This window comes from Mytilus galloprovincialis, chromosome 2 (genome assembly GCF_965363235.1).
Source record: "Mytilus galloprovincialis chromosome 2, xbMytGall1.hap1.1, whole genome shotgun sequence".
NCBI lineage: Eukaryota > Metazoa > Mollusca > Bivalvia > Mytilida > Mytilidae > Mytilus > Mytilus galloprovincialis.
In genome coordinates, this window is record NC_134839.1 from 51886893 (window position 1) to 52135701 (window position 248809).

Genomic DNA, 248809 nt, shown 5'->3' on the forward strand with positions numbered 1-248809 from the left:
TTTCAACAAAAAATCAAGAAAACTTCGTTGTAAAATTAGAACAGGTGCGTGGAAAAATAAATGATAATTTAGACATGCGCAATATCTTTACTTTTTTCACATTTACGCAAACGTTTTTTGGGTGTTTTTTTGGCCGATGTCAACCCTTTTTGAAATCGGCGTAACTTATTCATTTCTCATTCTTTCTTCAAAATTCTTTGTGTTATGAAAACTAGAAGAGAAACATATTTTTTCGCTGGTTTTTGTTTTACCTATTTCCCTTTATAAATTCTTCAATTATTTGCCTATTTAAAAAATACGGCTTTTGTTACATTTTCATTTTTTTTTAAACGAGCAGTCAGAAAGAATCGATTTGAATGTTATATTTTTGTCAAAAAAATTAAAAACAAATTATATATTCAAAAAGCTTTACATTCAATCTTTAATTAAATTATATTTTTTTATAGTTAATATGAATTTATAAATGAAATAGAGCAAGTTAGTTGCATAAAAACGAAAACGTAATGTCGCAAGATAAAACTATGTTTTTCGTAACTGTCACATGCACTTTGAAGCCATTTTATTCCCCAAAATTGCTGAAGAAACGAAATAAAAACTACACCATGAACAAAATAAAGACCTCAGCTTTAATTTGGTGTACCCCCGAAAATTGGGGGTACATTTTTACGCAGACTGTGAACATTTTAAATAAAAAGTATGCCAAAAAAGGAGCTATCGGTACGAGAGTACCGATGGGAACGTGAAGGGGTTAAGCATGGAAATTAAAGCTATTAAGCCAGTAAAAATACGGTTTTGGTAACATTGTATGCAATCTTTACCAAAAACACTAAAGTTTTACTTTCAAGTTTGCTACGAGTTTCATGTTCTGTTTGTTATCTTGGTATACCATCCTATTAGTCTTTTTTATGCTTCTGATTTGAAGATAATCAATACTGAAACAAATTTGCGATGCAAATAATAAAGATAACATCTACCTACGACCAATTGACCTTATGTTTTTGTGTAATTCATTTGTGCGTACATTTCGGGTTATATGTCGCCAGTATTTCGTCCAATTTAAAATTGTCTATTCCAACGTAATGTTTTCAGCTTTTCTGCTGAAGGTATATCGGGTAGCTTACACTTAATCCATCAAAAACGATAAGTTTTAATTTTTCGCTTTTACAAGGAAAAAACACTGAAAGATAAATGTTTAATTACAGGGTTGATTTATATGTTATACGTGATGTCAAAAATACCCTAAGATTTCTAATTGGATGATTATGGAGTGCTCTCTCTTTCTTTCTCCCTCTATATATAGCCATCAAGTTCGTTTCTTATATAAATAAATATATATATATATTTATATAAGAACGAACTTTATGGCTAACTAATAAAGAAAATAGTGAATTTGATTTTATGAGAATGATTGCTAGGAAAAGTACATAATAGCTAAACTTAAAATCAGACAGTAACTATACGCCTTTAGATTGTCACTTTTGTTCTCTCGAAAACAGTCTTTTATTAAACTAATGGATGGATATTTTCTTTGTAATTTAAAGATCATAAAATCTCCTAGATCACCGCGTAAGCATTCGTGTTCTCGTAGATTTCGGACTTTTTCAGTACAGTTTGAAGAACACGTTGTATCACAGTGCATAGCTAGTTCAATCATCATGAATCCAATATATTCATTACCACCAGACAGGAAGTCCTTCCACTTGCACCCATCAATTATTCCGCCAAATTGTGGCATATATCTTTTACATTTTTCAACTGTTTTCCATGTTGTACAGTATGGCAGTGCTATATTTTGTGCAGGATAATATGTGATAAATCCGTAGCACATTTCATCGGAAGTTCCTTCGCCAAAGAAAATAGTTTCGTTTGACGATAGAGAAGAATATGTGCATGTAGTTCTTATTTCATCCCCAGGACGAATCCTTATAGGAGGATCAAATCTACAATGAAAATATTTATTTTAAATGTGATTTAAGTGTGTGTTAATAGTATATTTCAAATTTAAATTAAAAAAAACTGACTTTTAATCTCTTTTAAACACACGCAAACAGACAAACATAGATGTCTTTTAGTTATTTATTAAAAAAAGATGTGGTGTGATTGCCAATGAGACAACTCTCCACAAAAGACCAAATGACAGAGCAATCAACGACTATAGGTCACCGTACGGCCTTCAACAGTGAGCAAAGCCCATACCGCATAGGCAGATATAAAAGGCCATGAAATGACCATATAAACAATTCAAACGAGAAGCTGTCTTGGATGTTGTCTCGTTGACCACATACATCTACTTTCTATGAATCTTTTTTTTAGGTTATTAAATTTCCCTTATACTTTAATCCTGGTATCTATGATCAATGTATTTACCACTTAATTTGATTGTTTATCAAGACAACAGAACGCACAGGTCGATCTTCTCATCAAACTTCTATTTTTTCTGCAATACTATTGATGATTATAACATTATTTGAGACGCACGCACACTTTCAGTAAACAAATATGAATTATGTATTACCGTATAAGGATGGAAAAGTAAAGGTTAATTTCGGAACAAAAATAAAGACTTCAATGGTGTGCTTTATTTGGACCTGTTTTGTTCTAGAATCACTGATGAATCTTATGTACATGTAGAAAAAACGTGCGACTGGTAAATACAATATTTAATCCTGAACCCTATCAGGAGTTAATCTACGTAATTAAATATTTTGAATATGAACACATCTATTCCATCGAACATAGACAAAGGATTTAACAGATACAGTTATAAATTATATAAAAAGATGTGGTATGTATAAATAGCAATGAGACAACTTTCGATCCAAGTCACAATTTGTTAATCACTTATATATTAAAATACGCCTTTCAACGTGGTTCCTTGGTTCAAACCGAACAGCAAACTATAAAGGGCATTCAAAATGAGTAGTGAAATCCGTGACATCTTTAGACTTATATTTAGACATTGACAATAAGGGTCGGTTGAAAACAAAGCAAAACGACAAAATATTCTTCTTTCCAAATCAAATTGTAATCTTTCTATTTCTTTGTAGCAATATTCTAGCAGTTCCTGAATACGTAGTCGATATCTCCAATGCGATACGATATTCCAGGGCTTTCATTTGATATGATGATTTCTTTTAGAAAGGGTTGCTGCGAACAAAGGCACTATACATCCAAGATTTAGATAGGTTCGCGTTATATCTGCTTAACCGTTCGGAGCATCTGAGATGAGTTTATTTGAGTTTGTGTTGCTCAGTCTCTAGTGTGTGTTGTGTACAATTGGAATCCTGCTGGTCTGTTACTTTTTAGCAACGATTTTATCAGTTTATATTTCGAATTATGAGTTGGAATGTTCGTTTGATATCTATTGCCTCTCTTTTACTAATTTGAATGATTCGCATTTATATTTGCACGATTAAACTATGTCACTCTCTAACTATCATGAAATAGCTGGTTTTATCTTCATAGTGCCCTGTTTTTTATTTAAGATAATAGTACATTGGTTGAAACCAAAACTCTCCGACAAATAAGATTTTACGGACGCCATCACGAGTTGGTTGACCGTTGTGGAATATCCGTTATACAGATGATATCGGATATGTTCCTTGTGTCGTAACTGCATTCCCGTTCCCTTTTCGCGAATGTGACCTACCTAATTATACTTTTTACCGGCTTTGTAATAACATGAGCAACACGACGGGTGCCACATGTGAAGCAGCACCTGACATCACCCCCAGTTTTTGGATGGGTTAATGTTTTTGTTGTGGCCGTATTTGTGACATTTTTTTCCTGCATCTTTGTCAATAAAATTGAATTTGATGCGTCTGTCATACAAGTGAGAGGTTTAACGCTTTACAAGGTCCAATCCGCCATTTTCTACGCATGAAAATGCCAGTACCAAGTCAGAAATATGACTGTTGTTGTCTATTCGTTTGATGTGTTTTATCATCTGATTTTGCCATTTGATGGGGACTTTCCGTTTTGAGTTCAGTATTTTTGTGTGATTTTAACTTTATACATGTGCGTGACAGATGAAACAAACAAGTAATTCTTACAGCTTTTGACTTATGAGTTAATTAATGCACTCACTGATAAAATACTGGTTTGTCATATGTATATTTCTCCTCATGAGTTATATCTCTTATTTTCTTGTTTCCCCTGTATATCTCTATATTTTGTTGTATACCTACAAAACGCATATACACTGATATTATAATGAAATTCATATGTTTATTGTCATGTACTTAATAAGTTAGCAATATCAACGAAAATAAACACATAGATATATACATTTATACAATTATTTAAATCCAGTAATCCCGAGCCCCCAACCCTTAGTTCTTGTAATTTTTCAATGTACAAAAAATGAATGATCCCAATTCATTTCCTTGTGGTGGTGTTGATGGTTCGAGTATAAAATCATCTTTTAAGCAGACTAATCATGATCAGAAATTCTTCCAAATTTCAGATTCCTATTTGATTTACATTACATAGATATAAGAAGATGTGGTTTGTTTCATTATAATATGTAATGTTGTTTGGCTAATAGCAATCAATAGTCATTCTGAAATTAACCTTCATTTCAAAATGAAAAGTAACATGCATGACGACACGAGCTTCCGCAATAAAATGCACAGGTAAATACTTGATAAAAATCGTGTTTCATGATCCTAGCAAAAGAATGTAGTGTTGAATGCTTCTTTTAATACTTGTAACGGGTTGAAAAAGCATTGACTGTGCGCTAATATTTAGAATGAAGCACTGGTATTGCTTTGTTTCAGGTTGGCCAACGTAAATATAAGTATGTTGTCTTAGAGCCATTTTGCGAAAAAAAAACAATGTGATTCACATAAAAGAATATCTGAAACTGATACTATCAAGATGCTTGATTTCTTGATTGACAAAATATTAATTACGTTTGGAGGCCGTGTTTTACAACAAACTATCGAAATTCTCATGGAAACCATTTGTGCCCCTCTTCTTGTCGACTTGTTCCGTTTTTCTTATGAGGCTGAATTCAAACAGGAACTTCTTAGGAAGAAAGCTAAGAAGTTAACAATATCCTTTAACTTTACATTTCGCTATAAAGATGATATTCTCTCACTAAATAATTCATAACTGGGTGATTATGTTGAACGCATCTATCACGTGGAACTAAATATAAATCATACAACAGATACAGCATGTACAGTGTGGTCTGTCTCATATCTTGATTTACATATCAAAATGACAATGATTGTCGGTTGAAAATAAAACTTTACGATAAAAGAGATGATTTCAGCTTCCAAACTGTGAACTTTACATTTCTATGTAGAAACCATTCTAGCAGCGCCTCTATACGGTGTATGTATCTACACATTGATACGATATTCACGTATTTCCTATCATGATTTCATTGATAGAGAGTTGCTTTACAAGAAGCTAGTAAACCAGATTTCCAAATGGTGAAGTTTGAATTATGTCTTCGTAAATTTTACGGACGCCATTACGAGTTGGTTGATCGTTATGCAATATCCGTTTCACAGATGATATCGGATATGTTACTTGTGTCGTATCTACACTCCCTTTACCTTTTCACGAATATGTCATACCGAATTAGACTATTAACCGGATTTGTAATAACATGAGCACCAAGACAAGTGGCACATGTGGAGCAGGATGTGCTTACCCTTCCGGAGCACCTGAGATCATCCCACGTTTTTTTGGTGGGGTTCGTTTTGCTTAGTCTTTAGTTTTCTATGTTGTGTCTTGTATACTATTATTTGTCTGTCTCTTTTTCTTTTTTAGCCATGGTGATGTCAGTTTATTTTCAATCTCTGCGTTTGTATGTTTCTCTGGTATTTTTCGCCCCTTTTTTGACATACCCCTGATTCATCCACTTTCTGCTCAGACACTGGTGACGTCTGAGTAGTTGAGTCATGCTCCTAAGATGGAAAACGTTATTTCAAGACTAAAATCGTCTTGTTTGTCAATTCTAGTACTGAGAGGACCGTATATATCAGTTTTGGGGTATAAGTATAAATAAGGCGACGAAAGTTTTGTATGTTGTTTTTTTAATTTCTAGTTCTGGGTGATACATTTGAATATTAATGGAACCCATTTAAAAAAGTTTGAATTGTAAATGAAAAGACAACCATGAGTATATCTGAACGTGAAATTTAATCTCTGAAAACAACTATCTGAACAAACAGAACTGTGTTCTACTTCACGGTGGTATTTTACCTTTATAATGCATATGGTTAACTGCTCTGGTAATAAAAACGCCTTTTGGAAACATCACTTCTGTACAGGCACTGGAACATCTCGAACGGAAGCTAATGTTAGGAACTCGCGGTGGAATGTTTAGGTACTCTTGTCCCACAGCAAACATGCCAGCTTCGTATTGTCGAAGATTTGGAGTATAGAAAAGCTCTAGTCCAGAGGAATCTGTCATGTTTGGAATTCTATTTCGATTATTCCAATGAATCTGAAAAAATAACTCGCAAAACTATATTATTTTTTTACACAGATACCTGAAAATATTTGAATTTGAAAGACAAGGATTTGGAATACGCGAAGAGCTTTATCTTCAAAAGTAAATAAATATAATAGCTTAATCCACGAAAGGCAATTTACAGTACAAGCAATATCATTTTTATCATATGCTTTAGTATTATTAGTAGTAGTAGTGAACGATTGCTGAATTCCATGTGTACCAAGGAAAAGTTTTTTCCAATTTAATTTGCTATTTCACTAAGCGAATCACATTTTTTGGTGGTTTTATTTTCAAAGTAAACATTTTAAACGGTGTGTTCCAAATGTCGTAACATCACTTTTAAAACATTGAGGGCAGATACTCTTTTTATACCTGTAAAGCTGCAGTTTGGAATCCAGATGATCCAATTTTAAATCCAGTAGCATTGTGGAAACAATCACCATCACTTCCAATTGTCCAGGTCCCAATAATATTGACACATTGTCTGTGCGCTAACATTCCACATTCATATGGTTCTTCCGATGGTATAATTTGTCCTTCTATGAAATAATGAAAGTTACAGTAATAAAAACCAACAGGCGTGAAGGGCACAACAAACCAGTTGTGACTTAATTCATTGATCAATCAAGGTGCATTCAGTGCAAATTCTCAAAATCAGACTTCAAGTCCAATATGTTATAACAAAAACCTATTTTAAAACGATTTGGTTAAAAGTTGATCAAATTATCACAATATAAAGACATAATGTCGTTTTCTATCAATAAAGGACAATATACTGAACAGTCGAAGAAGTAAAAATCGTCGTATTCTCCTCATTTTTTTTTTTATTAGAAGGGAAACGACATAAAGTATCATTTTCTAAACAAGAAACATAACTCTAGAACGGCAATATAGAAATCGTCAGTATCTATTTTTTACTAAGTAAATTTGCTAATTAAGTTTACCAAAGCACCATGCTGGTTTTAATGTTTTACAAATGTTAATCAATTTTATGTTTTGATTTCAGCTAAGTAACCCACGCCTTATAGATCCACTAGTTATATGATTTTAAGTACCATTGGTGTGTTCTCTACAAAATAAAAACAGTTGATACCTCGATAGAAAAGTTTAACCAAGTCATGAAGTCACGTGCCCAGGTCAGAGGTTTTGTAAATGATGGCCTATGTTTCAATTGAAGACTTATTGTAATTTTGAGACTTTGATGATGATTGCCGATTTTTGACTTTTTTTATTTAAGTCATAGTTTGACTTTGACGGATTCTGGGAAGTTAAGAGCTTAAAATATTGTTAGGAAATCTTTACAAGACTTCTGGGTTATTTTGTTATTTTTTGGTATCTCATTGAAGTTTAAAATAAATATTCTTTTTTTTTTCATACTAACAATAAATGACTTCCCTATATTCAATTATATAACAACAAATTCTTGGTTATTTTAGCAGGTACTTACCTTGTTCATTACAGCCAAACAGGAGTATATGGTGTGTGATATCTTTATTATCGATGATCGGTTTTGTTCCCACAAGATGGAATGTGTCATTTCTAGGTAGACTAAATAACATACAATAGTATGATGTCTGTTCTGATGGTATACTGGTTGCTGGAATCCGAAGAGATGTTCGGAGAATACCTTCAACAATAAATTAAATAAGAGGTGTTTTTTATATTTGGTTTCTGTAGCAATGTGAATTATAAAAAATTCAAACTGCAATAGAATCGAAACAGCAAAGATAATGAATAATGCAGTGCTAGCAATTATTTCCTTTAAACAAGTTTATAAATTTAGATATTGGTTAAAACAAATATAAATATAGACCAATTGAAGTACACCTTCAAGGGTGCGCTCGCCTTTCGTGACTTAGCACGAGTTTTTTTCGAATCTAAAGGTGGTTTAGGAGTTTTTGTAAACAATAAACGCTTGCAAATCATAGAAAAACTAGTGAATTACCTATGCTTAACATGTTTTAACAAACATCTCTGTATTAAAGTCTGTGGATTTTCTACAAAAATCTTGGTATTATTTGCCACAAAATCCCCTTTTTGTCTAAAATAAAATTAACAACAATTCTTTGCACGAAGTTTCCCGTTGGAATATGTACAAAATGGCCCATCTCTATGATGAGTTATCTTTACTGTTTTGATATTATTGAAGTTTGAAAATTTCGTAATCCACATTTCTACAGAAGGTGTCATAGACCTTTAAACATGTATAAGAGGTATTTTAATCCGTAATTAACCCATCAACGTTCACGTACTTAGTCTGCCAGCTTCACCACAAATCCCTTTCAAAGTTAATAGAAATTATCCGCGATAAATCATTAAAAATACATAGCTTCAGATTTACATTCAAGTTAGGAACTGTAGTGCATGTGTGGACCAGAATCATAACAAATTCATAAAGAGTTTCGCTACAACCGCAAAGTTCCCGAACAATGTAGATGTTTGTTATCTAGTATGCTGATCCTTTTTGTCCCATTGACATTTGAATGGAGGATAGAGCAAAACCAATGTAGGAAGGTATGAAACATTTATTAGATTTGTCCATTGCTTTCGGTCGATTTTTCTTTTCGTTTGACACTTGTTTTTGTCCCTTGCTTTCGGTCCGTTTTGTTTTTTGATCGATTATTTTGCTTTTAGTCCGACACTTTTCTTTTGTCCGCGTCTTTCGGTCCGTTTGCTTTTTGTATGACACTCTTGCTTTTTTCCGATACTCTTGCTTTGTGCCCGTTGTTTTTCTCCACCAAATATGCCGCTTGTCCGACAATTTTGCTTTTCACAGTTGTTTTTTGTCCGATTTGCTGTTGTTCTTGTAAGTAACAATTGATCCTCAAACTTAAGGACATATTTAAAAAATAGAGGTCTTGGGCTGGAAGCTGACATGTCAGTAACTGCTAGACAGACTAGTAATCCTTGCTAATTTATGCTAATTATTGTCATTTTGTTTACTTTCTTCTACTCCTATTCTAAAATCGGAATACTGAATTTTTCTGCATTTTAGAGATATCATAAAACATGTTGAACCCCGTAGCCTTGTTTGCGTCTCTCCCAAGTCAGTAACATCTGGCCTTTGTTACTCTTATATGTTTATGTATTCTTGGTTCTATTTATGTTTCTGAGTTAAGGTGACGTTTCATTTATTTTTAAAAGGGCAACTGAAGCACAACCCCTGGGCAGAAGTTTCTTGCTGTGTCGATGGAATTGAACTGTTTTCTGGTTTAAACGTATTCGGATGTGTCTACTTTTGTGTTTCAAATGTCTGGTTATGTAAATGTATTTCAGTTGTTTCCTGTAATTAGTTAATACTTCAGTTTGATCATGTACATCTTTTGAATATTCATTTTATAAAATTTACTGTTTGCAAAAGTATAAATTATTCTAAATTATAGGGATTTTCTGGTAACTAACAGAAAACCCTTGCCGTTTTTGGCACAACCTTTTTGATCTTTTGGTCCTCGGTGCTGTTCAACTTTGTACTCGTTTCGGCTTTCAAACTTTTGTATCTGGGCGTCACACGCAGGTCTTGTGTAGACAAAATACACTTCTGGCGTATTAAAATTTTGAACTTGTTGCCTTTTGTTGGCTGTTGTTCGTGTGATTCTTTGTCAATTGTGTTCTCCAATTTATTTATATTGTAGTCCTGTGTTGTCATTTTGATGTTATATTTCACATGGCCATAAAAGTGCGAGGTGTGGCATGCCACAAAACCAGGTTCAACCCATCATTTTTTCCTTTAAAAATGCCCTGTACCAAGTCAGGAATATGGCCATTGTTATATTATTATAATAGTTCGTTTCTGTGTGTATTACATTATAACGTTGTGTCGTTTGTTTTCTCTTATTTTTGAGTGTAAATTCACATTGCGATAAGACGTGTCACGGTACTTGTCTATCCCAAATTCATGTATTTGGTTTTGATGTTATATATATATGTTATATTTGTTATTCTCGTAGGATTTTGTCTATGTGTGTTACATTTTAGTGTTATGTCGTTGTTCTCCTCTTATATTTAATGCGTTTCCCTCGGTTTTAGTTTGTTACCCCGATTTTGTTTTTTGTCCATGGATTTATGAGTTTTGAACACTCTGTATACTGCTGTTGCCTTTATTCTGTTCTTTGGTCGGGTTATCGTCTCTTTGCACATTTCCCGTTTCCGTTTTAAATTTCAAAGATGATACCAGGACGCTTGTTCCTTCTACAAAATACTCATCAGTGACCCTCGAAATAAAAAAGATTAAATGGCCAAATAAAGTACGAAGTTGAAGAGCATTGAGAACCCAAAATTCCGAACGGTTTTGTCAAGACAGCAAACTTATTCTGTTAGATTCGCTTAAGATCAAACATTTACGACAAACTCAATGATTGTTTTCTTCCCTATTCAATCTGTTAATTTTTGCGTCACATTTTTATAATTATGGTATTTGCGCAGTTAGTACCTTTCTCATTTAATGATTCACATTTGTCTTTGTTTCCATTACATTTTAGCCATTTGTTCTGTTGTTGACACGTAGCTGATGTCAATGGTTCACATATGCCTGTAATGGTATGTATAATCATAGTAATAAGGTTTTTAAAAAAAATACTTTATAACATTTCTAACATATATTTTATGAGACCTTCATATTGAAGAATGTTTCTGGTTAATCAAGGTAACGTTCATATGACGATGACTATTGTGAGTTGTTGGTGGTTTTTTTTTATAATCTCACGAATTCATCTACCGGAGATGGCACTGAATAGTATTTCAACCCTTGTGACGACTTCAAAAATCCTTTATCAGATGATATTTTGAAGATGACAGCATTGATAGTTAATTCAAGTTGACTCAATTACTTGTCGCTTTATTTAAGTTTTCATATTGCATTCATCATGTTCATACGCCGGAAAAATTTTAAATTCCTTTTTGTTTTCCTAATTTTATTAAACTCTGTCCATTATTTAAAATGAATTATAGTTAGGTTACAAACATACCTAACTTCAAGGGGAATTTAAAACGTGCAAAATCAAAAGCTCAAACACATTTAACGAATGTGAAACAACTGTCATATTCCTGATTTGATACAGAAAAAAGTAAAATCACAAAAATACTGAACTTAGAGGAAAATCAATTCGGAAAGTCCATAATCACATGGCAAAATCAAATAACAAAACGTATCAAAAACGAATGGACAAGAACTGTCATATTCCTGACTTGGTACAGGCATTTTCAAATGTAGAAACTGGTGGATTAAACAGACATTTCCTTGTGTAGAAATCCTAGTTTTATGGATAGATAAACCTCTCACTTGTATGACAGTCGCATAATTCCTTTATTCATAATAATGACAACAATGATTGAACAAAATAAACAGATATAATAGGTATGTACGTCAAACATTCGGTTACAGCAGTCAATATTGTAATATAATCGTTGGTTTTCGTGTTTGCTTGGTTTAAACTGGTCTCTTTTTGGGGGGGGGGCTTTATAGCTTGCTGTCCGGTGTGAGCCAAGGCTCCGTGTTGACGGCCGTACTTTGACCATTAATGGTTAACTTTATAAATGATGACTTGGTTGGAGAGTTTTCTCACTGACACTCATACCGCATCTTAAAAACTCGAACCTATCTGTAACATTTTATGATACGCCTAGATACAAAGCACATCTTTAACTGATTCAGGCATTGCATGTAAAATTGCTGCAAACAATAATTTCTAAACAATTTTATTTTTTAAACGGCAAAGACTTCCAACACAATCGCTAAACTTAAAAAAAGAATTTGAAATCTGTAACCTCATAGCATACTTAGTCTATTACTTTTATTGAATATCATTCAAAATTTGATGACTATGTTGAACGAATCTATCTCATCGAACTAGAGATAAAGGATAAACAGATACAGTTAAGTCTGCCTCATATCTTGACTTACATCTAGAAATTGACAATGAGGGTCGATTGAAAACAAAACCTTTACGACAAAAGAGATGATTTCAGCTTCCCAATTGTGAACTTTCCATTTCTATGTAGCAACATTCCAGCGGAGCCTGCATACGGAGTATATATCTCCAAATCGATACCATATTCCCGCGCTTGTTTATTATGACTTCCGTGGAAGGGGGTTTCTGCTCATAAGGGAGCTATTAAACCAAGAGTTCCAAATGTGAAGTCGACATCTTCCCTTCGAAAATGTTATGAACACCATCACGAGTTAGTTGACCGTTATGAAATAACCATTTCACAGATGATATCGGATATGTTTCTTACTTCTTAACTACCATCCCCTTCCCATTTCATGAATGTGACCGACCGAATTAGATTATTTACCGGGTTTGTAATAACATGAGCAACACGACGGTTGCCACATGTGGAGCAAGATCTACTTACTCTTCCGGAGCAACTTAAATCACCCCCAGTTTTTGGTGGGGTTCGTGTTGCTCAGTTTTTAGTTTTCTATGTTGTTTCTTGTGTACTTATATTTGTCTGTTTGTCTTTTTCATTTTTAGCCTTGGTGTTGTCAGTTTATTTTCGATTTATAAGTTTGACTGTTCTTCTTCTAGTATCTTTCGCTCCTCTTTTAAGACATTGAAGTACGGACAGACTAGCACAAGGACGACATGCAAACATATGGAAGTCACATGCAATTTTTCTGTTGCAGAATTATTTTAAAATAACAGAAAATTGTTAATTGTAAATGAGATGTTGAATCAAGAATCACATATATACATAAGTTTTTTCCTAAACTTGTATACAAATTGAAAAAAAAAAATTTAACAAACAATCACAAAGTTTATGTGTTGACAACATTATTTGTAAATCTAACATATAAATGAAGTCAACTCATACTTGAAAGCTTTTTCATTAACAAAAAAGTCAATATCTTTTCGAAGCTTTATCCAAAAACTATCTTTCTTTGATAAACTCTAAATTAACATCCCTGACGAATTATGAGAACAGACACTAATATTTATACCTATACATACATACATCAGAGGTTTTAATATTGATGTAATTTTGTTTATTTTATTCAAATTCTCTAATCAATAATTCCGAAGCCATTTTTCTTCCTCCCTTCTTCACAATAATAGTAAGCAACTTGTCCCGGCGTCTTATAATTCAATCAATCATTTTATAAACGATAAAAATACTTTAACGTTTTATCAGCTGCTCAGAATCAATTTTTGGAAGCTTTTGTAGCTGTAATCTTACAAATAGTGTATTAATTTGTACTCTACATGATGTAAATAAAATAAAACCTATTTCATATACTGTGTACCTAATTGTGGCCTACATGTATATCACGGCTTAATAAGTCACTAAACATGATTTCATACCGTTTATAGTTAAGGGAACAACTTTTGAGTACCAATGACATAATTATTTGTAATTTAATGTCAATTATAAAGAAAAAATTGTGCAATAAGGACTTTATTTGATTTGTAGTTTGACTTCTATGTTGATAGGCCATTTAACAACTCACGTGACACTTTTATAACGGTAAACGAGTGTGTTATGTTTTATAATGGCTAACCGCATCTTAAAAATGACTGAAATTAAATTCAACCAATGATATGACGCTGAAAACTGTTAATACTTCAGTTAGCATTCAATATCGAATCGAACACACCTTGAATTGATTAGGGTTCGAACTCGTAACCTCAGGGCTGTAAGTCTAGAGATCCGCTGATGCCAAAACTCTTAGACAACCTTGTCCCATCTTACTTAAAAGAGGGACGAAAGATACCAAAGGGACAGTGAAACTCATAAATCTAAAACAAAATGACAACGCCATGGCTAAAAATGAAAAAGACAAACAAACAACAGCACACATGACACAACATAGAAAACTAAAGAATAAACAACAAGAACCCCACCATAAAAACTAGGGGTGATCGCAGGTGCTCCGGAATGATAAGCAGATCCTGCTCCACATGTTGCACCCGTCGTGTTGCTTATGTGAAAACAAATCCGGTAAATAGTCTAATTCGGTAGGTCACATTCATGAAAGGGAAGGGGATTGTAGTTACGACGTAAGGAACATATCCGATATCATTTGCGAAACGGTTATTCCGTAACGGTCAACCAACTCGTGATTACTTAAAATATGTGTATGCGTGTTATCATAATTATGTCCGGTAATCGTCATTAACTAGTAACATTGGTGTGACATTCGGCAATCCTAGGTAGAATCCGCTACTGTACGGAATCGACCGAGTTGAGACGAATGATTGGTGTGATTATAATGATAAGTTTTCTAACCTGGATGTGAAATATTTTCTGTTCTCATTGGTTGTTGTCCAGGGGTCCAGATACAGTCCGGATCACCTAGCTCTTCACCGTTACTTAATCCATCCTTGTCAGAGTCCGTATTACATAAATCAGAGGTCCATTTCTACAAAATATTATGACATTTTTTAAGCATCAATGAATAAAGTACAAATAGTTTGGTCTGCGGCAATGAGACGACTAAACAACCCAAAACACTCATTTATTGTAGTCATATATCGGTAAAATTTGATCGATCAAATAGCATACAGTTTATAAATAGAAGGAGTTGAGTTAACTTAAAGACCTTTTTTTTATCAAGGCACGTAGATAACATTTTTTTTTTATTAATTAGATATAGGAAGATGTGGTTTGAGTGTCAATGAGACAACTCTCCGTCGTCTTTTTAAATTATTACAGTAGTGTCAAACAACAGATATATGTGCTTTTCACAGAACAGATTTACAATAATAAAATAGACTGATTTTATTCAGCTTAACTTACATAAGTTGTCCATTGTTTGTGTTCAATACGGTAAATTTGTTTTAATGTGTCAATAAGAACAGAACATTTTGATATTGTAACATAAATTGGATTTTTTCCTTTGATGTTTTTATGAAATAATTTGCTTAAAAAGTGTGGTGAGGGAAAACCATGGTATATTATATGCAAATTTATGTTGTACCATACTTTGCTAATTAAATATGCAACTCGACTAAAATCCAAAGGAAAAAGGGTGGAGCTTCACCCATGGTATAACATATTCATTTTCATGTTATTCCATGGCTGAAGCTCCACCTTTTTTTTTTTAATGTATCCGCCTCTAAAATATTTAGGAAACTGTAAAACGTACTAAAAGGTCAAGATCTTTATTTGTTTTCATTTTATAAGAAAAAGCAATAAATTATGTGTACCATATTTCAAGAAAGCCTTTTAAAACTATATAGGATTGTTACAAATTCCCTTAATTTTGGAAACAATTACTAAATGTTTCTTCTTTCAGTTTTGAAAAAAATAAAATGTAAAACTATCATTTCCTTTGCGAAAATTCAATTAAATTTCGATTTAAAAAGGGGAGTACCTATACAAAAAGGAATAAATATCGGCTACAAATATCTGTGAAAAAACATGATTAGGGGACGTACACTATCTACGCCCCTGGATCCGCCACTGTTAAAATATTGTTTTATCATTAAAATTGCGTTTTAATAAATAATCTAATAAAATAACGGAAGAAAAGCATTTTTCAATTAGATGAAAATTCTGTAAATTATGATTAATTTGTATGATACATTGAAAACAAAACAAAAACAATTCTTACCGTCATTAGAATAATTATTTAATCCTTGTCGCTGGAATCCGACATTTTTGTGTACCTCAGTCTGACAACATTATGAAATTACCTGCGCCTACAATCATACACGGGGCGCAAAACTAAAAAAAATCGGGAAAATCCGACATTTTCTTTACTTTCTGCAAATTCAGGGGTTCTATTACATGAAATACACAGACGATCATACACGAAGCGCAAAAGTGACTTGCGCGAGCTTCCATTTTATTGGATAAAACTGTAACGTGATCAAATTTCCAAGATAAGTTGAAGGTCTTGAAGCTGTCAATCATTTTATTTATATTACAAATTTTATATACCATGTGTCTTACTCATTAACATATTTAAACAAACTCATCCTTCGGATTCGTTTGTTTAAATATGTTAACTCGTAAAAACCATGGTATATATAGTACTTAATCCCGAAATAATGATGCAGTGATGTCTTGAACGTTTCTTTGTTTCCTCTAACGTTTGCTAATCACAAGCATGTGACATTGAAGTATGGCGTCCAGCAATAACCAACACAAAAAAAAAGGCAGTGCAAGATCTCAAATTTATTTGGATTAGTCTGATATTGACCATTTTATAAAAATCAATATTAAAACCATTGTGTAATTTGATAAATATCTAAGGGTCAATTTAAATAAGCTTTTGATAAAGTATCAATCAATCAACATTTTTTGTGTACCCTTATCAGATATATGTGTTTCATCAATTATAATTACTCGACCACGTTTTTGTGGTCAAAAGATTTTGGTATAGAAGTTGGCCCCAGATTCTCAGTTTCTCCGTACTAGGAATATTTGAATCCCCACAAGAGGTTTACATACGCAGCAAAGTTCGGTCGGATTTGGAACTTTAAATCCAATGTTTTATGAAAGGAAAGTGCCATGATCGCCTGCTTTACCTTTCAAAATCTCTGTGGGGGCCCATAGTAGTTTGATACAAGGGAAAAATAATCCGTAGGGTAGGAGTGGATTTTATTTCTATTTGAATTGATAAATGAACAGTTGGATAAGTTTTTACTTTCATGTTTCATGGTATATTATAAGGCCTCATGTTTATATTATTTGTTGATTGAGAATATATAGTAAGATTAACAACTTCAAATCACATTGTAATAACTCGTGATATATGTCAACTATGATATTAAATTATCTGATATTTATCATTTCTAATGATCATGTAAATCATCCAACCATACATATTTGTTGCAGGCATTTTCTAAATTTAGGCATTTTTTGAAATGACTGAATTTTTAGGCATTTTCTAAAATTTAACTATAAAGAGAGTCCAAAATAATAAAGGAAAATCCAAGAATGTCCTTTTTAGAGGTCGAAATTTGCTGTTATTGTGAAAATACCTAATTCTTCAATTTCATATGCTAATATTCTGCTTATGATGGGTATTTTTTGCAAACAAACAGTGTTAGAAGAAATTTCTGCTCTGGCAAAGGGAACACATGGAGAAAAAACATCATTAATATGATTATTTTATTGGATATATATATTAAATTTGCATTCATATTTTACAAAACATTCAAACCACAATGAAATGAAGAACAGTAACCTATAAATTAATGAAATGGAAAGCAATATTCGTTCTCTATATTTTTTTCATAAAACTTTCCTGTCTTCTTGGAAGAAATTTCTTCCAACAAATTAGAAAATGTATCTCATTCCAATAAAATATACAATTTTAGTTAATAAACTCAACTTGTTCACTTCATTTTCATCCTCTCTCAAGTTGGAAGAAATTTCTTCCAAGTAATATCAAAGTTTAACATTCAAAATTTCTCCCATCAAATATAGAAACATGTAATACATCTACATATTAATTTCAATTTGTTTAACACAGATAGTTCACTTCATTTAATGTTTCTTCTTGGAAGAAATTTCTTCCAACTAATTAAAAAAAACTCATTTCTAATAACGTAGGCAATTTTTGTTAATAAACTCAACTTGTTCACTTCATTTTCATCCTCTCTCAAGTTGGAAGAAATTTCTTCCAAGTAATATCAAATCTTTCAAAATTTTTCCAACAAATATAAAATTAAAACTTGTAATATATTTACAATTTTTTTTCCCATTTGTTAAACACAGAAAGTTCACTTCATTTAATGTTCCTTCTTGGAAGAAATTTCTTCCAACAAATAAGAAAATATAATTCATTACTTATAAAATTTAATGCAATTATAGTTAATAATCTCAACTTGTTCACTTCATTTTTTATCCGCCTATCCTCTATCAATGCTACAGTCTACGAATCCCCCCCCCCCCCTAATTATGCGATTGCAGAGTATGAATCCTTCAGTTTGTTACGTCACCCTCCTATTTCCTTGATGCAGGCTATGAATTATCCAGTTGATCATATTTCGTTTGTACAGTACATTTACACAATTCCAAGTTCTTTCACGATGACAGTCTGTCTTGTAATTATTAAAAAACCACAATATAAAAGTTATTCAGAGTGTTCAATTTATTTTTTTTTTTCTTTTATCTAAATAATTTGTAATGGAATTAACAATTGACAATTTCTGCTCCGCGGGTAATAATATTTTACCATTTTAACATGTCCTTTAAATTCGGATATCAAATAATTTTAAATATTTCAAGAACATCATTGCTGTCCAGCTGAAGAGATGAATCTAACATTTTCTTCTTGCACAGCTGGTTGGTCAGCTTGCCAAGTTTTGCTATAGCTGTAATGTCATGGTCTTTTCTCTTATTGTTCCCAAATAAACGGTCAAGTTATTGTATTCTAAACTTAAACTGCCATTGCCACTGCCACTGCCACTGCCACTGTCACTGCCACCTGCAAAAGAAATATATACATAAAATTGAGAATGGAAATGGGGAATGTGTCAAAGAAACAATAACCCGATCATAGAGCAGACAACAGCAGAAGATCACCAACAGGTCGTCAATGCAGCGAGAAACTCCCGCATTCGGAGGCGTCCTTCAACTGGCCACTAAACAAATAATTACTAGTTCAGTGACAATGAACGCCATACTAAACTCCAAATTGTACACAAGAAACTAAAATTAAAAATTACAAGAGTAACAAAAGCAAGAGGCTCCTGACTTGGGACAGGCGCATGAATGCGGCGGGGCTAAACATGTATATGAGATCTCAACCCTCCCCTATACCTTTAGCCAATGCAGAAAAGTAAACGCATAACAATCCAATACGCACATTAAAATTCTGTTCAAGAGAAGTCCGAGAGAATGTCAGATGATGTAACCAAATAACCATGAAAAGAGGTCAAGATCAAATAACACACGCCAGTTAGAGATGTACACCTTTCAATCATTGGATACACGAAATAGTGTAGACCCATTGCTCATAGTTTCTGAGAAATAGACTCGACAACGAAAAATTAACCATATTCACTGATCCATGAAATGACGTAAACGTGTAGTGAAAACAGTCTGGCGAGCATGAGGACCTTTAATGTATGCATAAACCAAATATAGTTATATATTTATACAAGAGTGCACACACTGAAATGTCTCGCCTTCTTTACTAATCATTGATATTATGTTGATACTCCTAAATATAAAACTTTATTACGACTGTCACATAAACTTAACATGAACCATGATAATGAGGTCAAGGTCAGTTGAACCATATGCCAGGCAGACATGTACAGCTAACAATGCTTCCATACAACAAATAGAGTTGACCTATTGCTAATAGTTTAAGAAAATAGACCAAAACACAAAAACTTAACACTGAGCAATGAACTGTGAAAACCAGGTCAAGATTCAAATAAAACCTGCACGACTGACATATAGATCATAAAATATTTCAATACACCAAATATAGTTGACCTATGACATAAAGTATTAGATAAAAAGACCAAAACTCAAAAACTTAACTTTGACCACTGAACCATGGAAATGAGGTCAAGGTCAGATGACATCTGCCCGCTAGACATGCACACATTACAATAATTCCATACAACAAATATAGTAAACCATTTCCATAAAGTATGAGAAAAACAGACCAAAACACAAAAACTTAACTATAACCACTGAACCATGAAAATGAGGTCAAGGTCAGATGACATCTGCCCGCTAGACATGTACACCTTACAATCATTCCATGCAACAAATAAAGTAAACCTATTGCATAAAGTATGAGAAAAACAGACCAAAACACAAAAACTTAACTATAACCACTGAACCATGAAAATGAGGTCATGGTCAGATGACACCTGCCAGTTGGACATGTACACCTTATAGTCCTTCCATACACCGAATATACTAGACCTATTGCTTATAGTATCTGAGATATGGACTTGACCACCAAAACTTAACCTTGTTCACTGATCCATGAAATGAGGTCGAGGTCAAGTGAAAACTATCTGACGGGCATGAGGACCTTGCAAGGTACGCACATACTAAATATAGTTATCCCATTACTTACAGTAAGAGAGAATTTAACATTACAAAAAATCTGAACTTTTTTTCAAGTGGTCACTAAACCATGAAAATGAGGTCAAGGACAATGGACATGTGACTGACGGAAACTTCGTAACATGAGGCATCTTAATACAAAATATGAAGCATCCAGGTCTTCCACCTTCTAAAATATATAGCTTTTCAGAAGTGAGCTAACACCGCCGCCGCCGCCGGATCACTATCCCTATGTCGAGCTTTCTGCAACAAAAGTTGCAGGCTCGACAAAAATGATATTACTAACAAGAATGCGTCCATAGTACACGGATGCCCCACCCGCAATATATTTTTTGATGTTTAGTTGACCGTGAAATTGGGTTAAAACACTTATTTGCCATTTAGAGTAGAGAGATCATAGCATAATCACTAGGGAACGTGTGCACTAAGTTTCAAGTTGAATAGACTTCAACTTCATCAAAAACCTTAGCTACCTTGACCAAAAACTGAAGCGGGACAGGCGGGCGTACGAACGGACGAACAAACAGACACACAGACTCGAAAAAAAAAAATAACGTGCGTTACGTGAAGCATTATAAGAGGGGCACATTAAGTCTTTAACTTTTTTCAAGTAGTCAATGAAACATGAAAACGAGGTCAAGGACAATAGATATCTAAGACTGACAGATGGACACTTTATAACACAAGGCATCTATATATAAAGTATTAAGGGTTCTACCTTCTGAAATATTAAGTTTTTGATATGTTTTATAAAACCACTACCGCCGAAGCCGCCAGATTACTTTATCCATATGTCAAGCTTTCTAGGACAGAAGTTACAGGCTCGATAAAAAATGGTGTGTTTCAAGTGTTAGTGCTCTTGTCATAAGACAAGTTCATTGAAAGCAGCAGGTAATGGTTTGATCCTTGCCCATGTAAAATTAAAAACACGAAAATTGGTATTTGCTGCCTTTCCGCCAATTCGAGCAGACAAACGGTGTCAAAGCAAGTTATTCATATCTTCTAACTTCTGTTACCTTGTGAAAAAGCATGTCAAATATCTGGCTCATCATGCCAGTTAAGTATAAAGCATTGCTTATATTTAGATATCATAACAGCTCTTCTATAGAAATATGCAAAACAAGACTTTGATTGACTTGCTTGCTATGTTTGCTTGGATGTAAACAATAGGTAGGTGGAGTTTCAATATATACTGGGATTTGATTGGACATGAATTGAATTTAATGTTTATTGCTCAATCAAATTCCAGTATATAGTAAACACACTACCTACCTGTTGTTTACAAACATCCAAAAAAAATACAGCAAGCAAATTGATCAATTGTTTGCTTTGCATGCTTTTATAGAAGAGCTCTAACATGTTCTCATTCTTTCATATTCATGCAATATTTGTCAATGAAGTTTACATACTTATCAGTCATCATAAACCTTAGAAGAGAAAAACTGTGACGGAGAGATCTGGCTAAAAAAAAAATACATTTATTGTTCTTCACAAATAGATGTGTGTCCAAATTGACTGACTATCTTATGTAACAATATATATTGAACAGGGTTGGCAAGTATTACCAAGTGTAATATTATATGTACTCAGAAAACCAGGGTTTTAGTAATAAATACAGAATAATATTAAATATTAGTATGAAGAGGAATCAGCGATCATTTAGAAACGCACTGATAAATATACAATTTCTTATATATACATGTATGTATATGACATAATAATCTTATTTTTGAGAGAATATGTCTAAAGAGTATAAATTGGAAAAAGTAAAGATTCAGCAGCTCTTAAGACATACACAAAGACATGTGCGAGGGGGCGGGCGTACTTGAGGTTCTTCTTGTTTAAAACTCTGTTTTCTTGATCTTATGCACTGAGCCGTTACATTCTTTCTTAATTTAATCAGGATCATTGATTTAGAAGAATAATTAAGAAAAAATCTTTTACTTAGGCACGACATTTTTTTTGTATTTTTCATAATTCTATTACTAAATCAAAGAATGGAAGTATTATATTGACAGGAACTCCAACGAAACACTGGCACATTCGCATCCCCCTGATTTCTTTAGGAAAATTTAAGGTTTCGACTAAGTTTTTCTAGTACGTGCTAACTCCTTTGTGGGGTATCTGCGATGCCGCCTTCGCCTGTTCTGTTAACTGAAGCTAGTCTTATCTACATACCAATGTAAATAAACACGGAAACTCCCGTGGTCATTTGTGAATCGCCACATGAATAATGACATCTGTTTTTATTCTATAAACATGTCCAAACGTATTTGATGTTTTGGAATAACTAATTAATGGATATATTCAAAAGTTCAAATTTAATTTAAGTACAGTCTTATTTGGAATGTTAAAAAAAAAATTGTGGAGGTAATAACAAAAATGCAATGTACACAAGTAAATATAGTAGCCTTAAAAAATTATCTAAAAGAAAATTTGTTAATTGATTTTTTTATATATAAAAACAAACCATTGTGCACAAAGAGCGTACGACTGCTGGAACCCCTGCCACTATTAATAAAATGGCTATACAAGTATTTTTTTACGTAGTAAAACTATCTACCTAATCAATGCTGCCTAGGTTAGCTTTTCTTTTTGTACGATCATTATTATTTACTGATAAGTTTGTCAAATGATTAAAAATATCAACCAAATGAACTCTTCTCGATTTTGCTATATATACGATATGGACTTAATACTTACTATGAGTATTTATACATTTAGTTTTTGACAATAGGTCCGAGACCATAATTGTCGTCCCTTGATTCTTGCAAATATAGTCCCTAGTGTTGACAGTGGGTAACTTGCCATTAATTTTCATACCTCTTCCAAATTTATTTCTCCATGTTTAATGCCTCAAATTGCAAGTAAGGGGGGGGGGGGGGGGGGTGAAATTACACTGTAAAAAAATGGGTTCAGAATTTTAAAGGAAAGTAGTGATTTGGTCCAGCTGAAAAAGGTTGAAAATTAGCACTTCGGAAGCTTTCAAAAGATTTTAAGACGCCCTAAACATAAAATTGTCCATATTTTGAGTTAGAGCCGATGAAGTTTTCTATAATTTTGATATAATTTGTCCCAAAAGTAGTACAACACACTGTAAAAATTTCATTGAGAAAGCGCAGGTGGGAATTTTTTTAATTTTCGTTTATCTTCTAAAAGAAATAATTTTAATGCACTACGAAATAATTGTGGTCTCGGACCAATAAACACAATGCACAAAAAACACTGTACAGAATCGTGGGATCGCTGAGTTAAAAATTAAGGTTGTAAATTTTTATCGAATTTTACAAGAATATTTGATATGGTTATCTCTATCGTCTAAACATGGAAAATATTCTAAACTTATTCAGAGATTTTAAAAGGTTGATAATATTATATGCACGTGATATTAAACTTCGTCATAGCGTGTATCTAGTTACGAGACAGATGAATTGTTACACCTGTTATAATAAAAATCTGAGACTATTATACTCAGTAAAAGTTGAAAAGTTAAAACCCACTTTCAACCTTTAACTTTATTCCGAGATTGCTCGAACTGACGTCTGATAGATTTTTTTTGGGGGGTATGAATTGTTTCTTCAAAGTTGTTGAATTGTATGAAATATTTGCCATTAGACTTCTGTTAACAATTAAAATTTCTGAAATAAATGTTCTTCCGTTTTTTTTTTGTTAAGGGGTCGTTATCGTAAAAATTAACATATTGTCATTTAGTGACATGGTCCCTTGACAATAAAGTAATGTAACACATCCGGTTATTTCGATATATTCCGTAATTACGATCAGTCACAAGTTAAAAAAAAAATGATTGAAAGATATCTTGATTTATTCGCCTGCTTATTATAATTTTCATTTTCATTCAAAGTTTACGTAGTTAAGGAATAGGTAGAGCCACACTTACATTGAAACGTGTTAAGAAAGAATCGTGTTACGCTAGTAAATGCTTAAGTTGATGCAAAGAGTTCTTACTAAAAACCAAACAATTAAGATGTTTTCGAGTTATCAATAACTATGATTATTATATAATTATGAATTGATAAGGGAATGCAAAGAATTCCCTTAAATCCGTAAGAAACTGAAATGTCTTAATTAAGGGTTGGTAATTATTCTAAGTGTCTTTTGTTACACTCTTAGTCACTAAGACAGTATTAAGATACTAAAAGTTAAATTAATTAAAACATGTATTAAATATTAAACAGTTTCAGCGATCAGTGCAATGTTGTCATGGTAGTCAAGAGAAATTCACGGAAAGTTGAAAATATGACTTAACTCTTTATATAAGTAAAATATTTTGAATGTCCAAGCTTGGACTGATACTTTTATCTATTGTATAAGTTCCAGGTCTAAGATTCTAAGCTAGTGATTTTGCCTACTCCAATAATCTAATATTTTCTTTTGAACGTTTCCTTATTTTTTCAAAATCATTAGATTGATAAATAAGTTCTCGTGTCATAATGAGACAAAAATACAATAGCATGTCGTAATAATTTTTACGATTATGTGAATGTTTAATATGAAAAACGGCATCATTGACCCCTCGGAGCTTGACTCCTATAATTTATCCATCTATTTAAATCATTGATTTAACGACTATTTGTTTGACTACATGTATATATTCTAAAGCTACATGTGTTTACATACCTCTACACGTCTAAGTTTCGAAGATTCCTTCAAACATTGTATATTGCTATCTTCAGAGTTTTGATTTTTTACCAAGTGTCCTTCAATTTTTCCACGAAACCATATTGTAAATTCTCTAAAGTCTTGTGAATTATCAAATAACACAACTGATTATAAAGTCTTATATATCAATTATTCATAACACCAAATCCTGTGGCCAAGCCTCAAGATATCACTCAGCTTGACGCTTAGATTTTATAATTTACGACATGTCAATATGCGACTTTGATGTACATAATCTAACCATGGGTGTACAAATTTTTTTATACACCTATGTTCTAATTTAATTAGACGAGTACGGAGACCAGAACAGCAAAAAAATAAAATAGAATTGCTGGGTATCGGGTTAGGTTAATTTATTTTTTGTTTAATGCAAACTACGAATTATTTATCTGCTTTCAGTAGATATTAACAAAATTCGGTGTTAATCTAAGAGATATTAAAACGGAATTCATTCCGACGAAATCTTTAAATAACAGTAATTAAAACAAATCGATCATAGTATTACATTGACATTGCAAAAATAGTGTTTGGAATCGGAAGCGACAATGTGTCTCCTGTACAAAATTATTCCCCTATTGTTTTTTTTTTTTTTTTTTGATAACTGAAGCAATGGCTATAAACATGTATAGCCTGCGGTCCTGGCTAATCTTGTCCTTACGACGCGCAGCTAGATATCGGACCGGGATACCAGGCTATAAACATGTAATGAAAGAAAGTCTAGATAAAAGCCAAAATGCATTCTTTCAAGGTCGTCGGATCTTTAGGAAAACACGTACAAGATTTCATCTTTCTAGGAGCTTATAAAAAATAAACAGATACCGGATACATAATTGCGTGCGGCCAAGCAGCTGACAAGCTTTTAGTACAATGCCGAATGTCTGATAGCAAAAGTATTCCTTAAAATAAAAATAATGGCTCGCCTTTACTTTTCAAACTTCGCTTCAAAAAATTTGCAAAAATTTCAAATCGTTCGCTCGCTCGCCCCAATTTTTGGAGTCGAAAAATTCCGTAGAAGTTCAACATGAAATTAAATTGTTGTGACCTTATCTATAATTTGTAGACATGTCTTTTTATGAAATAGATGATCGTAACAAACTCATGAATATGATTTACTTGTGGCCAAACCATTAATTACTTGTGAGTAAATTAATTATTTTTGAATATATATAGACAAAAGATCCAGAATTTGTTGTTTATAATACGGTCATCGTGCATGCAAACAAATGGAAGTTTTTAATGACCTTGACTGGCTAAACAGCCCTTGCACGGTCGGTTAATCCGTGCATGCATGACACTTATACGAGCATGTTTGACTTGCATCTTTAAGTTTCTTTATACCAATTAAAGAAATTTCATATATCTTCTATTGTCATATAGCCAGTCAGATTTTGATTCGTTTATTCAACGGAAAACATCAAAGTAATGTGTATATAAATGAAATTCATAAGTTTGGTTATGTCGTATGGACAGTTTTACTTCGATGATAAGGATTTGATTTTGTCAGATTTGTCAAGTATGACAAGGAGATGAGGACATATATTACTTAATAATTAGTTTAATAACGATGGGAAATGCATGCCCTTTTTTGTTACATATTAACAGAACTAATATGTTAATTGACCCTAAGCTAGTCTTATCATCAAACGCATCACACAGTGCGCAAAACACATCACACTGGGTGCACAACATGCGTCCTAACTGTATTTGTTTCATTTAATAGTCGGGTGGTATGAAACAGTCCATTTGTAAGCAATATTTAATTATTAACACATCATATGTTTGAACAGAAATATTTAAAATTTTAAGTTTGTGTTAAAAATCGGATGATTCTTTTTATTGAGGAGAATATATCATCGTTTCTGGACGTGGCTATGAGCACACTTGTGGTTGCACCATATACTGACTCGGTGAGTAGAAATTTCAAAAACAATTGGATACAAATAATATCTAAAGTATTGTTTATTTTGTATGTGTACGTAACATCTGGGAACCATATATCTAACATATAAATATGTTCCTGGTAACATTTATCACATTTCAACTGAATGCGATATATGGTCGTTAGTTTTAATTCTCGACTAAGAAGCATCAGATCGATTATTCGTGTCATTCATGTCGGATTATATTTTTTAATTAAATTATTTTTAAAAAAACATGTTAACGATTTTGACCGGGCTTTTTTTGGTAAATTTTAATTCAAAGTTCAAAATTTGACTTCATCTTTATATTAAACAAGGAAGACTTCCGGTCAATTTCCCCCCGGTCAATTTTTAACCCTTTTTACGTAATGTAAATACATATTATACATTGTATATTTCTTTATATCATATTATTTTACATAAAATTATCTTTAAAATCATTTTCCAGATTTTGATCAGGTTATATGCTTTTATAAATTCGTGAAATTAAGATTTAAGGTTCCGAAACGAATTGCTATGGTCACGCTAAGAGAGACTAATTCCGGTCAACTTTTCGGTGAAAATGCATACCTAAAGTTTTTTTTATCTGATAGTCTATTGTATAACTTTCAAAATCCGTTTTAATTATTAATTTATCTTTAGCGGTTCCAGAGATATATACCTTTTTTTTCCGCGTTTTCCACTTCCGTGTTTTAGGCCCTGAGGGCTCCCCTTTTTATATCTGTTACCTGTTACTTAGTCTTTATCTCCCTCCTCTAGCAGGAGCTTCGCTTCTAAAGCGTAATTCTTATTTGCACCCTAACCCTTACACACGGGGCACTCATAAAATCAGTTATGCAATATTGTACATGCTCGTATACGTAGTTATCAATATATTAACAGTAACATATATAGAGCACCTTAAGGATGTACTTAGGTGAAGTTAGGGGAAAATTAATAAATTAATAAATTAAAATTGATACTATAAGTTGGTAGAGCATTCTTGAAGGATGAAAATAAGCTAAAAATATTGATAGGTCATGGACCTCCTTTTCGAGATATTTGAGATTTAAAATATGGCGGGAAAAGTCTTACTCGGACTTTTACCTTACATTTGCATTGGTATTATTTGGGTCTCAAAACAAAAGAAAGAAAATCAAGAATCTTCTTAAATTTTGGAAAATGACCTTTCATGAGCTATAAAGTCTTGTATGAGAAAATAAATGGGTGTTATGGGACACAATATTTTACCTTGTATTGTATGGAAAAACACCAAGGAGTCCGAACATTTGACACAAATTCCAAAACTTCACCTTAGTACATCCTTAATACAGTTGTATATTTAGGTCAATTAAAGGATTTCAGATCATGAGCAAAGTAATGCAAAATAACATTTAGGTCCATACCTCTTAACAGTTTAAGCATTTCACTTATAAAACATTTTTGTCAAATAGAAAAGGGCATAACCCCAATTCCTGCTTAAGTAATTTGACATATCAAATTTTCTTTTTTGTTTTATCAAATTGATAAATTGTTATATCAAATAATTATAATCTGTTATATCAAATTGATAATCTATTATATCAAACAGATAATTTGTTATATCAAATTGTAAAAAGTAAATAAGTACGACGCTAAAAGGCTTCCGTAACAAATAAATGAAATAGAATATTTTGTCTCTAAAAGTAAAACAAAAATGATTTTTTTAGGTGGCAATGCTAGAAGAAAAGAGAAGGACGAAAGCATACTGACAACAGAAACGGAAACCAGCCGCCTTAAATGGCCCATCATGCTCATCTGGAAGGAAAGAAACACAAAAAAAAACATCCTCAAAGAATAAAACCAAGCAAAACAGTACTTTATAAGTTAACAAAGATATTGGAAAGAAACCAACACATCAGCATAGGAAAATAGTTTCTAAATCAAAAAGAAATGGAAAAAACCGAGCAGCTCAAGAAAAGATTCTGGTAGGAATATAATTATTCTTATTTTTATATTTTATATAATGATCTGATTTTTAGCTCACCTGGCCGTATGGGCCAAGTCATCTTTTCTCATCACTAGGCGTTCGTCGTCCGGCGTCTTTCGTCCGTCGTCCGTCAACTTTTACAAAAAACTTCCCTGATGAAACTTCTGAGCCAAAATTTAAGCAAACTTGGCCACAATGAACATTGGGGTATCTAATTTAAGAAATAATTCCAATGATCCGAACAACCAACCAAGATGACCACCATCGCTAAAAATAGAACAAATGGGGGACACATTTAAATTTTGGCTTATATCTCTGAATCCAAATCATTTAGAGCAAATTTGACAAGAAACAATTGGTTTTCATGTCTAGATCTATCTGTCCTGAAATTTCAGACGATCAGACAAGCTGTAAATTGTTTGGTTTTTGTCCCTGAATAAATAATTTTAAGGACATTTTAGTTATTATCTCGAATATTATTATTGATAGAGATAGAACTGTAAACAGCAATAATGGTCAGCAAAGTAAGATCTACAAATGAGTCAAATGACCAAAATGACTCATTGAATTGACCCCATAAGGAGTTATTGCTCTTTAAAATCAAATTATATATTTCTTTTTTCGAAATCTTTAACAAAAGTCTTCTCCTGAAAAAACTGAGACAAATTTAATCAAACTGGCCAAAATCAGCATTTTGGTATAGAGTTAAAAAAAAATGTGTCCGATGACCCTGCTAACCAACCAAAATGGCAGACATGGCTAAGAATAGACAATAGGGGAAAATGAAGCTCTTGACTTGTATCTCTGAAATTAAAGCAAAAGTTACAACGGTTGCATTTCATGCATCAATTGTAAATAAAAATATCAATGTGAGCAATGGAGCATCTTGTTCTATCTTACAATCACCTTTTACTAAGTGTTCCGAGCGACTGAACCGAACCCATCTGGTTGAGTTGGATTTCGTCAATAGATGTCCTCTATACTGTCTGTTTTAGCAGTATTGACTCAACACATGGAAATATTTTGCAATAATACTTCAAAGAAACTGGTCCGTAACGGAAATTCACACTTCATTTACGCCTTAAATGCTGGTTTACCTAATACATTTCTACAAACAAAATTCATGTAAATTGATTCCCTACGAAATCAACAGTTGCTGTTATTAAAAAAAAGTTACACTTGTTTTTATTTAGATTGATATTTTATAGTGTGTGTTTCTAGGTTGTGATGTTATGCTACTGTTTCTGAAAAGGGAGAAGGTTTGGTACCATTAAAACGTTTAAACCATGAATCTGGAATCTAGTTTCAGACAATAACTTGTGTTAAAGTATATGGATCGCGCTGAAATTGTACAGAAAGGTTCCAGATGAAATCTTCAATTTGCACACTGACAGTAACGAGCAATAGCTATAGATTTGCAAGATTTTTGACCACATTTATTTTGTGTCAAAACCTATATTATTTCAAACATTTGACCACATTCCAATTTCAGACAGTACCAAGCTTGAATGTTGTGTCCATACTTGCCCAACTGTTCAGGGTTCAACCTTTGAGGTCGTATAAAGCTGCGCCCTGCGGAGCATCTAGTTTATGTTTTTACACTAGTAATTTTTGGGCCCTTTATACCTTGCTGTTCGGTGTGAGCCTAAGCTCTGTGTTGAAGACCTTACCTTGACCTATAATGATTTACTTTTATAACTTGTGACGTGGATGGAGCGTTGTCTCATTGTCACTTATACCACATCTTCCTATATTTATTATCATTTTACATTACTGTGTTATTAATGATTCGATTCATGCATAATTTTGAAATTGTTGTCTGTTGTTTCTTACACTTTATCATCTTCGCTTGACAATGGTTACAATGTTATGCCCATTTCAACTACACAGCGATTTCTTTTAAGATGGTACTCTGACTAAAATCTTGTATAGGTTCTAATTGGACGATACAGGATTGCAATTACATCTTATTGAAAGCTTATCCAATTTGGTGTATAGAAAATATGTTTAAAAATCTTCACCTCAAGGTCATTAAAATTTACTTTTTTCATTAAGTGAAAGATTACATGTAGTCGATGTTTTAAGCAGCATTTTAATATCACCATACGGCCTTCAACAATGAGCAAACCCATACCCAATAGTCGATCAGCTATACAAGGCCACGAAATGACAAGTTTAAAACAATTCTAACAAGAAAACTAACGGCCAAATTCATGTACAAAAAAATTAACTAAAACAAAATAAAAATATGTATCGCATCAACAAACGACAATCTCTGAATTACAGGCTTCTGACTTGGGACAGGCACATACATACAGAATGTGGCGGGGTTAAAAAGTAAAATCACAAAAATATAAAACTCCGAGGAAAATTCAATCGGGAAGTCCCTAATCACATGACAAAATCAAATGACAAAACACATCAAACGAATGGACAACAACTGTCATATTTTTGACCTGGTACAAGCGTTTTAAGTGTAAAAAATGGTGTATTGAACTTGGTTTTATAGCGCTTAACCTCTCACCTAAACATGTTAGCGGGATCCAAAACCTCTCATAACCTGGGAAAGTGGCACAACAGTACAACATACATTTGTAAGAACGAACTATAAATTCAGTTGAAAAAGCCTAACTCATCAGGTGGATAAATAGAAATACATATAACAAAAACACACTGTGGACGTGTCCGGGTACTTGTATATCCCAACAACAAAAAAGACACTATCCATTTTTGCTGCATACCATGTATATGGTTTTGATTGTTATGCAACACGGACATATCTAGTAACAGGAAATGCTACCCATTTTTCCTGTATAGTCTTCAATGAGAAAAAATGAAGAATATACCACTGGTACCCTATGGGAATTGCATTGTAGGAATAATATTGTTCTTTTGTAACATTCTTGACCAACGGAAACACTTGCACTCTCTGAAGTGTTGAGGTTTTAAAAATGATTTTGTCCACTAGTATAGCATACATTCCTGGAAGCAGGAACCAGAAGGATACGTTGATATTCAAACATTTGCGTGTGAAAGTAACATATAGGAACTTCAATTAGTTGATTAAGAACTTTCAAATTGTCACTCATTGTTGTCTTATAATGTTTTTGGGTTTCAGACTTGATGCATAATCACCACATGGCAATCGTTTATTATTTTTTCTACATTCACACATGCTCATTAAACATGTTAAAGGCCCTTCGAATCATTTTAATTGAATGCTGCAAGTTACAAATGGGACCAATATAATCATTACCTCACTGATACAAAATTCTATCTTAAACAGCCAAGAGTGGAGAGGATGGAACTTGGTCATATCCCTTAGCCAGATTATATAACTTAAAATAGATTTATTTTGTTTTTATGAATGTTGGTGTATTATTTCAGTTAAGTTCATGCTATTGATACATCTTCATGTTTTAGACAGAGAACATAATTATGCGGTACTCTATTTTTTCAGATAAAACAAAGGCAACAAAGAAACAGAAACAAAGTACATTCTTGTGTGAACTAATAATACTATTACCAGAGAACTGCAGGAAGAGACAAACTAAGAAATTTCTTAGAACTAATTTTGGTTTTTGAACTTAATATTATGTTTTGTTGATATTGTATTGCAATGCATTTATCTGTTGTAGAATTATTATTTGTGTTCAATTAATTGATCATATTTCATCTTGAAGTGACTTTACATAGTCTCATTACTACTGTTATTACCGGAGAAATGAATTGCTTTGTTTAACAATATGCCAAAACCAGCTAATAGTAGTGTACTGTTAAGCATTCTAGTTAGTGGTTGTAGTGCATAAGGTAACAATTAGTACCTATTTTGTAAAATCACATTCTCTTACTTTTGAAACCTCTATGTTAAAAAAAGTCAAACAAATATTTAAGCTTCAAATCTATGGCCAGCCTCAAATCTGTTTTCTATATTGTACTGTGTCGTAGACGTCACAAATCTATGTCCTGTCCTTTTTATAGAAATTTAATATGCACTGCTGGTGTCAGAATTAGCAAAAAGTCTTGTAGGATAAGAATAGATATGTTCGAAAAATGCCTTTAACCAAATATTAGTCTGGGAGTAGGGTATAGGAATCAGGGACGCATGTTCACCCATTCTACTGTACATAGGGCCTTTCAATTTACTGCACATTAAAAAGTGCAAATAACTAATTCTTCAGATTCCCCCTCCTTATTGTATCCCCCTTATTAATATTAAATAGTAACATGTATTTGGTGTTTTGCATTATTGTTTTATGTAATATGTATGTGCTAGCTATTCAAAATTTAGTGAATTAACTTCAGCGTTCAAGTCTAACATGAGTTCTAAAAGACCTGTTTCATGTAATACTTGTTAAAATGTACTTCATTTTTTCTAGATTTCTTAAAAGGTTTAAAATAGTTTTATAAATGTAGAGGAATAAAATATACTGTGGGAAAAAAATGATGAAATAAAAAAAAATATTCCAAGAAATGACGAAGCCTTTATAGGAAACGAAATGACAATTTTTCACATGGCTATAAATGCACTTGGAAGAAATTTCTTCCAACCAGTATCACTGACAACAAATTTGTACACCAAACAAAAAAAAAATTCTTACGGGTGTAAATGAACTTGGAAGAAATTTCTTCCAAGTAGTGGTGGAGACTTTATACAGAATGGAATGATTTTTTTCTTTCTGCTGTAAAAGTTCTCGGAAGAAATTTCTTCCAAGATTGAGTCTTAAAATGGAGTGACTTATTTTTTTTTATAATATAAATACCAAATATAAATATGTTTCTTTGTTAAATATGTTGAAAATTATGTTGAATAATTAATAATGTATTGGCAATTTTTGTGTTGCTAAATTCAATTGAAACTTCTGCAGTGCACTGTGGAAATATTTTTTTTTAATCTTTAAAGAAATTTCTTACTGTTGTAAAAGTAACTGGAAGAAATTTCTTCCAAGAAGGAACTTTAAATAAGTGAACTATCTGTGTTGAACAAATGGACAATAATTTGTAAAAATATTACATGTTTCTATATTTGTTGGAACAAGTTTTGGGTGATTTAAATTTACTTGGAAGAAATTTCTTCCAACTTGTGAGGGGATACAAAATGAAGTGAAAAAGTTGAGTTTATGAACTAAAATTGTACGATACTTTATTGGAAATAAAATAAATTTTCTAATTTGTTGGAAGAAATTTCTTCCAAGGAGACGGGAAATTTATATGAACAAAATTTATTGAACAAATTATGGCTTTCCATTTTATTAATTTATAGGTTACTGTTCCTTCATTTCATTGTAAGTTGAATGTTTGGTAAAATATGAATAGTAATTTAATATATATATATCCAATAAAATTGTCAAACTAATGATGTTTTTTTCTCCATGTGTTTCCTTTGCCAGAGAAGAAATTTCTTCTAACACTGTCTGTTTGCAAAAAAATACCCATCAAAAGCAGAATATTAGCATATGAAATTGCAGAATTAGGTATTTTCACAATAACAGCAAATTTCGACCTGTAAAAAGGACATTCTTGGATTTTCCTTTTTTATTTTGGACTCTCTTTATAATTAGAAACTTCATAGAGCAACAACTTTGAGAAAGTGTCGAAAGAGGAAATAAAGATATGCTGGTTATCTGGATGAGAGAGAACAACAGTAAAAAGTGGAATATAAGATTGAAATTTGTTCAGTTTGAAAAAAACAACAATCATCATTCTGGTATTAACAGATCACCATACAAAGCAATGTTTGGCTGTGATTCTAAGATAGGACTATCGACATCACTATGATCACTACCTCAAGTGATTCTTGTGTCTTTACAGACTGAGGAAGATCTGATTCAGCATTTTCAAAGCCCTGATATGCCAGGTGAGATAAGCAATGACAAACTAAATGAGTTATGCTCTGATTAGCCAAATGAGCATGACGAGGTAAGATAGATTAATGCAGCATTAAATCTACCCGAAACTCAGGAAACATAACTAGATGTTCATGGGTGTGCCGTGTGTGAAAATCCATGTTTTTCGAATGTCCAGTGTTCGACTTGTGCATAGTACATACATGAGCTGTGTTCAAAAGGAAACATGTGTGATACTATTACTTGTCACTTGTGTTCAAGTGAAGAGGCTATCAGAAATAAAAGAAAGCATGCATTAGACTCAATGACAAGACAAGCTGTCAGGATGAGAAATCTATCGGAAAGAGTTTTGACAGAGGTAGATGTTGGAGCGAATGCATTAGTTGCAATTCTCCATGTGGATCGAGGGAAGGAGACCCGCGTAACCTTGTGGTTGTTGTTACTGGAAAGGAAGAGTATGGTTATCAACTGGGAATTAAAGATGGAATACTACGTGGACTTTACACCATTGCTATTTAATCTGTAAATCATGATAATGAAATATCCTTTAGAAAAGCTGTCAGTAAAGTTTCTTTGTGTGATGGTCAGGGTTACACAAAATGTGGCTGTTGTGCTAGTGGTAAGACTAGATGTAACTCTAAACGTTGTCTTTGCAAAAGGTCAATTTTGAGTACATTCCATTCAGTTTTAGTCTTTTAGGCATTTAGTAAAATGCCTTACAATTTTTTCAGGCATTTTTAGAAAATTTAGAAAATGCCTGTAACATATTCATAGATTGATATGGAATTCCTATGTTTTTTGTCAAAAAGTCATGATAATGCGTCATACATTTTTACAATTTTGAGAGACATGAAAATCAGAAATTTCATTTGACCATACTCTTGAAATTTAGATTGAAGTGTATCCTGTCTCCCCATCCAACCGAGAGAAGACAAGTTACACCATCAGACTCAAAACTGCAATACTAAAACATGTTCACTTGTGTTTATATGTTTTTTGATTGAGTTATGTTATTTCAATTGATATTTTATAGTGTGTCTTTCTATGTTGTAATGTTATACTATTGTTTCAGATTAGAGTGAACGTTTGATACCATGAAAATGGTTAAGCCCGCCGCGATTATTTGCACCTGTCTGAAGTCAGGAATCTGATGTGCAATAGTTGTCGTTTGTTGATCATAGTGTGGTTCGTAAGTGTTTCTCGTTATATGATTATACCGTTGGTTTTCCCGTTGGAATAGTTTTACACTAGTAATTTTTGGCTCTTTGTGGCTTGCTGTTCGATTCAAGTCAAGACTCCATGTTGATGACCGTACATTAACCTATAATAGCTTATTTTTATAAATTGTGACTTGGATGCACAGGCACTTTTCTCAGAATTTGTTTCCCCTATATACCTTAATATAACATTAAGGTCTATAGGAGAAAGAAATTCTGAGACAAGTGCCTGTGCTTGTATGGAGAGTTGTCTCATTGACACTTATGCCTCATCTTCTTATATCTATATATGGAAAAAAAACCTGCAAGGAATTATGAATCTAGATTGATATTGTGTGTTTACGTCAACATGACATCTACCAGAACACAAGTTCAATATTCCACTGCAATACTATCATCTATAACTCGCGCTTAAAACCCGAAGAGGTACAAATGTACCGGTGGTAGTCTTTAGCGTGAAATAACATAAAGCTTGGTAAATATGGTAAAATAAATTAGTTGCACTTACAAATAGATAAAGGTAAGATCTATTCACAGGGGCTTGTTTAGTGGGTCAGACGAGGTTTTACTGCCAATGGCGATCGCTATCCTATATATATAAAAAAAAACACCATATAGGATAGCGATCGCCATTGACAGTAAAACCTCGTCTGACCCACTGAACAAGCCCCTGTGATCTATTCGAGACAGCACGTGCGAGAACACATAGAAAATCTTATCTTTAAATAATTATGTAAAACTAGCTGAGAGTATGATACCTTTACTATATAAATGTTATGTAAATCATAATAAAACACCACAGGAAACTATCAAAACCTAAAAATATTCAACTATCTGTAATTAATAAGAATTAACTTAAAAGCTGGTAGGTATCATTTATGATTTTTTAGACAAACTTGATGGAACTTGGTAGATTTAAAGGATGAAACGCGTGGAAGTTTAGACATTTTAATGTGTTAATTGTTATCTATCATCTTTATTCTTTTACACTGTAACTCAAAATTAGCATCTGTCATGACGTTCGTATGTGATATTTTCCAGTTTTATGTATTTTAAGAAATCGACGTATTGTATGTTTTTGCTGCATTAAGATTTCATTTTCATTTTCACGTGCATTTTATAATCTTTGATACACCCAAGAAGCATTTCATCTCTTTATGAAAACATTTAAGTATACTGAACAGAATATATCCTTGTATCCACCTCATAGACATACATGACCTATTGGTGGCCTTCGGCTGTTTTCGGCTCTTTGGTCGGGGTCTTGTCTCTTGGAAATATTCCCTATTGCCATTCTCAATTTTATATTCGAACTTCGACTCTTTATGACGCCAGGCATCTATAATCAATTGATATTAAATGTGAAATGTGGATGAAAGAAGGAACAAATGAATTATGGTCAAATGATGCAGTGATTCTAAACCATATGTTGCATATGTGAGGATTGCCATGTTCAGGTGTAGCAAGAAATTGTTTTTAATGGGTTTTTTCGGGAGTGGAGAACTTGCAAATAATAATGTACCTTGTCACCAGAGTGACCAGACTCTCGTTATGTATGATACACCTGGAACGTCAAATATCATGATCAGTTAGAGTGTATCGTTAATAAATAAAATCCTTTTCGTAAAAAATAATTTCAGCAAAAAATAACGTTACATATATTCCGTCTTCCCAGGTGAAAATACAATTACTATCTTAGGGTCTGTATAGTTTATACAGAATAGAAAATAATGCAAATAATGGACAAAAAACGAAATAGACTAAAAAATCAGAAATAAGAATAATGCGGAAAAAGGACAAAAATAGCGAATGATAGACCAAATATACAGCATAGAGAAAAATTGCTTCAATGAAGACACATCTGATCTCCCTTCCAGACTATCCTTTCTTGTTCGTTTAACCTCAACGGCTAATAAACACCAGTTGGGTTGTAAATTATGGTCTCTACCCATAGCAACGTATTATTCGAATAGTTCTGTATTTTTCGCTACAGTCACACACATGACACACGTCGACTCATCAATGATATAAGCAAGTAAAGACGACGAAAGTGTGTGTGTGGTGGGGGTGTAAAAGTGTGGGAAGGGGGGGGTAACGACCTTGACTACCCATAATCGAGGGAGTTGGGCATATATATTTGAATAAAACAAAAAATTACTCTATAGTATCAATATATATATATATATATATACAACTCGTCTAAACATCAACCCAACAATGTTAGATCTGTAAATTTGCTTTATATATATTATATATATATATATATAACGTTTAAGAATTTAAAGACAATTATGTCAAAAGAGAAAGCTAACACAGCTATATTGTTTACAGTTTATCTATTACTTTAACAACTTAAAAATAACTTCGAATTAAATAATAATACATCAAGAAAATGTATTTGTTTCTAAACCTTGTTTATACAACTGTTATATAACAGTGTTCGATGGGTTGTATGTATCATAACCTTGGTAAACATGGTAACATGAACTAGAAAGTCATGAATTATACATTTTCCAGTTAAATTCTATGACTGTAAAACGTATTTTGCAGATAAACTGCTTCTTTTTTATTTACATTATAGATAACGTTTGGCACGGCTGTGATAAATTAATAGTATCCGATGTCATTTAGTGTAAGATAGGTTATTTCAAAACGTTTTAAGTTTTATGGTTTACTGTTTGTGTCATTCTGCCTTCTTGATGTAGAGCAATTGTTAATGAAAACGTTGGCGTTAATAACTCTTCAGTAAATTGTCAATTTCTGTTAAAGCCAAACAACATTATGTAATCCAGAAATGTCAGAGTTGTTTAAAACTATGTGAAGAGGGTTTAGATTTTTTTATTTCTCTTAGTTGAATGAAAATTATTATTTCTTTGCTGGTCTGGTACGTTTTTCTATGGGATTCAAAAAGTTTATGTTTCTAATACCCTTTCGAACGATGCTGTGTAACACTGTTCTATTTACGTCAAATCTTGTGTTTAGTCGTCATACATGCACATATTCGGTCTTTATTATCGGATTTTGAAAAAACAAATCCTTTTTAATTGCAAGTAATTATGATAATTATGAGAAGAGAAACTTTAAAAATTGGTACTTTTTAAATGTTCTCTTTCATAATAAAAAAAATATTTTGTGTTGATCATGTTGAAGGCAGATTTTTTACAGCGTCTTTATTAAAGTTATGGGAGGACCATTATATTTTCTTAAAGGCCATGAGTCGGTTTCACAAAAAAAAAACTTACGACTAAGATTGATCGTAAGTATGCTGAATTGTTGAAGACTTATGAGCAATCTAAGTCGTAAGTTTCTTTGTGAAACCGACTCCATAACGTTTTGAAAATAGTACCCTCACTTAGTAAGAACTGAAAATAAATATCTTTACCCAAGACCAGATGAAAACGAATATTGTGCAAAACAAAATGAAGAAAATACTTGTGTAGAAAAAATAAGAGTGCGCAGCAACATATAACACTGAGATAAAATGGTGTACGTCTATTGTCGAAGATGACATTAATAATTATGTTATCTTCTAGATGTCTGATCTTATAAATATGCGTTGTTGGTGGTTCTCTTAAGATGTAACAAACCACAGATCAAACTCACATCAAGCATGTATTACTGGAGAAATTCAAATGTACAAAAATGTTATGAAAGTGTATAAGCTGGCTTTTGTTGCTTTTTTTGTAAATAAATAAGAAAACTACTCATCATGCTCATGTTAAGATTATGCAATTTAATAATTTCTTGATATCATCTTGTCGAATACAAGTTTGCATAGACATATGTTACATGAATATTTGTGTTATACATTAAAATTGGTAATGACGTTCGTGTCTGTGCACTGAAAGCTCTAGACCTTTTTAAACAATATCATGCCACACTGAAAGCCAACGTGTCTACCCTTTAATATACTTGTAGTCGTTTATTGAAGAATAAAAATCAGGAATCTAATATTTACAACACATTGGCAGTTACACTTGTTCTAAGTTTTGAATTGCCATTTGTATAGACAATATTAAAATGTCACATTAATAATTTATATTTAAATTCGTTATGCATAAAAACATTATGTTGAATGAACTAATTCAGAAATTGGTTTCTCCTACAGGACATAAAAAAATGACAAGTTCATGCGTAATGTACTACAACATCGAAACTGAGCTGACAAGGACAAGGATACTGAAACTGAACTGACAATGACACTGAAGCTTGTATGGACATTGAAGCTAAGCTTACAAGGACAAGGATACTGTAACTGAACTGACAATGACACTGAAGCTTGTATGGACATTGAAGCTACGCTTACAAGAACAAGGATACTGTAACTGAAATGACAATGACACTGAAGCTTGTATGGAAATTGAAGCAAAGCTTATCGTGAAGGACAAAGATAATGAAACTGAACTGACAATGACACTGAAGCTTGTATGGACATTGAAGCTAGGCTTACAAGGACAAAGATAATGAAACTGAACTGACAATGACACTGAAGCTTGTATGGACATTGAAGCTAGGCTTACAAGGACAAAGATAATGAAACTGAACTGACAATGACACTGAAGCTTGTATGAACATTGAAGCTAAGCTTACAAGGACAAAGATAATGAAACTGAACTGACAATGACACTGACGCTTATATGGACATTGAAACTGAGCTTACGAGGACACTGAATTTAAACTGAACTTGTGAGGATACGGACACTGAGCTCACAAGGACACTGAATCTGAGCGAACAATTACACTAAATTTGATCAACTTAATTCATGACTCGGAAAGTGGTTCAATTTCTTAAATGTTTCATTTTGTTTTTGATTTAATGATATTTTATATTAAGTCCTCTCCTCACATGTATACATTACACATAAAAATTATATGACTACAGCAAACACATAAATTGATATATATAGCTTCAGTTTGAAAAAAATATTAATGACACTTTTGTAGACTATATATACACGTATATCTATTTCAACATTAACTTCAATGAGAATGTCATCTAAAATTTAATTCATCTGTAGGAAATGAAATTTAAAATACTTACCATTCCAGCTCTCTTAAAATCGACACCAAAAGGATTTCTGTCTCCTCCGCCATCAGCACCAATATGTCCGAGGCCTTCCCATAGACCGGAAGTACATGGATTAGGAGCATTATTCCCATTTGGAATTAAATTTTGAAAATTTTGAAAACTGTTACAATATGTTATTTTTAAAACAACTATTATGAGTATTCGGTCCTGAAATTAAAGTAAAAACTGTTACAATATGTTATTTTTAAAACAACTATTATGAGTATTCGGTCCTGAAATTAAAGTAATATTAAACAGTCATGTTGGTTTTAAAATACAGAATTAACTTTACATACTAGTTACTTTTGATATAGTGTTTCTAAACAAAACAATGAACAATTCTCCAAATATGATAATATATTAATAATTTTACTTCTTGTGCTTGTTCTTCCATTTTTAATTTTTTTGTCAGGCAGTTTTACTTTTTCCTCGAAAACCTTTTCTATAGACTAGAATTTTGATTTATCCCCATCACATTCTGAGGATGAAATCTGCAGGTTGGCTTTAAAGTTCTTATTTTATTGTTTAAGACGGTGGTTTTCTCTTTTTTTGCTATCCCAGTGCTTTTATAACTTTACTATACAGATCTATACAGTATAGCTTTTGTTCATTGTTGAAGACCGTATAGTACCATGCAGTTTTTTGCATCATTGTCTTTTTACCTATCATTTGGCAATATATATCCATGTGTTTTTATATTCAGTACACTATTATATACAAGGGAATGTATATACCATATTTTGTATCAGTACACCGACTTGCTGAGTCGAATTGTTTTTAAGCTTCCCATCTAAAGAATATATATGTAGCAGCTTGCAGGAAGCCGCACATGCTATTCTAGTTCTGGTCATCTAGTCAATGCTCATTCTTCGAAATGCTTCGTAATTGGTGGAAAGAAGAAACTTGAAATTGTTTGGTTTGAAGTATTTCAATGGGTATCGAACCATAAAGGCGTTAACTATCCATGAAGCCATTGAGCCTGATGATGCTTGAATAAGTTTTTCAAAGTTTAGAATACATCTGCAGCTGGTTGTTAGAGGTTTGATGTTTTTGGTGGATGTTCACGTGATTGCGAACGTTTGCATTCGTGTTCTTGAGAAAGCATTCAGATGTGATGTCGTTTGTTTTCCTCTTCAAATAATTGAGAATTAGAAACATAAAAATTAATTAAAAGTTTTAAACTTTAAAATCCAATGCGAATGAAAATCTTAACTGTTTGATTTAAACTTATTAGAAAGGGAATCTGTTATTTATTAATTATTCCGTATATTTTTTGAAATACACGCTGACATCAATGTCATGTCTGTCATCATGGTCATACAGTCAACATATATTTTTAACAAACATAATTTAATAAAAGAAATAATTTGAAAAAAAAGAGCTTATGACACTTTGTATTTATACCTTAATCAACCAAACAAAACTCACGACAGAAAAGATTAGATTAAAAGTACTATATACAATTATGATAAAGAAAAAAAAAGTGTATTATTTGACAAAATAATCTTAAAATATAAGGAAATTTATAATATTCTTTAGTAATTGCTTACCATCATATTTCTCATCATTCCAAAAGATTATAACAACAACGTGCCCACTGTTCTAGCAGAATTTACGTAATACTCCGGCGCAACAGTTTATCATCAAAATTTCTTATTTAGCCACTATCGCAATCATCTCATATGTTATTGACGGTTCGTAAATATTAACAAATAAATCATTTGTCAGTCTGTGACGTTTCTTATGGCTTTTCTACACAAATTGAATTTTCTCTCTTGTGGAAAAAATCTTATTATATCAAATTGATGTCTTTCTGCAAGATTTGAAGCAATCCAATCAAAGCAGAATTAAAATTACAATTACAATTTTAAGAACAATTTCATATTAAAGTTTCAATGTGAATTTGATACGAGTGGAAGTCTCTGCAAATTGACATGAATACGGCTGGTTTTTAGATTAACAATGTTTGAAAGAAAGAATAATTGTTAAGCTAGTCTAAATTAATTTTGGTTTTTGTAATAAATGCATTGTATACACCAATAAACCCTATTCTGGATTCCGCTAAGCTTCCTGAGAGGAGAGGAGTTCAGAAAGGGTTTTATTTAATTATTAGGATTTTTCTAATTGCAATATTCGAGCACAGATATATCAAAGCTCAATTTTTTCAATGCCATATCGATTTCTACGCCGTTTGACTTGAATTCTGCTAATTAAAGTGACTTTTGCTAAAAGAATAATCTTTTAAAATCCCCCATTTTGCACGATCAGTTGTACTCAGTGTTATTTAAAGTATTACAGAGTTTCTGATTTTCAAAAAAAAAGTCAATAGACCCCCCTCTTCTCTGCAACTCACTATTTTAAACCCAGGAACATTAAAACTAATACTATCGACAATCACATACTTAATGGAAGAAAAAATTAAAATGAAAGTTTTCAGTCCAAAAAACAGTAGTTCAACCTAAACTCGATTTCACCATTATACACCAAACATTAGCCTAATATTCTAGTATATAAAGGCAGTTTTACTATGGTATGTGTTTATTCCTTTATTCGATTTTTTTTTTAAGGAGTAAGGGTGTGTCGGGGCCTGGAACCTCATCAGGGTTTGTTTTCTGAGTTCTGTTTAATTCTGTTTACTCTTTTTGTATGTGTGTGTTGTTTTTTGTTGCAGGTGTGTTTGTATTAGCGGGGATGAGGCAGTTGTAACTAATAATTTTATTTACATTTAATGATGCTGAAGAAATTTGATGGGGCATCGGTGGTCAAAGTCTTAGTTTTTCATCTATAGTGATCACTAGTCTCTCAATTCCGAGTGATAATTTTTTTTTTAAGTTTTGATCAAATCTGCATGAGCTTCATTGTTTAGGATTGCTAGTTTTCCCGCCAAAGGATGATGCTTCTGTTCGGGTACTTTGGCTTTCTCTATAAGTAAACACCGACCGCAATGATATCAAGGGCACTGAAAGTGGCATCATTTAACACCAACCAACAAACCACAAACCGGATATGTGATAGTCTTGGTTAAATATATTTATTGCATATGGGCGATTTAGAGGTTGAAATGTAGATGTCATTATCTTCTTTGCTGGTCAGTGGGGTCATGTCACACTGAAGTATTTCACCGATATCCTTTCAGTGTATAAGATTTTGCGCGCAAAAACCCTTAACGTTTGCGTTTTAAGAAAATGAGTTCTGACAACTTCTCTGTTTTTGTATTTTTGAATTGACCCATCTGATACCCTGTTTTTACTTTCTCAAATTAAGTGAAACAGTTACAGAAATGTACTGATTGTGTATAAAGCTCTCATTGTTTGGTTACAGATTCAATCCACTCTGCAATATTTGCAAATTTTAAATCGATTGCGGGATTTCCCATGATACATGAAAATGGTTTTTAAGGATTCAATATGAAAGATTTATAATATTAAATGATAAATAAATGTTCAAAACTAACCCAAGACAATGGATTTATTACGCTACCATAATACAACTGTCCACATATCGATTAAGAATTGTCTTTATATTTACCAGTATAATAAATGCGCGCAAATTGATACAAACTATTGAAGCTCCGCGCAAACATAAAAAAAATATCTCTTAATGGTATACCTCTCCTTCTATTTCGAATATCGAAAAATTCAGAACAACCGTTTGAGTTCTGAATGACATCAAAGGGAACGACGAAGTAGCAAGAAGAACAAAATACGACGACCTCCATTTAAATACTGACAAAAGAGAACATGTCCTCTCTTAAAAAAATATTGTCAAACTCACAATTAAGATAACTACTTTCAATGAGTTCGTCAAATATGATGACTCTAATGCACAATGTACGATACTGTACATGCAGATAAATATGAGAAGAAGAATGGGCTCTATTATCCAAGCGTTTTCATTGAATCAAGATGCAACCTACAATGATATATCTACTTCAAAATACAGTACAAGTCGATAAAACATCTGGTGAAGCTGTCCAGAGAACTGGCACCAAATCAAACACAGACACAACTAATTAAAAACAAATCAACTAAAATCAAAATGCCAAAGATACTGGCAAGTAGAACGTATTCGTATAATAGAAAGACTTGTAACAAATAAATAACAATGATGTATTGTAAATAAATCGGAAACATGCATTTATTCCTGAATACGGAGTCTCTAATCGTAGACATGTCCTTACTACGTAATAGCATGCCAGACTCCAGATATCTGATGAATCCCTCATCACATGTAATAGTTACGACAAAAACATTCTGTTTCCAGACAATTACAACACAACAAAACATGGTTGCCAAAGATCATGTCACATAATGAATTCACAATCCTCATTTGATCATAACAGTTATTTTGTTAGAACAAATGCATTTCCTACATCCTTAAGATGTCATTAAGATAGCAAAGTTATTCTTGTGTTTTCTCTTTCTTTTTCTCTCACTCTCTAAAAGCATACGCTTTGTTGTGCAAATGTTAAGAGACTTTTACAATTGTGTACCTTATATGCGCAGAATTGCCAATCCTAGACGATCCAGTACTTACTCATGTTATTGAATTTGCTGGTTGTTCTAAGTATATCATTCTATTGATTTTTCTTTCTCTATAACGTGAACGTTGGGGGACAAATTTAACACCCCCCTTTAAAAAGTTTTTTTTTCCCCGAACGTTATGGATTCAACACTGACATATGGTTGAATTAGATGTATATAATACCATTTCAATCAGCATGGCACTTTTTTATAATAAATATTTTCAGGATCTGCAGCCGATGTCAAAACCAGAATGTCCTTGGCATGACAGACAAATGCAATCTTGTCTTTGGTGGTGAAGTAATGTTTTTATTATATTGACATTCCCATTTGCGGATTGCTTAAAGACAGAGACGTCATTATATATTTGATTGACATTTGAACTAGAAAGTTCCGAAGTAAATCTCTTCTGTTCGAGTCTTTCGCTCTAATGTTTATTTGTATTGATTGACAATTTCTTCTTTAGTCAATTTCTACAATATAGTGTTTACATTGATTTGATTAACGAAATAAGATTCCATCATCAATTTGGAGAACCAATTCATTATCAGAACGCCTTATTAAGTAATACAACTGTTTCTTCTCAAGTCTTGTATGTATTTAAACAATATTGGAAAGCATACATAGATCTGTAATTTAGTTCATACAATTACGTATACGTATCTATCATTCGTTGCATTTTCGATGCAAAGTCTGTCTCTTTTTTTTAAAGTACAAATGACATTTTCAAGTTTGAATGTTACAACAGATGCTAAATTGCACAACTGATATTTTCAAGTTTGAATGTTAGGATGCCAAATTGAAGAAATGACATTTTCAAGTTTAAATGTTACAATGAATGCAAAAGTGCAAGTATTGCTAAAGAAATGTCCATTTACAAATCAGGAAAATTATATGAGTATAGTGCAACTTGTTCACGGTTAATTTTGCAGAAATCTATCAATCAATGAAAAAAGTAAAAAACGGATTTTTTGTCATTACAAACGTTTGACTTTATATCATCCTAATTAAGCAACGTAGCTTGGATTTTAAAAATCAAACTAAAATTTCCAAAGTATTCTCTTATAAATAATGTTAAACAAGAGCAGTAAAATACAAAACAAGCGCAAGTATATTGCAAATTTTGAAAATGTGTTGGAAGTCTAACGCATATTTATGTTTCATATCTAGATTTAAAAAAAAATGCTGTTTACATTATGAAAAATATGTGTTTTGCAGATGTTGTCGGCGAAATGTATACCAATTTATAATTGGGTGACTAATACACACAGTTGTACTTTTAAAATGCCTTTCAATCTGGAATTCCTTAATATTGAATATAGATGATGAATTAGTAAAAGTCTGTCGTTGCAGTTAGATAAGAAAATATAAAATAAATAAGATCATTTATCACGATGGCTTACAACTGATTCTCTTTTGATGGTAATTTCATTATAATGATAGTAAAAATTGCACTTTAATTTCAGTTCAAAGAAATTGTTACATTATATAGCAACCAAGGTACGATCTCATAAATAAACTTACTGTAAAGATCAAGCTGCGTAACCAAATTAACTATAGCGGCTGTAACGATTTGTTATGCTAAAATTTGAGATTTTTTTTTTCAAATTGGAACTGGGTTTCTTTTTTAAATTCATGTAACTTTTATTCAACATCAAATCTTCATTTTCATATTCTTTATGTTTATAATTAAAGTTAAAACGTTAACATGATTAAAAATTTTGTAATTGAAGTTATATAACATTTCGTGAGAATATGAAAATGAAGATTTGGTGTAGAAATAAAATTAATGTTTATTTGACCTTATGCTCATGATCATCCATTATGACTAAACATATAATTGAAGTATCTTTTTACTGTGCATTCGGTATCGGACCAAGAGAGCGCATTCCAGTGTCTTGGCTCCAAAGCCGAAACGTATATACCGATTTTTCGTTTTTAATAATATCAACGTTTATTTGATACTATATCTTTCCTAGCATCTAGTGTTTCAAAATTTTAGCAGTATTTATTTGATTTTGTTTTCATCGTTATATTCTGCCTTTTGTTGATATGTGTTGCCTTTCATTTTGTTTTATTATGCAGTTAATTTGTATTGCAACTTATTTTCAATTTGATATTATAAATTTAGACAGTAGTTTATAAATATTTTCCAAGTTAAAGCAAATCAACTACAGGCATAATAAATAGAATTCCACATACCATGACCAGCTATCAAAATATTAAGAAAAATGTCATTTTTGGTCTGTGAAAACGTGATGTCTTATAGCTATTTTAGACATGATTTTTAATTAAACTGTTAAATTATCAAAATATTTTCTTTGTGGTCAAACCTTATATATCTGTCTTCACTCTCCTCTGTTTTGATTATGTCTCCCTTTCAAATTACAAACAATTGATCGAACTTGTGAGTGCGCTTTTGGTAATATAGTTTTGTTCTATAATACAAGAGTTTCCGCGATGTACCATAGCTGTTCTGGATTTTATTACATAGCTCTAGGCATCGATATGGCTTCAGAGTATCATGTTATATTAAGTAGCCCTCTAAATGTAATGACCATGACAATTAACGATTTGATAGTATCAGAATACTCTTCAAGTTTTCTGTTATCCACAAGTGGGTTTTGGTGATTAATTGGATGTTATAAAAAAATGTTCAGTGGCAAATATGTCAGAACAATAACAAATTAACAATAAATTTAATCTGAAGGCTCTCTCAAGTAAAGCGACCAGGATAAAGGCTGGTAATTTGGATTGGCATTGGGAGATGAAAATTAAAATCACAAAAATACTGAACTCCGAGGAAAATTCAAAACGGAAAGACCATTTTAATCAAATTGCAAAATTAAAAGCTCAAACACATCAAACGAATGAAGGCATGTTAGATAGATATAGTCCAGATACGCATGACTTCTGCTGATGGTATTATTCTATTTTGATCATTTAGTCCCCCTGTTTGCGCAAAGACAAAACATTAAATTGGCCTTTATAAATTATTTAGACAGGACAGCCATGAAATGTTGCCTTGCAGCAGACCACCTTCGCACTCCTTATAGTTTCACAAGGGCTCTTTAATATGCAATGTGCAAAATACTATTTTTGTTCCTACACAAGGTATCGGACCAAGAGAGTGCGAACTCGAAATGAAAACATATCTCAATCTTTTTCTGTCATTGCGTAGGAATGTCCTGTCTAATGGTACTAATCTATAGAAATGAAAAGTGTGATATGAGTGCCAATGAGACAACTCTCCATCCAAGTCACAATGTGTTAAAAGTCAAAAGTGAACAATTATAAGTCAAAGTACGGCCTTCAACAAGGAGCCTTGTACGATTTAGCATGATTATTTACCAACAAGTTCCGCATGGCAAATATCCGACAAGCTATTCTGTATACTTCTACTCCCACACTGTGTTAGCAGATAACTCAATAATATCGGATTTTCTCAACGTTTCGGGTATTTTTATTTTATTTAAGTGGGATGTTAGAAATGGTAGATTTAAGCCATTTAACTATTACATCAAAAAATGTTAAAAATATATTTTATATGAATTCAGCCTATGTATTGTACAGTTAAATAATTACCAATATGTATAGTGAAAATGTTATAAATTGACTACTTTATTACAATTGTATGCATGCACTTTAAGAACAAAATTAGTGTATATGTTGTGTACAAGTTATAATGTTGTACAAATTATAATTTGTACAGAATTTTTGTACAAGTTATCAGTGTTTTATGACCTGCTGAACAAAAATGGATGATGCAAGCACACAGGCTTTTGCTCCGCAAATTTCTGTCAATTTTTCACAACTTCATGATACAGTCTAATACTGAGCATTGATACAAAAACATTATAAGACCTCACAAAGATTTTGTATAGATATGAATATGGTATAAGGAAAAAAATAAAATCAGAATTTAAACCATTCAGGTATCCTCATTTCCAGTTTGAAGGCAAGGAGAATAGCACTAAATGTTAGGTTGACGTATATTGTTTTGAATTTAAAACATTACACTAGTACATTTCATAAGTTAAACCTGTATCACCTGTTGCAAGAAGGTAGGTGTCAAAAAACTTATAACTTTTACAAAAACCCTGTACAAATTATAATTTGTACAAACTTACATCTTGTACACAACATATACATAAGATATCGATTCGGTGTAAGTTTTTTCTGCCTCAAGATAAAAAAAAACTATGCGATGTGGTTTAACTGCAAATGGAAAAACTATTCATCGAGGTCAAATAAGTGAATATAAGCAATTATATGTAATCATATACGGCCTTAACAATGAGGAAAACTCAATAGTATACTGTCGGCTCGATATGAAAAACGTGAAACAATTCAAAAGAGAAAACATTCGGTGAACTATGATTGCTTCTAGCTTCGTCATTTAAATTCTAGTGAAGTAACGTTGTTTCATAAGCAATCATACATCTTTTTGTTATATTGTTAACAATGTAAATTGAATTACAGAGATCAAATTAAGCAGAATGCATAATACTGATTATGATTTTTTTTTTATGTGATTTATCTTTTTCACAGTCGTTTTTTCTTCTTCAAATTATTGCTTAGTTTAATATTAAGTCAAGTTAAATTAAGTATAAAAAAAAGATGTGGTATGATTGCCAATGAGACAACTGTCCACAAGAGACCAAAATGACAAAGACATTAACAACTAAAGGTGACAGTACGGCCTTCAACAATGAGCAAAGCCCATACCACATAGTCGGCTATAAAAGGCCCCGATAAGACAATGTACAACAATTCAAACGAGAAAACTAACGGCCTTATATATATAAAAAAAATTAACAAAAAAGTGTTCCTTTTCCTAGAAGTCGTATAGTGGTTTCATATCGACCTTTTGTCAACCTTTGCATTTCACAGTTTTTACCTTTCTATTTAAGCTTTCAAAATAAAATGCTTCGCTGAGCGCAGCTAGATACGACCGCAGAGGTCCAACCCTGAACAGTTGGGCAAAAATGGACACAATATTCGCGCTTAATACAGATCTGAATTTCTATTGTATTTAAATATTTGACACACAAAAGGTTTCGGACACAGAATAACTGTAGTCAAAGAACTTAGAATTGGTTATATGATTTGAATTTATATTTGCTTTTGTGCAATACACTATGCTGTTGCGTATTTTCACTCCCCCTTTTTGAAGAAATTTTCTTTTTTTTTAATTTTTGAAATCTAAAATGAGTCATAATTGCCCCACCCACCCACAATTTCTCCCCCCCTTCCAATTTTTTTTTATCACCTCCCCCTATGGTCATATTATCAATTCAAATTTTCAATAAAGTTTGCAACCATAATAACCAATTTAAACACAAAGTCATCATGAAAGTCTTAAAATAGGAAATGACATACATAATCATGGCTAAAATTAATATTCCTTTAATAGTAACTTCTAAAAGTAAATTGACAGCTAATCATCTCAAGACAATACAACATTTCTTTACACATAAATTAAAAGCAGTGTAATGGAGGTAATCCAAACATACACAACATTGTAGTTTAAATGTTTGGATTACCTCCCTTACACTGCTTTTAAATTGTCCATTAACCAGAAAACTCTTGTTTTCCCCCTTTTTTTGCCCCTTATTCCTAAACGGTTTGAGCCATAACCCTCCAGAATCAATCCTAACCATCTGTTTGTGGTAAGGAAACTTGTTGTATAATTTCAGAGAGATCATTTCCAAGTTATTGTCTGGAAACTAGAAAAATGCTTATTTTTTGGCCCATAATTCCTTAACTGTAAGGACCAAAATTCCCAAAATCAATCCCAACCTTCCTTTGGTTACGATGATGATGTGATACCTATATACAACCGCTAAAAAATTTTGCGGTCTTATAAAAATTGGGAAGGAACACGATAATTAAGTTTTAAAATTGTCATACAAGGGAACCAACTCCTGTAAGTAGTCAAAATTATGATGATTTTGGTTAAAATTGGAAGTAGACGTTCTGATATTTTTTATCTGGTTCACAAAAAAACAACACATTTCTATTTCTATATGAACGTCCGAAAAACAAAAAGCTACTTGATAAAACCTTGTTGGTTTCCTCCATAAATTTCAAGTTGAATTCTCAGCTTAACAGAGTTAATCTACCTATATATATATAATATCAACATTCATAACAATGGCAAATTTTACAGGTAATTACTCGATACACTTTCATATCTATAATACTAAAATAACGAGGTCCAATTTGTCAGCCGTCATCACGTAAAAAATGACGAATCAAAGAATACAACTTTATATATAACTAATATAGTACAAAGGTGTAGATTAAAAATTACACCACTCCAGGCCCTTTTGTTTTCCACGTAATTTATATTGCCAATAATTAAGAAGTTCCGGTCGAGTCCGATACTGATACCAATAGTATATTCACCTGTTACCTATCACCTTATATGTACATTCCGCATCTGACAGGCGCACCACCAAACGGTGTGACTTTATCAGATGAAAATACTAATACTAAAATAAGGCGTGCGCATAGTTATATACTTTAATTCAGTCATGGACCTGCCATATCACGGGTGTGTTCTAGTGTATATATAATCCTGATAATCATATAGTAGTAACTGAAAAAATATTTGTAAATTTCATCAAAAGACAGTACTCTACATCACCTTTACCATGTATTCTTTTCATGTTTTCCTATGTGAAGTTTCTTTGTGTAATAGTTTTAGTATAAATTATATATAAATATGTACAATATATTTCTTTAAGACAATCAACTGTCTTAATGAACAAAGCATATATTGTTGTCTTAAATGATCTTTTTTATAATTGAATAGGATTTTTTGTCTGAAGATTCCTTGAGCAGCACTTGCTCCACTTTTTATTTTGTTATTCCAGCCCTTCAACGGTTGTTTTGGCTTATAAAAGCCATAATGATATTTTGGTTTCAATTATCACTGAAACACTATTTGCTGGCAGTAAAAACATGGATATTGTGTTGTTATTTTTTCTTTGTAAATTGAGAGTCCTATCCTATTTAAAGATATAAGAAGATGTGATATGAGTGAAATTCAGACATTTCTCCATCCAAGTCACAATTTGTAAAAGTAAACCATTTTTAGGAGAAAGTAAGGTCTTCAACATATATTTGATTCCATAGCTGAGCCTGACTCAATATTATTCAGTATTTATTCCATTGTATCAGCTTTCTGGTCTATCTTATATTTAAGATCATATCTAAAACAGTATGAAGTATCATGCAAGATGTTAATTTTAACCTGATGAATTTAAACATTGGGGGTTGGGGGAAGGGGGTATATTTAAGCTTAAAAGTTAAGAAAATCTTTTTTAAATCTAGTATTTTAGAGTTAGTTGAGTGCCTGTGGCCATTCCAAGTCATGATCAATGGTCATCTTTTGGTTCATCTTAATCTTTTTTGTTAGGGGAAATTATACATTGTAGTATTTCATTGAAAGTCCTGTTAAATTTATGCAATTTTTTTTAGACAGTGTTATTTATAACTTAACATCTTGTATTGACACCAGTCTATATATCTCCTGGTTTGTCTGTATTGTCGGGTTTGTGTCTCACTTAAAATCGTTGTTTTACAACATATAGAGAGATATGTGCATTGCTCCTGAAGATGAACATACAAAACTTGTCTTTAACAGTCCAAAGTCCTTCTTTCTAGAAATTGGCAAAACATAAGAACTAGAAAGACAAATCAACAAATCTTTATTCAAAAAGCTATAAACTTTTCCAGAAACTTATTTCTGTGATCATTAATTTAACTCTAAAATTAGGAAATAATTTATTTTCCCACACAGAAAGTAAAACTTAGTTCATCACAGTTAAAACTCAGTTTTAATCCATGTTAATTTTAAAAAGAATTTTAGATTTATACAAAAAGGCAAATTATCCTTTGTTTTGTCTTCTTGCTTTTAATGAAGCAACACCACAAAATGTTTTTAAATGAAAATTTTAAGCTATAATTTTCAATTTTCAAAATGTTTAAAACTGAAATATCATTAAACAACAATAAAGAGTGTACAATTATCATTTAAAATTTCATGTTTGAATAATTGACTGATGTGAAAAAGGGGTGTTTGGGTCTTTCTTCAGCATCCTGAATCTATACCTGTTTACACTCTTTACTGTGAAGCAGTAACCATGGTAACACTCATCAAACCAGAAAATAACTACATTATATTTCAAGGAAAGATTATTGATCACTGAAATAATTTTTTGAGAAAGCTTTAAAAATAACAAATATGATATTCAAAAACAAAATATAATCTATTAACAAAATATCTGGTACATTTGTTATACATTAATCAATAAGTGTTTTTGATTAATACTGATAGGTCTAAGATATTTTAAGTACCAGTTAATCCTTCTTGCCTAAAAAAAAAAGTACAAAAAAGGAAAACTACATGTATCATTAAAATTTAAACAGATAAAAATTTGTATTTCTTATTCATCTTGGACATGATGCATTATGGTATATAAGTTCATCATAATAATATAGAGTGCTTGTCTGTTACAAACTTTGGTGCAAGAGAAATGTTCATTTTGTATTTAAGAATTAAGATAAGACTTTGAACTAGTCATTCACACTTAGCAACAGTTTAAACACTGAGAGAAAAGCTCATACAATGATACACAGGTACATAGTCTGTGTTGTGATAAGCGAAACTAAAAATATTAAATATTAAGATATAAAAAAAAAAAAATTAGGAGGTAAATAAAAATGGGGAATGTGTCCATGGGGCACATATGATGCCCCTGCTTGCCTATAAAATTATAAAGGCACATAACTCAAAATCAATCACTACAATACCTGTGGGTAAATAAAAATGGTATGGAAATTTCATCAATTCCTGATATATGGTTTGGGAGGTAAAAAGGGACATAAATGTGCAATGATATGTGTACATGATTTTCTAAAGAAAATGGTAAAAATTATTCTGATAAAAAAACAAAATAGGTGCACAATAGCATCATAATGTTATCAGTTGTGTATAGAAAAGAGGGACAGAAAGACGTAACAATATACTACAAAATATGAACAAATGGCAGACTTACAAAATCATTATATACAGCTCGTTTTAAAATCCATGAGTATAATAACCAGATTATACAGTGGTGATGTACCGTCACTCATTATCATCATAACCATTAACAATAAAGACCCTTACATGTTATCAAGCAGGTAGACTGATTGGCGTTGATGGGAAAAACATCATTTTTCCTCAGAAATGGGTAAAGATGTTATAAATAAAATTTTACCAGGAAAAAAAATATTATAAATTTTAAAGGTGGTATCAAACACCTGGCTAAAATCAATTTGGCTCATTTAATTTTCATAAAATTTTGACAAAATATTTACTTTAACCCTTTGAAAAAAATATGAAAATTTCAAAAAAAAAATAAAACACACACTTTGTGGATATTTGATTTCATGTTTTTGTCAAAGTCTGCTTACAACTTCATAGAGTTTTTTTTGCTTCATTGACCTGTAAATTCATGGTTTACCTTACCCACGGAATTCATGAAATTTAATACACAACTCCGAGAGATCTGAAAAAGCTCATGTCATACAACTCATCATTTCTAAGCTGCTCACCAAATATGAAGTCATTATGCTGTTGTAATGTGTGACAGTTAACATTATGTTCATTTACCATAATTATGTTCATTTACCATAATGCAATATTCACATTATTGACAAAAGAAACAGGAGGTAGGTGTTTAAAAGATCCAAAAAGAGCCCATATTAAAAATTATCAGTTTTAAATTGCTGTCTTACAATGAAGTCATTTTGATCAGTAGTTCCTGAGAAAAGTGTGATGGATACATTTATTGGACTAATGGAGAGACAGGAGCACAAATGGATGGACAAGGTGAATGCAATGTCACTTCCACTCACAGAGTGGGTTATGATAGCATGGATTTCAAGTCAGAGGGTCACAGTTTTGGATGAAGGGCATGTTAGAGAGGTTCCTTGTCTAAAAACTTCAAAAAGTTAAATGACTCGAGGGAAGTTTCAAAAAACGAAAAGTCCCTAATCAAATAGCAAAATCAAAAGCTCAAATAAATGGATATATATTCCTGACTTGGTACAGACACGTTCTTATGTAGAAAAAAGGGACAAGTTGTCTATGTTTACTTTAAAAAGACATTAATAATTAAAAAAATTTATGTCTTTTTTTATTGATTTATGGCATCTTTCATTGTTTAAATTTTTTTCCCAGAAGTTTTAATGATATTTTTGCATTGATAAGTTTTAATTTTCCTCAGAGAACAAAAATACATAATGGAGAGATTTGTACGCAGGAGGCAGCTTTGAAAAGGAAGAGGGGAACTGCTGTCTAGGACACTGTTATAATTACCGGTATAACATTTTCACTAACATAGAAATGTATCAATAAAGTTTTGCACAATTTTCTTAAACACATAAGACATAAATATGAACACAATCACTAAATTTTGATTTAAGTCAGCCTAGGTTCGTATAAACTTAATGCCTAATAATGCAACAAAACTGCTTTTAAAAATAATCATTCAATGATATTACATGATGATAATGGATACACATAGAACCCTGACTTCAGTTATGCTAGCTTGGCGTTTTAATACAAACTTTTTTTTAAAGCTGATAATTTCTGAATTATATATTGTTACTGTTGATAAATGCAACCTGATTATAACAACAACTCCTGAATTTTACTTTATACCACATATGGTGCATACTTGGAGACAGTCATTGCAATTGGCTAGAACACTACAACCATGTGTTTGGTGTGATGATCCTGACCTGCTCAAGCAGATAATTGTACAGTCCTATGGAACCAATCAAGTAGTTTCAATATCCCGTATCTACAGGAATTTCTTGAAGATAACTCACACAATACATTACAGTTTCTAAAATGTCTTCAAATATATGTACTCCTTCTCTGTTGGCTAAATCTGCTAAGTACGCACGTCCTCGGGCGTAGTCTTTCACTCCACATTCAGAAATCTGAGAATAAAATAGGGTATTTTATAGCTGACTATGCAGTATGGGCTTTACTCATTGTTGAAGGCCGTACAATGACCTATAGTTGTTAATTTCTGTGTCATTTGGTCTCTTGTGGAGAGTTGTCTCATTGGCAATCATACCACATCTTCTCTTTAATATACACAAGGTATTGTAGTAACTGATATGCAATCATAGACAGAGCATGTTTTTCTTTCTATCGACAAAAATCCACATTAACTTTTTATAGGTTCAGACGATTGTTTTGGGTTATGAGCATAGCAAAAATAACCTTTAAAATGTAACATGTTTTTGCACATAGAAGGAATACATAGACAATAATAGGTAGTTTCGTTTTTGATACTGACTATATCATGTGGAATATCTAGACGAGCCTGTTATTATTCTGTTTATCAGTAATTATGACGTCACACAATGTATTGCCTAATATTTTCAGTGATACAGCCAGTACGTTGATACTCGAAAATATTAGGCAGTAAAATCAAACGGAAAATATATGAATTACCGATAAATCCTTTTATTTGTAGTGTCTAGTAAAAATTGTGGTGGCCAAACAATCAATGTGAAAATGATATATGCGAATGCTAATTAATCTGCATACAATTAAAAATATTACAAACAAATCAACTAGTTATGGTATATTTCAATTCTAATGTATGATATCACTAAATTTATTAATTGTGTGTCTTGCTTGCAAATGTATAATAATGTAAATGTTAATGTATAATTGTTATCCTCTTGTAGCACTATATGTGTGTCTAAGTTGTAATAAATTGTCTTGTCTTGTATAACAAAAAAAACCCGATTAAGCACAAGCACTGAAGGGTCAATGACTTAAACTTTTAACTATATAGCTATTTCACACTATACCATACCTTTTCTCCTCCTATCATTGCCCCCTCTTTCATCTGCTGTATACAAAGTATAACTTTACACCCTAATCCAACATAGTAACCAGCCTGACAAAGAAACAAACAAAAACATAAAAGAACTGAAACATAAGGTCATAGCTACTCTGGAAAAATGTGTGAAACGATTTTAATGTAGGCTTTTATAGAAACAAAACAGTTAATTGCTTCACGTGATCTATGGTCACCAGTTGATATTAGAATGATTGTAACCGAGTCTTCGTTTCTTGTTTTACTAAAAATAAATCAACTCTCTAAAAGATCCATCCAAATGAGTACTGACAATTTTATCTAAGTTCCACTGAAATTCAGACAATGCGATACAAAATGTGTATGGAGGAATGTATGAACAGTCATACTTACATGTATCACTTTACACGCTCTCTGCTTAGCAATTAGTATAATGACAGATAAGATCAATATTTCTGACAAACACTTATTGATGTTTATTTCTGTAAATTCAGCAATTTGAGCATGTACTTAATATAATAATCTTTGAATTGTTGATAAAAATATGAATAAAATTATAAGGATTCCAGGAAATGCTACATATTTTTTTCTTCAAAATCTGTCATTTCACAATTTGTAAATGAACAGTATACATATGCATGTATCTGATATGTTATCTGTCTTTGTCCCAGAGTCAGAATAATGTGTATGAAAAGGGAGGATGTGCCTTCATAGCTGTGTGTCAGCTGTCTATACAGTCTATAGTACAAAGTCTAGTACAAAGCAGGGTACAATCTCATTGACATGCTATCATTCCGAAACCTAAATTCCAAAATTATTGTAATGTTTTTATTATTGCGAAAAATTTGACAGAGTTATAATCACAATAATTTAAACACGCATTGAGAAATTTTTTATATAATTACATAGGATTTTTCTCAATATCACAAAATTCAAAATTGCATTTAAGTCTAAAATGACAAAATTGCAATAATAAATGCATGCAATAATTTGTGAATTTACAGTATGATTTAATGTTTGTCCCCAGACATTATGCATCCATACATCAATCAATCAAACATTTTACCAATCCTTTAATACCTCTCAACCCATATCATCTCTCAATAAGGTCCTCATGCTCATGGCATGGTATTTTATATATTTACAAACCTCTATCATAGAGGAAAGTGACCTGGTCCTATCTGTTATAACATAAAGTAGCAGTCTACATTTCTCTCTAGCTTGCACTTGTATTGGTATCAGTTTTTGGTTATACCCTGATATAAAGGGGTTGACATAGGATATCCCATTTTTCCTAGAAAGAAAAAAAGAAAAACATATTTATTAATGAATTACATTTTGTAAACCTAAAAAAATCAACAAAAAATACCATAAAAGTTAATAATGAAAATAGCACTTTATAAGACAGATACATCTGAAGAGCTTCTTGGGATTTAGGTCATCAGATTTTCAAAAATCCAAGCCAAGATGATTAAGCAACTTAAGTGAACTTATAACATGATACAAATAAACCTACTATAAATATAAAATGCAGTTACATATATACAAGATTACAATATAAATCTTGTACACTATTTTTACTTTTTGCTCTCCATCTTTTTATCTTCTTTATTTTACTGATGTGTTGTCTATCCTTCCTTTTAATACTTGTGACTTATCATTTCTATCCTTCCTTTACTTGTGACTTATCATTTCTCCTTGGTATCTTTTGACACTTTTTCAAAAAAACATATGGTCTGGTCCAGGGGCGGATCCAGGATTTCAGGTTAGGGGGGGCGCAAAGTTTTATATTCGCCGAGCGGATCGAGGCAAACATTTTTTTTGAGGTAAAATTATTGAAATATTCTTCTAAAGGGGGTACAATGTAGTTATCTCGAACTATTGTGTGGTAAAATTAGCGAGAAATTGAAGTCTCAAGCTAAAACCAATGAAATCAAACCCTGACAACAACCTATAACCACCATAATTAACCAGAAATCTGTAAGCTTCTATTTATTGAGACTATCCCCATACATTTCCCAGAAAACGGGACAGAAGACAATAAGGATACCTCAATTCGGAGTACACAAGCTGACCCTCCACATAAATATGTCAATGATTGCTGGGAAAACTGGTGTTGCATTCATTTTAGTCAATCAAATATCTTCAGGAGGGAAGCAATAATGAAGTAATATATTGGTATGCGTCCTTGTGGATCCTCCGGACCAAATATCAAGTGACTGACTGACGGATGGACGAACAGAGGTAAAACAATACGTCTCTGTTCCGCGATGAACCTCCGAGTTATGATGGCAAGATTTTCGGAGGTCGTGTCAGACTTTATATATACTGTGTTTGCCACAAACCCAATAAAATCAGAATGAGATGCATGTATACAAAGTTGTGTTTATTTATTTTCTAGGGATCCCATGCTTGTAATACGGTACATATGTCGGCAAAATGTTTGGTTGCAAGTGAGAAATATATAGAGAGACACAGGGATACAAATTAATAAACTAACCTTTCGCTTGAAACAGTATTTGTATCTTTCATTAAGGAAATCAAGAAATAATCTCACCTGGACTGTTTTCTTGTTCATGCCATGATGAAATTGTGAAAGTGAGTAAGGGATTTGTTGGAACTTCAATTATCAAAGAAATTGATAATAAAAACCGCAAACACAATGTAACAATTGTTTTTACTTTAACTGCTAAAAACCTATTATGTTTGTCATCAAATGCAGCTCCGCGTGTGACACCTTCCTTTGAAGTATATAATTTTTATAGAACTTAAATAAATCGTAGGTCAGTTGAATAGTAATCACATTGATTCTGTTAAACTGATTGTTTTATTTACTTTGAATGTTAAAAAAGATGATATGGTCTCTAATAAAATTAACAGTACCAATTTTCTTGCACCAGATGCGCATTTTGACAATACATGTCTCTTCAGTGATGCTCTATACTTAAATAAGTTGAAGACAACCTATGCTTTGCAAATTTTAGGGGGGGGGGGGGGGGCGCACGCCCGCCACGCCCCCGCCTAAATCTGCCCCTGGTCTGGTCTGTCAGTCATTTTTCTTTTCAAATTCTCTTGCTGTTTTTTGTTTTGTTTTTGTTTTTAATCTTTTGGGTACAAAATGCTTGCCTGAAATATTGAATGTAAACTGATTTTATTTTGCAGGTGTTCTAGATCTTGATTTTTTTTTATTAAGGCCTTACCTAAGAATTGGTATAGCAATCTTATCTCTCCAGTTGGAGTCCCCACAGCTGCCCCCTAAATATACATCCCTGAAGTCTTTCTCTGAATGACAAGGCATAGAACAGCTTGAATGGCCAGAAAATTCTGTCAAAATATAAGAAACAATATACAGCAATAGATAGATATAAGAAGATGTGGTATGAGTGCCAACGAGATAACTCTGCATCCAAGTCACAATTTGCAAAAAAGTAAACCATTATAGGTGGAAGTAGGGCAATACACAGCAATGAACATATTTCAGAAAATTTTGAATGTATCTTAATCATCTATACTTTACAAATTAAAACCATTTAACTTAAGAAATCTGCACTTCCTAAATGGATAATTATACTATGAACTTCAGATCTTTATGAGTAATGCAGTTCAACTTAAGACATAAACTTTACCTTTATATTGTTTGATTAATTTATATTAAAAAATAAAAACAATACTTTATTTTCATGCTTCCATTAACTAAGTCATTGTCTTGAAATACTGCAAAATAAACGTACATGTATACAAACAAACATTAGGACTATGTGTATTCAAATATATGTAGGACTTACTGCCAAATATAGTGGATATAAAACTTGTTATCTTTTTCTGTACAGTACCTGGCTGTAATATAAAATAAGCATCAGTGTTACAGAGAATCACACAGAAAAAGTCAAATTTATCAACAGCTTACCTCCTTTATTTTTATAAAACTCTTTTACTCTTTACTCTAACTACTTTTCTCATGTATTATCAACGTGAAATGAGCTATCGGTGGTCACTTAATAATAAATTCCCTTCTTTTTCATTAGACAGACAACAGTGGAGAAATCGAATCCCTCTTTTCTGTGGGTTAATCATTTGGGTAAAAATATATCATTGTTTAGCAGTCATTTTTGTTTGTTTTATAGTGTGTTGCTGTTTTTGGCATGCACCCAATTACTCATTTCTTATTATGTACCTGCACTTGGCTTTCTACCATTATACAACAGAATTCCTCAAAATAGTATTTAGAATGTTTGTCTTTTTTCTTTAACCATTTACTATCCAGATCTTTTCCAGTACAGCTTTTATAAGCTAGCTTCAACTGCAAAAGAAAAATGTAAAATGTGCATGTGTGATACATTATTTTTATCTGAAATACAATTAGTCATTTTATTTCATTCCCCCCCCTCTTTTTTCATTGATTAATTTTACAAGTTTGACATGATCCAAAAATAAAGCATAATAAGGCAGCACAATGACAATAACATAAATTTGCACAAAAAATCTGAAACATTTATTTATATGGTATCAATGAAAATGAATCAATTCTTAACTATCAATACCTAATTATCATCTACATACCTAATATATTGAACTATTACATTATACAGTATATAATAAATGGACCCGTAGAACCATTGACCTTCGGTACGAAAACTAACAATCTTTATCAATTAAGATTGGAGTCATGTGCACCTGTGATGAAGTTGAACGTTCCCAATTAATACTAATCTGAAGAATACTTACTTCTTGAGGAGTCAGTTGCTGGTCATCTACTGTAGTAAAACTAGCACTGTCCATGGAGTTAAAGGCTTCTCTCATTTGTCTGAAAAACAATCATATTTACTCATAATCTAAAATTTCCTGTTTTGGCAAAATCTGCAGATAATCATATAAAAAATTTGTACTTTGTTGTACATTTTGAATTTGTAAGAATATAAATGAACCAACACCTGAAGTGGTGGTTGTGCGGTAGGGAATTTGTGTTTAATCTATACCCTCGAAATATATGAAACTTGAAATCCCACAAAAAATAGTGAAGCCGCAGGTTCTTTTTAGAAACATTTAAAGCATTAAACCACTGGAGGGTTCTGCATTAGCTAATTAATATTCACTTTAAAAACTAGAGGCTCTAAAGAGCCTGTGTCGCTCACCTTGGTCTATGTGCATATTAACAAAGGACACAGATGGATTCATGACAAAGTTGTGTTATGGTGATGGTGATGTGTTTGTAGATCTTTCTTTACTGAAATTTCTGCTGCTTACAATTATCTCTACCTATAATGAACTTGGCCTGGAGTTACAGTGGAAAATATTTTGTAAAAATTTACAAAATTTGAGAAAATGGTTAAAAAAATTACTAAAAAGGGCAATAATTCCTTAAGGGGTCAATTGACCATTTTGGTCATGCTGACTTATTTGTAGATCTTACTTTTCTGAACATTACTGCTGTTTACAGTTTATCTATAATGATATTCAAGATAATAACCAAAAACGGCACAATTTCCTTAAAACAATTCAGGGTCAGCAACCTCACAACGGGTTGTCCCATTCATCTGTAAATTTCAGGGCAGATAAATCTTGACCTAATTAACATTATTTCCCCATGTCAGATTTGCTCTAAATGCTTTGGTTTCAGAGATATAAGCCAAAATCTACATTTTAATCCTATGTTCTATTTTTAGTCATGGCCGCCATCTTGGTTGGATTGCCGGGTCACGGGACACATTTTTTTATACTGAATACCCCAATGATGATTGTGGCCAAGTTTTGTTAAATTTAGTCCAGTAGATTCAGAGGAGAAGATTTTTGTAAAGGTTAATGACGACGGACAACAAACGGGGGACGCCGGATGCCAAGTGATGAGAAAAGCTCACTTGGCCCTTTGGCCCAGGTAAGCTAAAATAGGAGGTTTTTAAATAAAAGCTATGATTTCTTACAATAGTGTTTCTCCAACAGGAATATGTCCATGAATAACAGGTTGAGCACCATGCTGCAAGTCTAAGTCTTGAACTCGTAGACCCTGCAAAATACAACACATTTATTGCCAAACAAATTTAAAATACAATTAATATGTATTCATTCAATGTGAAAAGCCAGTCTGAAACTAGTGTCTTATATATTGAAAAGTCTGCAGGGCACAGCTTTATACGACCGCAAAGGTCGAACCCTGAACAGTTGGGGCAAGTTTGGACACAACATTCAAGCTTGATACCGCTCTGATCTTGGATTAAATAGTTGACACAGCAAAGGTTTCTGATCTGCTTTTGAGCAATACACTACATGCACTATGCTGTTGAATATAAATCCCCTCAAAAAAATATTTGAAGAAAAATTCTTTTTAATTTCTAAAATCTAAAATGAGAAAACTTTTACCCCCACCCCTCCCAATTTTTTGTCACCTCCCCAAATCCCTTTTTCAAAAGATAATCTCAATTCAAATTTCTAAATCAGTTGGCAACAATAACTACTCATTTAAATACATCATAAAGTATTAAAACACAAAATAACTAACAGTCATGGTTAAAATCAATATTAATAAACAGTAACTTCTAATCAAAGAGCTGAATAGCTCTGAGGGGAAAGACGGCCCTTGTTTTTATTTAATTATTTTTTTTGGAAAGGGGGGGGGGGGGGTATCTTTTGATAGTCTTCATATAAAGAATGATAAAAAAAAACAGCTAGAACATGTAGAAAGGTTGACGATATTGAAATCAATTGTTGTTTAATGTAATTTCGTTTCCTTAGATTAGGATTCAATTTCGACCAATGGAAAAGATCTGCATCTTCTAAATCTAAACATATGATTAAAGTTGATAGTTAATTATCTAAATTTCAACTGAATTTTGTCATTTCACAACTACAATATTTTTTGAAATCTTCATTGTGTACCACTGAACTGCAGGCTAGGGCCATTTTCCATTTTTTGTGACAGTACTCTTTGATTTTTAAGTTTTTTCTTAAGAAAGTTTGGACTGAAAAATCTATTCAGTTTTAACTTTCCATTGATAAAGTTCCCAGTTACAACTCTCATCACAGGGAAACAGGTACTAATGAAAAACAATATAATTGATGTAAACTGTGTGAAGCTTGTTTCCAAATCCTAAATTTGAAATATTTGTAAATTTCATGAATAAATAGGTTTAAACTACAAAATGCAACATTATTTTTTTTTTTTTTTTTTTACCATTACAATGATTACGTTGGTACACAAAAATTTAGTTTAAATGGAAGACTACTAATCCAATGAAATGTCACATTTTAAGTGTTTAGGTACATTAACTTTTATTTTAGTGGATAATTACTCAACAATTGAGGTGCTCCTGAATTGGAGGAAGATTCTCAAAACAGCATTTTTACAACAACAAAAAATGAATAAAATCGTTTCTCTCCCCTATCTCATGTATCCCCACGATCTTTGTTTACTTTGAAAGTTGTTTACCTACAATTTAAAGTATTGCATGTTGATGTTTGAAACATCTACAGCATACATTATTATGTTTAAATTTAACAAATACCAATGTGTAATTAGTGCACGATCTCTGAGAATGATTTAAATAACCAGTGAAGGATATCCCTGCTTCTGCGTAGTGTGGCATTCCAAGAATGACGTCATTATAAAATACAATGTAGGTTAGATATATTTAGAATATCTCGTCATACTGATTTTTTCCGGATTGTAAAAGAAACATAAACAGTGTAAAGGAGAGCTCAAGATACGCTAATTTCGTGAGAAACAGAAGGGAAAGTGTAAAAAAGTGTTTAAAGTCAAACTATTCATTTCTGGGTCTCCTTCTCTTCAATCTTAGTAAGATTTGTTGGGGGGTTTTCCACACTATAAAAACAAAATGAATGATGTGAGGGAATGACACTATGGTCAACCCCATAGGGGATTGACGGCTTGAAGCCGTCTTCCCCAAAAATAAATTTACAGCTACACATCTCAAGACAATTATCACTTCCTTTAACATGATTTCAAGCAGTGTAAGGGAGATAATCAAGTAATCAAAGATATATATAACAGTATTCTTTAAATTTTAATTGGAATTGGATTACCTCCCTTACACTGCTTTTAAATTATCTAAATTGTCCTTTAACCAGAAAAACCCTTATTTACACCCCCCCCTTTTTTTTGCCCCTAATTGCTCAACGATTTGATCCATTACCCCCTATAATCATCCCTTCGTAGTATGGAAACTTGTGGTATAAATTCAGAGAATTATACACTTAAAGACAAGTTATTGACTGAAAACTGCAAAAATGCTTGTTTGGGCCCCTTTTTTGTCCCCTCACTTATTGAAATCCCCCTTGGAACAAGAACCCTGAAACTAAATTCCAGCCTTTTCTTAGTAGTAAGAAACCTTGAATTTTAATTTTAGAGGGAACCATACACTTAAAGACAAGTTATTGTCTGTAAACTAGAAAAATGCTTCTTTTTGGCCCTTTTTTGGCCTCTTATTCCTAAATGTTCAGGGATATTAACCCCAAACTGACACCAAGCCTTCTCTTTATTATATGGAACCATGTGGTACAATGTCAGAGAGATCCGTACAGTTAAACATAAGTTATTGTCCCAAAACTTCAAAAATGCTTGTTTTGGACCCATTTTTGGCCCTTAAATCCTAGACTGTTTGCCCCATAACCCTTAAAATGAATCCAAACCTTCTACTTAGTGGAACAATTTCAGAGTAATTGAAACATTTAAACACAACCCCCAAAATCAATCCCAACCTTCCTTATGTGGTTATAAACATTGAGTTAAAATTTTATTGATTTCTATTTACTTACCGGGTATTCTAAAGTTATTATCTGGAAACCATTCGTCTTCGGACGACGACGATGTGATACCAATATACGACCGCAAATTTTTTTTGGGGTTGTATAAAAACAATTGACCAAAATTTCTTTCAAATTGGAGATTGCAATTTTAAGCTAGTGTCTGAAAACTTGAAAAAAACACTTTTTTAATGAATGAAACCCCATTTCTTGGAAACAAAAAATCTAAAATTTACGAAAACTAAAGCGAGCTCACGTTAATAGATATATATACAAATGACCCAAGTTTTATGCATTTTGGGTAAAGAGTTTTTGAGTTTGACATATTGTCTACGGAAGGATAGACAGATGGACAACAGTATACCATAGTATGTCTTCTTTAAAAAATAAAAATAACTATAAAAATGGTCATAAGATATAAAGATAACTATAACATATATATTAACAAGCATGTGTCCAAGGTACACTATTGTCCCATCCGCACTATCATTTTCTATGTTCAGTGGACCATGAAAATGGGGTAAAAACTCTTGTTTGGCATAAAAATCAGAAAGATCATAACATGAGACTGATGGACAGACGGACAGACAGAGGAACAAACAGACAGACACACAGACCAGAAAACATAATGCCCATAAATGGGGCATAAAAATTTCCCAAAAAATCCTGAATTGTTCAGAAATTTATTAATTTTACCTGATTCAGGACAATTTCTGTACATTTCAAAGCTGTATCTATATCAGTAAATACTGGAACAGAATTCCTCTCTACCAGATCTTCTAATATCTTACGTCCTCGGCATAAATCACTCTTTTCCCTATAAAGGAAGGTCAAAGTCATTTAAAGTTATCATACAGAAATGGTCTGACATTCAAAATTGTAAAATAATCTTGAAATTTTAATCATAAAACTATCACTTTCATAGCTTTTGTTTCCTGGGATATAATTTGCCTGCTATTATAGCAATACTTATAAATTACACATAGGTATAGGAATATGTGGTATGAGTGCCAACGAGACAACTCTCCATCCAAATAAAAATTTATAAAAGTAAACCATTATAGGTCTATTTGTTATGTAACATGCCGACTATAAATAAAGCTTTGAATTGAATTGAATTGAGGTCAAGTTACGGCCTTCAACACGGAGACTTGGCTCACACTGAACAACAAGCTATAAAGAGCCCTAAAATTGCAAGTGTAAAACCATTCACATCTCAGAACCAATCACTCATAGAATGTGAATATCTCAATAATTGAACAAAAGCTAACGGCTATGTAATAATGCTTTCTTTTGTTAGTTCTGCTTATAATGCTAAAATGGAATGGGAATTTCTTGCTATGAAATCCTTACTCCTCCATCCTGTGACTGCCTTTATACAAAGACTTACTGTTCAGTAAATACTCTTTTACATTCTGTATCATTGTCCTCTATTTCTGTCAGCACTAGTATAACTTGCTTCATGCTAGCTGTAAAAAGAAAATGATGTGATTTATTCTCAATACCTATACATCTTTTTTTTCAAAATGCAAATATTTTGAATACTATGAATACATCTAATCAAAAAGTATACAAGCTGATTTCTGCCACGCTGAATTTAGAATTTCAAAGAGCATAATTCATTTTGTTTAAAAAAACCTTTTGAAGAATTCAGATATATGTTACTTATGCAAATCCTAAATATTTCTTTTTTTTACTTTGAGTACAGAAAAATTATGTATTTGATTTGGTTTTTGTGGACAATAATTGCCTTGACAATTATATACGACAATTCTATATTTTTATTCACTGGTGGAGGTGTTACCAATTAAAGGAAGTTGATACTTTTGATGAAAAGGTTACCCAGTTGTCTCCCTTACTTTACTATTGACCTTGTGCTATTGACCCTTAACTTAACTCTTTTTTTAGTAATACATACCAACTAGGTATCCTACTTCAATCATAGATGATATTCCTCTTGTTTCCTTGTCTATTACAAAGAACATGATGTCCGCATTCTGAAATATAATGAAATATAAATAGTATGATTAAAAAAAGAAGCGCTATTGAAATCATTAAGACAATTAATTGCTCAAAATAATTCATGAGCAAGTTAAGGTGCAACCAACAGGATTAAAAGGATTAAAAACTTCAAATCTTCCAAAAATGAAACAATTAAAGGTTAAAAAAAAATATAGTGTTTATTCTCACCTCTTTGGCTTGTGCTTCTAGTTCAAGTAGTTCTGGTCTCCAGTTTTGTACCTGCTTTAGGAAAAAAATAAAAGACAGAAATGGAAAGTCTTATTCAAATCAAAATAAGAGCAAAACATAGAGCAGTTCAGTTTGATTAAAATCAAACCTCTCAGTGCTCACGTTTCTGATATGTAGTGTGGGAGTGATTAAAATCAACCATCTCAGTGCTCCCGTTTCTGATATGTCATGCCACGTGACATATCAGAAAAGGGAGCGCTGAGAGGTTTGATTTTAATCAGACTGAGAGCAGTTAAAGAAGAGAAAACACATCTGCTGACTGAACTATTTGGAAGCCTTGCTTCTCTAGTTTTTGCGCTATTTTCACATTTCCTGATCGGTGTGAGAAAAATATTTCTCCTCACTAGTGAAAAATCTTTTATCTGCAAATGATTGGTCGAAATTTAATTGTGACGTTAAATTTCTGAGTTTCTTCTTAATTTTCCTATTGTGACGTCATTAAAAAGGCGAACATGCCTGATGACGTCACATAAAAAGTACACAACTTTCTTCAAATTCTTGGAAAGGAAGGATAAAATCATTAGAGAAACAGATTCCACCATTATAACTTGTGTATAACAATATTTCTCCACTTTCAACAGTTAAATTTAAATTATTTAAAAAGCATGGCAAGCCTCGCTCTTTAAATATTAAAATTTAACTGTCTTGAGCGGAGAAATATCGTAATACACTTGTTGCAGTTGTGGAATCTATATATAATTGTGTGAAGTCAAACTATAGATTATCACAATATAGTCAGCCTTTGTAACATACAGGAGTTCAGGTTTGTTGCCATATTAAAGTGGAGGTTGAAGAAGGGGTATCATGTGACCTTTTTTATCCATCTGCCATGTCTTTTTTACTCTTTTTTTACTCATATTTTTTTCTTTTTGTAAAAAAAATTGTGGCTTTAAGAGATTTCATTTAAAATTCCCTAAAAATTGTCAAGTTTTGAATAAGATTGTGTATAAATTCTATATCCACATTTCTTAAAATGTCCTGTACCTAGTCAGAAATATGGCAGTTGTTATTATTCAGTCAGTTTCTATGTATGTTGGAGTTAGTTTTTGTAGCAGTTCAGTGTTTCTGTTGATCCTTATTTTCCTTATAGTTGATGTGTTTCCCTCAGTTTTGGTTTGTGATCTGAATTTATTTCAACTAAATCTATTTATGAATATTGAACAGGGAATACTACTATTGCCTTTAGGTACTTATTTTACTTACAGGATTATAAAATGTGATACCATGTGACTTCAGAAATGGAATAGCCAGCTCCTGTCTCCATGTGGTAGGGTTACATGAGCCTCCAAGGAAAACTGAAACAAATTTAAGTTCTCAAAATGAATTAATGGTAAGTATAAGTCTGAAATCAAATATCCATGAAAATGCAAAACTTCTTCAACCCACAAAAAATAGCACCAACCAAAATAGTTTAATGGACAGTAGCTGGTATCCTTCCTTATTGGGAGCACCTAGATCAATTTCATAACAAGAGGCTGTCACAACGACAGCAAACCGGATTTATTAACATTTATTTGTGTCCTGGCAATATCACAAGAACCATTACTCCTGAACGGTAAAAGTCAAAACCGTCATTAATGAACTTGACCTCTATTTTATCATCAGTAACAACATATTAAAATTTCAAAAGCTTTGGTTGAATGGTTCATGAGAAAATGCATGGACACGACTGGAAACACCATTTTTCAATCTTTCAAGAACCATAACTCCTGAACGGTAAAAGTCAAAATCGTCATTATTGAACTTGACCTCTATTTTGTCATCAGTAACAACATATTAAAATTAAGAAAGCTTTGGTAGAACAGTTCATGCGTAAATGCAGGGACACGACTGGAAACTCCATTTTTCAATCTTTCAAGAACCATAACTCCTGAACGGTAAAAGTCAAAATCGTCATTATTGAACTTGACCTCCATTTTGTCATCAGTAACAACATATTAAAATTTGGGAAGCTTTGGTAGAACAGTTCATGCGTAAATGCACTGCCACGACTGGAAACTCCATTTTTCAATCTTTCAAGAACCATAACTCCTGAACGGTAAAAGTTAAAATCGTCATTATTGAACTTGACCTTCATTTAGTTGTCAGTAACAACATATTAAAATTTTAAAAGCTTTGGTTGAACGGTTCATGAGTTAATGCACGGACAACATTTGATTGCCGCCCGCCCGACCGCCCGCCCGCCGTACATCCCAAAATCAATAACCGACATTTTTGTCACAAAAATCCGGTTAATAAGAATAGGTTGAAAACCTTGTCATTCCTGGACTTCTAAGCTAAAGTAGGAAAAGTTAAAAAATTATTATATAGAACAAATCTTTAAAAGATTCTGCAGAACCGTGTGTAATGGGTGCATATACTGCTGCCAGTGTAAAAAGTGTAATGTTGACTGCCAAAATACAAAGTTCACTTGTCAGCAAAATAGAGAAAAATAAATTTAACAAAATCTGTATTTTGCTCTTGGTGCTTTATCAAGTTTTAAAATTTTAAAATCTCAAAATTGCTGAGTGTACCTAAATGTTGGCATAAAAAATCTTGCCTTTCTAATCAAATCTTCATGTAAACATTCATGATCATAAATTTTACTATTATAATTATTGCACCAATACATTGACACTGAAAGTCTGTCTGTCATATCTTAACTTGAAGTGCAAGATTTGTCATGAAAATAAGGTTTTACAGAGGTTTTCTGTTAAAATGATGGACTTTCTTTGCTTATGCCTGCAGAGGTATAGAATAATTCAGAATCAATATGTGAAGTATAAGATAGATAGTCATACAGTTATTATTGTAATATACTCTAAGGGTTGTTCTATTTAAATATACATGTAGCTTTGGGAGGCACTAAAACACACAGGAGACATTGTAATGGTGGTTGTCAAAAGTTTAATCTTAAGTCAAAAGTCTAAATAAATGGAGAAATTATACATTTTATAGCTTTCTTAATTAATAAGTGACTTTCTCAGCTGTGCATATTATATTAAATAGAACAACCTTTAAAATATGGACTATACAAAAACACCAAAATATGGCACACACCTAATTTGTACAATAGTGTATGTTAATTGAATAATGTTTCTACTTATATTCTAAGATAATATATTTTCAAAGCATTTGCAGTAAAAAAAAAAAGAAAAATGTTTTACTTTTTAGTCCTTGACAATTCCTTTCCCCTACTCTACAGGAATAGGCCATGGGTCAGATAAGAGCCGTAAAAGGAGGAGGCAGTAAGTCATTCCTGACCACATTCAGTAGATATTTGTAATTGATAAAACATTTTAATCTCTTAAGGTGGTACCTAACACTACAGGGAGATAACTCTGTAAAATCAGCAGAACGTTTTAATGACGTTGTGTTCATAAGGGAATATTAAGCTTCTCAATGATCAAAATAAGTGTTTGTCAAACTGCTATATAAAACCAGTGTATTTTTTCTGATTAAACGGTTGGTTCAAATATTTTGAAATTTTTATATTTTTGTCAAAGGGTCAAAGTAAATACTTTGTCAAAATTTTAAGAAAATTAAACGAGCCAAATTAATTTAAGTTAAAGTGTAAGGTACCACCTTAAGGTATTTTGTAGAGTGATATTAACTTTAATCCCTATCTATATAATTAAAAGATTTATTAATTATTTCCACCTCCCTCTAGCCTTCCAGAAATGAAATGACAACAGATTTTAAAATGTTATCTAACAACCACTTTATTCTACAAAATCTTGTTTGATATGAAGTGCTGTTTAATATTTATATACAATGATTGTTTCAGTATAATACACTGTGGATTAATATAGATATTATAGCTGTAAAGCATCTGCATTAGGAGAGTGGATACCAACTGTTCTTATTTGAAAATAAAGCTTTTCACATCAATAGAGGATTATAAGCTTCAATTGATATCCAAGAATATGTGAACAATATTAAAATTAATTGGTCAGAAAAAAATGCCTAAAATTTGGTTTTTTGTTGTTGTAAAACAAAAATCTTATTTGTGTTCAAAGATTTCTGTGAGATTTGTATAGAAAATATTTTTAAATGCAATGTTGGCATATTTTCATACTGTTTTCTTGCATTTAATATAGAAAATTCAAATAAAAAGAAATCCAAATTTTAAATATGGATGTTCCAAAATAGTAACACAATCATTGCATTATAAAATTGCTCAAAATACATTTTTTTGTATTTCCTGTTTACATGCTGACATGTTTTACCCAACAGGTATTTTTCTGACCAACCAGAAGAGTGCAGTGACATAGTATGTGATAATAGGTGAGAGAATAGATCTACAGTATCTATGACAACACAATGGTTACCTTGGAAATGTGTTGTGTTTTCTGAAATCAATATAGCAGATTATGGTCAAGACTAAAACTTCTATTGGGGATGACTTAATTTGTCAGTAAAAAAATAATTAAATCTAATCTAAATAGATGCAAAAATCTTACATTTTTGGTCATAGAATTGCTTGGACTAGACTCCCAGGGGATTGTTTTCTAATTTCTACAGATTTAAAAAAAAAAACACTAAGCAGTAGGTTATTTAGAGAGTTTGTAAGGAACTGTTGATGTAGAAATTTTTGTGATGTTTTTTTAATTGCAAAACAATGTGAACAGAAAACTCAATTTTTAGTTGCATTTTTTGAATGCATTAATTGCATGCAACTGTTTCTAATATCTAACTTTACTTATGTATCCAGTGTTCAAAATCTATTTATAAATGGTGACAATTTTTTTTATAAATTTACAGTATTTCCTTAAAGAAACTATACAATGAATAATCAAACATCAACACACATGGGATACAACTCATGTTTATCAAACAAGTGACTGTACAGTTTAATTTAAACTGTACATGAATAACTTAGTCTAAATTTAGAATCATATTTTGTTGTTTACTATTGTGATGTCATAACTTTGTGTTCCATCATTTTATCATGCAAAGCATCAAAACAAGAAATTGCTGAGTAGGTTGTACAGCCAGTCCTGTATACAAATGAGAGAAAATGGGCTAATTTCTATAACACTGATAACCTACTAGTAGACTGGCCATTATTCCTTATAGCCTTTCCTTGGTTAAGCCACTAAAATATATAGTGCAAATATAAATTAAAATGTGCTTTGGCTAGTAAGTATACTTGAAGGGTTGTTGTATGTAATGTTTATGTTTAATTAAATTTTCTGGTTATAGTATATACATGTAACGCTATATATCTTTATTGTATCATTAGGTTGAAATTAAAGTTTTTATTTTCTACAATAACTGTTTAGTTGTTCAATAATATATTGTACCTCTCTTTTTCCATTTAATGCTATCTGTTTCGGTCTTTTTCTCTCTGTATAAACTCTTTGGTTTTGGTGTAATGATATTATGGCTGGAAATATACAATTTCAATTAATTTTATATATGATTTTAAATATGAATTTTATGTATGAATTTTATATATGAACTAGGATAAAATTGTGCATCTAAATTGAACATGTTGAAAAATAAAAGTGAAATGTGTCCATTGGACACAGATGATTCCCCAGATTACATATAACTTAACAAATGGACTCAAGAACTGTAGAAAAATGCTACAAATATTTGTACTTAACCTGAGTTTTGTACTAATAAGAATTGTGTATCGGTTCATATCATTTAGTTGAAGTAAACTAAAGTTATAAACATTATAAAAGGATTAAAAAAAAATCGGCAATTTTTCCATTTGTAAAGGGACATAACTCTAGAATAGATAAAATGCTATCACCAAAATTCAAACTTTATCTGTGTTTTGTGGTCATAGGCATTGTTTATTATAAGTTTCATGACATTTGGTTGAGGCATAATTTAAGTACCATAAAAATATGTTTTTTAGTTTTACAAATTACAACCATTGACAACTGGTATTATTCTTACAACATGTATGAAATACAGTCTCCTTTTGTACTATCCTTTATACATTTTATAAAAGTGACTAATTTGAACTTCTTAATATTTATAATATTTGTCAGTAATTATCATACCAGTTATGATAATGATTTTTAAGCTCTGTTACAAGAATGCAGAATTCTCCAAAGGTCACATGATCTGGTTCACATGGGCTGCCATATTCTACAGCACATTGTACCATCTCAAAAACTGTGTGGATACAAATAAACAACATTAAAAATTGTAACTTTTATATATAAATTCATTACATATGGTATGCATGGTATGCATATATGACTTGCTGGATTCTGGAGAATCTGTTTAAAAGGTTATAAAAAACTTTATATTTGCACATTTTCATTAAAATTTTCTTATGGTTTTTTTAATATGGATTCAAAACATTTAGGCTTAAAACAGATGAATACTTCTAAAGGGAGATAAGACCTGGAATTTTGTTTAATCATATAGTTAAAGGCTGCTTCCTCGCTGTGTTGAAGACCCATTGGTGGCCTTTGACTGTTTTCTGCTCTTTGGTTGGATTGTTGTGTCTTTAACACATTCCCCATTTCCATTCTTAATTTTACTAATCCGGTTGATGTCATGTGGATTTTTAAAACATAATTGGATTTAAAAATCATTAAAATATCACATAGTTTGAGAATCAATGAGAATGGAAATCGGTAATGTTTCACATGTTTCACAGAGTAAACAACCCAACCATAGAGCAGACAACAGTTGAAGGCCACCAATGGGTCTTTGATACAGCAAGAAACACCCGCACCCGAAGGAGTCCTTCAGCTGGCCCTTAACAAATATGTTACTCGTTCAGTGATAATGGACGTCATTCTAAACTCCAAATTATACACAAGAAATTTAAATTAAAAATCATACAAGACTAACAAAGGCCAGAGTTTCCTGACTTAGGACAGGCGCAAAAATGTGAACTTACTTTGTGATTTTGATGGATACAGATGTACTTCATTGAAAGCTTTCCTGAGTTGACATAATGGTATCCTGCCATTTCCATCATCATACTTCCTGAACACTTCATACAGTTCTCTGTATAAAATGTAACTCATTTTTATAATTTTATTATTTAATATTAATAAACATCATGTACATGATTAACTTGCCAATACATTGTTTTGACATCTCAGAAATGAAGTTATTTAAATAAAACATAGCAGGAATAAAGAAATTATAAATAAATACAAAAAAATCACTTAATAATTATTAAAAGGTATGCTTGTCACGTACACCATTGAAAATAATTTTTAGTACAAACAATGTGTATAATGTCTATATCTTAGCAATATTTTGCTAATTAGACAAAATACATGTAATAGTGGCATTGCCCCCGGGACATTTTAATCTGATTAATTGCTGTTTGTTTTTACAGCTGTTAATTTTTATCTCTATAATCCTTTTGTGTATACTAATTTGACAAAATGATTGTGTGCAGTAAATTTGATTCTAAATGAACTCTGATAAAGATTTTTCACACTTTTTTTGTTTTTGTTTAACATGGTGATTAATTACTTTTCAATCTATTTAGTTAAAGATCTTTCTAAAAAACATAATAATATGTTTTTTTTTCAAATCATAAGACTATTCAGAAAAAATTGTGTTGGTCAAATAAGTAATATAAAAACTTTAGAATAAATTACAGAAAGTATGTGATATCAATATTTGAAAAATAAATATAACTTTACAATTTATATTATTGAACATACATGACATAAATCCTTATCATAAACACCATAAAAGTACATGTAATTGAAATGTAATTCAAAAGTAATTGAGCATTACATGCTTTTTTCATTGTAATTAATTAAATTACCATTACAAGTAATTCAAAAAATTCTCAATTACACATTACATTCAATTACATGGCAAATTGTAATGCATTACACTTAATTACCATTACATTTTCAATTACCCCATCCCTGATCTTGACTCATTAATTTTTGACTTTGCTGAAAATGTTAAGCAATACACTTACCATGAGTGACACACACAAGTCAGAATCTCACTTTATTTAGAAACAATGAAATAGATATTTATAGCAATACACTTCCCAAAAATTGGTAAAATTGGGTGCGAACGTGTAGGGTGCAAACAGACTTTGGGTGCAAATGTGTAGGATGCAAAAGTGAAAGGTGGCGAATGTGAATGGGAGCGAATGAGATTGGGCGCAAATGAACCCGGATTCATGATACATGTACATTTTGTACACTAGTAATCTGACTTCCAATGGCTGCTTTGCCAGACAAGCTGGAGCCGTGGCCTTTGAGTGTCAGAGTAATCTTGATTAAACTAAAGCCTTAAGGCAGTAAAGCACTATTAAAATGAAAAAACTATTCACACAAAACCTTTGAAAAGGCTATAAACGTGTGTTTTGTGAACGTGAAAGTGGGCAAATGGATTAGGAGTGAGTTAATTATGACTATAATTTATAATATGTGTAAATAATTATGACGTCTGGTAAGGATATTTTTTTTTTCTGGGACGCCTTCCTGTAGGATAAAAAAAGCCAAAATCGAAATATCCACAGCAGACGGCATGATAATTTATCTGGACTAAAACGAACCCGGTTGTGCATGTTGTGCATCTACATCTACATGGGTAATCCGTAAAGAGACGGTTGACTCATCACACGAATGTATTAAAATTAAAGTTGTGTCATCCAAAATGTGCTCTTTTAAAAACATATGTACAGGTTAGGTGCCAGTGCAGATAAAAACATGTGTGTGCTGATTTACGGATAGACAATAGACAATAGACAATATTTTATTCGCACAAACACATTTACATTAAATGGTTATGGCATACAAAATTAAAACAATAAACTGACAATAGTTAAATTGATTATAACTATATTAGAGTGACAGTGGTATTCACAGCGAAGAAGAAAAAGGCTATAAATATCAACAGTTTACACATTGTTAATGTTCATGAACAATTATAAAAAAGAACACAAACAAAAATTAGGTTGCATATTAAACAAAGTTACACATATGTTCTTAATAAAAGACAATCATTAATATACTTTATGGTGATTTTTATAATGACTGGTAGACTGCTATTTAAAAGTACAGTCAAATGATTTAATGTTATAGTGGACTGCAATTTAATAAAATTGAAATTAAGATTTTTATTAATATTTTGTATATAGGTATCCCTTAATGATTTATAGCATGGACAGATTGAGAAGAAATGGTATTCATCCTCAATTTCTTGTCTGTTACAGGATAAGCAAATGCGTTTATTTCTTTCAATGTTGGTATAACGCCCTCTTTCAATTGCTAGGGAATGCGCACTTAGTTTAAATTTACTGAAAACTGATCGGTCGGTTTTGAATTTACATATATCAATATATGGGGGCCTTTTTCTAATTCTTTTAGTATGACAAAAGAAATTTAATTTTTCACATTTATTGATAGAACAATTCATAATTTGATAAGCCTGGTCATAGATTCTTTGTTGGATACTATTTATGTGATATTTTAAATTAAAAGTATTAAAAGTGAGATGACCAAAACCTAATTTATTTAACCAGTCTTTTACAATGTTAACCCATTTACTTGTTTTCTCTACATTATTATATATTTTATGGACTAAAGTGTTAGGAGAGTTTACAATGTGGTTTAGAAATTTTATAGCTGAAAGGTGAATTTTAAAGTACAAAGGGATTCTGTTTGTCTCAGTTAAACAGGCTACATTTGTTGTTTTGCACTGTACTCCTAAAATTTCTTTAATAAATTTAATATGTAAATGTTCAAATGGATCTGAATCTTTGAACACTTGGCTTACACCCCAAACTTCACTTCCATAAAGAGTTATTGGAACAACTAAAGTATCAAATAATTTTTCAAGCATACTGCAGGAATTATCTAAAGAGACTGTTTTTTTAATTTTAAACCAAGCTTTTCTTCCTTTTTCCATAAGATTTTTTTTTGAATGATTTAAACTTCCTGAACAATTTATAGTTATTCCAAGGTAACAAATAGATTTAACAGTCTCAAGATGTTCTTTTTCTACTTTAAAATAATTACAATGAGATTTTCCATTAGAATTGAATATTATAATTTTTGATTTTTGTTTGTTAACATCAAGTTTCCATAGGGAACAAAATTTAGTTAACTCATTTAGTGCATTTTGTAGCCCTTCTTGGGTTTCAGACAATAAAATAATGTCATCTGCATATAATAATGATGTTAGTTTAACATCTCCTATAATAATTGGTTGAGTGTTTGCATGATCAAGGTCATTTACAAGGCCATTTATATAAATATTAAACAAAGTGGGGCTAAGTACATCCCCTTGTTTTACTCCGCAATTTGATATAAATTCATGGCTAATACCATTTTGAAATTTAATTCTGCATTTGTTGTCATTATACATTGATTGGATGACGTTAAAAAGTTTGCCTGGAAGTCTGTTTTGGAGTAGAATGTAGAATAAACCCTCCCTCCAGACAGTATCAAAGGCTTTTCGCAGATCTATAAATGCTGCAAAAATTTTCTTTTTTTTAGTTTTATATTTGTCTACAATAGACTTTAATGAGAATATATGATCTGCTGTTCTAGCTTTTTCTTTGAAGCCAATCTGATTTTCACTTATCAAATTATTGGTGTTAATAAACTTCATAAGTCTAGTGTGTATAATTTTATTGAATAATTTTCCCAAATTAGAAGTCAATGAGATACCTCTATAATTAGAGGGGTCAGATTTGTTCCCCTTTTTATGAATTAAAGTAATCAGACTTTTGTTCCATAATTTTGGGAAGCTGCCTTTCATAAATACTAGGTTAAAAAGTTTTAATAGGGGTTCTAATAATACTGGCATACCGCATTTAATCATTTCGTTAGAAATTAAGTATCTGTGTGCAACCAGGGAAAAGGAAAGTCATTTTACCTGGTAACATGTCCCCAAAATATATTACACCCCTGGGATTCACTTGTTTCTGGAGATCCTGTCAAATTTGATAGAATGCCTCCCATTTGGGCTGAAATCTAGTATTTGAAGAGTTTTGGTGTAACATTTCTTCTGTATTTGTAAACAGGAAGTAGACCTGATGTGCCTATTTAAGGAACCTATTTCGGATCATGGTTGGTTTCCGACACATTTGTAACAGGTATTTCGTAATTTAAAAATCCTTGTTTATTTGTTCCGTCGTCATTTTTGGAGCAAATACGACATCCAGTTTTCGTTAATAGTCGTAAATATCAATATGCATGACCGACTGTAATAGCTGAATATGAATATATGAACAAAGGCGAAGTATAAACCTTGTCTTAAATGAATAACCCTCCTTAATCACAGGAACACACTTTATTACAAGGTTGTATCTTGGCGTAAATTGAACTAACTGAAATCTAGATTTATAATTAAAATCAATTATATCACAAGAAAGTTAAATATTTGTGACAGATAACCAGCTCAAACTTTGAAAGGTATCACAAAAGCAACACCGAAAAGCACTTAATTATTAAAGTAGTGACATGATACATGAACATGATCGGAAATGGAAAGCTAAAAATGATATTATTTAGGTAAAATTTTAAACAGTTAATTTTTACTTATTAGTCGATATTTGAAGCAGACTTTTATATACCCTTGATAACATTTATTTACGAGTTCAATTGGAGAAAGGTGCAATCGGCATAGTTACATGAATTATTCAGTATACAGATTAAGTTTGGTATTCGACTAAATTTATAAAATTGTGCTTTTGAACAAAGACGTCTATTCATTTGTTGCGAGAACACCCTGTATGGTACATGTATATGCCTGAGATAATTTAAAAAACGAAAAGATCCCACAGACTTTTGAATATGATTGGCCCGCTATTGAAAACTGAAACCTGTACCCACCAACTACAGTGTACTAATGAACTATAAACTCGGCAATAGAAACAGAAAGTCTTAATCGAAGAATCACTCTTAGAAGCTTCTTTTAATATCTATTTTAAAAATTCCGTGAGCATGTCAATTGTTTCACAAAATACATTGTTTCTTTTCTATAACAGAACGTTTTAAATATTTAAGCTTGACTTTCGGCTAGACATATATGGCAAAGTCAAGGGCAGAGACACGTTTTTTTTCTATTTTCTGTAAATATTGATATAAAATTTAGTACTACGGAAAGTTCTAAGCTCTATGAAGCATTTGGTTACTATTTAAACCCACTTTTAAAGTTTAGTTATCCAGGGGAATGATGGTAAGTCCGGATAATTGTCTTTATCTTTAGTCGATATTGCCATTGTCCGGCATCTTAAAACTTGGGTAAGCGATGGGTACCAAGTCGATATTGCCATTGTCCGGCATCTTAAAACTTGATGCAGCTAAAAGAGTATATCTTCTACGTTTGACTAGCATAACTACAGATAGAATCATGGCAGTCACATGGATTTTAGAGTTACCGTCCCGTTCAAGTATTTCGAACGTTTGCCTGCATGACGCGCTAGAATTGGATCCAGGATTTAAAAAGAGGAAGTTCCGTAAAACTAGATAACGTAAGGAAAAGATGTTAACAAAATAGACAATGCCGATGATTTTTTTTTTATATATGTAGCCCAATAAAGAGGTATCGGGCCCCTGCTCCTCATAATCCGTCTCTTGTATATGCTTGATTTATATTCAATGATTCTGTTTATTTGGTTTAATTAGACTTTGGGGACTTTTAACTAATTGTACACATTTCCATTGCTGAAGACTGTATCGACATAAATATTTCTAGATGTATTTGTATGTTCCTCGCAACTAAACATGGGGGAGGGGGGATTTAGTTTCCCCTGTCAATCCATCTGTCCGCCCGTCCTTCGATCCCAATATGGGTATATATATATAGTTATTCCAGAAAACTGCTCCTACATATATATCTGCACTATAAATTTCCTGATATTTATAGATTCGAACTTTCACTCGGGTAGATAACTGCTTAATTATCTTTCATATTTCCCACAGCATGGAAAAGAATATATTTGTATATTACGGAAAAGGAGTTAGCAAAGAAGCCACTGAGATGCTATTCGAGTCCTTAAAGACCATGTGTGGACATTACAAAATTTCTCTAATCTCACCAGAGGAAATTCGAAAAGGTACCAAATGAATGCAAATTACGAATGTAACTTACATATAATGTATGATACGCACATAGTTAAAAGGGTTTTGACTGTTTTTATTGCAATAAACGGATACCTCCGAAAATAAGAATTTTTAAAAAAGACATCGTTAGGTCAACATACGACCCCGCTCTTAATTGCGTAAAACTATTCAGTCTAAATATGTGGCATTTGTTATCAATGTATAAACCCACAGCGTAATGCTAGTAAAACAACATTTTCTAGTGAAAATGCTGAATTATTGATTGGTGCATGGCGGCTGATCCTACAGAACATCCATAACCAACCATTATAATGTATATGACTATATTAAGACCATAAAATGTGTTTGAAATGTTTATTCTTTGGAATACATTTTGATTTGAATAAGACTGACTGGCTTGACCGAATTGTGTCATACTACAATTTAACAGTAAAAAGAAGACACGTCTGCAATAGGGATACAAAGACTACAACAGGGATACATAGTCTCATTCTGAGTATATTAAACTGTGCATGGATAAAATAAACTGTTTGATCAACCAAAAATAAATGATATAAATTCCCTATCGATCGATTATCATTCCTAAGGAAACTTTTAAAAATGTTACTTAAAATGCATTAGATTCTGACATTTTAAGTAATTTTTTTTTATATAATATCATATGCAAAGAGCAGACCAAACTTTTCCGCGCGTTTTTTATATGTAATTGGTGAGTTTTTATATTTGTTTTTGCAGGAGATTTATTACGAACAGCAGCATTGCTAGCTATAGGTGGGGGTTATGACACCGGATACATACAGGCTCTTCAGTCAGACGGAATACGAAATATAAAGAACTATGTAGAGGGTGGTGGGTCATATTTAGGTATTTGTGCAGGAGCATATTTAGCATGTCGGAGAATCGAGTTTGATAAAGGTGGAAAATTCGAAGTATGTGGAAGCCGAGATCTTGGATTTTTCCCAGGTAAAATCAAATATAGGCAGAAAATTAAGTCTCTTTCATAGATTCATAATTTGAGATTTCCATGCATTTACTGAAAATCCTTGAATACATACGTTGTTTTTGTAATTGCATAATATTAGTGATCAAAACTTTACACCACAAAACGGTACAATCAAATATTAGCGATTCTCATGTTGAATTAACCTGATTATTTTTTCGTAAAGCCTGAAGTTTGGATATCACAATGTGTTTCCCTAGATACATTGGAATAAATATAAGCAACAAGGATATAACAAAAAAATGACAAAACATTTAAGGTTAACTTTTTGGGACGAAATTGTAGCATAGCTCAGTTTTTGGTAAATCACGTATAAAGCAGACTTCGTGTGTATGTTTTCCAGACTAATTACTTAGTAACCTAGGGAGTATTTTTTAATTCATTATTTTTATAAATACCGTATTATGACTATTTTCTATAGTATGTTTATAATTAACACCGACAGAATATACCTTGAATCAAATTTTTTGAACAGGAGTTTGTATTGGACCAACATTTCCTGGATTTCTGTATGACAGTGAGGCGGGAGCTCATGCAGCTCAAATCAAAACAGACGATTCTATGGTAACTAAAATTTCTTCAACTGATCAGGGAAGCAAAGACATTATCCCAAAAGACATTCCAGACACCTACTTGTATTTCAATGGTGGCGGCCATTTTACTTTGGACGACAAAACTTCACAGAACGTAAAGATTATAGCAAGATACAATAATTCACCAGACGGTATTCCACACCCTGCCGTTGTCTGGTGTAAGGTTGGAAGAGGTGTGGCCGTGCTTAGCGGGCCACATTTTGAATATATAGCTGATAAATTGGACCCTTCTATTGTGTATTTAAAAACTGTTATTCCTAAGATGAAACAAACACTTCTCTCCAGGGATATATTTTACAGGACTATTTTGAAGTTGCTGAAAATTTCAAAGTTATGACGGATTACCTGTACTTAAACTGATAACAAAAACCAAGCTATATATGTTTGCAAAAAACAAAAAAATAATGGCTGTGTGTTCACTCAGGGAGAAATGAAATAATAATAAATCTTTTTCTTAATAAATGTATACATGTGCATTGATTTAAACAACTCAATCAATTTAAGCATTTTAAACATTGTATGTTTTGTCTGGCGATCATAATAAAACTGATAATCAAAATTATTTACGTTTTGATACTATTTATATAAATTCAAGGTGCTATATGTAATTTGTTAATTTTTAAGATATTGTTGTAATATCTGTAAAAACTTAAGAGGTTTACATAATAATTAGCCATAACTGACATCTAAAGTATTCCACTATTATAAATAAGAAGATGTGGTATGAGTGCCAAACAGACAACAACAAGCACTTGTTTACATCCATGGAAAGATCCACTATCTACGTATATTTACGAGGAAATATACATTGGTAATGGAGCTTCCCATCGATAGAAAAAAATATACGTTGATAGTTGATCTTCCCATGGATAGAAACAAGTGCATGTGGAGACAACGCTCAACTCATGTCACAGCGTGTAAAAAGTAAACAATTATAGGTTAAAGTACGGAGCCTTGGCTCACACCAAACAGCCAGCTATAAAGGGACAGAAATTGACTAGTGTCAAAAAAACAACATGAAATTATGTTACGAAAATAGTATTATTTCATGTGTTATTAAAGCCCGATTAAAATTATTAACACCGGAATTCGGTATGTTTTGATTAGTCATATGTCTGAGTTTGTTTATTTGGCGCCTAAGATGACAATGCCAAAATCAACCAAGCTAAATAGAGTAATTTAATGCAGTAACAGTATAAATGCCAGGTTTTGTAATAAATCTACTCTCTGCACGTTAATTGCTCACCCCAACAACTCGTAACGGCTCTGTACGTGACTTGTTACAACTTGAATATGTTGAAGGCCTCATCTAATATACACTCCTTTAATTCCCAGCAGACAGTGTAAGTTAAAATTTTCCACCCTTCCTTCATGTCGCCCCAATTGATAGACACAATTTCCGTTTCATTTTTTTAATTTGTTTTTCCTGAAAATACATGAAATACTTGACACTGGACGTAACGCAAACAACATTCAAGCAATCAATTATTTAATCAATTAAACTCGATCAATAATTATGTTTTACAACATTTTCATTGCTATATTAAGGAATTATTTTCCCCAGCTTTATACGAAAATGAATACAACAGACATACAAAAAAAATCTCAATCAATCCTGCATTTGGTATTAATGGTAACATAAAACGTGAAATGTTCGTATCGTATCATGAGACCAGTTAACTTTCGAGTACTTAGGTGCCAACCAATTGAAATCTTTGATTTGGTGTTTCGATCACACAGACAGACAGACAGACAGACAGACAGACAGACAGGCCGAACACATTATATTGCGTGGGGTATGATTAGAAAACACTAAGTTGACACTAAGTTGACTTTGAGTGTATTTCAAAAGTAACCCTTAACCAAAATTTGTTTTTAAACAATTATATAATGTATTTTGACACGTATATATATATGGTCCGCATAGAAATTAGTCTCAAACGGTAGCACTTTATTGAACATATTGACTTATTCGTTTTATTTTCAACCTTGATAAACACCCATAGAGAAATATTAATCTGGAAGTCAAATTGTAACATCAGTATAGAACGTCAATACACATAAATTAAAATGAATTATGACATGGTTTATTTAAAGTTATCTTCACCTAAGTATAAATAGGTCAATATTTTCTATAAACATTAATGATAGGCACTTAATAATTGTCATTTGTTTATTGAGCCCACTATTTCAAGTGACCAAATGTATACGTCAATCAAACACAATTTTATGGTATCCCTTTCAAGCTGTTTGTTCCAAAATTTTGTAAAATTACTTCAAAGTGAACATAAAAACTAACATTACTATTCAATTTGTGATTATATAGCACTCTCATGTTTTTCAAAGTTTCGGAGGATATCTTTCTGTGAAATTCTTGTAAGTTTATAAGTTTTTTATTTATAAATGCTAGCCCCACCGCCCCCCCCCCCCCTAATACAATGTTAGCTGTTGACTGTACCAAAGTGTGTAAAATTCATTGAAATCTTTTGGGAGGGATAGATGAACGTCTAACTGATTAGTGGTATTCAACACAAACACTTGTCCATCACTTTTTATTGATATATTTTGTTATAGCAGTATATAGGTAAACAAAATAAGAGACAAGTTCTTGTAATATTCAATGCAGAAAAAAACCCATCTCTCATCTTTGTTAAAATATATCTTCATGAATTACTTTTTTATATATACAGTTTTCTTTTTTTAGTGTGGCATGTATGAGGCAGAACCACCAAAAAAAAAACAAAAAAATTCTTGTAAAATTCACATAAAATAAAATCGAATTTTGTTCCTTATGATATATACTTTAAAGTGTGTGATCAGGTTAAGTACAAAATATGTATCATATATAAAATTATTGTCAAACTATTTACCGTTGATTTTTGCAATCAAATTAGAGACAACATTCCTGAAGTAATACATACTTTAGTCTATATTGCAAAGAAGTTGGGTCAATTTGCTTATTTAAAGCAGAAAACCGACGTTTGTTAAAATGATTTAGATCCCTTCTTGGCGATAGGCAGCGTCGCAGTGGATATAATAATTCTTACTGCAATATTATTGTTTAAGAATTCCCAAAGTACATAACAGAATTTACTCATCATTTTCTATGTGAAATTTGTTGATCATATAAAAAGAAATCTTGTCTTCGTTTTGTTTGAACTTAATTAAAAAGATACATTTTATTTTAATGGCATACAAGATTGGAATATGTTGCCAATTAATGTTAAAAAATAAAGAAATTCAAAATAAGCGTTAAGGAATACTTGATTAAAAGTTATATTGCGGACTCCCTTTCATCAGACTCCCTTTTATATTATTAAACTTATTTTTATTTAAATTATTTTTAATTTAAATTATTTTTAATTTAAATTATTTTTAATTTAAATTATTTTTAATTTAAATTATTTTTATACGAATTTTTTATGTCATATGTCGAAACTATAAGCCGTTTACATGAAGAGACCCTATTGGAAACAAGCTTTAGAGCTTTCATGGGTTATCCCTGCTTAAATATCAGCAATTTTTTTCCATGCACTTAAGGATACTACACTCATACAATGCCAATATATTTTACCATTTATGTATTAGTATTGTCTTTATGTATCGTATATATTGCTTATTGTAATAAATAATATGCTTGATATTTATTATTACACTAATTTTTATTATTATATTATAGTAATATTCTTTTTATGTAGTATTTGTCAAAACTTTTAGGAATTTTTGGTCTTCAATGCTCTTCAACTTTGTATTTAATTGGCCTTTTAAATTTTTTTTATTCGAGAGTCACTGATGAGTCTTTTGTAGACAAAACGCGCGTCTGGCGTAGATATAAAATTTTATTCCTGGTATCAGGTCCGAGACCACTTTTTGTTGTTCACGAATATAGTCCCTACTGTTGACAGTGGGTTTCTTGCCAATATTTTTCATACTCCTTCCAAATTTATTTCTCCGTGTTTTATGCCTCAAATTGGAAGTAGAGGGGGGGGGGGGGGGGGGGGGAGGCTGAAAAAGGTTAAATATTAGCACTTCGTAAACATAAAATTGTCCATATTTTGAGTAAGAACTAATGAATTTTTCTATAATTTTTCTATAATTTGTCCAAAAGTAGTACAACACACTCTAAAAATTTCATTGAGAAAGCGCAGGTGGGATTTTTTTAATTTTCATTTATGTTCTAAAAGAAATGCACTACGAATTAATTGTGGTGTCTGACCAATCTATGATGAGCTTATTCTACCAGTACTACTTTTCAATTCATGCAACTGATTTGACAACAATAGTGTATTTCTGCAATTTTTGTATGCATAATTTTAAAATTGTTGTGAAAATTTTAAGGAAGCCATGCTCAGTACTGTATGGTATGCTCGTAATGTCAAGTGGCATATTAAAAGCTTATTCAAGCCAATACAAAATTTATGTGAAATGAATATGAACCCTTACAGCTTTGTTTTAAACCGACACGCTGAACCGGATTTTTCAAGGTGCTCGTGCATAAGGGGTGAAACTTTACAGAAAGACATGTATCATACCCAGACAACTTTTGATCCGTCCAGTATTTTCTCTAAATCTAAAATGCTGCATCCTTTAAGAAGAAGCAGTTTATACCAATTTTCATTTCTTCCCTACTCCTTACTCCAAAACGAAAACCAGTTTCGCAAATATCCTTTTTTCTCTCATTCCTCCCCGGTCCTTATCTCTCTGACTCCCGCTGTCAGTCCCCTCATCCCCTCATCCCCATGTTTCCTCAACCTTGTCCACCCAAACATGGCTCAATTAAAAACAATACTAAAAAAATTTGTGTTTAACCTTTGAATGTGTTTGCACAAAGAATGGGGAAAAATATAAAAAACGTAGAATAACAAAATAACCGAAATCCAAGTAAAATTTATGGAACGCCATGACTGCCTTATGTTAATGATCAGCATTATATGCAGTGCTCACAACATTATATGCAGTGCTCACACCATTATATGCAGTGCTCACAACATTATATTAGGTGCTCACAACATTATATTAAGTGCTCACAACATTATATTAAGTGCTCACAACATTATACGCAGTGGTCCAAACATTATATGCAGTGGTCACAACATTATATAAAGTGGTCAAAACATTATATGAAGTGTTCATAACATTATATGAAGTGCTCACAACATTATACGTTTTTTGTTGTATGATGAGATTGATGTATGATGAGATTGATGTATGATGAGATCATTCGGTAAACTTCGTTTTTTAGCGGAAATTACCGAATCCATAATTGGTAAATTACGGTAATGCCCAGCAAACAAATTTAAACAGTTATTAAAGTCATGTTATCATAAGGCAGTATATAATATTTAAAACTGATTGAAATAAGTAAGGAAAAGATGAAACTAAGAGATGAATGATTGACGTAGTTCTGTTCGTCGTAAGAAATACGAATGGCAAAATGTAAGTTAAATAATAAAAAGTTTATTTAATGAAATATCGAAGGAAAATTTGTATGATATATTCCTCGAGTTCATTTCCTACTGAAGAACTTTAGCAAGGTGCCACTTTATAGTCCGTACTCAGTTTTAAACAACTTAATTACCTTTTAAATAAAACAGTCAGCTTTCTATAACACATAAGTGCAATATTACGCTAGCTTATATAGGTCATGATAGAGTCATTTTTGGCATCGATTTTCAGAATTTGGCATTTTTAAATGAATAAGTATCTAACAGATATGGAAAATGCAGTTTAAAGCATTTCATTGTAGGTGTTTAACATAACTTTACATCAATTATTCCAATTTTTTTACAAGCTTTTTAGCACGCCAAGTAGTTTGTCTTCTAAATATGATCAGCAGTCTTATATAGAAATATAAACTTTCATAAGAAAAACTTACCCTTTCAAGACCCAGTTTAACATTTTCATTTAAAGTTATCATCTCTTATGAAAACTGAGTTTGTGGGGATGAATAAAACGTTTACTACGTTTGTTCGTCAGTTTGCACGGTTAATATATATATAAAAAAGTGGTATGCTTGCCAATGAAACAACTTTCCACAAGAGACAAAATGACATCACAGAAATTAACAACTAAACGGCCACAGTACGGCCTTCAACAATGAGCAAAGTTACTGACAGCTAGTTCAAAGCCACTAACAACTAATAAAAAAAACATGCATCTAAGTTTTGCATTTAGGTAAAGATTGAAACAAACTGTGAGTAAAAAAGAAAGATTTACTATTATTGGATAGTAACGATTGTCCATGAAAAAAGAGTCATTTTCAATGCTCTTCAACTTTGTACTTGTTTGGATATATAAATATTTTGATATGAGCGTCAATGATGAGTCTTATGTAGATGAAACGAGCATCTGGCGTACTAAATTATAATCCTGGTACCTTTGATAACTACTTGACCTAAATTAATTCTTGCTAAGGTACATTAAGATACAAAATATAATCAACTACAAGTCATAGAAGAATAATATCTTTTAGATCGCACTTCTTTGATAACAATTGACCTCGAAAAAAGATTCAAATTTGTGTTTAGGTCCAGATGATAGCAACAACACATAAAAGAGGAATGCTATTTGTTGCTGAGCACTTCTTTGATTTTATTTAAAGTCCACACAATATAATATTTTTATTGTAACAGAAGCACAAAAAAAAAACACGATACTTGTTATTATGTCAATATATAATTGTAATATAATTATATTAATGGAGAACTTCTAGTATTGTTTTACTGTGAATTCTTCTCGTTGTTGTTATTGGCGTTCTAATCCTTCTCACATACAAGCTTGTCTATAGGTGATTTATGTTATTTTTGCTACCAATTTATTTTCCATATCCCATGTTAGGATCAATGTAAAAGGTTGAAAATTTCATATCTGAATATTTTTTTCGTTATCTGGAAAGTTACTTTTGACGACGGATCTTGATTGTTTCTGTGGGGCTTCTTTCTCATGGATATGGATCACTCACGGAAAAAAAATGGAAAATTGTCGAAACTAATTTGACTTTTATGTATGGCATAGTCCGAATTATATTATTAAAAGAATTTAAATTCACAAACTAGTTATTTTGTACCAAACATTGCTGTGACATGCCTTTTTAAAATATGATTGAAAATATTAAATGTTTAAGTAAAATTGTATTTGCAATTGCTGACCAACATTGATAAAAAAAAAATGCAATGAACAGTATACTTCTGACAGATATTTGGTTCTCCTAGAAAAATACTGGGTGACCCCGGTCATAACATATCTTAATTACAATCCCTAGTAATCTGAATATATTTATTAGAAATGCACAATATATGTGTATAAATCTACATGTTTTAATACGACTGCAAAAAAATAAAATAAAAAAAAAAATGGTCGTGTATTGCTATCACGTCGTCGTCGTCAGCGTCGCCGAAGACAGATGTTTTCCGGATAATAACTTTTGTATAAGAAAAAAGAAATCATTTAAATTTTAACACAAGGTTTATAACCACTAAAGAAAAGTTTGGATTGATTTGGGGGGTTATGGTCTTAACTGTTTAGAAATAAGGGGCCAAAAAGGGGGTCGAAATAAACATTTTTGTAGTTTCCAGTCATTAAGTGTATGAATCTCATGAAATTATACCACAGGTTTCCAAACTACAAAAGGGATGGTTATGATTTGCTCGGAGGGGTAGGTGGGGGGGGGGGGGGGGGTGGTATGGCTCAAACCGTTTAGGAATTAGAGGCAAAAAAGAGGGAAAAACAAGGGTTTCTTGGTTAATGGTCAATTAAGACAATTTGAAACCAGTGTAAGGAAGGTAATCCATATATTTTGAGCTAATTCAGACATGTTTGATTACATCCCTTACACTGCTTTAAAATTATGTGTAAAGATTTTTTTTCCCATATCAGATTTCAGAAATTAAAAAGAAAAAAAAGTGGGGGATACATTTTTCTTTTCTTGAGGTTGGGGTCAGTATGCAACAGCATAGTATATTGCACAAAACAACAAAAAAGGAAGGTATTTTTTTTAATTTTTGGAGGGGGTGGGGCAATTCGCAACAGCGTAGTGCAAAAGTAAAAAATTAAGTATAAATTCAAATTATATAACCAATTTTTAGTTTTTTGACTACAGTTATTCTGTGTCAGAAACCTATTATGTGTCAAATATTTAATTACATTCCAAATTTAGACCTGAATCAAGTGTGAATAGTGTGTCCATTTTTGTCCGAACGGTTCAGGGTTGGACCTCTGCGGTCGTTTCCAACTGCATTCGGCGAAGCAATTTAATAAACACTTAAATATATATACATATTAAGTTGTGAATATGGTGAAACTGATCCTCAAAAAAAGTTTAAAATGTCCTGGTGTGGAATAAATTTGTGTTAAATTGATCATACTTCTTAATTGACTTAAATTATTTCAATCAGTTTTGAATATTGTATACTGCCTTAATGATAACATATATAATAATAACTGTTTAAATTTGTTTTCTGGGCATAATTATGGATTCGGTATTTCCGCTAAAAAACGAAGTTTACCGAATGATCTCATCATACACCAATCTCATCATACATCAATCTCATCATACAACAAAAAACGTATAATGTGATGACCACTTCATATAATGTTGTGAGCACTTCATATAATGTTTTGATCACTTCATATAATGTTGTGACCACTGCATATAATGTTTGGATCATTGCGTATAATGTTGTGAGCACTGCATATAATGGTGTGAACACTGCATATAATGCTGTAAGCACTGCATATAATGTTATGAGCAGTGCATATAATGTTGTGAGCACTTAATATAATGTTGTGAGCACTTAATATAATGTTGTGAGCACTTAATATAATGTTGTGAGCACTGCATATAATGTTGTGAGCACTGCATATAATGATGTAAGCACTGCATATAATGATGTAAGCACTGCATATACTGGTGTGAGCATTGCATATAATGTTGTGAGCACTTAATATAATGTTGTGAGCACTTTGTATAATGTTGTGAGCACTGCATATAATGTTGTGAGCACTGAATATAATGCTGATCATTAACATAAGGCAGTCATGGCGTTCCATAAAAAATCAAGCATTTCATTGTGTAGCAAATCGTGTAGTAAAGCTGGTTTTATAGCTAGCTAAACCTCTCACTTGTATGACAGTCTCATAAAATTTCTATTATTTAAAAATTATAATGAAAACTATGTGGGACAAAATAAACAGACAAAATAAGCCAAAAAAAGCTCATTAATAGTAATCACTATCAAACAAAGAAATATGCCAACAAAAAAGAATACAGACAAATCTAGTACCTATCATTTATACTTCAAGACCAGATGATCGTGTATTATTTGTGAAGTTGATAAGGAAAATTCAATCTAATTAAAATTAAATCCTTTAATTGCTCCTGTATTGATATGGTGCGCGACATATCAGAATAGGAGCAATTAAAGGATTTAATTTTAATTAGATTGAGGAATATTTGTCAACATGGTCTTTGTATCTTCCGATGAACATTTTAAGAAAAAGGACAAGACGTACTTTCACAATTGTAAGTTTAAACCATGATATTGATACTTGTTTTTATGTAGGTGATTTTAGCAATGGGTGTTCAGTGGATTTTGTTGATTCTGATTTTGGGCATAGTTAATACTAACGCAGTAACCACACTTCCTCCTACTACTACTACTGTGATTACTACGACTACGCTTGAAGCTGTAACTCAATCTAATAGTATGTATTTTTATTAGTTATCATTGAAAAACATAATTCGTTTCCATCATATAAATAGAAATAACAAGAATGTGTCCACAGTACACGGATGTCCCACTCGCACTATCATTTTCTATGTCCACTGGACCGTGACATTGGGTTCATGTCTCTAATTTGGCATTTAAATTAGAATGATCCTATTATAGGAAACTTGTGTATTAAGTTTCAAGTTGATTGGACTTCAACTTCATCAATAACTACCTTGATCAAAAACTTTAACCTGGAGCTGAATAGACAGACGAAAGGACGAACAGACCGAAAATCGTAATGAAGTGAGACATGAAAATGTATCTTTACAGATTTGAACCACTTGTCGTACTCATATCATTTTCCATTCTACTTTTATTCGAGTATTTCACCGCAAAATAAAAAAGAACAAAAATGCGAATAGGAAAATTTAAAACGGAAAGTGCATTATCAAATGACTGAATCAAAAGTTCAATCAAATCAAACGAATGACCTGATAACAGTTGTCATATTCCTTACTGACAAGAAAAACTAATTAGTATGTAATAATCATATGTGATTATTTTCTATTATTTTTTTATATTTCATAACAATAGCATTACGAACGTATTGTACTGTACCTTCACATTTGCAAAAATGTCACCTCATCCAAAATATGTAAATCTTGGTTAGTTTTGAGTATTGTATGTTAACTTTGTAATAATGGTATGATATTGATAGCAGTAAGATGAGTGGAACAAGAACTGTCAACTTTTCTTATTATAAGATAAGACCGTATATGTATACGTATGGTTTAACAATTACTTGAAACTAATTGAAAACTACACTAACTGTTAGAGATATGCATTTGCTTCCCAATTTACACACACAACCTTATCAATTTTCAGCAACACATGGATTTCGATTCTCCTTTTCTGGCTTATACTATTTCAACAAAAAAAGAATTTGTTATGAAATACGTAACAATGATAAAAAGGGATTTTATTTTTTTTTACAGAACAGAGAACATATGATTTTCAAACAGATGGGACCGTTACAATTTTTGAAATATTCATAGCCCTACTCTTATATATAACCATCTTTTGTATCACAGGCACTTATCTCAGAAAAAAAAATCTTTTTTTTTCAAAGACGAGTGCCTGTGTTTTGTATATATATTATAAGACCAAGGTTTGTAAAAAACTAAAATATGAGTACTTAATCATTTTATTATAGTCGATCATTTGTACGTTCATGAAAGTTTATTTGACACTTAAATATCAAATGGTTTCGGTTTAAGAGAAATATAAGTTTTAATAAGTTTTAATTGGAAAGAAAACAAGTCGGGCGTGAATAGTTAAATATTTTCCTTTTGGAACAACCTCAAAAATTTACGGAGATCGAGTTATTAAAAATTTTGGCGCTTGAGTAAGATGTTCGCACCTAAACTGGAAAATACATGCCTCGAAGGAATATTGATGTGTTAAAACGTACGATAGGCACTGATATATAAAATAAGGATACAGACAATATCAAAATTTGCAGATGCAACGACCGTCGTTTTCTTTGAGTGATATTCAGAAACATTTTATGAATTATACATAGTATCAACTAACCCCTTTTTAGATGTTTCAGGAAAGAAGTTACTTTTTTTCAGAAAAATGCTTGATTGATATTATTTACGTTTTACGATAATTGATAATTATTCCTTTTCAGACCTAAGCCAGAACTTCAATAGCAAAGCCACAGTTCCTACCAGCGACCTCTACCTTTACGTCTTGATAGTTTGTGGAATGTCTGTAATGAGACTTATTTGAAGGCCGTACAATATGATTTCACAAAAATAAGCTGTTTATACCTTTTATTAAAAATGATCCTACACGTTTTATGTAGTACTGTAACAGTTAACATCCGGTTCGAGGTGTGTTATTTCAGGTTGATAATAAGATGTACGGTCAGATAGTTATCAAAGGTACCAGGCTTATAAATTGATAAACCAGACGCGCGTTTCGTCTGCATACGACTCATCAATACTATTATTCAAGGCAATATTTCTGCTTCATAGCACATTCACTTTATATATTTGCCGAATTGATGAAAATAGTTATCAAAGGTACCAGGATTAAAATTAATACATCAGACGCGCGTTTCGTCTACATAACTCATCAGTGACGCTCAGATCAAAACAGTTGAAAAGCCAAACAAGTACAAAGTTAAAGAGCATTGAGGACCAAAAATTCCAAAAAGTTGTGCCAGATACGGCGAAGGTAATCTACTCCTGGGTTAAAAACATCCATAGTTTTTCCAAAAAATCAAAGTTTTGTAAACAGGAAATTTATAAAAATGACCATACAATTGAAAAGAAAGACAATTTTTACTAGGAGGTCATGGAGAACTTTTTGTCCAGACACGGAATTTAATGTTTAATTCACTTTAGTTATTAGTTATCCCGGTTTCGAAAACTTTTACAGCTTGTTTTGTTGTTTATCTTTTGTTCACATTTAATTAATACGTTTTGGATATACTTATATACTACCCCCTTCCCCTGTGTTGGCCTAACTTTTTCCTTTCGTTATATCAACCAGTACTTTGTTTTCGAAACAAATACTACAACAACTAACTGTGTTTTTTTTAATTGTCAATAAATTATTCATCGATTTGTGCAATTGATTGTGTCTTTCTATCGGATTTATGGTTTGAAGTTTTCCATATAAAAACTTGGACTTCAGACATATCTGCAAACCTGACAAGTAGATCAAGCCCTGTAACAATATTTTTTTAATCTGAATATAGTTTTGTTCCTTTCTTTCAAGGTAAATTCTTACAATCCTTTCCTTACCTTAATTCTCTCCGCGCCAGAAGTCGCACAAAGCCTCCTTACGATCCTTTATGATAGATATTTTAACTAATCTGCAATCAATTCAGATAAGCTAACTATCTATCGTAAAAGATCGTAAGATGCGTTCACAGAAATAGTTTCAAATATGGTTTTCTTAAAAAGATTCCAAGCAGCTGTTTGTGACCAACAGAGAACATTTGTTTGAAGCAGAAAAGGTTTGTATTTTATAAAGTATCATGCACGTTAACCCATATCGCATTACAAGCTACCAACGGCCGCGACGTGACATTTGTAAATCATTTTAAATGAAAAAACCGAACAGCTTTATTTGTGTTGTGTAGTGAAAGTGTCTTTTTGAACTGTATGAAATAATCTATGAAATACAGCCACCGATATTAGAGCGAAGGATACAGTTTTGTATTAGAAGATCAAGCATATTTATCTCGCTTTCACTAGAACTTCGAATTTTTTTGCTACATTAATACACTTAGTCTATTTGTATATTTCTCTGTCCTTAATGTTCTAGCATTTATTTGTACTGTAGTCCTGTCATGTAATGTTATCATTTTAGTGTTATATTTAACAATGCTATAAAATCGGGAGGTTTGGCTGGCCGCAAAACCAGGTTCAACCACCATTTTTATTAAAATGTCCTGTACCAAGTTCGGAAAATGGCATTTGTTATCTTATAGTTCGGTTCTGTGTGTGTTGCATTGTTGTTTGTCGCACTTCAGTGTTTCTGTTGTTTCGTTGTTTTCCTTTTATAGTTGTTGTGTTGTACTCAGTTTTAAATTGTAACCCGGATTTGTTTTTCAATCGATTAATGACTTTCTAACAGCGGAATACTACTGTTGCCTTGTTTATCATGTTTTGCTTGCGTTTTCGTTTTCTATTACTGTTAATAGTATTGAACAAATATTTTTTTACTACATGTGTTTTAATGTATTGTATAATTACCCTGGCCGAGATTAAAACCATTTGATGCCTACATTGTAATCTAGGTGTAAATAAGATCTTTTGCAGACTTAGTATCAACTTTTGTTGTCCTTAAGGTTTGTGTGCGATTTGATTGTTGCTATCTTGAAGTTATTTGACAGGGTTATATCTCATCTGTCCTTTTATATATATTGCACATACAATTTATAATTATGATGATTCCATATAAGGGACTACTAATTTTGTATATTTTTCAACTTTCATTTATTTCTATGAGTAATGTTTGTGTCATGAACGATAACGGATTTTGCGATTATAATCAATAAAAGTGTATGTTTCATTCAAGGAAATTATCACTTCATTTTTAACATTTCCCTGTTGAGATGCTTATTGTCTAAATTTTAAATTGAGGTCTAGTAGGGGTATTTTTCAAAATCTAAAATTTTATGTTATATGTTAGATATGGTTGTTTAAAATTAAATTTATGATCATATTGAATGATTTTAATTTAATTTATTGTTTTTGTGGCCATGGTTCGAAATAAAGATTGAAGGTTTCTACATTTAGTGACATGTAAAATTACAAATTTTGATAATAAACCCTTAATGATCCTTTTTAATTACCATTCTATACTGAGCATATATCATTTTAAACTCCGGATGGCGATATGGCAGATATGATGTTAATGCAACGACTCGTAATTTTGCTCCGATTAGCGATAGCTTTTGGTAAGAAAATTGTTATAAAATTGTTATCTAAAAAATTAATTATTTTCCTTTTTTCTTTCTTAATGTTGGCGATGAATATTTAATCAACCGCCGGAGATAATATAGGTCAAGCGCTGGAGATGAAGAGAACTGCAGTTTAAATTCCTCTGTTTGATTTTGAAACTGCAGTGCTTAAGATTCAATCCCCTTACTGAAGATGTAAAGTCCTGTGGTATCTATAGAGATGTAAAATGAAGTGTAGATAGTGTTTTCACTAGTTCGTTTAATTTAATTTATAAATCCCTTTAAGTACTCCATTGTTCTATTGTCCTTGAATTATCCAAACATTAACAACTTAAATATATTTCTATACAGAAGTATAGATATAGATTTCGTATAGTAACTGCCCCATACAAATTAAACATATTCTATTGGCTTAGACTAAATAAACAATAGGATTGGATACAATATAAAACAACTTAACATAATCTTCTTCAAAATAAGTACAATATACAAAATTCAAGATGACAGCAATTAATATATAATTCAGTACAATATGAAAACTATATACAATAAATATATCATGTCTAAACAGTGACAGTTGGATACGAGTATATTTAAACAAAATTAATCAAAGAATCGGTTTGTAACCACTGGGTCGATGTTGATGCCACTGCTGGTGGACGCTTCGTCCCCGAGGGTATCACCAGCCCAGTAGTCAACATTTCGGTGTTGACATGAATATCAATAACGTGGTCATTTTTAGAAACTTCCTGTTTACCAAACTTTGAATTTTTCGAAAAATTAAGGATTTTCTTATTTCAGGCAAAGATTACCTTAGCTGTATTTGGCACAGATTTTTTTGAATTTTGAATCCTCAATGCTCTTCAACTTCGTACTTGTTTGAATTGGTTTGATAAAAATTTTGATATGAGCGTCACTTATGAGTCTTATGTAGTCAAAACGAGCGTCTGGCATACTAAATTATAATCCTTGTAGCGTTGATAACTATTTGTATATCGTATATAACTAATATGTATATTTATATACATGTATATATAATCTGAGATAAAATATATCAGAGATTCTGCATGAAACACTATTATTATTATGTTTTTTTGTTTTTGTTTTTTTTAAATAATAAAATAAACATACTTTACGTCTCTTTCTTGTATAACTCAGTTTCTCATCCACTTTCAAAAAGTACGAACTCTTTGCTAGCTAATTGCGACCTCAAGCTGCAAGCACTCATTTTTTCAGAATCTGTAATACACCAGCAATCCCATAGTTCGCATGCATATTCTGAAAGAAATGTGTATGCTAGATATATCGTATTACGATTTTTTTCTTTTAACAATACATTTCAATTTCCTAAGAACAACAATCTGTTTAGTGGAAATACAGCAAATATTATCTATTACATGTGTAATGACCACTTGCAGTTATTAGAAAAACGAAACACCCAAATGTTTGTGGTCATCTACCTTTCAAATAATGTGTCCATGCTGCACACACAAAAAAACTATTTATTAGAATGATATACACTCCCTTATAGTTGCTTTGGACCAACAATGTTAAGAAAAAATGTAATTATCATCTCCAATGTTGGACTTTATATTGCAAGCGCTGGAAATTAAAAATTCTTATTTGTAGCGCTGGAAATTAATCATTCTTCTTTGTTGCGTTGGAAATTCAAAATTCTTATTTGTAGTGCTGGACTTAATATCTTACATCCTGAGTATTTTCATTTCCAGTGCTAGATATTACATCTGTTGCACTATAATTTACATCGTTAGTGCTCGCCATAGACTTTATATGTTCGGTATAATTCAAAAACCTTTTCATCCGAAACAGGAAATGTAAATAAAATAGTCACAGGACAAAATGTCACAATTCAGCTTTGATATTATTTGGCTTGAAAATAGAAAACACTTATTCAAAAGAAATTTTCTTGAACTATTACATATAAAGCAACTTTGTAATGAAAAGTAATTTAATAAATATCAGTAATGATCAAATAATTGCAAAGAAAACAAAATGTCAAAGTGGATTGGTACTTAAACGGCTTCATTATGCCAAGACATGTTATTTGCATGATTAAATCTTAATAAATTTGCGGTTATCAAGGGTTATGAACAATTTCCTAAACTTAAAAATGAATATGTACATTTCAAGATCTATCTCTTAAATATTTAAACAATTGTCAACAAATTATTTGTGACTTTTAATGTTTGTCCTGCGAGTTTTTGTCCAATAAATTTTTGACCTATCAAATTTGTGAATTTCTGTCCTGTCGCTTTCCGTCCGTATACCGAAACAGATGAACACAAATATATGAATGTAAAAATACGTAAAAACATAAAATTTAGATGGATGCGTTATTAAAATATTCCGTTCCCCATTTTTCTGAAAATATTCAAAAAAATAACAAAACATCGAAGAAATGCCAACGTCGTATCCGTACAGTCGAATGCGCAGATCTTCAAGGCAAGTGCCACAGGATGCTTTATTTGACTTTTATGCTTTTCGGCTAGAATAGTCTAATTTCATAAAAGTATGATGTCTTTCATTTTTCGTTAAGTATCACTCTTAGTAGGTTAAGTTTCAATTGTTTTCAATGATATTGTGTGTTGACCAGAATTAATTATCATGGGTTTTCTTTGAAAAAAGAAACTGTTATACAACAAATGGGTGAACTATTTTGTATCCATAAAAGAGGTGCCGAAAGATACCAAAGGGACAGTCAAAGTCATAAATCGAAAATAAACTGACAACGCCATGGCCAAAAATGAAAAGGACAAACAGACAAACAATAGTACACATGTCACAACATAGAAAACAAAAGAATAAACAAAACGAACCCCACCTTAAAACTAGGGGTGATCTCCGGTTCTCCGGAAGGGTAAGTATAGAGTTTCATGAAACCGACTAACGGTGAAGTTTTTCTCATTTCAATCGCGTATCATACATTAAATTTTTGGTACCAAGATTTCTCATAGTGAAACAAGGGCTTTCATATTCTATATAAATTATAGCACAGAGAAAATTTGATTTTGTCACCTGCGCTTAATTTTCACTGAATTATCAATCGAATGCGCATGTTTTTTTAAGGATCAAATCATACAGACGTTCAGAATCTAGTCATATCTTCACGGCAATCTGACTGGGACACCTCAAAAACATCGTGCCACTCTCTGGCAGGTGAAGATGTATTTTGTACCGAAAACAACACTAGAGAGAAATGTAGACCGGAAATTGCAGACTTTTACGACACGAGTGGTTTACCAGAAATGTTTACAGCCTGGGTTGATTCTTTTCTACAGACATCTTACAGTATTACATTTGCCGGTACGTGTTGTAACATAAAGTTTTATTAAATCAATTTTACCCTTAGACAAGAGTCTAAAACTTTTGAACATTAATCCATATAGTGAAAAATTAAGAGAGAAAACAATTTTACGGCTGTTGTTTAAGACATCTTTTTCGCTAAATGTGATTGTTTAGTTTTAACAAACTAGTGACTATGTCAAAATGACATTATGTCTCCCAAATTACAGCATGTTATCATATTAGCAACGATACTTCGATTTCTGATTATTTCCTTACTGTATTTGAGTTAATTCTTTTTTTTTCGTGTTTTATATGCGAATTCGTTTTGTAGTCGGCACCATTTTTTCTCTAGTTTGAATTTATTTATCTAAGTTAAAATTTAACTTACATAGTGAAATTTCATCAGTTTCAAAAACACAGAATGGTATTGAGTTATAGATTCTACACGTGTTGACGAGTATCATCTAATACACTTTACTGTTTCCCTTTAACTGTCTTTGTGCTATATGTTAATTTTTGTCATTTGCCTTGACGTGACATGTGCATCCTGCTGGATTTGTTTTTTGCTTTAGTCTTAACTTGTGCAAATGGGCCACGCGGTGCGATTCGGACGCTTTATGTTTTCAAATTGTTGCTCTCATTTTGTTTACCCTGGAAATTATATTTTACTTCATTTGTGCTTTTTTTTTAGAAATGGCGATGTGTTTCAATGTCCATCTGGTATCTTTTGCCCATCTTCTTCTTCATATTTTTTTAAGATGAATTTACACTAAGCTGTATATCTTTGTTGATATGCTACAGGAGGGTTATTTTGGTGTAGACACTAAGAGGGCGATCTATTTTATTTCTGAAATGAACTTTGTAATGTTTGGTGTGCACATTCTGATTTTTTTTCAAAGTTAATACTCCATATCCTTTCTTTTCTTTGATAATAATTGGACGAAACATTCAGGCAGAAATATATACCTTGTGCGGCACACTTTTATCCTGCATTTTGTGGAAGAGAATATTGATTTGTTCACCTGGGTCTTATTGTTGTTTGGTCTCTAGTGGACAGTTGTTTCATGGACAATAAAACCACATCTCCTTATTTTTATGCATGTACATCTATAAGATATGAGTTCATTCAAGGTCATCATATTTTATTCCAATATCCTAACCCCCTGGAAAACAATTGTAGTTACATGATTGCTAATAACTTGCTTATAATCTAATTTTTCTAACAGGTTGTTACGAAATGTTACTTGAAGACAGTACCATAAGAGACCTTTTTAAACGTAATACTGTTCCTGAACTAAACGACTGTATCATGTCATGTCCAGCTCTTACTGAATATACTGGTTGGATGGTAGGTTTTATTTTTTACTGATGCAATACAATTGATATAGAAATTATATGTGGTATGAGTAGCAATGAGACAACTGTCCATCCAAGTCACAATGTGTAAAAAAAAAGGTAGACCATTATAGGTCAAAGTACGGTCTTCAGCAAGGAGTATTGGATCAAATTGAACATCAATCTTTAAATGCCACAAAAATGATTAATCTAAAACAATTCATCCAGAGACAGACAAAAAAACCCCACAAAAACCTATAAAAAATTAGTTTATTTCGATGCTCATGTAATGCTCATGCAAACGAGGAAATGATTAAAATTTTAGACAGCCTGACGTTGCCAATATCAATGTATGTCACATTTTTACTTGAAAATAATACATTCACAATATTGTGTTTATGCCATTATTCTATATAAGAGTACACACTGCCGGCAGTTCCAGCTCTGACCCATACACCACTATACTCGAGGAGCAATAGAAAAATGGTTCCATAATAATTGCTCATTGTTTAATGATAGTATAAATAAGTTTAATTTGTGCTTACTCGGTCCTTGATGGTTTAGCTTTTACCCAATTTTATGTCATCAATGAACGAAGCTGTTGGAAACGCCCTTTTCTTTTCTTTATACTTTCCTATATCGGTAAAAATCTGTTTTAGTTTGACTTTTTATAATATATTTGAAAAGACAGTAGCATTTACAAATATAAAAATATTTTGAAGTTTGAAACTGATCAAATATAAAGTTGGTGTATATCAAAAAGACAACGACAGGATATGATGCCCGAATAAAGCCACCCTCCTCCTGTCCACTGAAAAAAACCCCACATAAACACATTAAAAAAGAAAAAATGACAAATATTGAAAGATTCATTTGAACAGACGAATAAACAGAGCAAAAATTAAAACTAAACGATACAATATATTTCAAAAGAGAATTAAAATTTGTGCAAGACGAATATCCCCTTGTACCCTTTTCAAAATAATTACAGGACGGTGATTGTTATTGTTTTATGGATGGTGTATTCAGCTCTGTATCCACCATGACGACTTTACTGTCACCAACTCAATGCACAGTTGAGGATTTGAACAGCAATAACACGGTCTTTAATCTGTACCAGAAAACGAAACGTAATGTATTTGTCTTTAACTAAGGTCAATGATTAATTTTCCTTTAGCTACTATTATCGCTTTTTACAACATTTTCCTTTGATCTTAATGACTGATGATTTCCTTCCTCAGCACAGTAGCGGGATATGTAAATAATCGCTAGAAATTAAGGGCGCACGCGCCGTTTTCAATGAAATTAAAAACGTCTTCACAAGTAACACAGCAATAAACAGATAGTTTAGTTTTAACATATTTTATTGTCCAAAACATTGACAATAGGATTAGACACAAGTTTTGCAAGTTAGAACGTCTTCTCCATTACATAAAGATAATAAATAACCGAACAAAATAAATACTCATAAACGATTTTAATATGGAGACATAAAATGAACAAGAATTTAAACGACATGGCTCATCGATTTCTAAAAGTCGACTTGACCGTAAATTTATTAATGATAGACCTAGTTGGCTGTTTTAATCTTGGAATAGATATTCACTCTAAGGTAAGTTTTTATTTTAAAGCAATAAATTGTTTAACCAAATTGAGAATGGAAATGGAGATTGTGTCAAAGAGACAACAACCCGACCATAGAACAGACAACAGCAGAAGCTCACCAATAGGACATCATTGCAGCGAGAAACTCCCGCATCCGGAGGCGTCCTTCAGCTGGCCCCTAAAATATATATATATATACTAATTCAGTGATAATGGACGTCATACTAAACTCCAAATCATACACAAGAAACTAAAATTAAAAATCATACAAGACTAACAAAGGCCAGTGGCTCTTGACTTGGGACAGTATTAACTCTATTGACCTTTAATTCACGATCAACAGAAATATACACCATGTCCTATTACAACGCAGTGACGTTTTTGGTTTTCAATGAGCGTAATTTATGTATTACAAGTAAATTTTTAAGACTGGGATTTCGTAAACACAAATTACCTAAAAATTAAGATATTGTTAACATAACCTCGAAATTTAGATACGATCCGTGTAAATTTATCAATCTTTGAATAAACTTATTCTAAAAGGATAAACACTTATACAAACATTTTTGAATATTATGTTTATTGGTTAAAGCGATGATTTTGTTATCAGGAAATTAAAACAATTTTATTATTACACATTTGTACTTTCACAGTACTACAATATGTTAATACCTATATTTTGGCATTGCACAATGAGTTTCACTTACTGATAATGACGCATTTACACATTGAATGTGGATTGAAGTTTTATTAGTTGTTATTGGGTTTCAACTAGCAGTCAGTAACTGCAGTATTCTCAGATCTGTACTTCGTGTATATCTTATTGTCATTGATGATGGATGGTTTAAGACACTGCCACGTCCTATCTGTGTTTTGTTTCATGAATTGTTTTAAATTAACAAAATGCTTCTTCCTGATTGTTTTGCAGAACATAATCTTATTTCAACGGGGTGTCCATTTGAATCTTATTTTGGACAATCATACGTTTATTTTGGATTGGTTTACTGCGAAGATCCTCAATTATATTATTGCAACAATACAGACGACGGTAGGTTTGCGTACCTTTTACGCTTCAAGTTGATTGTTGTTTTATATGCTTCTTTTATTTCTCTATGTATTCCTTCGTGTAAACATTTTTTTTCAATATTTTTTAGACTTTGAATTTTGTAAGAAAACAAGGCTTATTGAATCTATGCTTCTTACTAGGAAACTAAAATGTTATTTTCGATAATCCCTCAACTTAACAGATAATGCTCTAATAACTAACCTAGTATGTATAAATATATCAAAACAGGAAAAGATGACACAAAGAAAGGTACCAGTTGTGAAATGCATGTTGATTAGTATAGGAAAATGTCCCAGAAATACGTTAATTATAGAATAACTAATTGAAGAATTCAAAAAAAAAAAAATAATCAACGAGTGACCGCACTTATCATTAATTCAAAGATGCGCGTACGGTTATCATTGTTGTTCGGTCACGAGTTGAATTTAATAGTTTTCAATCACTAGGAAATAACGGTAATCCAATGCAATCAATGTAATAATAAACCTAAAAAATATTATACTTATGCGTCTGAAGTGCTTTTCTAGATTAACATTTAAAATGATCGCTTTAATACAACCATTTAAAATCAAGGGATGTTTAAATACCCTACCCTTTTCATATAATTTAGATTTTTAGAATGTATATAATACATTTTCATTTATTGCGTTTGTGAAAATGTTACTTTATTCACTATTGTTTGGGTTTCACGTGAGGTGTAATGAAAGAGAAAAACAAAAAAGAGTGATTTTTTTTTATAAAAGCACAACCGGGAAAGATGATTGACGAAAAGTTATAGAAACTATATTGACCTTATCATATATGTTTGATAGCTTCTCGACCTGTTCACATATTTTAAAGCTTGAAATATAAACTATTCCAGCGGTACCTCCTATCAGTGACCCACCTTTACCCCAGAGACAAATACGTACGTACAACGGTTAGAAAGTTAAATGTCCATACGTGACCTTAAATGAAAACCCAATTCATCTTTAATTCTGGGTAATTTCTTTATTTATTATAAATCATGTCGGTACCGAAGCACTGACTGCTAAGCAAACGATTACCCGGGGATGATAGTCCACCAACAGTGATATCGATCCAGTGCATATAACATTTAGAAACACATAGATTTGTTTCCATGCATAATATATTTAATTTATGAATTTAGTAACATATTATTAATGATAAAACATTACAGAACTGTATAAATATGATAGTACGATTGTTTTAGCTTTGGGACCGGACACTTGGCATGCAGCCGTAGAAAACTGTACTAGTTTGTCTGGAAGATTGCTCAACAGACGAGAACTGATAATGAAGCACCCAACAACTGTTGCTCGTTTCTGGATCAATGGTTTCACGATGAAACATCTGGCATTTAATGAACGTAAGTGACAGTGTACTCAAATTTGAAAAAAAATGTATACATAATACCGCCTTATTTGCTTCGATTCATAGCTGTCTAGATCTAGTTTCAAATAAGAACCAATAGATCATTGGGGTTTAATATGAACAGAATTGCTTTTTTACATTCTAATTATCATGTTATCAAGTGATTTAAAACATATCTTCTGTCTTTTGAAGGAAAGATTCAAGATACACTGTGTACTGCGTTTACGAGACACGAAAGAGGAACATTTAGATTTAGTCTGTTGAACTGCTCGCTCGAACATCCTAGTTTATGTGTGGAAGATGAGAAAGTTGAATTAGGTGAGATCCGGTATTTTCTATTTGGGTGGTGCATGTTATTTTCCATACGTGATAACGGTACTATATTGACCGCATTAACTATTTGTATGAATAGATATAAGAAGACGTGGTATGCGTTCAAACAAGACAACCCTCCGTCCAAGTCACAATGGGCAAAAAGGAAACAATAATGGGACAAAGTACGACTTTCAACACGGCGTATTGGCTCACACCGATCAGCAAATTATAAGGGACCTAAAATTACAAGTGTTAAATAATTCAAACAGGAAACTGACGGTTTAATCTACATAAAAACGAGAAACTATTACGAACCAAACCAACTAAAAACAACCACTAAACACAAAACTTTATATTTCAGAAGGTCGGCTATTGTGATATTACATTAATGGTATACAGACGCCTTATTCAAAAGTCATTTGATTTACGTAGTTGCGTATTCCATAGAATGAGAACAAATATAATTTAAAAAGATCAACTATGGTGTCTGGGAACGGTCGTGGTTTATGTCCAGTTTAATAGGTGTTCTGAATTCTGATATACCTTTCTCCTCCGCTTTATTTTCCCCCTTTAAATTCTAATCGCGGAACCAAGATTTACAATACAATATGTAGTCACCAGAAGAGACATACACATGTATATAGCTCATAGCATATTTCGATGAAGTTTGAAAGTTTAAAAAAATAAATATGTCAATTTGCAAAAATTTTGCATTAAAAAAATTTCATGTTTAATACCCCCTTTTTCTGTCTGTATGTGTGTTCGTCTTTCTGTTTCCCTTTCACTTCCATGACCGCTACTAAATCGTTTGACAGATTTTTGTCATATCTGATTTCTATAATACAACTTTTGCATTCGCTTCTTCTCCTCAACCGTTAATGATTTGATGAAACTTTCTTAGAATCTGTATTTTTTTATTCTTTGATTTTTTTTTAGTCCAAAATCAAATCATTGTATTTGCAAGAAACGAGGAAATATTGTCATTGTATGAGCTTTATATGTTTTAAAAATAAAAAAAAAAATAGAACTTAGTATGATTCGCTTATTTTACAGAAACTTTATCACCAGAAGATTGGGCAAATGAAAGAAGCACAATCGATGCATCCATGAATACACATTCAACTTCCGGTGGGTAGATTTAGAAATTTTTCTTTTTATTCAGTACTATATTTATAATAAAAGAAGGGCGAAAGATACCAGAGGTACATACAAACTCATGAATCGAAAATAAACGGACAACGCCATGGCTAAAAAAGAAGAAAACAAAAAGACAACCAATAGTCTGAATAGAATAGTACACAAAACACAACATGGAAAACAAAAGACTAAGCAACACGAACCCCACCAAAACTGGGGTCGATCTCAGGTGCTTCGGAAGGGTAGGCAGATCCTGCTCTACATGTTGCACCCCTCGTATTGCTCATTTTAATACAAACTCGGTAAAAAAAGTCTAATTCGGTAGGTCACATTTGTGGAAAGGGACCGGGATTGTAGTTACGCCATTAGGAACATATCCGATATCATCTGGGAAACGGATATTCCGTAACGGTTAAACAACTCGCGATGGCGTCCGTAAAATTTACGAAAGAATGACTTTAACTTCACCATTTGGACATTTTGGTTTAATAGCTTACTTGTGAGTAACAACCCAAGGAAATCACGAAAACATCTCCCTGAAAAAAAATTTGTATTACACATTGGCGTATGGTTGAGTAAATTATTTTCCTTTTTTTTTTATTATTATTATCTTTTTTAAATATATCTGTATATAACTCATTTAGAAATTGCAACTGATGAACCTTATGCAAAACATCAATCTGCTAGTTGGCAGTCCGTGACAACTCCTAGTGAGGCATCTGAAGTAACAACTTCAAACACGAAATATAATGGAAATGAGTCGACAGAAGAAGACAGCTTCAGTAAGTAGTAAGGGTAGAGATTATGACCGGCCATGTTGGTTTACCAAACTCTACCTTCTAGTCTACCTGCCATTTAAGTAAAACACACAATTAAAATCCTGACTATCCACCTTCTAACAGGATGTTTATGGATTTGAACAGGTTTATAGACTACATCAAATTAATTAAAAAGCCCGGTCACATTATGTGTGTTTATAAAGGAAACTACGTAAGGCATCCACATGTATATTTATATTGTCTTTTTATTTGTGTTAAATGAAACCAAAACAATCAGGAAAAACTATTAACTTACTTAACAAGTTATAATCAAACAGGAATATATAATATTTTTTTGCCTTTCTGAACATTGGTAATGGTCATTGTTTTACTTTATAGGTGCAGGTGGGATTGCGATAGGAATTACTGTTGTAATCGTCTGTATTGTTGTGGTTATAGTTTGTTATAGAAGTTATACAAGGTAAACTTACTGATAAAGAACAGCCTTTTGGTATTTTCCGTGATATTTATTTAGCCATCATTATTATGGTTTAATATAAGAAAATTGAGAATGGAAACTGGGAATGTGTCAAAGAGACAACAACTCGACCAAAGTCCAAACAGCCTTTGCATTGGCGACTAATGGGTTTTCAACACAGCGAGAAAATACTGCATTGGAGGCGGGCGTCACCAGGCCACTAAACACAAATACGTTCTAGTGCAGAAACAATGGACGTCACACTTAACTCCGAAACATTTAATGAACAAAATTATAAAAAAAAAAACAACATACAAGACAAACAAACTTTCAACGTAATACTGTAGAGAATTTTATATACCACACGCAAAGTTGGAGTGTGTGTTCTGAAAAATATCATACCGATTCATATTTCTGTAATAAGTCACAGAAAGTCCTAAACTAGAAAAACATAGAATATGTAATATCCAACTACGACACAAAATCAGTTCAACATGAAGTCTTCAACAATACAGTGTCGATTATACCATTGCAAAATGTATGTTAAACTGTATTTGAAATCGTCGATATATTTGCAGATATTTGTGTGTATAATTATATATTGTTTCAACTTCTAGAAAGAAGAAGCTAAATGAAGAGAAACTGAAGTATAGGAAGTTACATCCGGGATTCAAGTCAAATAATGTCGAATCCGACGTCATGATAACTCAAAACCTACGATACCTTCCGTCAGTAATAACATATCCATCTGGTTACAACGTTAGTAATTTAAAAATACCGGATGCTGGGAGTGTAGAACAGATCGGAGTAAATGTCACAATACATGAAGAGAATAATTATCCTGGAAATCTTGAAGAAAAAGTCGGACAATTTAAAGCGCCAGAAGTGTCTGTTAATCTGGAAAAAACACAGTTTTCTGGAAAGGGTAGTAAGACAGAGTTTGAACCTGGTAAAAACAGTAATGAATCCGATACTGACAAATCCGGCAGTGAAGATGGCCGATACATATCGTTGGTTATAAGCCAAGATAAAGCAGATGATGACGACGATCGCTACGTATCAATTGCATCACCAAACTTCGATATTGACAGAGACAACTTTTTTCCAAGAGATAACATTGAAAGCAAAGAAGAAGAAATAGGAGAGAGTGCTTTTATGAAAAATGGTCTAATGGTAGCGGACGAAGAAGATGAGAATATAAACATGGGATCAAATGAAGAAAATGACAATACCGAAATTCGAACTAAGCAAAAGGGGGCTTCTTATGAAGAAACTGATGATAGAGCCCCGACATATATTCAAGAAATGAAAGACGAGGATGATGGAAACAAAGAAAGAGCTAAGGGAGATCATAGCGAAGGAGACATTTCTAAGCTTCGAGCTTTGATAGAAGATGATATTGGTGAACCCGATATGACATCGCAAATACTCAGGAAATTTTCCGTGAATGACAGAATTGACAGTGCAATATTCAAATAATGAGATAATTTTGTGATAACTTCTTGGGAACCGAGTTTCAAAGAACAATATCATTTACAGTATGAGATTTAAATACTCAGATTTTTTGTTCTAGTAAGAATCATGTTCAACGCTTAAAGACAGTGACACAACTGGCGTACTCCCACCGGGTTCTCTTCTAATTCAAATCGAATGTTTCACCAGAAAGTACTTGATAATAGCATCATGACAGTAACCACTAGTGGAGTAAGACTTGTTTAATCTTATGACGCAACTTGATTCAAATCTGTTGCCCAATCTTTAGTTTTCTGTGTATTATTTTGTAGAAAGTTTTTTTTGTAATTGTTTTTGTCCATTATAGTTTGTATCTCTCTTTGATGTATGATATCTGTGTTTTTCATTTTCCCAAAAGTATCGCAGTTTTTTTTCTAGTTTATGTTTATTATTATTGTTATTTTCTTTTGGAATTGTTTTTTTAATTGGAAAACGTTGCATACTAGTTATCAGTAATTTTATAATACAATAAATATGCTGTCATGTTGTTTATTTGGTGTAGGTTTATAATTTATTTTCCTAGATGTGCTCTCCAATCTTTTATTGAAGTTGTTTCTTGTTGGGGAAATCTAACATCATTGGTCGACTGATATTTGTCATACGACTAAATTGATATAAGCGTTATCTATGACGACAACGACATATTTGTAGTGAAGAGGGAACAAAGCAACTACAAAATAAGGGATTTTAAAAGGTATAAAACCACAAATTCATAGCCCATTGCTTTCTATGTTTAATTCTGCAATTTAAAGAGTTAATGGATACTTTGTCATAAATTCAATAAAGTGGCAGTCATTTCAGGACGAAACCATATCTTTTCCTGACCTGTGCTAAAAAACAAGAACATAAATCTAATTGCATATAAGAGCGTACTGGGTCCTGGAAGTTTGATAGTTACTGTACACAAATTGGTACTTCTGATCTGAACAACATGGTTGCCCTCCTATTATAATTGATATATTTTTTTTATTAGTCCAAAAAATCTTTTACAAAGGTTTCTTTAGTGATCCAAAGTCCCCAAGATTTCATCTAGTACCAAAATTATCCAAATAGTTCGCCTTTTGACAAAGATACAGCTATGCGTAGAAACTATTTTTTTTCAATATACGTGCAACTTTCTTGTATGCTATTTCCGACCGGGCTCTAATTATTGATTCTTTACAATAATGTCATTGAGGTGTTCATATTGCATCTATTTAGACACCAGTTTGAATGCGATACTGAAGTATTAATCCATTCAAATAAAAAAGTTAAATGTAGATTCAACTGTATACAAGATAACCACTGTATCTCATTTTGAAAGAAATAGTTAATAATCGATTTTGTGGTCTATAGTAAAAAGAATAAATAGAAAAAGATATTTTACATTTGCTCTCAGTTTTATGTAATCCACTTACTCGGAAAGACATGTTCAGCATTTTAATCCCATTGTCCTTTCAATGCGAAAGTGAATAAGGTAGCGCTTCATTCTAAAAATGTACGCACGGTCACCGATTGTACAACCTTCTATGAAATTACTAAATGAAGCATTCAATACTCATAATTACATTTTTTCGCTATGATCATGAAGATACAATTACTATCAAGTTTTTCTTTTATTTACCTGAGTGTGCACTTTATATTGTGGAAACGTGTGTCATCATGTATTTTACAATTCATGCAATTCACTTTGAAATGAAGAATGACGCGAAATTGCTGTTAGCCAATCAAAATAACGTATAGCAATGAAAAATACATCTACTGTAATTATTAAATGTTAATTATATATGATTACTGCTAATTGGTATTTATACACAGCTAAATGTGGTATAGTTGTTGTTCTTGCGGAACGGACCCGGATTCTTCGAATATACACAGAAGATTTGTATAATATTATACAACCACGTAGTTTATCAAAATATTGTTAAATTCCTTGATTCGAAAGTTTATATGAATAAGGTAAATTCGTATGGTCTGCCAAACTATAATGATCAACATGTAGACCGAAAAACAAAATGTAGTACACAAATTTAGGAATTGTGAAAATTAAAAAAAAAAAAAAAAAAAACAATTTAATTGCATGATGACTGCAGTGCCAGACAGTTTCAGGAATCGGAAGGAAACAAAGGGTCTACCTGGTGTCGTTATGTTACATCATGGAATGAAACGGCGAACATCCTCCAATACACTGGTAGATATTGTCATAAAAAAAGTAAAAAAATGAGGTCATAGGTTGATGACGAAAAACAATCCCACATATCTTAATTTGGTGAATATGTTTACTGTTGAAAGAATTTCTCCATCACTATTATAATAATAGTTTTTTTGCACGAACACAAAAAGATAAACAACATCGTTCAAGGGCAACAACTCCTAAATATGGTCAATTTTTGAAAGGCTGATTTACTACAGATCTTATGTACTGGTAGTTCTAACTGTTTATAAATTCACTTCTAAATTTGATATTTTTCGATAGAATAACCAAACAATTCGAAACTAGCGAGCAAAATTACATATTAGGGGCAAAAACGCAACAATGGCATGTTCCTGTTATTCCAAAATAGATACATGTAGACCTAGAATAAAGAAATTATTAAATACTTAGCATGAGTTTTATACTGTGTAGTACTACAGTCAAAATTTCACATAACATTTCATTGCATTAATAACAATCACTGGAAGATAACTTTCAAATTTTCACTACTTGTTTTCCTGTGTACCATGTTACCTCATGTTTCCAAAATATTCTATAGAACATACTAATAAAAATGGTGCTTTGAAACACCCAAGATATATGTTTATGACTCAGATATTTTTACAGGACAGAAATGTAGGATTATTTTCCTACAACTGTCAAATTCAAGGGGAATATTTTTTCCCACCCTTTTTCGTAAACAACCGGATGTGACGTACTATGATTTGGTGGTATTACACCTTTAGCCGAAATATAAAATCTACCCAAATGTCCTCCTTCAGCAACAGCGGCCATGTTTGTTGGTAGAATAAATCCCCGGATATGTTTTTAAACAAGGTAACTTTTGTTTTGTAACATTTGGGCCAGTATTTTCAAGGTATAAGGTTTTAAAAAAGTGTACGACAATAGATGGATGGACGCCAATGCAAGTGATTGCAAAAGCTCATGTGGCCTTTTACGCCAAAACGCCACGGGAATTAAAAAAGAAAGCAAAAAATCATATGTTATAAGACAACTGTTGTTTCCTGTTTGATATAAACGATAAAATTAAAATTACTGAGTTGATTCTGTCCCTTACGCCTTAAAATTGAAGTGTGTACCAGTAAAATCACAAAATTTAAAGCAGAAATCATACGGTGTAGTCGAGCAAATTTTTTAATTAATGTTATATTGATTATGGTTGCAAATTATAGACAACTCCCTACCAAATACCGTAGGTGTGAGTTACTTAAGTTTATTGTACGGCTTTCTGCCTTGACATAACCCATGTCGCATAGTAAGCTATTAAGGCTCCGGCAAGAATAAATATTAAACAATTAAAAAAAGTAAAAAATGAAAGAAAAAAAAACACGCTATAAATTTCAAGCGTCCAAAATGATTTTCTGGATTTACCTTCACCAGACAGTGAAGACTTTAAAACATTCATTTACTAGTGTATATCAAATTGTTTAATTTGTATTGATTTAATTTTAATATGCCGAAATATTCTCAGAGCTTTAAACAGTAAGATAATGCTGTAGGGAGTGTATCGATTGGTACACTGAATGATGTGCTTGGACTTAATGATACATTTTTGGTTCTGTAGCTGGGTTCCTACAATGTATGCCCGGCTGGCAGCATTTCCTCGACGCTTTACACAACTACAAATGTATTACTAATAGGTAAAATTTTGCAATGTGAACTTTTCAACTCAAGAAGCAGTTGTTGCTAATATGAATACTACTCAGACAGTATTCGTAATATTTTTTTAACGATTTTTATGCTAACACCCTAATAGAATAAAATTTAGGGTCGTCCAAGAGCTTGTCTCCCGGAAAACCATGCAAGCTTTGAAATACTGTCCAGGTGTGTGGTAAAAGCGAATCCGTCTAATATATTTTTTTATCTGATGTACAATTGAAACAAAAAAAAAATATTTGAGGCTTCTCTGAATTGTGTCTTTTTTTATTAACATGCTAATTTGCCTAATTGGTTAAAATTAGCTAAAAGTTCATTCGAACATAACTTTAGTTTGTGTGAAAGAATTTAGTCAATGTGTTTAATTTGTGGTAAGGAAATCCACGACTCAATTTTTAACCAGATTATATACATATTACGTCCTTGAACTATAAAAAGTAAAATCACAAAAATACTGAACTTAAAGGAAAATCAATTCGAAAAGTCCATTATCACATGGCAAAATCAAATAACAATACGCATCAAAAACGAATGGACAAGAACTGTCATATTCCTGACTTGGTATATACAGGCATTTTCAAAACGTCATTACAAAGACAAGCATACAGAACTAGTTGACACACCGTAAAAAGGGACTCAAGGATCAAAACGTTTACAACAGGGATCCAACCGGCCACTTTCATGTATTGGTTTGTATATATATTTAAATCTTGGTATCATGTGATAATGACTTGTGATGGAAGAAGATTTGTCGGTTGGTATACTATTTCAGGGTCTTTCATGATGTAATGATATTCGTCGCAGATTTCTGACAAATTATTGTAACAAATATTTAATTTTCTTTCTAATCGTTGACAGTGATACGGACGTACACTTTCAATCGGTAATAAATCACAGTTGAGCGTCTAAACAAAGTATTATTAGTGTGTTGTATTGATAAAAGTTTCACAAGATAAAAAAAATCGATAAAAATCCGTATTTTTTATTGATCTGAAACTGGTTTTTCAATATTTTATATTAGATATAGAATAAAAATATGTTACTAACAAAATGCTTCAAAATATTAAGCTATTTGTCTTATTTCAATCAGAGTGAAAGAAATCAGAATTTATAATAAAGCAATTAATGTAAAACAAAAATAATTTTCTAAAGAACTGATTTGTTTTAATCAAAGTGTATATTTTTTCTAGCAAGTATTTTTTTTTTAAATTTACCAAGCCTCCCAATACACAAATAATACACAGTTAAAGAATACAAAATCTATTTCACATGGTTCTTCGGGTTAAAACTTTGGTTCAATTTTGAATATAATTTAAATACACAAACAAATGTTTTTTGTACCCAAGGTTTACGTATGAACTTACGGATTTGAAAATCGTCGTTTTTTTTTTAGCGTTTTTTGCAGCAACGGATCGAGCCCTTTCTATTTTAGACTGCATAAACTAAATTCTTTAACTGTTATCAATTTCAACTAGATATCATTGAGATGGGAGCCATCTCTGTTGGCCCCGCTGTGAATAATGTGCATTAAAAAATTGTATCTTTACCATAGGACATGGGTTTGTCAACTGAAATCAAAGTTTTTGACCTTGACCTTTGACCTAGGAAGTTGTAAATAAATTATGACACACCCTTTGGTGTTGGTTTATAAACATGTCAAGTATAAACTTTGAAATGATAACGGTTCTCAAGATATAGAGCGGACACGATCTTTACCATAGGACATGGGGTTGTCAACTGAAACCAAAGTTTTTGACCTTGACATTTGACCTAGGAAGTTGCACATACATTATGACACACCCTTTGGTGTTGGTTTATATACCTGTCAAGTATAAACTTTGAAATGATAACGGTTCTCAAGATATAGAGCGGACACGATCTTTACCATAGGACATAGGGTTGTTATAAGACAACTGCTGTTTCCTGTTTGATATAAACGATAAAATTAAAATTACTGAGTTGATTCTGTCCCTTACGCCTTAAAATTGAAGTGTGTACCAGTAAAATCACAAAATTTAAAGCAGAAATCATACGGTGTAGTCGAGCAAATTTTTTAATTAATGTTATATTGATTATGGTTGCAAATTATAGACAACTCCCTACCAAATACCGTAGGTGTGAGTTACTTAAGTTTATTGTACGGCTTTCTGCCTTGACATAACCCATGTCGCATAGTAAGCTATTAAGGCTCCGGCAAGAATAAATATTAAACAATTAAAAAAAGTAAAAAATGAAAGAAAAAAAAACACGCTTATAAATTTCAAGCGTCCAAAATGATTTTCTGGATTTACCTTCACCAGACAGTGAAGACTTTAAAACATTCATTTACTAGTGTATATCAAATTGTTTAATTTGTATTGATTTAATTTTAATATGCCGAAATATTCGCTGAGCTTTAAACAGTAAGATAATGCTGTAGGGAGTGTATCGATTGGTACACTGAAGGATGTGCTTGGACTTAATGATACATTTTTGGTTCTGTAGCTGGGTTCCTACAATGTATGCCCGGCTGGCAGCATTTCCTCGACGCTTTACACAACTACAAATGTATTACTAATAGGTAAAATTTTGCAATGTGAACTTTTCAACTCAAGAAGCAGTTGTTGCTAATATGAATACTACTACTAAAGGCGGGGCCCTAATGATTTTCACTTGCGAACTAACCAAATATTAACGAAAGTTAATACTAGTAGTACTTTATAACAAAAACTCTGATGATGATAGATAAACAGTCCGCAGAATGAAATGTTACTCTACCAGGACACATTTTTCTAACTCGGGTCTCCGATCCGACCTGTCTTTGCTCACTCCTTAATCAACGGGTGTTAAGCGGAGAACAACAAACTAATTTTAAAATCTTTGGTTTGACTCCGGAACTCGAGGCGAACACGCTACCACGAGACCACCGAGGTGGTTTTATTTATTAGTACGACATTCAAAAATTTAAAACTCGATATCCTTATGAAAATTTTAATTTAAATCAACCACTACAAAGCATTCATCAATTTAATACTTTCAAAGTATTTTAAATATAATAAGCGATACTTTTTTATTTTATTTACCTTTTAATAATAAAAATATTCAGATTTCAAAATATTTTAACAAATCTGAAGTTTTATATTTATTTATTAATTAAGATCTCAATAATTTAAAAACTCGATAGAATTTGGGAAATTTAAACTAATCATCATTAATCAATTGAATCCTACCAAGGTATTCCAAAACAAAAAATTAGTGTAACGCATACCATTACTATATATATATGTTGTTCAGCAACGGATATGGTCAACAATTTTTGTCATCCAGGATGTTTGTTTTGAAATAACTGTTCACGCTTCCTTAGTTATAAAAGTGCGTATTTAAATAAACACGATAAACAGTCATATATATTTGTATCATATAGGCTCTACACTAAAATACACATGCAGTATATTAAACAGCATAGTACCACAGTGTGATGACTTTGATATATATAGCTGTAGCTTTGCTAGCAGCAAATACAATTTCCATAGGTATGTTTTGTTTTATTCAATTTTTAATTGCTTTTGGAGTTTCAGTATAATTTCTGCCATGGAACATGATTGTTTTGTTTTGCTGGAGACTAGATCTAGACCGCATTCGTGTTGCTACAAAGTCCTGGATTATAAAATTGAGAATGGAAATGGGGAAGGTGTCAAAGAGACAACAACCTGACAAAACAGCAGAAAACAGCCGACGGCCACCAATGACTAGGGGTGGGCAAAGAAAATAATAAGTTACAAACACTGGAAACCGATAACGTATATGCGTCGAAAAAGAAATATTTCAACAGTATGAGTATTGTATAAGACATCTTGAATATTTAGTTTGCGAATACTGTGCTTTATATAGTTCAAGCCTCAAGTTGGTTTAAATTCCCAGAAGATTTGGAGAACATTATTAAAATCTGTATTTGAGGTCTTCTTTTGGATTACATTCCAACATAACAAATTCATTTTCAAATTAACCATTTCACAGCAGCAGTTTAACATCACGCGGATATGATAGATTAAAAAAAAAATATATTTCAGTTTAATTTACATTTCAATAACAAGATATTCCGATTTCAAAATCTGTTTAGCATTTAAAGCTTTATATTTTATCAATTTAATGTTATAAAGACATGTAAAAAAACAAGTGTAATATATACATTTTTTTTTAAATACATATGTTGTTTAAGTACATGTAACGGATATGGTCGATTTCACCCAGAACGTTTGATTTGAATTGATATTTCAAGCTTCCTAAGTTACAAATATGCGCATTTAGGTAAACAGCTTTATATATATTGATGGTCCCCATTGAATGCACCCGCCGTAAAGTATAGAATGAAATTAAAAACAGTGTGTGTGGCCATTGATTGACACATTAAATTCATCCATTGACTGGAACAATTTAGGTGAACGTTTGTATGTAACGACCACTGCTCACTATGTACTTTTTAAAGACACTTCAACTATGGGGTCACCAAAGGTTCTCAACACCTTAATAAAGTAATTCGAAAAATTAATCAGAAATAACACGATGTTTTGATTTATACCAATTATTTAAATCAAAACGTAAAGGTTATTCCTGATTAATTTTCAAATTATTTTATAATTAAAGGCGTTAAGAAACCTTTTGTGACCCCACAATTTAAATGTTTATCGTAGGTACGTCATGAACAGTGGTCGTTACAGACAAACGTTCACGTAAATTGTCCCAGTCAATGGATGAATTTAATGTGTCCATCAATGGCCACAGCCACACTGTTTTGAATTTCATTCTATTTTACACCAGCATACCTACCATACGTACAATGTTATATATACTATGAATATTTTAAAATATTTCAGTAGCATTGTTTGTGGCAAACACAATTTCCATAGGTACATGTATATTTTGTTTTATTTAATTTTTCATTACCATTACATTTTCGGTTTATTTTCTGCCAGGCACTATGATTTTTGCTTAAGTAGATACACATCTCATTAAACTAAGTGTTCATGCAAATATTGATTTAACTCAAATATTTGGATTTCCTTCTGAAATTATAGTTAAAGTAATGGAATAAATATTGGTGCTTAAAAATGAAATGAAAATCGAGCTAACAACTGCATAGACTGAAAACACCGCGGGACATACCAACTGATAATCGACCAGAATTATATTACAATGGATTGTTTTGATCAATGCATCCATTCTTTTTTTTATTAGTATTATTTTACCAGTTCGTACATTGCAAACTACTGCCTACATTAAATTGTGCCGAACTATATCAATTAAAAGCATTAATTGATCAGGACTGCTCTGTCCGAACCAGACATTTTCTAATAAAAGTTATCTTTGGTCTACTCCAAAATTAAGTTAACATGGCCCAAAATATCTTGTTAACAGGACCGATTCGATTTTGAGTATCATCACATACATGTATCAACAAATAAGGTAAAAAAATATATATCCATAGGACCGATTAAAAGGCAAACATGTCCCCATGACAATGTCCAAAGGACAGGTTAATTACCAGTAGACCTAATTGCATGTCGGGTCTTGTCAAGCTAACCTGTCTCTAGGTCTGGTCTGCTGCAGTCTTAGAAAATCAGACATAGGTTGGGCCTGATAAAGTTAACTTGCAGGTTTGCTTAAACGTTATAAAGTTAACTTAGGTAGCAGTCCTTCTAACTGCTCTAAGTTAACTTTCGTACAGATTTGGACTACAACACATCTTTATCCACCAGAGTTCAAATATAATGGATGTAAGCAACTATCACATGACTATGGGTCTCCGTACGACCTCTAACTGTGACAAATAAGCAAAACCATATCATATACTAGCATATAACTCATAAAAATTGGTCACAGAACAGCATTTGACTCTCCCTTTAGCGTTACTGTAGGTGTATTATTGCCTGTAGCTTTGTGTTTAAATATATTTTTCAGCGTTTCGCAGTATAGCGGAAAAATACTGTCTTAAAGTTTCTATAATATTTTGTATGGGTTAATGGGATGATTTGCTAGGTCAGGTGACCTAATGTTTTGTTATGCTAATTTGTTTTTCGCGGGTTCGTGAAAAAATTGTCTAGGTGGTCATTCTATTCTAGTCGTAGACATCGTACAGTTAAAACTTCCTTTTTTGTATAAAAAAAAAAAGTTTTTTTTTTTTTATAATCATGATCATGATGGAGTACGGCATCATTACCCAGAAACGGTTCTTGCATTGCTCCGTGACGCAGGTTTCCAAACTATATAAGTTGGTTTTCCTGGGCGGCGAGTGTCCGTTTATGACGGCTATTCATAATATGATATTTAACATTTGGAATGCTTTTGGAAGTTAATAGATATTTATTATTGTAATTGTTGCCGGAAGTATATTTTTTGTTTCACAAAGTTGGTGTTAAATTACTTAGTTTAGATACTATAACTGTGTTATTTATGATGTTTGCATATGTATATGAGACTATTGTATTGTAATGAATTACAAATTTGATTAAATGCTGGCTCCAGTCTGTCTGCACGGCAAAATGCATATTTGAGTTGAGTCTAATTTAGTTGGCCAACATTATTGTGTAGTTAGGACACAAACGTTTCACTGCATTTTCAAGGGGAATTTTTATTCGTTTAAATCATCATATGTTATCTTTACATGATTGAAATTAATCTTTGACCTTATATATATAAGCTAAGATTTCAACGTGTTTTTTTTAGTCTTGGTAGAAAACCAATATCTTATTATTCTTAGTCAATTTGCACTAACAAAAGGCAGAGATTATGAATAACTATTGAAAAATACTTCTTTCTCAATTTCCTACCGTTTTAACCATCGCATATGGTAGACTTATTGATGCTGCAAATTTGGTCAGTATTTTAGAGGAAGCATAGTGTATGTGCTAGGGCCACGTCAAGAGCCTGTATGTTGACATGCTATATATACTTTAATATATGGGGATATCTATTCATTCAGTTGACAAATTTTTAATTTTTCGTAGATATTTGAAATACAATAAATGTTCTACCTCAGGCATATATATTATCTAAGCCGTATTTTACATAGGATTACGTGTTTTAAATATTCTTCGAAGTTTTACTTGGTTCGAGCGTCACCGACGAGTCTTATGTAGACGAAACGCGTGTCTAACGTAAACAATCGATCATATGCCGGATATCTTTCAAATTAATTTGTTATTCATTATGGTTGTCGTTAGTTGCTTTTTATGATTTTTGCTTTTGTTTGTAGTTTTGAGCATGAATCAAGCTTTTGGGTATCTAATTAAAATTGTTTTAGAACCTTAAGAATGAAATTCAAAACAGTGTGGCTGTGGCCATTGATTGACACATTAAATTCATCCATTGACTGGGACAATTTAGGTGAACATTTGTATGTAACGACCACTGCTCACTATGTACTTTTTAAAGACACTTCAACTATGGGGTCACCAAAGGTTCTCAACACCTTAATAAAGTAATTCGAAAAATTAATCAGAAATAACACGATGTTTTGATTTATACCAATTATATAAATCAAAACATAAAGGTTATTTCTGATTAATTTTCAAATTATTTTATAATTAAAGGCGTTAAGAAACCTTTTGTGACCCCACAATTTAAATGTCTATCGTAGGTACGTCGTGAACAGTGGTCGTTACAGACAAACGTTCACGTAAATTGTCCCAGTCAATGGATGAATTTAATGTGTCAATCAATGGCCACAGCCACACTGTTTTGAATTTCATTCTATCGCTTATTATACAGTGTTGGCTATTGCTTCTTGACTTAGGCCATACGATAAGCTATAGTTGTTTACCTCAAAGCATTTAGTCTCTGGTATACAAATATCATAGTGTCCTTTTAATCATACTTATCAAAGGTACCGGACTTATAATATGATATCTTCAGGCTTCTTATTCTAAATACGGATTAACAATTTAAGAGGACTAATGTCAGAGGGTCAATGCTGACCTGACACTTCGTTGTATTCTAGACATGGAACAACTGTGTGCTTGTTACGAGTTCTATAACCAGTGGGAATTATGGTTGGCGATGCACCATGTTAATTATTGTGCATGTATAGTTTTTTTTATTAAATATATGTAATATATTATCACTGAACTAGTATATATTTGTTTAGGGGCCAGCTGAAGGACGCCTCCGGGTGCGGGAATTTCTCGCTACATTGAAGACCTGTTGGTGACCTTCTGCTGTTGTTTTTTTTTTATTTGGTCGGGTTGTTGTCTCTTTGACACATTCCCCATTTCCATTCTCAATTTTATTATCCTTTACCAGCAGTTCATGCTCTTACAGGTTCTAACAGCTCATCATCTATCTTTGTTCCTAAGAAAACTCTCTGTGAACGCTTTCGAAATCATCAATAGATGGCGGGTCTATCACAAATTAACCAAAATTCATATTGACACGTCTACAGATCGGTGCTGCAAGAAAACTCTAAAGTGTCATTAACCAAAAATAGTATGTACAAGTCAAATCAAGACAATTTGAGCAAGCTACATATCAGACTTCCAACCAAAAAGATTGCCATCGTATCACCCCTACCACTAAGTGCATCATGATTCAAACTACATGTTCTAAAAGCTAGCAAACAAAGACATGGCGTCGTATAACAAACAAATACGGCAGTAGGTTTACCCATGTATGAGTACAGAAGACAAAAGTGGTCTTAATACGTCATACTTTCTGCAGGATTTGATAAATTTGTTCTTGTGAAGGAAAAATATATGCATTAGGGAGCTGAAATCATTGAAAGCCTCTGTTACACAGAATTATTTCAGTCACAGCGAAATATCAAGGATTATTCCAGTAAAGCAAAAGCTTTACAGGCTCAGTTAGCCGAATTAAATGCCGCAAACTCCACGTACCTTCATATTAGTGATAAATATCTATATATATCTAAGTTTTGAATACTGGTAAGAAATCAATGCTTGCATTTTCAACTGCAAACCTTTTGTCTGCACAAATGTGAGTGAAAATAAATGCAGTCGTAATAAAAAAAAAATACGTTTAGAAATTAAAGTGTTTGTAAATTATATAATCCAAAATGTCAAAATAAAGGTCACCGTGGGACCTAACTTTAGTTTGTAATTCACCGCATTCTAATTTTTGCATCTGGGGTCAGTTTCACAACGAATCTTACGACTAAAACTGGTCATAAGTCATGAATAGTTCAGTTTACTTACGATTAATCTTGTCTTAAGTGAAACCGACTTCTGTATCTGAAGTTTGGTAAACCTTAGCTTTGAAGCTATATATATGTCGCGGGAAGGATTCCATTATGATTGGATCAATATCACAGTGACCTGATTTTAGCTTATGACCATCCCCTATTATATGATGTATATTCATATACTTAGTTTGGAAAACCCAGGTTCAACGGTTCAAAAGATATGGACCGGACGCAAACCAGACAAGAAGGAATCAAACAATGTTTGAAAACTTGACGGCTCAAATGTCAATGCCAATGTCAAAATGAACTGAATTAATTTATGAAGAACCATGTGCCATCCCATAATACATCTCTGAACTAAGTGTGTTTAACATCAGTTCTATAGTTCAAAGCAATGCATTTTATATTTGGTTTTTGAATGAACTGTATACATCTGTATACATGTACATGCATAAGTTTTCTGATTTGATTCGACACAGACCACAATCAAGTGGGGACTGACGGACGGACAGACCTAAAATGTGATTCATGTATCCTCTTTAACTTTGCTTGTGGTTGTATTAAACATGTACGATAGTGATTTCCGATCTTGACACGGTTTGTAGGCTGTTAACAAACAGGAGACTATTGTCACTGTTGATGGGACAAAGACTTCTACTTTTTACTCTCTTTATTGCGTTGTTTTCTCTCCCTTTTACTCGTCCAACTTACAAATATTTCATCATATTTTTTTTTATTTTGCATGGCACACCATCAATTATAGTAAATATTAACACATTTATACGTCGTTTTTGCAGAAAGTACCGTTTTACATATAGCAGAGTGAAAACGTCAAAATGACGTAAATTATCGCCCAACCATGAACGATATGCAACTAAGAATCAGAGAGACGTTATAATAGTATCGTGTAAAGTAAAACTTGAATTAACTATATTACCAGCTACTTCAAATAATTAAGACAATAATACTACAAAAGCGTTATTCTTTCAATTTTTTATGAATGACCTTTGACCCCAATTTAAATAAAATTGCACCATATTTCACTTTTACGACCGGGAAAAATGGAATCTACACATGTTTTCCTTTCGAATGATATATAATATAGCTGTGTGTTAGATAGGTGCATTAAAAATATTTTTCAGGTCTGAATGTCACTCGCCTATGAGTACTTAAAATTACACACTGAGATTTTAAAAAGACACACTGAGATAAAATAAATTGAACAAAACACACATTGAGAATTGGTAATTACACACTAAGCTAAATATGCACATTACTAATGAATATGCATGAGATGATTAATTCTAAAATTACTATTGTGGTCTCCCGAACTGTCGTGATTATAATGAAATGCGGTTCCTCTAACCAACATTCGTAATAAACTTCAAGACTTGCTAACACTCATATTCATAAGCTTGTTGCCCATAATTCAGATTATTACATTAAACAGTGTATCGGGATTTTTTGCTTCTATTATTATATGGACAGTCGACCTTCAATATGGATAGAAATACGTGCCTGTGTATATTTCAGTGAAATTGAAACAAATCGTTTACGAAACATTTAATGTGTATGTTGTTTACATTTAGACAATAGACAATATTTGTTTACACAAAACAAACTATATAAGTAAGTTGAAAAAGTGTTGATGTATACCTTATTTGTTTTTATTTCATTGTTTTGTACATGTATCAGGCCGTTATTTTTCTAATTTGAATTGTTTTATATTTGTCATTTAGGGGTCATTTATAGCTGTCTATGTGGTATGTGGTATGGGTTTTGCTCATTGTTAAAGACCGTACGGTGACCTGTAGCTGTTAATATTTCTGTGTCATTTGCTCATTGTTGAAAGCCGAACGGTGATCAATAGTTTTCACTAATTTCTATGTCGTTTGGTCTCTATTGGAGAGTTGGCAATCATATCACATCTTCTTATTTTTATATTGACTCCACAGTTCGACATTAAGCACACAAATCGAACCTACCAAAATACTGATCTTTTAACCCCAGACAGTATCTACTTGTTATCTGCAAACAATCTAAGTCCTTTTATCAGTAAAACATGAACCTTAGACTGTATCTTAATTTTGACTGTAAAATATTTAGTAGATTTGTCAGTAAAATACAGGTAAATGGAAATAGATATAATTAAAAAAAAAGACTCTGGAGACTTACATTTGGTCATAAAAAAGCTCCTGTCCTCTAAAATTCAAAAAGATCTAACAAAGTTATTGAGGTATGAAAAACATAAACCTTTGCCTGTATTTAAATACTTAAAAAATAAATAAAAAAACAATATCCGTATGAACATATCATGCGTAGTGCCTTTAGTTTTTGCCTGTTATCTTGAAAACTAAAATAGAATTGTAAACAGCAAAAATAACCAACAACAGCAGATCTACAAACAATGCCGATATGACTGTATCCTGGATAACCACAAATATGAGTATCGCACTTTTACCTATGTTTGGGGTTCTATATTTAAAGTGTTAACTTTGCTTATTATCTTGGAAACTATAATAGATTGATAGAAACTGTAAACAGCAAAAATGACCTGCAAAAGAAACTGAAATAAATGTCAATATGACAGAAACAATAGGATCACTCCTTTTTAGAGTTTTTGCCCTTAAATGACATTTTTTTACTCACTTTCAAATTCTTTTTTCTATTATATCATATGGAAAAAGAACATAGATAAGTAAAAATTTACTGTGAATAGCAAAAAAGACCAACAATACAAAATCTAATAAATGCCAATATGACCGAAGCAATTGGCAGACGCCTTGTGCGAGTTATTGTCTTTAAAAGAAACTTTTTGACTTCATTTAAAGTTTTTGTTTATAATATCGTATTGAAAACGAAAGTAGATAGGTGGAAACAATAAAAAAAATATCAGTAATTCAAAATACATTTTTGACAGGTGAGCCTGTTGATACTGAATAAAATGGTAAATTCCAGAGTTTTTTTTATGACTTTTTATTACAAAATTGTGGATTTCTCATATTAAAGCTTTATAATTTGCGACACGCCTGCGTTTGAACATGCTTAATCTTAAATCATCAACAAAAAATGAAAAAGACTGATCTAAAATAAACTTTTACCCATGACATGTTGCAAGAACTTTATATGTATTATTTGTGCAAAGATTTATTTGTCTAAGTACTAAAAAAATCTTATTCTTATTCTAAAAAAATAATCAGATTGAAAATTTATGTAATTTGAGAACCAATTCTTCCAAACATTTAAAAACTGAAATATAATTTTATGTTGTCTACTTTCAGATGGCAGTGACTGTATAAATCCATCATTAATAAATCTGAAGGATGATCAGTGGAGTGCATCAACCGAATATGGTTCTTATACTGCACAAGAAGGCAATCTAAATGGAGGTATATATACTATATATATAATTCGTCTAAACAACAGCTCAACAATGTTATATCTCTAAATTTGCGGGAGAATTTTTTTCTTTTCTTCCCTGGGCGGGATTCGAACTGATGCTACTGAGATATCGTGGCACCAAATCACCTTGCACTTTGCCCGACGCGCCAGACCACTTGACCACATAGGCTCTCTCTCTATATATATAAACGTCTTAAAAGTGTACAAAACAACATCAATATTAAAAAAAGGAAACATTAAATGTAGTTATCTATAAATATTTCGGATAACAGATATCCTTCATCAGTATGATTAGGATGTAAAATGAATCATATCAATCTATTCTGAATTAACTACTAGTATAACAATCTTGAAATTTATACAATTAAAACCGAACACAGCAACGCTTATAAATACAATTCTAAAATTTCAAAAATGACGTAGATTAGGTATTTACAACAGACTGCATATATATGCTACTAACAAAATAGTAATGTGCGATATGAACAGGAATGTAAATTTCAGCAGTTTGATAATGATTAATAAAAAAATCACATGTTAAAACAGGTTTTTAAAAGTAATTGAACATGGCTGCGTACTTAAACATCCCAAATGAATAGCTCCCTTTGATTTAAACTTGAAAAATTTAATTCAAACTGCTACTTGGAGTTGGATTATATGGTTAACTATTGGATCTAAATGTTTTACTCAAGTTTTGAATTAAAACATAATCCGTACTTTGGGTTAATCCTTTACTCTAAGTTTACTTTTTTATGATCTTCAATTCAAATTTCAACAATAACCCAGGCTACAGCTCTAATTGTCTTTAGAAGTGTAAATGAAAATTTAATCCAAAATTCATTTTTAAAAATAATCTTCAAGTTCAGCTAAAAGGTGATGTCAACCTTCAGTCAAATCGTTATTTTGACCCTTTCCTGATGTTTCATATCATACAAATATTAAACACATGTCTTATCTCAAAATTAAGGATACACATTATTATTGATTTTATGTATCAAAATATCAAAAATGTGTTTTTTTAAACTTATTTTTTAAAGTTAATTTTGCCCTTTTAAATTGACTAAGATGAAAAAATGTGTATACTACATCATGATTGGTTACCGTTTTAACCTGCTGCCAGATGTATGTCTTTCGAAGAATTTAAAAGTTAGGCTTGAGGATTCAGACTGTTAGGTTGATGAAAAAACACGGCATTTTAGCACACAAAAAAATAAAAAAATGAATAAACATTTTAAGCTAAATCACTATAAAAGTCAAACGTTGTCCAAAATATTTTTTATCAGCACATAAACAAATACAAAATTGATTTTCTGTTTGAAAATATTTTAGGGCAAGATTTCATTTTTTTTACATATCCACATCTATGAATCAATAAGTAACAATTTTTGGCAAACTCATAATTTAATTCAATATGCAAATATGTCATGGATGTGTAACCCATAATGAGCAAATGATTTGAATTTAAAAGTAGCATGTGCAATTACCATAAAAAAGTCATGTATAATCCGTCTTCATTTATAATCCAAACACCCTTTTTCTTCAAATATCTTCAGGAATTTTGAAAATGTCCAGTTAAACTGCAGTTATTTAAAGTTGTGTATAGTCGTTTTCTGTATTTCATGTAAACATGGATTTACTTTTACTCCTTGGTCGGGTTGTTGTCTCTTTGACATATTCCCCATTTCCATTCTCAATTTGATTTCCTTTATCAATTAAAAGTGAAAATGTTTGTAAAGTATTCTAGATTCATAAGTGTTGCAATAAGCTGAAATCGCAAAATATGAAAAGATGTGTTTGTCATTTAAAAATGTCACTGAAATAAAAAAAGTACGTTAAACAAATTATGTGCCAGTAAGCAGAAATCCAGAACTTGATATAGATTTTGCAATAAAATACAATTTTGAAAGTAAAATAGTTTTATCCTGTAATAATATACTATTTAAGAAATTCATCACTTGAATCTGAAACACTTAAAAAAACCGAATGACCTACATGCTGTACTAAGTTTGGGAGGTAATTCATCGTTATACAATACAGTGCAATGAAATAATAAAGTTGTAATTTGATGTCATATCAGTAAATAACAAGAATGTGTCCATAGTACACGGATGCCCAACGCACACTATCATTTTCTATGTTCAGTGTACCGTGAAAATGAGGGTTAAAACTCTTAATTCGCATTAAAATTAGAAAGATCATAAATTATCATAGCGAAAATGTGTACTAAGTTTCAAGTTGATTGGCCTTCAACTTCATCAAAAACTACATTGACCAAAAACTTTAACCTAAAGCGGGATAGACAGACGAACGGACGGACGAACGAACGAACGGACGCACAGACCGAAAACCATAATTCCCCTAGGTGGGGCATAATTAGTTGTTAAATTAAAAGTTCATTTTAATATAGATTAGGTTAACGATTAAAGTCTTTATAAAGATATAAGGGTGCCCTGTACTATTTCAGGAACAAAAACATGGACAAATGTAAACAAACATTTGCATGTGGTACTCTATAATCCGTACGTAACACTACCTGACGATTTACATTATGGAGTTAAAGACCACATGCCTGAATACTGTATATTGAAGATTATAAATTCAACATTAAAGATTGCCAGTTTGAGAAAGTTGAATAGGCGGATGTGCATCGATGTTTATAAAAGCAATCACCAACAAAAATAAACTAAAGCAAATCAAACTTAATTGCACCGTTTGGCCGACGCGACAGTCCAGTGAGCCAAAATTCACGATGTTCTCGATTCAGAGATTCACTCGATTAATAAAAGTCAGAAAAATCGGTGTCGGACTAATTAGGGTCGGAAGATTAAAGTTGGAATTTCTAATTTTAAAGTTGATTATTTTTAGATTAATGTTGATAATTCCAAGATTAAAGTTGGAAATTCCAAGATTAAAGTTGATAATACTTAGAGTAATGTTGATAATTCCATGATTAAAGTTGATAATTCCAAGATTAATGTTTGATTATTCCAAGGTTAAAGTTGGAAATTCCAAGAATAAAGTTGATAATTCCAAGATTAAAGTTGGAAATTCCAAGAATAAAGTTGATAATTCGAAGATTAAAGTCGACAATTTGAAAAAAATATTAAAAAAGGATGGCTCTAATAAGCTTTAGAACATTCTAGATGGAGTATAAGTTTTGAGCTTTTTCAAGTCCAAATAAATATTTTATTTTAAAATTTACAAATTCAAGTTTTAAAACTAGTTTTTGAATTATAACATTTTTGTTATAGTTGGATGGGGAGCATCAAAACATGACAAGTTCCAGTACCTTAAAATTGACCTAAATGGTACATGGCTGATTACAGGGATTTTGTTTAGTCGGATAAATAATGGCTGGTACACCAAGACCTTACGGTACATATATATATATATTATAGCAATATTATAGAACGTTTTATTTATGACTTTTAGTACTGTAAGTGATTTCCTGAGCAGTTTTGATGGTTGATCCTTTATTTACCCACAACAATTAACACAACGGAGAAAGAAACTAAACTCCAATGTTATTTTTAACCCAATCTATTACTTTGTAAAAAAAGTACTGAAACCACTTACAAGTGAAACGAATGTCAGAAGGTAATTATTTTGGTATATCTAAATAAACCTGTTTGAATTACTCACACAAAGTCAGCTTCCATTTTCTCTAAATTGTGACGTCATTACTCTTATTTTACTTCCTTCTGGCATCAGAAAGAAACACTACCAGCAGCGTAGCTTCCATTATGAGTGCAATGAGGCAACGGTCTTACTAGATATTTTACCAGGATGACCTTCAAGACTATCTGAAAGTTGATCTAAGGACATCAGGTTTATTCATCATCACCCCGTGTGTCACGCAGCAGGAAATATGGTAATGGTCTCTGTCCTTTGTTCATCGGATACATAATTCCCAGAGCCTTAAACATATTTTTCATACTTGGTAGGATTATTAGTTATCATATGCTCTATTTAGGAATAGGAAGATGTGGTATGATTGTCAATGAGTCAATTTTCCACCAGAGATCAAATGATGTAGAAGTTCACAACAACATAACATCAGAATAAACTTATAGAACAAATTTATTCGTTCGGTGTATGTTCACTTGTTTTTGTTAATATGCCTTTTGATTAAGTTAAGCCATTTCAATTGTTATTTTGTAGTGTGTCTTTCTATGTTGTGATGTTACTCTATTGTTTCAGGTTAGAGTGAAGGTTGGCACCTATTAAAACGTTTAAAGCCGCTGCATTTGTTTGCACCTGTTCTAAGTCAGGAACCTGATGTTCAGTGGTTGTCGTTTGTTGATGTGGTTCATAAGTGTTTCTCGTTTCTCGTTTTTTTTATATATAGATTATACCGTTGCTTTTCCTGTTTGAATGATTTTACATTAGTCATTTTTGGGGCCCTTTATAGCTTGCTGTTCGGTGTGAGCCAAGGCTCCGTGTTGAAGGCCATACTTTGACCTATAATGGTTTACTTTTACAAATTGTGACTTGGATGGAGATGTGTCTCATTGTCACTCATATCACATCTCTTATATCTATTAAAAATTCAGTTAGAAAGTTATTAACTCATCAAAACGATACAAAGCAGGAAAAACAACTAACAAAAACACAATAGACACAAAGTACAGATCTGCGAGAACTTAGCTAGGTCAAAGCCAAGAACAACACAAATTCATGTAAACAAGATTCAAATATCAATGAGTGTACATCCAACATCCAATGGACTTAGTGTAAATACGTCACTTACTGTCTGAGATGAAACACGGTCTTTTGTTGTGCCAAAATACAGGTATCGACAGAATGTAGGAAAGTAAATGTAGGTGTATAGCAATAATATTAAGTTGTGTTTTAATTTATTGATTACAAAATCAATATCTATATCATTTAAAACAAACAACATTCAAACATCTAATTGAAAGCATTTAGAGTAAGTTTATTTTAGGGATCGATAAGTTTACCTGGAGCGTATCTAGATTTAATGGCTAGATAAACAACATCGCTGTGAAAGTTAGAATGTGCTGTCCTGTTTGGATATTTTTTTCTACATACAATTCTGTTTCTAAATTTAGTTTTTACATTTAGATTGATTTAAAGTAAGTATTTTAGGGAACATTTTGGCAACCTTCATTATGTAGCGAAAAAATATCGTCACGATGACTGTAAGTATTGCTGAACTTGTCCATATAATGGAATTTAGATAGGGTCTTTACTGAGTTTGGCCATTAACTGAGATAATAACAATACAGGGATAAGTCGACTATTAAAAGGGCACAATTTGTGTCCCTAGGAATACATAAAACCTGTCGATACACTTTAAATCCGAAACGTACATAGATGTTATCAAAATGAACATTTCCAGCTTTAATCATCTCATAACAATTCCAGTAAGTATGTCTAGCATATGTAACTTTTTCATTAAAGAAGAAGGATTTATGTGGGTTGTACCATATATATTTGCAATTGATTTTTCAAACGACCATTTGATCAAATAGGTAAACTACTATTCAATCAGCTATATGGTTTAACTTAGTTTGTTTAGAGCTATGAGATTTCGACCATTTTTGGCCGGGTTGGACGAAGCCCTCAACCGGATTTTTGTATAGTGATGCCGGGTGGATTGAAAAAGTTGGTACCTAATTTTGTTTCATCAACTTATACAATTAACAACTAAATTACTAAAATTTTAAAGCAAAGGTCAGGTATATTTATAACTATTATTTTAATATTGACCGATTGAATGTATATTATAACCAACAGCTGTACTGACAATCAGGAACACTTTTCCCCAATATTATGCATTTCACCCTATGCAGAAATCATTTTGTTTGATTATTGAATGACATGTTTACAAGTGAGACAAACAATGTGAGATGCAGATATCCTGCATTGTCATTTTCGTTTTGATCGAAAATTTAGGTTCGGTCTGTGATTAAAGTTTTTTTAAGACACCAATAACTTCATGGAATTTGTAAAATTTCACTACCAAATCTAAATTTGGAAAATGATTTTCATTTGTCATGTTTCAGTATTTTACTGATAAGTGGAGTTTGTGTTTTGCAATTAACATTTGCATACAGTCTGAGGTTAAATCGTATAAACATCTGTGGTTAACCTTTAACGATCGTAACGAATTTTAATAGAAGCATCTTCATTATCCAGAAATATCATCTTCATCTTCATCAAAGAAAAACGTTTAATTATCTCCCGTATTTTAAAAATTACCGACAAAAGGAATTCTGTTTGCAGTCGACATAACAGTTGTACAGCCATGATATTTATCGTATCTATGTGAGACAAAGAGTTCTACTAACCTCTTTATCAATATGTTTGAATGTTGATTAAGGATGCGATAATATAAAAAGGTTTTCTGTACTTATTATTGTATTTGTATTTCACTGAATTTTTTTAAATGATTTTAGGGTTTTGTATAGTGAAAACAACTTTGAATGGATTCCTTACAACTCTCGTCTGTCTAGTAATGTGTTTGGTGAAGAATTTGAAAGGACTGGTTCAGAAACCAATATCACTTTTGATCCTGTGATTGAGGTAAATAGAAAGTTTGTGTAAATTCATTGATAGCTTGATTTTATACATTCAACACAATTACTCATCTTAGCCTTTTATTAAGTACTTGATAATTTTAGTATAGTCTGAATATGGTCTCGATCAGTCGCGACCAGTTTCAACTCAGTCTTGACCATTCTTGACCTGTCTCGACCAGTCTCAACTCAGTCTTGACCAGTATCGACCTGTCTCGATTCAGTCTCGACCTTTACATTTAGTCTAGACTGGTCTGAATCTGCCCATCTATCTCAATTTTATATTGATCTTACAAAATTCCGGGTTATTTGATAGTTTGGTTCATTGTTGTCAAATTTAAAAGACCTTTAAAAAAAAGCTAGAATTTTCCGTTCTGATGAAATTGAGATAGTCACCTTTAATTATTTTTATACCTTTTTCAAATCAACTTGGATTTTCATAAAACTTTACCGCTATATCAATTATCAATTGATCTTACAGAATGCCAGGCTGTTTGATTGTTTTGTGTATTGATGTCAAATTTAAGGATTTAATTAATAGGTAAAAAAAGCTAGAATTTTCAGTTTGGACTAAAGTCAGATAGTCACCTTTAAATTTTGTTATAACTTTTTCAAATCAACTTGGATTTTCATTAAACTATACCGCTATATCAATTATATATTGATCTTACAGAATGCCAGGTTGTTGGGTAGTTTGGTCATGTTGGTTTATTGCTGTCAAATTTGAGGATTAAATTAATAGCTGTAGATTTTGATGAAAATTCAAGTTGATTTGGAAAAGTTATAAAAATGTTTAAAGGCGAAAAGTTATAAACAAATTTAAAGATGACTATCTGAATTTAGTCAGAACTAAAAATTCTTTTTATCTATTAATCAAATCCTTAAATCTGACAGCAATACACCAAACTACCAAATAACCTGGAATTTTGTAAGATAAATATATAATTGAGATAGATGGTCTTATTCAGACAAGACTAGACAAATTAAAGGTCAATACTGGTCAAGACTGAGTCGAGACTCGTCGAACAGGTCGAGACTGGTCAAGACTGAGTCGAGACTGGTCGAGACAGGTCGATAGTGATACCATATTCAGACTATTCCAAAATTGTCAAGTACTTAATCAGACTTATTAAGTAAAGTCGAGACCAACGTCGAATACAGTTAAGAACAGTTAAGTACTGTCGAGATTATGTCGAGTCTTGTCAAGTAAAATTTGTGCTCGACTTTACTGGTCGAGCACAAAATATGGTCTTTTCAGACTCTGAGCAGTTTGTAATGATTTGAACTTGGATCGCATGACTTTCACCGTTTTTGAGTTATGTCTCTTTAAAAATGGACTGATTGCTACATTTGCGGTTAGTGCACTCTAACTTTAGTTTGCCTCAACTGAATGTTATAAAACTTAAAACTTATGTTTCCTACCACCAAACACATATTAAATTCGAATTTGGGGGCTTCTCATTCGCCCTTCTTGTGTTATTTTCCAAATGTAATTGAAAAATTGCAAAATTTGCCGTATATTTACCAGCGGGGGCATCTGTGTCCCATGAACACATTTTTCATTTATTTATAATATACTTTACATAATAAGTGTTTAAGATATCTCATGAAGTATATCAGATATCTAACAAAGATATGAGAGCATTTGTTTAAAGAAAATAAACAACGAATTTACGCTTTCCGGGTAAATGTAGTATAAAAACTAATTATATATCTTCTCTTCGTTAATTCATGTGATAACTTATTAAATTTATTACTCTCTTAAAAAAGTTCTAGTTTGTTGTTTCTATAAATAGATTTAAGAACATGCTTATCTTGAGTTTCCGTTGTTATTTTGGGGGATGAAACTTAAACCAATCGAAGATAAAGCAAAAGCCAAGAGGTTTGTTGATTTCGGAGTCTAATTTGTAGGCTTAAAATTTAAAAATATCTGTAACTAGAAGTAAATTAAAAGAAAAAAGTACATTGATTTACAGATGATAATTTGAGTTTCCTTTGTATGTTTTAAATTTAGATGGAAGGAGACCAACTCTACACTTTTCGGTTAAAAAGGCAGGACCACGGCTACTAAAGTAGACTTAAAATATACAAATAAATGTTAGTTTTGTTGCTCTGGATGATAACTTGGATTAAATAGGACTTGGATAAATTGTTGGTAAAAGGAAAGAAATGAGTCGTCCCAATTTGAAGGTCAAATAAACCAAAAATAACTATAGAATTCTTCAAAATCTTTGGTTTGAAGTTGAGATATCTTAACTGTAGCCTTTAGCTTTTCAACGATAAATGGCTGTACCAAGTCAGGAATATGACAGTTGTTATCCATTCGTTTGATGTTTTTGAGCTTTTGATTTTGCCATTTGCTTAGGAACTTTCCGTTTAGAATTTTTTGTTATTTTTGTTATTTTACTTTTCATTGGATACTTTGCCTCCAAATTTGTTGGTTCAGCCAAGGTCACAGAAACTCCTGGTTCATTTTTCAAAGGTTAATCAATGGTTTTATGTATATCAAGGGTCTACAGGAAGCATCTGTCAATACATGTAAGGGTTATGGAGTTTCTGTCAGCAGTGTCAACTTCTAACTTGTTTAAAAAAAGTTATAGATATCTTTTACATTAGATAAACTTATTTAATGTTCAGTATATCTTACAAAATTTATAAGATATTGTTTACAATTATTGAGATAATTCTTAACTTTATTCTGTGGTAATATGGGGTTGCAGGTCTAATATGATAATAATAGATAGAGATTCTTGTATGTTTTTTAATTTTAGTTCATTTATATGTTTTGGAGTTTAGTATGACGTCAATTTTCACTGAACTAGTACACATTTTTATTTAGGGTCCAGCTGAGGCCCACCTCCGAATGCGGGCTTTTCTCGCTTCGTTGAAGACCTATTGGTGGCCTTCGGCTGTTACCTGCTCTTTGGTCGGGTTGTTGTCTCTTTGACATATTCCCCATTTCCATTCTCAATTTTATTGAAAGGTATGATAATTGTGAAATTCTTGAAGGTTTGAATTACATGTTAATGAAAGAGGTAGAGCCAATTTGCCGGCAATTTTTTTCATTCGATAAGATAGGTAAATCATGTTTTAAATAGCCCGATAGATGCTAATTATAGTACATGAAAATACGTCACATCATCTATTTTCATACCTTGAACAGGTATTCCTACAAAAACAAGGCCAAGACTATTGAATTTTTAATATTGATTTTATTTTATTATTAACATCCTTTATGCAAGCATACCACGTAACTTGGCAAGGAGCCAAATGATATCGAACAAATTCAAATCGTGATTTTCTCATTCTGAATATATGTTTATCTGTATATACGTATTTGTCTTGGTCTTTTAAGGTTTTGTCGTCTATGAGATAATGATATTAAGATAATACATGTATATATTTTAACCGGAGACCATATTACATCAGTTGGTCATAGATCACCCTGTGTTACTAGCACATGTTATATTGACTTTTCTGTCATTTTAACAAATCGGCCCTTCGTTTTGATACAGATGCAACAGCTTCTTGATCTTTTATCTACAATCACGATTTGTAGTGTAACTGATTTGTTCTCTTGTGTTGTTTTATTTTCTGATGACAAAGGTACCAGTGTAGGGACGGTGGTAAAAAATTAAGTTCTAGTATCTATACAGTTTGTGAACTGGCGGCATAATTGTTGTTAACTGCATTTGTTACATATAATACCATGTTCAAAAAAGGTTCAGAAAAATGTTTTTGTTTTTTGTTTTGAAACTTGTATACAATGGCCTTATTTTAAGTTATGTGTATATTACACGCGCAACATGTAGGCTTCATTTCTATAGAATTATTTCTAGTGTTATTGGTTATGTACAGGCACCTACATCAGTTTGACGGCAGTAGTCCCTTGAATATATGTAATAAATGTAAACACATGAATAGAAAGTAAGTCAAGCGTATGGACAGTCATAGTGTTGCACACAATAAGCGATACATTATTTTTTCTTTGATACATGTAAAATGATATACTAGTAAATTCTATAGTCAAAATGAACCAGAATGACTCCATGAATTAAGCAAACATCCGAAAAAATATGATAGAAACATTAAAATTTAATATAACAACACAAAAAAACGCAATTATTCTGAGCGAGATTCGAACCCTTTCTTCAAAACCATCATTTATTAGTAGTTCTGTGCTCTACTGGTGGAGGTACGGCGATACTTATCATTATACCATTTAATAAGAAGCTATATCGGTACAATTTATCGATGTTACAATTTTTTCTTTAAAAAGTTGTTTTTTATGTAATAAGGACACACTAAACCAATTTCATTTTTGAGGGAAAAAGTAGTATGAATAACAACAGTCATAAAAAGCATAACTTTTTTTTGGTTTGAAATGTCCTTCTGGGGGGATTCCCTGTTTTTTCCACCTAAAAACACCCGAAAATCCGAATATTGGACTTTCATCCTTTTTGAGGGTTAAATTAACTATTGATCACACATATCATAATATATGTAAATCGAGATATTGATCAAAAAGCATTTTTATTTTTTGTTTTTATATTAAATTTTATTCTTTCGGCACTTTTTGAAATTGGCCCTTCTGTGAAAAAAAACCCGGCAAATTGGCCCTACCTCTTTTGCAGAAATCAAATGTTTGTTGAATTTTCCTGAGATGATTTCTTTCAAACATTTATTGGGCATCCTGACCAGTCATCCAAGATGTGTTTTTGCTTTGCATACACATGAAAACTTCCGTGTGTTTGTCTAAAACTCTTCAATACGCAGAAATGGTTTAATGGAAACTCTGTACATTTGATGAACAAATGTGTCATTAATTTCTCACGACCATACTATATTTCAATTTGATTTAATGCTTTAGAACTTATGGCACTTTGATAATGTTTTGATGCCACTGCTGGTGGACGTTTCGTCCCCGAGGGTATCACCAGCCCAGTAGTCAGCACTTCGGTGTTGACATGAATATCAATTATATGGTCATTTTTATAAATTTTCGGTTTACAAAACTTTGAATTTTTCGAAAAACTAAGGATTTTCTTACCCCAGGAGTAGATTACCTTAGCCATATTTGGCACAACTTTTAAGAATTTTTGATCCTCAATGCTCTTCAACTTTGTATTTATTTGGCTTTTTAACTATTTTGATCTGAGCGTCACTGATGAGTCTTATGTAGACGAAACGCGCGTCTGGCGTATAAAATTATAATCCTGGTACTTTTGATAACTAATTGGACTTTTGAAACATATTGTGACACAATGACAAATTTAGAACATAAATCCTCTTCTTCTTCGTCATTATGCTCTTACATTTGACAGTGTTGCTTGCTAGCCTATTTTTTTAACATATGTACTATTATTTCGATTCAATATTCATATGGGAGATCTTTCACCAGTTTTTTGACTAGCGTATCATCTTACCTTGTGCAGCAACATATTTGATAAGGTTTTACACAACACTCATACTCTAGGATGGTTTCCCATCATTAGGAGTTTACTATAGATTATCGTTATTTTTTACTACTGTACTGCAAATGTATAATGACACCATTGTTTTCCGTTTGAATGATGACACCTAGTGAATGCATCACAATGATCATATTTGTAATAGGCAATAATGTAATAATGCTTATTAAGATATATTCCCAATTTTGTCTCAAAAGTTTACTTTCATACATGTATATAGAAATCCTGTAAAAATCGTGTTCCTTTCTTTGTAGAAGCACCACATTTATTTCAAATTGTTAAGAACATAAAAAAAAACCAAACAAACATACAAATGCATTATAAATTACAATCTGTGTTCCTGTTTTGTTAGTCTATAATGTGCACACAATTGTATTCATTATACGTACTGTAGATGGAGAAATTTAGCGCAGCATAGCGATCTTGTTTTTCTTTTTCTAGTACACAATTATTACACTGTAAAATTCAGTACCTGTCATTTACATTATTAAAATGCCATAGAACCTCAAACATTCTGTTCAGTAGCATATATTAGTTGATTGGAAAAATTATTATTGCTTTCAAGATTTAATAAATGCTTCATGTATTTTCACATATTAGTCCGGCGGCTACAAGCATATTTCAGACGAATTGTGCACATCCTGTTACAAGCATGAAATTTGGCATAGACCTTCCTCAACTATTACTCTTTTTTTTCAGATAGGGAGGCATTTGAAAAAAATGTCTCACTTCCGGTAAAATCCAAAATGGCGGACATCATACTTAAACCAGCCAAATATCGAAGGCTAGCGTGTAAAATTGTGTTATTATCATGCTACTATCATAATATTTGGTACAAACCTTTGTTTTTTACTACTTTTGGATAAATTAAATAGATAAGATGTCTTCAGAAACCCCACTTCCGGTAAAAATCCAACATGGCGGACATTGTACTTAAATAAGCTTATCTTTTAGGGAGGGTAATTGAAATGTGTTTTAACGTATTGCTACTATCATTACATTGTGAAGGATTCTTTCTTTGGTGCTTCTGATGGATACAATGTATAAGACATATGTCTTAAAAACCCTTACTTCTTTAAATATCCAAAATGGCGGACATAGAAATATATTTTTTTATTAAAATTTTCAACTTTTTTCAAAATGTAAAGAAAATGATGTTATTTTGTGCTGGTCATTAAACTTTTGGCTTAAAGTTATCCCCAAAACCACTTATTCTAGCATGTTGTAAATGTTTAGATATAAAGTTGACACTTCCGGTAAAAATATGACGTAAATTTCAAAGATGAGTCCTCAATCTATTTCTTCGATGAAGAGTTTTGGATAGATTGATTAAAACAAAATAAAATCACCATAATACTAAAAAATATTTAAAGTTACTACTATTTGGCCAAGAATACATTTTTATTCACAGTCACCATGACATGCACACATCGCAGTGCACGGGATACCCGATTTTCAACATTAAAAATAACCGCGGTATCCTTTCTTACATCCACAATGTACAAGATTCTGACAAAATGATGAGGTCTCAAAAAGAGTTTTTAAAAAGCTATCCTCTTTGTCCTCGCCTTGAGTGGGTAGCATAAGAGCCAATCCCAAGCTCGTCTCCCTAAACACCTACCTAAGTATATTGCATGATTTACATGCTGGAAAAGACATGACCAAGTTGAGGGACAGCATCAAAAAGCCTTCCCTTTTGTGCAAATAGTTATTTTCTTGTTTCGTTTACAATTTTATACCCATCTGTTAAGTTTGTGCGATCTTACAGTTAAACCCCGGTGATTTAGTCTGATTAAATCACTCATTGCCTAGTGCATTTGAAAGGCCATTGATAGATATTCATCCAAAGTCTTTTGCCCTCCCCAAACACAATCCATAGTTCGTCTACTCCTATGTGACAGAATAGCGAAACAGTAGTGACAGCATCATCATTAACGACTGTTCGAATCATGACTCGTTTATGTTCGTGTTTGACTGCATCAGACACATGCACCATGATTTTAGTGTCTGCCTCTAAATGTGAACTTGGTGCTGAACTTGAAATACATCACGTGGTGGATAAGATAGAATATCCTGACCATTTGTTGCTATAACTACCATACGCATCCAAGACTTCATCCACTCGTATTTCAGTTTCAAGGTATTTTATTAAGGTAAGGACATAATACCCAATCAGCATACTCGTTAGGCCGCAATTCACAATCGGAGAGCTGATTTCCAACATTTACAAAGACTGTGGTATTGTTTCTCACATCGTTTAATTCCAAAAACACATATTTTCTTGCCTTGTTAACCAAATCTGTTTCTTTTTTTCGATCTTACAACAAAACCACGTATAGTTTTCAATGACATTAAACTTATCAAATCCATATTGTGATGTTGGCTGGTCAATCATCATTCTAAATGCTATAGTCACATCTTCAAACTCCATTAATGACACCAACGCAGTTCCTTTTCCAGCAAACGTGTTATCTTTTAATGCCTAGTGCATTTGAAAGGTCATCGATTGATATATATCTTATACCTTTTCCCTTCCAAATGCAAACCAAAGTTTGTCTGCCCCTATGTCACGGAATAGCGAAACAGCAATGACATCAGTATCTGTTTGAGTCATGACTCATTTAAGTCTGTGTTTCATCGCATCAGACACATCGATCTTGCTTCTAGTGTCAGCCTCTTCGTGTAAACATGGTGCTAAACTTGAAACATCATCAAGTGTTGGATAACACTGAACATCCTGAGCATTTGTTGCTTCAACTACCTTGTACTCAAAATTGTATTGAGCAAGCTGCTGTGAATGAAAACTTAAAAGTTCTTTCTCACTGTCGTCATCTCTCAGAAAACTTTGCCAATTTTGAGGATGTTTTTAATCCTGGATTCGTCTGTGTATTCCCTTTCCCCTAAATGTTGCTCTTGCTTCTTTTATCAGCTTTCAAAATACCAGTATTGCCTATGTTCACATCCGACACTACATCCACTGTTTTTATAGTTTCAAGGTGTTTCCTAACAAGTATGATGATTGGGTATTATGTCCTTACCATAATAAAATACCTTGAAACTGTAACAGGAGTGGATGAAGTCTTTGATGAGTATGGTAGTTGTAGCAACAAATGCTCAGGATATTCTATCTTATCCACCACGTGATGTATTTTAAGTGTAGCACCATGTTCACATAAAGAGACTGACACTTCAATCATGGTGCATGTGTCTGATGCAGTGAAACACGAACTTAAACGAGTCATGATTTACAGTCACTGATGATGCTGTCAATACGTTTTCGCTATTCCGTGACATAGGGGCAGACAAACTATGGATTGTGTTTGGGGAGGCAAAAATCTTTGGATTAATATCTATCAATGGCCTTTAAAATACACTAGGCAATGAGTGATCACACACACTTACTTCTGACCCATACCTTTACCGGTTGTGATACGGTTCTCACTTTGCTTTAAAAGGAAAAACAGACTGTGAGGGAGACATTGATGGTATTTGAAGATGTGACTTTAACATAAAGAATGATGATTGATCATCCTTAATCACCGGGGTTTTACTGTAAGATCGCACAATTGTATCAAATGGAGCTAACATGATTAATGAAGCAAGAAAGTCAATTTTTGCACAAAAAAGAAAGCTCATTATAAGTGAGGCTATTCCCACGACTTGGCCTAGTCTTTTCAAGCATGTAAAACGTGCAATATACTTATGCAGGTGTTTAGAAAGACGAGCTTGGGATTGACTCTTATGCTACCTAGTCTAGTCATTAATGGATCGCGAAGGGACAAAGAGGGTCCCTTAAAAAAAAACTCTTTCTGAGACCTCATAATTTTTTCAGAAGCTTGTACATTATGGATGTAAGAAAGGATACCGCGGTTATTTTTAATGTGGAAAACCGGGTATTCCGTGCACTGCGATGTGTGCATATGGTGGTGACTGTGCATAAACATGTATTATTGGCCAAATAGTAGTAATTTTAAATATTTTTTAATACTATAGTGATTTTGTTTTGTTTTAATCAATCTATCCAAAACTCTTCATCGAAGAAATAGATTGAGGACTCATCTTTGAAATTTACGTCATATTTTTACCGGAAGTGTCAACTTTATATCTAAACATTTGCAACATGCTAGAATAAGTGGTTTTGGGGATAACTTAAAGCCAAAAGTTTAATGACCAACACAAAATAAAATCATTTTCTTTACATTTTGAAAAAAGTTGAAATTTGAATAAAAAAAGGATATTTATATGTCCCTCATTTTGGTTATTACCGGAAGTAAGGGTTTTTAAGACATATGTCTTATACATTCTAGCCATCAGAAGCACCAACGAAAGGTTCCTATACAATGTAATGATAGTAGCAATACGTTAAAACACATTTCAATTACCCTCCCTAAAAAATAAGCTTATTTAAGTAAAATGTCCGCCATGTTGGATTTTAACCGGAAGTGGGGTTTCTGAAGACACCTTATCTATTTAATTTATCCAAAAGTAGTAAAAAAACAAAGGTTTGTACCAAATATCATGATAGTAGCATGATAATAACACATTTGTACACGCTAGCCTTCAATATCGGGCTGATTTAAGTATGACGTCCGCCATTTTGGATTTTACCGGAAGTGAGACATTTTTTTCAAATGCCTCCCTATCTGAAATAAAAGAGTAATAGTTGAGGAAGGTCTATGCCAAATTTCATGCTTGTAACAGGATGTGCACAATTTTTCACAAATCCGCCGGACTATATTTTCATGCATAATTTTAGTTATATTTTCCTCCAACATTTCAGACAAGGTATTTAATCTTTAATCCAACTTACTTCTATGGACTTCCATCTTTGAAGGTGGAGCTATATGGTTGTCATTTGCAAGATGAAACAAAATCAATTACCCATTTTTCAAAGGATGTTGAGGTATTGTACACCTATTTAGTAATTATAGTGTATTCGTCACGACATATATAGTAATCTGAACTCTTGACTTATATTTTGATTTTGTGAATATTCATTTCAATTGCAAAAGAGTTATCATCAACTATTTGTCTATCTCCAAATTAAGCAAGTGTCTTTTATTTGATGATTTTTTTTTCAAGAAAGTCGCATGTGAATGTTTTAAATTACATTAATTTAATGTTTCACAACGATTGCAACATTTGATTGGTAGACAACACTCTCAAAGTGTTTTTTTTATAAGTTAGTTTAAATAAGCAAACACATGCAGCAACCATGACTGCACTTTCTTTACGTGAATATTGACGATAAGCGATGTGTACACATATATACGTTTCAATCAATGTGCTGTGTATGCCATCCGTGAAGATATCAGTATAGCTCAATGTTTAATCGAACCCTGAATCCGTACTACTTCTTGTCACTTGGCAAATATCTACTTGAAGTACGTACGTAATTATGTGTATATCATATGGATTTTTCAATGTTTCACACAATATATGATTCTTGGAGCAGAGTTCTTTTGATTATATTTGTGCATTTAATCTATATAGAAAATCCTTAGTAAAACCTTTTGTAAGTAGATAATTTCTAATAATGTCTAATAATGACCATATCACTGATAATAATTCATATCAACACAAAAAGCTATATATGTAGTCATCACTATGTTTTGAAAAAGGACTTGCTTCTTACAAATGTTGATTATATAATATTGGATCTATACGAGCATAACTGTTTGTAGACAAACACAGCATGGATTCCAAGTCAAAGTCCAGTAATCATCAACACAACAATTGAAATAAGGCCATCAGTAACTCTAGAAATACATGCAGGTGTATCTGTTATCTTTACAAAACCTGATGCAGGAATACGGATACTTGGTAAATATTTAAATGCTAATGCAATAGGTATCGCTCTTTCACTGTATCAATTCGCCAATTCGTTTTTGTCTTTTAAAATGCACAGTTTGAATTCATCTCTCTGTTTGATTAACTATTGAAAAATATAAGCCGAACCTGCTTACATGAAATTTGTTAGTTATAATGACGCAAGTGCAATGTTATTAATACAAAAATTTTCCAACCATCCATTTCCATCAAATATGCTTTCTTTTTATATCTGAAGGTTGGAACAAATGAACACCTACAAATGTAGTTAAATGTATCAGTACCACTAATTAACGGAAGTTTGACTTGAATACGATAACTTTAATAATTTAACGGTTTATTAATATCTTTGACCTAAACATAAATTGCATGGTTTAAATGGTTATCAAAATTTTGAGATGAGAGCTGAAATATCATTTTTAGTTGCGATAAAATTTTGTAAAAAAAATATGTCAAAGGGAGTTAATCTTAATTATGAAATTTCTTTAATTCTAGTAAATCATCTCTGATATTAGTACTTCGTGCAGTAATAATATAACTAGAGCAAAATAATATTCAAATAACAAGTACACAATAATTTGTTGATGGAAAACAAAGCTATTGTTACTCAATAAACCGCATTTAATATCTGTTGTTAATAACTTATTACTCATGAGACATCATATAGTTAGTATTATCACAGAAATGTGTACTTACATGTGAGAGACGAAAGTTGCCACATGCGGAGCAGGATCTGCTTACCCTTACTATGTATCTGAGGTCACCCCTGGTTTTAAAGGGGTTCATGTTGCTGTAGTCTTTGCTTTTTTTCTATGTTGTGTTTGTAAACTGTTTTTTTTTCTTTTTGTCACTTTTTTGTTTGTTTTCTATCATGGGATTGTCAGTTTGTCTTTGACTTATGAGCTTAACCCAAGTCAGGAGCCTGTAATTCAGTGGTTGTCGTTTGTTTATGTGTTACATATTTGTTTTTCGTTCATTTTTTTAACATAAATAAGGCCGTTAGTTTTCTCGTTTGAATTGTTTTACATTGTCTTATCGGGGCCTATTATAGCTTCGTACGGTGACCTATAGTTGTTAATGTCTGTGTCTTTTTGGTCTTTTGTGGATAGTTGTCTCAATGGCAATCATACCACATCTTCTTTTTTATATTGAAGTCGATTCACTGGAATTTGATGGTAAACATACTTTTTATTGCACTACATTTGCTTCATTCCAGCGACCTTTCACTGAAGCAAAAGGTTATGATTTTTCATCAGTTGTTCAGTTTGAAGAGATTGATATGAACTATAACTTAGAAAATATATTTGTCGACAAATATCACACGTGTTTATTGTGTTTCGCACTCCTTTTTTAAAAATTTGTTTCACATTGTTTTTCATCGTAAGGCGTTCAACAACGTTCTATTTCTTTACATGAAATCATACGCAGTCTACAACATTTGTATATTCCGTAAGGACATATTATGGCATATTGTACTCAGTCTGTCCATGATTCATCTTTCTGTTTGCAGCACGTTGTGTTTTGATCTGTCACTGAAGTGTTATGGGGCTAGAACTATTATATGTATGTCACTTTTTCTCATATCACACACTTACCCGAGTTGGCTTAGATCCATGTACTGAAAACTGGGATTACTGAGAAAAAAAAATCGATTTCGATATATTTTTAATTTGTCGTTCAATTGACAAAATACCCTAATTGTCAGATTTCAAGCATTTTGTCTACATATTCCCTAGAGTAAACTTACATTTTAATGTAGATTGGTTTACTAAAATCGTTACAATATTATCAGAACTGATTAAAGGAAACCCCTTGATGATTTAGAACTTTTTTCTCGTTTATTGTTCCAAAGTTTCAGAACTTAATCTGTCAGGTTTTTTTTCACAAGTACTACACTAACTTGAGTATGATTCGGTAGATTTACTTGAAACTAGACACAATTGTTGTTGAAATCGGTAAAAGTAAGGTATCGTTTTTTATTATCTTCTGATTTTTTAATCCAAAGCGTTGAGATTTAATGTTATTTTTTACATGTAAAGCACTTACTCTCCGACACTTGGATCAAATTACTCATGCGACTACAAACTTAAGCTGTTGTTGGTATTCGTGAATGAAGGATCACTTTCGATTTTTAAAAATCTTCTGATTGATGTTCAAGAGTTAAAAGACTTCATATTTTAAACATTAGTTACACATCCTATGATATCCTCATGCAACTTATTCTATAGGGCCATTTTACAGACTTCTGTTTAAAAACCCTCTTAATGTGTTTTTTTACAACAATTTCAATATGCAAACAATGGCACAGCTGTTTATTGTTAGTAGTTTGCTTTACGGTTTTTGATTCTTTCAACCATTGACGAGTTTTACAATCTGTGGCCGAAATGCCCAATGAAGTGATTTGAAGCTAAACAGGTTATTTCTTGAACCAGTAGTTCTATCAGACCAGTTTAGAGATCAGTATTTAAAGGAATCGGTTCTTTAGCATAAAAAAGTAAAATATCAAAAATACTTAACTACAAGAAAAATTCAAAACGGAAAGTCCTTTATAAAATGGCAAAATCAAAAGCTCAAAAACATCTAACGAATGGAGAACAACTATTATAATCCTGACTTGGTACAGGCATTTCCTTATGTAGAAAAGGTTGGATTAAACCTGGTTTTTATTGCTAGCTAAACTTTCACTTGTATGACAGTCGTGTAAAATTCCATTATATTGAGAACAATATGTGAGCGAAACAAACAGACGTAATAGGTAAAATCGACAGAAATCGGGGTACAGCAGCCAACAAGTATACATAAGCAAAAATGAAGTAAAGAACTCAAAATTGACCATACCACAATTACACAATGGCGGGATTTATAAGCACCGATCCACGTCATAGGAATATAATCAAAATTGGACAAACAGTAATGCTGAGTTCACACGTAATTCGAATTCGATTCGCATTAACTAATTCTGTTCATGACTTGAGAATCTTTCATAATATAAAAATAAGAAGATGCATGTGGTTTGATTGCCAATGAGACAACTCTCCACAAGAAACTAAAATGACTCAGAAATTAACAACTATAGGTCAACGTACGGCCTTCATCAATGAGTAAAACTCAAATCACACAGTCAGCTATAAAAGGCCCCGAAATGACAAATGTAAAACAATTCAAACGAAAAAATAAATTTGATATACAGCAAAAAACGACAACCACCGAATTACAGCCTCCTGACTTGGGACAGGCACATATAGAATTTGCACCATCCTCATTTGTACAACACAAAAAATATGTCGTCCACTTTTCGGTGTAGTGAATGAGAACTATTGTCAGGTGTAAAATTAGAGAATAGGTACATTGTAGGCGAAGAATGGAAATCATAGCGTTGTTTTTTTTTATCCACACAGGGAACACATTGAGAGTTTTATGCTGTAAGAAATTAAGCAATTCGCATTGTGTCCGAAAAGACAAATTTTCTTTCATTGTAGAGGATGCTTACATAGTTTTGACATACTATATTTGATTGTTATATAAAAAATTTTAAATGATTATTTATTAATTTATTTCTGTTATTTCTTTACCCCGAAACCGCCTTTGAAACTGGTGAAAATGTTTTGCAATGTTCCTGGATATCAATTTTATCAAGGGTTTTCGGATTTTTTCATTGCTGTCCTTGGGAAATCTAGTGTCAAAATATTACCTTCTAAGTAAACACTGAAAACTTGATCTTTCAATGTTGGTTCTGTTTTAGAAAATACACTATAAATTAAAAATTCACAAGAAAACTTTCTGGTAGTAACAATAAAAAAGATTTGCACTAAAAAATAACATTTCCAAATAAAGTTCTCCTTTCCCTCCTAAAATAGCAATTAAACGACGAGTACAACAGGCTACAGAAACTTTGTGTATAATAAAGATAAAAAGAAGAAGCTTTGTGTCAAATTAGGTGAAAATATTCCTGGAGTACCAGCTTTAATTTATGTTTTTACCGGCTGTATATCTCTCTGGAACATGCTTATTATCCGCATATGTATCATATGTACATTTTGGTTCAGTGGTGCTGATGGCATTTGAAGCAGTCCTCTTTTTCATATAATGACATCGGAATTTTATATGATTTGCTATGTGGTATGCATGGGGTTTGCTCATTGTTGAAGTGGTAATAAGCATTGTATGTAACTTTCATAACATTTGGTTGTAGCAAATAAAGTTAGAGCGCGTAGTACGGGGCGCCGAATGGGACTCTTGTGGTTTTGTACAAAATTCAATTCTGTCATAACAAAATCATTTTTGTCTTACAAAACTATGTGCTACAGACTTGTTTTGTGAGAACTTCAATTTTGTGATGACAAAATTCATTTTTGTCATGACAAAATTCATTTTTGTAGACAAAATTCATATTTGTCATGACAAAAGTCAATTTTGTCTAAAAGGTATAAATTGACTTTTGTTACCTGATATGGAAATTATTTCACAAAAGTCAATTGTGTGAGGTAAGATTCAATTTTGTGAGACAAAATTGACTTTTGTGAGACAAAATTGACTTTTGTGAGACAAAATTGACTTTTGTGAGACAAAATTAACTTTTGTGAGACAAAATTGACTTTTGTGAGACAAAATTCAATTTTGTGAGACAAAATTCAATTTTGTCAATTTTGTTGAGACAAAAGTCAATTTTGTTAATTTTGTTGAGACAAAAGTCAGTTTGTCAATTTTGTTGAGACAAAAATCAATTTTGTCAATTTTGTTGAGACAAAAGTCAATTTTGTTAATTTTGTTGAGACAAAAGTCAATTTTGTCAATTTTGTTGAGACAAAAATCAATTTTGTCAATTTTGTTGAGACAAAAGTCAATTTTGTTAATTTTGTTGAGACAAAAGTCAATTTTGTCAATTTTGTTGAGACAAAAGTAAATTTTGTCAATTTTGTTGAGACAAAAGTCAATTTTGTGACCACAAAATTCATTTTTGTGACGACAAAATTCAATTTTGTAACAACAAAATTGACTTTTATGAGACAAAATTGACTTTCGTGAGACAAAAATCAATTTTGTTGAGACAAAATTCAATTTTGTCAATTTTGTTGAGACAAAAGTCAATTTTGTCAATTTTGTTGAGACAAAAGTCAATTTTGTCAATTTTGTTAAGACAAAATTCAATTTTTTCAATTTTGTTGAGACAAAAGTCACTTTTGTCTCACATTGGTCAATTTTGTCTCACAAAAGTTAATTTTGTCAATTTTGTTGATCACATTGGTCAATTTTGTCTCACAAAAGTCAATTTTGTCAATTTTGTTGAGACAAAAGTCAATTTTGTCAATTTTGTTGAGACAAAAGTCAATTTTGTCAATTTTGTTGAGACAAAAGTAAATTTTGTCAATTTTGTCTCACAAATGACAATTTTGTGTAACAAAAGTCAATTTTGTGTAACAAAAGTCAATTTTGTGTAACAAAAGTCAATTTTGTGTAACAAAAGTCAATTTTGTGTAACAAAAGTCAATTTTGTGTAACAAAAGTCAATTTTGTGTAACTAAAGTCGATTTTGTATGCAAATGAGTTCACAGAAACCAAACTAAACTAATTTCAATACAAAATTGACTTTTGTCGCCCAATTTTCAAATTAGGTAACAAAATTCAAGTCTGTGTAACAAAAATGAATTTTGTCATGACAAAAGTGACTTTTGTCCGCTGATAGATAATTTTGTATGACAAAATTTTAAATTTGTAGTATGATACAAATTTTGTTAAACTGAACTCATTTTTGTTGAACAAAAGTCACTTTTGTCCGTACAAAATTGAATTTTGAGTACAAAACCACAAGAGTCCCATTCGGCGCCCCGTACGTAGACGACAAATTTAACATATTTTCTATTTATAAATGGGCTTGAACGGTGAAAGTGATGCCAGCCAAATTTTAACTTGATCTCAGTTTGGTGGTAATTAGCATTGTGAATAAGTTTCATAGTATTTGTTTCAGGCAAAATAAAGTTAAATTGCGGAAACTTCAAAGTTGTAAATTTTCCCATGAATACGTATGGACGTACAGACGGACAAGCGTTAAAATTTATGCCCCCTCCGCTGTAGCTGAGAATATTCCGGCGGCACGTCTGTCTGTGTATAGCTTCGTATAGAAATATGCCATTTATAAGAATGGATAAGTTTAAAAAAAAGTTTGTGTGTAGAAAAGGGGGAAGGCAAACTTCTGAAAGTGACAAGAAAAAAAGCTATTTTCTATGTAGTGTAATAATCTTAAATTAAGTGATTGTTCTCTTTCATTTTCATTTTTTAGTTTCAATTTTTGTCTTAAAATGGGAGGGGGCTTAGTTTTGTCCCCTTTTTACCCCTGGCTCCTATACGTACACTGGTGTTATGACATAGTTTTTGTAATAGCAAGGAAACGAGTCATTTCGAATACCGGTATGAAAATGAGACTGTTCTATGACGACTTTTATTTATTGAAGGCACTAATTTATAAAATACAAAATTATTGTATTTATTGGCTCTTAGTAATGTTCAATAGCGTATTTGAATAAAATTTTAAAGAATTAAATTTACTACAATACAAACAATTCTTAGCTCTATTTTAGAACATGTAATTTAAACTTGTTGAAACGAAGTTAGTTTAAAATTTGTCAAATTATGCTTTAATAATTCCTTTTCTTTCCAATGTGTCTTTTAATTTAGATTTATCATGCACGTCTCTAAACAAAGTATGCGACGCGTAACAGTTTATTAGTCTTGGTGTTCCATATGCATTTGATACGGTGCATTTATAATGGATAAATTTCAGACTCCATTTATGAAAGAAAATCTACAGAGCAGAGCATTTTGGTTTTTTTGTAGCTCTATTTTAGAACATGTGATTTAAACTTGTTGAAATGAAGTTAGTTTAAAATTTGTCAAAGTAAGCTTTAAGAATTCCTTCTTTTATTTGAGATTTATTATGCATGTCTCTATACATAGTATGCGACGCGTAACAGTTTATAACTAAGTGTTTTGATATATCAATTTTATACGGTGCATTTGTGATGGATATATTTCAGACTCCATTTATGAAATGAAATCTATAGAGCAGAGAATTTTGATTTTTTTTGTGTATCAATTTAAAATGTAGATTCAAATATTTTTCACTTCAAACGATAAAGTAAAACTTCTTCAAAACTAATATATAATGTATAGATCGGCGTCCTCAAAAAAGAAGCCATACGTATTTCATTGAATCTCGATATTTATCATGTTTATAATTTTTCTAACAATGACGTTCTACCTCCATAAGCCTGGAAATGTCATGGCGGGTCTCAATTTTAATATATAAATATAGGTACTATATATTAGTTAATATTATATAAAATGGGTACATTGTTTTAGACAAACATAGCACACACCCTTACCAAAAAAAATCGAAGTTAACCCCTCCACCCAGATTAAAATTGATAATTCCAAGATTAAAGTTGGAAATTGCAAGATTAAAGTTGATAATTTCAAGATTAAAGTCGACAATTTGAAAAAAAAAATAAATAAAAAAGGATGACCCTAATGCACTTTCGTAATAAATGGAATTACATAAGTAAATGCCAAAAGTATCATCTTTCGTCAATCATAGACCGTAACTCCCAAATAACATAAAGAAAAATCGTCAAAAACTTAACACGAATTTTGTTGATATAACAACATAAAATCATCAGAATTTGATAAACGATACACAAAATCTGTCTTTTGTATATAAATATTTTAATAACTAGATTCTTCCGATGGAAAACTAGGTTATTATAAGAGATTTGTTGTTGTTTGCTTAACCTCCAGTGGTAAATATTTCATGCATATTTAAACTTTACGAAAAAGCGATGATTTAAATGTTTCCATTGTGAACGTTCCATTTCAGTGAAGCGACTTTCCAGCTGTAGTAGTATAGGGCTCGGGTTTCCTTTCCTATTTTCTTGATAGAGGGTTGCTACTTGCAATGACGCTGTGTTACGAAGGGTTTCAAATGGTAAAGTTGGATGTATCCCTATGAAGGTGTAACGGACCCTTTCAAATCATTTGATTCTGTCATACGCTTTCCTTTTGCATAAAAGCAACCCAGGAGTATAGAACTATTAATGTATTTTCCTTATTCATGTTATTCTTGTACTACGTGGACACGATTTTTTTTTATTTTAATAGATCGAAGACTCAAATAGCCGGAATGCGCAGAATAATTCTTAAACAATTGAAATGTTTTCAAGACTTTAAATATGAGAAAAAAATCCTGCAACAGTTCTTTAATAGCAAGTGCACAATTCCTGACAAGTTTGAGGGATCTGGGTTTAAAAATGAAGGAGAAATTGATTACACAAAACTAGTTTCTTTCTTAAATTTAACTGAAAAATTAATTAGTTTATTATAAAAAAGAAGATGTGGTATGATTGCCAATGAGACAACTGTCCACAAGAGACCAAAATAACACAGACATTAACAACTATAGGTCACCGTGCGGCCTTCAACAATGAGCAAAGAACATACCGCATAGTCAGTTATAAAAGGCCCCGATAAGACAATGTAAAACAATTCAAACGAGAAAACTAACGGCCTTATTTATATAAAAAAATTTAACGAAAAACAAATATGTAACAATAAACAAGCGACAACCACTGAATTACAGGCTTCTGACTTCGGACAGGCACATACTTAAATAATATGGCGTGGTTAAACATGTTAGCGGGATACCAACCCTCCCCATACCTGGGACAATGGTATAACAGTACAACATAAGAACGAACTATACAAATTTATCAGTTGAAAAAGGCTTAACTCATCAGATGGACAAAAATACAAGTGGACGTGGCCGGGTACTTGTACATCCCGACAAAAAAAAAAGACACTACGAACAGATCTGAGAGTACTCGCAGTTATCTGACTGCTAGTTCAAAGCCACTAACAACTAATAAAACAAATCATGCATCTAAGACTAAACTATTAATCCGTACACATCCAACATCTAATGGTCCTAGTGTAAAGACGTCATAAACAGCCAGAGAAAAACATGACCTTGTGCAATGCCAAGTTACAGGTATCGACAGATTGTAGATCCATGAATGTGTATATGTATATAACATACTAGTAATATTTAGTTTGCTTTTAATTTACTGATAACAAAATCAATATTTATACCAATAAAAACAATATTCAATGATCTTATTACAGTGTTGAATTGGTAACCTTTTAGAATATTAAGTTTATTTAAAGGAGCGATAAGTTTGCATGGATCATATCGAAATTTCCGGTTAACAACATTTCCGTAAAAATGAGGATGTGCTATCCCGTTTGAAATAAATTTTTTACAAGTACAACCAAACTTCAAAACCAAATCTTTATATCTATTGAAAAATTTAGTAAAGGTTTTAAGTAATTTATTGTAACGATATCCCTGGTTTAATAATTTACCAGTAATACATAGATTACGTTCGTTAAAATCAAAAACATCACAACAGACACGGGCATAGCGAACGAGCTGTGAAATATAAACACCATAAGATGGTGCCAAAAGAACATCACCATCTAAAAATGGAAAATTAACAATAGGGAACGAAAAATCGTCCCTTTTGTCGTAAATTTTAGTGTGGAGTTTCACGTTTAAAACCGAAATATCTAAATCCAGGGAAAAAAAATTATTACCGAATACATTTGTTTTATTTAAAGTAAGTTCCTTGGTGTAAATTTCTAAAAGTAGGTGCACTATTACAACATATGTGGAGTCTTTCCTGTGAAGTTTCAGGGGTCAGGGTTGAAAACTGTAGGAAAAAATGATTACACAAACTAGGAACTCACATTTCAGTTCATCCCCACTTGCCTGCTCGTCCACCTAACATCACCATACTATAATATAAAAATTAGAAGATGTGGTATGATTGCCAATAAGACAACTCTCCACCACAGATGAAATGACGTAAAGTTAACAATTAAAGGTCACCGTACGGCAACAATGATACAAAAAACGATACCGAATAATAAGCTATAAACATTGATAAAAGACCCCGAAATGTCCAGTTGAAAACAATTCAAACCAGAAAATTAACGGCTTGATTTCTGAATAAACAATAAAAAATACCATATGATATACAGCAACACATTAAAGAGATAACCGCCGAATTTCAGGCTACTGGGACATACAGATTGTTACTTGGCCAAACATGTTTGCTGTCGCCAAACCCTCCTTTTACCAGTGACAGTGATAGAACAGTACAACATAAGAACAACATATAAAAATCAGTTGAAAAAGGCTTAACTCATCAAATCGATACAAAGCACACACAAAAACCTGATAAAAACACAAAAGACACCAACTACAAATCTAATAGTACTTGCAGTTACTGAAAAATAGTTCAAAGCCAATAGTTACTAATAAAAAATCATTTATCTAACTAAAATAGCAATCAATAAACATCCAACATCTAATGGATTTAGACTAAAGACGACATTATCAGTCAGAATAGAACATGATCTTGTGCAATGCCAAAATATAGGTATTAACAGGTTGCAGTACCGTTGATGTACATATTTCACACGGTGCATAACAATAGTATTTACATTTGTAGTTGGATTTTAATTCATTAACTAATCAATATTTGTACCCATAAAATTCACATTCAAAGATCGAATTACTGTGTTGAATTGGTAATCTTTTACAATAAGTTTATTTATAAACTTAAAAATGAATTCGTTATATATATATGTGTGAAAGAATGCCTTGAGTTAATAATTTAACAGTAATAGCTATAGACAAAGATTACGTTCATTGAAATCCATAATTTCACTACGGACACGGGCATAGCGTACGAGTTGAAATATACGAAATACGTAAGATGGTAGCAAAGGAAAACAACCGTCCAAAAAAAAGAAATTAACAAAAGGGAACAAAAAATCGTCCCTTTTGTTATTTTTTGCACAGAGTTTCCAGTGTCACACTGAAATATCTAATCTATAAAAGGATAGTTATTCCTGGTAATATTTGAATTGTTTAAGTAAGATCCGTTGGGTAATTTTCGGCAGTATATTCAGGGAATTTTTGATTATTTAACGAAAATATCCTAAAGATAACGGTACATTTAATGGAAGTTAGGCTGTTCTTGACTTAGTTTGGCCATAAACTGTTAATCGTAACAGAAAAAGAAAAAGTTTACTATTGAAGTATGTTGCCGAGGAAAACAAATAAAGCTTTAATCATCTCATCACACATGTCCAGTAAGCATATCTAGCATACTATTACCAAACTGTCTCATTACAGAAGAACGCTTTGTGCGATTTGCAACAAATGAACTGGGAATCAGTTTTTTAAACGACAATTTAATTACAAAGGAAAACTTTTGTCTGATAAAATTGTGTAGAAGTGTAAATAGTTGAAAAGTCAAAACTGTCAACAAAATTAAAAGGACCACGTTATTTATCAAAACGTTTAATGAATTTTTTACACTCCCAATATTAATTACACTATTTCCATATGCTTTATATCAAAAGTTAATATAAAATGGAACATATCCGTCACAGATTATGACGGATATGTTCCATTTGTCGTAAATACAATCTCGTCCTATCCCCCTGAATGTGACCTACCGAATAAGCCATATCACCGGGGTTGTACTTGCATGAGCAACACGACGGATGCCACATTTGGAGCAGGATATGTTTACCCTTCCGGAGTACCTGAGATCACCCTCAGTTCTTGGTTGGGTTCGTGTTGCTCAGTCTTTAGGGTTTCTATGTTGTTTTGTGTGTTGTTGTTTGTCTGTTTGTCTTTTTCTTTTATTGGCCATGATGTGGTCAGTTTGTTTTTGACTTGTGAGTTTTAATGTACCACTGGTATTTTTTTTGCTTCTCTCTAAATGATAATTTATGTTATAGTAGTAAGAAAACTAGTAATAAACATGTTAGTTGTAAATTAGTTGAAATGAAACGATATGTTTGTTGTCTAGGTAACACATGCATAGTTTTGAAACAAATTGATGACAATATATTTTTTAAATATCGATAATTGATATAAATATATACCAATAAATTATTATTCCTGACCAGTGATAAATATATATTTATAACAATGTTTTTTATTTATAAATATTTTACTATATAACAATAAATTAGTATTCCGGTAATAATTATAGATTAAATTTTATAATAATGATTTTAATTTGATGAATATTTTACGAGCTATGATCTACATTAAAACTCGCCCTTTTCGTATGCAGTTGTTTACTATATGTCACTAGAAAATATGTCTTTTGCTTTAAATGTTTTGATTTTTCCGATTCAAAATTTAAAAAATTGTATGAAATGACAGCAAGTGTGACCTCGATTTTCAATGAGGGGCCAGCGGAAGCCAGCCTCCGGGTGTGGAGTTTTCTCGCTGTGTGGGACACCCATTGGTGGCCTTGTGCTATTTTCTGCTCTTTGGTCGGGTTGTTGTCTATTTGACACATTCCACATTTCGATTCTGAATTTTATTATCACATTTTAGCAAGAAGTGCTTCCCCACTTCCTGCAAAATGGGATGGTCACTTGCTATTACTGTGATTAAAGATAAGAAACAGCATTCAATTTTATACTGTAGCACCTGTGATTGATGTTCTCCTTCTTCATGTGAATGTAGCAATTAAATATATTTTTATGTTTTAAGGCTCATTGGTAACGAAAGGAATTCCAGGATTAACAGCAATGTTCAGTTCAGATTATCCTGTTACAAGCTTCAAGAACAAATGGAAAGGTCTAGAACTTAAACCAGGAGGTAATTTTGCCACAGTTTCAACTTTCTTTAATATATATAGTTGAAGATAGAATAAATTGTGGATGAAAACACTCATTTTGCTTATAACTTATCACAGGACAGAATAGACTTCACAAATCATGTTGATCAGGATGAATGAAACTAAATTAAGAATGTCATTTTTTTAAAACTAATATATTGATAAATCATTACCTTTGGACTATTGAAGTAAAAAAAATATGTCTTAATATTTTTACGTTCCTTGTGTACTTGTGAAGTTAAAAGTCTGTTAGTCCAAATAGTCATGCAATAAAAAATAAAAGATTAAGTTGTGACATAGAAAATTGTTTGAAAATTTCATGTACATTCTCTTTATCTCACCAGGCTCGTGGGGCCAATGCGCTATTCTCATCACTTGGCATCCATAGTCTGTCGTAGGGATTCGTCGTTGTCCGTCGGGGTCCGTTAACATTTGACCTTCTTGGCCGTAATCATCATTTCAGTATATAGTTGTAAAAAACTTTGTCTTAGGAACCGTTTGCCAACCAACACGGCTGACACGAAGAAAGAACATAGGAGTAAAATACAAGTTGTTTCTACTAAAAACCGCTTAACTTCTGACAAATCTGACACTGGCAAAATATTGCGATGAGATCTACCTACTGTCCGTTTACCTAAAATCTGTCAGACTTCTTCTATAGGAGTGACTTCTTTTAAATAACGAATTCAACCATTCTTTTTTTACTTTTTGGTCTAGAATCTTGAATAATTTAAAAGATAGAGAGATACTTTAAAAAGAAAAAAAATGACCAACATGACAAGATCTACAAGTCAGCATGGACCAAATCATTAGCCGACTCCTTATAAGAGTTAATGCCCTATAATCACGATTTTTACAAATGTTTTGCGATTTTGGCTTTCATCTTGAAAAAAGATAAATTGAAACTTTAAAATAAAAAAAAATGGTCAAAATCACAAGATCTACAAATAAGTTAAATGGCCAAAATCGTCAGTGGATCGTGCTACTTATAAGAGATTTTGACCTTGAATGACGATTTTACAAATTTATGTGCCATTGCCTTTTATTTTGAATATTTTACCATCAATTCAAGTACTGCAAATATGTTCGTATAGATGAAATTGTCAGTTGTTATCAAATGACAGGCATTGTCCTTGAATGACTATTTTTTTTTGGCGTTTTGGGCAAAGACTTTAACATGTGTAAACAACAATGTCTAACATAGATCAATCTTGGGTAAACGAAGAGGATGTCAACTGTATTAAACTCCACGAAAATTGTATAAAGGGGTGTTATTTACAGAATTTACTGATTGAGTTTGAGTTTTCATCTAGATGAGGGACTGTTGCAGATTTTATGGCGTTAAGACATGAAAAATCCGTGAAAGTTTCAAATTCACAATGGAACAAAAAAATAATTACTTTGTGGTTTGGATTAGCTCACATCGTCGAAACTATTCATAATTATATTGAAATGACATTTCGAAACGGATTAATAATTAGGATAGAAATTCACAACTGTCTCAGAACCACTCTTTCTCTTTATGAAAATGACAGTGAATTTCACTGGAAGTCTTTCTCAGTTGAATACCATCTTGTTCCATATGAGTTTACTTGCGTCAACCGATGTTCATTGTCTTCGTATATGTTTTCTAAGATTTTCTCATCTGAACTTCGAAAAAACTTACTTCAACCAAACTTGAGGGAAATAATTCTTATGGTATTTAGTAGGTTTCTGTTGTTTTGAAGTCATTTAACAAGCATGGCTTGAAATAGAATATAAGGGTAAACGCACTATTTGACCTTTATCTTGAAAACTAAGGAAAATCTGACTGGACGAAATGCTCAGAATGTCAATATTGATCAAATTTCTGGTTGCACCAAAGTTATAAGATGACTCCTTTATGAGTTACATGTATTACCCTTAATCAAATGACAATATTTTGCTATTTGTAATATTTCTGTCTATTAACTATTTAAAACTTTATTATCGAAAGAAACTGCTAGAAGCAAAACAAAACGTCATTACAAATTTATCAACATTGTTAATAACTAGAACCATTTGATGACTCCTGAAAAATATTATGGTCTCTAAATGACGAATTTAAACAAAAAGATATAACAAAAATACTCCAAGGCAAATTAAAAAAGGGAAGGTCTACAAATTGTGATGGTTTTGCCAATTATCCAAAGAATTATAACAGATAGAAATATACTGTAAGTAGCAAAATGTTCAACAATATAGGATATACAAACAGAACACCCAGTGTCACCAAAATGTAGGATGTCTCTTTTAAAAGGAGTTATTATCTTGAAATGAAGTTTTTTACAAATTTTCATGATTTTGGAACTAATAAACTAAGAAATATAGATAAAAAATGTAAACAGCAAACATGATCATTCAATACAGAATATACAGAATATGACTGAACAATTTGATAACGCTTTAAGAATTTGTTGCCCGATAATTTATTGCAATAAAGATAAAAATTACAATCAAAACGGAATATTTTTACCATATGAGCAATTCATGCTAGTAGGAGCCTCTTGTTTTCTATACTATGATTGGTGATTGGAATCTTTGTCTGTTCATGTTTTGGTGGCAATGTTTTATTGATCCTGAACTTTATAAACAATCTACACATCATAGTTGTTGTGTATATATTAAGAAGTGAGCTGATGCATTTGTTGTTTTTTATTTTAAATATGTTTCATGTGTTCCCATCTGTTAACTTTCATAAATATAAAATATCTTTTTTAATAGGTGAACTGTGGTGTTCGTTTTCATGATATTTTCTCTGCAGTAACGTAACACTGTTTATAAATATCAACTTTAGTTGTATTTGAGAAGATTGACCCAGACTTATGAATTTTATGACAATGCTTGAATCAGCTATGAAATGTTATTTATTTATTTGGTATATTAATGCAATGGAAAGGACATAGAGTTATACTCAATCTATTGTTAAACAGTTAAAGTGGATGTTTTGGTAATTCGTGATTGAGTAGAATCTGACAAAATTAAGTATTCAATGTTTCTTTTTTTTGTCTATAAATTTTTAAATGATGTTATTTTCAATGTTTTAGAATAAGGTATAAAATTCATGTTTAGCATTTTCATTCAATTGGGTTGAAGATATGTCGAAGGTAAACAAATATGTGAACCAAGCTTTACTTGTGAACAATACATTTACACATTTAATTTTTATGATTCATCTTCCAGTGACAAAGCAAGTAAGGGGAATAACTCCCATCATGTGAATTTTGTTGTGATTTATAAAATCTAACTGGTATTCAGTGTAAAATGCTGTTACTTTAGTAAGAAAATTAGGTTTTTATAGTATCTATGTTAATCCGAATGAGGGAAACTTGTATTAAAATGTTGATGGTCATGTGTGGACGTATAATTGCTTACTTCCACTTCTTTTGGTCACTGGTTGGTAGTTGTCTAATGGGCAATATTCCACATTCTATTTTATTATGGTTATTTTATGACTCCATCTTATTATGATTATTTCATGACTCCATCTTATTATGATTATTTTATGACTCCATCTTATAATGATTATTTTATGACTCCATCTTATAATGATTATTTTATGACTCCATCTTATAATGATTATTTTATGACTCCATCTTATTATGATTATTTTATGACTCCATCTTATTATGATTATTTTATGACTCCATCTTATAATGATTATTTTATGACTCCATCTTATTGTGATTATTTTATGACATCTTATTTCAGGTACTTTAAATATAGCACATTCAGTTATAAGACAAGGAGACATATGTGTACAAGGAACCAGTGAAGACATGGATATAAATTTTGGCACTTTCTATTCATGTAATACTGCATTAAGAGTCAGTGAAGGCATTAATTTAACTGTAACAAAAGAAGAATTTATTCCGGAAACAACATTCAAAATCCGAAACTCAGAATTCATCTACAATCAATATGGAATACAGTTTCAAGGAACGACAGAAAAACCATCACTCTTCATAAAAAAATGTAATATAAGTCTAAGTTCTGGATATGGGATACATATTGGTAGTTGGTTCAACAGAGCATTACATAATGTTTTATCACGCCTTTATATAGACATGTCGTCTATTGAACGTAACTCCAATCATGGTATATATTCAGGTTCAAGAGGTATTGCTAGTATTTTCGTTAATAACACCTTCATAAAAGGTCATACTGGATCAAATGGAATTTATTCCTATCGATGGTATGCAAGCCCTTACACAGAAAATATCACTATTATAAACTCCGAGTTATCTAACAATAGATTACAATCAGTGTATATGTACGTAGGGTACTGTTATTCTTGTTACTATTCTGTCCTTACGATTATCAACACAACATTTGGAAGTAATTTTGATCGATCATCTGTTGAGGTATATCATTTAGGGGAGGTAAGCATCAATATAATTGGCAACAGTTTCCATAACTGTCGTGGCAACTATCCAGTAATAGGACTCAGTAAAGTAGGACACCAATCAGATTTGAAGGTATTTGATAATACATTCAGGAACTCGTATGCTGTATTATCCGTTAATGGACCTGACAGTATTATGCCGATCAATATCCAAGGGAATGTATTCATGAACAACACCCAAGTGTCAAGTAATAGCAAAACTTCCCTTGTAACAATATCTAATGCTAGATTGAATTTTATTAGAAATACTGTGCAAAGTTGCTTGATGTATTCTCTTGTAGACATAAAAGATGGAGTTGAACACATTTTCTCTCAGAATAAATTTATTGACAACCTTTTAACGCCATGTTACATCAAGGTTGAAAGTATATTCAACAGAACTCATGCAATTTCAGCCAGTTATAATTTTTGGGGTCACACAGACACAGATACTATCAAGTCAAAGATTTGTGACTTTTTTGTTGACTCGAGAGCAGCGCTGGTAACTGTAGAACAGTTTTACATAGACATCACAATGCTTTCAACACTGAACATATCGAATGCTTTTGAATTTATTCAACAATCAGACGAAAATGTATACATAGTTGAAGGTATTTTTGATAGTTCAGTTCCTCTGCTTTTGCCAGAAGATAGTATATTTATTGTTAAGAGAAGTATACTAATTGCAGAAAATGGAGATGTACAGATATCCAAAGCATTCTTTAATTTCAGTCAAGACAGAGGAATGAGGAGTTATGGTATGCTATACAATTATTGATAATGATAGTTCTACTTTTTATTTTGATCTCATCTGACAAAAAAGGCCATGTAAGTTTTTGACATACATTTGCGACCAGTAAAAACTTTGTCAAAGATAATCTTCCCTGAAACAAGTGGACCGTTTCCAGCTAAATTTGTGCTGTATGATCTTTAAGGCATCTAGTATGCTGTTTTTTTTTTATAATTCTTGTCCATAAAAATATGCGTGTTTTGGCTAAAGTCTTAAAACATAAATCAGTTAAAGCAACACTGATTTAATTAAAATGATTGGCATGTTCAGAATTATCTGCCACAAAAAATTTCAGACCTATCATACAACCCTGTTTTGAGTTCTTGTCCCGCGAAATATTAAATTGAAAGAAATTTCTGTGTTATGGAGTATTATCTTGAAAACGTTTATGATAAAGTTAATGTTAAACAAAAAAATTAAAACAAACTTTAAAAAATATGTTAGGAGTACATACAAGACTTTATGGTGAAGGCTTTTGATATTATGTCACCGTCAGATGGATATGTAAGATGTTCCAATTATAAAGCAAGAAAACAGTTACAAAATAAATAAATTAAAATAGGAAGACCTACTTCATTAAGAGCTGATATAAAAAAAAAACCGCGGGAATTATCAAAATGGTCCAAAAGCAACTATTAAGCTTTTTAGAGCTGTTTGCTAAACGGGCCAATTATTTTACATCACATTGGATTTGTTTCAGATTATATCTGCTTGTATTAATATGATAAATTTTTATATTTTTCAAGATGTACTGAGTGCGGCAGCCATTTTGAATATTTGCAGAAAAATAAATTTTGCCATTTGAAACTTTACCATGATACTGTCTATGTTATATAATTTTGCAGGAAAGTTAGAAATTACAAACTCTGAACTACAGGGCCGAGACTTTAAATGGACTGGGTTTCACATATACGAGAAAGGTAAGAAACAGTGTCATATTCTATAATTTGTGCATCATTCTTTTTAATTTAAATATGTATATTGGACTTATCGTGTGAGGTTTATTTTTCGCGAAATAATACCTGCATAAATTATCTTCATATTCTAAGATTTCTGACGTAAAAAAGTTTTTAAATTTTTCTACTGTTAATAATGTCTCTTGTGATGAATGATCGATCCCCAAAACGTGCACATTTGACTAAGATCTTGTTTTCGTAAGAATAAACTCGACTTATCATTCATATTGACAAAACGTGTACCAGTGACATGTTCATAACTTTTCATGAAGGGAATTATTTGTCAAATTCATGATAATCGATTTGACTGAAATTCTCATATTTGATTTATAACATATTTAATCGTTTATATAAAAAATCAAAAAGTAAAAAAAAAAAAAAATATACACTGTATGCAATGCATTAACTAGTTTTAATTTTTCATATTTTCGTGCGTATACTTGACTAGACGCCATCTCATTACCAATCGAGATATCATACGAAGACTGTCGATGGTCCAGATATAAACATGTATATCAATAGACATTCACGTACTTATTGTGTCATAACGATTTGTCTGAGTCTATTTAATTCATTTTCGAGACAAAACGTAATGTCAATCATCGTTTTACCTACATGTGGATGATTTTATGTGATACAAATAAGTCAACAAAATGTTTTTCATGATGAATCCAAAGTTCAATTTTATTATGTCAAAATAACGAACATGTTTGCCAAGTACTCGATTTTAATAAGCAAAGAAAATTCTCCTTTGAAACCTTTCGTCCTTAAATTTGTCTATCATTTTTTGACGAAATGCCTTTGCAGATATTTGAATACTTAATTCTCATCTTCGAAATTAAGTGCCGACTTTTGTCATCATTTCCTGCAAAATAAATTTGATCCCTGTGTTCATTACCATGGAATTTTCTCACTTTCAAATTCGGTCAGATTCTTTTAATCATGTGCATTTGCTTTGCAAATGAATGTTTCCCATTAGATAGTCTAACAGTTGTTCCTATTTATTATACTTTACAAGTACACACCCGTGATATCGCGGGTCCGTGACTGAATTAAAGTATATAACTATGCCTAAGCCTTATTTTAGTAATTGGTATTGTCATCTGATAAAGTCATGTCGATTATATGATACACAGTTTTCTCTGCTTTCAAATCTTTCTGTTTGAACCCGTCGACCTGGAACTTATCAATTATTGGTAATATTAATTATTTGGAAAACAAAAGGTCCTGGCTATCCAGGAATGGAGTATTTTTTTAATCAACAGCACTGTCCTATATTAGTTATCTTAGAAAGTCTTGCTGATTGCTGAATGAAACTACAATAGGGAACAATTTGACAATGATTGAATTTAGTAGTGTCAGCCCTTTGATTATGACCCGTGTATATATTTTTATAAATTTTCTGTTTACAAAACTTTGAATTTTTCGAAAAACTAAGGATGTTCTTACCCCAGGAGTAGATTACCTTAGCCGTATTTGGCACAACTTTTTGGAATTTTGGATCCTCAATGCTCTTCAACTTTTTATTTATTTGGCTTTTTAACTATTTTGATCTGAGCGTCACTAATGAGTCTTATGTAGACGAAACGCGCGTCTGGCGTATAAAATTATAATCCTGGTACTTTTGATAACTATTTACACCACTGGATCGATGCCACTGCTGATGGACGTTTTGTCCCCGAGGGTATCACCAGCCCAGTAGTCAGCACTTCGGTGTTGACATGAATATCAATTATATGGTCATTTTTATAAATTTTCTGTTTACAAAACTTTGAATTTTTCGAAAAACTAAGGATGTTCTTACCCCAGGAGTAGATTACCTTAGCCGTATTTGGCACAACTTTTTTGAATTTTGGATCCTCAATGCTCTTCAACTTTGTATTTATTTGGCCTTTTAACTATTTTGATCTGAGCGTCACTGATGAGTCTTATGTAGACGAAACGCGCGTCTGGCGTATACAATTATAATAATGGTACTTTTGATAACTGTATATAGCAAAATCCTAAATACACCGTTTGGTGGTGCGCCTGTCAAATGCGGAATGTACAGATAAGGTATTAGCTAACAGGTGAATATATTATTGGTATCGGATTCGACCCGGAACTTGTTAATTATTGGCAATATTAATTATGAGGAAAACAAAAGGGTCTGGAGTGGTGTAATTTTTAATCTTTACCATTGTCCTATATTAGTTATATATAGAGTTGAATTCTTTGATTTGTCGTTTTTACCCGATGACGGCTGACAAATTGGTCCGCGTAATTTTAGTATTATAGATGATAAATTGGAGTTCAAACTTTTTATCGTTACCTTTGTTGACTAGTACATATGTAGTTCGTCTCAAATTTAGACCAACAATGATTGATCTTTAAATTTTTCTTTAAATTTGCAAATTTGACAATCTATCATAGTTGGACTAAAGTTGAGACGAATTATATATACACACACATATGTTGAGACGAATTATATATACACACACATATGTATATATATATATATATAAGTGTGTGTGTATATATAATTCGTCTCAACTTTAGCCCAACAATGATATATCATATGTATAATTGTTAAAATTCTTAACAATGGAATGAATGTTATTATTACATGAACGATTAAATGAAATGCTTACTAGAAAATCAGTCAGTAACTTCGACTTTGATTGTGATGTCCATTGTACACTTATGCTGAAGTACATAAGCTAGTGTGGTTATCTGTATAAATTTCTGTGAAGATCATTTATCATATTTTAACTTGTACTATTAATTTAGTCTGGGACTAATAAATAATGTATCTGATGGTCTTAGAGTTACATACTTTATTCCAATTTTTTGCTATAGGATTAAACCTCCAGAATGTTACACTAAGAGATGCAGAAATGTGTATAGAAATTTTAGAGAGTTGTGATGTCAACATAGATAGTATAACAGTTTGGAATACAGATAATTTTCTCGTAGCTGATGAATTTATTGGAGAGCTAGATATATACTTCAGAAATAGTAACATTACTGTCAACAACGAAATGCTTAAAGTTGAATTCAGAAAATCTAATAGTATCGTCATAAGAGATAATAGCAGCATCTTTTCCAGTAAGATTGGAAAAATCTTTGAGATTTCTGAGCTACAAACACAAGATAGGATCACTAATATATCATTTGATTTATTTGGAAGTAATCTGAATTCATATGGGACATATAGCTATTATCAAATTAATATTGATTCTTGTTCTGGGTATTTGAATTCACTTATAAGAAATTCGTCATTTTACTGTTCCTATGCCTATTCAAAGAACGTTTATATTAGAACCCAAGCTACTAATATTAACGTTACACAAAACGTTTTTAGAATGGCAGAAAAATCTTTTGATTTTCAATTGACTTGCAGGAAGAGTTCAAAATTAAGTACGGATTTAGAAAGAAATATCAATATTTTTCATAATTCATTTAATGGTTTGAGCCCAGGCTATGATATATATATATACGAACGGTACTATCATGGTCAAATACATTTCTTCCATGTGTACAATAATGTTTTTACACACAGTCCTTTGGCTATAAATCGGTATGGTATGTATTTGAACCTGTATCGTTCATATGCTCATCAATTGTTTGAAATAAAAGGCAACTATTTTACATCAGTAAAGAATTATGCTGTTTATATATATGGAAATGTAGGTGTAATTTTCATCTCGGAGAATACGTTTCACCAAGGCACAGACTGTGTGAAAATAGATGTACATAGTTCTGATTTAAATTTGACAATATCTGACAATTTGTTTGTTGAAAATGTTGGATCAACTGCCGTTTTAAATTTGTTACAACCGAATGTAAATGTTCCTCCTATTTTACTTCTTGGGAATATTTTTCAAAACAATCTAAACACCATATTACTGTTTAGATCACCAAATATGTTCATTTTCCATAACATTTTTGAGAATCCTAATGCTACATTCAATATCAAGATAAACTCAGCCGCTCAGTATCAGAATGAAATAGTAAATGCTTCTCTGAATTTCTGGGGAACGACTGATGTGAAGGAAATCGGTCAAAAGATTTATGATAAGAGTTATGATGACACGCTCTTGGATGTTATGTTCAGACCATATCTTGGATCCAGAAATGTCTCTGATATCCAAAATGAAGAACCACCTTTCATCAGCATTACTGGAGAGGTTGGGGGTCGTGTAAATGGTGAACTTACATTGACAGTTGACAGAAGTCCATATACAGTGACAGCTAACATCGAAGTTGGAGAATTTGATACTCTTACTTTAGATCCTGGTGTAACATTATTGTTCAATAAAGATTTTGGAATTAATGTTGTGGGTAAGAATATACGAGTTAAAACATAATTATAGATAACATTTTTTTAAATTTTCATTGATGGTTTTAAATTTTACATATGAAATCTTAAAAAACGATTTTGGATGCGGATGCAGAAAAACATATCATGGAAAAACGAAAATTTAATAGAAAGTAAAAATGAACAGTGCTTGTATTGTTGCTCTTTGTTCATTTGCAGACAGATTTAAAACAAAAATGGATAAAAAAAACATTACAAGCACATTTTTGAAAATATGTCGCATGGTTTCATCCTTCTCCCAACATGGCTACCAACTAAAAAAGGGCTAGGAGAAATATGTAAAATATTTAACAGATTGTTATCGATAGAGTGGCCTATGCCAATTGCAAAGATGATTAGAATGTCAAGATCGTCCCACTGTCCATTTTGACCAACATTTTCAGATGACTCCTTCTCTAAGTTATTACCCTAAATGACGTTTTTTTTTTTATCAGATGCTTGATCTACAAATAAGTCAAAAAGCTAAAATCATCAGTGTACTCATTAGTTATGCTCATGTTTGTTAAATTCAATGGAGGTAGAATATTTATATTTCATTTGGTATTGCGATGTAAAAACGATTATGACCCCTGGACAGTACTGCTTCACAGTACACTTTGAATCTGAAAACAGCTTCTACTCTTAACAAATATATAAATTACAATACGGTATAAGTTTCGCGCATTGTTAAAGAATTTAAGGTAACCTGGAATTGTTCACATCTTTTTCCTTTGGTCTAAGGCCAGTTGTCCTATTATCAATCATAGCAAATCTCATTATCTTAATATGTCTATTTGGTTATTGGTGTATGGTGGGGCGGTTGTGTATGACATCAAATGCCGTTTCGTACTCGTGACTTATTAAGTACTATGTGTTTCCTTGTAAATTGTACTAATATACAGAAAATTGTTACGTTTTATTAGAATTCAAGGACTCATTTTCTTATACTATTCTACAGGTACCTTGATAGTAAATGGAACCAATGAAATGCCTGTGATGATGTTGGAATCAGTTGCCGGAGAAACATGGCGTGGAATAGACATAGACACTGCAGAAGGTTTGTTTAATTCTGTACATCTGTGTCATTTTTTGTCTCTTGTGGAGAGTTGTCTCATTGGCAATCATACCACATCTTCCTTTTTTTATTTTAAGAATAGTGTACATCACATAAATACTTGTTTGTGCTCCAACCATATTTAAAATCATTGATGTTCAGCATGCATTTGTTTTTTCATCTTTTTACTTTGTAGTTTACATGCCATAAGCTTAAAGGGAACTACATGTATATGCGCATACATTTATGCTGTCTTAGAACTTTGTGCTTTAATAATTGGTTTATCTTGTTTTTAACCTTATATAGAGATGATGATCTTTTACTAAATAGTTTATTAAATTAAGTGACTATTTTGGCTTAAGCATCAACACAAAAAACAGTTCCAGTTAAGGGCATACGATACAGTTACAGGGGAGGTAATGACGTTGCTAACGTAAATTGTTATTTTCGCGACGTCAAACGGTGAAAAGATGCAGATTTCGGCTGATTTTTATCATTCAAACTGATTTAATTTGAAAACGAGTTCATGGACCCCTCTTTTTAAAAATAAACTTTGGTTTGATTACGTAAGAAGATTATGTGTACCAATTTTCATGAAAACGTAAATAGTGCAATTTTTTTTAAGTTGATTAATATACAGCAAAAAATGACGTTTTTTTCCTACATTCATAATCATTTGATAAATTTGAGTTATTTGTAAAAATGAAATGTACAAATTTATGCAATATTTATATAACACATAAATTACAAATAATTTAACAAAAAAACAGATCGTGTTTATCTTTTAACACAAAAAAGTTATGTATTTCTATCGAAAAGAAAAATAAGTCCACAAATCCGAATTTTGAGCAAGTATCTAAAATTTGAACCTCAATTTACTCAAAAAGTAGCACATGAGGGTATATTTTTTATTACATATTTGATTTAATCAGGTACAAAATAGCCTACATGCAAATTTTCATCAAAATTTAAATACGGGATCAAAACTGTATCGTATGCCCTTAGGTCTGTTTATTGCACTACGTCTAATACTTGACAAAGAGGGTCGGTTGATGACCATAACGATGATTTCAGCTAACCGATTGGAAATTTAGATTTTTTGAACCAACCTCCAAGCAACGTCTGCGTATTAATTATATATCTCATAGTTGATATTCTAAAGCTTTCATTAATTATCATAATTTCCCTGTTGAAGAGTTTCTACCAACAAGGAACTTAGTGTTTCAAGTGCTAAAGTTGAAATCAGCCCGTTAATAATTTCACACACGCCTTTATGATTTGGTTGACCGTTAGGGAATATCTGTTGCATAAATGACGAAGGATTCATTTGATGTTACCCCAATCCTGTCCTCCTTTACTCGAATGTGACAACACAATAAGAATTTTTACCTGGTTTATACTTATATGAGCAACACGAAAGAATGACACATGTGGGGTAGAATCTGCTTACTCTACCAAAGTACGTTAGCTCGGCTCCGGTTTTCGGTTTGGTTCGTGTTGCTCATTCTTTAGTTTTCTATGTTTTGTTTTCTGTACTTTTATTTGTCTTTTCGTCAATTTTCGTTTTCTGATATTGCATTGTCGGTTTGTTTTCCACTTATGAGTCTAAAGATCACTTTGATATCGTTTCTCTTGCTTCGGTACACATCTGCTGGTTTAAGAATTCTATGTATGTTCTATTGTTATCATTCGTTTTCTCAGAATTAAAGATGAAGTAACAAACATGTATGGGATGTTGTATTTCAATGTTTGTATCTATGTCAATTGAAAAACGTTTTTGTTGAGAAGAAACCAATTTCCAATTGAGCAAACGGTAATTAACCTAATAATCATATGAACTGGCTTTAATATTTATCAATTATGGACTTTTGACGTGGTCAATATGTTACACATGGACCTGTTCAGATTACGTTGACCGAGGACGAAGTCCGAGGATCAATATAATCTAACAGAGGTCATAACGTTATGAATGAGTGAAAGCATAATTTATATATTACATATGTAAATATTGTTAGTTTTAAAATGATATTGACTCGATGTTACTAATTTTGGATATGAAATTGACTCGATGTTACTAATTTTGGAAATGATATTGACTCGATGTTACTAATTTTGGAAATGATATTGACTCGATGTTACTAATTTTGGAAATGATATTGACTCTATGTTATTATATTTGGTACTATAGAATCAATATCAATTTTAAAAAAAGTAACGTCGTTTCAGTATGTCAAAATAGTGAAAAATACAAAATATATATTTGAAAACACGTTACTAAATAAAGATGAGAAACAACAAACATCAAACCATATGTACTATATATGTATGTAAATATATCCTACATCTGGATAGACTATACACTGTAAAACAATGTAAAGACGTAACATGTCGATATTACAATAACAATTACATTTTATATTGCTAACACCATTTTCAATATTTATCTTGACCAAATATAACAGTAAATGAGGGAGGGAATGGGTTGACCCAAATGACAATTTACCATAGTATTTGTTATAGTTAACTCTCGCGTTAAATGTTTTACTTAATTGCCACATTTGGTATTTGACCAATAGTATGGCATTTGCAAAAGGAAAAATAAAAATAAGCTCATATGACGTTAACCGCACTTACCGTAGCGAGTGAAGATGACATGAACAGAAAAATCTTCACAACCCTCTTGACTATCAACATCGGCCGAGCCTTGACCCATTTGTGGTGAGTCAACTATATATTCTTTTTAAAGGTTAATAAATATACTTTCAGGAATTTATCCAACCTCCTTATGTTATTTACATGTAAATGGGACTCTAGAAGGCATTGTATTGAAAAGAAATTATGCTGAAATGAAAAATATTTCATCCACCTTTTCTAAAGGACATGGATTTACAATCAACCTGCAGCAAACAAGTGGAAATGAATCTTGTTCAATATTTGAGGAACTTACGGCAGCGAATAATAAGAAAAATGGATTACAAATAAATTCAGCAGACAAAATAACTGTAACAAAAATACTTATTTCAAAATGTAATGTGTACCATAATGATGAAAGTGGATTCAGCGTACACGCTAATGTAGAAACGGTAATCGAAGACTGCCTAATCAAAGAAAATAAGCAACGTGGTGTGTATGTAGAGCAGTCTAAAGGTGGAGATATTTTTATAAAGTCATCAACGTTACATAGAAATACATTGTATGCTCTAGAGGTTCTTGCAACAAACAAAATTGTACTTGAATCCTGTTTTGTGACAGAAAACAGTCCCATTAACTATTATTCATATGGTGCATGTAAAATAACGCATAGACAATTACCTATCTTAGGATTCAATGTTACTTTTCTGAATAACACATTTTCATACAACCAGAAACATGGAATTTATTTAGCTCAGAGCAGTTATACTGGAAGTTTAACTTTTAACATGAAGTTTAATAAGTTTAGTTTTGAGAGACGCGTTCTTTATCTTTATCGAAATAATTACTATTATAATGATGCTGCAAAGATAGACATTAGTCATAACATATTCAACAACAACAAGGAAACATCTGAATCATTGATTAACCTTGTCCTGAGGAATGAAGATTCTTTAGATCTAGTAGAGAATACTTTTATTAATAACACTGCAAAAGATATTTTAACAATTTCTGTCAACCCATATTCTCTAAATTCTGAGCCAAAAAATGAGATTAGAATTTTTGAGAATATATTCAAGGATAATACTTTTACAGACTCTTGTCTTAATCTTAAATCCTACCATGTCGTATCTGTGAATAGAAATACATTCATGAATCGTGGTATGTGTGAACTGCAAGCCCCTGTTTTTGACGAGACATACTCAATCAATGCCACACACAATTATTGGGGAAGCAGTAGTTTGGTGGATGTATTAGAGATGGTCTGTGGTTTTGACACATCAATGGAAAAAAGTTATGTGTATTATCTGCCGTTCTCCACTAGTGGAGAAAATAATGACTTTGTAGCATATGCTCAAGATGATTTTGATGTACAGAATATCTTAGGTGGAGAAATCACAGGAACGTTTACTATTGAATACAGGGAGGAGCCAAAGATAATTAGCCGCTCTTTATTTGTAAGGTAAAGATTGACTTTACTTTTAAAGCAGCTGCAATGATTAATAGGAAGGGGGATTGGGTCATGTTGTGACCCCTGTCCATCTATACACAAACATATGGTTAGTTTAACTGAGCCGAGAAGTAAACATATTTTTTAATAATACTTTTAAATGTATTGATTAAATTCTCAAATATTGCTTCAAATAAAATGTAATAAAAGTAAAATTTTACATATAGAAGAAGGATTTTCGTTCATTTCAATGAAATACTTTGCCGATGACTTAACGGTGTTCAGTACAAGAGCTCAAATCCCTGTTTTCGAGCTCGAAGTTTTAATACTTATTTTTTGAAATATGTGTACATCAAAGGTTATTTAGTGGATTACTTTTACATCTTAGATTTGTTCATTTTATGGAATACTGTTTTAAATATACCAAAGGAACGTCTCCATGCCTTGTCTTTACGCGTCACACAATTGCACAAGTATCGACCAACTAAAGATAAAGCACAAACTGCACAGTTTGACAGCATTTCTTATTATATAATTGTTTGCTAACCCTTTAGGAGCACCAAAGACCAACCCTGGATCCTGGATTTTTTAAGGAGTTCGTTTCGCTCAATCTGCATGTTTATTTTTTAATTATGTGATTTGCATACTTTTTCTGTTTTTTGGTAGTTTTTCGTTTTTTGCAATTGTGTTGTCAGTAAAATAACTATTTTATTTCTATGACATACATTTTGATTGAACATTCTTGTTCACCTTTACTTTCATACCTAATGTCACTTTCTATCGATATTGAACATGGTAACATTGTGACGTGTAATTCATCGCTACCCGGTATTTTCACTTCAGTGCGATTTTTTTGTACTGGCCCGAGAATACAGTTATTTCGTAGAGCATTACTTGTAGACAATAAATTCCAAAAAATATCGTACCTGCTTTTTCTCAATTAAATTTTAACAGAGTACTACTACTTTCGGGACATATAATCGCAAACTGGATTTTACCACAACTTTACCCTTAAATTCTTGTGTTTTATTCCGTTTAATCTTCTTTTGACATTAACATGTTCTTCTTTTACATATTTGGGCAGCAGACAGGTGCACATATATTGAAGTGACTCAACTTCCTTTAACATTTTTCATTCATGAATATATATATTTTTTCAAATTTTTACAAATCATTTGCAGGACAAATGCCTCATTGAATATAGCAAATGGATTAAAGATGTACTTTGATGAGAAACGTGGGATATATATACAAGGTAACTTAAAGTTTGAAATTAATTGTACCATATAAACACTTATGAGAGTTCACAAGATATTCTTTCATAATTTTCTGTTTATTTACTTGGTGGTATCGTCTTAAAAAACAAGACCAATAACAAATGATGACTTAGCAATACAAAATACAATGTGTGGTAGAAACATAAATTTGCATTTTCCCAAATATAGTTATTGTTTACCTACATTTCACGTATAATTTTTTTCGAGAACGAGGAACACTATCAAAAGCAAAAATGTACATGATTTTGCATGTTAGAAACTTCATAGCTTGTAATAAGCATGTAATATTTTTGAGTATATCTTTCTAAATTCGATGTCAAATGAACTTTGTAATCTGGCGAGGATATAATCATTTAATTTCAATAATTGTGAATATTATTCCAATAAATTATAAACTCTATTTCAGGTAATCTAAATATTGTAGCTGGAGAAAGTGAATCTTTGTTTACAAATGGATCAGATTCAAGTCATTGGTATGGTATTGTCTTTTCTTCAAAAGATACTGGTAAGTGCAGCTCTTCTCTTTAATTCTCTTATTTTTTAATTAAAGTCAAGGGGCACTATTTGAGCATCATTGTTTTCTAAATCTATTCCAGTGCTAAGTGTGTATCCACTGTCAGTTTTCAGTCAGCTATTATACAGTTACATTTAGTTTTAAAATATCGATAAGCATAGCATTCGTCCTCAATTTCTTACCTGCTGCAATACAGGCAAATGCTCTTTCTTTCAATATAAGGATATTGCCCCATTTATATGTATATTACGTAATGTTTAATGACTAAATATTTACTGAGAACTAATTTGTTAGGTTTGGTTTTACAAATAGCAATACATGGAGTCTGTTTCCAAATTAATGAACATTATAAACGAAATTAACTTTTTGTTGGTCATAAAACATGTAAAATTTCTATCACACTCAAGATTTGTATGACAGCAAAGCCTGATCAATGATTCTTTGTTGGATAGTACTACTGTGACTTGATTGTTAATGTTGTTTTCAACCATTTAAGTTTCATTCAAGATTATATTAAACCAAATTGCAATAAGTTTTTTAAATCAAAGTGTTTAACTTGTCAGAAATATTTACCCAACTGCTCAATAGTTATTATATTTCAGGGTTCATTAGCCGATAGATTGTGTTGCTTATTAGACCAAATACTGTTTTCAGTCTTGGATACCAAGTGAAATCCAATTTTAGAGCTTGTAATGAATATATCTAGATGAGAATAACATCATTGATACCATTTCTCTTTGATAAACCTGAGTGTTCTTCCATTCTAAAGAAGTCACACACGCTTTTGGCTTTTTTTTTAGTTGATAAAAGCAATTTCCGGCTTTAATCTGCCCATAAATTTAAACTTCAAGTGATACATAGCTTATGAGTTATTGTAATTGCTATGGTATATAAAAATCAGTATCAAACTATGTCTCACTACAACTTGTAATGTGTCATTAATTCAGCCATTATTAATATATCTGATTATTTTTCACATGCACAACTGATACTGCTAAGTTACGTAATTGTTTTCCAGTAGTTCGTATTTTTCTATACCTGATCCTTTTGATAATTATGTTCATGTTAGCAACTGCATTTCATTTTATAAAATTGTTCATCTTAGAGCAACAATTAGAATGTAGTGCTTACAATCTTTTCAATGTATTTCAATATCAATTTATCTAGACATCTGATTAAAACCCTTTGTAGTACTTATATTGTTATCACAATTAAATGGCTTATCTTATTTCAATATACAAGTTACACCATAAGAACCTTCTAATCATGCGGTTTTTTGGAATAAGACACAAAGTCTGATGAATGTGCTTCTTTCAACTTGTAAACCATGAAGATTCAAGCAAAAAGTTCTATTAAATGACATTATTAAGATGGGTCATTTTTATAACTTGATTTTTTGCGTTTAAATGACTTTGCAGACACTCACCATTATTACGAAAGTCATCAATGATCCTCTTCCAGTCGGGTTGATTCTTTTTTGTACGAGGAATATTTCATACAGGTTTTTTTCAAGATGAATGAAAATAATCTAGCATTATCCTTTTACTTCATATCAAGACCTGAATACAGAAATTGACAGCTAAGGTCAGTTAAGAAGATAAACTTATTACAAGAATGAAGATTTCAGATTTCCAACTGTAAACTTTCTGATTTTTCTAGTATTATACCGGCAGCCCCAAACAATATTCTAAGGCTATTTTTCTTTCATGGTATCCTTGATGTAAAAGTACTGCTTATAATAGAAGCTATTAAAACAAGGGTTCTAGATGTAATAGTCTTAGAACCTTTAATGAATGCTATCATTATATGATTGACTTTTACAATTCCATCATTTTCATGGAGCACTTTCTAGAGCAGCTTTTTTTACTTTTGTTTTATGTGGACATGACATATGTTACATTGTTAGATACAAATAACATAAACGAGGGAATATTCCAGCATAACAGTCCAAGAATTTATACGTCTCCGAACTTAAATTTTAACTCACTTCACCAATATGACATGTGGAAGCCTTTTCCATTACTTGGAATCCGTCGTTGTCATCAGTCAATTTTTACAAAGAGCATCTGCTCTGTGACTATTGTGCCAAGTTTAACTAAACTTAGCCACAATCATCATTAGGGTATTTAATTGAAACAATGTGTCCGATTACCACGCCTGCCTACCAGCATTGCCGACATGGCAATAGAACATACGGTTCAAATGAATAATGCGTCTGTTATCTTGAAAACCACTATAAATACATGAAATCTGACAGGCGCAAAAATTTTAACAATGATCATGATGATAAGATCTAACCTCTGCAAATGTTCAATGACATGGAAATTGTCAGGTGACCTTTTATGGGCGCTATTGTCCGTTAATTACGGTTTTATTTAAACTTTCTCTTTTATTTTTTGGCTATTTTCTTGAAAATTATAATTAAAAAGATAGAATGTTCAAAAAAGCACAAAATTTTAATAAGATAAGATCTACTAATCGGTTATATTGAGAAAAGTCGACTCCTTTGAGAGATTAGAAGTTGTCGCCCTCAAATAACGATTTTTATCCTTTTGTTTGCGTTTATGTCTATCATTTTAAAACTATAGAACATAGAGAGAATTTAAGAAACCAAAATTGAACCACAAGGCAAGGTTGACAAAAAAGTTGATATTTATGAAATCGTTGGTCAATCCTTTAGACGAGTTATTGTCCTTAAATGAAAAACTCACTGACCGTGCGAGACCCTCATTGGTAGTGAGGGTCATAAAACACCCCCGAATAGAAGTTAATTTCAATGTGAACCCATGTGTTTTGCATTTGTGCTTATCATATTTATTAATTTATTTTAACAATGTTGTTTTTTGATAGGCCAACTGAAACTCCATGATTCTTACATCAGCAATACTGATATTGGAATACAGTCAAAAGATAAATTTCTAGATTTGAAAAACATCACCATCAACAACAGTCATGGTGCATGCTTGTCGATGCTTTCAGGTGCCGAAGGCAAATTTGACTTTCATGGAAGTTTGTTTCAAAACTGTGTAAACCATGGTCTTTTTCTATCAAAATATATAAATGCTTCATTTACTGGACTAGATATATCATCTTCATATGAGGGAATACAACTTATAACAGATCAAACTGGACATTTAACTTTGCATAATATTGGGATAAAGAATTCTTCACTGTTTGCAGTCCATGTAGAATTTAGACACCGTACTAATGCAGGAAATATTACGATACATGACATGAAAGTAGCCAATTCCCAGACAGGTTTTCACCTTATAGTGGATAATTACTACTCTCGTAACAGCATACAAATAAGGGACAACTCCTTTAATAATATCTCAAGGGATGCCATGGAAATCAACGTACCTCATTACCGAAGAAATTACTATACCAGTCAAAACGGAGCACAGAGGTTTGTTGATATTGGATACAACAAATTTACTGAAACCTGTGGAGTTACCTTGAATACTTGGGACAGTGTTAATATTAGTTTCCATGACAATGATTTCAAAGGAAGTTCATGTCCAACAATTGATAAATGTTTCTTCAGTATTTCTGCAGATGGATTCCGTGACATATCGTACCATGTGTTTGACATATTTACGAACAAATTCATGGGAATAGATGGTTATTGCGTTATAGAGTTAAAAAGCCACAGTCATTTTGTAAACCCTAAGGGATCAGTGCAGTTCAATAATCTCATCCTTAATAAAGTATCTCGTGGTGTAGTGGTTATAGATACGTCATACTTTAACATTTCTCAGAACATCTTTGACAACCATGGTTCTACATTTGATTTCTATACTACTGGTTCTGGTATGTATTCATTAGGTATAAATTAACAGACTGTTATTATAGTACCTTGTTTGACAAAACAACTTAATTTGATATATTTAAGGGTTCTACTGACCCTGTGTTTCGTAATATTAACCTGTGAAATAGCAATTAATGATTAACAAATAGGTAAAATAATAACTTATACATGTTTTATTACTATATTATATATAAAAATATTAATTTTCGCGAACCATTTTAGTATAGTAATATATATATTTTTATGCCCCACCTACGATAGTAGAGGGGAAAAAAATTATGTTTTCTGGTCTGTGCGTCCGTTCGTCCGTCCGTCCGTCTGTTCGTTCGTTCGTCCGTTCGTCCGTCTGTCCCGCTTCAGGTTAAAGTTTTTGGTCAAGGTAGTTTTTGATGAAGCTGAAGTCCGATCAACTTCAAACTTAGTATACATGTTCCTTATGATAAGATCTTTCTAATTTTACAGCCAAATTAAACTTTTGACCCCAATTTCACGGTCCACTGAACATAGAAAATGAAAGTGTGATTTTCAGGTTAAAATTTTTGGTCAAGGTAATTTTTGATGAAGTTGAAGTCCAATCAACTTGGAACTTAGTACACATGTTCCCTATGGTGTGATCTTTCTAATTTAATGCCAAATTAGATTTTTTACCCAATTTCACGGTCCATTGAACATGTAAAATAATAGTGCGAGTGGGGCATCCGTGTACTTTGGACACATTCTTGTTTTATGTGTGTCACGAATTGCGAAAGTAGTCTGTCAGCATTATGAAGTTTGTTTTGTATAAATCAACCCGGCTTCTATAGATAATCATGTCAGCTATGGTCAAAATATCTTTACCAATCCCTTCCTGAGCACCTGTGGTCATCTCCAGTTTTTGATGGAGTTAATATTGCTCAGTCTTTAGTTTTATATGTTGTGTTTCGTGTACTTTGTAATTTGTGTAATTTTAATGTTATCGAAATTATTGAACCAATGCAAACAAATATACTACACTTAGTCCTGTATGCACGTTTTTATATTTAAAATGTATCTATAACGTTGTATCGACTACTAATATTGCATTCAGTGATTGTTGATCGTGAGCTAAATTTCGAGTTTGTGTACGAAGTTCACCGGATCGTTCACATTTCATGCATTTGTTAATCAAAGTTTTCCTTAACAGTTGGTAAATGATTGGTTGTGTTAAATTTGTTTTTTAAGAATCAGTTATTGCAATTTTCCTTCCAGTGCACGTTTGTTTACATTCCTTCATCACGGTTTTGTACTTATACGTTTGCGCAGTGACGTGACCGAAGTTCTAACGAGATGTCTCGTAGTCAGATCACTGCATATGGGAAAATATCTGCGAATTAGTATTCGCGAAGACAAAATTCAATAGAAGTACATATATGAAGATTTTGATAATATAAAGGATTTCCTTTTACAAGAAAGATCACGTGCACTAGTTTATTAGTGAAATATATCCATTCAAATATTTAAAACATATTCAACTTTTGTTTTGAATTAGAAGTTCCATTTGACTTAAATATATTATAACTGCTGATTTGCAGGAGATGCAACAATTAATGCAACAAAAAATTGGTTTGGTAACATGACACTGTCACTGGTTTATGATAGAATTTATGACAGAAGACAAGACCCAAATTTAATGTCTGTGATTGTTGCACCATTATTATTAGAATGGATATTAGATTGTTCTCTGGTGAACAACTGCAGCAACCAAGGACAATGTGTCAGCCCAAACAGATGCAGGTGTTTTCCAGGTAAAGGAATTAGGGATGTTTGTTCTTATTGAAGGTTTGGTTGTCTTATTAGTATTAAAATTGAAAGATGTGGTATGTTTGCAAATAAGACAATTAACCAGTGTCGAAAAGGGTGGGATGTTGGCAACTCAAGTTCACTGTATGGTCTTCAACAATAGGTAAAACTCATACTGGAAAGTTATCTAAAAAAGACGCCCTTAACACAAAATTTGCAACAATTGAAACGAGAAACACCAGATTGGCCAGATATGGGACAACAATCAACATAAAAAACAAATATAATAGAAAGCCAATCTCCGGCGCAGAGTTCATATACGTTCCATACAAGCACCGCAATACTGCATTTAATATGAGTGTAGTGTTACAAAGTATTGAACGGAACGGATATGATCTCTGCGCCGGAGATTGATAGACAGCAATCTTTCACTTTTTCAGGCAACTAAAGTAGGTGATAGTGTCAACAGCTTTTTATGCCCCACCTACGATAGTAGAGGGGCATTATGTTTTCTGGTCTGTGCGTCCGTTCGTCCGTCCGTTCGTTCGTCCGTCTGTCCCGCTTCAGGTTAAAGTTTTTGGTCAAGGTAGTTTTTGATGAAACTGAAGTCCAATCAACTTCAAACTTAGTACACATGTTCCCTATGATATGATCTTTCTAATTGTAATGCCCAATTAGAGTTTTTATCCCAATGTCACGGTCCACTGAACATAGAAAATGAAAGTGCGAGTGGGGCATTCGTGTACTGAGGACACATTTTTGTTGATTGCTGCTCCATCCTCCTAATCTGGGAGAGTGGGGTTGCACCACAATATAACAAGACACTGTAAGAATCAGTTACAAATGGTTTGACTCATCGGATTTTTACATACCAAAAAAACCAACTAGCATAAGGACAAAATATACAAGATACCGATCGAAATTTCTTTCAGTTATAAAAGTTAGTTATTTCTTGTTAGGAACTGTGTTTGCGTTATTGGTACCAGAAGTATGTACTTTTCAGTTACTGTAAAATGAAAACAGTTATCATATTGGTTAAACAAATGATAGAGTTCTCAGGTTAGGAACAGGTATTTGTGCATGTCAAGTTTGTTTGAGATATATTTTATGGGGATTATAGAAAGGCAATCGAGGTGTTTGGTTGCTTATTTACAATTTTACATCAATAGAGTAACACATACATGACATATGAGCTTTAAATTAAATATGCATAGTTGATGATTATGTCTTAACTTGTAATTTTGTACAAAAACATCCCATGCCATGTGAAACAACCTAACATAACCGAATGATAAGCTCTACCTACTTAATTAATTAGCGTATTTTTTATTGTGTGAATACTTTGTGCAAATGGTTATGCTTTCTTTTCAAAATTAATGGTTATGCTTTCTTTCCAAAATTATAAAATATGCATATAAAATATGCATATTTTATAATTTTGAAAAGAAAGTTGTTGACAATATATCTTGAAAATATGTATTATTGATTTGTATAAATTACAACAATTTTTATTATTTTTAGTGTGATACACCTCTATAAAACTGATTAAAATTCCAATTTGAGCTATATATAAATGCAACAGTAGTATACTGCTGTTCAAAAGTCATAAATCGATTGAGAGAAAACAAATGACGTATAAATGATTTCATATGTAATGATTCTGGTTTTAGCTTACTAGACAATGTCTGTAAAGATTTTGTAACAACATCTAATTTTTCATTTGAAAAATAAGAAATATAAGTAGTAAGTAGTACTTCCCTAAGACATGCATAATGTAAAGGTCACTGACTTTTTTTGGTTATAAATTGAAAAACAAACAGTCATCAATTATTTGTATGCAATTTGAATTGACTTTTTTTCAAACTGGTATCATATTTTGAAGGTTGGAAAGGAAAAAACTGCACTGAATATGACTGTTCCGATTTAAATCATTGTTATGGTAATGGACGATGTGTTGGACCGAACAAATGTGATTGTCATTCTGGCTGGGAAGGTGAAACATGCATTGTAGCTTCATGTATGTAAGTATCAGACATAACTGAATATGGAACAGTTGTTATATTAATTTATGTGTATCAAAGTTGTATTTAATCAGGATTTAATATTGAAAGCATACCTTGCGATTTTCTGAAAAACTCCTTCCTATCGCCCCAGTAATGACTTTAAATGGTTTTTTTTAAATTTAAAAACATTCATCTAGTTACAACAAACGGGTTACAATATCAAAAGAATAATCTTAATTGTTATTTATAGTTAGGAGAAGCATTATTAGGTACACAGTAATATACCATAAGACTCCAGTGGTTGCTTTAAAAAATGAATCAGGTTACCAGGTCGTGTGTTTAAGTGGAAATTTAAGTGAAGTTTTTAAAAATTTCTTATGGTCACAGATCGTTCACAATGAAACGTCAGATCGCAAGGTCATCCTCTTAACTCCCAAGGTTGCAGCTCAGATTTGACAATGTTAAAGCCATTCAATTTAAAATCAGAAAACCAAATTTCAGGACAGACCAAATGAACAAATTCCTAGATTTTCATCAACCAACCCAATTTTAGTGGTTATTTTTTTATATTTAATAAAATTGAGAATGGAAATGGGGAATGTGTCAAAGAGACAACAACCCGCCCAAATAAAAAAAAAAACTATACATTTTAACAAATATTGATAATAAAAAAACCAAAAACTCCTCAATTAAGAAACAAGTAAGAAGAGAATCTGTACTTTTATAATGGCCAAATGTAAATAATGCTGTGAAATTATGAAACAATTGACTGTGAATTAACTAAAACATGTCTTAATTTAAACAAAATTATACAGGCTCTGACTTGTGACAAGGGCACACAGAATGTGGGTTGGGGTTAAAATTGTATAAAGATGAACAATAAACGTACAAAAACGTACAAAATATATGTTTTAGAAATGTACACCCATTTTGCTTACTATTAATTTAATCAATAAGATTAGAATTTTTTAAAGAATAAACGCACATATTTCCTATAGTTTTTTTTCTTAATCCCTTGCAGCGATGTTAAGAATTGTAGTGAGCATGGCATATGTCTGAGGCCAGGAGTGTGCAAATGTGCATCAACGTTTACTGGTGAAGACTGTAGTCAGTGTGTTCCATTACACTGGGGACATCTCTGTAGCCAATGTCCGGATTGTCAACATGGTACTTGTAACCTTACAACAGGTATGTATTATATCACATGTAATTATGTTGCTTATTAATTTAACCTTACAATTGTTTTATCTTTATTTACATTTCATTTTGCCCTCCTCTAATATAATCCCTGTGTCTTAGCTGCTAGACATGTATAATTCTGCCAGAGTAACCAAAAGTGTTGCAATATTTGAAGCAAAGAGAACATGTCTAACATTTTTGAAAACATTTACCCATTATAGATTATCTCTAACGGCATATCTTAAAACCATTTACTGTAAAATTCCCTCTTGACACATTATGATTGGAGCTTTAATTGTCCCCCCAAAAACCTTCACGGTATGCCGTGTGATCAAATATTGATAAAAGTAGAAATATGATTATCTATATTTTTATTTATATTTTTATTTATATTTATTTATACTGAAAACAAACAAAGTTGATTGTTAGTTTGCTTAAATGGTAGTTAAAGTAAACATGTCTTTAATTTAATTTAAAAGTATCTCATTGGTTTTATATACGCAAAGAAATGAGGCCGAAGCAGATGATGTTTTTCCTCACCCTCCTATAAACATTAGTTCAATAATAATAATAATAATAATAATAGTGGTAACGCATTAATAATATAGTTATTTATAGGTATTTGTGAATGCATTGGTGTCAACTGGTCAGGCGACTTGTGTGACAAGTGCAGTGAGACTTACTATGGTCCTGACTGTCTCCCCTTGATAATGGCTTTACAAGTAGTACCTAATCAAGGATCAGACAAAGGAGGTACAGTGGTTCATGTATGGGGACACAACTTCCCTGACTTGCTAGGGCATATGTACATTTGTAAATTTGGTTCAGAGAGAGTAAATGGAACATGGAAAGCTTGGAACCATGTCATGTGTACTGCACCACAGCACGAAGAAGGAAATGTATTCCTTGAAGTATCACCTAATGGTACAGATTTTACAAATAATAAGGTAAAACATTTTGTTGATTTATATTTAATTGAATATCAAGAATAGTAGCTCCGAAAACAGAGGGTATCGTCTGTTACATTTTCGTTGTCTACACATATTGTTCTTGGTGAGGACTGTGTATTTGTAGAACTTACAACTTTTTTTCATTTACATGCCCAACTTTTTTCGTCATATTTTTGGAATGAAATAACTATAGGTTGCTCTTTGTAAATACAGCTGTTTCACAAACCAAGCCTCTTTTGGGGAGATATATAATATTCATAGATAGATTATTTTGTTAACGTACTAGTTCCCAGATATGATTTCTATGAGTCATCTCATAGAAACATAACTTGGGAATGTTACCAGTATAATAAAAAAAAATATAGCGGCAGCCTTGATTTCTGAGGGAGTAATTGAAGGTAGACGTAGTACAGAATTTAAGTAAAAGTTTAAACTCTCAGAAGTTCGGGGCATATAAATGTTGAAAATATGCCGCACAGCACTATATTTTGCCATTCTAGGATATGATTTTTTTCCAAACTTCATAGAAAAAGTGGTACAGTTTTAGCCGTAAAATTTAGGTGTTCCTATGGGAAATTGCTTTATCTATATTTCCAGAAATGCATAACTGAATTCAAGAACCTTTGAACATGAAATTATCTTTAGTTTTAGTTAGGACTTTGAAGTTGTCCAAAACGGAGTACAGTACACTGTTAAATAGTAATTTTCAATCTCAAAATAGCGTATGAGCTAACTACCACGCATTTTTCTCCCGAATTAAAAATCCATGGTTTCGAATCGAGAATCATTTTAGTATGCTACACTGTGTGGCCCATTTTCACATAAATTGCTCATTAACTTCCTGTTTATCGAATACGTGTAGTAGGAGTAAATATCATTTGTGAACAATAACTCAATGTTCATCATTACATTATTTGAATGGCATCCTCTTATGCAGATATTTTTATACATTGCAGATAATATTTACATATTATGCAACATGCCCACAAGGAGCTTGTGGACGTCAAATAGAGCCTCCTAGAGGTCAGTGCTTGTTTGGTGGATGTTCTTGTAACTTGCCATGGACGGGAGATGAATGTACAATAGAACTGTTAGCTCCAAAGATAATACCACCAGAAGAATCTCAGTATATTGGAGAAGGAACAAAATATCAGTATAGCCTGAACTTGACGCAGGTTTAATATTTAATACTTTGATAGAATGCATGTATTGCCTGATTTATTTTGTTCTAATATAAGCCTTATGACATTAACAGTACCAATTTATCTGCAACAGATATGACCCTTACAATGAATCATCAGACCTATCCAAGAAGGCGATACATTCCTTAATTGCAGAGATTACATCCCTTCAGTTAGATGATTATTTTTCTAAATAGAGATTGTATTATGTGGATTGGTTTTGAGTTTTCTTAGTTCTGTTTTGAGGAAAAGTGTTTGTCTGGTTGTTATGTTAGGTTCCAACATCGATAGTTTTACTTTTTTCGTCAATCTGTCTGTCTGTCAACATTTATTGTGTATGCATAATAGAACAAGTAGGAGACAGATGAACGTTTGTATTATTGTTGTGCATAATATGTAGATGTGCTTTTTGTGAAAATTTTAAAATTAGTCTGGGGAAAATAAAAACCTTTTTTTTTTAATTATCACAAATCTTGGGATATCTTTTTGTGAATGCAAACTCTCTAAAATTTTGAATAAAAGCCTCTCGATATTGAAATTTCAAACAATCGTTTACTGCTTCTCGATGTTTTTGCAGCATTGTTGAGGGTCTGGTTACTTTTGGGTGCGGGATCATAAGCAAAACTTTATATCTGAAAATTTCGAATAAACTTTCAAATGGCTGGAAATGCAAACAGCATCTCAAACACTTACTGACCTACTAAAAATCATATTTTATTTACATTATTCACTTTGAGTTTGACCCCAAATGAATTGTAATAATCATGCTTAGTTTGTATTGCACTAAAATCGATGTATACAGTACTTGCAATCAATTTATTCTAAGAAAGAAACACATAAGACACATGAGAAAAAACACTGTGTTCTAGCAAGAACGACATCGATAATGCTTTTTTCATAACCAGATAATCTTAAACTCTCTGTTTGCCTGTAAAATATAAAATAAGGCTCAAACTAATGTGAGGTATCCGAAGTAGGTTCTTTTTTGCTGGTTCAGCAAGTGATTTTTAATGCATACTGAATGATACAGTGCCCTTTCTCCGTAGATATTGCTGGAGGTTCAAGGAACAAATTCGTCAAGAAGATGGCAATAGAAACACATTTATGGTATTACAAAGATTAACTTTTTCATTTCTCGATTACAGAAATTTAGGCAGGAATGGCCTATATTTTCCCATTTAATACCGTTCTATTCCAATTTGGATTAGAAAATAAATTTTTCCATATAAAAACAAGAATTGTAGATTCTCTGTAAAGGATTTGAATAGTAAAAACATTTTTTGATAAGATGCGATATTTTTGTTCTCTGCAAATATGTATTGTTTAATTTTCAAAAGACTGCCAATTAATCACAGAAAATACTATAAAAAACTGAAATAATGATAGGTGTTGAAAATATGGTGTTTTGTCAAAGAGGGAAACGTTTACCTCCGTCGCAGGTAACAGGCTCGTAGGAATTGAATGTTTACAGAAAAAGTCCCCCTCCTAGAATAAAGGCGAAATATACTAAAGGGACATTCAAACTAATAAGTCAAAATAAAGTGACAACGCCATTGCAAAAAAAGTCAATAAAACAAATTCAAAGAAAACTAAAGATTTAGCATCATTAAACCAACTTAAAACCGGGGGTGATATCAGGTGTTCCTGAAGGGTAAGCAGATCCTTCCCACATGTGTTGAACTGGCGTGTTGGTAGGTATTCTTTATCATTAAGTCTTATAAGCCAAGAAATGAATTTGAGGGACAAGTTCATAATTTGTTAGTTTTATGCACAATATTACTATCTATAACTTGACGTGAAACACACACTTTTTAAAACGTTCCTACTTGCTGAATCAAACTTTAATCATAAGAAGTTTAAGATATCCATATAGCTGCTGTAAAAGCGTTATAGAAATGTCAATTTTCCGTTCTTTGAAATCCAAAACTTCATTTCAAACCTTTGAACGAACTGAGAAGTATACATTATTATTAAGAATGATCCAACGGAAACTTATCTTCGAGGAATGGAAAGTTGTCCTGTTAAATTTTTAAATTTGGCATGGGTATTACTAAAAATGTAATATCAAAGTCTAAGAAAGGAGATTATCAATCATCGTTTGATTCTTAAAGACTGTTGAGTGTTTCGTATTTTTACGTTATCCCACCAAATTGTGTAACTATCTAAATATTTTCAAATGTTACCTTCCAAAAATGTTCAGATTTGTTCATCTGGAGTTATGGTCTAAATAATGCGCTGGTTTTTTATTGGATTTTTTTTGTTTGTTTTTTGTTTGTTTGTTTGTTTTTGTTTGTTTGGGTTTTTTTTGGAAGGGGGAGGAAGGGACATATCTTATGATAATTTTTTAAACTTTTTTGTATAGAATTTTAATTTTTATATGTTCAGGTATTCGGGTCGTCCATACATGAAAAAAGAATTTCTGTTAAAAATAATTAGGGAAACACACTAATTTATCTTCCGAAACTAACTGAATGAATAAAGATAAAAATTTCAGAGTGTTTTTGGTGTTTTTTTCTTATATTTATTTGAATAATATGTTAATTAACAACAAAATCTGGAGCTGGCATGTCAGTTAACTGCATTTTTGCGCCTGTCCCAAGTCAGGAGCCTCTGGCCTTTGTTAGTCTTGTATTATTTTAATTTTAGTTTCTTGTGTACAATTTGGAAATTAGTATGGTGTTCATTATCACTGGACTAGTATATATTTGTTTAGGGGCCAGCTGAAGAACGCCTCCGGGTGCGGGTATTTCTCGCTACATTGAACACCTGTTGGTGACCCTCTGCTGTTGTTTTTTATTTGGGCGGGTTGTTGTCTCTTTGACACATTCCCCATTTCCATTCTCAATTTTAAAATGTAGAATTCAGAAATATGGGACAGTTTCACATTAATAAGATTGATATATTTCAATATTCATTTTTAAACATGAATACTGAAGTATAAACTATTTCATTGTTCAATATTCATTACGAAACGTTGAATAATGAATTTGGAAATATTTTATTATTCATTATTGAATTTTGAATATGAAAAACGAGTAATGGACCTACTTCTGAGCGGTAAATATTTAAGAATATTTTTCACAAAAGGTGGTTCATTTTTACAAACTAGGAAATACTTACGAGACCAGACCAAGGAATCAAGGCTATGTATTCTATCTTGAGGAAGAGTCGAATTGATAATCTATCTATTGAATGTCAACTGGATCTCTTTGATAAGGCTGTACCTATTTTGTTATACGGGTCAAAGACTTGGAGTAAAATGACCGGGTGCACCTCATTTTTTGCAAACTCATTTAACATTTGAATCAATCAACCTCAGAATGTATAATTTATGCTGAACTTTGGGAGAATCCCAATTTTTCTTTATGCAAAAGTTAGGCAGATTTATAAACGGTAAAGATTGTAAAATTTCTCATGTTCTTTATAAATTATCAATTATAAATTTGAATAACCATTGGTTTGAAAGTAAATGATTGATTTATACGAAAAATGTTTTGATAACTTTGAAATGTTTAATATTTGAGACATGCAGTTTGCTGACAAATGGGTATAAAAAAATGTGGAACAAAATCTCAAAGATCAGGCCACACACTAATGTTTGTCACAGATAGATAGCTTACCTAATGCCTACAGAATTTTTAAGACTGATCTGAAATTTAAAAATTAGAATGAAATTCAAAACAGTGTGGCTGTGGCCATTGATTAACATATTAAATTCATCCATTGACTGGGACAATTTACGTGAACGTGTGGCTGTAACGACCACTGTTCACGACGTAACTACGATAGACATTTAAACTGTGGGGTAACCAAAGGTTTCTTAACGCCTTTAATTATAAAATAATTCGAAAAATTAAACAGGAATAACCTTTATGTTTTGATTTATACAATTGATATAAATCAAAACATCGTGTTATTCCTGATTAATTTTTCGAATTATTTTATATACATTTTATTATTATATATTACATACAAACGTTCACCTAAATTGTCCCAGTCAATGGATGAATTTAATGTGTTAATCAATGGCCACAGCCACACTGTTTTGAATTTCATTCTATCTCAACGTATAACCTAATAATTTATTATTTATATCTTACAAATTTAGATGTGGAAGTCACCGATTACCAATTGAGACGGGAAGATAGAGAGGCTTGTCTCGAAACGACATACTTTGACTTGTCATCTATGCTAATCAATTGATATCGGTGGCGAATAAAGCTTTGGATGTAGAGAAAAAAAAATTGTTACAGGAATATTGCTGTTAAAATCTAAATACATACAAACTCAATGGTTTATTTTTTTGTCCTTTTAATTTTTATTCCTCCATTTCCGTGCTTTTAAAACATAAGTAATAAACCTCATCGAAGTTTTATTTGTTTGGATAAATAATCATGAAATATTTGTGAGAGCGCGTATTCTATATAGACAAAGAAACATCCGCCGATTTAAATAAACATTTCTATAGTTTTCATGCTATTTGCACATTTCTCAATTGGTGAATCTCATCTCCAGAGTAACTTTGTTCTCGGCAAATGATTGGTCGAAATTCAATTTTAATCTTTTACAGGGAAGTTTACCTGTAATTTGGACACTTAATCAGTATCCTGTTGGTATGACTATTGATGAAAGAACTGGACATGTGCAATGGGCTTTTACAATATCTACTCAGACACACCATATGATCACTGCTACAGTAACAAATATCATAGGAAAAGATGTTGTGTCTTGGCAGTTATTGGTATCTATTTCCTACTCAGTCTCCGTTACAAAAATAGAACCAGAGGGAATATTACCAGTACCTACCACGGTTAAAATAATGGGAATGGTGACTTTCAAAAATTTAGTTCAACCAAAAGTTGTACCAGTTGATGTAAGGTATGTGAAAGTATAATTCTTTTATGATTTGCATATAAGGGAATACGGGAATACGACAAAATTATTTTTATGTCTACCTGTGCGAATTTCAAACGCGCAATTTTACACCAGTAATGAAAACCTTCTATCATTTATGGGTAGACTTTACATAGATAAATTCAGCCGTATTTGACGTGAAACTGTACTTAAGTATCCCGTCATACTTTGAACCACACCATTATTTTATTTATTATTTTTACTGTAAGTCTGTTTTTTGTTATATCTACTTTACGTGAGTCTGCATTTATGTATGCCATCATACGACAAAATTATTTTTATGTCTACCTGTGCGAATTTCAAACGCGCAATTTTACACCAGTAATGAAAACCTTCTTTCATTTATGGGTAGACTTTACATAGATAAATTCAGCCGTATAGGAAAAGCAAAATGATAATGTTGAATTTGATGTATGCCTTTTTGTGCTACTTTGTTACATTTGTTGTTTATGTAGTGATATTAAGATGATAACACAATATTGACTGTTGTACCCCTATTTTTGACATTTTTACTCTTTGAGTATGTTTGTTTTGTTCATGCATCGTTGACAATGTAATGGAATTTGATGCGACTGTCATACAAGTGAGAGGTTTAGCTAGCTATAAAACCAGGTTCAATCCACCATTTTCTACATTAGAAAATGCCTGTACCAAGTCAGGAATATGACAGTTGTTATCCATTCGTTTGATGTGCTTGGACTTTTGATTTTGCCTTTTGATTTTTGATTTTCCTTTTTGAATTTTCCTCGGAGTTCAGTATTTTTGTGTTTTTACTTTTTGATATGATTGGTCGAGATGGCTTTCGGTATAGTTTCTTGACGTTATTTATTTTTCGATAGACGACGTTGACCAAACTACTTTGTGTAACCAATGTAAACAAGACGGCGGCGACATTAAAAGTATTTATTTTCACTTTGCGTGAAACATTTAATTAAATAATAAACACAAAAACATTCATTTGAATGATAATAAGATATTTTTGCAGTTTATTTTTTATCAGATAGCAAATTTCATGGAGCATATTTTTTTGAGTGTTTCGTTAACTTCAAAAAATATATTCATGCGCCGGAACAATTCAATGACATAAATATACAATTTACATGTGATAGAGCTAAGAATGTGGAAATTAAATTTCTTATCTCCAACTTTAAGGAATTATAAAGATTAAACTCCTTTTTAAAGGAATTTATTGGTGTATAAACTGGACCAAGTCACCCACAAACATATTATAAAAGTCCTTGTTTGAGAGTAAATTGGTCGAGTTTATACACCAATAAATTCCTTTAAAAAGGCGTTTAATCTTATACTATTATAATTGCATTGTGTATTATTATTATATAATTATAATCCTGGTATCTTTGATAACTACATATAATGTTTTATACAGTCCATGATAGTTTCTAAAATATTGATAAAGCACCAATACTATTACTAAATTATAAATATCAATCATGAGTAAAAAAAACATGTTAAGCTCAGCCTGTGAAAGTGATGTAAACAATTATGAAAATCGGATTTTAAGGCTAGTTTATCTACGTTCAAAGTTGTATGCCTGCTGTAATAAAACATTTGCCATATCTCTTGAATAAATAATAAGTTTTAAGTTAATGGTAAATTAAATGTTTTATGCTGACCAAAGAGTATATTATGGAATATAAATGAAGTTATTTTTGCTTTATGGCACATTCATACAAGTCTTATCTGCTTTAAGGAATATACATGAACTCATATTTGATTTATGGAAATTACATTAATTCAAATATACTTGAAGTCATAATTTCTTTGAGGAAAGCATATGAAGTCATATTTTTGCTTTATGTTCTATATTTAAAGTCGTATTTGTATGATGGAATGCATATGCAGTCATGTTTGTATTGTAGAATGTAACAGAAGTCATATTTACTTGATATGATAAACTTGGAGTTAAATTTGCTTCATGGAATATATATAGATTATTACATTGATACCAGTGGATTATCGGATTAATTCAATCGAGATAAGTAAATTATCGATGTTAAAGTCCGAGATTTGGCGAGGACGTTAAAATTTATAATTTAACTATCGAGATTGGATAAATCCAATAATCCACGCGTAACTATGTAGTAATCTGTTTCTCTAATGATTAAAAGATAAAAAAAAAATTTCTGAACTAAAATGCCCTTCGAGTGCCTTCCACTCTCCACAAAGTTGTCAATTTCATTAGCACCTGTTAGCATATTTTGATTCACTCAGTGAGCTGAGAAAGGTTATGACCCTTAAACTCAGCCAATCATCTTCTGAGATCATCGGCACCCACACGTTGATTAATTTTTTTTATACAATGGGTTCGGAAAGGGATACATTTCCATAGAATTAGAGAAACAGCCATTCATGTTAACTTGATGGAATATATCTGGTGTCTTGTATGCGTTATGCAATATTTCTGTAGTCATATTAACTTAATGTCTAATTCATGTAGTCATATCTGCTTTATGAAATAAACTTTAAGTCATATTTTTATCTAATGTTTTAGAGTAATCAGCTCATATAGTAAAAGAATTAGAGTTCTGCCAGCGCTGACTGACCCATTATCTCCAAGTAGTTTTTCTGTCATATATTATCCTTATTCAGATGATATTGGAATCATATCAGCAGTAAGTCTATATTTAAATATGTAAACAACACGACATGAGTTAACTGCATCCGAAGCGATAATTAAAAATTATAATTTCAACTAGCAATAAGATTATTGGGTATCGGATTAAAAGCTGGTAGACACTTGTCGGTTACGAATTGGTGTTCTGATATTGTTTTCTGTCTAAAATCGTTTTGTTTACATCTGACCTATCTTTACATAAACTTTTAAGTATATAATATTCAAATTGATGCTTATCAATTTCACAATGATATAAAGTGTCTGCAGTGGTAAGATCATTTAATGGGGCAAGCGGTCATAAAAAGAACTAAATTTTATTGGATCAAGGTTCAATTAAATTAATGTAGTTTGGCCGGAACTATGTGTTGCCACTCTTCAATTGAAATAAATAGAAATAATTTGCAAGTTCAAGGTCAGAATATGTTCCTGAATTTGACAAAAAGATATAAAAACAAAGACAACATTAAAATATGATATACAAACTTTGTTGAATATGCATATGGCAATAATTGAAATGAAATATGGGTGTAAGATAAATATATGGAGAGGCTAAATAATTTCGGAAGGGCCAAATGAGATTTTCACATTACTTGCCGTCCGTTTTCCGTCGTTCTTTGTACGTTGTTGTCATCGTCCATTAGCTTTAACAAAACTCGTCTTCTCTGTAACTACTTGGCCGAATTTAACGAAAGCTGCCCACATTATTACCATTATTAAGGTATCTTGTTTTAGATATGTGTCCGATTACCGTGTCTGCAAACTAACATTGCTCACAAGGCTAAATTTAGTACATATACGAGTACAAATATGTTTTGTTTTATTTTGAAAACCGCTATAAATAGAGAAAATTAGACAAGGCAACTTTTTGAGAATATTTAGATCTACCTTTTGTGAATGCGTATCAAAACTGTCAGATGACTTCTTATACGAGTTATTGCCCTAAATCGACGAATTCAACATTTAAAAAAAAAAATTACATACACATTTTCTTAAAATTATAATGATTAGAGAGAAACTTTAAATAACAATAAGGACCAGCAAGAAAAGATCTACAAATAAGTAAAACAACCTGGTCGTAATCGACTGGTGACTGCTTATTGGAGTAATTACCTTTAAATGACGATTTAAAAAAATATATTGTCTAATACCTTGATAACTATAACAGATAATTAGATACTTTGAAAAGTAAAAATGATCGCCAATACCATATCTGCAATAGCCGAAATCGCTAGTCGACAGCTAATTGTAGTTTTTGCTCTTCAATGACGATTTTTTCAAAAAAAAACTTCAGGTTGGCCTAACTTAAAAAACTATAAAAGATATATAAAAACTTAATAAGGCAAAACCAATTAGCAAGACAAGATCAACAAATAAGACACATGTTGCCGAAATGATTAGTAGACTCAATATAGGATTAATTTCTGGTTTTCTATGTGCACATATGTTTGTTAAGAAATATTTCAGTACCAACTTTAAAGTAAGAAACTCTGTTTTTATTGAGTCAGGGTTTAAGTATAAACTGTGTATTTGTATTATTAGGCTGCTAGTCACCCGGTGGAACTTTCAAGAAATGGAGCATTTAATTGGACAGTACTTGGAATGAGATGTGTTCCACATTATGTAAAATGGAATGCTGTCATAGAAAATAGCACTGTTGTATTCAAAAATATAACATCCTTAGTAAATGTAGGAGATCAACCTATTTTCAATATATCCAGTCGTGTAAGTTTGCAAAACTATAAGATATTCGCCAGAGATCAATACCAGTAGGTTTGTGCATCATTTATATGATTGTCTCAGTTTTTCTTTCACTTTTAAATGAGAGAGTAAATAGGAATATATGTACCTTTCTTACTTCTCCAATTTAATCAGTTGTGTCTTTCGTGTACTAAGCAATCTTCCTTTTGTCAGCTTTTTTTTACATAAGAAATGTTGATCAAGGCAGAAATTCCTGGATCAGAAAGAAAAAAAAAAACTAGAACTACTCTTATGCAAGGTGAAAATGGACTTTTAAAGGGCAGTTATATTACAGTCAAACTACACGCAATTGGATTTATCAAAGAAAAAACAAGGATGTACAACCTAAGTGTGAAAATGAATTCAAACAATGTACAAGAGTAACCGATTCTCAACTTTGGTTTGATATATTTGTGATCCCCTTTTAAAATTATTATGAACTTAAAGCACCATCAAACATACTCTCACTCCTCTTTTGCTTGAAACGAAAATTTGACGAGGAAGCAAGAAAAATAACATTTTGAGAAATGTGTCGGAAAGATAGGAATTATTGTATAAAATATCTATCAACTTTGGTAGTGATTAGCATATTTGAATACAGGAAGTGTATGGTTTTCAATGTAGAATGAATTATTTTCTTAATCATATTTATTTGGAAAAAGTGCATTGTCAATGCCGTTTTCTGAATAAAAAATGTAATTATGAACTGAATACAAATAATCTTATCGAATGTTTAAATAATCTTATTCTAAAAGGTTGTCGATTCAACACTGTAACATGTGTAATTAGATCTTTGAATATTGTTTTTATTGGTATTAGTATTGATTTTGTGATCGGTCAATTTGAATCAAACTAAATATAATGTTTTATAAACATAAGCACATTCATGACTCTACAATATGTCCATACCTGTAACTAGGCATTGCACAAGGTCATGTTTTTCTCTGACTATTAATGATGTCTTTACACTAAATTCATTGGATGTTGTAATGATTGATATTTTAGTCTTAGATGCATGCTTTTTTACTAGTTGTTATTGGCTTTGAACGAGCTGTCAGTTACTTAGAGTACTCTCATATCTGTACTTAGTGTCTTTTTGTAGTGGGGATGTATAAGTACCCGTCCACGTCTACTCTGTGTTATTGTTAGATGTATTTCTATTTGTATCCATCGCATGTGTTAAGCCTTTTTCAACTGATTTTTTAAGTGTGTTCTTATGTTGTACTGTTTGATCACTTTCCTAGGTTAGATGAATGGTTGGCGCCTTCAGCCGAGTTTAATCCCGTCACATTATGTATGTGCCTGTCCCGAATCACGAGCCTGTAACTCAGTGGTTGGCGTTTTTTGCTGTGTAACACATTGTTTTTCATTCATTATTTTGTACATAAATTAGGCCGTTAGTTTTCTCGTTTGAATTGTTTTACATTTGCCATTTCATGTCCTTTTGTAGCTGACTATGCAGTTTTGGCTTTGCTCATTGTTGAAGACCGTATGATGACCTATAGTTGTTAATTTCTGTGTCATGTGGTTTCTTGTAGAGATTTGTCGCATTGGCAATCACACCACATCTTCTTATTTTTGTATACGCAATCCTTTGAAAATCATTTTTCATCTAACTAAAATCGTTTATGACATGTTAAAAGAAGATGCAGAAATCAGTTCATCTTCTAAAATTGAAATATTAAAAGAATCTGACTAAATAGTAAAATAAAAAATGCTCCATCTTATGACCTTACAATAAAAAAATATACAGGTAGTATGTTTTTGAAAGGCAAATTCTGTTATGCCACCCTTCAGCTTTTCATTTTCAGTGTCATATCATTGTTTTGAAAATCTATTCTTAGAGAAGAAAAATTGTATACTACATTTCAAGTTATAGAATGTCCCCAAGACCACCTTTTTATGTAAAATTTAAAAGAAAAAGATACTTTGATCCCAAGTCCAATATATAATCATATTTACGTCTAAACATGTGACAGCATAATTTATGACAAAACAATACGAAAAACAATTGTGACAAACATGAACCAACAACCACTCTTTCACCTATTCATTTTACTTTTCACCAACAATATGTGTGGTATAGAACATGAATACACTGCGGACGGTCTAACCACGATATCACAGATATTTATTCTCATCTATATGATTATATATATGTAGGTAGATGGAATCTCTGGAACCTATTTCCAGTCATCAAAGATGTCAAGTTCTGTCAAAAACATTTTCTTGGATTCTCTGGAAGCCTTTGAAACTTTCACATTTGATTTTATTGTGACAGAAGCCCGACCACTGAATGGAAGAATTTATATAATATTTTCAACTCCAGAAGGAACAGAATCAAGGCTTCAATTAAACATGCAATTCTCAGTACGTAAACCGCTGCTTGTCTTCGAACCTACTACACTAAGAGAAAACATTGTACGTGGAACTCAGAAAATACTAGATGTTCAGGTTCACAATGATGGAGAAGTAGCTGCTAAGAATGTCATAGTATCTCTCCCAAATGACAACAGACTATCCCTGGTTTCGTTTGCAACAGTCGACAGGCTAAACAGCAATGAAAACAATAATGGGATCATAATAGGTCCAAATGAAAAAGCCATGATGTCTTTAGTTGTCACAGCTGGTTTGAATGATGGATTGGGGGAGATGAGAGGTACCATAGTTTTAAACACAGATCTAACAGCAGCATCACTATCCTACATATTTTATATCACGTCTTTATCAAAGTTGAATCTGACTATTACAGTTAAAGATGAGTATACATACTTCGCATCTGGTGCACCTTTGGTGAGTGGAGCTGAAGTTCGATTAATCAATCCAAGGCGACAATATTCAGAGAAAAGATACACAACAAATGAAACAGGTTATTGATATATCTTATTCAGAAAATCAGCCATTTTGTTGGAATTTGTTAGAGAAAAACATATTAAATTGCCTTGATGTAGTTTTAAGAATGTACACACTTTTTAACTCTACTCTAAATTTCATGAGATTACTGTGGAACTACAATTTTAGTGAGTGTCAATTTCCTAATTGATGAACACATCGTTTCTTCGTGGGGTTGATCGTTTCTGGTTAAAAAGTAAAATAACAAAAAAAACGAGGAAAATTCAATATAGAATGTCCCTAATCAAATTGCAAAATCAAAATCTCAAACACATTGAACGATTGGATAACAACTGGCATATTCCTGACTTGGTACATGCATTTTCTTATGTAGAAAATAATCTATATTAAGATAAATGATAGTTAATGATCGCCTGATAATAGTTTTAGTTAGCTTTTTTTTTTAAATTTATTTACTAGTTTTAAACAATGTAATGTTATAACTGACAAGCTCTAATTTAAACAGTTTTGAAAAGAAGTTGTTTATCAGTTTTGAGATTGGAATCATTAAACCTTTTACTATTATACAGAACACAACATATTTGTTATTTTGTCTCAGCAATATTTTGACACAAGTTTTGACATTGTTAAATTTTTTTTACCATCTTACATATCATTATGGTCAATAAATTGAATTAAATGTTTATTAAAGTGTATATTCAACTATGAAATGCAAGTCTTATGTTATGTGGTCAGCTCTGACTATATTTGTTTTAACATAAAAGAAAATCAAACCATACTGGGTCTATGTCAATCTGATTAAAATACAGATCCTGTTGACACATATTGAGTAAAATACAGATCCTGTTGACACATATGGAGTAAAATACAGATCCTGTTGACACATATTGAGTAAAATACAGATCCTGTTGACACATATTGAGTAAAATACAGATCCTGTTCACACATATGGAGTAAAATACAGATCCTGTTGACACATATTGATTACAATACAGATCATATAGACACATATTGAGTAAAATACACATTCTGTTGACACATATTGAGTAAAATACACATTCTGTTGACACATATTGAGTAAAATACACATTCTGTTGATACATATTGAGTAAAATACAGATCCTGTTGACACATATTGAGTAAAACGATCTGACAAATGTCTGTATACTTTCTATTTTACAGATTTTTCATGATTCTCTAATTTTGTCAACACCTGATAAACACCTTGTAATATTTTGACTTGTAATTTTAAATAAATACACTTTATAAATCGAAATATATGAAATATTACTATAATGATATTTATGAATGCTTAGAATACAGTTTTTATGAATTATAAATTTATTAAAGTATTTTAGTATCTTATTGTGGTATAAGTAATTGCATAAATTTGGTATAGTTTGCATATTGATAAAACAAAATGTGTTTCCTTCACTTTTGTTCAATACTTTTGTTCCAATTCAATCATAAAGCCCATTGTCCTCACCAACTTTGATATAGCTTGGTGAGCCACTAAATCTATATACGTTTAGATTTTACTTCCAGATACTCCTCATGTTTAGTAAATGTGCACACATGAAATGATAAAAATGGGTTATATGTTGAGACCAAATAATCTAAGTTATGTCATTAGTTTTGTCCATTTTCTGGCTAGTTTAGACATTTTATTACTTAGTAAGAGTACTTATGCAATACCTGGATGAGTGCAACTGTCATGATAAACAAACATTACACTCATGTTGGAGTTTTATTAAAATTCCCACATCTTAAATGTCAAACTCAGTTGACCACATAAAATTAGACTTGCATTACATAGTTGAATATACACTTGAATAAACATTTTATTGAAGTTCTTGACCATAGTTATATGTAAGATAATAAATATACAAAAACATATGTTTTTTATTTACATATCAATTTTAATTTTTCAATTTATTATTTATTAGATATAAGAAGATGTGGTATGAATGCCCATGAGACAACTCTCCATCCAAGTCACAACTATAAAAATAAACCATTATAGGTCAAGGTACGGTCTTCAACACGGAGCCTTGGCTCACACCGAACAGCAAGCTATAAAGGGCCCCAAAAAATCACTAGTGTAAAACCCTTCAAACGGGAAAACCAACGGTCTAATCTATATAAAAAACGAGAAAAACGGGAAAACATGAAACACTTATGAACCACATAAACAAACGACAACTACTGAACATCAGATTCCTGACTTAGGATAGGTGCAAACAATTGCAGCGGGATTACACGTTTTAATGATACCAAACCTTCTCCCTTATCTGAAACAATAGTCTAACATCACAATATAGAAAGACACACGATAAAATATCAATTGGAATGGTTAAACTCTATCAAAAAAAGTAGTAACACAAATTAACACACAATGAACGAATACATTTGATCTATGATACAATGTAAATACAAAGTTAATAAAAATAAGGGATAAGTCTGTTATCAATTTGTTAAAATGAATTTGTTGTACGTTTGAATCCGCTGGTTATCTGTTGTAATTGAACTTATGATTTACGATCTTTTTGATCATCTTCACCATCTTTTGTTTTTAATAGAAATCCTGTTTGGGCTCAAATTTACTTTTCGGGCCAAAAGCATTTATCATTTTTCAGTTCTTGAAAAGAGGTCTTCCAGTAACCGCTGCTACGAATAAATCATGTGTAAAGAAATGATGTAATGTAATAATAGGCATTGTGGATGTTGAATTCAGATGGACTGAATCACATTACCGACGATGCTTTAAAAGCTTCAAATATTTTAAACAAAATTTTTTTTTCTTTCACTTAACCCTGTAACAACTTGTACCTGCATCATCTTTTATATTTTATTAATTTTTAGAATTGTAATTTTTTAGTTATGGGTCTCATTAATATAGTCGTAGCTATGATCATATTACATTGATAATGTTTTATGTTGAAGGATTTGTAATGTTTGAAGATATACACGAAGACCAGTATACTCTTTACGCACAAGCAGGGGGTCATAGTTCATATTCAGCTGTAATCATAGTATCACCTGACAGTGATATACAGGAAGTGTTCTTGCAACGGATAGCTGTAAAATATAGATGGACAGTAACACCAACTACAGTCCAAGATAAATATGTCATCACATTGGAATCTACTTTTGAAACTCATGTAAGCTGATAGTTCCTGTGTTAATATGTTTTATGCCTGCCTATAGTTGTAGGGGGCCAAAGTGTATGGTTACTTTATGCCTCCGCCTTAATAATCTGATAGTGATGTTAAAATATGAGGTGTCCTTCTGTGTGTATGTGCATCAATGCGTCCGTCCATACTGCCATGTAGGCGCATGCAATTTTTGCATGATTGTTATGAAATTCGTATCAAAGTTAACAATCATAATGAGAAATGGGTACACTTTGTTTTACTTTTATGTCACTGACACTTTCATCTTGGTAAATCCTCCAAGTAATAGCAGGATAAGTTTAAAGATCAGGTAATATTTAAAGATAATGAATCGATTCATGTATGACGTTGTATAATGCAATGTGTTGTTTTATCTTTCAATATGAAATTTGTATTATATATTGTGATAAAGTTCAGGCTATGCGTCTAATAACATATATTAAAGAATGACTTTATAAGTTTTAACCATGCATAAACATTGATAAACTGTTTTTTTTTTTTTATTTGTAACCCTACAGGTCCCAATGCCAGTAGTTACAGTAGACCCTGCAAAGGTGAATACTATTCCATATGAATTAGATGAAGAAGATACCATGGAGTTTACTATCACTAATCACGGGTTGATCAGAGCCGATGATGTCAGATTTGCTTTGCCTTTAAACCATCCTTATCTCAATTTCAACATGGTATGTACTTATAAATATTTGAACTAAAAAGAATGTGTTCTTGAAAAGTAAAGTAACATCTACAGGTCCCCATTTATCTTGCAATACCATTTCTTCCCGCTAGCGACGAAAGTGTTCAATATTAAGTTTTCATAGTTTTGTCATTTTATTCGATACTATAACACATATAAGTAAAAGATCAACTGTATTTGGTGTATGGAATGATTGTAAGGTGTACATGTCTGTCTGGCAGTATTCATATGATCTTGACCTCATTTTCATGGTCCAATGGTCAATGTTCAGTTTGTGTGGTTTTGTCTGTTTGTCAGGTATTATAAACATGAACCATATTCATATGGCTACCTTTATTCTCTGAAAAAGAAAAGTTTGGCAAACAATAAAATACAAAAAAAATCTTTAATGTCATTGAAAGCGTTTCAGGACATATTGCTACCCAAAATATTTTTTTAAAATAATACATTTTATGATCCCCTTCGAGAATATTGATTGGTATTCCTTTATTCCTTCATGCAAAGCCCCCACGACCATGGTTTATAGCAAATATGTAATAATCATGTAAAGAACAAATGGTGCAAGTGTTTTTTTTTAAACATATGGTTGAAGGCGCCCACTTGAATGAAATGAGAACGGCTGACAAAAAAATAATATAATCTTAAATATTATCCACCCTGTAGCACAAATCTGTCATATTAGATATGGGCAAATTAATTTTACTTATACGCCAAGATTTGCAGATCATTTATAGGGCCCAAAGACAAATATACTGCAAAAACTGAATTGATTTTCCCATAAAATATAGAGTGTTTCTTGTTGTTTCTTTTTTCATTTGTATTTTTCAATTGTGCCCGATGCACATGACTTATATTAGGTGAGATTGACAATTTACAGTAAACCAATAGGAAATGGTGATTGTAATACGTGACTAATTGGTGATGATTGCCACATTTAAGGAATTGTAGCATATATAAAGGACTAACTTCTTACAGTACTACAAATTGTTTGAGTTTATACATAAAAATATAAATAGGACATTTGAAAAACAAAATAAGTAATGTAAGATAAATACAGTGTTGCCAAAAGTGTTTAATGATAGAAACCAATACAGGCTTTATCAAGCCTCAAATATAGATTTTAGCTCAACAAATTTCTGTTTTCTTCAGACTGTTGACGAGATTGGTAGCGTCCCAGCAAACACGTCAATCAAAGTATCGATTTTAGTGACACTTAAGAATACAAGAAAGAAGAGAAGTTTTGCTGCAGCTTCAGTATGTGGAATGGCTGTATTGTATGACTATATATGTGGAAGTAAACAGACACGAAATCTTGACATAACATTAACACGGGAATATCCTGGCCGACCACCTCTCCCATGCGGTGGAGGTAGTGGTGGGAGAAGTGGTGGTAGTAGAGGAGGAGGAGGAGTATCTTGTGAGTATTCAATTACTGTCTACAAGTATGTTACTATTTCTAAACAAATTTTTTTCTGGGATGTCAACATTCTAGGTGAGGATTGAGAGAATGATGTGATGTAAATTATTTGTGTCATCATAGCAATGTTAAAGGAAAGTTAATGTTATAATACATTGTACTCAAGCTGCAGTATGATGTCAGTGATGATAGCATCAGTTTAGCTAGGGAACTAACGACATCTATTCGGTCCTTATGATATTTGTTAACCATTTTCAGACCAAAGAGCTACGGATTTTACCTATTTCAAAACGTTCGGAATTGCAGGTTCAGGTCGCATTTATTTCCAAACTGTTTATATTTTAACACCCGTGCATAGCTTGTCGATGTATATATGTCGTTTCATTAGATATTGTTTTATGATATAACGTACCTTATAATGTCTGAATATTCATTTCCTTCACACTATTATATAAGTATTCCCCTTTGCATATGTCTCCGACTTTTTCGTTCAGCCATATTGAATCTCGTCATGACGTCATTAAAAACAAAATCAGATAACTCTAATAACTTCGATCTCCTATGTTGGACACATGTATTATACACATACAGAATAGGAAACACACGTTTTAGTTGGTTTACGTTTTACTGAACGGGATTCGTGTGTTTTCATATTTTGCAAAAATAATTATTACGAAATGTCGGCAGTACAGGGAATAACAATTATTTCCGATATAGCTAATGCATATTTTCAGGCTTTTTATGTCGTATATAAATCACCGAGGGGTGTCGGAATTGACCAAAATAAAGACCGACCGTATGTACGTCTTTCTTCGGGCAATCCTGACACGTTTGCTTATATAGAACGTCCAACTTGCTGTGCGGGATCTACAAGTACTTTTGCAACATCTATTCGAGGGGTCTGTAGGCGACATGTTAGGCAACAGGTCTGTCCGTATCCAATATGCTCTAATTTTCCAATGTTAGTCCAAATTCCCCCGATCTTTATCCCAGACGACCTCTTTTAACGGGACCTATCTAAAATGTATTTATTGTAAACTTATTCTCGCCATGAACATGCATGAAGTATTTGCCACTGGACGTTGAGTAACCAACAATCAATCAATCAATCAATAATTTTCAAATCCTTTTTTTCCCATATTGTTACGCTATTTTAGTCTGCGTCATCGTGACAGCTTTAAAATTCTCCAAGTTATCTACACCTATAGAACGATTTTCTTAAGGTACCGACTTTTTATCTTCAAGGGACAAACCATGTTTTATTACTTTAATAAAAAAAACAAGCAAAATTAATGTTTTTTTCAATAACACACAGGAACATTTTGGAACTCCATGTTGAATCCGCCCGCCCTTCGTTTTCAATTCAATCAGACAGTTTTTATATTTCCGTTTTATGGGACTATTATAATATACCATTGTCCGTCCGTCCGCCTGTTTGTGCGTCTGTTTGTCTTCAACATGTCGGGCAATAACTCTAAAATGCTTTAACCAATTAACATGAAACTTTGGTGAATAGTTTACATCTATTGATGAAAGCTTTCTTTCGATTTTGATAAATGTTTAGATTTTACGTTTCCGATTTATTGGGTTTTATTCACTAAAAAGGGGATCTTCCAGTTTTCGGACTATAAATCAAAAATGCTTTGAGCAGTTTGCATGAAACTTATGTGAATTGTTTATATCTATTGAATTAAGTTCCTTTTGATTTTTATAAATTTTAGAGTTTACTTTTCCAAGATAAGGGTTTTTTAATCATAAGAAAGGATGGATTTTCCAGTTTTTGGACAAAAACTCAAAAGTGCTTCGACCAGTTTTCATTAAACCTTAGTGACTGGCTAATATCTATTAAAATTGAGGTTTTTTTTTGTTGTTTTTTTTTATAAATTTCTGAAATGACAATAAGAATAATGGAGCTTTATCTGTTGAAAAAATCACCGGCGAATCATGCGCTCATGACGCGCGCAGCTCCTTAATTTCACTTCCATAATAATCTATAAATAAATTGGTATTTGAACAGTTTGTAAATAAAGAATTTTACTCGCCTTGTTGTCAGAAAGTTATATATTAGTTATGGCAGTAGCAAGTTTGATGATTATGTACTCTGACATTAATGATTTTTTTGCAATTGTGATGAAATTTTGAGTTCTATTTATTATAAAAAAGAAGATGTGGTATGATTGCCAATGAGACAACTGTCCACAAGAGACCAAAATGACACAGACATTAACAACTATAGGTCACCGTACGGCCTTCAACAATGAGCAAAGCCCATACCGCATAGTCAGCTATAAAAGGCTCCGATAAGATTATGAAAAACAATTCAAACGAGAAAACTAACGGTCTTATTTATATAAAAAAATGAACGAAAAGAAAATATGTAACACATAAACAAACGACAACCTCTAAATTACAGGCTCCTGACTTGGGACAGGCATATACTTAAATAATGTGGCGGGGTTAAACATGTTGGCGGGATCCCAACCCTCCCCTTAACCTGGGACAGTGGTATAACAGTACAACATAAGAACGAACTATAAAAATCAGTTGAAAAAGGCTTAACTCATCAGATGGATAAAAATACAAGTGGACGTGGCCGGGTACTTGTACATCCCGACAAAAAAAAGACATTTGGAACAGATCTGAGAGTACTCGCAGTTATCTAACTGCTAGTTCAAAGCCACTAACAACTAATAAAACAAATCATGTATCTAAGACTAAACTATCAATCCGTACACATCCAACCTCCAATAGATTTAGTGTAAAGACGTCATAAACAGCCAGAGAAAAACATGACCTTGTGCAATGCCAAGTTTAACTGAAGTATTTGATTTTTCATTGTAGATTCTGGGGGAAATTCTGGTACAGGATCCGGATCATCAATAACATATAATCCTGTGACTCCACTGTCGTGTGACTGTGCAGCTACTTTGATTAAAAGTTGTGCTTTGGGTTTTAATCCTATTGCAGGATGTGGGCTAGCTTTATCATCTTTGGCAACATCATTTAGTGTAAGAACATTTTAATGTGTATACCACTGCTCCGAATTTACCGAATACTTATGTATTCTGACATACAATGGCCATGTGGGAAATTTTCGTTGCATATTTCTAGGGAACTACAAATAAGAGTGTCCTGAACTTGTTATCAGGCTTTTGGTCAATATACTCTACCATGTAAAGCGTTTTCAAGTGCATCGCTCAACAATTTCCTGTTTACCAAATAGGACATGGACTTTGCTCTTTCATGTCAAACATAACTCTTCATAATCTAGTGAAAGGATTTTAATCAAGCTTTTACTAATTGTTCATGACGGAATGTCATTATGCATCGTCATTTTCACTCTCCAATCGGAATGATTTCTGAGGTTTCATATACAAAATTGGACTTAGCAAGTAAATGGATTTCAATCAAACTTTCTCGGATTTGTCACAACATAACGCCATTCTGCACTATTTTGGAGTTTCCAATACAAAACATGATTTTGACCTTTCATAGTATACACTACAAACCTTTAAAGTCTGAAATGGCCTATATCTGTACTCGACTGTACTGACTTTTACTCGACCAGTCTGAAATGGTCTGACTTTTACTTGACATTACTCGACCCCAGTCTGAACCATACTTGACTGTACTGAATCGTACTTGACCCTGATCATTGCCGTTGAAAATAGTCTGAACTATTACTCGACCAGTCTGAAACAGTCTTAACCCATTCTCGACATGTACTCGACCTGTATTTCCAGTCTAAACCATACTTAATCAAAGGTCTGAACAATACTCGACCAGTCTGAACCATACCAGACCAAAAACCTCTACTTTTTTAACTGTTAAAATAAATTTCTTTTTAACTGATATTAAAACAACAGCCAACAAAATTTATAAAAAAAATTTAACCTTATAAAAGAAATATATCTCTGATTATATTTAGGATAAAAAAATATATTATATATAACTTATATCAAAAAGTGATAAAACTAAATGAATAAATAAAATTGTTTTTTTTATTCGTGGTGAAATATAAAGTATAACCTCTGCTTGGGGGCAAACTCATAAATAAGATCACACTTGGCCAGAGGTATTAAATTTTAAATAACATTGATTCGAAATTGCAACATCCTGTTTAAATTAAATAACAAGGCCTTTCTAATATATATGTATGTACTAGATAATGTAATACACGAATTTAAGAAAATAGGGCTTTCCTTTTACCTGTAAAACACACATGTACTGAGGTAATTAGAACATATTAAAGTGCTTTATGTATGTCATGTTAATTTGACAAAAAAATACTTAAATTTATTGAAATATTTTTTTTACTGTTACTTTGGAATACATTTCCTTTTTTAAAAAGGTTATCAAGGATTGCTATGGAAATTCTATTATCATGATTATATTAAATTCTTGGTTTAATAAACAAAACAATTAAGCTCTCATTTTTTTTTTAATCTATTAAGTTGTTTTATATACTATTTTAAATATATCTTAATAAAAAACATTCACTGCATTATTACCTGAACTCAACTGACACGATAAATCTATACTAGGCTTAAGTTAATGGTGAAAATAGTCCAGTTACCATAAGATACTTCCGAAATATTCATAAAATTTTTAATAATATTGAAATATCAGTCACAACTCATTTTTTTTAGATTATTTGATCAGCTTGTTTTATTTATATTTTAAAAGTTGATATACATTATTATGTAAGTGTTGATTAATATTGAGCTGAAGTTATATTATGGTTGACTATTGTGAAATTTTAATTTCAATACTGTATTGAATACATTTTTGATTTCAAGTTGTTGTTCAAATTTCATTTTTATTAAAAGAATTCCTAAATTGATAAAATTCAGTTGATAGATACAAAGAATAGGTCTAGATTGGTTAAGACGTGATCAAGTATGGTTCAGACTAGATCGAGTATGGTTCAGACTAGGTCGAGAACGGTTCAGACTAGGTCGAGTACGGTTCAGACTAGGTCTAGGACGGTTCAGACTCGTATAAAATGGTTAAGTACTGGTCAAGTACACATTCAGACTGTTAAGTATGGTTCAGACAACAGTCGAGTATTATCAAGTAAATCTCAGACGAATTCAGACTGGTCGAGTAAAAATCAGTACAGTCGAGTACAGATATAGGCCATTTCAGACTTTTAATGGTTTGTAGTGATAGTGAGTGAACAGATGTTATTAATGAATATAATTTTAACAGAACATACATTTCTGAGTTTTAAAAGTCCCACCTTCAACCTTACATCTTTTTCAGCATAACCAATTTCCTGATACAATGCTAAAAAATATTTGAGAAATTTACTTGCAGTTTATGAAAAACCACTCGACATCTCTGAGCAAATACTTGATTTTGATGTCTAAATATTTTTTTGAAACAGATATGTGAAAAATAAGGAATATTGTAATAAATGGTCGATCTTTCATTGTCCCTGTTGAATTTATTCACACATTATCCAGAGGATTTAGAGTTGACATATGATTATGTCCAGACACTTCGCCTGCAGTCAGTTAAGACTTAGTTTCATTTACTAGTGCAAAACATATTGTTGAATTTGTATTGATTAAAATTTGTAAATTATTTTGCCAAAATGTTTAAGAGATTATTTGTTTTGCTTTTTTAACAGGAAGATAGAACTGGAGGAAGTGCACTAATTGGTACACTGAATGCTTTACTTGGACTTATTGATACATTTTTTGGTTGTGTAGCTGGGTTTCTAGGCCCTGTTGGCAGCGTTGTATCAACGCTTTACACAGCTGCTAGGTAATATATTGATGTGTATTGTAATGGACAAACCTTTGTTCTCACAAAAACTATTTGTATGAAAATAATAAGTCTTTAAAGTAATCTACTGCCTGAAGATTTATCTTATACTCATTTATCTGATTGCAATGTGAGCCTTTCAACAATTGAAGCAGATAAAGCTAACATAACTACTACTGTCTCAAGAGTATTCATAATATTTTGTTTACAATTTTTATGCTAACACCTTAAATGCATGATGCTATGTTACAACATGTTGGAAGTTATGTAAAATTAAGACATGTACCTCCCTCCTGCAAAGCTCTGATTCCTTGCCCAGCTTTTGCTATACTTTTTTGTCCTTTTTGGTTTAGACGCTCTTTATCTGTTTTTAAATAAGCTTTGGATTTTCAAATATTTTGGCCTCGAGCATCACTGAAGAGACATTGATAGTCGAAATGCGCATCTGGACATTTAACATGCATACAGACAGAAGAAGAAGTATACTTATCTACAAAATTATTTTTCATTTACCTGTGTTTAATTTTGATATTACAAACGGCGTAATTTTTGTTCAAAGCTGATGTTTTTCTGAAATTGTTTAGCATTTCACAGAGGTATAATACTTTTACTATAATTATTCATCACTTATTTTTATTAACTTTGTATTTACATTGTATCATAGATCAAATTTATTCGTTCAGTGAATGTTCATTTGGTCACTACGTCTTTTGATTGAGTTAAGTCATTCCAATTGATATTTTATAGTGTGTCTTTCTATGTTGTGATGTTACACTATTGTTTCAGATAAGTGAAGGTTTGGTACCATTAACACGTTAAAACCCGCTGCAATTGTTTGCACCTGTCCTAAGTCAGGAATCTGATGTTCAGTAGTTGTCGTTTGTTGATGTGGTTCATAAGTGTTTTTCATTTCTCGTTTTTATATATAGATTAGACTGTTGGTTTTCCCGTTTGAATGGTTTTACACTAGTAATTTTTGGGGGCCCTTAATAGCTTGTTGTTCGGTGTGAGTCAAGGCTCCGTGTTGAAGACTGTACCTTGACCTATAATGGTTTACTTTTATAAATTGTGACTTGGATGGAGAGTTTCATTGGCACTCATACCACATCTTCCTATATCTATAAATTGCTTTACATGACCAGTATAGTATTAAACTGGACCATATTTCTCATCTTAACCAATTGTTCTCAAAATAATAGCAATAGCTGTGTGGTTTATACAATTTCAGAAATATAATATTGTTTGACAACTTCCTGTCATAACCATGATAACGGGTCAAAATTTCAGTCTTGAATATCTAAAGGATCAAATCTAGATTTTATGTCTAAATATGAAACACATTTTATCATTATTCAATATGTTTTGACATTATTTAGATGTCTGGTTGATGTTCATTATAATTGTGATAATAGTGGAAGGCGAAGACGTGATGTTAGCAGTGAAGTTGTGAACAACTTGTTAGATTCTGCCAAGCCTGTTGATAATTTTCTGTCTATGATGCAGCAGATTCTCAATGATGAAAACATGTAAATAAAATAATTATATTATATTTTATAGAAGTAAGAGATAACCAGAATTAAAGATCACAAACTATATACATCCAATGATAGTAGATATACTGTACACGCACATGCATTACGTGTATTTAATTGAGCAATGCTTCCATATGTTTGCTCTCCAACTTTATACTTATTTATTGAAAGGTCAAAGATATCAACTGAAAACCCAAAATATATTTTATAAATTAAAAAAAAGTAAAGTATGTAGATATGGTATAACGTATTTCTTTAAATTAATGCGTCGGATTTTCCAAGCCACATTCCAATCTGTTTTTGTAAATAAACCTTATCCAGAAGTGTTTTTCATAGTTTTGTAAAACTATATTTTTTTTTGGCCAATGCTGTGACGGATTTTTTGATTTTCTTCCCTTTATATTTTTTTTCTATAAGTATAAACCACATCTCTCCCTTTAAATTAAATGGTTGTTCCCTACATTGTTAGTTGTACAAGTACTTGCTTCTTCTGTTTCTAAGTTTTCTAGTCCGTCTCAAATAATTGACTTGATACACTTGTGGTTATTCTATTTAGAACTTTTTAAAATTGATATAGCTGCATCTTTAATTTTTTATTCAATTACTTTTATTGATAGCATCCTTTAGATAATTATTTCAACAACACTCTGAAACAACAGAATTACCTCAAATAATCTGTTAAAAATCATTTGCAATTTATCTGTGTAGGAAGAACCTCATTATAAGCATTATTTTGAATTAAAGGTATGATGTTGATTCTTCATGGTATGGAGCATTCAGAACAGTTGTATCTGATGAAAGCCAATTAGGGGTCCAGCTGTCATCAGATGAATTCAGCAATATACTAAGTACGATCAACGACGAAACACACAAATCTACGTTGAATAAATTCTTACAAAGATGGAACAACACAGGTACTTTATTTCTGTTTTTGTAAGCTGACTTGTCTTACAGAGCTTCTGTAAACAAATTCAATAATTTGGAGTTTATTTACTTTTACAAAAATATTTTTCTTTGAAACTTCTGGACCAATTAGAAGTAAACTTGGCCAAAATCTTCTTTAGGAACCCACTGTGCAACAAATGTGTCCGATGGTCCTGCCTACCAACCAAAATGGTCGACAAGGCTAAGATTGAACATACGAATAAGTTTAGTCTATTATCTCAAAAAATGATATCGATAGAGAAAATATTATAGATGTTTAAAATATCAATATCGATAGACAGTCAATTTTTACCAGAAGACAATACCTTCTTGGAGTAATTGCCCTTAAATGACGATTGTATTATGTTTTGCGACATGGGCTTTAATATTATAAAAGTATAATAGAGAAAGAGAAACTGCTAACAGCAAAATTGATCTATAAAACAGGATAAACAAACTAGTAAATTTTACATTTTTTGCCATATTTTTTTTAACGTTTTGAGGGTTGTCTTGAAATGTCTTGCAGTAATTGATAAACTATTGAAAATGAGATTAGAAATGTTTGACAATCTTAAAAATTGTCAGGATCACAGCACCAGCGATGCTTTGATTAGTGTGTAAATTTTCAATTAATACAAGATTGAATCAGTTTATTACTATTCTGTCTTCTGAATTTAACATACACATTGTAGTTCATCATCCTAACTTTTCATTATTCAGTTTGGGTATTTTAGGGAAAGGTTCAGAAAAGAAAACGTTTTCCGGTAATTTTCTTCTCATTAAGTTAAGATTCCGTGATTAACTTAATAATGTAATGGAAATTGAAACAAATTGTTCACTGATTACTTTTTTTAACATTAGTAATAACTATATGTACTCAATTGACAATGTGACTTTTGAAATATTCATGATAATTCAATCCACATGCCCTTGATTGTGAAGGCATCCCCTAGTAGCTTCGTATTTATTATGACCTTGCTACTGATTTTATCTGTTAAAAAAACAAGACTACAGAAACAACCCTCTCATATTTAAAGGAAAGTAAAATTTTAAGGGATTCATAGCAAAGGAAAACCTAAACAGTTGGAGAACAAAAACTAAACAATTATTGATTTGACTTCTCTTGAACTGTACTTTGTGTCTTTTCTTTCTTTGTTATATTTGTGCTTTGTGTCTATCTGAATAAGCAAGCACTTTAAAACTGTATTTTACTGTTTGTTCTTGTATTATGTTGTTCCACTATGGTCCTAGGATACAGGAAGGGCTGAGTGCTCCTAAAAGAGAGGCGAAAGATACCAAAGGGACATTCAAAAATCGAAAATAAACCGACAAAACGCCATGTCTGTTTAACCTCACCACATGCACATTTCATATATGCCTGTACCAAGTCACGTTCAAATACAAGACCTAAAGGTCAATTTTATATACAGGACAATGATTTAAATACAACAAAGGGACACATATTTGATTTTTATGACGTCACAGGACTCGTATATTAGAAAGGACACAGATTTCACACGTGGCAAATAGCCACATATTTGGGTGTGAAACAAATAAGAGAAAAGGGCAAAGATTGGGACTGGATATAGATTCGACTCTTACACATAAACATGAAATAGTTTCCACTTGCTGTTCCGCAAATATCAATTAATATAAATATTTAATATAAATGTTTTTTTCTTTTTTTTCATTTAAGCAACTGCATGGAAGGATGGAACATTAAACACACTTGATGGTACTGAAGATATTATTAACTTAAAGAATCTTAATTCAGGAATTCAACAATACATTAATGATTTCAAGAGCGCTAAGACAAAGGGATTTGACACAATATTTGATGTTTTTGACCATGCAACAAAAACATACAAAACAGCGGAACAAGAAGCTAAGGTATCAACATTTTAGTACTTATGATGGCTTATGTATTTGAGTTTAGATAACATAGTATTTGTGTAATTCAATTTAATTAACTAAGGATTGGAAATATGAAGAAATCAACGAATTCGTTTGATAAGTATATTACATCCACAAACCTTTGGAATCGGAAAAAAAAATACTGTGCAAATTGATTGGAAACAAAAAATTTCGGTCTATTTCATAGGAGTTTCATAATCCTATTATCTTTGTTGTTAAAAAGTTTGCCTGTTTCTTGCTGCAACCAAAAGAACATCAACAGTGTCTTTGACTTATTTGATTAAAATAACAACTTGAAATAAAATATGTAAAACATGTAAAATATAAAATATATGAAATATAAAATATGTTAAATATAAGATATGTAAAGTATAAAATATGTGATATATAAAATATGTGTTATATAAAAAATGTAGTTTGGCAGTCTTGTGTGAACTTACAAACCACTTCCATATACTAGTAGTACTTTGGAAATTAAAGTAAAAATAGGTCGGGAATCCCTTCATTCATTATTTCCAAAATGTTGACCACACTAGAAAAGGTTTGCTTGATAGTTGATATATTGACTAAAGTCATATTTAGAATCAGCAATAAGCACAGCTGTGTATCATATAGATATTATAATAGAGAAGATTTTTTTTCAACAAAACTAACTGAGTTTTAAGTTTTCAAAACAAACAACACACTTCATAATTATTTGTTCACTGTGGCTCAGGTTTCCTAGTTATTTGTTTTTAAATATTGAAAGCATCAACATCTAGCAAGTGCAATAAGTTCGACTAACAATCAAAACATAACACTTACAAACAATCAATTAAATCATCTTGTATACATAAGTCTGTATTTTTATATAGAGGCAAGTATCACGACTGTTGTATTTTGATAGAAAGGGAAACACTTGATCTTCTTATTAATTATACCCCTGACAAGCAAACTTTTATTGGGGTCAAAAGAAACATCCTGGCTCTCTGTTTTCTTTCTATGTGCTCTGTAACTTGATACAGTTGAAGAACACAACCATAGGAAATGACTGAAAGAATAAAATCCCGGTACTATATGCTAAAGATGATCAAAACCAAAGTTACTCACTTCAATGTTGCTATATGTGGTAATAGTCTCTCATAAGTACAACTCCATCTATATGGCTTAAAAGAGGGACGAAAGATACCAAAGGGACAGTCAAACTCATCAATTAAAACAAACTGACAACGCCATGGCTAAAAATGAAAAAGACAAACAAACAACAGCACACACGACACAACATAGAAAACTAAAGAATAAACAACACGAACCCCACCAAAAAACTAGGGGTGATCTCGGGTGCTCCGGAAGGGTAAGCAGATCCTGCTTAACATATATTGATGACACCCTTCATAGTTACATATTTTGTGGATGAGCGAAAGAAAAACAGTTCTGGTCCGACATGTGTATGTGAATATAAGCAAAATTACACGTCTCCTCAAGCTACACAATAATCATGCTTGGAATATTTTTACAGAGTGGAAGTAGTGGAGGTTCCAGTGAATCTGTTTGTGCTAAGGTGCGAGTAAGAATTGTCCAGGAATTAGTTCTAACACGTGATGCATTCAATGCTAGACTGGAGATAGAAAATGGAGAAACATCTGCACTGGAGAATATAATGGTGGAAATAAGAATTACTCAAACGTATGGAAATGGAGAGTCTTCAAAGGATAAGTTTTCCATAGGTGAGAGAATAAGCTTGGCAGAGTTTTCTATTAACTATATTGATATAATCTTACATTTTAGAAGGACTACTTTATCAGCATACTGTTTAATAAAAACACGTTTTGTCCTGCTCACCTGGACAGTGACATGGTTGATAATTTTTCACACATTGTTACGTCGCTATTAAGTTCAGCTCACCATTCTAAGTCGCCGAGCAGGGTGATATAGTTGTCAAAATGATACGATTATTGTAAATATTCAAATAATGTTGGACAAATAACATTCTCTTATGATAGTGACCTGTTATATATTTCTTGCGTGAAGAGATATTTCTGGTATCACACTGCTAGGTATGTGGTACAAGAAAGTGAAACCAAACATGGGTTTAACTTGATTGGCTTATTCCGCATCATGAGAAAATATTGCGACATGTTCATTGGATCTTCGTAAAGTCATTGATGACTTTCTAAGGTTGAGACGATGTACATTTCGATCATGGTAACAAAAATGTATGTTTTCTTAAATTATATACGAAACACTCACACTTTTTATCTAAAAATCGTCTTTTTGTCAAATATTATTACATCCTGAAGCGTATAAAAGTTTTAGTTTGAAAAGAAGTCCTTCTTTTTTGGGCGTTTTCTATATATTTTGTTTTTGTTTTGTTTTTTGTTTTTGAGGTTTACATAATTTGTATATTTCCTTTCCCCAGGTAAACCATCATTGATAGGAATATCAGGTGTAGATGGAGAAGGGACCCTTGGAAAAGATTTGTCAGGATCAGCTGAATGGTTAATGATCCCTTATTCTACAGCAGCACCACAAGAGGATACATTGTATGATGTTGGAGGTCGGTTATCATACAGAGTTGGTGGTTCAAACTTTTCCGTTCCTTTGCTACCAGACACCATAACTGTAAAACCTAATCCTAGTCTAGTGGTGCATTATTTCCATGAAAAATATGTAAGAGGAGATGATCCATTAACAACAGATGTTGTTGAGCCAATTATTCCATTCAGTTTAGCAGTATCTGTAATGAATGCAGGTTTTGGCATAGCACGGGCTCTGCGCATTTCATCTGCCCAGCCAGAAATCATTGAAAATGAAAAAGGTTTATTGATAACATTTAAGATTGTAGGTGCGCAACTTGGAAATAATCAAATTGCTCCATCACTTTCAGTTGATTTCGGAGACATCAATTCCGATGAAACAAAAACTGCACGTTGGCTGTTGACATCCACTCTCAAAGGGACATTTTACAACTACACTGCTACCTTTGAAAACATTAACCCCCTTGGAGATCCACAATTGTCATTATTGGATGAACTCGAATATCATGAACTTATTCACTTGGTTAGAATAGACAAAGAACATTTCATTGATGACTTGGATGATTTTTTGGTGAATGACGTTGTGGATAGTAATGCCATGCCAGATAAACTTTATAACAGTCAGAATGGATCAGATGTCTACGATGTGTATACAGGACATATTAGCCAGTTATACACAAGCTCATACGTGCGATCCCAAAACAAAGTCTATACAGTCGTACATCTCAAAGTAACAGCAAACGCATCAACCTGGACATACACTAGAATGGAAAATAACATCACAAGTGCAAACCCTGTTGATAATCAATATTTGTTACAATGTGAATCAAGTTCAAACAGGAAACTAATGATTGAAAAAAATGTATGGCAGACAACACATATTCTTGATAAGTTCTTTCTTCATATTTTTGATTTTTTTCCCTCTAATGAAACAGCTGAGGAGGGTGTGGAAGTTACGTATGCTATCACTTTTGGACCGCGCAATATGTATGCCCCCATATTCAACATGACCAGTTACTCACAGACCGTGCCATTTGATGTTTTGATTGGATCCGTTATATTAACACTATCAGGTTATGACATTGATAACGATCAAACGTCATTTGAGATAGATGATGAAAATATTAAATCAGTTTTTACCATAGACGAGACACTTGGAAACATCAGAACAAAAGTTCCTCTGAATGCAACTGCTGTGTATAAATTCAAGGTGATGCTAGTAGATCATGGCATTCCACCAATGTCCTCTATGACAAATATCACTATAAGTGTAACTGACTATACAGTTTCTTCAGTTCCATCTACAGACATTGCAAGCACAATATCGACACCACTGACTTCAGATAGAACTAGCACTACTACTAACTCTGCAGGGTCATCTTCTACAGAAGAGACAGTGGGAGGTGATACAAGTACAAGATCTAATGAAATGTATACATCAGAATCTCAAGCCACGCCTACGATCACTGCAGGATATACTTCGGAATCATCTATACCTGATGAACAGAGAAACCACACATATACCACATCTACTGTTACAGATAAACCTACCACTGTAAAGCTAAAGGGTACAACTTCAGGAAGCTCAAGAACTGCTACTTTACCTACCTTTTTATTTATTTTTATTATTTTCCTTTTTGTTCAAATGAGACAATAATTTCATAAATTTACCTGACTTGTTGGAATTGGAACAAAGTATAAAGACAAGTCATTCTTGTATATAGATGAAACATCTAAAGAGTAAATTATAACTGTTTCAGTTACTGCTATTAAGATTCGAAATTATCAACATAACCAGAAGTCGTACATGTAAATATAAGGGATAGTGATAGTTAATGATAGATAACTCATTTTAAAGAATATTTTGCTTTATACATTTACTAACCAACATTCCGAAAAATGTACAAACAACTTGATGTTCATCATTATAATAGACGTGTTTTTACATCATATAGTATATCATTTTAATATTATTTGTCTAAGAAATAATACAGATCATATTTTTCCATCAACTAAATAATAAAAAAAAAATATATCAAAGCCTGGTCATTTTTACATTGTTGATCAATTCTTATCCATGTCGGGTTTTTTAATATCATCACAACTTCCGACTAAGTACCCATATCCTGATATTGTCAAGTAGAGTCGATACTTCAGAAACGAAGTTAATGAAGTCATCAACTGTAATGTGAAAAAACCCGTATGCGGTATTGTAGAATGTTTGCATGAAATCAAGATATATTTGAATTCTAACTTCCTCTTGCCATTATATCTATAAAAAAAAAACAACATTCATTTGTTATAAAATATTTATAATTCCCTTCTCTGAATGTCTTTACATATTGGTTTATAATAATGCACAAATGATGATCTAATTGTCTTTTTTATAATTCATATGCATGTTGTTTGTGCCAGTGTGAAATCACAGATACAGACCATTCCGGTTAAAACATTTTCCCATTGAACATGTTGAACATAGGGAAATATATAGACACATCCATCGCTAGTTTCTACTTTGACTAGACAGTAACATTTTGCATGGATGATGCATGTTGACAAACACTTATGAAAAGATTCTGTTCTTTATTTTTAGCTCACCTCATCACTTAGTCAAACGTCGTCGTTAACTTTTTACATTTTGAACTTCTTCTAGAGAGCCAATGAATGGAATGAAACCAAACATCGCATGAATATTCCGTATGATTGTTGTTACTTTGTAGCTGATTCATCATCCAAGAAGGCCGTTAGCGGGGGACTTCGTTTAACAAAGGACCCTATGGACAAGACATAGACATTTCTTCTTTTAGATAACCACTGAATGGAATGAAACCAAACATGGCATGAATGTTCCTTATGAGGTGTTGACCAAGTGTTGTTACTTTGAGGCCTATCCATCACCCAAGATAGCCGCCAGAGAGGGACGTATTTTAACAGAGTATAATATGGGAAATACATGCAAAGTTCTTTTTTTAGAGAACCACTAAACGGAATAACATGGTATGAATGTGCTGACCAAGTATTGTAACTTTGTAGGCGATCATTCCTCCCAGATTGCCGCTAACGGGGACTATGGGAAATACATACAAATGTTTTTTTTAGAGAAGCATTGAATGGAATGAAACCAAACAAGGCATGTATGTTCCTTATGAGGTGCTGACCAAGTGTTGTTACTTTATAGCAAATCCATCAACCAAGATGTCTGCCAACGGGGGACTTAGTTTAACAAAGAATCCTTTGGGAAATATATACAAATCTCTTTCTTCTACAAAACCGCTTAATGGATTGAAACCTTATATTGTATGAATGTTTCTTTTGGGGTGCTGATCAAGTGTTGTTACTTTGTAGCTGAGTTTTCATCCAATATGGCTGCCAGCAGGGGGAGTAAGATCAAATAGGCCCCTTTGGGAAAAACATACAAATGATCTCTTCTAGAGAACCCCTTAATAGAATGAAACCAGAAAAGAAGATCCACACTTAAGTCAGCATAAGCAAAATTGTCAAATGACATTTTGTTGGAGTTATTGTCCTTTTAAAGTCGTTTCCTACAATTTCAATGAATTTATTGGTAATTTCTGTAAATTTTACGAAAAGTCTTCTGCTTTTGATTAAATTACGGGGCCAATATGAAACCAAATTTGGCCTCAATCATTAGTAGGGTATCTGTTATGATTTTTACATGATTTCCAAACCAAAGTAGAATCAGATGAGCGACACAGGCTCTTGGGAGCTCCAAGTTTTTACCAAGCAATTTTGATGACATCTACTTTATTATTAATCTTTAATGCGTTATTTGAAAACCAAATTGTTGCTAAGCACCTGCCATACCTCAATAAAACATAAGGATGCAATCCCAGCAAATAAAGCCCCAAACGTTATTTTTTTTAGCTCACCTGGTCCGAAGTGTCAGGTCAGTGTTTCTCATCACTTGGCGTCCGTCGTCCGACGACGTTGGCGTCCATTGTCGTCGACGTCATTAACTTTTTTTTACATTTTGAACTTCTTCTAGAGAACCAATGAATGGAATAAAACCAAACACGGCATAAATGTTACTTACAAGGTGCTGACCATGGGTTGTGACTTTGAAACCGATCCATCATCCAAGCTGGCCTCCAGCGGGGACCTCGTTTAACATACGACCCTATGGGAAAAACATACACATGTCTTCGTTTAAAGAACCACTGAATTGAATAAAACCATACATGGCATGAATGTTCCTTATGAGGTGCTGACTAAGTGTTGTTACTTTGTTGACATTCATCACTCATTTACTAAAAAGAAATATACATTTTGTCCGTAAATCTAACATATAAATCACGACATCTTTTAAAAGGTTTAACCCTTTGTTAATTTGTTTGAGGTACACTCGACAAAGTGTCTTTGAATATCCATGTAAAAACTAAAATATTTGAACATTTATTAGTGAATTGGTCCACACTATATTCAATCCTGATGCGGCGTGATTTGGATTTTTCGATTAAATTTTCCTCAAGTCTCTGAAAATGTTGTCTTTCAGTATACTCTCAATCTATTGAACTGACTATAACAAAACTTGACAGTAATACTTGAAATAAGTAGTTTTTCACAGACAAATTATCACAATCAGTCTATTCGAAAAAAAAAGTCTTGTTTAGGTGTTAAACCAACAAATCATAGTACTGTAACGAAAACCGAGCGGTCAGGCCTTAGTGTTTTACTATAAATGTATATCCCTTAGTGTGTTGCTATAAGAATGTTTTTTTGTAAAAATGTATAAATATATAGGAAATAAAAGTTATAATTGGTGACCCTTCTTTGGTAGTGTGGTACTCTGGTATCGTGGAACTCTGGTTTTCTGTATACAACCTGGTAAGGTTGGTTCCTCTGGTAGGGTAAAGACTCGAATAGAAAGGCGTAAATTGGGATATAGGTTTTTGGACTGTGAAAGTGTGTGAGGTTCTGGATAATGGTAACTCTCCGTATTGACGTTTGAAAGAATAACAGACTCGTTAAATAAAAAAACAACTTATATTTACTTTAATATGCATTAAATATCAACAATACATATATATATTTTGAATAACTTAACGGTGTTCAATTCTTTTAATAGACTCAGAAAGTTTAATAGTTGGAATTTAGTAATCGGCAAATGGTAAACCACAATACCCAAAGGTTCGTTATAAATAAACTCATCATAGATACCAGGATTGAAATTTTGTATTTGCGACAGACGCGCGTTTCGTCTACAAAAGACTCATCAGTAAATAAAAAAAAAAGTAAAAAAAGGCCACACAAAGTACGAAGTTGAAGAGCATTGAGGACCACAAATTCCTAAAAGTTTTGCCAAATAGAACTAAGGTAATCTATTCCTGAGGTAGAAAAGCCTAAGTATTTCAAAAATTCAAAGTTTTGTAAACAGTTTATTTATCAATAATTCTTATATGATTTGCATATCTATAAATACTTGAATTGGATTGGTCAATTAGAATTTTTCTCTAAGTTTACACTTCGATAAATCATGTTTCCGAAACTACTTTTGTAATCTATTAATGCGCAATACACAAGCTTGTAGTGATCCCGGGATTTTCAGCAAATTGAGATTCAAAAACAATTGCATGACAGTTGTGACTATTCTAGTGCATATATAACAAAAAAAGAAATAAATTTAATGCACTAAAGCTTCGAAAATGTATAAAAATAGAATTAAATAAAATTCCGCGAAATTTCATGAAGGATTTGGCGAATTTACGTCATGGCAAAACACGACGTCATACGAATGGAAATTTTCAAGGGAACGATTATTTCGTTACGTGTACGCTTCAAATTCGGATAAAATTTAATTAAAATTAAGTTTTTGAGGTAGGTGCTATTTCATTTAAGATTCCGTTGTATTTATCGGACATTTATGGTTTTTAGAAAGTCAAGATGGCGGCGTACTCCTTAGTTACGACTTGCCATTGTGCTTTTGATGGTAAATATATATAGTAGCCATCAACAAAAAAATGTTTATTAAATATCACAAATGTTTGGCTAAAGAATTATAAGGATTAAACACATTATTTCTAGAGGTTATTGATGTGTAAACCGGGGCTCTTACTCACAAACTCAACATAAAAGTCCTTCGGACTTTTATTCAGTTTGGTAGTTAATCACCCCGGTTTACACATCAATAACCTCTAGAAATAATGTGTTTAATCCTATATTATGACCATATCAATGATAGTTCATGTCAACACAGCACAGAAGTGCTGATAACCCACATAATACGGATGTAGTCTCCTCGTAATACTTGTTCTGGTAAATGGTATCTATACTTATATTAAAATCGCTTGGAATTAGCGAGTGTTACTTGCCAAATGTAAAATCCTACTGAAGACTAACTGTATTCTCCGTATTTATACTTAGGTAAACTAATTTACCGATTTGGTTAACCATTTACCATTTTGGTGTACTATTCACCATTTACCATTTAGGAAAATACATAAATTACCGAAACCGGAACTGGTTATAACCAAAATAGGTAAAAGGTCATTGTTCGTCAATTGAAATAAACAATTCAGAGGTGTTCCGAATTAAAAAAACAAAGGCACAGATAATAAAAAAGTTTTAGAGTTACAATGTTTAAACACAGTTATCCAAGAAATATATAATAACAAAAGTTATTTATCGGTACGATTAAAACAACGTCATCACACAATTTAAGGTGAAACCAGTTCCATTTCAGGGAACCGAAATTTTGTCACACTTCCCCCACCTTTGAAAAAAAATATTTGTCCTCAAACATGAAAATGTATTTTTTTGATTTAAAAATCAGTTCTTCAATATTATTCATTAAAATATTACATAACATGCATAGTGTCGTGTTTCCTTCTCAGTATTATTTTGGAAGGCTTCATATTCAAGAGCTACTTGAATAGCGTTATTAATACTTTTTGCTTTGGTCTAAAATAGCCTATTCCATGTCTCCATCATTTAGGGAATCAACATGATCAATAAAACAATCGCGCGCTAATTGTTCTTTAACCTCTATCGGAGCTCTATTGATGGATACGCTAATCTTACTAGACGTGTTATGTCTTGGCCTAACACAGGTATTTGTTCCGTGTGTCCGAGTATTTTACTTTTCATATGCGCCCTGTATATTTCAGCTTGGTTTTCTGGTTGAAAAAGAGACGCTAAGGCGTATAATTTAGTCCGCATCTCTGGTCTTAAATCGGCTAATATACTTTGGGCGGTACCTCTTAAGCTAGTAGCTAGTTCTAAAGCTTTCTCTTTGTCAGACCATTTGTTAATTGCTGCAATTAATTCAAACTGAACTAAATAGTGTCCCCAATTACCCTCCCCATCATAAAGTGCTGGTTTCTTTTTGTATTATTTGTATTTTGCAAGTTAATATCATAATCACGCCCAAAAATTGGTTAATTACTACTGCCAGCAAATTTAAATTACTGGTTATTTCACCTGTACGATGTTCGTGGTCGGTCCCGTTATTCCCCACTCTGAATCGTCCGCGGGACGTCAAAGGTAATGCTTGGTACGTTGCCCCCTGATTATGGAGTACGCCCCGGTCCAAAGTCCTAGGTAAGTCTCTTGAATCCCATCTACACAGTCGGGCATCAGATTCAAAAGACGTCATGACTCCTCTTGTACTCCCGGAGTCTCCCTCAGCATTATCCATTGCTTTTTGACTCCAAAACCAATACCTAGACTCTCTGGCAACATGGTCAGGTTCCTGTGGTAAAGGAACCAAAAGAGTCCTCGACTCTTCACCAAAATTCTGTTTTACCGTACGCGCTTCATTTTCTGTTCAAATGCACAACCGTTGCTCTATTTGAAACTTCCGGGTTTTTCGCTTGGTCATTGGCCACTTTCCTTGACGGTGATACATTACCTGACAATTACCTATTGTTATTATGATGAATACCATCCTTGTCGTATCTTTTCTTATTCTCTTGTGAGGGCGATTTATCTTGGTTCACTCTTATGCTTATCTCTCAGGTCGGCGTCAGATCATTGAAAATTTCACAGGACCGAGATCGGGGAAGCACTTATGTCTAGTTTACCCTTGGCAATTAACCTAGGTTTTTCAAATTTATTTTCTACTTCCGCGCTATCCATTTTACTTTATAATTATGTATGCCTTATCTTAAATATATTACCTAAGAATATAAAAATGTAGGTACATACCTCCGCTGCCACCACTGTAACGAAAACCGAGCGGTCAGGCCCTAGTGTTAAACTATAAATGTGTATCCCTTTGTGTGTTGCTACAAGAATGTGTTTTTGTAAGAATGTATAAATATATAGTAAATACAAGTTATAACTGGTGACCCTTCTTTGGTAGCGTGATACTCTGGTATCGTGGAACTCTGGTTTTCTGTATACAACCTGGTAAGGTTGGTTCTTCTGGTAGGGTAAAGACTCGAATAGAAAGGCGTAAATTAGGAAATAGGTTTTTGGTCTGTGAAGTATGTGGTTCTGGATAATGTTAACTCGCCGTATTGACGTTTGTAAGAATAACAGACTCGTTAAATAAAAATCAACTTATATGAACTTTAATATGCATTAGATATCAACAATACAGATATATATATTTTGAATATTTAAACAGTATTCAATTCTATTGATAGACATTTTATCAGCCTTCTTCCGTAAATAAAGAAAATGAATAGCGGAAAAATATACTCAGAAATTTTATTAATTGTAATTTAGTATTATGCAAATGGTAAACCTCAATACCCAAAGATTCGTTATAGAGTGTTTTCTAAGTGAATCTTGTAAAGGAATTAAAAAACCTACATAATACGGATGTAAAATGTAGTCTCCTCGAAATACTTGGTCTAGTATATGGTATCTATACTTATACTTATGTAAAATCGTACTTAAGACATATCAGTATTCTCCGCCGTATTTATACTTAGGTAATTGAAACTAATTTACCGATTTGGTTTACATGTACCATTTACTATTTTGGTTTACCATTTACCATTTACCATTTAGGAAAATACCTAATTACCGAAACCGGAACTGGTTATTACCAAAATATGTAAAACGTCATTGTACGTCTATTGAAATAAACAGTCAGAGGTGTTCCGAATGTAAAAACAAAGACAAGGACCATTACAAGTTTTATAGTTACAATGTTTAAACATAGTTATACAAGAAATTTATAATAACAAAAGTCATTTATCAGTACGATTAAAACAACGTCATCACACAATTATAGGGGAAACAAGTTCCATTCCAGGGAACCGTTATTTTTGTAAAAGTACGTAACATCACACAGTTTCATACGAAAAAGGGTCGCAAAAAAATATTCCCTTGAATTTGACATTTGAAGGAAGTTAACCCTGCATTTCATTGCCAAAAAAAAATAATGGAGTCATAAACAAATTGCTTCGGTGCTTCAAAATATGATTCTTTTTCATTTGTTTTTTTTTTCTATAAAATATTTTGGAAACTAAGGGTTACATGCATGGTTCTTAAAGCTTGTACATAACAGGAGATGCTGTCCATGTCGTGAATTCTTTTTTGCTCCTTTTGGATTCGATTCATTCGGTTTTTGTTTGGTATCTTGTTTTGTTTTCTTAATTGGTTTGTGAGAATTAAACATCGTAAATCTGTAGGGTCAAAATAAGAAATCAGTAAGTAGGGAAACCTTTTCATGTGAACCTGATTAAGATCAATCACTTCTTCAAGGATACACAACGGTATTGAAATCCTGACAAAACGAGTGTTTTACAAGATCTGAAGAAGTGTAAAACGTATGAAAACTGGTTGTTAACTGTGCTTTAATAGAATGAATCGGAATATTCACTTGAAACAGAATATTGATGTAATAATCAATTATTATACACGCATCTATTTTCTTATTTTTAGAAATAATGTAAAGGTATGATGTGTTCTTTATTTGACCTTGAATGACAAAGCAAATAAGGTGCTTTTAAAATTATGTTCAGCCAATTTTGTCTTTTTGAAAAAGAAAAGAAAAAAACTATAATATTATTAACAACTGTTATGCAAGTAGAGGTTTAGCTAGCTGTAAAACCAGGTTTGACGAGGTTTAACCAACCTTTTTCTCCTACCAAGTCAGGAATATACCAGTTGTGTTCCATTCGTTCCGTTGGTTCATATACTAGTAGTATAACGTTTAATTTTATCAGGATTTACTGCCTCTTTCTTGAATGTAACTTTAAGTGCAATATTTTTCACACGTATATATCTAAATCACTTGAGATCAAACAAGTTTTCGGTAGGTTTCGATTTTCTTAGTTTTTAGTTTTCTGTTTAGTGTTTTGCAAAATTGTTTGTGTGTTCTCTTTTTTTTTAAATTGCCATTTGTGCTGTCATTTTTTTTTTAAATTTCCCCTAGTATCATCAGTCTCCTTTTGGTAAGATTTTATAAAGTCTACACTTAGTCTAGTAGATGAATTAAAGTCTTAAAACTTATTTTGAACTTCACAAAATCGACACAAAGTATAAACAAAAAACATGTAGTCATATCCAGTAGTTGAATCAATTTCCAGACTTATCTACTGCTATAAATTCAGACAATTCGTTTGCAGTCAATTCATTACAGTTTAAGAGCTTTTTAGACAATTCATTATGATGTTCATGTAAATTACAACCACCGTAGAAACTGAACACGGACTGGACACATCTAAATTGACTGCAAGCAAATTGTCTAAACAGTACTGAATTTACTGCAGTGAATAAGTTTGAAAATTAACTGAAAGACTGAAATTGACTTTATGATTTATTGTTCAGCCTTTTAAGATGAGCTCAGTTCAAAATGACAGTGTCAGATCTTAATTGGTCTATTTGTGCTGGTCCATTAAGGTAAGGTTTGCATGATACCTGGATTTTTTTCTTAGTGATATTATACCAATATGATACATCATTTTGTTCAGGAAGGAGAACCCAATGATTTATTGAATACAAATCGAACATCACCCGTCCCGTTTTTTCAGGTGAAAAGCTCAAAATTGCAATTTCTGACGTTTTTTTTTTTTTAGGGGAAACTGTATTTGAATTCTTCTGAAATAATAATGTATGCAATTAGTTATCAAAGGTACCAGGATTATAAGTGACTATAAAAAATAAAACAGAATAAAACATGAGTAAATAATTGTGTTCCATTCATTAATAATAAATTTTAATTCAAAAGTTCCTAAAAGAGTTCCTATAAACAAGGTTTGTTTGGGGTAAAAATAAAAACGTTGCCATGGCAACAAAAAGCCAAAAATATCCCTTTTCCGGGTCCACCGTTTTTGTAAAAAAACTGTGAATTAAATGACTAATAACCTATTTGCATTATAATGAGCTTATAAAATTGGTATGTCCCCGAACTCGTTTTTACGGAAATGGGTGTTATGTGTTCATCTTGTCATGCAAATAGTTTTGGGGTGGGAGGATAAAAGTTGCTGCAAGTTTTGTTTATTTGACATCGATTTTACATATATCCATTTTGGTCAATCAATTTTTCCCCAATTAAGTTAAAAGGGGGGGAAGGGTTTGGGGGGGGGGGGGGGGGTTGTCGGTGAAAAAACTATGTGTAATGAGGTTTTTTTTATCATACATTGAACTTTTGATGTCGTCCCTTAACTTTTATGTTCACAATTATCAGTCGGAAGGGGATGTGTTTAACTTGTACAAAACTCTGATTTTGAAGGAAACACATATTTTCTTTCAGTGCTTCAAACTGTAATGTTTTGAATCTTAGGATAGCATTCTAATTGCCATTAAAAGTAATAAAGATTGCTTTATTGCCCCAGGTTTGGTAAATTGTTTGTATGCAGCAATTGGATGAAAAGACATCAGTTTTTACTAGTAAAGTCATTTACAGCAGCAGTGTTTATTCCATTCATTTAAAACTAGACACCAACAAATGTTATTCAAATATTATCAAATACGTATGACTAAGCAGGGAAAAGCCCTGCAGGAGAAAGATAGATCACTGGTATGATGTGTCCAATTGCTACACATGATGTTCAGATTTGGAGTCTTTGAAAAAACAAACAAACTACATGCTCCTATGCATAATGATATACGAATCAGAAGATGGTCCGGGAATACAGCTGTATATGTATTGTTCATATATAAAATAAGAAATGTAGTTATGTAGACCTGTAATATGAAAATCTTCCACATACTTTCAATAAATTAAAATCAGTTCAATGAAGTTCACAGGAGTAACGGTACTGTAGTTGAGGAGTCCCAACCGTCAATTGGCGATTTAATGTTCGCAAATGCAGTTTTACTGTCGAAGCGTAGCGGAGACAGTAAAACGGAAATTTGCGACCGTCAATTTAATTCAAAATTGATTGTGGCTACTTTTCAACACAGTAATGTAATTCCGATTCTAATGCATTACAAAAAGAAATAATACGTTACAGCTTGAAATAAATGGGGAATGTGTCCATGGGACACTTATGATGTCCCCTCTTGCATAAATATAAAACATTATAAAGCATTACGTATAAGTTTTATAACATTTGGTTGAAGCAAACTAAAGGTAGAGAACAGAAAAGAAAAATTCAGAAAACGACCTCATTAAAATACTCCGAACGTCGTCATTACTTCATTATGATCTCTTATATATGGAGAAAGACTAAAAACTAACAATGTCCCGGAATTTTATAGTGAGTTTTATATATTATTTTGTAGAGACACATGTAACAATCCTTAGATAAATTGCTTCAAAGCTGACTGATTTGCATAGAAGTTTGTTTGATTAGAGGTTGTAAAATGTCCGTTGGCAAATACTTCAGGCATGTTCAGGACGACACAATGCAATAGTTGTGACTGAAACACACATTTTTAATGCATCCATAACAAAATTACTATTAAATACATTCCGTCAGTTGTAAAAGTGATTGATAAAATAACATATTTTGAATGATGAAAACGTGTGGGTTATGTGCGTATTTGCGGACAAACCTTGTAAACTGTACATTTGAAAAGACCAAGTTTCACATTCTGTCATTCGTAAAAATTATGCAATAAAAATATCTGAGAATATATATATATGCATCATCGATAAGTAAAACGCATGGCGCATTATGAAAATTCCAACCATTTTAAAACGAATGAGTTTCTTAAAGAAATTGACAAAAAGTGTCACAAAAATGTGCCGTTTTTCACACAATCCTGCGTTTTTATAATTTGTATTTATACTTTATTAAAACGGCGTGAATCAGACTTACAAATTCAATGAAAGAGCCAGCTTAACAGTCAGTGAAAAAGTTATCGAGGTTCTTGAAGCAGAGTAAACAGCACTTCTATCTTGTGAAAGGACAAGACTAAATGTACCTTTATGAAATAAAATAAAATTCCGCGAAGCTTCATGAATGGTTTTTGCACAAAGACTTTATGGCTAAACGTGACGTCATATAAATGAAAACTAACAAACTAAAGGTCATAACGTTACTTCTACGATTCAAATTTTGATAAAATCACATCAAAACGGCGATTTTGAGGTAGTGTTGTTTTATTTTCGATAATATTGTATAATCGCACATTGGTTGATCAAAGCAATTCAAAATGGCGGGTCCCTCCTTTTTTCAATTATTTGAATTCGAGTTATCTCCCTGTGTACGCAAACCTTTAAATTACCTTAATAGCAGGTGTGTCATTTAGGATTTTACTGTGACAAAATGCCCATCTTTGTACAATATGACTTTTTCAATACATTTTTTTAGAAATATGAAAAAAGATTATTACTCCATTCAAAAGAAACATAATGATTTGAAGATGTGGTATGATTGCCAATGAGACAACCATCCACCAGAGTTAAAATGAAGTGGTAGTATGCAATTGAAGGCCACCGTAAGAACAATCATATCGTTTAGTCGACTATAAGAGATTTTTCACTTTGCTCCCATACCAACCATGGTACTAATAATAGGGTGACCAAGTAAGGAAAAGTCGCTTACAAATCGTCATTCGGACTATACGGCTATAAATCACAGTATTGGTAGTTCAAAGGTTACACTTCACATTTTGACTTGTCGTCAAAAAATCTTACGGTGCAATTTTTGTAAAATGGGCTTTGAAGTTCGTTTCCTTACTTTAAAGAAAAATGAACTTTCAAAAGATTTTAGGCCTACATTCTAAAAGAACATTCGTGTTATGCTTTTTGTTATTACATTGTTGTAACACCTTATTTTAACAATTTCAAACAAAGTTTAGCAAAATTAATCCGTTATTGAAGAGTTTTTTGTAAAAATTGAATACTACGAATATTTTGCATTTTCAATTCATTTTTCATCATTTATTTTTACGCAAAATGTAAAATAATCAACATTTATATAATATTTCAAACCTTTATTAAACAACAATTTCACAATCATTTATCTCAGAAGCATTATTTCGACTTTCGTGCATTGAAACAAAATATACACTACAAAATGAAGATACAGGTTTTCCTCTTGAAATTCGACTTGTACAAAAATATTGAACCGGACCGATACTATTATTTTAATCTATAAATGCTATCTCGTATCACAACGATTTGTCCTAGCTAAAATGATTTCAATACGATCTTTTTTGTTTGTTCAGTCTCCCATTTCGAGTTCGTTATCGTGGTTTTTTTTATGTATGTTTAATAGATTTCTTATTTTCGTATGTTTATTTGATATATTTTTTTTTCTTTTTATATATTTCAAAAATTAAGAACCAAGGCTGAATTTGGACATGTAGTTATTTGTAAAATGTTTGAATTAGGAAGTACTTTACGATAAGTTCCTAGTAGTTAAAAAAGGCAACACATGTGTTTTATTTTGAAAAGTGTATCGTGCGCCAGAGAAGAAGTACTAAATCACTTCCTTTACTGTAAAGAGTAAACGTTGCTTCTTAATTTCTGTTGAAAGACTTAATGATGGAATCTGCCAGCAATGTGTTGAAGAGTATGGATCGTTTGTTGAAATTCCTGATTTCGTGAAGCAATTCGATTCTGAAGTCTCTTGTGCACTGTCCCTACCTTCCTTTAGCCAATCACTCACAACTTCCACCAGTCTGAGTGGTGGTATGGCATTGCTTAAATTTATTAATGATAAAAAAAAAAGGAAAACATTTGGTGACCTTACAGCTGACTATTATAAAAATATTATCCAATGCTTTTCTCTAGCGCACACAGTAGCAGACATTTTTTTACCGCTACGACATGAAAAACTCAAAAAAGTTGTCTGCTGGAAAGGAAAGCCGCACAAAGAATACAGCTTCCACCAAAATGTATCAGAAGACGAACCCAGACATATAACACACTTATCCCATTGTATTTCATTCCTATTTCGTTTAGGGCTTGATGGGCATAGTTTAACAGGACTGTGAATGTGTGCCATATTCCGGGTCTGAGACGTGACCGAAGGATTTGATTTGTATATAACAATTATAACAAAACTATCAATTAAAAAAACCGATTAAAGTTATAAAAACCAACACAAAATATATTTTCTAAAACAAGACAACGATCTTCAAACTAACTAGTCTAAGAGTATTTAAAACATACAGATCGATCATACAACAAGCAAAAAAGAGAAATGAAGTTAGTGGCACTTGTCCTAGTTAATGACCTGATAGTGTAAGCTACAAAACGATAACGGTACGAGAAAAGGCGTGTTTGAATCAAGGCAGAATTATCACTAAATTTGTGTTTTAAATTACTATTTTTTTCTTACCGATTAACATTACACGAAAGATATTTGGCACACATATGAACCATGTTTTATTGATGGTATCAGAGTAAAAATCCCGTGAAAGTAACACGCAATAAATTTTCTTTCGTTCAAAATTGTGGTAAATTTCAGCTAATAAAATAGTCTTACTAAAATCATGAAATACTTATACTTAAATTATATAAATCTTTTCAGCTTTCGTTATATGATAAATTTAATTTTTAAGCTAAATGATAAGTATCATTTGAACAAATAACACAGAAAGCAATAATTTTATTTTTCGTGTTGAAGATGGCCTGTATGAGGAGGTATTTTTGGGTACCCTAAGAAACCACAAAATTTTGAAAAACGTGACCATGGTAGTTTACGACAACATCCATAATTAAAAAAATATAATAATTTTCCAATAGTTTGCATATAAATATAGCCGTGTGTTATCCGTTAACTTAAACTCGTTATCTAGACGTCTTTTTCGATATTGGGCACCCTACTATTCGTCGAATTGTAAAAAATTGTGTTAACGGGGAAATTCTGATAATGAATCTCCTGATTCTTTAAATAATATTGTGGATATTCTAATATCACATTTTGAAAATAGTATAGACATAAATTAAAGGGTACAGACTTCACGTATTTAAATAGAATAAGAAATAAATTTCAAGTACTGGCAGAGTGCTTTGTGTTCATGATTATATAACGGCTGGCAAAGCAGCCACCAATGTTGTGGTGGTATGATGTAAACACTACACGGACGTTTTTCAGAATGCAATAATAAATTCTTCTATATTCAGGTTCGTGCACTATATATATAGTTAACAATCCTATCATTACCACATCTCAGTTTAAGGCCTCCTCTGACGATTTGAAGGTCCCTACAATGTATTGGTTACCCCAACTACACAAAAAACGTAAATACCGTTTCTTCATGGTCTTAAGTAAATGTTATAAACTGGTTCCGTAACGACTGTCATTGAACGTATCATAGATTTGTGTAATAAAACATATGAAATTAATGTAGTGGAATTATCTATTTTTTAGAGTGTAAAAAGTTCTGTGGATGTTTTATATAAATTACGTGCTTTCGATGGTCCTTATAATTCGGTTGACTGTTTTGCCTTTCATCTGTTTACACTACACTTCCACATAATTTGATCAATCACAACTTTTACTATTAATTAACTTGTCGTTTGAAAAATCTATTGAAACCTTATTTGCTGCAATTTATATAAAGCCTTCTTTAATGACAAAGGTAAATATGCTAGATATACTTAAACGAGATGTGATGTGATGATTGAACCTGTAAATTTTCTCTATGACAACATTAATGGTTTTTTTCGGCAATTAAGTTTATCGGCATATTGCGGGTATTTCTACGGGCACCACTTGCGCCCCGGCAATAGCGGAATTTTCTTCCTGTACTGTTATGAATCAATGTGTATGGCCAATCCTAGAAACTATCCGTCTTAAATCCATTTATTGATAAGTTCAAGATATTGATGGTATTGTTACTGTAAATAGTCAGGAATTTTCCAAATATACTGCCGAAACTACCCAACAGAACTTAGGTTAAATTAAATCAAATATAAACAGAAATATATTTATTCTTTCCTAGATTTAGAAACATCAGTTTTACACGGGAATGTCTACACAAACACTTGCGACAAAAGAGAGATTTTCATCCACAACTTTATTATTTATTAAATGCCTTCTTAAAAAGTAAATTGACATTTATTTAAGAATTGAATGCTCTTTTTTGTAAATTTATTGGGGTGTAAAAGCGTTGACCGAAGTACATTTTGTATGAAGCGCGGAAGCGCTTCATACTAAAAATGTGCGCACGGTCAACGCTTTTACAACCATATAAAGTTACAAAAAAAAAAGCATTCAATACTTATAATTACATTTTTACCTATAGGATCATGAAAACACGCCTTTTATCAAGTTTTTATTTCATTTACCTGTGCACTTTATTGTGGGACCTCGTGTCATCATGAATGAAAAGTTGCATTGTGTAATGCAATTGATTAAGGAATATCACGAGATTGCTAGTTAGCCAATCAGAATAACGTATTATAATGAAACATACATCTAATGTAATTATTGAAAAATATAAATTTACGAATCTATTGACGATGAAAAAAAACACCAATGTGTAGATTGTTTGAAATATTAAAAAAAAACAAGAACTATGTTAATGCATTTTATAATTATACCAAATTGCACTTTTTTAATTTAATTTACGAACGTTTCCTATAATTTGACTTTTTCTTCGTACTGTTGTAACTGGTAAAATCTTTCCTATACATGCTACTGATTATGATTCATAAAACCCACATTGGATATACAGTTAACTCTCGATGTCTCGAACTCGGTTGACTCGAAATTTCGGATGAGTCGAAGTTTTCACGTGGTCCCGAACTTTATTCCATACAAAAGTATGTAATTCGACTCCTGATGAGTCGAAATTGGATGAGTCGAAATTTCGGTTGAGTCGAACTAAATTTACGGTCCCAAGGTTAACAAAAGCATTCAAAAATCATTTTTTATCTCGAACTAATACACATATGTCAAAACATGACCTCCGGGATTTAAATGGATTGAATAGTTAATCTGACAATACACGTGTAATTAAATTTCCGGTCACTGACCACTGTATTGATTTATGACATGCTATTTCCATGAGTGTTTTCCTAAGATTATCTTTTGTAGAATTTTTATAAATACTTAGTGATAAATTGTTAATGTTCATGAAAAAGTATTTTAATTGTTTACAAAACAATTAATTTGTGATTTACACTAATGAGCTTGGGTGTGTATAAATTGAGGATTATGGCTTCCGTTGATGATCACCTAAAAACTACTCAAACAGCGTCTTTAATCTTATTATATGTTCTTTTGAAAACAAAGAGTGAGATAAAACAAAATGAATAGAAATCAAAATTTTCTGAAGTCTCTTGTATCCGAGAATAAACAATTTTGTCAGCTATTAGGGACCTGAATTACGAAACTGTCGATTGGAAATTACTCTCTTGGAAAAGCCATAGGATTTTTTTTTTAATTGAAACAATTGAATAAGTAAAAATAACAGTCATTATAATAATAAAAGACTGTGACCTACAAATACATCGATCTGATACTAGAATATCGATCCCCTTGTCATATTCACCCGGATTTATTTTAGCTTTACCAAGCTAAGCAAGAGTTGTGTCCCTTAGATTGTCGAACTTCCGGTGTTCGTTTGAGTCGAACTACGTGTATCTCGAAATATTTCTCTGGTCCGGCTGACTTCGACATAACGAGAGTCGACTGTAATTGTAAACATCAATTATTTACAAAAGCTCATTGACTGTTCCCATTTAGTACCATGTAGTGGAGTGACAAATCAGGAAAAAGGTGCTTATTTTACGAGTTTAATGGACCGGCATACCTGCAGGCTGAAAATTATATTTTTGCAAAGCCAATACATTAATCTAACTTTTTTGCCCGGTCGTAGACATTTCGTACGGTGCAATTTTTTTTGAGAGTGAAAAGAAAATGAATTTTCGATTTTAACTTGAAATGCATTCCAAAAACATTTTTTAACATGATTTCATTTTTACAATCCACAAACTCTTAATTTTGGATTTTATTAAGAGAGTTACTACACATGTATATTATAAAATGAAAATTTGTTCTATTTAACCTTATTTTTAACTTGTTTATCCCCTTTGAAAAATGCATACTTTTTTTTTATTTGAACGGAGAGGTTACAAAACTTGTAATTCATAATCTATCGATATATTACAAAGTTTTTTTATGTGAAAAGTAATAAAACTTCATTTTCTAAACTTATGAGACCAACTTCAGCTCATTCGGATGAGTATATCTATATTTTTAGCAATTTATAAACATTGCTATGAAATTCATTGAATTTCCGGATTTTTAATTCCTTACACGCAGTATTACATGTATTACTTTTATTAATTTTGATTGATTTACCTGGATGAATCACATCAACATTTATATATATATATATATATATATATATATATATATATATATATATATATATATATATATATATATATATATATACATGCAGCCGCTTCAATAATCTGTAGACAATTGCAGTCCTTAGATATATCAAATGAGACTTACCCAACACCATCTGAAATATCGTTGTCTTATTCTACACAGCACACTCCTTGCTTATTAACAAAGTTTTTGTTGTGCTCATTATCACTGGACTAGTATATATTTGTTTAGGGGCCAGCTGAAGGACGCCTCCGGGTGCGGGAATTTCTCGCTACATTGAAGACCTGTTGGTGACCCTCTGCTGTTGTTTTTTATTTGGGCGGGTTGTTGTCTCTTTGACACATTCCCCATTTCCATTCTCAATTTTATTTGTTGTGGATTATTAATGATAAGTCATACAATGGAGAGGGTAATGTTTCTGACCTTCCTGTCGATGTGATGCGTAAAGTCCTTGCAATAGCCGAATGTATTGTTTTATTGAATAAAGGCATTTTTACCCCATTTCATCTTGGTTTGGCATTACAACTCCACCATGAGTTTGGTTCCAAAAACCTGATTGAAAATCTAAATTCACATGGCTTTTGTTCATCATACTCAGAAGTACGAAGATATCTGACTAGTCTAGCAAATTTTGAAATAGGCAGAATCCAAGACACATCATATTTACCTAATGGGATTGCTTCTTTTGAAGACGGTGGTCATATTATTCAGGAGGGTGCTGATAATATTGATATTAATGCTGAAACTATAGATGGTAAGAATACCTTTCACTCAATGACTAGAGCTGTCTTTCAGTATCAAAATGACACATCCAACGCAAGTATTAGTTCCATTAAGGTTAAACGTGGACCAGAAAGATCTCTGACGTTGGATGATTCTAATACCAAACTTATGGCATGCTTACCTTACGACAAGCCAAAAAGAACGTTATGGCCCCCACGATATGCAGATGCTTATGACAAGATTGTGTCGAGCTTTATTGATTCAAGACTAGATGTTGCTGACATGTCTTGGGTATTCCTTCGAATACTGTCGAGACGCAGCATTGATCCTATTCCTATTTCTGTAGAAAGTAATGAACAAATTGTCCCATTTTTGACCGGTTTCTACAAAAGATTATCTGAATCAAAATATGAATTTAAGTTTGTAGCCTATGCTCCGGTCATTGACGCCAAACCTAGCGACATGGCAACAGTATATACCACCATGAAACAATGTTTAGATATGTCAAATCGTGCTGGTCAACAATACGCTGTACAAACTTTTGATCAGCAATTATATGCTATCGCCCAACAGGTGAAATGGTCTATGCCGGATGTTTTTCACTCCCATATAATAAGACTCGGTGGGTTTCACGGGCTTTCCTGTTTTATAGCAATAGTTGGTAAGTTATGGGCATCAGCTGGGCTCTCTGACTTACTTGTAGACTCTGGAATTCGAGGATTAACATTGGCCTATGAGGCTCTTATGGTTCTTTTGTTTAAGGCATTCTTTAATTGGTGTAGAGATGAAAACCGTATGCAAACGATTCAACCAAATGTGTGGAAGGTGTTCCTTGACTGTCATAGCTCATTTGCTGTCCCCAGCACACCACAAAGCACTGAAGATATTGAGGAGTTCTTCAATGTTTTTGAAGAACATAATTTACCTTTGTTTGAAGAATTCAGAACACATTATTGTAGTATATCACCAACCTTTGCATTTTGGGATATGTTTCTTCGTGCAGTTGAAATATTGTTACAGAATATAAGAGCTGAACGGGGTGGTTTGTGGCTTTTACATTTGAAATCAGTGTCTGCAATTTTGCCATACTTCTTCATAACTAACCGGACAAACTATGCTAGGTGGACTCCAGTCTACGTTTTGGATATGTTAAATTTACCAGAAACGGTTAAGTCCTCCTTTTTGTCAGGTGAGTTTGCAGTCAGACAAAAGCCTGGAACCTTTAATGGTATCGGGAGTGACATGGCCACAGAAAAACTATCATTAAAGATTCCAAAGGTTGTGGCGGCATTGTAGGATTGACAAGAAAAAAACCAGCATTACTTCGATGGATGCTTACAAGGCATATTCGTGCGCATTTCAGTGCTGAAATGAGAGCAAGATCTGAATTATCGACCGACACAGAAGGTGAGCACGAAGAAAACAAACCAACAGCAATGAATCGCGACGAACAAAATGTGTCTAATTTTGGTTAGTTATAATGTGCATTCAAACATGACTGATCCATTTAACATCACCGATCATCCAAAATACTTGATCAATATTTCTACAGGGATGCAACACCAAAAGACGTTCAAGATTCTCTTCTAAAATCTCTTGAACGTGGCAACCAAATGGTCAAGTCTTTTGTCGAAGGTTGCTTTAATGAAGGTGAAAAACGTGTTTTCTACAGTCCTATTTCGAGGTCTCCACTAAAGACATTTGAGGATATGACTAAGACTTCAAAACTCAAATGTAAAACAGGTGACTTTGTGAAAGCCAATATACACCCAGAGATGATATTTCGTCGCGCTTTAGCCCTGGCTAATGTTCGAGAAGATGTTACAGTAGACAAGATCTTGGCATATCCTATTGGTTCAATACCTTCAGCACTTTTCCATGATGATGGTACCATGCGTAAGTGTTGCAAATCAGATATAATTCACCTACTTGAAGATGAAATCTGCTCTTCCTTCAACCTTCCAAGTTATGACACAGCAAATACAGTTTTGATACGTGATGGTATGGGAATTATTCAATGTATGGATGTCAAAAAATGCAACACATTTGGTGATCTGCTACGAAACTATGTAACAATGCTTCTGACGTGTTTTTTAAATGCTGGAACAGTGGTCGATGTTTTTGATCGCTACGATGTAAAACATTCAATCAAAGCAGCGGAAAGATTGCGTCGAACCTTGTCATTTGGAGCTCAAAAGGTTTATCAGGTTATTGAAGGAAGAGCAATTCCGGACTGGAAAAAGTTCCTTTGCAATCCAGAAAATAAACAGTCACTTATCAGATTACTTGGTGAGTATTGCGAACGGTATTTTGGACAGTCTCCCTTAGAGGGAGGTACCGAATTGTTTCTCGCGGGTGTTTTTGAAAACCCAGAAGTTGTCAAGAGATTTTCATGTGATGGCCTGTGAAATTTGCCACAACAAAAGATATGAATCTTGTTAGATTACCCCCATGTGAGGCGTCCTTTTTACAACACATCCTCCGTGCAATGTTACAGACGCAAGTTTGGATGCATTCACACATTGCAAAACCAGCAACCAGACAGCCCAAAAACTCTGGTTGGCAAGAGGGTAAAAATGGTTTACTACCGATTTTGTTTGAAGGACCTATGTCAGCAGATTTCCTTCAAGACCTTATTTGCACATGCAAGGGTAAAAAGGCTTGCGATAAAAATTGTGTCTGCAACCAGCAAAATCTAGGTTGTACAACTATTTGTTCGTGTGAAGGTTCTGAGAGTTGTAGAAACTATCTTACTCACATTCAAATTGGTGAAGAAAATGACGATGAAAATGGCGTCTGAGTGAATCATGTAAAGCTGTATATATTCATGACAATATTTTTAACAAAATGATTTCAGTTGGTTTCTTTTTGGTTAATATCGCTTCGACTATGCGATTATTTGAACCTGTGTATTTTGTTTGGTTCTTTGTTTTTGTGTATGTTTTGTTTTGCATTGGCAACTGCCCTTTATGACTGACCACTTTTTATTTGTTTTATGGGTTTCATGTATGCATAGCTGTCCTACAATAAGGGAAAATTTGTTTTTCTATCCGTACAATATGTATTTTTATTGGAGTACACATAACAATGACGCATTGAAATTTTTTGTTTCGATCTCATTCACATACCTTTGGTGAAATATTTGCGACTGACAAATGGCATATACCATACCAGAAGCATAATTTACTCTCTTTTAATTTGAAAAAACGTATAAATCAGAAATACATCGTAAAATGTATATGTGAAGAAAAAAAATACCAATTAAAGGTCATAAACATGTTAATCTTATGTGTAAATATTGTTGCTGATCTGAATTTTCTTTAAAATTGCCATTTTTTAAAAAAAAAAAAAATTATTTTTTTGGATAGTGATTTGTTACAGTTTATTGCTTCATTTAAGAATTACATTTTTTTTATTAAAGCAAATGTGGTATTATTTTTTTGATTGTTCATAACCCCGTGTGAAATAAATGTACTTCGGTGAAAAAATCGACCACTGCACTTTAACCCCAAATTAAAAAAAAATGCACCATATTTCGATTCTACGACCAGGCAAACATTAAACTTTAATCATTTCTCTATCCAAAAATGTATAATTTAGCCTGCAGGTAGGGTGGTCCATTAAAGTTGAAAATTCATCGACTTTGTCACTCCACTAATGGTTGGTATGGGAGCAAAGTGAAAAATCTCTTATAGTCGACTAAACGATATTATTGTTCTTACGGTGGCCTTCAATTGCATACTCCCACTTCATTTTAACTCTGGTGGATGGTTGTCTCATTGGCAATCATACCACATCTTCAAATCATTATGTTTCTTTTGAATGGAGTAATAATCTTTTTTCATATTTCTAAAAAAATGTATTGAAAAAGTCATATTGTACAAAGATGGGCATTTTGTCACAGTAAAATCCTAAATGACACACCTGCTATTAAGGTAATTTAAAGGTTTGCGTACACAGGGAGATAACTCGAATTCAAATAATTGAAAAAAGGAGGGACCCGCCATTTTGAATTGCTTTGATCAACCAATGTGCGATTATACAATATTATCGAAAATAAAACAACACTACCTCAAAATCGCCGTTTTGATGTGATTTTATCAAAATTTGAATCGTAGAAGTAACGTTATGACCTTTAGTTTGTTAGTTTTCATTTATATGACGTCACGTTTAGCCATAAAGTCTTTGTGCAAAAACCATTCATGAAGCTTCGCGGAATTTTATTTTATTTCATAAAGGTACATTTAGTCTTGTCCTTTCACAAGATAGAAGTGCTGTTTACTCTGCTTCAAGAACCTCGATAACTTTTTCACTGACTGTTAAGCTGGCTCTTTCATTGAATTTGTAAGTCTGATTCACGCCGTTTTAATAAAGTATAAATACAAATTATAAAAACGCAGGATTGTGTGAAAAACGGCACATTTTTGTGACATTTTTTGTCAATTTCGTTAAGAAACCCATTCGTTTTAAAATGGTTGGAATTTTCATAATGCGCCATGTGTTTTACTTATCAATGATGCATATATATATATTCTCAGATATTTTTATTGCATAATTTTTACGAATGACAGAATGTGAAACTTGGTCTTTTCAAATGTACAGTTTACAAGGTTTGTCCGCAAATACGCACATAACCCACACGTTTTCATCATTCAAAATATGTTATTTTATCAATCACTTTTACAACTGACGGAATGTATTTAATAGTAATTTTGTTATGGATGCATTAAAAATGTGTGTTTCAGACACACCTATTGCATTGTGTCGTCCTGAACATGCCTGAAGTATTTGCCACCGGACATTTTACAACCTCTTATCAAACAAACTTCTATGCCAATCAGTCAGCTTTGAAGCAATTTATCTAAAAACAAAGGATTGTTACATGTGTCTCTACAAAATAATATATAAAACTCACTATAAAATTCCGGGACATTGTTAGTTTTTAGTCTTTCTCCATATATAAGAGATCATAATAAAGTAGTGACGACGTTCGGAGTATTTTAATGAGGTCGTTTTCTGAATTTTTCCTTTCTGTTCTCTACCTTTAGTTTGCTTCAACCAAATGTTATAAAACTTATACGTAATGCTTTATAATGTTTTATGTTTATGCAAGAGGGGGCATCATCAGTGTCCCATGGGCACATTCCCCATTTATTTCAAGCTGTAACGTATTATTTCTTTTTGTAATGCATTAGAATCGGAATTACATTACTGTGTTGAAAAGTAGCCACAATCAATTTTGAATTAAATTGACGGTCGCAAATTTCCGTTTTACTGTCTCCGCTACGCTTCGACAGTAAAACTGCATTTGCGAACATTTAATCGCTAATTGACGGTTGGGACTCCTCAACTACAGTACCGTTACTCCTGTGAACTTCATTGAACTGATTTTAATTTATTGAAAGTATGTGGAAGATTTTCATATTACAGGTCTACATAACTACATTTCTTATTTTATATATGAACAATACATATACGGCTGTATTCCCGGACCATCTTCTGTTTCGTATATCATTATGTATAGGAGCATGTAGTTTGTTTGTTTTTTCAAAGACTCCAAATCTGAACATCATGTGTAGCAATTGGACACATCATACCAGTAATCTATCTTTCTCCTGCAGGGCTTTTCCCTGCTTAGTCATACATATTTGATCATATTTGAATAACATTTGTTGGTGTCTAGTTTTAAATGAATGGAATAAACACTGCTGTTGTAAATGACTTTACTAGTAAAAACTGATGTCTTTTCATCCAATTGCGGCATACGAACAATTTACCAAACCTGGGGCAATAAAGCAATCTTTATTACTTTTAAAAGGCAATTAGAATGCTATCCTAAGATTCAAAACATTACAGTTTGACAGTTTGAAGCACTGAAAGAAAATAAGTGTTTCCTTCAAAATCAGAGTCTTGTACAAGTATGATCAAAGTTAAACACCTCCCCTTCCGACTGATAGTTGTGGGCATAAAAGTTAAGGGACGACATCAAAAGTTCAATGTATGATAAAAAAAAACCTCAATTCACATAGTTTTTTCACCGACCCCCCCCCCCTCTTAACTTAATTGGGCAAAAATTGATTGACCAAAATGGATATATGTAAAATCGATGTCAAATAAACAAAACTTGCAGCAACTTTTATCCCCCAACCCCAAACTATTTGCATTAATTTTTTTATTCTACATTGATCTTTTGATTTCGTCCCTAAGTTAATCACTGTTTTCTCCCATTTATTATGATCAATCCCAAAGTGTTACAAGACAAAATTATTCTTTATTAAAAGCTGCTATGACTTTCTTCTTTGCAGATCAACAAACAAAATATTTTTGTATTTTACAGAAATGACAAGATGAACACATAACGCCCATTTCCGTAAAAACGAGTTGGGGGACATACCAATTTTATAAGCTCATTATAATGCAAATAGGTAAGTCCTTTAGTTCACAGTTTTTTTTACAAAGATGAACACATAACGCCCATTTCCGTAAAAACGAGTTTGGGGACATACCAATTTTATAAGCTCATTATAATGCAAATAGGTAAGTCCTTTAGTTCACAGTTTTTTTTTTTACAAAAACGGTGTACCCGGAAAAGGGATATTTTTGGCTTTTTGTTGCCATGGCAACGTTTTTTTTAACCCCCCCCCCCCCCCCCAAAAAAAAAACAACTTGTTTTTAGGAACTCTTTTAGGAACTTTTGAATTAAGATTTATTATTAATGAATGGACCACAATTATTTACACATGTTTTATTCTGTTTTATTTTTTATAGTCATTTGCATACATTATTATTTCAGAAGAATTGAATTACAGTTTCCCCTTAAAAAAAAACGTAAAAAATTGCAATTTTGAGCTTTTGACCTGAAAAAAAAACGGGACGGGTGATGTGCGATTTGTTTTCATGAAATGATTGAGTACTCCTTCCTGAACAAAATGATGTGTCATATTGGTATAATATCACTAAGAAAAAAATCCAGGTATCATGCAAACCTTACCTTAATGGACCAGCACAAATAGACCAATTAAGATCTGACACTGTCATTTTGAACTGAGCTCATCTTAAAAGGCTGAACAATAAATTATAAAGTCAATTTCAGTCTTTCAGTTAATTTTCAAACTTATTCACTGCAGTAAATTCAGTACTGTTCAGAGAATTTGCTTGCAGTCAATTAAGATCTGTCCAGTCCGTGTTCAGTTTCTTCGGTGGTTGTAATTTACATGAACATCATAATGGATTGTCTGAAAAGCTCTTAAACTGTAATGAATTGACTGCAAACGAATTGTCTGAATTTATAGCAGTGGATAAGTCTGGAAATTGATTGAACTACTGGATATGACTACATGTTCTTTGTTTATACTTTGTCGACTTTGTGAAGTTCAAAATGAGTTTTAAGACTTTAATTCATCTACTAGCTATATAAAGACTAAGTGTAGACATCATAAAATCTGACCAAAAAGGAGACTGATGATACTAGGGCAAATTTAAAAAAAAAAAGAGAACACACAAACAATTTTGCAAAACACTAAACAGAAAACTAAAAACTAAGAAAATCGAAATCTACCGAAAACTTGTTTGATCTCAAGTGATTTAGATATATACGTGTTAAAAAATATTGCACTTAAAGTTACATTCAAGAAAGAGGCAGTAAATCCTGATAAAATTAAACGTTATACTATATGAACCCACGGAACGAATGGAACACAACTGGTATATTCCTGACTTGGTGGGAGAAAAAGGTTGGTTAAACCTCGTCAAACCTGGATTTACAGCTAGCTAAACCTCTACTTGCATAACAGTTGTTAATAATATTATAGTTTTTTTCTTTTCTTTTTCAAAAAGACAAAATTGGCTGAACATAATTTTAAAAGCACCTTATTTGCTTTGTCATTCAAGGTAAAATAACGAACACATCATACCTTTACATTATTTCTAAAAATAAGAAAATGGATGCGTGTATAATAATTGATTATTACATCAATATTCTGTTTCAAGTAAATATTCCGATTCATTCTATTAAAGCACAGTTAACAACCAGTTTTCATAAGTTAAACACTTCTTCAGATCTTGTAAAACACTCGTTTTGTCAGGATTATACCGTTGTATATCCTTGAAGAAGTGATTGATCTTTATCATGTTCACATGAAAAGGTTGCCCTACTTACTGATTTTCTTTCTCTTATTTTGACCCTACAGATTTACGATGTTTAATTCTCACAAACCAATTAAGAAGACAAAGCAAGGTAACAAACAAAAACCGAATGAATCGAATCCAAAAGGAGCAAAAAAGAATTCACGACATGGACAGCATTTCCAATTATGTACAAGCTTTAGGAACCATGCATGTTACCCTTAGTTTCCAAAATATTTTATAGAAAGAAAAAAAAAATGAAAAAGAATCATATTTTGAAGCACCGAAGCAATATGTTTATTACTCAATTATTTTGTTTGCAATGAAATACCGGGTTAACTTTCTTCAACTGTCAAATTCAAGGGAATGTTTTTTTGCTACCCTTTTTCGTATGAAACTGTGTGATGTTACGTACTGTGACAAAATGTAGGTTCCCTGGAATGGAACTTGTTTCCCCTTGAATTGTGTGATGGCGTTGTTTTAATCGTACCGATAAATGACTTTTGTTATTATTTATTTCTTGCATAAAGATATAGGAAGATGTAGTATGAGTGCCAATGAGACAACTCTGCTTTCAAATAACAATATATAAAAGTAAACCATTATAGGTCAAGGTACGGCCTTCAACACGGAGCCTTGGCTCACACCGAACAGCAAGCTATAAAGATTAATAATGTAAAACCATTCAAACTGGAAAACCAACGGTCTAATCTATATAAAAACGAAAAACACGTATGAACTACATAAACAGACGACAAATACTGTACATCAGATTCCTGATTTAGTTTTGGGTTTGTTAATTCTTTTACAAGTTACACTTAGAAAATACTTTATAACGAATCTTTGGGTATTGAGGTTTACCATTTGCCGATTACTATACAGTTATTAAACTTTCTGAGTATATTTTTGCGCTATCCATTTTCTTTATTTACGGAAGAAGGCTGATAAAACGTCTATCAATAGAATTGAACACTGTTAAAATATTCAAAATATATATATGTATTGTTGATATCTAATGCATATTAAAGTAAATATAAGTTGATTTTTATTTATCGAGTCTGTTATTCTTACAAACGTCAATACGGAGAGTTACCATTATTCAGAACCAAACACTTTCACAGACCAAAAACCTATTTCCTAATTTACGCCTTTCTATTCGAGTCTTTACCCTACCAGAGGAACCAATCTTACCAGGTTGTAAACAGAAAACCAGAGTTCCACGATACCAGAGTATCACGCTACAATAAAAGGGTCACCAGTTATAACTTGTATTTCCTAAATATTTATACATTCTTACAAAAACACATTCTTATAGCAACACACTAAGGGATACACATTTATAGTTTAATACTAAGGCCTGACCGCTCGGTTTTCGTTACAGTGGTGTCAGCGGAGGCATGTACCTACATTTTTGTATTCTTTAGATAAGTGTAATTATATTTAAGATAAGGCATACATAATTATAAAGTAAAATGGATAGCGCGGAAGTAGAAAATGAATTTGAAACACCTAGGTTAAATGCCCAGGGTAGACCAGTGCTCCCCCGATCTCGGTCCTGTGAAATTTTCAATGATCTGACGCCGACCCGAGAGATAAGCATAAGAGTTAACCAAGATCAATGGCTCTCACAAGAGAATACGAATAGATACGACAAGGATGGTATTCATCATACTGACAATAGTCCATTGTCAGGTGATATATCAACGTCAAGGAAAGTGGCCAATGACCAAGCGAAAAAACCCGGAAGTTTCAAATAGGGCAACGGTTGTGCATTTGAAAAACAATGCAGCGCGTACGGTAAAACAGAATTTTGGTGAGGACTCTTTTGGTTCCTTTACCACAGGAACCTGACCATGTTGCCAGAGGGTCTAGATATTGGTTTTGGAGTCAAAAAGCAATGGATAATGCTGAGGGAGACTCCGGGAGTACAAAACGAGTCGTGACTTCCTGTGAATCTGATGCCCGACGGGGTATATCTGATTCGGGAGATTTACCTAGAACTTTGGACCAGGGCGTGCCCCATAATCAGGGGACAACGTACCAAGCATTACCTTTGACGTCCCGCGGACGATTCTGGGTCGGGGTTAACAGGACCGACCATGAACATCGTACTAGTGAAATAACCAGTAATTTAAATTATGCTGGCATAAGTAATTAACCAATTTTTGAGCGTGATTATGAAATTAACTTGCAAAATACAAACTATTAAAAAAAGAAACCAGCACTTTATGATGGAGAGGGTAATTGAGGAGACTATTTAGTTCAGTTTGAATTAATTGCAGTAATTAACAAATGGTCTGACATAGAGAAAGGTTTAGAACTAGCTACAAGCTTAAGATGTACCGCCCAAAGTATGTTAGCCGATTTAAGACCAGAGGTGCAGACCAATTTTATACGCCTTATCGTCTCGTTTTCAACCAGAAAATCAAGCAGAAATGTACAGGGCGCATATGAAAAGTAAAATACTCGGAGGCACGGAACAAATACCTGTGTTAAGCCAAGACATAAAACGTCTAGTAAGATTATCGTATCAATCAGCTCCGATAGAGGTTAAAGAACAATTACCGCGCGATTGTTTTATTGATCATGTTGATTCCCTAAATGATGTTAACATGGAATAGGCTTTTTTCCAGACTAAAGCAAACAGTATTAATAACGCTATTCAAGTAGCTCTTGAAGATGAAACCTTCCAAAATTACAGACGTAAACACGGCACTAAGCTAGTTTGCGCTGTAATCGAAAATGATATTTTTATCCAAATAGGGAAATTTATTTGTCTAAACAAGTTGATGACATTTCAGGTCGTCTTGCAAAAATAGAAAATAATGAAAAAAATAAGAAGACTTTTTCTTTATACTATTGTGGGGTGTCCAGTCATTTGAAAGGGGATTGTCCCTTATTGAATAACCGATTCCAAAAGTTCGAATGAAATAAAATTAACATCTTAATTCCAGTGGCAGACCAAATGACTGGTCGGGGAAACTATAAGTGGCTGAAACTAAGGACCAAGTTTCAGCAGAAACTAAATATGATTTTGAAGAGTCCAATAATTTTGAGAAATTGAGTTAAATCAAAACAGTCAATTCTAATGGCTTGTATGTAATTGTCAGTGTTTTTGACATGAAATTAAATTATTTGATTGATACCGGGTCCATTATTCACGTGTGTAAAGCCAGTGTTATCCGAAGCACGTAGAGGTTTACACAGGGCTTATTGAAGTGTAGTTTTGCCGATGGAGACTGCTGTATTTCCAGTGCAGTTGAAGGAAACAAAATGTTTATCACCGTCTCATTGTTGCAGACATTGATATACCAATGATTACTGAGTTTGATTTTTTAGATAAAAGTTCAATAATAGGTCCGGGACACAGTTATCGTCCTTCTAGTCCCTAATGCGGACAGTGTTATACATTTGATTCATACACCTTTCTATTTTATTTCCTTATATTTTATGCATAATATAGTCATATGGAATCGAGACAGTTTATAGTAAGTTTACGTTAAGATAAATTAGTGATCTGGTCCAGTTTGAAAAGGTCATAAATTAGGATGTGTCCCAAAATTAATACACTATACTGTAAAAATATTTTTTGAATCGAGCAGGTGCTAATTTTTGTTAAAAGATTTTTCTTGTTTTCTGTTATAGATAAATTCACTACGTCATAACTGTTTTCTCGGACCTATATTTGTTTCATGTCTGTCTTGTTATATTATGTCATTTTTTGTCGGGCTGTTCAATATAGTTTTTATAAGAATTCTTCGACTTTTTTATAAATTGTTTGTATATTCCGTTATTGTAACTCTTAATTCAATGTTACTACTTGTGGCCTCATTTTATCTTCTCATAACCCTTTAAATAATCATGATTTTACGAAATGGTAAGAAAACACTAAACACCAATCCTTCAAGGATATTCACGTGCTCTAAAAACCTTTAAGTTATTCCAAATACTAATTCAACCGCCGTCAATCGAAATTCCCCATCTAAATTTAGCAGTTTTTATAATTTTGTTAAAGGTGACAATGCTGCTGCAGCCAGATTATTCATTAAAAATGCACGTGAATATCCACAAATATTTCCGTGCAATGCCAGAAAATGACAAACCTGTTCTAGATTATCTTCTGATAATACTATAAGGTCAACAGTGAACGGGAAAGCTTTTTCGCTTACCTTTTCCTGTGACATAACATGAAAAACACAAAGCATCATTTATCTGGTTACATGAACAAAGCCAAAGTGTGGTATACAATATGTAGGACAAACAGGACAGGAACATCTATACCGCTTCCGAAAACCTAAGAAATTCAAAAGTATAATTTATCAACATTTAGGTAAACACAACCACAATATTAAATTTATTAGATTTCAACCGCTCGAAACGGTCCAGAAACAACAAGGGCAGTCGCATAAACAATTTGAAGATTCCCGTAAAATTATCGAACTGTCTTGGATTAAACGACTTCAAACAGCTTATCCCCTGGGTCTAAATGACAATATAATTATAATTATACTTGGACAAGGGAACATATCTACTACTTCTTCTATTGATATCATGTATATTATTGATAAAAAAAAAAAAAAAAACAACGAAATAATAGGTCTCATGGGAAACGTATCAATCGAAATCAACTATCAGCTAAACATCGTA

General features: G+C 32.1%; 5 protein-coding genes and 1 long non-coding RNA gene across 10 annotated transcripts; 4 read left to right on the forward strand and 2 right to left on the reverse strand.

The window, feature by feature from the left end:
• Positions 1–1382: 1382 nt before the first annotated feature.
• Positions 1383–42799, reverse strand: LOC143063810 (tyramine beta-hydroxylase-like). Its single transcript, XM_076236191.1, has 9 exons — positions 42687–42799; positions 41110–41304; positions 14699–14831; positions 10902–11000; positions 7920–8099; positions 6845–7011; positions 6220–6463; positions 4087–4183; positions 1383–1940 (listed from the first exon to the last, which is right to left on the reverse strand). The coding sequence occupies exons 1-9, from the start codon at positions 42702–42704 to the stop codon at positions 1412–1414; spliced, it is 1662 nt and encodes a 553-aa protein (XP_076092306.1). The 5' UTR covers positions 42705–42799; the 3' UTR covers positions 1383–1411.
• LOC143063812 (uncharacterized) lies at positions 26649–34361 on the forward strand. Its single transcript, XR_012975105.1, has 3 exons — positions 26649–27045; positions 28746–29003; positions 32466–34361. It is a non-coding gene; the product is annotated as an uncharacterized LOC143063812 (long non-coding RNA).
• A 10562-nt stretch (positions 42800–53361) lies between the features above and the next one.
• On the reverse strand, positions 53362–79524 carry LOC143063809 (uncharacterized). Of its 4 annotated transcripts, none has more exons than XM_076236187.1 (18): positions 79385–79524; positions 75417–75526; positions 74563–74677; positions 73849–73931; positions 72874–72894; positions 69767–69858; positions 68504–68554; positions 68232–68310; positions 67704–67782; positions 67010–67130; positions 63478–63560; positions 62285–62363; positions 61734–61859; positions 61345–61396; positions 60760–60883; positions 58709–58853; positions 57557–57640; positions 53362–56663 (listed from the first exon to the last, which is right to left on the reverse strand). In XM_076236187.1, the coding sequence occupies exons 1-18, from the start codon at positions 79468–79470 to the stop codon at positions 56508–56510; spliced, it is 1686 nt and encodes a 561-aa protein (XP_076092302.1). In that variant the 5' UTR covers positions 79471–79524; the 3' UTR covers positions 53362–56507. The 4 variants fall into 4 exon arrangements, with proteins under 4 accessions (XP_076092302.1, XP_076092301.1, XP_076092304.1 ...); XM_076236186.1 differs by having other exon boundaries at positions 68504–68557; XM_076236189.1 differs by lacking the exon at positions 72874–72894.
• LOC143063811 (uncharacterized) lies at positions 79466–83723 on the forward strand. 2 transcript variants are annotated; one of them, XM_076236192.1, is made up of 4 exons: positions 79466–79604; positions 81436–81569; positions 82312–82539; positions 83052–83723. In XM_076236192.1, exons 1-4 carry the CDS (start codon positions 79576–79578, stop codon positions 83504–83506), a joined length of 846 nt encoding a protein of 281 aa, XP_076092307.1. In that variant the 5' UTR covers positions 79466–79575; the 3' UTR covers positions 83507–83723. The 2 variants fall into 2 exon arrangements, with proteins under 2 accessions (XP_076092307.1, XP_076092308.1); XM_076236193.1 differs by lacking the exon at positions 79466–79604 and adding an exon at positions 79766–79811.
• Positions 83724–97265: 13542 nt separating this feature from the next.
• LOC143063813 (uncharacterized) lies at positions 97266–110740 on the forward strand. Its single transcript, XM_076236194.1, has 11 exons — positions 97266–97359; positions 100450–100686; positions 101895–102016; positions 102995–103133; positions 104537–104656; positions 105888–106043; positions 106241–106366; positions 107417–107491; positions 108145–108282; positions 108658–108739; positions 109354–110740. The coding sequence occupies exons 1-11, from the start codon at positions 97299–97301 to the stop codon at positions 110213–110215; spliced, it is 2118 nt and encodes a 705-aa protein (XP_076092309.1). The 5' UTR covers positions 97266–97298; the 3' UTR covers positions 110216–110740.
• Positions 110741–117486: 6746 nt separating this feature from the next.
• On the forward strand, positions 117487–217690 carry LOC143063814 (uncharacterized). The gene is made up of 34 exons (XM_076236195.1): positions 117487–117610; positions 126552–126659; positions 129924–130047; positions 133095–133221; positions 143466–143588; positions 144370–144508; positions 157149–157256; positions 161005–162435; positions 163313–163387; positions 166262–167746; positions 168721–168819; positions 171583–172909; positions 174079–174152; positions 174581–174679; positions 177539–178498; positions 180047–180259; positions 182137–182275; positions 183279–183445; positions 184055–184383; positions 185343–185561; positions 190138–190445; positions 192994–193114; positions 194656–194838; positions 197017–197722; positions 200650–200867; positions 201398–201565; positions 202726–202993; positions 205835–206001; positions 208629–208765; positions 210142–210291; positions 211042–211211; positions 212918–213111; positions 214634–214841; positions 215534–217690. Exons 1-34 carry the CDS (start codon positions 117556–117558, stop codon positions 217306–217308), a joined length of 12174 nt encoding a protein of 4057 aa, XP_076092310.1. The 5' UTR covers positions 117487–117555; the 3' UTR covers positions 217309–217690.
• The last annotated feature ends 31119 nt before the right edge of the window (positions 217691–248809 follow it).

Excerpts from the sequence above, each read along its gene's own strand:
- LOC143063810 (XM_076236191.1), bottom strand. Across the intron at positions 11,001-14,698 it reads AGAAAATATTTCACATCCAG|GCATATGTGAACCATTGACA; the intron begins GTTAGAAAACTT and ends ATACCATTACAG. Across the intron at positions 4,184-6,219 it reads TAACCATATGCATTATAAAG|GTATACAACAAAATATAGAG; the intron begins GTAAAATACCAC and ends TGCGTTTTGTAG.
- LOC143063809 (XM_076236186.1), bottom strand. The coding sequence starts at position 79,470 with ATGGGAGGCATTCTATCAAATTTGACAGGATCTCCAGAAACAAGTGAA. Across the intron at positions 68,311-68,503 it reads TAGAAGCACAAGCCAAAGAG|AATGCGGACATCATGTTCTT; the intron begins GTGAGAATAAAC and ends ATTATATTTCAG. Across the intron at positions 56,664-57,556 it reads CAATGATAGGAGGAGAAAAG|ATTTCTGAATGTGGAGTGAA; the intron begins GTATGGTATAGT and ends TTTTATTCTCAG.
- LOC143063811 (XM_076236192.1), top strand. The coding sequence starts at position 79,576 with ATGGTTGGTTTCCGACACATTTGTAACAG. Across the intron at positions 79,605-81,435 it reads TTCCGACACATTTGTAACAG|CATGGAAAAGAATATATTTG; the intron begins GTATTTCGTAAT and ends TATTTCCCACAG. Across the intron at positions 81,570-82,311 it reads ACCAGAGGAAATTCGAAAAG|GAGATTTATTACGAACAGCA; the intron begins GTACCAAATGAA and ends TTGTTTTTGCAG.
- LOC143063813 (XM_076236194.1), top strand. The coding sequence starts at position 97,299 with ATGGCAGATATGATGTTAATGCAACGACTCGTAATTTTGCTCCGATTA. Across the intron at positions 107,492-108,144 it reads GAATACACATTCAACTTCCG|AAATTGCAACTGATGAACCT; the intron begins GTGGGTAGATTT and ends TAACTCATTTAG. Across the intron at positions 108,283-108,657 it reads GACAGAAGAAGACAGCTTCA|GTGCAGGTGGGATTGCGATA; the intron begins GTAAGTAGTAAG and ends TTTACTTTATAG.
- LOC143063814 (XM_076236195.1), top strand. The coding sequence starts at position 117,556 with ATGACTTTGATATATATAGCTGTAGCTTTGCTAGCAGCAAATACAATT. Across the intron at positions 144,509-157,148 it reads TGCAGGAATACGGATACTTG|GCTCATTGGTAACGAAAGGA; the intron begins GTAAATATTTAA and ends TTATGTTTTAAG. Across the intron at positions 213,112-214,633 it reads CAGCGGAACAAGAAGCTAAG|AGTGGAAGTAGTGGAGGTTC; the intron begins GTATCAACATTT and ends ATATTTTTACAG.